Here is a 204,327-nt window from a genome sequence, read left to right as displayed (position 1 = left end):
AGGAATGGGGTGAGAACATGACCCAAATCATACTCAAACTCGACTCCCTGTAAACCATAAGCTCTTTTACAGTATGTTCAGAACATATAGCCATATATAGAGTTCTGATAGCTCATTTCATTTTAGTTTTGCAGGCTGTCATGACCAGTCAAAGGGTCCTGACAGTCTGGACTTGAAAATCTGTCTAGAGCAGCACATTTTAAGGACAGGCCATCATGATTTAGTTGCTGAATATTTATTGAATATCTGATTAAAGTGCTGTTGATGACTGTTGCACTTTAATGGAGAAGTTTGGGGCATTTTAAAAAGCATAAAAAAAATCTTATGTAGTTTTCCTGGACAAAAATGACCTGTCTTTTAAAAATGTATATTAATATAATAATATGCTATATTTTGATCATATCTTAGATTCGATCTTTTTGCCAACTTGTTTTCTTTCAGTTAGCGGGTTTTGTGTTTCTTTTAGGAGCTTATTGATTGAAGACCAATTCATCAGAACTTGTCCGCTTTAGTTTTTGAGTGGGAAAAAACAACAACATTATTTGTGAGTAATTTTGCCAAAATGTGTGGATCATTTTGGCGATGTTTACTTAACTGAGGCTCAGATGAGACCCATGATCAGTCATGTCCAAAAACAAATGTGGCAAACGGGTTTAGAGCAAAATAATAATATATTCTAAACATATTTGATTGTATATGTATATGTGTGTGTGTGTGTATATATGTATATATATATAATGTGTGTGTGTTTCATACCTTGATACACCACAGTCAAACATTCTGAATTTCAAACAGGCTTTTAATATGTCTTGGCATGTCTTTGGAAATGGCACTGATAGTTGAGCATGTCATGGGATGATGCCTAATGAGCAACATCTTAAAAGACTTTCAGGCTTTCCTCATGCTTTTTAGCAGCCACAGAAATATGACCCGCATTTATTCGAAACTGCTTGCCCATTGTTGCATGTTCGGAGCAAAATAATGGCTGCATGATTGCATATACAGGAGAAACCACTGAAAGGCATTGACAGGTTGGAAATGATGCAGTTTTGAAATTGACATGTTTGAGGAAGATTACAGGCGTTTATGCTGCCACACTTCAGACTCAATACACACCCTGTTATCAAGGTGAGTGTGTGAAAGAAGGACAGCTTGATATTGATGTGATATGTGAAGATTTGCTCCAATCTCTGCGTTCAGCCAATCACTGTCCTGTCCTTCTCCCGGTTCAAAGCAGAGGGTGGTCTGTCGTCTTCTGGATTTTTTTTATGAAGTTTTTCATTTGGAGAGGTTTATTTTATAATGACAGTGTATGCTCTGTGTGTTTACAGAACGCCTCTAGGTGTTGACGTGTGAGCGAATAGATGTATACCTGCAGTCCGTATGGCTGCGATTTAACCTCTGTGGATGAACGAAAAAACAAATTACGTCTCTCGAGAGATCTTCGTACTCTTGAGACTGCGCGTGGTGCATTAGGGTAAGCAGCTGCGCTGGATCCTTGAATAATTAGACACCAAGATACATATATTCAGACACTCTAATGCACACATGCATATTGTAAGAGACTCAAGTAGAAGCACTCGTTTTCTTTTTCCGGTCTCGGAGAACTATTGATCTCCAGAGGCATATTGTTTCTTTTTTGTGAGCTGCTGGAGATAAATTATTTCTATTTCCTGAGTCCCAGATTCTGTTGAGATTTTATTTGAGCCAGCGGATGCTCCCAGCAGCCAACGCTCGCTTCGGTTCAAATGAAAGCATGTCACTGAACGTAGATGATAATGATGATGCATTGCTATTTACATTTCATTTAACGTGTAGAAAGTTAAGTTATTGGCAGCAGAAGGTTAGATTTGTATATACGTATTTTACCTGGAAAGTGTAAAGGTCTGAAAGAATGCATCGCCAATTTGGAAATTCTTTTAATTGGTGTTCTTACTTTGCTAAATATTTAAATCATTCAATTAAATCTTTTAAGTAAAAATAAATATCCAGTTGGCCTTCCATCTTTTTCAAAATGTATTTTTCTATCAAGGCTCAGGCTGTTACTGTGGTTTTCGTAGTCAGAGTAGCAAACTGTTTGCTATATTTAACAAATAATCTCTAATGCCCCTTTATCCAACCAAGGGGCTAAAAAAATCGCAACTATGGGTCTCATCTCCAAAAGCCAGAACAGGCCTCCGGTTCTCCTGGCAACCAACTGATGACACTCGTTTATGGCCTAAAGGAATGCATCCCCCTTTTGGAAAGACACATAATGTCCTCAACAATGGATTTTTTGTCTAATTACTTCAGAGGAACATCTTTATTTGAATGAACACTCATACCCCTCAGGTCATTGGGCTTATTGTTCTTTGTATATTGTTTTTTTGTATTGTGCACTGTTTTATGCATGTTGATGACTGCTCACTAGTTAATATCACCTCGTAATATCAAAACATTTAGTGTTACATTATTACATATATTACATTTTAAATTGAAATAATATTTAATGACGATATTGTTATTGTTTAATCAATTAAATGTGGCCTGGATGAATATAAGAGACTCATAAACAAAGCAAAATTCAATCTTATATCCATTAAATTGTGCATACATATGTACGCATATTTTGTCTAAAATATTTAAAAAATATTGGATATTAAATTTATTTTGTCATCATTTACTGGTACATCATTAGTGTATGTAATAAATTGTGTTGATTCAAACAAGCTTATCCTTTGGGAGTAATTTCTCAGCCAAATTTGATGTGAGATTAATTTGAAATTAATTATTGCCACATAATGTAGTAATTAGATGCAAATTAGGATTTTTTTCTAGTGTGATTTATTTCAGTGTATGAGAAACGCTATGTATATTCATATTTATATTATATGTAATATATGACGCATGTTTATGCGTGTCAGGCAATGGCTACAAGAAAATAGCCACTCTCCTTAACTTGCCCGTATCTACAGTCAGAGGAATCATTAAGAAGTTTAATACAACTGGAACAGTGACAAACAAGGCTGGAAGAGGTCCCAAGTTTATCTTGCCACATCGCATAGTGAGGAGGATGGTAAGAGAAGTAAAAAAAATAAATAAAGCTCACTGTCACAGAATTGCATCAAAGAGTGGTATCTTGGGGTCACAAAGTTTCCATAACAACCATCAGACGCTCTCTACATGCCAACAAGCTGTTTGGGAGGCATGCAAGGAAAAAGTCTGGAGTTTACTAAACGGTACTGGGACTTCAACTGGGAGTGTGTGCTTTGGTCAGATGAGACTAAGATAGAGCTTTTTGGCAACAAACACTCTAAATGAGTCTGGACTAAAACAAAAGACAAGTATGCCGAAAAGCACTTCATGCCCACCCTGAAGTATGGAAGATCTGTGATGCTGTGGGCCTGTTTCTCTTCCAAAGGCCCTGGGAACCTTGTTAGGGTGCATGGCAACGCTTTGCACTACAAGGACATTTTAAATAAAAACCTGATGGCCTCTGCCAGAAAGCTGAAGATGGGTCATCATTTGGTGTTTCAGCAGGATAATGATCCAAAACACGTAGCAAAATCTGCACACAAAAAAAGTCCACGACCACATCTTATGCAGGGGTGCCAATAATTGTGGAGGGCGCTGTATGTGTATACATGTATATTGGGCTTAAGAGTAAACTTTATTTTTCATTCAGTTTAACTGTATAGGTTTTTTTTCCTAGTGTGATTTATTTCAGTGTATGTATCTAATTTGCATTAGTCAACTGAAGGAATCACTGTGCAGAGTTGAGTAAGGAACAGAGCAGCGTATCACTTGGGCAAAGATGTGAAGGGTAGATCCTAGGTGGCTGTCAGCAGCACGCCGCCCGCCTCTTCCCCTGATGACTAAATAACCAATTTATCTGAGTGCAGCAGCCCAATTATACTTGTCCTGAAAACTTCTGTGAATGTTAGTGCGCGTGTGTTTGTGTGGGTATACGTTCCAAGCGTGCTGTGTTTGATAACGCTGACCCCTAGTAGTGTGTGTGTTGTTGTTCAACTGCTCCTCTGTGCTTGTATACACATATATTTTCCAGAGATGTTAATATTATATTATATGTTAATATAATATTATATATATACAGTATATATATATATATATATATATAGTGTGTGTGTGTGTGTATGTGTACAAAAAAAAAAAAAAAAAAAAAAAAAAAAAAAAAAAAAAAATATATATATATATATATATATATATATCAGGCACCAAATAAAAGATCTGTTAAACAGAATTACTTTCTTCCAAGAAAGCTTGCTTTTTCTTTCAGTGCCAAGAAAAATGCTCTTTGATATGTGAAGCTGACGTGCGCAAGTAAAATCAATTTTGAGCCTGGTCAGTTATTATTAGGGCTAAATTTAGAGCAATAAACTGTGGTGAGTTTGACTTGCCATTGTGTTTCACACTTCCTCTAAACTCCCCTTCACATGACGTTGTCTGAGCATCTATACACCTCTCAAGTCAAGCTGCGTGCACCGTTTTAACCTCCACATGCACAGCATAATTCACAGCTTTGACCTCCACAGGAAAAGCATTACTGATGGTGATATGGAAAAGTAGTGGATCGAAAATAGTTAAAGCAAATGAAAAAGGTAACATGTATTTGATCTTAGAACGAACACAAAAGTCCTGGATTTTGCTTTGTGATGTGGCAGGAAGAAAACAAGAACTTGTTAAATGATTTTTCCCTCCACAAATGTCACAATATGCTTTTGACCTTGACATACAACCTGAGGTATCTGGTATCTAACGCCTCTCTAACATACTGATGAGATTTTGTCGTGTGGGCTGGGTTATATGGATACAAAAAGTTTGGAATTTTGCTTCATTTGCACTTTATGGAGAAATGGATTTGGTAATGTATAAACCTTTCTAGACAGTTATACCCTGAACTCTGAACTCTGGAGAGTAAGTGATGATATGCACTTCTTTAAGAGATTTCAGCTTTATTTCTAATTTAATTTAATTGCCTTATTCCAGGAGTAGAATTAAGCTCAGTAACATTGAAAATGATGGAATTCATCCAGTCTATGGACACTCTCAAACAACTTGTATAATCAGTGTTATTTAACTATTATTTATATTGTTTATTACTGTAGTAGTAGTATATACATACTGTAACAGTAATTATAGTATATATTTTTTTTATTTGTGAAGTTTCCAGTGATGTAATTTCATATAATATATATATATATATATATATATATATATATATATATATATATATATATACACTAAGAACTATATGACACTGCGTGTGTGTGTGTATATATATATAATTTAATTTAATTTTTTTAAATGACTCATAAAATAGGTACACAGTTTTGCACCTTTTTCAAATTTTCTGATTGATCCTAGAGCTGGCTGCTTTGGTTCACGTTTGGTTCAAGAACTCTTCATTAAGCACTGCTTCTTAATTCCCTATGGAGCAAATGAATAAGAGAAATATTTTGGGAAGCGAGCCGCTGAGAGAATGTGCGGGGGGCGCCACCGGTTGCACGAGACACAGTCCGTGTGTCGTGTGCATAGACGTCTGTGGTTTTAGAGCGTGTGGTACAAACTGCTCCTCGCAGTCACAGGCACTTTGAAGTTAATGTCTCAGGCACAATTAAAGTGCTTGCCACAAGAATAGAGCGACTCAAGCCAAACAGTGCCGCGTCTCAGGAACCCACGGGGAGCCGCGCGATCCTGTGAACTCCACGGTTTTACCTCCCTCAGCACTCAACGTCATTTTTTTTGATGTTGACAGCTGTGATTAAATGAACTTGCTGAGGGTCCATTAGCGTAGTGCGGGAATTCAGCACATTTTCTGTGACAATGAAGATGAGGTTCAGGTTCTGCGCGTGGGTCGTGCTGTTTCCTTAATAAAGCAAAGATAAATGCTCTTGTTTAGTATGCCAAAAACGATTTTCACACCTCGGGAAGCTGACCTCTTCACGGATCTACAGACAGTGAGCCTCACGGAGAACTTTAGGAGCCCGGAACGCAGGATGCGTTCTAGTAGATGCAGTTTTAAGGGGCAGAGATGTTTTGAAGTTTGATTAACTTTAACTTAATCTGCATGAATTCAATAATAATAACCATAATAATCATTTACAGACACACAGAGTTAATGAATATAATAAAAATAATGACATTATTCAGGTTTACGAATTTGTATAATCTAAAATGTTATGTGGTGAATAGTAGTTATTGTATAATGTTTAAAGTTAATACACAAACAATTAGGGGGAAATGCATATCAATTAGGGATAGTAATATAATTAAGGATATTAATAATAAAAACTACTACTACTACTAACTATTATTAGAGTAGTAGTATTTTAATAAGCATGTATAATGAAATTATAAATAAAAACAATAATGCTAGAATATTAAAATGTTAAACAAATACAGAAATAAATTGTAATAAGTATATTAAATCAGAATATAATAATAATGGTATGCAATTGTAATTATTATAATATACAATACACAAAATAAATGTAAACAAAGGTAAAACACTAAATATCAGTTATTAATAATATTAATTCTTCATATCAAACTATTAATAGTAATATAAAATTACAAAAAATAAATATTAAAGGTAAATACATTTTTAGTTTATGAATTTGAGTCTATTCACTTTATAGTTTCATGCTATTACTGCTAATTATTATTAGTAGTAAATAAATAAATATATGTTAAGGCAGAACTTTAAAAGTTTGTAAATTCAATCCTTTTTTAGAAAAGAGCTCTTGCTGTGTGTGAGTGTGTGTTTAATGTTCCCTGATGAGAAAAGCTTGTTTGGGCTTCTTAGCTGTACTACACCAACAACAAAAAGAGTGTCTCAGATCAGAGAGGAACATAGACCCAGTGCTGCGGCTGCACTGCATGATGGGATACGGGTTAGAAAGAGCTCACTGAAAAAAAAAAACATTTGAAAAGAGGCGTCAAGTGGAAACATAGTCAGCAGGAAGCATAAAGCGGTAAAAATCTTCTACTGAGAGAAATTTAAATAACTAAGATTAATATATAATAAAAACACAAATTGCTTGTCACTATGTTGCAAATCACCTATCTCACAACAGCCTAATAAAATATAGTCCAAAAAGAGTTTTTATGTAATATAATCTGCATTAAAGGGCCCCTTTTGTGCTCATGTTTTTACATGAAGTTTGCATGTTCTTAGGGTTTTCATTGTTGCACTTTATTAACTTTATTAAGTTCGGTTCCAAATGTAGTACCTACTTGTGATGTTTGATACGTCTTGTGTTTTCAGTTTGGCTTCTTTAAATAAACTTAAATAAACTTTTATTTTCTTTTAATATGCATGCATTTGCCCAACAGTTCAAACCATTTATTTAACGCTTCATTTTTCCAAACCCCTCCTTTGTGTGACGCTGATTCTACAGCGATTGGAATAATTTTATTATTCTTTTAACGCGCCGAAAGCAGCACCCGGTGACAAGAACAAATTAGCATTTTCATTCAGACCAATGCTTTCCCAGGTCCGCGTGCAACAATTTTCAAAGGCAATGCGCTAATGTTTCGTGTCGAAGTCAACATGAAACGTTTGGGATTTGTTTGCAAAATTAGTCGTCTTGATCTTTGAGAAACAATAACTTTATGCGCGTTGCGCTTTCAGATTCAAATCTTTGCAGTATGAAAAATTTCCAAAGCATCGTGGGTCCTTTAACAAAACCGCTACGACTTTATCTGAAACAGTTACTGCACAAAGTCAACTTCAGAGTGAAATCTGCATTAGTGTGCAAAGAATCATCTCTCCCTTGACCGTTTGCTGTTTTTGCAACTCAGCTTGTCCAAAAATGCAGTTTGCTGGCTGTACTATACAAAAGAAAGGTCTTTTGTGCTGGTCTCGAACCTCATCAGAGTATTACTATTATTTCAGTCGATGATATTTTTAGTTTGATGGTGTTTTGTGGTCCTTTCTGGAGCTCGACAGCCGCTGCCACCGTGAGTGATCATGCTGATATGTTTGAGGTTGTGCTTACGGTGTAATTGATTTATTTGTGGCTAATCTCCTGATTCTGCTGTCCATGTGAAGTTAATCCTGTTGTTATCCCTTGCTGTCACGATATTTACATTTCTTTGTTTAGCAGATGCTTTTATCCAAATTGACTTGCGGATGACAAATACAACAAACAAAGGTGATTCATCCTAGAAAGACTAACATTAGCAAGTGCCGTAAAAAGTCGCAGGACTGCTCAGAAACGTGAAAAATGGGTATAAAGAGCTGTATTTTTTTTTTTATTCCTGCTGAATTTTCAGTCTTCGGTGTCACAAATTATTTGAATAGGCTGATTGCTTCCCAAGAAGACTTTCTTCCATAGTTTAGATATTCTACTAACAGTAACTTTGTGTATTATATGGTTAATATCTTATAACGCTCTATTTTAGTGAGTCCACAACATATTATCAGAAACTAGGTATATGTAAATGTCAACTTATTATACTAACCATAAACCTACCAAATATACCAGCATATTAGTATTGTTTTGAAGTTGCAACATTTTATTCTTCAAGTAATTGTGTGAAAATGATACTTTATTAATCGAAAGTCTGCCTCTAGTGTTCATTTCTTTTGGAAACTGCAGTGATATGTTTATATTGGTACGTATTTCGTGTCTCGTCAAAAAAGTGCACTCAGGAACATTTATGTCATGACACCAGGTAGGTGTAACACTTCAAGCAGTAGTTTAAATAGTATTATAGAGCATGAAAAAGCTGCACTGTCCGTGTTGGTTATATATTGTGGGTTGTTTTGTGCATCTGTTTTTTTAAGTAACTGCTCAGAGAAGTGAGAGAACGGAGAATAAGGTGCTTTTTGTTAAAAGAGTAAATGCATTAACTGTTCAAGTCAAGTGCTCTGATGGAGTTGTTCCAGGCTCTTCAGATGGAGATGGAAAGATCCTGAAAGCAAAGAAAGTGGTTTTGTGACTTTTGTGTAGACGCCATAGGCATAGTGACTTCTGCAGTGAATGCACATTGATAAAAGCGTACTGAACTTGATGCACGCCAGTGGAGTGAGAACAACAGAAGTGTGACACGGGTTCTCTTGTGCTTGTTGAAGGACTATCACACCACCTTGTTCTGGATAATGCACATGCATGAAGACTAGCAAAATGAACTTTAAAGTGTAGCCTAACTTAAAGATGACCACAGCCCTGAACACGTATTGTGCATGGTTGTCTAATAAAGTATTATATCCCCCTAAGCTTCCTTCATAAAAGAAAAATCATATCATATTAAATAAATATTCATAAGCACACAGACACCTCTGCAACTTTGATACGCTCAAGTGCAATAAGTGCTCACATGTCACCGAATCACTGTCATTCGGCATTTGCATTCACATTTTTCATTCCGCAACACTGTTGTTTTTTTTTTTTCTCATATTTGTCTGTCTCTAAATATAAGTCTAAGTGTTTTGGGAATTCAGCTTCAAAGTTCTGTGTTTATCCAGGGAGAGCGATTCACATGAGATATCTGGATTCGAGACGTTAGTGAATAAAACAAACTAATTTACTGGGAATGTTATGACTGTGTTGCTAGGGAGAAAAGAATTACTTCAAAAGTTTACAATGTTACGGTATTGTGGAGTTTAGTAATCTTTAAAATAATCGTATAATGTATACCTACTCGCTCTCAGGCCATCCAAGATGTACAGCAGAAATTCAAACAGCTGAAGTCCAAACAGTTACGAAAACAAGGACTCCAGTTCATCAATTAACATCTTGTCAAGTGAAAACTGTTCGTTTATAATGCATTTTTAACCACAAATGTATTGCTTCTAACTGAAATACGATCCTCTATCCATTAAAAAGATTTTCTCCAAAGAAGAAATAATATATTCTATATATAAATATATTCTAAACAAATATGCGATGATGTTAAATATTGTGACCACAGATGAAGGACTTTTTAAAGGAGGAAGTGTTGTTATGTATTACAGATTTTTTGTTTAAAGTTAAAAATGACGTCTTAATGCTTGGATGTTCATTTTTGAGTGAACTGCTTCTTTAAAGGGCTTTGCATTCTTCAAGCAAAAAAGCTCCAGTATAACACAGTTATATGTGGTAGATAGGCTCCTAATGACAATTTTTAAATATTAATAAAATTATGCATGTGAAATTGAAACAATCCCGAATTAGACAGAAATGACTGATAAGAGCTAATATGGTTCATAATATGTTATGTGTGATTGTAAATGTTCTTTAATAATTTCTCCTCTGAAACACGTTTCAGAGGTATTAACCTCAAACAAACGGATTTTTAATGGCTCATTAATGTGAATGTGTAGCGGCACTAATCTCTGCATTCAAATTCAAGCCTTGAGCTTCTTGTTCTGTCTCAGAAAGAGTCAGTAGATTTCTGGGCATTATATGGGACCTCTGTGTGTCACCATCCATCCTGCGAGCGGGTATTTCTATTGTTAAATGAAAAATTGAAAGCTTCATTTGACTGATTCATTCAATAACCTTTACACACAATTATTCAAGGCACAATGGCCCACTTATTAAAAAAAAGAGTAATTAAATAATATTTCATTTAAATAAATATGTACATATTTAATAAATGAATATATGAATATATTGTCCTTAAGATTAATAAAAAGAATCTAAAGACTTGGGTAATGGTGCTAAAAAAGTTATTTTAAAATGTAATAATATTACACAATATTACTCTTAATACTAATATAATATGAACAATTCACTCTATCTTTGATCAAATAAATGCAGCCTTGGTGAGCAAGCTCACAGATATCTTTCAAAAACATAAAAAAAAAATGACAAACACCAAACTTGTGAATTTATATTGTGTTTATGTGAAGAGTTAATTTGCAAAAACAGATTTATAACTATTTTTATTGTGCATTGTAATTAATCTCTATTCAACTGCAATAAAATCACAATAAAAACATGATAGCCTAATAAAAAAGAAATAGTTGTCTGTTTTTGCAAATAAACTCTTCATATTTACATGCTAAATATTAATAATTGATAGTGAGCATTAGTATCAAGCGCATATTTTCTCTTTTTTCTAATGCTTAAGTAAGATAGATGTCATCAGACACATAAGAAAATAAAGCTCATTCTCCCACAGACTCTCTGCATGGATGCTGCAATCAGTCAAACACAACAGGCTGTTTTCTTCAGTTTGACACTGCGCGCTTGTTCACCAGTGAGTCTGTGTGGAGTGGTAATCCTGAAACAGCCTCATTAGCCTCTGTGGGTTTGAACAAAAGGACAGGCGCTTAAGAATCTCAGCGGTGCTGTGGAACCAACACGCCGGTGTCCAATCAGCCTGAAGCGGAGGCCCAAAAGCACACTCTCGCTGCCGGGTTCAAAGTGCTCTCCAGATGAAGGGAGAACCAGATATTAAAAATCTTACGTTTTATTTGCATGTCAGAGATGACATTTAATGATAGAAAAAAAGGCAAGTGCGTGAAAAAACAGGATGTGGCGTAGACTTTATCAAAGCCACATATAACACGCTGACATTTCAGGCGAGCGCAGCGGCAGGAGAGTGAATGCGGTGTTCTTCTGCGGTCCTCAATCATTAACGTGCTCCTCCTGTAAAGGTAACAGCTCAGCAGTTGCTGCATTGGCCTTATTACAGCAAAGAAGCAGACTTGGACATGTAGGTTAAGACCTTCATTAATGATGCTGTATATCTTTGGACGTTTTTGAGAGCGGTTGGGAGTTTGTGCATGAAAGAATAATTATGAAAAGAGTTTGATTCCACAGATGTAGCAAGAACAGCCAAGGCCTTGTGATAATGAGGAAGGTTAGATCAGATACAGAACTGTGTGTTAATGAATCTGAGATGAGGAACATCTCCTGTATGAAAAAAAGCATAAATGTACACTTTTGAAAATGATAGTTTGAAAAGGGGTTTTCCATGGATTTTTAATTGCCCCTATTATGGATTTTTGGAAATTATCTTTCATGCAGTGTGTAACAGTAAATAAAAAAACATCCTGCAAACTTTTAAATCTGAAAGTATATATATATAAAAGTATTTCAATATAAAGAGTCTACTCTGAAAGGAGTAAAGTTTTTAAAATAAATCCCAAGGCATTGTTGATGGTAAAATGAAATATTAGCATACTGCCCACCCAAAACATGGATTTTCGTATTGGTCTAAATGAAAATGCTAATTCATTCTATGCCATTGACCAATCACTACAGATTAGTGTCTTGCAAAGGAGGGAGTTGAGCAAATAAGGGAAAAATTAATGCATGTGATAACGAAATAAAAGAGTTTTTTGAACTTGCATGGATGTCAACCTGCGGTTGGGGATCCCAAAACCAAAATATGAATCTTTCTTAATCCATAATACTTTTATCTGAACAGAATCTTTTGTGCAATGGAATTTTTCACAGCTTAGTTTTTAGCTAGTTAAAGAGTTTTAAAAATAGTTTAAAGTTTAAAAGTGTTGCAGAGTCTATACCACAACTACATTATTAGCAAGCAGAAGCATATGGCATCTCTTTCAGAGCAATATTTTTTTTTCCAGCTGTTGAACGATTAGAACAGTGACAGTCAGAATACAATCCTGCATTAAAGAGACTGGGCAGTGGACAGCATATGTACAGTGTGCACATTGAATAATGACAACATTACAGTGCATGCATGTGAATGCTAATATAATCACTGATATAGTAATAATTCTTGCTGTGAATGGGCCTTAATGTGGTTAGCTGGTCTCCCAGTGTGGCCAAGCTGTGATGTATTTTCAAAGGAAAGTTGAAAAAAAATTAAATTTCGTTGTGCACCCATTGTTTGAAACTCTTTGGTTAGAACTGTCATTAATGGCCTCAAGCCAGTGTTGGAGTAATAATCACCAAATTGTTTAACTATGTCAAGCCTGATTGGTTCTAGATAGATTTCGAACATTTGTCAACCAACTGAACATCACGCTGGGAAACCTGCTCGACCAGTTTAAACTAGCTAAGACAGCAAACCATGTTAGGCAGGGTGAAACGAGGAAGTGCTCGTCTGAAGAGTTTCCCCAAAACTCCATTTGGGTACTAAAGCTTCTCTGATGACAGCATTAGTGTGTGTGTGTGTGTGTATGTGCATTTAAAGCTGCTTTAGCTGTTTAATAACACAGCACACAAACCGCATGTGTTGATGAAAGCGGGCTCAGTGTCCATCAGCAGCGGTCAGCACTTCTGTTGCAGGAAAATCTGCTTTAGTCTGTTAATGTGGAGAGGCAGCAGAAATGAAGGGAAGCAATTCCTTTAATTCTGTTCAAGGACAAATTCCCTGTTTACAAACTCTGATCATATGTAGGCCTGCATGGAATCTGGCTACTTATGTCTGTCTTGTGTGTGTGTGTGTGTGTGTGTGTGTCTATGTATGAATGTATGTATCTCCCTACAGTGAATACGAACATAAAAAATAAAATCGCAAAAACTAATTTCACCTCACAATGCCTGCTTAATAGTGCACCAGCTTATAAAACAAGTACTTTATGAAGATGTTGATGTTGATTATGAATTATTTATTTATTACCTTCACCTTTGCATTATTATACCCGATAGCTGTACCGCCTTAATCCTTTAAGAGTAGCATTTAGGATAAAGTGCAAAGTTCCAGTGCAAATTAGAGGCATTTGGTGGCCAAATATAACCTATATAATAGCAGTCATAATAGCTTATTTATTTATTTATGTTTTGCTTTAAGACATTATCAAATGCTCAATGTTTATAAGTTCTGCTTTTCTGAAATGTTGAATTTAAAAAGTGTAATTATACTCACATCCCTGTAGCTATTATTAATGACATTCATGTATAAGTGAATGTTAAAAAAAAGGTCAAATATGGAATTTAAAAACCATTTAAAAAGCACAAGCGTCAACTGCATTCAGGAAAACTCCTTCCTGTATTCCTTTAATGGGCAGTCTTCACTAAACAAAAGACTGCACAAGACTGAAAACGTAAAAATACGATAACTGTCATCTGGTTATGATTGCTATCGAAGCGTTTTTCACACTAACTCCAAATATATAACAACTGGCTTTTTTCTAAAAATAAAAATGAACTATAACGCATTTCATAAAATACAACTAATAGCCAGATTTCCGAGAGGTAAACTAATGTGTTAAAATGCCAAAAACTGCTGTAGCTTCCTCAACTTTCTGGCCAAGTGTGTTTGAGAGGCACTGAAATGAATGGACTTCAATCCTGGACAATGTTGTTTGTTTGGAACTATTGTAGGCCCCATGACACGCTTTACTTCCACATTCCTTAGTTCCTATAGAAGCCTATGGGAGTGTCGTCTCTGGTCACGTCATCAACTGCTAAATTCAAGTTTGTAAAATACACGCATGTCTGTGGAATCAACAATAATTATCCTTACAAATAGAGAATGTAAAGCTGACGTCATGGCACATAGAGTTCTGGGAAACTGCTTTGTTTATCCGCCATTTTTTTATCGTTTAGATTACTTTTTTTTTTTTTTTTTTTAGAACTACAAAGAACAAAGTCATTGCGAAAGGGTCGCGCCCCAACTTGCAACTGCGTGACGTTGATTCACATCCTCTGTACATGCACCCGATACAGAGCAAATAAAACATCATCATAAAAGTGTTTAGACCACCAAATACATTTGCTTGAACATATTTCAGAATTCCAATATATAATATTTCATAATACAGCGAGCATGCTTGTGAATATTAATAATGAAAAAGGAAAAACTAAATAAAAACGATACATCATGATGCGTCGCCATGGAAACAGTAGGGCTAAACATTCTAAAATAAAGGTTGCCTAAAAAACTCATACTGGGGACTCAGCTAGAATAATTTAAGCTCTAGTGTGAAAAGGTTAATGATTTTATATCTTTTTACTTTTTAATAAAGGAAAAGGAAAAAAAATCTGATTTCCAGAATTTTGCGATATGCACATTGATGGGTTAAGGCTAGAAGGGATGCAGCTGCAGCTGCTGGGCATGCACACATCAATATAGTGTAATGTTTGTCAGCTGAATAACAAATTGCTGTATTTGCATTATTGTAAGGGGTGGGTTTAGGGTTGAGGTAGGCGTATATATTAACAAAACACAAGCTAAAGCCCAAGTTATAAAATTGTACTTGATTTTTGTATGCTAAGTATACACGGCCGCATGGTCGCAACCTCACATGTACATTATTTCTCCAATTATTCAACGGCCCATTGTCAATTATTTCATGTAAAAAGAGCAAATGGAAGAAGCAGATAAAAACAAAACATCATATCAATATAAAGTAAAAGAGGGTAAACTTGATCATTTTGTACCAGAGGCACTGTTCGTTAGAAACCCGGTTAAGTAGCCACTGGATATTGGTAGGGACATGGCCCTATTGTTTGACACAATCCAAACAGCAAGAAAAGCATTCAACGAGGACACATTTTTGCTGTGAGACTACTGCGTTTTAATTTTAAAATAGAATGAAAACAGTTCGCATTTACACTAAACAACATAAAACGCGTCTCTCGTGACCGTTCATGCACGTCCAACCAAAGCTATGTATGCTGTATGCAGATTCCCTATTATTTAAATTGCGGACGCGTCTGCATGCTTGGCACATAGAGCGACTACCAATGCATATCTATGGGTACAACAATGAGCACGATGGTACTGTTTACACGGTCGTCAAGATTACGCAGAGAGAACGTGTGCAGCCATGCCATCGTTTTCCAAATTCTCAGTTTTGCTCCGTTTACATTGAAGCGCAACCCGGCGTTTTAAAACTAAAAAAGTGTCTGCAAGAGTAGTGTAAACGATAGGCGCAACCGTAGCAAAACATATGCGTTTTGACATAAAGGCACTAGTGTAAACTGGGCCTTAATTGGCTGGTTTTATGCAGCAAACCTTCGGCCGACATCTTTGGCCGGTAAGACTAATTAAATGACTAAGTTAATAGCTATGTTTCTGCGGCCGTCCCCCAGGGTTCAGTCTTTTTCGGGGTGAGCTGGTTTTTTTAAAGGTTATGATGAATGGCGGTGGACTTAAGCGACTTGAAGCATACAGTAGTCATTTGCAGAAATGCTGATTCTGATCTGCAGTGTTTGTGGATGCACTAATGGAAAGCGTTATTTGTGCAGTGTCATGCATCACCCTTCAGAAAACACATTTCTCTCACTTTGTGTGTGTTTGTCCTTAAAACACATCCACCATTTCAGAAGCATTAAAAACCCATCCGACGCTCTGCTTTTCACATATATGTTTTTGTGTGCTTGTTTTGCTCTCATCTATGCGCCGCTGTGTCCATCGCCGTTATTGAATATCTGAAGTGTCTCTAATAGAGCGCATCTCAGTCGTCCGTCTGCGGTTGAAGTGTCATTGCAGTGGCCTGTTTTCCTCACATGGAGAGAGACTCAATGGCTTTAACTCTCCATTAGAATATATCAACTCTGACGCGCATTATTAGCAGAGCACACCGTCTCTAATGGATGCCGTGCACATTAGAGGAGCTGCTGATGACTGGCTGGGACTCACGGCCAGTGAAACAGGGTTGGAGGCAAAAGCTGTCTAGTCCTGTCTCGATATGATGAATAGCAGGTTTTTGTAAAGATTTCAAAACTGTCCTTGGCTGGATTGTGACCCGAGGCGAAATCTGTTCTGCCGCTCCAAACCCAACAGTTGCAAAAGATTGCTGAGGATGAGGAGGTCAATGTGGACTCGAGCTGATGGTGAATGTACTTTATGTGTATGGTAAATAATTCATTTATATGTATGGCTGCAGCTTTAGCTTAGTCTGTGTAGCTCGGGTTGGCTTCTTAACAATATATCTACAACCGCAGAGCTGATGTTTCTATTTTTAGACATTTTCCTCCTATATGATTTGTACGGTATTGGGGAGACCAGTACTAGTTGTCACAGTTCAGTGAATATTTCTCAGGGTGTCTTTAAGTTTTTTGGCAAGTCAATTTCTGTGCAGACACAAACCTGGAACAATATAAAATATTTTCATTTAAATATTTATTGTTCATAAAAAAATATACCTATTGCAGTATGCAGCACCGGTGTAATTTTAGTATTGAGATTCTTTTAAACTGTTATATTAATAGTTTAAATTACTTTAATTTTAAAGTTTAAATATAATATTTTTAGTAGTTTTAGTTTTTTAAATGTCTATATTGTTTTTATTATTTTTGTTTGATTTATTATTTTTAATTGCAATTTTTCAAACTAATAGTTTTTTACATTTTTGTTTTACTTGTTTAGTCGTTTTAAGTTGTTCTTTTTTATTAATAAATAAAATAACAAAAAATGTTTTAGCTGTAAATAATATACCATAGAAAGCATGATAAATGATAATATATAATAATATAAAATAGAAATTATATAAATGCTGCATTTTAATATCTATGATAATTTAAATTAAATAATAATACTTCATAAATGCTTAATTAAATGTGATTTATTTAAATAAATACATTTGTATTGTATTGATCAACTGGATACAAAATAAAAAATATTTGTGTGTAATGTGTATATTTATTATATATTAATACATACCATGCATGTATATATTTAAGAAAATATGTTTATATATTATATAAATTATATATTAAATATAAATATATACGTCAATATTTTCAAAATATATGCTGCATGTTTATTGTTTTAATTATATTTGTTATGTTTATATTTATTATATACTATGTATAATATGTATACATACTATATACATATTACACACACCTATATTATATTAAAAATGTTAATTTATTTTAATCTTTGCCCAGCACTAAAATAAAGATTTTTTTAAGAAAGTATTCCACTGCATTGTCAATTATTGTCAATTATGTCAATTATGAAACTTATATACTTACACAGTACTTGAGATATAAGCATATGCACATGAAATATTGATTTGAGTTTGTTTTATTATTGCACAAAATATTTCATCATGGCATTTTATCAGATTTGTAATCCAGCATGTGGTTTACTGTGACTGTGAGACACGGACCTCCAATATTAGCATAAATTGCATAACAGATGTTTGAGATTCAGTCCCAGCATGCCATGTGTGTCTGATCGTGGTTGAGCTGGTTTGTGTGGCCGAATTCTTCCCACATTCACCCCCGTCACAGCTACAGACACGGGGAGTCTTTTAATGAAGAGTAAATACAGCCCAGTTAATGCTCTATTTGATATGCGCTTTTCGAACGAGCATCTAAACCAGAGGAAGATAAAAGTATACAAAACCTTACGTTGTTTCGAAACCCTTCAAGCCCCGGGATGCTGGAAGATGAGGATGGAGAAGATAAATGTAATTATCCTGTCACGGTGCGGCCCTTTTGAAATATTTTTATAAAGATTAGAGGGCTATAATCTACAGATGTCTGATAGTGCTGGCCGGATGGATGTGTTTGATAATCGCTTATTCTGGGCAGCTCAGAGGTGTTCTCATTAGCACAATAATAGCAAATGTGCTGGACATACAGAGAGTGGATTTGGGATTTATAAATGTAGCCATTATGCTGATTATTTCTTAATAGACGGCTTAATAGACATGTACGGTCAGGTATGCGTGTGTGTTTTGAGCCGGTCGACCCACGTGTGTTGACCTTTGCCCTCAGCTCATCAATGCCGACCTTACGCATGACATTTCACCCCCTTCGTCGGGGCTTGGACAAAATTCGGAATCGGCCTGCGTTCGGTTCATGATTTGGAGCTTGAAATGAATTGGCACAGGATGTTGAATTGGAACGACAGGAAAAGAAATTCACTGATTAATTGCTGATCGGAGAAAGGTGACAGACTGTTGCTACAAATTTCATTTTTGCAAATATAAAGAATTGAAATACTATTTTGGGGTATATCTATTTTTCACAGATATGGGGATTGCTTTTAAATATGTATCGCAAGTGAATCTTCTGCTGTGCAGTAATGATTGGAACAATTCATAATTCTTTATGTAGTAGTATATAGTAATAATAATAATAATAATAATAATAATAATAATTTTTTATGCACTGAAAAATATTCAACAAAATAATAATAGTAGTTATTATTATTATTATTATTATTATTTACTACTGTCAAATGATGAATTACAAATAAATCACATCCAAAATAAAAGTTTTTATTTGATACACATTTCTGTGTATATGTAATATGTATATATAAATACCCACACAAAATATATTTTTAAAGGATTAGCATATATTTACAAATATGTATTATATTTGTATAATTTATATTATATATTAATATATGCATTATATAAACATAAAATTGTTCTTAAATATATATTTACATGCATGGGTTTGTATTATATATATACATGATAAATATACACAGCACACACATATATGTTATGTAACGTGATTAAACTGCACTATTATTATTATTATTATTGCAATTGTATAGAAAGAAAAAATATAAACACAGATGTCTCAGCTATATATTTTTCAAACCACATTATTAAATTAATATCCATTTCTATAAACATTTATTTTATAAATAGTATAAATATATTTAAACAAGCTATAATAATAATAATAATAATAATAATACTTTTAATAATATAAATTTTTCTGCTTATTAACTGGAGTGTGACCACTAGTGTATGCATTTAATATTTATACTCTTGACAGATATTTTAACTGAAATTCCCTTTATTTTGCATTTAAGGTGTTCTTCATATTTAATCAGTTTTTGCATTCCCTGCCGTCCAAGACCTTGGTGTTGTTTACCACGCTCATGAGATACTACAACAAAGTAACAATAGTGTGAATTGGTTTGATGGTTTCCAAACTTGGTTAGGCTCTGCATCACAATATTGCTGAGAGATAAATCATGCTCAATGAGTCACTATCAGAAAAGAGAGTTCACACTACCATCCTCCCCCCCGCTGGGGTATGACCCCATTACATTGGACTGCGCAGCTGGCAGAGAAGTCAGAGATGCCTTAATAATACCATATTTGTGTCAAAATAAAAGCACATTTAAATACCTGTTTGGAATACCAGTACATTTTTATAGATTTTTTTATGCTGATGAAAGAAAAAAGGCCTTAAGCGTTACCCTTCAAACTAAAAACACTGCTTGATTTAATAAGCATATGACCTCTTATGTTCCATCTTCTCAGTTTCTAATTTCAGTTTTTTAATTTGAAGCTCCTTAATCTCACAGTCCAGCTCCAGGGTCCTTTTACACAGAGTCCCCCTGACAGAGTCTGTTTCCACCTGAATAAATAACAGACTGGTTAAAGTACATTGCAGGCTGGGGAATCACACAGACTGACGCCGGATTGTACAAAGACTGAACTGAACTGTAAGTTCTGTGCAGGGATTCACGCACTACCGATTTTCCTTTTCTTGGGCACCTTCAGGAGGAAGAAACTTCAGGTTGAGGGTGTAATCACATAATACAGAGGTTGTCAACCTTATCCAACCCAGAGACCATCTACTTACCTCAACCAACAGGGACCTTACTACGCGTGACTAACAGGGCACATTCATACACCTTACGCTGAAGTTATGTAAATGTTAAGAGAAGACTTTTTTTAAATACTTTTTGCGAAACATTCTTATGATGAACGTTCTCATACATGCCACCGTAAAACATTCATGGAATGTCCTTTTGATGTTATTTGTATTGAACTAATGTTGAGAGCAGATACTTCTTTATGAATATTTAATGAACATTCTTAGAACAATGTCTTTTGATGATATTTCGTCTTCAAGAACATTCTTAGAACAAATTAGAGCAACGTTATGTAATCAGATTGCTTTTTGTAATGTAACTCGTAACTTACTTTTTTTCTGTGTTCAATATAAACTGATTAAACACCTTAGTTCTGGACTATGGTAAGCATCTATATACTCATCTCAGGTGCCCTAAACAGATTCAGTGTTTAAAAAAGCCTGTAATAATTAGGTGTCCTTTATGTATTTAATCCCATTTTATTAACCGTTGTCTTTACTGCTTGCTTTTAACTTTCCAATTCAGCCATAACCAAAGACTTTATATAAACATACCATTTGTGTTCCTTTTTGTTTTATAATAGCTGGAGATTGTTGAACTTTCTTCTCTTGTATCTTGTTCTTCATGCAATCCAAAATGGGAGCGCAGTTTAAAGGTTTGTTTGAGTTGCAACTTCTACTGTACAGACATGAATTTACATTTCCGTTAGCCTGAGGCTTATACATTTCACTTGGTGTAAAAGGGCTTTTACATTTGCCAAAGTAGAACCTTTTATTACAAAAACAAACAAGTAAGCTTAAAAAGATAAAAAAAAAAACAAGCAATGCAAAAGTTAGGTAACACATTATTTTCAATAGAAAATTAACTTAGTAATGTAATTAGTTTTGGTTTTTTTTAAATACTAATGCAAGTAACTTGACCAACACTGCTTAAAAATACAGTTTTGGAACATCCTTATTGAATGTTTTTGTAATGTTATCATAAAACTTTGCGAGAACAATGTTCATTGAACACTCTTCTTATATTAATGTTTGCTAATTGTTTCTAATAAAACGTTGTCCGAAGAAAACGTTAATTGTCACGATGATATTAATATTGCATTTTTTTTATCTCAAAATGAGATTGAAAGATTTTTTTTATGACTCTTTTTACATTTGTTACTTATTAAATTAAGGTTTTAATCTTACTACTGCGTGATAATTCATTTATTTATTTATTTATATACCTATTTCGCTGTGGCCTAGATTCATTGCGCCTACTGAATTTCCCTCAACTGTTCATGACACATACACTCAAGCCATATGGGCTTGCATCACAGTTAATAAATATGAACTCACGTACACATAACCTAAATCAAAGCTGTGTTTGGAGGAGGCAGCGCCCTGGATGCCATCCATTATGACTCGGCCCTGATTCCTGGCAAGTGCCAGCTCCTCTGCCAGGGTGTACTCCCTCCCTCTGTTTTCCTCATTTCACATTTTTTCTTTCACGGTCTCTTTGCTGCAGATGATACATGTTTGTGAGAATGTACATGCAAAAAGAATAAAGAGGTCACGGTAAACATTCGCCGCTTTCAGTTGCTTTTGTACTTTTTCACTATTTGCTGCCAAGATCTTGTGGAACCGAAGTTTCATCTAATTAGTTTACATCGCTAACCTTTTTATACGGCCAATGCATTATGCGTGCGAAACTTTGAAAGATATCCTCAGTGTTGCTGTAGATGCACTCAGATACTCATTTTCTTCTTGTTCTTCTATCTGCCTTAACTTTTTGATTCAAAACAAAGAACATCATAACAAGAAAGAAAACCTCCCAAAGCTCTGGAGTACATCTATATATACAGTATATTATCTTGTGCCCAGGTGCAAGACTCTTCTCTGGGATGCTGGTAGATGCTTAAGGCTTCAGTTCGTCTTCATAGTGATTCTGAATCCTGACAGGTAATTAAAAGAGGATGGGTATGAGTATTGGGATCAAGCGCCTCATAATTCCTCATTATCTTCTCAAAGCAGATATTTACCCTCTGGAAACATCTCTCTGTACAAACAGCACTCGTCCCTTACTGGCCCTAGAGCTGGAAGACACTTCACTGGCTGAATACTGACTGACATTAATAAGAAATTACATTTTGTGCATGAAAATGCATTTTTGCTAACAGAAAAAAACCAAAAAACGCTTAAGTAATGGAATTCACAGGCGTTAGTTGGATGTTGGAGGGTGAAATGTAAATGATTCCACAAAACATTGTGTCACTTAAGGTCAGCACTGAGAGTTTTAATAGTAGAAATAAAGCATGTTGCGAGGGTAAGAATGACTTTATATGATGAATGGTTTAATATCTTGCAAACTAATTCCTAATCATTTTCTGAGCCATTTTTGCATTTTTAAAACCAAACTTATGGTAAAATGATTTTTTTATTCACACAGGATGAAAATGTGCTCACCTTCAGGCCCTCCAAAATGTAGACGAGTTTGTTTCTCCATTGAAACGTACTTGAAGAAATGTAGCATTACATCACTTGCTTACAATAGAGTGAATGGGTGCCGTCAGAATGAGAGTCCAAACAGCTGATAAAAACATCACAATAATCCACAAGTAATTCATGTCATCTTGTGTTTTCAGCACTTAATCTGTCCTTATTTCTCTTTTGTGATTCAGACTTCTTTATTGGAGAAAGCAATGGATTGAGAACTCACATTTTAGTGCAACAATTTCACATTGAAAATATTTAAAACATTTTAAACTTGCAGATTTTCACTACACAAGATGTTAATTGATGTTGTGGCTTACCGTGACGTTGTTATCAACTGTTTGGACTCTCATTCTGACGGCACCCATTCACTTCAAAGAATCCACTTCAGAGCAAGCAATACAAAATTTCTTCAAATCCGTTCTGATAAAGAAACAAATCCATTTACATGTTAAATGGCCTAAAGGGTGAGTATTTTTTTCAGCAAATGCTTATTTTTGATTGAACTCTTCCTTTCTGCCTGAAATTTTCAAATACGTTTCGGTGGCGATGCGTTTTGTGTGATTTAGTGGACTCAAAATTGCCAGCGATACAATTCTGCTGTGGGTGCACTGATCAATTTGTGGCTCCTCGGTGTACTGGAGTGGAGAACAACAAACAGTGCATGTGTTTCTTTCAGTCTGTGTCATGTTTCATTTTGATAATGGCCATTGTTTGCGGGCGGATGCAGTGAGCAGGAGATGTGTAGTGTCAGTACAGCGGGTTGATTCGCTCTAGCCCCGTGTACGCTGTGATGCAGTGCTCATCTGTTTGCGTTAGCCTCCTCTAGAGAGTCCATGTTTCTGAGTTTGATGTCAGTCTCTAAGGTAGATCCCACAATACCTAAATGGGTTACGAGCCTGAAAACCTTGTTTCTTATACGTGGGGAAGAAAGAGAGAACGCAGAATGAAAGTAGTGCACCATATGGTCTCATAATCCAACCAAACATGCGCAGTCATCACTCTGGTTTTGAACGTGTTTGAATTTGATTATAGTACGACAGAAATATCCCATTGAGTGTTTAGTAGCCTGAAATCTCTATAGTATAAACGAGAATGTTTGCAAATTAATTATTGTGTTTACATGCACAATCTTAGACTGATTATGCATTATAATCAATAAATATGTAAAGTCATGTAAATGCTATTCCGGTGTCATTTTATTGGGTAGTAAAACCCATGAGTCGGTTTGAGCAGGTTTATGATGGTTACCAATGTCTTTTGGCAAATAATGATGTTAAATTGGTAAAATATAATATATTCTAAACATATTTGATTGCATATGTGTGTGCGTGTATGCATATATATATATATATATATATATATATATATATATATATATATATATATATATATATATATATATATATATGTGTGTGTGTGTGTGTGTGTACATATGCTATATATATTATATATATAACTAAAATAATAATAAATGATTTGTTTTGATGTTTATTATTAATTAATAGTTATATAAAAGTTGGTGGGGTATTTTTCCTCTTTTTTTTTTTTTTTTTTTTTTTTTTTTACAGCCTTTACGTTTTGCTAAAAAAAACATTGTAAATGTTTGTATATATGAATTTCAAAAAAACATTTTTATATACTACATATCATTTTTATGCACGCATAATACGATGTCTCACTTTGTTCACCATCTTGCATGTTTGGAGATGCACAATGTTTGATTTACGTGTTGGTTTTTAATACATTCTTATCTCATTAGAATGCACAGAAACTTTGAACGGCTTTCAAAGCGGATGAAAATTTGGATTTTAGAAATTGTAGTCATGAACATTGTCTGATCGTTGATCTTAGAAGCTACTTAATACATCTTGGAACAGAGTCACTCACTGCGTGATTAAAATGCAGCACACATAAAAAAAAAGTTTGTACTCGGTCATGCGGAAAATCTCTTATTTGCGGAGAACTTCAAGCAATGATAGCCAAGTCTCATGGTCTTAACTGGAGGTTTAAATCGGGCGAGTGCATGGGAGACATTATTGTTTCTCAGTGCACCATAAATAACTAGGACTTTGGCGCAGATCTCTGAAGGGCTGTGCGGATGGGGACGTACTCGAGTCACTGCTGCACTTTACATGCTGCATAAGCAGAAACATGTGCATTCAAAGCATGTCTCCTTTCTTCTCACCTCTCCTTTTACTCTTTTTCTCTCCTCCCTCTTTCAGTTCCCTTCCTCTTTGCCTTTGATGTGCTAAACAATAAATGATTTTATTCCCTGCTCGCTTGTGCAGCTTATTCCTGAGACTCTGGAGGGACAGACGTTTGCCAGATCTGTGGCCGTAAGCAAACTTGGAGGGACTTGGGTGAAACTTCTGGGTGCAAAGTTTGGAAGGTTATTTGAGATGAGGTTTTTTTTTTTTTGATCAAAAGCGGATGTCCACAGACTTTTGTTCTTGCTTCAAAGCATCGTGAAACCTCATGGACGGACCAGACATGACTTTTCATGACACACATATTTCCAGTCACACCTGCTCTGATTCTCTGCTTTAGCTCTCTTTTGAAATAAATTGGGTCTCCGAAATGGAAAAATCTGTCTAAATAATGAACAATATTCTATCCAAACAGCGAGTGTGAGTGGGTGCAGCTAAACTAATAATCATGATAAATGCATATAATTCTGTGACAAGGTGTGTGATGCATTCTATTGGATGGGCTGAAAGAGAAGTGTGTTTTGGATTGATTATCTCCAATATATCATATGCTTAAAGCAATCATGCAGAAAAAGAAAGAATGCTTTTGATTAATTAGGCATAATTACTATTGTGTAATGAATTGCTGTAAAACGTCTGAATAAAACCCACATACACACTGCTAAAATGAATATATATATCAATCAAAGGTCCAATTATACAAATGCAATAGATTTTGTAGATCTGTTTTGAATATATATAAACATTCATTCATTCATCACATTTTTTTTTTATAGAAATCCAATCTTAAATGGGAACTTCATGTTTCCATTCTGACAGCTTTTTGGAGCTGCTACTGCTGTCTTGATTACAAAAAGAAAATAAATAAATGAATACACTTGCATATAAAGAAATAGGCTTTCAAAAACAAACCTACCCTGGGAAATGTTCTCTGGAGTAAAAAGTTTGGTTATTAGTTTAGTGTTTCTCTTTTGTTAAAACGATCCAAGACTCATTGAGTGCTATTTATTGTGGAGCATAATCATATATACAATTATATTGGACTTCAGTTCTTCATAATATTGTCTATAATAGACGCTTGTCTTTATTCAAGCTCAAGGAGGACATCTGTAATACCCCCTTAGTGGTTTCACAAGCCATTTCTCTCTTGGAATGTGGAATTATCGACACATTAATTCTTCTGGACAGATTAGCACAGGCCCATAGTTCTAAGTCCAATTGCATTGCTAATAGAAGAGGATAATGTGCATTTTCTCTAAAGAGACATGTCTGCCTAATGGTTGTATAATTTGCCTGATATCGAGACATATTAGTTATTAGTCTGGTTTCCCGTTGTGCTTGCTGTGACTTGCCTCATTGCACTGTATTAGATGGTAGATTGCTAATAGTTGAGAAGAGTCCTGAGAGAGGAGACGGCAATGCTACCTACAAACTAGGGTCGATAATCAGCCTCTTTGTCTACTGACTGGTTAAATTGATTTTCTGAGCGAAAACAGCTTGTGCGTGAAATACTCTTGCGCGTGCATACACACACACACACACAGCTCCAGGATGCGTCTAGCAGAGCTACATGGGGCTAAAACTGTTACAAAATGCTTTTGACTTCCTTGTTAAACTTTCTTCAGACTTAATGACCGAAGCTATGCTTGTTTTATGTTTTAGACAGTTTATTTTCACAAAGTTTCAAGTGATCATCAGCAAGGGATGATTTTCAATCAGAGCAAGTACTATCCTGTTTTAAAAACTCTGATGCAATGCATTATCTGATTGACTTTGGGTGTACTTACACTGCATTCCAGTTAATGTCAATCAAACCGTTGTCGGGTTATTCTGAGTTACCTGTTTTTGCAAATAAGCTCTTGATATATATGTGGATATTGACAGATAGGCAAACAGATATTACATCATAGCAGAAAAAAAAAAAAAACATCTGAAAGTTTATGTAAAACAGGCCATTATTGCAAATTAGTTTCATTACGTACAGCGTGTAAAATATGTTTTCCTAGTATAACGAATGCCTTTATCTCTAAAGATAATTTGATTGCTCATAACATGACCCCTTAAATGTCATTGAAATGAAATTGTACCATGCATGTGTGACACAGAAAGAGAAGTGTAAAGACGGCTGTCTCTCTGTGGATCATGCTGTGGTCACATCTGTCCATGCAGTGGAGCAGCAGACGGTCAGAACCCTGCAGAGAAGCCTAAACCTCAAACAGCTGGGTCGGATTGAACTCTCCACTCATCAAATTAACATAGATTTGATGGACTGTGCATCTAATACGTTTTTTGCAGATGTCAGTTTTCTGAGTATATTAATATTCAGGTGTTTACTGGTGTGGGATCCTGTGTGTTTTTACTATTAGTCACTGCTGATGTGTTTATGTGTGCATACATTCAATGTTATGCGGCGGAATTATATAAAACAATCATAGCTTTGGCAATAGGATAATGCTCTTAATAGCTCGCTGACCTAGGATCAGTTTCTACAACCCAAACTAAATCTTAACTATCAATGCGATGAGAAAAGAATGCTTTAGAGGCGGCATGTCATTTTACATTGTCTGGTGTATGTGCAAAGAAAGAAAATCGCTTCATTTCTGAAATGTTTAAAAAAAATTATGAAAGAACTAAATCCAAAAATTTTCATCTAATGAATTGCAATAAAAGCTAATCAGAAAAGCAGGTCCCAAAGCAAAAGTTTAAAAGATGGATGGATGGATGGATGGATGGATGGATGGAACAATGGGACAAAGAAAATAATGAAACATAAAAAAAAGTTTAAAACATCTTGTAGATGGATAGAAGGAAAATTGTCAAAAGCTTTCAGGATGGACAGATAAAAAGCCTTATAGGTGGATAGATAAATTAATGAATGAAATGGAAAAGGCCTGAGGAAGGATGGATGGATGGAAGATAGAAAAAGGTTTGAAAAACAGATGGATGGATTGAAGCCTTGAAAATAGATAGATAGATAGATAGATAGATAGATAGATAGATAGATAGATAGATAGATAGATAGATGCATGAAAGATAAAAAAATAGATAAAATCTCAACCAATTATCCAAAACAAAACAGCTCTGGCTCTGCACAAATGATTTTATTGAATACTGCCTGTTTAGTTCATTCAAACTCAGTGGAAGTCAAATTGCTTTAATGAACTAAATCCGAAACAGAGAAAGAAAAACAATCTCTATCTGAAAAGGCAGGAAAAAACTCTTTGAAGCGCTGGAAGAAAAAAAACGAATAAACTTAAGCAATTGCATTTTATGTTGTGTTCAAATATGAGCTTATGTAATGACTGTGAGTACTAAAGGTGTCCCCTTCAGCCCATCCAGCCAAAGTGTGTTCTGGACAAATGAATATATACATGGATATCAATATGAAAAATGACATTGTAGCAGTTGTCATCTTTGCATATCTACCAATAAAACAAATGATACATCACTGGCTGCCTTGTACAAACTAAATTTATGTGCCATCTTGAAACTAATACACATCTGTAAATCATTTACGGAGAGTGATTTGTTTGATGAATCTGCCAGACTAGAAAGTAATGAATCAATAATGCTTTATTAAGACAGCATAATGACTAAAATCAATCAAGTATTTGAAATAACCTAAAATAATAATACAAGAACAGTCATTCGATAAATTCTTCAAAGCTAAGCTGAAAAGGCACTTGAGTGAAGAGGAAGCTACTGTTTTGTTACATTCAGAGTGAGCAGACATGCTGAAAATCACCTATCAAGCAGTCAAATGATCTCAACACATGATTACACACAAACATATATGTTCTCAGCATCTGAGAGCCTCTTTTCTACTCCGATCTCTCTGCGTCTGTCATTTCTTCAAGTAATCTTTTCACTCCAATAGTTTTCTGTTATCAGCTTTGCCCTCAATTTAAACTCACCCCCTGTAGGAGTCTCTCATCATTTCAAAGTCAAACTCATTCGTCATTACATTGATCTTGATGTGCGTGTGTGCACGCTTGTGTATCTCTCAATGCCAGCATTTTTGGTGGTCACCACCATCAGAAATCATCTCAATCATAATTATTAATTTTATAATTTTTTAATTAATTAGATATCTTTTTTTTATTTTCACATGAACTTCTGTTATTCAAAAAAAGGAAGAAAAGAAACTTGACTGCCATTGACTGCATCTATCTATCTATCTATCTATCTATCTATCTATCATTGTATTGATCATTTGATTGTTCTATGTTTTCTCTAGTTAGCAGTAAACCAGTTTCCTGACATTAATATGTTTGTAGATTGGATGTCATCTTTGGAATGAGAATATGGATATTTTATTTGTAATATTCCTATTAAGGCTAAAACTAGTGAGGTAAGACAATAGTAGTGCTGACAATATGGCTGATGCGAAAAGAAGAGGAACAGACAAGCCAAATCACTTGAGTGAGGGATGGATGGATGGATGGAAGAGTGAAAGAAGGCATTGTAGGTGGATGGATAAATTAATGAATGAAATGGAAAAGCCCTGAGGAAGGATGGATGGATGGATGGATGGATGGAAGGAATATAGAAAAAGGTTTAAAAGCCTTGAAGATAGATAGATAGATAGATAGATAGATAGATAGATAGATCGAAACTGCTCCAATTAGACTACATATTGTGAATCATTTGATTCAGCTCAGGACTACAAATCATGTATCGCAATTCATTTTATTTTTGGAGCAGGTTTCGAAATTCTAAACTGGAGCTTGAGAACGGGTTTGTGAATCATTTCATGTGGGGACTTGAGGACATATTGCAACTCATTTGATTTAGATTGGATCTTTGAAGTGTGTTTGCAAATCATTTGCAAATTGAAAGATTCATGGTCTGTGCTCCAAAGTGCTTTGATCTTATGCTGATTCGAATCATTATCCTGATCTGGACTACAGAGTTTGGATCGCAAATTATATGATTTAGATTGGAACTTCAGAGCAGGTCTTTTGATTCAGATCAGGACTTCAGAGTTTGTTCATGAATCATTTGATCGAAAAAGAATCTTTGGAGCATGAATTTTTTTCTCTGAATTATATTTTTAGTTGAAAAAGTACAGAATATAAAAACATTATGGCATCATTTGCTCTGTTCTTCATTCCATTTATATCAGTAATTCATATTGTTCTGTACATCTACCATTCCGTCTATCGTTCTATTTATTGTATATTCTATTGTTCTTTCCATCCATCCATGTGTCATTCTATCGTTCTACCTCTCCATATATCTTTCTGTCATACTGATCTATTTATCTGTCCTTCTCTGTTCTTTATCTGTCCTTCAGTCGTTCTATATTTTGTTTGCTGTTCATTCCATACTTCCATCCTTCTATCATTCTAGATCTAGATCCCTCTGTCCCTCCATGCATCCATCTATCTGTTATTCTATTATTCTATCATTCTATCTATTGTTACAATGTTAGATATCGGCACAGTCAAAGGAACTGTAAATGCGAGAAGTGGCACATATGATTAGAAACGATCAGTCAAGCTCAGATTGAGTTTCAGATGTCTGGCTGGCTGTGGTGGACAGCACTGTGTGTTGGCAGACACTCACTCTACACACACACACACACACACACACACACACACACACACACACACACACACACTCATGTTGGCATTTGTGGTTTATGAGGACTCTCCATAGGCATAATGTCTTTTATATTGTATGTGCTATTGTCCTACACCTAAACCTATGCAGAACCTGATGTTGCTGAATGTGACGTGTTCCTGGATCAACATCTTTTTTGACCCTGGAACAACATTGTAATTAACCAATCAGATTTGAAGAAGCACGTTATAGTTTTTGTGAAGTTTAAGCTTGCAATCAGTGTTCGGTGCTTGTACATCAGTGTCATTTATCTATCATTTCCTGTTTTAGGCATCACTGCATGGGTAAGGTTAGGGTTAGGTGTAGAGATTTGGTCAAAATTACATTTTTGGATTAAAAGGTTGTTCCAGGAACACTTACAGGAAAATGTATGCATCTTTAGATTCTCAAAACAACAAAAAACACCATTTAGTATGTTTTAAGCCTTTTGAATTACGGGGACATCGGCAGTGTCTTCATAAACCACCTTCAAATTGTAATACCTCTGTCATACCCATGTCATTAAACAAATTTGTTTCCCCTTAAACCACAATTGCCAACCCCCACACGCACACAGCTGGTTTAACCTGAACAACCGGTCAAACGGAGGATAAAATCTAGTGAGAGAACAGCGGAACAGATTCAGATAGTGAACTTCCCAGGTCATCAATCACCCTTAAGTGACCTGTGGGTTAACAGACCGGAGCTGCCTCTACCTCCCAACACGTTCTTCACTACTGTATAAGCTCATTTAAATACCGCACAACTGATTTAAATACAGTACTAGGTCAGTATTACTTGTCTTATATACTGGCAATCATATTGCCTCTCTTTTCCTTTGCTGCATCTTCTTGGCTTATTGCTTTGCTCTTATCTGCCTGTATCTCATGGATTTTAGCTTGCAGTCTTAGATAAGAACAGAGAAGCGTTAATCCACAGAAAGATAGCAGAGTGAGCGGGTGGAGAGGAAGATAACCTCAGGCCTTGAGCTCTAATTCTTCAGTAATTGGAGGACTACTGTGCTCTTAGCTGTTCTAATGCTAGGCCAAGCAAAGCCCGTCTATGATCTCCACATGCACCTCTAAGAACTAAGAACTGGATTTTTCACATCATAGATGCTGCAATAGAATGATGAAAAGATGCAATGATCCATGGACTAATAAAATGTGCGCTTACATTTTTTAATACATTTTATTTAAATTACACATTATACTGAATATAATACTACTTAAGTTAAACAAAAGAAGTGAAATTTCTTAATGTTTAATGTTCACCTTTAGCTTTTATGACATCCAGGTTGTGCAAAATTAACATTAGAATTTTGCCATTAAAGTTCCAATTCAGTTTCAGAAAACTAAATTGCAGTTCAAATTTAAATCTAAGGAAGTAAAATAAAAACCAACTATAGAAGCAAGAAAGTCTCGTTTGAGTTCATTTTAATAGCTTTTGCAGTTTGATTATACACAGACAGATAAATAGATTGTTTCTCCGTCTTAAATATTTATTTAATATAATTTCAATTAGGTGTTGTTTAAATTGTTCCTAAGTTTAAATGGTGTCAGTCAGACCCTGCTTTCTTGGATAAAATCATTTTATTTTTAGACAAATTGTGCTGAATTAACTGTTCTGTGCATCGAAAATAGAAACAAAGGGTCCTTCAAATGAACGCCCGTAGCAGAGTGACGTGATTGGGAGCTTACAGCGCACTGTTTTAGTTTGGATGTGTGTCAAAGGAAGGTCCCAGTTACCTCCATTTCTGTCAGCTTCACCGTGAGGGTCCTAATGGAGTCTCAGGAGCTTTTGTGCCACTGGTAGGAATAGTAATCATCTACAGCAGGCTGCGGACAGCCGCTTGTGTGAAGTGCTGAATATATATGTGAGGTTAGGCCCATTTGTTTGTATAAAGAAGAGTCTAATTCTAGATCTAATAGTCATTGGAAGACAGTGTTATCAGATAGCTTTATATAAGAAGTTTTTTCGGGACAGAGGAACTTTGTTCTATCTGTGCTCCAATCATCACAGAAAGAGCCAAACTCCAGTCTTGAGGTCCATGTCCTAAGTGATCATATAGTAAGTCCTTATATTTCAATATATTCATATTTCATCTAGAAATAATTCTCAATCTTAAAAGGTATTTTTATATCTTAATGTATTCTGGTCATTCTCGTGTTTATATGAGATTTCAGCATGGTCTCATTTAATCCTCATGTTCAGATAAGAATAGAAATAGAGAGATCTGATCTAAACAAACTATATTTATGGTAGCCTATACAATATTGACAGGCAATTTTTTTTAACCAGTTGCAATTGTTTATAGTCAAAAGTCATCAAGCAGGACTAACCCATGCTCGGCAAAACCAGTGACTTTAACAACAGATATATTGTTCTGTTACAAATATCTATTTATATTTGTTTCTGTCATTGCGTTACAACTCCAATAAGTAAAAATTTCCAGTTTTTGATACTTTGACAAGTGTGATACAAAACCACTAAAAGTCAGGTATTCATAAGCAGTTTAATCTGGCCACAAAAGATGATTGAAGAAAATTGGCAATTTGAAATGCTTCAGTAACTCGCTATACTGACAGCTGACATCTACCAGCAGAATTTAATAAGGCTGTTGAGAACAACTTGCCAGTTAACACATGAAAGAGGTCAAAGCTGTTGAATATCAAAATGAATAATCATTTCATCATGTTCAATCCAAATACAGACATTTCTGTTGTTAAGATTGTTAGCAACGGCAGACTCTTACTCCCAAGCCTTTATTAGAATTGATTTAAATATTTAGAAGAGCGCATATTCTTATTATATTCAGCAAGAAACTCATTACTTACCAAAGCCTAAAGCCCTGATGTACCTTGCTGTCCACCACCAACGTAAAGCAGCTACTTTTTAAGATTTATACTGCTACTCAACAATTACTGCAAATTTATATAGAGTTTCATCTTAACATGTTGCTAAGTCTAAGCTATGTATTTCGCAGACTTATGTATTGTCATTTCATGTATATTTTACATTTATTAGGGATATAATGGAACACAAACATGATTGTTTGATACATACCTCCTTTTTGATGTCACACTTTTTTAGTGTTTTACCTTTTACATTATAAGAGTCTAAATTTAAATATTATATATAGCAAAATGCCCTTTTCTAGACATTTCTTTAGCAATCTAACAAGCGATGGACATTGATGACTTGCCTGAGGAAAATGTAATTCTTAATTACATTTTGTTTACAAGCTGTTTTATTGATATCTGTCCACATTTGAAACACTGATTGAGTCACAAGATATATACATGTGTACCGAACCAAACTGAAAGACTATCAATAACATACAACTGAGCAAACGAGCAGCAGAAGTTGTAAAGTAGTAAAGCAAGCAAAGTTCTGTCATAAAATTCTAAATGCACAGTCTGATATATTCATATCATTAATTCCTTTCACATTAGCAGCCAATGAGTTTGCTGCTCAACCTTTAAATACTTGACTAGTGCTTGCTATACTTCAGAAACCCTCCTCCTTCCCCAGCTCCACCTGTATAGATCTGCTATGTGGCTATTTCATGCATATGAGTTCATGTAGGTTATATGTGCAGCGGCAGTTTATTGTATATGCCCACAGCAAAATAGATTAAACACATTAACATCGTATAACCATTACAGTGTTAAAATTCTAAGAGTTGTCATGACAGTACAACAATTAGTGACCAGCTGATTCCAGTAGTTAGTATTATCATACATCGCATTGCTAATAGCATTTAGTGCTCAGGAATTTCTCTTGACCAAGTTTTCTCTCTTCACATTTCTCTTTGGCCAGAATTTGGCCAAAATCTTATACAGTAAAGTTGTGCATATTTTTTGCCTTCTAAGTATTAGGAATAGCCTTTGCACTGAAAGCAGCGCTGCCATAAAATGCTGTCTACGTTCACTGGATGTCAGAACAGAGCTAGAGAGTATAAAGGCACACAGATTTTGTGCAATTTTAATAAACAGGCAGCCATCCAGTTTGAAAAGACCACGTAAATACTCTCCGAGATCTTCTGCATTTGAGACAAATAGCAAACTTTACTCCCGCGGCCTCTACAATCATTGTGGAAATGAAATCTGTTGTGTTTGCATATAGTGCGACAATAGAATTTAAATCCATTTTACGAGAAACATTTATGCAGCCATTGATTGATTAAGACGCATGAAGTGACTGAGTCTAAATACCCACATAAGAGCAGATATAAACAGGGATAGAACAGAGATTGTTGCTTTATTCTTTGGCTCTCTGCAGTGCAGTGGGTTTGTGATGAAGAGCTGTGATCAGTGGAAGCTGATTGAGCTGTGCTGGGTGTCTGAAATTGTTTTCCCCTCACAGATCTACTTTTACCCGTATCCTTTCAGCACGTCCCCCTTGTAATAAAATGCCTTGGGTCCATTTTGAACCGCTTTATCTTGTTTCTTCTATAAACGTGTCAAATGTTTGCCGGTTGTATTCCGTATAGCTGCAACGTATGCGTTGTAATATTTGGATATGTAGGTATGTGCCGAATCGGTGATTCAGATCTCAGTGCTTCGACTGATGGTTTTTATACAGTCTGAATTTATCCTGCCCTCTAAGACAATCTGCTTGAGAGAATATAGACAAAGGATGCGAAGACACCTGTATAGTTTTTACAGTAGCACTCAATAATGAGAAAAAAACAAAAACATGTCTGGTTTCATTTTAGAAACCCGCTTATCAACATTCATCAAAAGAGTTTTACTTTTTAATATTCTGTGTTGTCGTTTTCAACCTTTCCTATTCCCGTCAACATGAGTCACTCTCACAGACATGCTGTTTTCCTGAACCTCAGTATATTGTGCTCTTACACAAGCGAGCTCCTGCTCGTACACATAAATCGAGGTGCATTTTGGGTTATTTTTCTCCATTTAGGATGTTAAACCATACATCTTCTCAGTGGTGGCTGCACCGTTTGAACTCCACGCAAAATCTGAGCTTTGCAGTCGTATTTGGGATCTCCTCTGTGTGTAATGGCTTAACGTGACAGCTTGACTTCACTGAGGCTCAGAAAAACCACAGCATGCCTCCAGTATCTCAAGCATTAAAAATGCATTACGTCCTGCGATTTCACGTTTCGCTCGTAACAAAAGTATGGCCGTTTTTACTGCTAAATAAAAGCTGCAGACTAATGCATTGTTTCTTAGCTGTTCCAAAGGGTAGGCTATATGAATTTTGCAAAAGATTCTGTCAGTGCCGTTTCTCGGTCTACAGAAGGAAAAAAAGACGGATGTATTGGTTGTGTATGTGAGTACATACATACACACACACACACACACACACACACACACACATATATATGAAGAGTTAATTTACAAAAACAGATAACTCCATTTTTAACCATTCTCAAAAATCATGTTTTTATCATGTTTTTACGTGACTTCCAATTGATTTCAGTTAAACTTCAGTTGGGTTAGTTGCTTTTTTAACTTTAAAAATAGCTAACACAATAAAAACAGTTATCTGTTTTTTGCAAATACACTCTTGGTCTCATATATTTACATGATCTCATGGCATAAATGTAGCTTGGTGCACTTTTTAGCAGAACACAAATAGCAATAAGCAATAAACAATAGCAATAAGTACATAACACTGCAGTTTACAAAAGAAATTAACACTAGAGCCAGTAAAACTCTTTCCTTTTCTGATGCTTTCCAAAAAAAATCTTTTGAACATTAGCATCACACATGTCCAGCTTCATATCTGGGTTTTTATAGACGGACGGGTTTGTTCTGTAGCTCACGGACTACAGAGATGTACTCCAGAGGCGAGGCGCTCTGGTTCAAATCCTCTGTAACTACGGTCAACAAAACACTTAAAATCTGTGTAAAAGGAAGTTGAAATGGTATGGTTACATTAACAAATGCATTTTTATATCGGTTTTGCATCTGTTAACACTATCGGGTAGATTTAGAGTTGGATTTGGTGTAGGGCATGTTTTCAGCATGATAGAGGATAACTTTTAGCCACAGATATTTCAATTCTGAACTGCCACAATATTTACCTGTATTAGTGTAATAAAAATTTGCCAGGGTTCACGTACTGAACCTGTGCTTTAGCTCCACTCAGTGAACATTTATTTTCAAAACTGTGGCAAAACATGAAGTAAGGTATGTAAAAACGGTGTTGAACAAAAAGTGCACAGAGGTACATATTTTTGTGATTCCAGGCTGATCAATAGAATTAGGACTGCCAGTGGAATTAAATAGTCATTAGTTAGTTTTTAGAAATCAAAATGAAACTACAAATCCCAAAACAGCATGATATTATATGCAAGTTGTTTCCAAAACATCACAGAATATTTAATTTTTATGTCAAGAGTATTATGTGCCAAGAGTGTTTTGTCCTGTTCTATTAAAGCCAGATCCATATGCCTTCAAAATAAACAAATAAATGAATGTGCGTATTTGTGTACGAGTTAGCTGTATTTTTATTTCACTTGCTGCAGTTCTTTTTGATGTCTAATTAATTTTGAGGCTCATTTGACCTGAGAATGTGCACATGCATCAGAAACACTTGGGCTTGAGCGATAAAGGCTAAATTGTTTTCAGCGGGACAAGACCACATGTTTTATGTTTGGACCTCCTCTCCCCCCTGGCCCAATGAATAGGTTACACCTTATCAGGCCTCTTCATTACCCCATTTGTCCCTAAAGATAACATTTCTTGGCTTCAACGTGCAGCATTTGTTTTGGAGATGCTGCTTCCTTGGCTGTTTGTGGAAGCTAAACCTGAGAACATAATTCTTTTGTTTTAAGCAGCTGAATCCCTCATGCAAATGATTGTGTATTTCAGCACTTTGGAAATCCATGATGGGTCGACAGCGTGTGAAATTAGCATTTCACGGAACATGGATGGCTCCCGTGTGCTTACGGGTACACAACGGCACCGTATTCACTTTAATTGTGATATTACATGCAGCTCTATTCTCCGTCGGGTTTATGCACTCTCTTTAGTCATCCGTGACGTCTCGAAGAGCATATTCCTGGCTGGTGTATCTGGAACAGGAGTGTGGTCCTCTCTCAGAGTTGATTAAAATGGCAGAATGGTTCTCTTGAGGGAAGCTGAGACAGGTGCCTTTATTCTGCACCATCCTGACCCCTCCTCTTAGCTCTGCTCCTGCATATGTGCATATTCACGCTCTTTTATTACTTCATTCGGAGAGCTGTAAAGTTCCAGTGCTGTGGGATTCCCATACAGCTGTGCACTAAATGACCCGCAAGGCTTTGCTCTTGTTACTCTCTGAAATATCCAATTCATTACAACTGACACAACACTTTACCCAGCGCCTGGGAAGAAGAAACGGCTCATGAGAAACACTGAAATTCACATGCAATTTCTTTTCCAAATCCTAGTGTGTTACTTATCTAGACAAGGGGTTTTAAAAAAGGGGTTTTATTTAGCAAAAATAAATAAAATAAGCAACATATTTTTATATGTTAGAACTGAATTGTGTAATACGATGTTTTACACTTGTATTTCTGTCCTTCTGCATAAAGAAATCATGTTTAATTTAATGTGTTACTGATTCCTTTTAATATTTTGTGATATTTACTAGCAATTGTTTCTACATTTTTAAGTGTACAATTATTAGTACTAATATATATATATATATATATATATGAATATATATTATGAATAATTGTATATATATATATATATATATATATATATTATTGTATATATATTATATATAATATATATTAGCTTATCTACCAAACTAATTGGGAAAAAACCATAAATAATATTCTCCATATTTGAATCAGAACTGTGTGGGATATTTTGAAACAAACATCTCTACAATATTCCATTTATTCGTATATTAGGAAACAGTAGGTGCACTTCTGAGCCATCATTATTATACCCCTTTTTTGGACAAAATATATGTCTGCATCTTACGTTGCTCTCAAGCTGATATCAATCCTGGTATATGCACTGCTGTAAGAAAAACATACTGCTTTGTATTTTTATACTTAGATTATTGCATCATTGACTCAGCAATATGCTGTCATCAAACTGCTTTGAAGATCTCCTTGTTCCACTGTTAAAAATACAGGCGCTTCACGAAGCCATAGAACCTTTTTCATCTAAATGGTTCCATAAAGATCCTTTAAAAGGTAAGAAAGAGATGGTTCGTTAAAGAATCTTTGACTGAATTGATCGAGGAACCAAAAATGATTCTTTAATGGTATCACTGTGAAAAACCTTTTAAGCAATTTATTTTCAAGAGTGTAGGTGCTAGATGTGTTGCTAACTATGTAGAACATTTCCGATCACTCAATATCAGGTTCTATTTTGGTAGATGCAGCGTATGTAGGCAGTATATGGCAAGGCAAGTTAGTAGGTGTAGAAACAGCTGTAATTTCTGTTACCTGTTAGACGTTGGGTTCCTTGCAAGTGATGATATTCCAAAATATATAGTGTTACTAATTAAGCTTTTACTAATTAAGAAGTTTGGATTTCTTGCTACTGATACCTTTGGCTTCATTCATCTGAGTTTAAAAGAAATTTAGGTAACACTTTACTTAAAGCCTTCATGTATAATGAATAATAAAGGGCTATTAAAGGCTATAATGCATTATAATTATTAACAATGTGCATTATATCTGATGAATTGATAATTGTTATAGTGTATTATCAATTGTAATTATCAAAAGTAATTAATGCATTAAAACTACTTTTATAATACATTATGCATAAAGGCTTTAAGGAAAGTGTTACCGAAAATGTATATGCAGTAATACTATATGTATTTGGCTGCAGTAATGTTATCAGATGAGAAAAAAGCTGAACTCATCTGAACTAGATAATGACACTATTATTTTCTTTAAAGCTGCTTAACACCTGAATCAAATTTGCTTCATAATTGATAAATTTTTCAACTTTTATTGAACTAAATTAAATCAAAATGTAACTGACTTGAGCTAAATAACCAAACCAATCTCACAGCAATTTGTACATATTTTATGAGGTGGCTAATTCGTACGACCTCACTCGACATACAATTTTTGCTAAATTGTGCGTAAGTTGCCAATTCGTATTGCCTTTGGTTGAGCTGCTTATAGTTAAATTGAACTTGTTTCATAATTTATGAACTCTACACAGATTAGAGTTGCATTACAGCAGAATTCTGTTACAACTTTATCTCATATTTGAAGAAGTTTCAATCATTGATTCTGTTACTTTCCTGTTTATAGTTGCTTTGAAACTCTATAAATAAAGGTGATGATACTTGATAAAATCACTCTATCGTGTTCTTTTTGGATTCAGTTCAACGAAGAATTCATCAAACCACCTAATGCACATCTACTAAAGAACATCTCTCTTTCATGTTGGAGACATGAGCGTTTCGGATCATTTTAGATACACGCCTTTGTGCCTCAACTAGTCTTTGCTGCATCTAGTCTCATTGAATATATTGAATGCCTTTTCTCCTCTGCAAGCACACCCTTCCATCTTATCTGAAAGTGATCAATCAAAGCTCTAAACCGACTAGGAGTTTCACTTGTGTCTTCACCCATCCCTAAGACAGTTTCTTTTCATTTCAGAAAGAAACACCTTGCTGAGTGGCTGAGACGTGCACACTTCCCCTGATGACCCCGGGCTAATTTCACAGGCTGGTAAGTCGCGACAAAACACGTGTGCTCGTTTCCGCGCCTCCACAGATGTGTCGTTTACGAACAGTAATGTGATGCTCAATGACAGCCATGGCGGGACGGAGCATCTGCGCTGCTCACGAGCTCCACGGGGCTTGAAGGAGATGTCTGTCACACTCGCTATTAATGAGACTTTGTTTGTAAATGCTTCGTTCCTGCTAATTATTAGTACACACTCAGTTCTGCTTCTCTCTGGAGCGCTACTGAACTAGATAATGACTCTGTTTTGCTTTATGGCTTCCCAAAGCTACTTGTTGGATTAATAAGAATTCCAATTCCGCAGCAAGCTCTGAGAGATCTAGCAGAGGTCATAGGCAACGCGAGGAAGACTCTAAAAATGAAAACCATATTCCACAGCTGATTGCGGAATTTGAATTAGCTTGTTTAACAAATAGCATCTGAATGCGCTCATTAGAGAATTCGTACAGTGAGCGCGAGGTCTGCAGTGGAGCTGTGCTGATACAACAGTTCCAAGCGGAGCACAGATTTTTTTTTTTTTTTTTCACAATGATTAATTTATACTCTGTGAATTGCTATGCACATGACAGAAGAGCTAGTTTATTGATGACAGTAAGAAATGCCCGCTGTCATGTTTATCGTTGTACTTTTCCAGCCGAGCTCTGTCAGTAAAAACTTCCAAAACTTAGTGAGCTGCCGCTCTTGCCTGCTGTCTGCATAGGCAGCTTCATTCACTAACAGTGATTTAGAGTAACAGAACAACAAGAAGTCATTTATTTTCTATTATTGCTGACGATTTGAAATAACATGAACAGCAGAGACCGTTGGCAGAGTTTAACTTTATGCTAATGTGCAGTATGTGGCGACTAGTAAGAGGAATGCAGTAACGATTACGTGATTTATATTATGTGGGTGAAATGGTCTTTCCGTTTATAGCAAATGGAAATAATTCTGTTTGTGCTTTTGTTGAATAAATGTAAAATATATTTCTGCATTCACCATTTTTTAATGCTATCTGGTCCAAGCAGGCAAAAAGCATCGCTCTCCATTCATTTTGGCTTAATTGTATAAAAGCAAGCACCATATATGTGACCCTAGAGCATAAATGTTCATAAATAGCACGGGTATATTTGTAGCAATAGCCAACAATACAGTGTATGGGTCGGAATTATCGATTTTTCTTTTTTTTTTGTCAAAAATCATTAGGATATTAAGTAAAGGTCGTGTTCTGTAAGGATATTTTGTAAATTTCCTACCATAAACATATGAAAACTTTATATTTCACTAGTAATATGCGTTGCTAAGAACTTTATTTGGGCAATTTTAAAGGCAATTTTCTCAATATTCAGATTTCATATTATATTATACATCAATCACTTTAGTTAAAATTTACCCTTATGACTGGTTTTGTGGTCCAGGGTCACATATATACTATTTTATTACCATTGTAAGCTTTGGGGAAGTAAAAAAAAATATCTATATATATTTGATATGTAATATATATTTAAAGATCGAGAGGACCAGGAAGGAGAAAGGTCCCGGCCGCAACACAGATACATGTCAGCTCGCTGCCACGAGGCTATCGCCGCAGACCAAAATATTAATTTTTAAATATTAAAAAGATCTAACAATCCCTAAACTTTGGCTAGAACAGTCCAGTAGACCATATGATTGATTTCGAATCGCATACATCCAAAGTGTCCTGTTGATAGCCTGCCATTGAGATGAATGGGAGCTCTAAGGGGCCGTTCACGTAGAAAACATTTTTCTATTCCACTGTGCTACTTTTCAATTGTTTTCAACATAAACAAATGCTAGACAGACATATTTGACCATTGTGCTCACATCTGCAGCATCTTACATCTGACATGGCATTCTAAAAAAAAAAAGTTAAAGACGTTTTTGAAAGAATGCATCTTGAGGCCACTGCTTGTGTTTCACATTTTTAAAAGCAAAAATGTGTTCTTTGTGAATGGTCCCGAACTGATTCTGTAGCATTCTTCAAGAGTTATAGACAGCTTTGAAGAAGGCAGGCACCTCGCTAGGTTTTTGGATCAATGCTAGCGTGTTTATGACTGAATCATATTGCACAATTTTGACTGACCATGATGAACTGCTAGGTCTGATACCTGACTTTTATTCGCACTATAACACGCAGAATATGATTCTATTGAGTTACTCATTCATGCCCAGAAGACTTCTGCGCTCTGTTCTGACCTCTTACGTGATGCCTTACGGCTTAAGAAAGAAGAATTATGCAGCTTTCTCTCTCTATTCTAACCCAGTTGTATATCTAAATTTGCCCCCTAGGGGGATGTAGCAGCGTGATTAAACTTGGCTCAGCCAAAGCAAAGCACAGAGCAAGAACTCTCGCTAACACTATCATTAGTAATGTTGATGCGTGTTAACAGGAGACAGAGAAGAAAAATACTAGAGCTTATAATGATAATCTCTTATGGCTCGCATGATGTAAAAATACCAGTCACATGAGATAAAGTGTGTATTTATGATTTAAAATTTAATCTAGACTCAAAAAAATCTTAATTATTTATGACCTAAGGGGAAAAAGGAAAATTTTTATTAGTTGATTTAAGCCTTCGGAGTGGTATCCATATGTTGCAAAGCAATGTTGCTGCAGGAGATTTGAGTAATATATAAAGAGGATATATAAATGAGAATCTGCTTTAAATACATAAATACAGTTTATTTTTTATCAAAAATACAGTAAAAACAGTATTATTGCTAAATATTATTAATTATAAATTTTAAATAACTTTTTCTATTTAAATATATTTTGAATAATAATGTAATTTATTCATTTGATGGCAACGCTGATTTTTTCAGCATCATTACTCCGATTTTCTGTCACATTGATCCTTCAGAAATCACTCTAATAAAACACGTCTTCTTATTAATCTCATTATAAATATTTTTGTCAAAATATTAATTTGAAACATTTTGTAATGTTCTTACTGCCATTAATAAATTTATAACATCATTACAGAATAAAATTGTACACGTATGTATATATATTTAATAAAATATATTTAATTTTGAGTAATAATGCGTAACCTGCCATTTTTGTCTTTGCGGTTATTGCAGTCATTTCTTAGTGCAAGCAGTTTCTAAACCATTTTTAAGTATATTCATATATACAAACTTATGTGAGTATTATGACATATATATGAATGTTAATTTTTCAGCGGTTTGTAATGATTCCAACCTTTTTTTTTTTACATCCACCGCTGTGAAACCGTGTTATGCTCTCGCGAATGCCATAAATATCAGATGATCTTCATGTGACTGTACCAGCAAATATGAAGTTTGGATTCGGATTGATACGAAGTGTCCTGGATGTCTCTGCTGTTAGCATCAGGGTTTTAAAAATGTGTAGATGTACCGCATGCTAGCACAGATTTTGTTCTGCTTCTATATTGAGAACATTAGATCCTGAGCTTGCTGAGGCATGAGTGAGCAGCTGCAGTGTGTTTCCAGCGTGTGCGGGGGGTTTATTTTTGAGAGCAGGGCATCACTTTGCTTCAGCTTACATTTCCCAAATAATTTGATTGAGGGAGGTGCGACGTTGAAGCCGAACGGCTCTTTTACTCAGAACAAGATTTTTATTTTTACGTTGTCTGGGCTGACTTCAAGACATATGTAGTTTAGAGCCGCTTGTTTTGATCTATTTCCAGGCTACCTGCTTATTTAGAAGGGGGTCTGACTGTGTAGGTGCCGACGTGGGGTTTCATTAAATCTGCGGCGCAGAGCCCGCTTGCAGGCTGATAGCGTGGACTGCATTAGTTTGGTTACAGTGAGTATACAAAGACACTTTATTTGCGAGTGAGCCTCTGTCTCAGACCCGAGACCCGCTCCAACATCCACATCTAACTCATCTAATTGGTCTGCCGTGACTACAAATGACTACGTTGACCTTGAAGTGGTTTCTATCTCAAACACACGCACACACTGCTATCGCTTCCCTCTCTCACACACACGTACTTTCTATTTTCAGGCCTCTGCTCAGTTCATTTTGTGATTGCCACATGGATCTCCTGGGGCTGCCGGCTGATCTACTGTGCACAAGGTGTGGATGTGCACCGCGAATCGTAGATGGTGGTGGAGAGCCTCGTGGTAGCAGTAAGCATCAAACAGTTACAGTATGGTAGATATATGGTTTAAAATAGATCAAAATCATCTCCATCTGACCCAGAGTAATGCTCACGGAAAAACTGCTTTCTGATTCTAAAGGAATATTCTTAGTTCATTTGTGTTGATTATCACAAAACCAATATATATATATATATATATATATATATATATATATATATATATATATATATATATATATATATATATATATATATATATATATTTTTTTTTTTTTTTCATTATCTTAAATAACAATGATCATTTTAAAAGCACGACAGCTGCTATTAGGTTACAGCGAAAATTAGGTATTTAAAAGCTGAAATTTAAAGCTTAACATGTTATATACATGTGTAAGATATACACATGCATATAACATTTATAAATGTATGTATTTGCATTCAAGTGTACCAAATTTTGACTCAAAAACCTGACTACATGTAGCTTACAATGGAGATATATAGGTCACATTTTTTGAGTTATTTAAAAGCAGAAATGTAAAGTTCAAAAATCTTAAGATTTATATTTTTGGAAGTTTCAGTTCATTTTCATTCCGGTTTCAATTTGATCCATATTTGTATGTCTACACCGGGTTAGTTTAGGAACCGCACGTATACATAGACAAGACCAGAAACAATGAACAGAATCAAACTTATAAGGGTAACTAATGAGGCTAATTAATGACACATACCTCAACAGAATGACACCATTAACAGAAGATAGAAACTGGGTCACACACAGCATATGGTAAATGAAAACAAACACGAAACAGTCCAGGGTTGTGACGGTATATAATCATCAATCACTCGTTAGTCTAAACGCATTTTAAAAATCTTTATTTAAATAAAATTGGATAAAAATAGTATGCTATGTTTTTTTCAGTGCAAAATTGTTTCTTACTGGTTTCATTTACAGTAAATACTGACAATATGTGCATCTCATTGTTTTTTTTTGTTACAGCTGTGTTATCTGAATGTATTCATATTAATATGCAATTCATTTGCATAAATATTGATTGCATTGTTTAAGCTATTATATAGATCACCGTTTTAAAGTTGTTTAAGGGTTGCATTGTCTTGATGAAGTCGAAAAATTGTATGTGACACTATATACAAAGCATTTTATTTTCGCCTTAAATGTATAGCATTGTTCATATTGGACCACTGAGCATTTTAACGTTTATAGACCGTTCCCATTCACTTTCATTATGCTGTTAGTGCTTATCTGTTTTGTGGGTTATTAATATTATGCCACAAATGCTGTCCTTGTGGCATGCAGATCCTCTGTGTAAGTACATTTCTGCAGTGGTGGGCTACATTCAGGTGGTGTGTTGTTACAGGGGTTTTGTACAGGAGCACTGGACTGCAGACTCTCAGGTTACAGTGAGCTGCGTTTAAGATGTTAACTGGTTACGTTACTAGAGAAGAGCACAGCCAGCCAGTGTTTGCACGTCTCTCTGTCTCTTTCTGTCAACACCCACATTAATTTATAAAGAGGTGAAATAAAAGACTCTTTCAGTATGTTCAGTTTCAGTGTCACAACCTGAGGCTGCGTCATGTTTATGAGAAACATTTAATTTACAACTCAGGGCATTCACACAGCATGCACTGTGTCCTTATTTTGCCCGTGTGAAACCGCCTATATTTGTACTTTTTATTCGGCTCAATGGGTCTGAATCCAGACTTTATTCATTTATTAGTTTGCATGATAAATGAGGCTCATCTCTCTCCAAATTTAAAATGCATTATTTCTAAATGCTCCTTATTGTGAATGATTGTTACTTTTTAGAAGCATGTATGATTATTTATTTCTTTATTTATTTAATATACATATCTGCTTTCTCGATTTAAAAAAATAAACAAAAAAAACCCACTTGAATAAATTTGAATAAATTCAATTACAACAAGTACTAAAATGGTAGGTCTATATAATCATGAAAATGCATTTATTTTATTTATTTATTCATGTGTTTATAAACAAAGGTCGCCACTAAACTACGAAAATAAATAAATAAATAAAATAAAATAAATAATAATAACAATTTCACTTGAACGTTAATATCGTTCACCATTATATGAACCTGCTGGACACACATTAAGAGTTACCTGCCCTCACCTTTACTGACCAGGCAAATGAGATTATTGCCTCATGAGCGAGAGAGGAGAGAGAGAAGGAGTGAGGGAGAGAGAGAGAGAGAGAGAGAGAGAGAGAGAGAGAGAGAGAGAGAGAGGAGGCAGAAGGAAGGAGGCAGAGAAGGTTGAATGAGGTTTGTATGAGGTGGGCTGCACTTTCATTGGAGCTGTCATGGTACTTTTTACCGTTACTTGAGGACTAACGAACACCGTCCTGCATCAGACCTGCTCGTGGACTTCACGCGCTGAAGGAGAATCAGAAAGAAGTAAAGCCACCGGGGCTCTTGCGGTCCGTCCTCGTCAGAGAAAAACACACATACAGAGACTGATGCGGGGTTCGCTGCGCGGGTCTGTCCGGTGAGACTGCTTGGATTTTAAACCGACATGGTGGGTTGACGTTTGAGCGATACGGAGACCGTCCGGTAAATTCCTGACAGGAGCAATGAATGATTTTTACGCGCGGTGCGCGTGAGTGAAAACGCTCGCGTAACTGTTGCTGAGAACGGCCGTCTGCAGGAACATGAGGAGAGGAAATAACTGAAACAAACTGCGTGAGTAAGCAATGCTGTGTTGATTTGAACAATTAATAATATGCTATTGTGGTCTAAGAACATATCTGAGTGTCGTTAGTTGATCTTTGTTTCTCTTGAGTCCGTTTGAAACGGAGTAGATGAGAGATCTTTCTCTGTTACGTTAAGCAATAAAAGCACGAAAAAGATCCAACTGTTTTCTTCATTTATCACGAGATCCGCATCTGTAGCCCCTCAAATCCACCTGAAAGGTGGGAAACGTGATCGATTAATTTCTCTGTGAAGTTTTTTATTCATTCAAGTCATGTCTGGTAAAATGAAGTCAAATGCGTCTCGACGTGATATTAATTTTAAGCATATTTGAGAGGTGTACTAGGCTATCTGATGGGTTAAACTTTCCCCGTTTCATTCAGTCAGTCCCATTTGTTTCCATTTTCTCATTGTAAAGACAGCACAGAATTCATCTATGCCAGTGGCGTGTGGAAGTGTTTTAAGATGTAAGGATACTATAGTGTATTTGTTAGTGTAGTATTATAGTAGGCTATATTTATTAGTATAACATTAGTTTGCAAATATGCCCCCTGTATATATCCTCTGTCACCATTGCACCTCCTGCTACCCAAAAAAGCCTGCTTAAACTGTCTGTTTTCATTTTTATGCATTTAGGTTCATTTTTGGACCAGTTATAGACAGGCAATTTCCTGTTAACTGCATGAGCAGCCAATCACAGTGATATAAGACATTGCCTCCTCTCACGTCATTCTTCACTTGCAATTCACTATTAACACCTTACAGTCATTCGCGTTTTTAGTTGCTACTGGGTTTTTCCGATTTATTGACTTTATTATTACATTCATGTTTTCCTGAATTTTTCTGCTAAAAGGCTTGAATAATGAGTCAGTGATGTGCTGTTGGTGTAATGAATAGATCAGTGAGACAGGCGCTCAGTTGGCATCTGTGTTCAGCTGACACCATTGATATGGAGAGAAAGAGTGTATGTCTCTCTCTCTCTCTCTCTCTCTCTGTGTGTGTGTGTGTGCGGCTGTGTGTGTGTGTGTGTGTGTGTGTGTGTTAGGAGGAGGACTAGGGTATGAGCTACTGTGCATGTTTCAGTGTAAAGTTTCAGTTTACAGAAGCTTCATTAGTTGATATCGTACGGTCACCTTGTGTTTTATTAAGGAGATCAAGATAATTAACAAGCTTAGAGATCTGTCAAAACTTTAACACACTGTGGTTATGTTTGCATCTTGTAATGACAAAATGCTGTGACATTGTGATTCCTTTTAGCCTTATTACAGGAAATGTATCTCTCATTCACATCTGCATTTCTTGCTGGGTGAGACAATTAATGCAGGATTTAACTTCTTTAACAGTAATTTAGTGTAATGTTGTGTTGATTGTATTTAAATGTCATCCAAATAGATAAGTCTTAATATATATTAAAAAAAAAAAAAAAAAAAAAAAAATATATATATATATATATATATATATATATATATATATATTTTTTTTTTTTTTTTTAATTATCATATGCTCATCAAACCTGCATTTATTTGATAATAAAGTTCAATAGTAATATTTTCACAATAATAATTTATATTTAATTTATAACTATATATTGTAATAGATGTAAAAGTTTTATTTTGGTAATTTATTCTTGCAATGAATATTAAATAGAATTTTCAGCAGACATTCTCCAGTCTACAGTGTCACACAATCCTTCAGAAATCATTTAAATATGCCAATTATTATCTATTATCTAATTATTATCAATGCTTAAAACGGTAAAATATTTTTGTGTAAAAAAATTTTGAGTAAAAATTTAATTATATAAAATAAATAATATAAAAGATTTTATATATGTTTTTAGAATGCCATATACCATGTACATATATTTTTAAATATGTGTCTTTATTTTCTCATTATCATATGATATCATTTAGTAAAAAGACACAGTAAGTCACACAAGCAAATGTATATGGTCCCGGTTCATTTAGAATCTGACCCAAAACTGACTTTATGAATTAGTTCACTTACTTTAATAACAATAAATTCTTTTTGCAGACTCTTTAAAAATCAATTACAAATTATATTTGGATACTTCAGCGGTTATTCACTAATTACGCAATGCTTTTTTCTCAAGGTGTTGCTTTAACTCAGTTATTCATTGCTGGGATTAGAAACCAATGACGTTATTCTTCTCAGTGTGATGCTTTGCCCAGCATGACGTACAAGACTGTGTTAAAATTTGAAGGAATCTCTGTTTATCTTTTAACCAGTTTTCTGAAAGTTTTCTGAAAGTCTGTGGTTTGTCAAACTGTCTCAATAGGTGATCTGTTGCTCAGCGCACTGGAAGTATTATGAGCATCAAACCGCAGTAGGCACTTCTGACCAGTGAAGCGCAGCAAATGGGAGCCGTACTGTGACATGGTTTAAAGGGCCCTAAGGCAATTACACGGAGGTCAAAGTCTTAGACATGCACCTGACCTCTGTTCGGCTTGTGTCTGACTTGACCTTTGAACTTTTAATGCCTATAATACCGCTTCTGGCATCTTAGAACTGACCAGAGGTCTTATGACTTACTAAGTGGGGAGTAGAGGATGATGAAGGTTGTGTTGTGTGTGAAATAGCAAGGACTTCATTTGTGCCTCGAGGTTGTTTGAACGTTTGGAGTATCAGCCTGTGTGGTATCTGGGTTTAGGCATGACTGTATTCATATGCACTGTGGACACCTTAGAGAACACATTTCGGCATTAGCTGTGGGTAGTGATGCCTGAAATGATTTCCATTCACACAGCCACGCAGACGGAGATGGAAGGAGAGAAAAGCTGTGAGGCAGAGAGAAGCAGAGACAGACAGAGAGAGAGAGAGAGAGAACAGCTGGATAGAGACCAAGATGGACAGACGCACTGGAAGTAAGGTAGCATCTTGGGACAGAGGGAAAGATTTTAAGGAATACTTGAGCCAAAAATGAAACTTCTGTCTTCATTTACTCAAGCTTATGTTGTTACAGACCCTTATGACTTTATTTCTTCCTGGGAACACAAAGGAGGATTGTACTGGTTGCTCTTTTCCATTCCATTAGTGCCCGTGGGGACTGAAGCTTTCAAGCTTCAAAAAGGATGAAAATGCACCATAGGAGTATCATAAAAGTGGTCCATAATAAGCAAATTTGTGGTATAATGAATGCATGCAACTTTTATTTTTAACCATTTTTCCATGAAACAGCATTGCGATTCTACAGAGCCCAGAACATATGGACATATGGAAGAACAAATAGATTGTGGCCATTAATTAATTAAAAGAGTCTCTTTTATATATCAGAATGTTCGCTGTTTCTGTAGGTTAGCTTTTTTTCTAGAGGTAATTGTTTTGCATCAAAAAATTCAAACATACAATGAAACATTTTAATAAAACATAAAAAAAATCTCATTTTCAGCTTCTTTTTAGTGTCTGTAATAAACAGGTAATTTCAAGGAACATTACATCTTTCAGAAACTCAAGAGAGGTAAAAGCAGAAGTCTTCTGGAGACATGACAGCTTTAGGTAATCTATAGAGGTGTTAAACTTGAGAATTAGAGTCTGATTTGTGACTGAATCAGACTATTTTTGATTTTGTTAAAAGATCTTTCTCAAAAGGATGATTCATCTGTTCATGATTCATCATAAAGTACATCTATTTGAGTATTAAACTGGTGCTCAAGAAATCTTTCTCTCAGAATTAGCTCTCTCTTTTCTCCCATGTGCCATGGAGAGCTAACATATTCAAATAAATATTCACTTAAGGTTTGTTTTGTTTCATATAAAAATCTATAGTTTTAAATTTTGTATTTACATTCAAGCATTTAGAGATAATTTTATTCAAAGCAACTTATTGTAAATTCCATTATTGATTTGCTGGGAACTGAACCAACAACCTCAACGTAGATACACAAAAATTATATATATATATATATATATATATATATATATATATATATATATATATATATATATATATAATATAATTTTTTTTCTAAACAAAATTCAATAACCTTAACATATATATATATATATATATATATATATATATATATATATATATTAAGGTTATTGAATTTTGTTTAAAATTATTATTAAGAAAAAACTACAACGATTTTCTCTTCAGTATAGTGCCATGCTCTACCATCTGAGCTACGAGAAGGCAGAAGGCAGCTGTGGTTTCAGTCTTGGAATGTAGCACAAGTCATATGGACCACTATCATGGTGCTTTTATGATGCTTTTATAGCCTTTCTGAAGCTTGAAAGCCTTTGTGTTTCTCTGAAGACAAGACTGTCCTATGGGTTTGTAACAGCATGAGGGTGATTAAACACTGTCAGAATTTTTTGGGTGAGCTATTCCATTAAAAGAAGCTGATCAGGACTGTGGAGGGTACTGCAGGTATTGTACAGTGAGTTGGCTGCAGTGCCAACTGTATGACTATAACTCCAATGATATTCTCCTCTCTTCCGTGTACATGGTCTCTGATGTGTGAAGGCCAGGCTGGATTTGTCTTGCATGCATCTTTACCTCAGTCAGCCTCTCTCAGCTGTCTGATTCATCTCTAATCAGCTTCTGCCCACTGGGAGTCCCCCTGGGATGACAGCAGCAGGGGAGACCGCGAAAGCCAGAGGTTTAGAACTCAGACAGAAAGGGAGCAGTCGAAGAGGTCGTGAATCCAGGCTTTGGGGCATAAAAGAGTGCTAATGTGTCTGGTTGAGTTGCTATAGTTTGCAGAGGCAGACAGGGGTTCAAAGAGCTATTTAGACGAGAGCCGAAGAGTTTGGAGGAAGAAGATGAGTGTATAATGAAGTAGACACTAGTGCTACTGCAGAGAATGGTTTAGAGCAGACGTGAGGTCTGAGGAGGTGAAGGCACGATTCAGACCGCTGATGTTTGGGCAGATGGGATCATCTCAGGTACAGATGCTGTTTGGAGAGCTTCAGTAGAGCAGTATGCAAAATATCAGATGGCCCGTGAATGCCTCTTTATACACGCAACATATTAAACTGCAGAAATTAGCTCAGATATTGTTTCCGAATGGTAATTAATAACAAAAGGAGAGAGTGTGTCACTCTTTTCATTATAAATTATATTCGCTGCATTGAAAGTTGCATTGAACAATTTGTGACCCTCTTTGTGAAATCCAGGCTAAAGTCTCGGGCTAAAATCTAATTATGAGATAACAAGCATCAAAACTTCAACATTAATTTCAATATGATTTTAATCTTTGACCTGGTCTTACTTAATCAATATTAAATATATGAATGTTACATTTTCACAGAATGTCCTTTAGCTTATGAAAAATGAAAATAGTAAGTCACAAAAAAAAGACTTTAGCTGGGTTTTCACAGCCAGGGTCACATTTATATGAATTTATATGATTAAATCTCTTTTTTTTATTTAATGATAGCAAATAATTGGTGTGTCTTATCGTGTTATTTTAACATATTTGTATTTTTGAATTGAAAACACATGCATTAGGACTTATATATGAAACATGAGCAGAAAGAAAAACTTAAATTGTATGTAAAACAGCTGAGAATAGAATAGAATATGAATTTACATACATATTTGCAAGTCCATTTTTTAAATGTTTAGGAATCACGGAATATGAAAAATATGTTAATGCATAATGCACGTTATGTATGAATATCTAGGAGAATAATGAGATCCGCATTTAGTACAGATCTAGTTTACTAATAAACCTATTTTCAGCATTCAGTGGACAGTCATGCCTTGTGGAAGAGATCATCCATTTAGTTTGAATGCTGGTGTGCTGGTTCCTCTATAAGAAGAAAAATTTATAAAGTCAATGTTTTCTCACCCTCATGTCATTCCTATATGAATTTTCCTTCTTTTTGAAAAATGTCTCTTTTTTTCCAGCGTAGTTTGTACAGTACACATTTGAAATGACATAAGGGTGAGTAAATGATGATAGAATTTTTTACTTTGTGGCTGATTTATCTCTTTAAGTATAGCCTTACCAACAAGACAGAACCTTATATAGATTCACTATAGCACTCACCAACATAACCAGGTAAAAAATACAAGCTGCGCTTTTTTTGCAGGGTGCACATTTAGCTACTTCTGTGCATATATTTCCCCCTTTTATATGGCAAACTGAATGATTTATAGAGTTTTCGCCAAAGCCAAATGCACTGGGCAAAGGTGCATTTTCATGTCTGACTAAGTGAAGCCTTACGACCGAACTTTCCCCTCAAATGTACAGCAGGTAGCCTTGTGTGAAGTGAAAAGCATCAAATGACGTCCTCGGAAATAATGGCTTCAATATATTCATTCTCAGGTTCTTGGAAAGACTTGACATTGCTGCCACAATGGTGAGTGCTCGGTTTAAAAAAAAAGTGTTTTGTGTGTGAGTGAGAGGGCGAATGCCTCATCTTTTCACTCTAGGGATGATGTTTTTAGAAGCCTTTCAGAAGAGATGTTCTTGCACAAGCCATTAGTCCATCTAAAGGGTCAAACATTCAAACTCTCTCCGATGTGCCAGTTGCAATCACTGTTTTTCTAATGAGACAAGATGCACCACGGTGACTTTTTTTCACCATGGCAGCTCATGCATTTGAGAGGTTTTCTCTACAGTGCCAGATATTCTTACTCTAGTAGAGCATCAGTTCAGTTCTGTGGCGAAACGCCATGGTTGTAGATAAGCAAATTTCAAGCTTTCTGTCAGCTGTCTCCATACTGCCAGCTTTCTGCTTCTTGTAGTAGAAGAAAGTTGCTTGGTGACGCCTACATCAATACTATAGCAACCAATATATCTGATTTGATCACTTTCAAATAATGACAGTCAGTGCAGATAAAAGTCTGTCAGTCAGGATTGAAGCAGCCTGAACAGAAAAGAACATTCTTTATTTGTTGAAAGGATAGTTCAAATCAAATATGAATAATCTGTCATTATTTACTCACCCTCATGTCATTCCCAACCTGTATGATGTTATTTTTTTTTTCCTTTGGAACAAACAAAATAAATTTTTAAAGAATCTTCACATATTCCACCACTCTAAAAGTATCATAACACGTATACAGTATATATGACTTGTGCACTGTATCTGCTGAAGCTTTGTGATGAATAGACTTGCATAATCTCCACGACAGCTCTTTGTCATATACGGTGCACGTTTGATGTCATAGCGTTTGATTATAAGACCCCGAGTACCAATGTTGTCAACAATTTGTTCATTTGAGTGTAGTTTTAAGTGTTTATTGAGTTTGCTGTGGTGTTTTTCAGTTCAGTTGACACCTAGGTCATATCAGCTTAAACTGGTTTCTAAAATATGGTACCTGAATGTGTGAACAATTATTGGCTGCTTGATTAAAAAAAAAAAAGATGTTGTATAATCAATGAATATTCACAGTGTATTATTTTTTTTACGCTTACTGTATGAACTTTTTTATATATATACATAAACTGCACACATGGCCAAACTTTGCAGAAAGCTCCAATTTTGCAACCAATGCCTGACTTGCTTTAGTAAATCGGAGCTAAATGTTTTTATCTTCTTAATTATTTGTATAGTTCAGTTTATAACGCTAGCAGTGTACTGCATTATTCCATTGTTGTGCAATATCATTCATGTGTTGAAGAGTAGAAAAAAAATTAATTGCTATTTTAACATTAAAGTAAAAACTCCACTACATAGAAATGTCATACAACCCTTAAAATGCATCCATTGCATCTTTCATTGATCCCCAGCTTGATTGTTGTCCATCTTTTTAGAGTCTGAATGAGGTTCTGCTCTGGTTTGACCTCGGCTTTGTTCATACTTGCTTTGAATGTGTTTTTAAACTACTATGTTATCCCCAGTTCACAAACCACAGCCACTCTGTCAGTTACTTTAATATGGTTTCATCTGCTATGACCTTGACTCATATTGCAGCTATACTGTATGTATATATATATATATATATATATATATATATATATATATATATATATATATATATATTTTTTTTTTTTTTCCTGGTTTGTTTGATGTTGTGGCCTGGAGTGCAGATTGTTGGAAGGAGTTTTCTCATGTCAATTTTGATAGATCCCCCACTGCATGTAGACCACACAGAACATTTATTTTGCTCTCAGTGTGTTTAGGCAGTAGTGTAGATTTCGTAATAAATCATGGCAATGTTGTTGGCATAAAACCAGAATGTTACAATACCACCTTTCTTTGGCAGATCATAAAAGAAGATATTTTGAAAAATATTGGTAACCAAACAGTTTCGTGACCACTGACTTTTTACACACTCATCTCCATAAATAGGTCTGATTAATATTGCTACATCTGCAATCTCTTTGTGTTCTGCCTTGTTTGTGTGACACACACTTGTACGCAGTAGAAAATTCCAACGTACAGTAACACATCTATGTGCTTGATTGCCATCACAGGTGCTTTGGAACTTGTCTGGGTCACTGACATGGGTTAATCACTGGAGTCATTTGTGTTTGGACCCCTGACGTCCTCTGATTACATCTCATGCTGGGTAATGAATTGCACTGCTGTCTTTGGCAGCGTTTACTCATTTTGGTTCACTTCAGCACTCTAGCCAAATAAAAATTAAATAGAAGATGAGCGAGAGGGTTAAAGGAATAGTTCACCCAAAAATGAAAATTAGCCGAAAAGATAATCCTCAGGCCATCCGACATGTAGATGTTTCTTCGATTTGGAAAAACTGTGCATTACATCATTTGCTCACCAATGGATTCTCTGTAGTGAATGGGCGAATAGGAACAGCTGCTAAAAGTAATCCACAATTAACCCACAGTGACTCCAATCCAGCAGTTAAAATCTTGTGAAGCAAAAAGCTGTGTGTTTATAAGAAACATGTTCATAATTTAGATGTTTTGGATGCCAATCCATTGTTTTCAGCCAAAATACAAATCCGTAATCAATAATAACGTATCCTCCAGTGAAAAAGTCCATCTCTTGTTATGTTCTTGCATCAAAATCCACCCACATATTTGTTTAGAACCATTTTGACTGTATTTGCTTGTAAACAGTGCTCGATTTGTGTTTACCTTTTCAACAGAGAAAACAATATTATGGATAGAGGACTAGAAGCAACAGTTTCTAAGAAGTTAAAAACACATGATGGATTTATTACAAACACCCAATTTTTGGATTTACTGTAGTTGTGTAGATGACTTGTTGATTATTGTGATGTTTTTATCAGCTGTTTGAACTGACTCTGACGGCACCCATTCACTGCAAAAGATCCACTGGTGAGCAAGTGATGTAATTTCTCAAAATCTGTTCTGATGGAGAAGCAAACTCATCTGTAGGTGATTACATTTTCAGATCATTTAAATTTTTTTACTCTCATTCTGACGGCACCTGGTTACTACATAGGGTCCATCGATGAGCGAGTGATGTAAGTCAAAATCTCTTCCGCAAATTTTCATTTTTGATTGAACTATTCCTTTACAAGTATAAAAACAACAACAACAACAAAACAAATTATTTATTAATGCTTATGTTGTTTCAAACCTGTATGCTACTATCTTTGTACTGTAAAACTGTCAAATTGTTATTTGGAACATGAGGGTGAGTAAATAATTGCATCACTGAGATTTTATTAGCCAAATTACTGCGTTAAGACATGAGGCAAAAGCGCAGCATTATATTTTACCTTTACTGGGAGGGTTCGGTAACGTCTTATCTGTGTTTGGTGTCTATGACAAGTGATTCACTGGAAAGGCGGCCTGTCAGCGATCAGTAATCCATCATGTGATCATCCTTCGGGTGGCTTCTAAAAGCATGCTGGGCGAACGAGTGGCTTGTCAGTGAAGTTTAGTCTTTTTAAATTATTTAGAAATGCAAAACAGTGTCCTAGTATGACATAGCATCAAAGTGTCTTTGATGAGGGGTTTAGCTTGACAGAGCATTTTATGAATAAAAGACTGTCGGACATTGACTGTAATAGGTTTTAGCACGAGATGTCAGCAATTTCCATTGATTTCTTATTTGCCTGTGACAGTGGAAAAAGCAGGCTGCTATTAGGCAGGTGTGCTTTGCTGATATTATAGTCCACAGTAATGGCAATGGCCTTCTTACCCCTGATTGCTTTGCTGAAACGTAGTGATGCCAATCACTTTGATCCATTACCCTTCACCACACGCAAAAAGGGTGAGGCAGCCCTTGAGTAAAGAAAGAAACACTCTCATACTTCAAACACAATTCATTAGATTAATAGCCAGCAATGGAAAAAACTCTTTTTCTTAAAATTCCTAAACATTACCGCCCATAAGAAAGAAAAATCACAAATAAGATATTTTTAACACTTCAGATCTTGTTTTTTTTCCAGAGATTATTGGACGGCAATTTCTGCTCAAAAATCATGAGACCTCCATATTTCCTTAGTTTATTGTTTCGTATTCTTAATGTATGCCAGTTTAATTTAATTTAATTTAATTTAATTTATTTTTTAATTTTAAATTTTAAATTATTTTTATTTAATTTTTAATTTTAATTTTTTTTTTTATTTGAGAGAGAACTCTACTGAACATTAGGCAGTGTCATCACTCTAGCTTATTTGTAATTGAAGAAATTCTTTGCCCTCATCTGCCCTGCTGAGAATTTCACAGACATAACTCATGAGTATAAGCATATGTTCAAATTATGCAAATGCCTTAAATCCCAATAGAAAATTTGCTCTTTCTGTTTGGGGTCAACGAATGCTAATTAATTCACCACGATGTCATTCTGACATCAGTTGTGTGTTTTGATAGCAATACAGATCAGAGGAAAATCCAGATCTACGAGAGCGGGTGTTTGAGGGATAACAGTCTGGATGTAAAACGTTTGCTGTCGGGTTGGTGTTTAGGAACTTCATGTCTGCTGGGTAATTTTGACAGCAGGAGGCAGCTTGTTCAGAGGTCTTTGGATCCTTCCGGAAATCCAGCAGCTTTGTACTTTGATATCAAATGTTACTGTGAAAGATGCATAGACCCTTGATAATAAAACCCTGCCCAGCCATCTGTGCTCTTCTTAAGAAACACTGGCTGAGAATTTGAAGTGTTGTAGGAATAATAGAACATTACAGGCGGCACAATAATGATGCATTTAAGCGCTGATCAAACTTGCGCTGCTCGCTGTTACTCCAGCAGCAGGAAGGGCTGCAGGTTTCAATCTGCTCTCAAGATGACATGAGATTATTCAGTCCCTGTGTTGTTTTAAATATGCAGCTAAACAGAACAAATGCAGGCATGAGGGCTGAGTGTAGTGTAGACCAGCTGGTTAATAGAAAACACACCCACTTCATGAATGAAATGTGAACGATCCCCGTCTGCTAAAGAGTGCTTCACTGGCTTTGTTCAGAATGGAATACTGGAGTACTGCTTGCTGCATACCTCACTGTATACACTGAATTTGAACTACTATTGACTATTCTTTCAAATAGTATGCAAATCACTGCATGCTGCTTATGAAATCTATCTATCTATCAAGAATAGGTTTATATATGCACATACACACTCTATCTCTATTTTATAGTGTAGCAGAGAACAGCATTTTCTCTTATAGCAGTGATCCTTGTTTGATTTATTGAGCACCTTCAGCCTTGAAAACTGAAGTGTTGTCGATCTAATTCGGCATTTATGCTGTCATCTCCTTCATCTTTTTTTCCTTTTTTTTGCCTACAGATTTCTGGCACAGATTGGATAATTTTGGCATGCAAGTAAGCAAAAACACTTATGAGATCCAATTTTTTGGCATCCAATTTGGATTACTTTCAAATGTGGTTCTAAATCTGATATGCATTTCATATCTTATCATCTGATGTTCATTTAAACAGTCATCCGTCTGTCCACTTAATTTGGGGTTTCTAGCATGAAGTGATTATTAATAAATGTATTTATTTCAATGTTTATTTGAAAAATAGCAATTACCATCATTTAATTAATCCAGAAGTGTTAAAATGTTGTCCAAAAAATGAAATTGTATTATTTTTTATGTCAAACATACTGAAATTGAGGGTCAGAATATACATTAAATGTATGTGTATGTGTGTTTCTCAGTTGGTTTCTTTGGGTTGTAGTGCATGTCATGCAATAACAGTTCTGTAATGAAACAGTTTCACACTGAAGCTGTCCATAATTCTCACAGATGAAGGGAATACATATAGAGGAAAGTTTGTGATATATAGACAGATTCCAGCATGTCTTAAGGATCCTGATAGCAGCCAGGGAAAGTGGCGTCTGTTGCCATGACTGTTAATGAGGCTTAGAAAGGACTCTGAGCTTCAGACTGTGTGTATTACACTTTGATTAAAGGACAGAGGTAGTGGAGGAAAAATGCATGTTGAGAGCAAATAATGAATAATTTTTCATAGAAGAGAAAGGCTAGAGATGTCCTCCCTGACTGAACTACCTACATCTGAGAGTGTGCTTTCATATTTGCAAAAGCTGTGTATCTAGATAGTTGTATGTAGTTTATTCTTAAAATTGTATGTACTGTTTCATCTTGTATCTGCAATGCTATGAGCAATGCATATTCATTTTAATGGCCATATAAAGTTGCAGTATTCACAATAGATGTGCAAGCAGCACTGCATTGTTCAGCATAGCAGAAGCTACATTTGCAAGTTGGGTTTTGGCAGCGAGTCTGTTTTTTTGCTTGATCTCAAATACTCAAAGAGCACTAAGACCAATTTGTCAACACAACCTTTTGCAATATTGGCTTTTTTAAAGCAACATAAGATAAAGGATTGACCTACTCATCTATTGTTTGAAAAATACATCTTTCAGACTTCATGTAGTTCCACTCTCAGTTGACAAAAACACGTTTGATTAAGTAACAATGACTGATTTAAATCAGTCAGTGTAAAGCCTGGCATTTGAAAGAATATAGTATATACTGTATATGTGTGTGTGTGTGTGTGCGTGCATTTTTTTGTGGGGGAAGAACATACAGTATAATGCACATTAATAATAAAGCACAATGCAATAATGATTAAAGTATGGACAAATACATGTTCTTCATCTTTTCTGATGCATATTGCAATATGATTTTTCTTAAAAAAAAACAAAAAAAACAACAACAAACAGACAAAAAATACATAACCAAGTAAATATAAGATGGTTTTATCTAAGTAAAATATTATACTATAATAACTATGAACTATATATAAACTGTAATAACAAGCTATGTTCACATTAAATAGACTTCATATTATGTAGTCTTAAGTTAGACTTCATGACCAGATATTGTTCGCAATTATTTATATAAATAACATTTTTTACTAAAAAGAATGAAAGAAAGAAAGAAAGAAAGAAAAAGAAAGATTAAACACAGAAAGTTGTTTATGCTTTCTGGCTTGGAAAAAAAAAAAAGACAACATTTTTGAGAGTTGTAACTGCTGTGCAACCAACCAGAATGCCCTAGCAACCATATACATACATAAACCATGGAAGCTGGCCCTATGTGAGGTCCCCCGGGAAAGCAGCTGTTTCACTGGCACTGGCCAGCACCACTTAAGTTTTGCTCAGAAACCTCCTATATACTGTATGCAGTCTTTTTTAGAACCGCAATGCAAAACTATAGTGTCATGGTCAGTAAGCAACATTCGTAGCTGTAAAATTCTCTCAGTCCTCATCACTGGCAGAAAGTAAATTTTGGACCTTGCTTACGCTCCTCAAACCTCCATATCAAAGCAGAGAACCGTAAAAGACAGCGTTAGCAAGTTCCTATGTTTCTCTAGCCCTCCTTGTTGTGTATCACAATTGTTGAGCGCTCTGCGGAAATGTTAAAGTGGGAACTATCATTTTCACCCATCAGGCTCCAGAGACTTGCATGCGCTCTTTTGGGAATAGAGAATCTGACAGTGGCGGTGACGTGGTCTGATGTTGTATTTAGATGACTGTGTTGACGCATATCAGCGTATGGTTTTAAAGGCATTTCAGTGGCTCATACGGCTGCCGCAGGCACATCGTAGAGATTGTGAGTATGAATACAGGTGACAGATCAAATGGAGACACTTGTTTTTAAGTTTATCTCTACATCAACCTCTGCATGTAGGCAGCAACCGTCGAGACAGCCAGCCTTACGATGGGACACAAACACACATACGCATAAATGAATGCTGTAATCCCTTGTGTATATTTGTACAAAGTCAAGTAATATCTGTCCTTGCGCATCAAAAACCTACAAAGCAAAGTAGATTAAATCCGTATTTCTGAGAATGGCTTTATAATGACAATTGTTTTGCGGTACACACACCAACTGAGAAAATATCAGCTAGATAGTTTTTGTCAGAATGCCTATTAATTATTTTTTTTGTTTTGTTTAGTTTTTTTTATTTTTATAAAACTTTTTGACCTGTGAAATAATAAAACATATAAAGTCTTCTGAAAATCAGCAAAAAATAAATGTGGATAGTTCAGCTTATTTTGGCTGATACCTTTGTATCCGTTTTTTATTGAATAATTTATATTTATGAAATTACATTTTTATAGTTAATTTTTTCATTTAAAAATGTGTAATGTGAAAAAAAAATTAAGAATTAAATTTGTAAGCAATGTAAACAAGGGTTAAATAATCCTAAAATTTCATAATTAATGTGTGAAAATGTTTTTACACAAATGATGATAGTCCCTTAATTCTGACATATATATATATATATATATATATATATATATATATATATATATATATATATATATATATATATATATTTCATTTATTTATTTTTGATACATTCATAAAATGCTGGTTGTACTTGAAAGTATTATCCAAGTTGTAAGTACACAAATTAAGTGCAAAGTGTTTTAAATATTTTTTATTTAATTAAAGCCAAACTGTCCTAAAACTTTGTTTAAACATGCATTCCTTAGTGGATTTCCTGATTTCTATCTTTTTATATGATCTTTTTTTGTTGTTATATAACTTTAGCAATTGTTAATTCAGTGTGCGCTCATCGGTTACTGTGCCTGAAACTTTGACCCAATATCCACATGCCTGCTTCACTGACAGACTTGTCTGGTTTTGACTGTATCTGTACTGAAGTTTGAGCTTCCATGAGAAATTTATTGACTGTGCAGAAGAATGTCTGTTTGTTAGGCATGGAACATCCACTTGTGTCAAGGATGAAGTCTTAGATGAAGTGTTTGACCAATATGCCTGATCTTATTATGCAGAAAGCAAGAGGGATGTTATTATGGTATATCGTTATATAAATATGATACAGTTGTTCTGTAAAAATCCCATTAGTATGGATGCAGCATTACACACAGTTTTGTGTTGATTTTTAAATTAAATATTTTTTTTATTCTGCAAAATTAACAGTGATATATAGTTTTTTTTTAACTATAATATAGCTTATGAAAGGTTATTCATATTTTGGTTTTGGGAGTTTCCAACAAAGATTGACATCAGGTCAAAATGCACTTTAATTTTCTTATAATATGCATTTAGGTTTACCTTATTGGCTCAACAACTACCAAACAATTTGTTTAACGAATTATTCCAAATTATTCAATTTCATTTAAATCAGTGTCTGTGAGCTTTTAAAGTTTTTACATTTTTAAAGCGGCACCTAGTGGCAAGTAATGCGTTTGCATTTTCTTTCAGACCAATGCAAAAATCAAGTTTTCCCAGGTCTCTGCGGGCCTGTTTTTTTTTTTTTAGATTTAAAACTTTGCAGAATGTTTTTATTCACTTAGAGCCGTGTTACACGCTGCATGAAACAGCATTTTGAAAAATCAATTTAAAATAACACAGTTTCTCTGTTTTATTTTCCACAGGTGGGTTGGCAGTAGGCAGTAACTGAAGATGAGGAGGCGCTGGTGGCGATCGGGCTGTCTGGGCTTGGCGATTGGCCTGTTTGTTATCATCACCCAAATCTCGGCTCAAAACACTGAGGGTGAGACTCAAAGTTCTGCCCATCATTCTTTCCCTGTCACTGACATGAGAGATTTTATTTCCCACTTTTGCAAAATAAACCTTGCGCCTTTTCTCCACAACCATAACTTTCGATTTCATTCCTGGAGTTGGTGAAATGGGATGTTACAGCCCGACGTTTACGCTCTGAGCGAAGTTAGAGAGAGATAATTGTATCTCTATCTCTGTGTGGCAGCGTCCCGCAAATCGGTCTCTGCGTCTTCTCTGCACACCTTCATTACCGAAGCAGCCAGATACAGCTCTCCAAACTGAGCGTCTGATGATGTATGAATTATACCGTCACGTCTGCCAAAGACAAACTGACAAGCGTAATAAAAATCTCAAAACGTTGCTGGAAATGCCGCGAGGCTGAGTGGAAATAGAGGCAAATAAATTGTGGCTATTGTCAGACTGTTCAGATTAGCGGTTGAGGATAAAAGATCGGTGGGCGTCTTTAGTTGACATTTTCAGATATCCTTGTCTGTTCATGCAGCGTTTATTGTTATGGATTTTTGTATGTGATTCGAAGGGAGCAGTGAGGATGTTATGTGCAGGGCTGGGTGGTAAAATTTTGTATAATGTGCGGCGGTTGAAATTCTGCCATACTCTTTATGCCGCAGAATATCCATGATGCAATTTCTTACAACAGTCTCAAAACGGTTGCTTCCAGTGTAGACAGCTTCATTAAATATAATGTGAGTTGTATTGAATTGGTGTATCTAGTGTGTTTGGAGTAGACATAATACAACTGAGTGGTCTTGTGTGGTGGTCAAGCAATGTTTCGCCTTTTTTATATTTTTTTATATTTAATATTTTTTTGTGATTCATCCTGTTTAAAAGAAGTTATCCAAACCTAACAAGCCAAGAATGCTCTGTGATGAACTTGAATAAAAGGTCTAAGATGTCAAAAACGAACAAACTGGAGCGAATTCATTTTGATGAAAAATATTTACTCTATTCATGTGAGCTGTGTATGTGGCCATCCAAGATATAGATGAGTTAGCTTCTTCATCAAAACAGATCACTTGCTCACCAATGGATCTTCTTCTCTGAATGGGTGCCGTCAGAATGATAGCTGATAAAAAGGTCGCAATAATCCACGTGACTCCAGTCTTGTGAAGTGAAACGTTGCATGTATGTAAGAAACAAAACATTATTGATATGTTTTGAACTTCAAACCATTGTTTCCAAGTAATAATATTGCTTTTTCCAGTGAAAAAAAAATCCCTCACCTAAACCAGGAGAGAAAGATGCACAGATCAAGAGCTGTTTACAAGTCAAAACAGTTCTAAACTAATATGTGGGTGGATTTTGTTTTTTAAAAGAACAACAGAGGATGGACTTTTTCACTGGAGGAAGTGACAGTTATGCACTATAGACTCAGTAAGTGAGAAATAAAGTGGAAAATGGAAACAAATCATTTAGTTAAGGTTGGGGGAAGAGACCCGAGAATGGCAGAAAGACTGTTGAAAGAGAGATTGTTGAAATATTACCAATAAGGAAACCTAGAGAACATGTAAATAGATATTTGTTTCTGCTCAATACATGAATAACATTGGTTTTGCTGGGTTTAACAGAACCAGGATATGCTATTGTTCTAATAGTGTAACATTTAGTTTCCATAATATCTTTTTGTCAATCTCTTACTGCAGCTTTAAGTAGTTTCTTACAAACACATAGCTTTTTACTTCATAAGATGAAAATTAATGGACTGGAGTCGGGTTGTGAGTTATTGTGATGTTTTTATCAGCTGTTAGGACTTATTCTGACTGCAGAGGATATATTGCTGAGCAGGTACTGTAATGCTAAATCATCTCCCATGAAGAAACAAACTCATCTACATCTTGGATCGCTCGAGGCTAATTGAATTTTAAGCTAATTTTCTTTTTTGGGTTCTTTAAGGCCCCTTACACATGATTTGGGACTGAACTTTGCCGTAAGCATCACGCTCCATTTTCACCTCCTCCAAAATGCTGGAGTTCCACAGAAGGGCAGTTTTTCTGGAACTCAAAAAAAAGTGTGCGCAAAAAGGACCTGCCAATGGCTTTGATGCATCAAAGAAAGAAAAAAGGGAGCTGTCATCTTTTTACTTACTCGTTTATTACTACTATTATATTGTTTATTAAAGCTAAGCGACGTACTTTTGTTGAAAAAAACATGTTACAGACGAGGCGAGCCTAACAAAGGACAAAAGATGTGAAAGTATTAAAATAAAACAAATAAGATAAATATAGATGAATAAAAGTAAACTATGAGGCATTCATGATCTCTTCATGAAGTTTGACAGCTTTTAAACTTTCTTTTGCCCCCTTGAGCTCTAAAAACAGCATTAGTGAGTCAAAATCATGTGTGACAGCCACATACTTATGGCCAGTTTTGGAATAGCCATTGTAAAGAGTGACAGGTCAGTAGCAAACAGGGTCAAAGCTAAAATACTTTCAAAATAGCTTGACCGGCAGACAGCCAATATTGAAGGTAAATCTGCAGATGACTTAAATTCATACAATAAGAATAACTTGATGCGAGTTATGTGGAAAGGCCTTTATAGTGTCAGTTAATTAAGTTAGCATCGTGCTAACGACTGACTATTGCAACTGTGAGTGTTAGAGCTTGTATTTGTGCGGTGCGCTTTAAAAGAGTTCTTGACTGTTCGCAATGTTTCAAGTCAGTCAGTGAGGTGCCATTTTGTTTAGTATGCTGCCTTAGAAGAAATGTTGGGTTTTAACTGCACTTGGGGATGCTACTGACGTAAATGCATCTTTCGGCAGTGTGTCAATAACTGTCAAAGCAGTCAAGCTGTACCAGTACCAATATGTTTTTTTAGCAATGTTTTTGCAGTGTTGCACAACACATTACGCAACTGTTTTACACACAAAGCCTTTAACGAAATGAGCCGAGGCAATAATTAGATATATTTTACAATGTTGAAAATGTATCTGACATTTTTTGGAGATATGATTCATTTTAGGGCGTTTCATTATTTAAATGATTCATTTAATGAACTGGTTCAAATAAATGATTCACCAATTCTATTAAAGGTTCAAACCCCAATTTATATCTATTTATTAAATTGTTGTTATCACAATATTTTACATTATTAAACTTTATTTAGTTACAGAGGACGGTAAACATCTTTATTTCTTTACTTTAACTACATTCATAAGTATACAATGTACTTTATTTTACTTCAACTTCACTCCGTTTTCAAGCGCATTATTGCACTTTTTATTCTACTACATTTTATTAGAACATGTTATTCCTTGTTACTTTTTATTCAAAATCAATTACTTTTGTATGGTTTTCAAGCTAAATTGAAAATGAGTATCCGTCCATATATCCATCCATCCATTCATCCATTTATCCATCCATCCTTCCATCCATCACTGTAGTTTATAGTGTAGCTAGATCATTTTTCACAAGGTAGCTTTGACTTGTTAAACTACTTCATATAATGAGTAACTTTAGTTTTTTTTTTCAAAGTAGACATTTCTTAAAAGGTAGGTGACTTCATAGTGATTGATAGTGCACTAGAGATTGGAACAGTTCCACTTTCTTTGGCTCCTGTCCATGTCGGCTGCCTTTCTGCGTCCCTATATTTCTTTTTTGCTGTTTGCCTGTACTTCGAACATGTCTCAGAGTATGTACGTGCCATTTAAAAGTGGATAAAGAAATCTGGGACTCCATCTCAAAAGATGAGCTGCATATCAACTCCACCTATTTCATCTTGTCACTGTAATTAAACTCCGCTGGATATCTGCTGCTAGGTGAGCCATTAAAGTCAGCCTGCAGGTGCACTTTGAGAGTGGAGTCAGTCTTCTCTGTCTAATTGAGAGGGAGGAGGAAACGCTTCTCAAGTCTCATGCCATCAGAATGAAATGCCGGGCTGTTATTTATTAAAAATACACGAACGTAATTATACTGAACTGCTCCTGGAACGCATCTGTTCAATGCTAGTGAGCTGCCCGCTGTATATGGCCTGCTAACACTACATCTACACATGATGTGTGTGTTGCAGTGCGACTACAGATATGTGTAATATTTTAGCGCTGCATGGCTACTCCACTTAGATTACTTTTCCCAGTCATCAAAAAAATTGTACAAATTTTATTATCTATTTTTTACATTTATTTTTTACATGTAGTTTGAGAATTGAGGGTTTTTTAAAAGAAGTGTATATGTCAAGTAAGCTATCTTGTGCATTTATTTGAGTAAAAAATACTAAAATTGTGAAATAAAAAAATATTCAGCATCATTATTTCAGTTTTCAGTGTCACATGATCTTTCAGAAATTAATTTTAATATGCTTATTTGCTGCTCAAGAAACATTTCTTATTATTCCAATTATAATTGATTGCGCTGCTTAGTATTTTAGCAAAACCAGGATAATTGTTTTGATCAGGATTCTTTCATTAATAAAAAGACAATAGTAACATTTATTTGAATATACACACACAAGTACATATAATTTCATTGCTCCAAAACTTTTGAATGATTGAAATTCGCAATGCTTTCTTTGAATTTGGCCAACATGAGTTTTCTTAGAAGACAGTATGATGGAGGCGGTTTTGAAAAAAAAAAAAAAAAATCAAGTCTCAGTTTATATGACAGATTTATATTCATTCAAGTTCAACAGAAAGAAATTTGTGGATTCTTGGTCTGTTTGAAATCTTCAGCGGCTAGAGCTTTCTAATGTTGTGTGTCAATGCAAAACTCTTGCAAACTAAATTTAGGCAAGTCAGTCCTTTGTAAATGTAACTTTTTTCTATAGTGCCAAAATACACAGTATAATGCAACAGAAACATGTGTAGCAGACGAATGAAAGTCGATCGTAATTCAAACACCCTTGAGCTGTAAAATAAGCAGAGTAATTGTTGGTGCTGTTGGAGGTAAAATTAGTTTGGTCACGTTCAGTCGCTCACTAACAAAACCCTTCTTGTCCTCTCATCACCGCAGTGACCAGAGAGCACTTTCCAGGCCCAGTCTTCCATCATCTGTTCAGAGAGTGTATCAACTCAGTGTTTCCCTTTTCTCTTGTTCTGCCCATCTCTTCCTCTCTTTTATACTTGGTGTTATATTGGTGTGGTTTTATTAGTCGCTCTCTTATCTGTTTATCACCTACGTCTCCACTTTTGTCATTCTGTTGTACCTGTCTGTCTTTGATGCTGTGTCTCGATGCACGCTGGGAGCTGGTGTGGCGTCAAGCTTTGTGATCTCCGGCTCTCTTCATTTTTACTTTGTCTGTTGATGTATTTATTTTTATTTCTCTGTAACATCCTCTCTGTACCTTCAGAAATGTTGTCGGAGTTTGATTTTGTTTCCTTGCTGGAGAGTGTGGATAGTGTTATGACCAAAATTGTATATATATATATATATATATATATATATATATATATATATATATATATATAGTGTGAGTAGTTTTCTGTCACAATATGTTCATTTTTACTAGAAATTCAACAAACCAGTGATATTTCATAAAGTATCATTGATACTTTTATAGTTATTCATTATATTAATATTTTATGTCTTTATTGTAACATTTTCCAGTTTCTTTTTAAATGTAAAGTTTCTGTGTTTTTGTCTGTTTTATATTTGTATAGTTTAGTTATAGTGATTTTAGATGAAATTATGCCATGCTAAACAATAGCTGAAATAAAACAAGATTAAGATTTTGTATGTTTTATTTAATGTCAGTTAACATTGTAACACTGTAAAGTAATGGCTTTACAATGACGATTGGATCGTCCAGTGAATGAAATAATTAGCAAATTAATTGATCTATTTATTTTCAAAATTTTAAGGATGCAAAAAAATATATTGTTTCCATTGAAAATACCATCAGTTTAATTTTATATAGATAGTTCATCATTTACTCATCCTCAAGTTGTTCCAAACCTTTTCTATCTTATGTTGAGAATGTTGGTAGGCAAAAAGTTGACAGTAACCATCGACTTCCATAGTAAGGAGCAAAAATGCTATGAAAGTCAATGGCTGTGGTCAGTCGTTTGGTTAGCAATATTTTTCAAAACATTTTCAGTGTTCACTAGAAGAAAGACACTTGAAGCGAAGTAAGTGATGACCAAATGTTGCGCTGACGCTATACAGGTTATCTGTGTTTCAGTCAAATTATTTAAGAAACATTTGAAGCAGGAATTTTAAGGAATACTTTTGGGAAGGAATCATGACATTGCATGACATTTATTTTCCCCCCAGCTCAGGGCTGGCCTTTTCATCTTCTAAGTCACCGAAAAGCACTGATCTGTTAGATGTATACCAACAGCGGCAGGAATATCCTCTTGATCTGATTATGGAAAGTGTTGGCTGACTGTAGAAGAGTTTGCAGTCTGTGCACATCTCAGGTGATGTTTCGCTCAACGGGTGTTAGAGGAGCTGCAGGTCGTGCCGCCTCTTATGCCAATGGATGTTCTGAAAGCAAAAGCGCTTGATAACTGTTTCAGTGAAATGTTCCAATTTCCTGAGTCGGTGATAAAAGGCTTCAGCTATAAAGATTTCAGAGATGGGCTCTCAGCAGATTAGGTAGAAAGGCGTATTGGGACACTGGGATTCCCTGGAAAAATGACCCAAGGAAAAGGCAGTTGGATTCTTTCCATGGTATATCTTCTGACTATTGGACTATGGGTGCCTTTGACCATTTAGGAAAATAAACATCTGTAAAACATGCAGCAAAAACATAAAAAGCAGAGTTTTTTTTTATTAAAATCAATAGCTGAGACATAAAATAGCGTTATGTACAGAAACCCCAATATTTGCTACAGACAGAGACAAGCTTATTTAGTTTTGCTGTTACTTGTTTGAGCAAAATGTGCTTTGTGTTTTTGTCGAGAGATCTTACTTAAACATATGTCGGTTTGGTTTGCTGTACATTTCTTCTGTAGAGCAGCCAAATTGGATATTTAGTGCACAAGAGAAAAAGAGTGAAAGAGGACAGAGGCTTTTAAGAATCAATATGTCTCACTTTTTTTTTTCTCTCTCTCTCTCTCTCTCTCTCTCTCTCTCTCTCTCTGTCCTATTGTCCTATTGGATAGTTTGTCTTTGTGGACTGACTTTAGAGAGCATGTTCTTCAGTAAATGGTTGTCAGTCTACTAAACTGTTTTTTTTGTCTACAGAATGTCCATGAAATGTCACAAATGTATTGCGAGCATGAGGTCATTACTCATCACGATGGCTCACCCTGAAGTCCGATCTGGGTTTTGTTTGTTTATCGGGTCGTTGTGTTGGAAACATGTTGATCCTCTTTCTCTGTAGCCTGAGCTGACATATCAGAATTACAGAGAGTGCAGATTTGGGTTCGTTTTTGCTGAAAGTGCTTTTTGATAAATCATTTTAAAAATGAGGTAACATTAAAAGATAAAACATTTACTTCAGTTTTATTGAAACAAGCAATCAGTTTGCCTGAACAATTAGAAATAAAAGAAAATAAAGGTAATACCAGAAGATAAAACTTGTTTCATTATGTTGTGATTTTGGTACCTTAATATACCTCGGTTGCTTCAGAATTTTTTTTTTTCGTTTCGTTTTGTTTGCAGATATAAGGGTGGTTTGCAAATTTCCAAAGTTTGTCAAGTTGACTGATCAACTGAAGACGGAGAAACCATTAAATTATACCATGTAAACGTTTTTGCTAAGAGTCCTTTTTGTAGTAATCAGTTTTTTTTATCAGTATGTTGGGCTGGACAGCTGAAGATCAAGCGACTTTGACCACTTTTTTTTTTTGGAAAGAGTGCGTGTGGTGCCGCCAGTTTCAAGTGTCACCTGTACTCTATAAAACAATACAAATATAAAAACAATGAAGGGCATTGGAAATAAAGCTTAGGCAATCAGTGGCAGCAAAAATCTTTTATTTTTTTACTCATTGTTTACAGTTGTTGTAATGAAATTATTAGTCATCTCTCCGTGATTTTGAAAGAGTCCAATCAAGGCTTCACGTCGTCTGTATAAAATGTTCATTGTGTTCAAAGCACAGTTAATTAGTTAGTCTTTGTGAAAAGTGCAGACAGATACAGAAAATTCAGTTTCTCCTTCCGCAGTGGATCCTGATGTCTGTCGACTCAAGACGTTTGTGATTTTGGTAGTTTAATGAATGTTAGGTTGCTTCAGGACAGACACGCTTTGATTAGAGTGCTGGATTTTCTGCTCAAAGGATGCTCACAGAAATATTCAAATCAGCATTTGAATGAAACTTTTATTAGACATCACCTTTAAATCATTTCTGAGCCTCAATCAACCTTTAAATCCACATGACTTTGACATATTTTGTGACTTGGTTTTTCTCTGAGGTGATTTTTTTCTTTAAAGGAGTAAAATACGTATGACTTGGTTACTTATATTTTTAAAAACTGTTGGTAACCAAATAGTTGACGGTAGCCATTGACTTCTATAGGATTTTTTTACTATTTAAGATAATGGCTACCGTCAACTTGGTTACCAACATTCTTCCAAATATCTTCTTTTGTGTTCAACAGCTGAAAAAACTTTTGGGACTACATGAGGGTGAGCAAATAAAGACATAATTTTCATTTTTGGGTAAACTAGCCTATTCCTGTAAAACTATGGCATAAACATTCAGTCCTTTTGCCAAACATACTGTGTAAGTTAAAGGCAGTATTGCAAGGCCAACTGCCACAAGTACTACCTTATTTCTCACACATGCTAGTGGTGTTCTGTAAACATAAAGTGAACTGTTTGTATTTTTGTCAGCTGATCTGATAACGCTGCACATGCTGCTCAGACTCTGCACTGGATTGGCCTTGTCCAAATGTCTCCTTCATCTGCAGAAGAGCTGCTGGCAGAGTATTTAAGCACCACATGAGGGCTCTAGATATTGACACAAAGCATCAGAAAGATGCCACAGATGACCGAACCAAATGGAAATGTTTTCTGAGACAACAGGGGAGGAAAAATCATCAGCCACCAAAAAAAAAAAAACCTACAACAACAACACATAGAAATCATTGCTTTTGGACAGTACAGGAGTTTGACTGATGAGTATATGTGGCGGTGGACAGAATTATGTTTCATTTAAGTATCAAACTCGCATTTACCTTTACAATTCTCCTAAAATTCCTTGTAGAGAAATTTTAAGTGTTTAAATATATGAGCGTTTTTTTTTTTTAAGTTTGCGGTCAATAAGAGATTAACATTAAGGATGCATTAAACTGATTTTAAGTGACAGTTATTACTTTTAAATTATGTTTAATTTTTTTTTTTATTTAATGCTGTTCATTCTTGACTGTGATAAATTAGTAAATGTTACTTAATTACCAAATCATCTTATAAGAATAATTCCTGAAAATAGCATGTGTCACTGAAGGCTAGAGTAATGATTCTGAAATTAAATTACAATTTAAAATATATTTAAATACAACATTTTATTTTTTAATTGCAGTAATATTTAACAATATCAATAAATGTTTTTTAACCGTTTACTGTTTTTGATCAAATAAATTTTGCCTTGGTAAGCATAAGAGACTTTTATCAAAACCATTTAAAAACCTCACTACATCCAAATTTCGAATACTGTACACTGACATGATTACAAAAATTATAGACATGGACTTAAAGCCAACAAATTTAGATTTCCTCTTATGTGACATTTTATTTTCTTATAGGAAGCCTGTAAGATGTCTCCTCGCAAGCCTGCTAGAAAAAGAGTTCCCAAAAAACAGAAAGACCAAAAGACTGGCAGCAAAAAGGCACTGTCGCTCTCAAACACAAGACAGAAGAGGCTAGATAGACAACAAAAAGGAAAAAGCATTCAAAAGCACTTCAACAGCAATACTATTTTTGCTGTTTTTGCACAGGAAACACTATAGTCAAGAAATGTCACGCTGACTCTGTGGTGGTTTAAATACAGCCAGTGAGTTTTATTAGTGTCTGTGCTTTCTAAAGCTGTTTATTATTAGGCAGGAAAGCTGAAATTTGCCTTTCTTGTAGCCACTTGTTTTATTCGTAGGAAATATTTTGCCCACTCAGACACAACCAGGCAACAGAAATCCCAGACCCTCTGTGTTAAGCAGCCAAGAGTTTATCGGGATCAAAGTGAGAGTTCTTGACTGGTTAAGACAGTCACACAATCTAAATCCAACTGAGCTGCTTTTCACATTCAAGAAGTACTAAAGCTTCTGTGAAACAGCAGGACTGTGGTAGAAAAATAGCCAGTATGTACTTAATTTCTTGATCTGAGTCGCATACTTCAGGGGAAAATGGACATTAGGCAAAACGTGCTAAAACCATCTCAGTCTAGAAACACTTTCAACCTGAGTTGAATAATGCTTCTTATATTGCTATGCTGTTTTGCCTATTTATAATAGTAATTAATAATTATATGTATGTATATATATATATATATATATATATATATATATATATATATATATATATATATATATATATATATGTCTGTGTGTGTGTAGATTTACAGAAAACATATTTACATATATACACTATTTACAATATAAATCTATGTATTAATTTTCTCTTCATTTTAACTGAAAATTTGTAGTACACTACATTGTTTATATTGCTGTTTTATTTTGTCATCTCAGTCAGATGTGTGTTGTTTTGCTCTTTAGAAGTGTCTGCTTACTGTTATTATGGCCACAGGGCTAAGCTCTCGGCTGTAGATTTCTCTTTCTTTATTGTGGCAGTTTTCTATTCGCCTAGAGAAATGTTTGAGGGCATGCTGGGAATCAGCACGATTGTCTGGTCAGTGAAGGAATGGGAGGGTTGAAATCTTCTGCTCTGCTGTTTTGAAGCCCCGCTCTTTGTGTGTAAATGAAGATTGAGAGATAAATCCGCTCTCTGACTCCCTCGCTCTCTACAGTGGTTATCAGGTGAGGAATAGTGTTGTCTCTAACCATCTCATGTGCCAACAGGTTTGCCAGTGGCAGTCAGTACCGAGAAAAGTGCTCAAACCTTAGAATAATAATGTGAACTCAAAGTGGTAATGCCACTATTGCCTGGAGTCAATTATTGTGCTTATACTACTGTAACATTTCCGCACCTCAAGACGTTGTTCAAATTATGTACTTCAAGACGGCAGGATTTTGTGCCTAGCTTTTGTGTGTAAGACCAATTTTTTACACATCATATCTCAACCCTTGATTGCTAATTCCAAAATATTAAAGCTGTATGGTTTGACATTGATAATGCAGTTATTATAGAGATTAAATGTAGCCGTGCTCGAATTATTTGCACGTCTATGAACAGTGTTCGGCAGCAGGGTTTCTACTAAACTGTAAGTTTAGCTGCTTCAAGAACAGCGTCATTACCGCCTTTATTCTGGTAAATGTCACGTTGCTTGTTAGCTGCAAAATTAGGGATAAAGTCACAAAGCAGCACCTACAAGTTTCTGCGCGCATGTATGTTTCTGTGTGTATGTAACGTTTGCATGGGAGAGAGAAAGTGCATTTCCGCGAATAATAAAACACAGCTTTTTTCTCCTTAAGTTTATTACGTGTATTGGCTCAGTCGGTGTCTTTGTGGATTTTGGTTCTTTTGCTGTCGTGAACTGTAAGGACCTTTTAAATAGTGGTATGGACATATAATGCGATCAAGACCGAAGCCACTTTAGCCATGCGTTTACCAGAAAATAACTACACACCTTAGAATGTTCTTCAGCCAATCAGTGACAGTCTATTTTTACACATACAAAAATCTGTTATTTCTAATATCTTCATAACGTTTCTTTTAACTTGTTAAGTGCGTATACCATGAAAACTGTTTTTAAACATTCTTTTGCATTGCACACTAAACAGTTATTAAAGCTGTGAAATCATGTGGGTCTCTGTTGGTGTTAAGTAGTAAGTCATGGTTACACAAATGGGACACAAATTACACTGTGTCCTGAGAATGACCCACCTTTGCCTCTCTCACGCGCTGTTCATCCCACTGTCCCATATTTTAATAGACTTTCATTTCATTGCCGTGGATGAGTTTGAATCATCTGACTGTGATCCAGAGCAGTAAGTGCGTTCTGTTGTTTCAGGCTTCACGATTGATCATGCTCTTTCTAGCCATGTTAACTCCAGACCTCAACCTATAGCTTTTGCTTTTAGCTTTTCAGGATTTGCTCTGGCCTCTTAGATAAGTGGATCAAGCCGTAAGCTGCTTTGCTGTGTGTGTGTGTGTGTGTGTGTGTGTGTGTGTGTGTGTGTGTGTGTATGTGTTGTTTAGACACTCAGCAGTTTGTTCAAATTTTGCAACCAAAATCATGTGACATCAGTTAATAGAATGAAATGTGCACATAGCGGAAATTGAACGCTGCAAGGTGGGCTTCGTGTGCATGTAGAGGTAAAATGTTCTGTGAGTTTGTTGCGAATCATCGTTTAGCACATAATAGCATAGTTTGCTTTAATTGTCCTTTTCTGTTTATGTTTCATTTTGTTTCACACAGCAAACGGGGCTCAGCACACACAGGGAACGTTACAGTGAGTGTATGTGTTGCAAATGAGCCGTTCTCGGCTGGTTTTGCTTCAGGACCCAGATGTTAAATTGGATTACACACTAGAGTTACATTGAAATTTAAACATAAAAAGCTGACATATGACATATGAAATAATATGTTCTTTAATGGATCAGTTCATTGAACTTGAATCATTGAATGGATCAGATCAGTGAAGACAAATTAAAAGAAAAAAGTTTTTGTTGCACATTGTATTTAATACGTCATGCTTCTATGGTGCGTATGTGATATAGTGAGAATATGGAGCTCATATCTGAGAAGGAAAATTGATTTTATGCTGTAGCCCAAACTTTGTAAAAAGATATGCAATTCGGTGCTGTTGCTGAAATCTGTGTAAGAAAAGTAAGATTCTGTAATGTAAATCAATGAGATTTTTAAATGCTTGCATATACATGTTATTTATTACTGTAAATATCGCCAATAAGATGTATTTGGAAAATGATATTCAAATGCTTAGTTTAATTATCAAATATCTGTAGGTTGTTTATTGCAGAGGACAAATATATAATGCAATTTAATGATGATGATAATAATAATGATAATGAGAGATCATCGCCTGACGTGTCATATTTGATATTCATCTTATGATTTTTCTAATAAAACAAAAAATCAAGTAAACCTAAGTTGTTCATCTTGAAATATTAGTTATAATTAAAAAGTTATGTTTAATTTTACTTTATAAAAATTACATAGTAAACACTGTTAACTTTTTTTTACATTTTATTTATTTGTTTATTTTTTAATTATACTAAAAAGATTTTTGCCTGCTAAAAAAATAGAAAATATCAAACAAAAAAGTGTCTGTCTACAACAGGTTTTTCATCAAAGTTTTTATCACGTTGGTTATATAAATGCCTTATAAATTTGTGTATGAAATATCGCACTGTAGGCTTTTTAGTTAACCTCTTAACATGCACAGATTGCCGGCAGCCTAAGATTATTATTGTTTTACTTCAAAACATCACTCTCTAACTTGAAATGGACAAACTGTGCATCATTAGAAAGATTAAAGGCTCTAGCTTCGATATTTGACCACTGTTTTGATAAAACTGTTGCAGTGACAGTAATTTATTCATTTATGTCAAAGAGTGCAAAATAATAAATCTGCATGTCTGATATTTCAAATAGAAAATCACCACACATTCATATTCAGTATCGTCAGCAGTTGTAGTAAAAGTTGCGGTATAAAAACTGGTTATGCATACAGATTTCAATGCTGATTAATTTATGTGTAGTTCTGTTACAATGTCTTTTTTTATGACATTAAAGAAATAATTATTAGACGTTATACAGTGCAGTGTTTAGGAATTATTTATTAACAAAAGTATTTCTTATTTCTGAACTATTCTTAAAAAAACACATACATTTTCTCAAGCCATTAATAAACCATGTCAAACTTTAATATAATCTGGGTCATATTTACTTTGACCTATGCTTTGGTCATGTCCATGCAAGCTGCATTTTATTATTTGAATTTGACATTGGGTTTTTTTTTCGCCTCAATCCTTTTGGAATAGGCCTGTGACCCCTTTTTAGGGCATGATCGACCCCTGAATCCTGCAGTCTAAGCTGTCATCATTGCTTGTTTGTGCATATGGAAGCAAGACAGATCAAGTCTTTCTCACTTTCTGTCTCTCGGCTGCACATAAACAGAGCCCCGATGCGACGTTTCCTGTCCTCTCCTTTAATTAAAAGCCTCTCCTCGCTTTTGACATCACAAAAATCATCTTTAATAAACCTCTGCTCTGTCCTGAGACTCCAAAAGGAGTTACTGCAGAGAATATTCTTCTTTAAGAGAGTAACTAAAAGGGCGTAGAAAGCTACTAGAGTAAACAGAGCTTACAGAAGATTAGCTACTGTTTGATGCTGGTGGAAGTGCGTCTGTGCCCTAGTTGCTCTGTTGAGTTCGTGTCTATCAAAGGAGCCACGGAGCCTCTTTTCTCCTCAGCAGATGGAGACACGTGCTCTAATTGCAGCAGAAGTGGGCTAGATCTTTCAGAGTGAACTCCGAAAGGAAAAAGAGCGAATAGGTCCTGCAGAGAACTTCTATGTGATCTTTTTAAACAAAAGAGCAAAATGAGCGTTCTAGTGGGATGAAGTTACATTAAAGTTATTTAACGTGATATGTAGATATTTTATGTGTTTATTCTGTAACCCACAGGCATTTGGAGTAAAAATAAAGGTTCTTGATCTGGTTTTGTGAAAAGCCATTAGGTTCCATGGAACCTTCCATTACATAAAAGGTTGTTTACGGTTAAAGAACTTTTTTAGATTTTTTCAAAAAAAAAAAAAAAGGTTCATTCATAGGTTCTTCACAGAACTGAAAATGGTTCTTCTACAGCACCACTGTGAAACCCCATTTTGGAAATTTTTTGGAAATGTTTAAGTTGGCAACCTGATGGATTGCTTTAATGGTTTTATATTAACACAGTCATATTTATTATTACACATATTTTTTTATTACTTTAGGACCATTTTTCAGCCTTTCTGTGACCTTTAGAATTAACAGACGCTTTTTTTTTCATTTGTGCCTTTAAGACTCATGTGTAAATGCCTTATTTGCATGTGAAATGAGTTACAGAGCTTACAGCTTACCCAGCTATTCTTCTACTTTTTGACCATCTTGTTCAAAAGTGGATGACTTTTTGACTAATTTAAATGCTTTGTTTTGTTTTGTTTTGTTTTGTTTTTATAAGGGGGCCACGAACAGTCAAGATTTTTACATTGATTACAATTTAGAAATAATAAGCTATTTTTGTCTAGCTTTGACCCCTCATTGGAATGCTCTATTTGAACAGGTAAACTCGTCTTAATTAATATTTTGATTTCTGCCTAGACCTGCATTATTTACATACTACTTGTGGGTGGGCGTGGCTAACCAGTCAGAGATGTAGAAGCAGATGTTGATCTTCTGCAGGATGTTCAATGTACAAGGGCAGTTTTTCTTTGTGTGATAAGATCACTTTAATGTTGCGTGCATTGCTGTAACTAATCCTATAACTCCACATGAGTGTGTATATTTACATATTTTTATTTCCTTGAAGCTATTTTCCAAAGCAACTCACAGTGCATTCAAGGTATATATTTTGTCAGTATGTGTGCTTCCCCCGAGCAGGCAGTGCAGTGAAGCTTCATGAACCGTGCGTTTTACTGAAATAGACTAGCAGGATACAGAATTTCACTGTGTTGGCCCAAACGGCTGTAATAGATTCTGCATCTGCAACTTTTCTGCTTTTTCATTAATGTTGATGACATTTGCCTTTACTCGGGAAATAGATAGCAAGGTTGTAACCTGTTGGTTTTTATCGTGATAGATTGCCATGCGCAGTTCCATTCAGAGCTCAAAATTCTTTACTGACCCTTACTATAAATTTGGGCTGGCGTATTGGTGAGTTGAAATCAAAGTCATTCTGACTGACTTCACAAAAATTGCTTTTGTATCGAATTGAAAGCCAGTGAATTGAATCGATTGACTGTTGTCTCAAATATTCACACCCCTAGTTGATCAGGATAAAAGCCTGAGGGAATCAATATTTAATGGGAAAAAAATCTCCTGCTTCTCACCTGCCAACTGGTGCTAGTTGCGAAAGAGGAGTAAGAGGAGCAACATACGGTAAAGGGGGAACCTTATCTGCTGTATGTGTATCCTCTGGCATCTCTTGCCCTCATGACTCAGTGTGTAAGGTGATTCGCTTCAGACACTTACAGCTAATTGATGTGTGTGCGTGTGTGTGAGGCTGCTGTGTCATGGTCTCACTGAAAGATGGCTGCTACTGTACCAAGGTTAGGTAACATTCAGAATTGCTCTCTTTCAGTTCCTGAGTCTGAATGTGAATTTAGCTGACACCCACACATGATGTTGAACCAGAATGACGAGAAGAGGAATTTAATGAATTGCAGTTAATAGAAATTGAATGCAGTCACAAAGCTTTCTTTAGTTCAACAGTTCTCTGCAAGTTATCCATAATTTTGACCATTTATTCATATTGATTTCATGATATTTAGAATGAGGTGTAATTCCGTACTGTACTTTAAGGATGGTGAAAAATTTACATTACAATTGCAGTACAATGTGTGTGTTTACAGTATGTATATATTTACTTATTCATTACTACAAATATATATTAATATTAATTTCTAATTTACTTGCAGTAAATAGACTTACTATTTTTGTATTTATTTGTTTATTTATTAGTGCCAAGAATTCTGTATATAATTATATACAAATATGGATGTACTATAGAATTTTTTATTTACAACGATTTATTTTTAACCATGTAGCAGAGGTTTTTATCCAAAGTTACCCAAACATGAGAAAATGCATTATTAGATATCTCTAAATTTCATTTCATTTTAATTCTGCGTCCTTATTTCTGCATTCTTTTTGCTCAAATTCAGCAATTGGATTGGAATTCAAAAAATTTTTCAGTTCAGTTCTGAATGGCACACAACCCTGTACTATGTCCTTCTTTCTGACTGTCTTTCTTTCTTATATGTGTCTTTCCTTTTCTTCTTTTCCTTTTTCTCTGCTGCTGACACTAACGTCCCTCAGACTGGCACTATGAGGGTAAGACTGCTTTCTTTCCTCTAGCACATCATGAGAGGCTTCTCACTTCTCTTTCTATGACTCCACTTATTCACCCAGTAAAATCATTTAACACTGCTGTATTCATCACGTAGATGTAATCTGACGTGAATAAGATACTGTTTGAATGATGTGTTGTGATGAAGGGGACGGCAGATCTGAGTCTGACTGTGTTTCTCTCTTTCTGTTTCTGACACAGAATGTAAGTTGTCACGGTCGGGTCCACCTGCCACAATCGTCACCATTGATGAGGAAAGTCCAAATGGTAAGTATCCCTGGCCTTCTCTACTCGTGATGAATCTGAAACATTCTTTCTGTGAGCAGTCTGCTCTGCTATTGTTTGAAGTTCTGCAGGTGGCTTGTTAAAACGTTTCATTTTCCATGGTATAATTCAGGATTTCTCAGATGTGTTCGCAAAGCGTCACGGAGATTGAGATAGAAATGTCAACGTCATATGGAATTAATTTAAAATGTACACTACCGTTCAAATGTTTGGGATTGGTACGATTTAATTTTTTTAAATTTAGATTGGTCTCTTGCTTACCAAGGCTGAATTTATTTGAGCAAAAATATATTTATCAGATATTAAATATTTATCAGAATTATATTTGCATACACACACACACACACACACACATATATATATATATATATATATATATATATATATATATATATATATATATATATATATATATATATAGTATTTTACAGTATATACAGTATTTTACTTTTTGCATCCTTGTTAACAAAAACATTACTTAAAAAAAAAAAAAAAAAAATCTCTCTCTCTCTCTCTATATATATATATATATATATATATATATATATATATATATATATATATATATATATATATATATATTAAACATTTTTGCATCCTTGTTAACAAAAAAACAAACATTACTTAAAAAAATAAAATAAATTAAGCCATTTAAGTCCATGTTACTTTAAATGGTAATGAGAAATCTGCCGACCCTGCCCCTTTCTTCCGTGGAGTGACAAGCAGACTGTAAACTTAATTGTTTAACTAACAGGTTAACTAGCATGTTACTAGGAAAGGTGATTTGTAAAGATTCCTAAAAACATTTTCACTTCTTTATTTTCACTTCACGAATGATTCACGCGGACATGGGTGATTTATGCAGATTGGCATTGACACATTCCCTTCAAAAATCATCATATGATGGATGTCTACACACATTTATACTTGTTAACTGAATTTTGCATCCGATGACCCTGATAATAAATATTTAGTCTGTAATATCATGTTACATACAAAAATGAGTAGTAATGGTGCTTGCTATCATTCCAGATGTGAATGATATCCCAAATCCTAGTAGAGGAGAGATGTGATTGTGCTATTACTTTTCAAATGGATTTTCGCATGAGAAATCATAAATCGTAAGAAAAAAAAAAGAAAATCTGCTTCTCAAACCCTTCGCTAGCGATTATCCTGAGCTGTGACGTCAAACGAGGCAGACAGGTAACATTATAAGTCCATTTCACGCTTTTAAGAGCTTTCCAAAAAAGAAATGGGTACAGGCTAAACATCTGCTATGAATTATTTGCAATTTAAATGTGGCTTGCTAAAATAGTATTTTGTCAGAATACAGCTACTTTTGAATGGCCCTCAATAGAGAAAGATGCCTTTGAACGGTGAAGTTACAACACCTACCAGCAATGACTACCAACTTGCTCGAATGATTAAAGGTTAGCATAATTGCTCTCGTATGAGAATTTTTTAGATTTCAATTCAGGCTCCAACTACCCTGAAGCTCGACAGACAGTTACCTGTTGCTTTCTTAACTGAAACTGCGCGTGTATGCTCTCTCCGGAGCCACAGATGGTGTTTTTGTGTCGGAGGCACGCTGGGGCCGTTTATCACATACAGTATCTGCGTGCAGGCGATGCTACACCACGCCATGCGTTTATAAAGGAGCCACTCTCCGCTGTAGTGCTCAGCCGAGCGTTTGACAACACTGTCTGTTTGTTGATGTGACAGGTGTTGGCTACTCCATTCGAGTTTACTCTCTGTTTCCTCCTTCCGTTCTTTTTTTTTTTTCTCTTCATTTCCCTTCTCTTTCTGTCCCTCCCTTCCCTCTGCCCGTTCTGTGGGTCACAGAGTTTGTTCGGCATCCGTGTGTTGACTCAGGAAAGTGCATCGAGGCAGGGGCCTGCTGGGAAATGTAGTTGAAGTAACAGGGAGCAGTTAAATGGATATTTTGCTCAGCCTGTTTATGTGTTTAAATAATTAGTTTGTTTTTAGTTTCTCGCTCTAGCAGACTGTGATGAGGCAAAACAGCCAAAGGGACCCTCCGGGCCGCTTAAGCAAAACAGGAACAAGTGTATCACTGTGTTGAGGCAGTGATTCAAAAAGCAAAAGAGACAGACACGTTTACCTGCATTTTATTCAGGTGATGGTAATTCTGTTTCTGTGAATATTTTATTGCAGTCCTCCTCCGGTTTGACTAAAAAAAGATGTTTGCATCAGCTCAGATGTCTGGCAGTATTTCTTCATGCACAAAAACTCAGCAGTCAGCATTCAGAGCAGATTTCTGCTTGTTTTCGCTGGTTCCAACATATTATTAAATGCGATTTACGTTTTGTGTTGTATGTTTTATTGTTTTACTTTAAAATCGCTTTTGTGTTTATTTTGTTATTGTCGTATGTCTTATTTATTATTATTTGTTTAAACCAAAAGTCTGGGATCAGGTTGTTTTTTTGTATGCATGTACTTTTAATCAGGAAATTTGATCTAAAGTGGCATTTACATCATAAAAACCATTCATTCTAAAAAAACAAAAAATGTATAATAGAATAAGCACAACAAATATTTTCGGCATAATTAGAATTAAATTTTGACGACCAACATTCCAATAAAGGAATAAAATACATTTAAAATATATTAAAATAGGAAACACACACACACACACACACACACACATATATATATATATATATATATATATATATATATATATATATATATATATATATATATATATATATTTAATCATCATTGTTAATCCTGTACATTTATTTTTAAACTAGAATTACATCCAGTAAATGTTGTACATGGCATAAAAGGTTTGAAGCACTTTTTTGATAAATGTTAAATTTATTCTGCATATTTATAAAGATTTGATTAGGTGTGGGAGAAGAGAAGAAGCCATTGAGTTTATGCTTAGACTGCTGCTTAAAGGCCCTGATATACTCAAAACAAAGATCTTTCTTGGTCTTCTTTTATAGATTTTTTAACCTTAGCAGCCGAATGACTTATGTGACACCAGTACATAGCGCCATTTAGTTGAATATGGAAATATGTACTGCATGCTTTTCTTAAAGTAATACACAATATAAACACACAACAGAAATGACAGCAGAGAGAAAACAGCAGTCAAATGTACCCCCCATTTAGTAAGGCAGGGTTCATTTCAAACCTGTATGACTTTCTTTCTTATGTTGAATTTCTTTCTCTGTAGTATGGAAGAATAAACACCTGTCTCGAATATTTTGATTTTAGACTGCTTATGAATTTTGCATTTAAAGCAGGAACATGAAAACATCGGCAACAAACAGGCCTGTTGCATTGTGTCGTGGCTTAAGTGAATGTTGGTAAAAAATGAAGCTGTATTGTTGATTTCTCGCTTTGGTTGTTTTGGCTTGTTTCGGAAAGAACATGGAGCTTCTAGTAAAGCACTGACTACATGGGCGAGGGAGACAGAGAGAAATTGCTTGTGGGAGGAAAAAGGAAAAGAGTCAGTATGAGATTATATAAACACTTGACATTTTGGATCAATTCGAACGCACTGAGATCTCCGCAGTCTGTGTTCTTCTTTATATGAGAAATACTTAAATAGATCCCGTATCACAGACGATCCTCTTCATTAAAGGTCTCTGAATGTTTGGACTGATATCAGAGCACAATTGCTGTGGTAATACATTTGGCCTGAGCTTCTGGGTGTACTTTGATCCCAGCATCATAGACGTTATATCTGGTCATCAAAAGTGACCTATTTTAAATATATCTCAAGGCATCTGAAATATTAGAGCCCATGTGACCCCAGGGTCCTTTAGCTCTGTGTGGCAAGGATTTGAGTTCGGGCTCAGCTCAGAAGTGCTTTGCTGGTAGATTTAAGTTTAGATTAGGGTTTGACTATTATCAGCGCAAAAGCATAAATAATTTCTCTTTTGCTGTGAAAACACTTTGGAAATGCAGTAACAGTTGACTTCAGATAAACAGCAACCTCACAGCAACACAATAAAAACATTTTAGAAACTCTATAACATTCTCTACTTCATTCTTTGCAGTCATGTACAGGTCATGTGCAGGTCTCAATAATTAGAAAAAATATATTTTTTTAGGTAAAACCACAATCGGTTGAATCTTGAAAGGGGATTTATGATTTGTTTCATGTCCTTGGATGCTTTTTTCTGTAATAGCTAGATGTTTTTGAAAACACGTTTTCTTTCAGTATTGTTTTAGATTATAGTGATATTTTAGGTTTGTCATGTGTACTAAATATATTCCCTTCCCATCGTATAATGCATATAATCAACAGTAAGGCAAATGTTATAATTTGGAAAGGAAACCAGCAGTGCAAACACTAGAGAGAATTAGCAGAGGATTTGATCAATTCTCTTGTGAGATTCGTTGGTTTTACTATTCTAAAATGTTTTATTCTGTTTAAATGACTAAAATCAGTATGGTATATCTAAATAAAAATTAAACTGAGTGGAGTTTAATAAAGAGATTATGTTCATGTTGTGTTTAGTTTACCAGCTTTTGAGTTTGTAAGGCTCCAAGATATATGTATGTGCTCTTTTTTTTGAGTTCTCAACAAGAACATTTTCTGTTGGACATTTCAGTGCTTTGAAATTAATGGTTCTTGTGAGTTAGCCGTTTATCCATAGACTCATTTTTTTATTTCGTTTTTTTTTACAGTGTAGTCTATGCCATTAATTACTACTCTAGCTGGGACTACTTTTTGATTTGTTCATTTTTTTTGTATTTAATTAGTATTTTACATATTTTGTTTATAATAAATAATGTAATAAACATATCATTATGTAATAAAATGTAATATATATATATATATATATATATATATATATATATATATATATATATATATATATATACACAATTGATGTCATCTTTCAAAAGATTGCTATACCCCCAAATGAGAATTCAGCAGGCAGTGATGGGTTGGTATTGTTTGTAGGAATATTGCGAAATAGCGAAGGCACATCGTCCTAGGAGGCACTAGTGTTTAGTATCAGGGTTTTGAGTACTATGGGACTACATCAAAGCTGCATTCACATATGAAACCTGTTACAGTGACATACAATCAGCTTTTTCGAGTAAAGACACGTCTGCTGCATGAGCTTTTATCAGCCACGCCACAATTGTTATTTTGAAAGTATACTGAGACACAGTTTAGTAGGAGGGGGAAATAATTTTGTCCACATGTGCACAATAACGCATCTCCTTAATTACAACTACGTTCTCTCATAACACTAATATGTAATTTTTATGGCAAGCAGTATTTTGTGAGATATCAGATATGTCACTCTGACAGCCTCGGTTTCTGCAGACAACAACAGAAAAAGACTTCAAGGCAGTATTGTCTAGTGGATCAGAAAACTCTGCCTGTCGGGCTTAGTGGACGGGATTTTGAAGACGTGGCAGTCAAATTCAGTTGCACGTGTTAGTCATAACATCACTAACAGCTCAAAAATTGCAATTGGAAAATTGGTACTGTTTATACATTACCTTTAAAAAATGTGCACCGAAGTTTGTGAAAACACTTCTCATTGGAACGGAGGAACAGGTGTGTAGTGATCTCGTTGAGATCTGCCATCTTGATCTCTAGTGAACTCTATTTGGATGGTTATTTCAATGTGTGGGAGTGGGATTTGGGCAGCAGGGTCAGTGTGTTTAAGCTTAGTATTTTAAAACATGCTCTATTTGAGGAATCTGTTTGTTCTGGAGCTCAGAGTAAGCTCTGTCTATATATAGTGGTGAGATGATACTCTTAGTAAGTCTTGCTCATCCTCATTATTTGTTTGCATTGCATCAGCAGTGTTTAGTGTTCTAGCCTTTTTTTTGCATGTGTATGTCATCATTAATACTATGAAAAAAAAACATATGGATGAAAATTAAGTGTTTGGGGTGCTGGAGAATGTATGATTAATTTGAAATCCAGCATCTTCGAGATTATTTTGACTGCTCTTCTGCTGTTGTTTTTTAATTCCTTCTTACTTTGAACAGCTATCGCTTTTGATGCCTGCGATGAACGCTCACCAAACTTTGCATTCATGAAGAGTCTGTGGCTAATTGCATTTTGTGTAATTTTGGGATGGACGGGATGTATGGTTGCCTAGCAACTAGTGGTTAAATTAGCAATATTGAAAACATCAGCCTCGTCACCCCGTTTGAGCTAGAGATTTGAAATCTCACATGAGAGTGAGCAAACAAGTTTTACCAGGGTAAATGCTGTTTTATAGAAGTTTTGACACAAGTCAAGACACAATTTTTAAGTAGTCGATTTTTAGTGTAGCTGCGAGTTTTATTAATAATTGCATTACATTTTTTATATATTTTTACGTTTTTTTTTATTTTAGGACGTTAAATGTGATGCGGTCGTGTGCCAGACATGCAATTTACTCTTTGAATCATTTATTGTCGCATATTATCTTATTTTGCATGCCAAGGTAATATTATTGTGTTCCATCTCAAACACAGCCTTAATCTGTCCCTGGCTTTATGTCTGTCTCTCTGTCAGCACTGCTAATGTGGATTGATGGTGAATATTCTGTCTGCTTCGTCTCTGTGAACTGCAGACCTGCATTAGTATCCAAATTGTGTTTCTGGTCATTGGGACGCTGTGTGTGTGTCAGCTGTGCTGCCTACACACCCATTAGGGGATATTTGTAGTTGTACATCACTTGGTAAAATTTGTTTGTTTGGAAGGCCCTGCAAAACGCAGTTGTAACACGTTCAAGTGTTTTTATATCAAAATATATGTAAATTAATATAGAAATTATAGAATCGGTACCGGAAACCCTTTAATGTGAAAGTAAATGTATTATTTCAGAGTTTTACTGCCTCTAGTGTTCATTTCTTTTGGAAAAAGCAGTGATGTGTACTTGTTTTGTGTCTCGCTAAAAGGTACGTTTATGCTATGAGACCAGGCAGTACAAATCAGTTCCAGATTCACATGTATGTATTTGCATCATTTAAGGTGCATATCAGCTTTTTTTCCCCTCTGGGAATCAAACCCATGATTTTGGTGCTGCTAGTGCTGTGCTGAAATGTTCGAGGAAACCAGCATATTTCTAATCACGATCGGCTTATGTAGTCTGTTATTAATGTTATTAATGCTAATGTCTTGCGTATTCAGTGGGATTTTATGATCAAAGTGAAGTTTTAAAGCACAACACTTTTGCAGCCACTTTTTGTAAGAGACAGTCTACATTTCTCCTCTGTGTGTGTGTGTGTGTGTGTGTATATGTCTTCAGTGGCTCCTGCCAGGTCCTGGATGAAGGCCTGATTGATATCTCTCTGCTGGCAGGACAACATCTCTCTCCTCCTGCTCTGTTGTTATTTCCGTTCCTCTTTATTCTCACAAGTTTATTTCAGGAGTTCTGGTTTCTTGAATCTCTCTTTATGTTACAAAGGAAACCCAATCTCACTTCTGAACAAATCACATCTAAATATATAAGCGACACTGTATTTGCATCTGTATCTGTGTATTTTTTATTAGGTGTGAACAGATTTAGAAATTTTGCCTGATGCGGTTATTATACATCTATTAATAGCTGTTTTCTTGCATGTTGTTTGTTGTTGGGTTTTTTTTTTTTTAAATGTCCAAGATGTAATGCAATGCAAGGGAATTTTAAACTAAAATCAAGCAATGAACAGTTTAATTCAATCTAAAGTTGAATGTTGATATAATGTAAAATTGAAGACAAATTGTTTTTATAACTTGTTTTAAACACTTGAATATGTTTAAAAATCCTGTGATGACAAATCATTCAATTTAGCTAAATAATAAGCCTTTAATATGATTTATGATAATATGTGAATGAAAAATGGGTCTTATCACACAAATGATAATATAAATAATTCTGATACTGGCCGATAGCAATTTAGCCACTGATATGTAATGCATTCCTCGTTGTTGAAGACAGCAATTGTTTTTCCCAGGTCTACTCCTCAGTGAGCGGTAGATATTGGCTTGTGCTGTAGATCTTTACTTTCATTAAAGTGTCTCGGGTCTGACTGATTCGTCCCGTCCTCTCTAATCATCCTCTTATTAGACCTGCACAACCTCCCAAAATTAAAAACGTCTCCCGAAAACAAATGAAAAACAAGCTCCACTCAATCACGCTGCGATAACTCCATCCATCTGCTGATTGAGTAGCTACTTATTGGGCTTGTAAAAATCATTCATGTTTATGGCTGCTTTCCAGAATCTAGTGAGCTGCCTATGTAGATGTCATGGCTTCCTCAACGCCAGTGCTGTTCCTGAATGTAGGCAACCTAATTATGAAGATACATTACATGTGCGTTACAGCATTAAAGCATTACAGAATTTCATGTGTCCTTCATGAAGAAGGAAATCCCATAAGGCATGGAAAATATAAATAAATAATATAATTAATTAAATATGCATTATTTTTATAATATTGTCTATATACCCTACATTTTTTGAACATTCTCGTATGCTAACAAAGACCAGATTTATTTGAAACAGTAATGATATTGGCAAACAGTATTACAATCTGGTAGAACAGATTTATATGTATATATATATATATATATATATATATGTGTGTGTGTGTGTGTGTGTGTGTGTGTAGATATACACACACATTTATTACCCTCAATAAATTCTTAATTTGCTGTTATTAATAGCTATTACGTAAGCTGTTAATTTTAGGTATTGGGTAGGATTAGGTATGTAGAAATACTGATAAACTAATATATAACCGTAAAATAAATGGTTACCATATATATATATATATATATATATATATATATATATATATATAAATAATCAATTGTAAAAATATTGCAGAATATTACTGTTTTATCTGTATAGAAATCATTTTGAGTCAGGTCATAGTTGCTGCTAATAAACTTTTCCAAATCAGTTACTTATCTTCATTAGCTGCATACAGTATATAGGTATAAGAGAGCAAACCTACCCTTTTCCCTTGTCCCTTGAAACAGAGTGTCAAGAGATAGAGGTGAAAAATTACACACAACATCAGACGTCAACTAGCTCTTACAAAACACATACCTGCCGGTGTACATTACCGTTCAATGTTAATGTCGCTTTTTTATTAATGTTCTGACACACAAACACACACACCTCAGAGACTGCAGGTACACAGAAACTTCCCAATGCTGCCCCACCACTTTTACTTGAGTACAGAAATGAACTACTCTCTCTCTCTCTCTCTCACTCTTGAATTGGCAATATTTGAGAAAAGGGTTCAGCGAATATCTGTGGTAGTAACTGGCCTGATCAGACATGAAACATTAGTGATTTTTTTGCAAATCTTTATTGATGTCAATAATGCTTACATTTGTGTGCCTTTTATTTCGCTTGGGTTATACAGGGCTATCTGGCCCTCTCCCTTACCCGTACCCCTCCAACTAAAAGAGAATTGAAAGGGGAAGGCCTAAAGGGTAGAAATGGAATCGGTCCGTAATATTCCTAAACAAACCACAGTGCATCAATCTATATGGGCTTCAGAAGGCGTCACTTTCAGTGCTTTTCTTGCACTTGTTGATCATGGCTTTCCTCACAGATGCTCACCTAAATCCATCACACTCAGTCTCTTTCACAATTTTGCCTTCTTCTCCGTGGATGGATGGTGTGACTCTGACATTTAGTTGATAATTGGAAGCAGGATGACTTTAACCAAATCATGATGTGAAAGCCACACGGAGGCTGGCACATGAGTCCACACAGCTGTTCACGGCAGCTTGGCAGCGCTTTACACTCGTGAAAACAGCCATTAACATCTTATCCACAAATCGCTCTTTTGTGTCATTCCAAAGGTGAAATCTCATCATGTTGCGTTCAAGATGTTGATGCTCGTAGTTCTGAGAAGGAAACTTCCAGGATCGAGCTTCAAGGGAAAAATCTGTTCCTGCAGTCCGATTATTCACATGCACACCGTGTTATGGTAATGACAGTAATCAGTCTCTCTCATTAATAGGTCAGTGTGACAGCGGGGGTCAGGTTTTCTAATGTCACATGACAGAGGATACACAACAAAGCGACCAAGACCTTTCACAAAATAATCTCTCTCTAACTGTTTCCCTCCTCAGGTGACTCTATTTCATTACAAAATAGGTTTCATCCATCTTAAAGGTTGAATACTAATTGAAAAAGGCATAAAAATATATTAGGTTATAGTTTATTATTTATCCCAAAATAAAAATTCAACTATTTTGACATTTAATTGATTTTAATGATAATTATATTCATTTTCCCTAAACTCCCTAACCATCATCATCATTATGTGTTAGTAAATTACTTTTTATTTATTTACATTATACTAAATTACTTTTTTAATTAATTTATTTTTTTTTCCCAATATTCCCTGTGGTTCATTCTCATTTTCATTCTCATAATATTATATATTATAAAATCGTACAATTCAGTAAACTATAAAAAATATATTTTACAGTGTTTTTTCAGTAAACTGAAATAATTTAATAATAAATATGTGCTATTTAAATACATATTACATATCCATCACCCTGAGATTTGAAACTGTACACTGTTTATGTATACTGTACACATATATATTATGGAAACACAAACTTTTTTTATTAATTATATGTGTTGGCAAAAATGTTGAATCTGTTGTACAGAACCTCAGTAATACGTTTTCACTAGTCTTCTGCACACAGGCGGTAAAGGACCATCACTCTTGAATGAGCCCGAGGTCTTCTAGAGGTCTGAGGAGACGCCATACAACTCCCAAAAGAGCTTTACACTTCAAAATAAGATTACCTTCTCCTGATGTATTTAACTCAGGGACTGTCACACATCATTGTGTGTGTAAGAGAGGAGGAGACTTCTTAAAACCTAAAGTCTGAAGCCGTGTAATGACTTGCAGAAGATCTCAGAGGTCTTATGGAATGGTGGATTTACGGGTTAGAGGTTAGACTGCCTACCGCAGACCGTGTGTGAGTTTAGATAGAAAGTCACTCTGACCACTCATCATGGTCCGAAGGAACCGTTTGTTGTCCTCTTTTTGGGCTCAGGAGACTTATTAAGGCTCTTGTTTATGTTGTATTGAATTGCCAACTTTGTCTGAGGCTGTCTGTTTGTTTTAATATTTCTTCTTCTAAGATTCATTGTCAAATTTCTCTTATAAGCATTTAATCATACTCACAAGAGTCACAGAAGACTTCTCCGTGGTCGGTTCTGCGCAGGTCTAGAAATCTTTTGGCCGGCGAGCGTATTGGTTATAATAGGATAAAGTTTTATTATATATAGGTTAAATACATTACAAATAAAACACTAATAAAAACAAAGTCGTATAATCTGCGAGCTCAGTCGTTCGAGGGCACCGTGGCGAGGCTGTTTGGCATCGGAGAAGGGTGACCCGAGAGGCAACTCCGTCCTCTGCTCATCTCTGCGCTGCCACAAATCTACTTCAGGTACATTCCTGAGTGTTGGCATCATACAGTTGGAGAAAGTACCTAGAACTACAAGCCTCCCTCTCAAGTAGCTCACTATAAAAAGACAGCCATCTTATCATTCTGCACTTCTGCAAAGATCTTTCGAAGATGTCTTTTTCTCTGCGTCTGGAACTCAGCACTCAACGGTAACATTCCTATTCTTCAAATTTCTTACTAATACATATTTATTTCATCTCTGGCTAAATGCTACATACGCCATGCTTAATATCTTTTCTTAAACTACTTTTAAATATAATGCTTTGTGCGGTCCTTTTTCTGCTATTCAATAAAGTGAACTATGCATGCTGTATTTCTTATAAATAATAAAAGAATACAATATTCCGTGTGGTCTCTTCTTCTTGATAAACCAGAATGAAACACAACACTATGTGTTCACAATACAAAGGTACTACTCAAATAAACAAGGCAAACTTACAAAATTGGGAAAACATTTTGTTTCCCTCAACAATACGCACACACACACACACACATATACACATTATAGGTGCATATACATGTATGTAGTGACAGTATGATTACTGTTGTTTTATAATAATAATAATAATAATAATAATAATAATTTAAATATGTCTTTTATGTTTATAAACTAACATGATATACATTACAGTAAAAAAACTCATAGCAAAAATGTCATAAAAGTGCTTAAATGTCATAAATGCTGTCACAAGACTATTTTCTTGACTTTGCTTTATGTTTTACTGAAGTATCAAATAGAAATATTAATCATTTTGAGATGCTGAGCTGAGTTTATGACAGACTGCCGCTTTAACTATTTAAAATGCCTATTTCTTTTTAAGTTTTTCCGATTTTTAGGTTTGACCAAAAAAAAGAAAGTAATTTAAGTTTGTAACGACAAGAGAATAAATAAATGAAGACTAAGTCTGAGAATGAGGAACTGTCCCCTTAAACGAAAGTCTTTTTGAAGTCTCAATTTAAGCTCGTCGGTGTCTAAAGAAACAACAAGAAAACCAATTGATCTTTTCATTCCTTTGGGGAGTCTTACAGTGATTCTTGAATATAATCAAATTTATATGCTTTATGATGGAGAGTTATCTGATTGCTTGCAGTTGTCCTGAATGATTGAAAGCTAAAGCCAGTTACACAACCCTGTGCTGTAATGATTTTGTGACAGTAGGACTCTTCTGCAGAGGCAGATGACGAACAAAGATTTCCATCAATGGCGTAACGTGATGTTCTAGGATTTTCACATCAAATTCGATTTCTCTCCCAATCGATTCTGCTGGATTTCATATCCTTCCTGCAGTTCACACACACAGGCTTCAGGTCTCCTTTAATAGAGCTCTGCCTCATGAGGCGTCTGAACACAATACAATCACACACACACACACACAACAGGAGGATGACAGCTCATTTATGCATTCAAATAAGCATGCACTTCCTTCAGTTTAAATTGGACCTGCTTTCCCTGTCAAACAACAACTGTGTCCCGTCTCGTGTTTTCCATTTTAAAACTGATTGGCACTAACTTCTTAGGCTGGCAGAAGGCACGTCAAATGAGTTGGCAGAGAATAATCATTTCTGAAAAAAGCATAAGTGGTTCTTGTCCCTACAAACTTTTTGCTGGGGTCTCAGTCATGCTTAACCCAGCCTTAAATAGTTCTGAGACTTAGCAGGTAGTGTTAGGCCTGACGCAATAATCAATATATCAACTTATCTCACAATATGTGGACATGACCTCAATTATTTTTGGTCACGTAATATACTGTCCGTTTTATTTACATACAAAAACATGATAAAACAAACAATAACATTAAAAAAATGCAATTCACTTGTGCCTACGTCTTTTGCAGCTTCTCATACATAACATGGTGTACTTCATTTTTTTTTTTAATCCTTCTACAAAAACGTTTAATCTGCAGATATGGCCTTGTTTAGGGATCTGTGCCTTTGTGCAATACAGAGATCTGACTGCTAAATAGGGATTGTGTTTTCCAGCAATAGACAAAATCTGCATCTACAAAATCTGTAGATGGAAAAAAACTAAAAGTTGTTATCGTGATAGGCCTAGGTAGTGTTGCATGTTTAATCAAATTAAAGGCAAAGTCACAGTATGGATAGTATGAATGATCAAATCACAAAAGCTGTGGTTTAATTAAAAAAGAATAAGGTTTGAGGTAAATGCTGCTTTACACAAACTGATGTGCTTCCGCTCTGGAGTTTGGGTTGGTTGTAACATGAATTTGGGAATGCAACATATGCTGATTGTTTTCCTGTACTTGTAATGAGAAGCGTTTATAAACCGACTGTTTTCAACAAAAGTGAGCCTAGAATATTTAACCTAGGTCAAAAAGGTCAAATATTAGCTATACAAATTAAAATTTAAATATTATTATTATTTCTAAATTCTTATTGCATTTGAAAAAAGCATTTATTTTATTATTACCTTATAATTATATTGATATTTAGTGAAAAAAATAAATAAATAAAATGGTTATAAACCATTATAAACTGGTTATGAACTGTTGTCATCAAAGGAGAACCTGGAGAAGAAATGTTATTACGTATTATTATTATTATTAAATACTTTTTTTTGCTTTATGGTGTAAAAATGTTTGTTATTTTATTATTAACTACTAATTATATTGATGTATAATCAAAAAATTTTGGCCAACTGTCAGCTGGTCAGGTTGGGAGACCAGGTGGCCAACCAGTCTCTCAAATAAACTGTGCAGTATGTGTGTATGTGCTTTCACCTGTTCTGTTATCCAAAATTGTAAGTCCAGTCACTTATAAAGGAACAGCACACCTCTCTCACCAGACTTCAGGACTGGAGGTATTATTCACGTCTGTAGGATAAATGGTTATGCACTAAAGTTTGGGTAATAGTCATTTTGCCTCAGCAAACACTGCTAATGATGCCGTTTACTGGGTTCTGGAATAAGTGCGGAAAATCTGCACGTGTGCGACAGAGCACAAGCTCACACCTGGTTATGGGTGTGAAAAGGTTTCTGAGAAGCTGTCTTGGATTTAGTGTGTGTGTGTGTGTGTTTGTACGCCGTTCCCTCGAGTCACCGCCGTGCCTGGTGTGAGATCCCTCTTAATAGCATTTGATTTTCTCCAGTGTGCAGACGTGAATCAAAAAAGCCATTTTCCTCCCAATTTCCGTACAGTTTCATCCATGTGTTTTTCTCCATGACAAATCCAGCGGTATTAAACATGATCCAACAGGAGCAATATATATACGCCATTCTATATTCCTAAACACTCTAATAGCTGATATTAGCTTGTGCAGGCATGGGTTTCCTGTTGTTTTGACGGACAGCAGGTGTGTTGTGACCCCTCGCTCGAGGTACTGAGATGCTGTTTACTCAGGCATCCTCGCATCTGCCCTCACTCGCGGCTGATGTGTTTTTTTGCTGGGCTCACATGCTAAGGGGGCGCTTTGGCTCAGGTCATGGATTTCCTTTCAGGTAATATTGGAGGCAAACATCAGGGCCTCTGAGTCTGTCTTTGCCTGACGGCGGCGGATGTCTGTTAGGCCTGAGTTTCTCAGAGATTTGGGCTGTAAGCTAACTCTCTGAGAGCTGAAGTGTATAGTTTCTGTTCCACTAAATAAAACTGCAAAAAGAATGATTGTTTATCAGAATGAAAATCCAATGGTATTGGAATTGACTGCTAAAATGTTGTTAATTTAAATATGCAAAAACACTATTATGCAATATTATGGGCAGTTGATTGATGATGGGTGACAGTTTGATCAACCAAAAATGACAAATGGCTTAAAATTAAGGCTACTTACCCTTAGGCCATCCCAGATGTGGAAAAACCTGGGTCCTCTGCAGTGAATCTCTCAGAATGGGGATTACTATGTGGATTACTTGTGGGCTATTGCAATGTATTATCAGCTGTTCGGATCCCATTCTGATGGCACCCATTTATTGCAAGTGATGTAATGCTAATTTTCTCCGTATCTGTAGTGATCATCATTTAAGAACATAATTTAAATTTTCCTTTATGAAACATAACGTCTAAAAAGCACATTATGTTCATAACGTTGCTTCATTTTGTTATAGAATTGCATGTTTCTTGAACCGTTAATATAGTTAAAAGCAAATAAACAAATACTTGATGCAATTAAGGCGAAAGCTATACAAGCTGGATCACTAAGTGGACAAAAGCTTCAAGAGTTTAATGGGATGCAAAAAAAAACCTTCTGTGTTCTTGTGAATGCACAGAGGAGCTCTGAGAAAAGAATCTGACCAGCATTCTGAACTCTAGTTCTGGATGAATACTGTTGTTTGTGCCAGGGGCGGTTCTTGGATCTCAGTCTTTGGGGGACTCAAGTGCCCTACATGAATGTGAGATTTTGTGACTCTAAGGAATAGTTTTCTCTTCAGCACCAGAGGTCACGAGGTCAAATCTTACTTGATGGAAAATTGTTTTAATAAAAACTGCCAAACAATGTTTTGGTTGCACTAACTGTGATTTAATAAGAGTACTGGATTAATGGGCAGTTTATTAATGTTTTTGGTGCCTTGATATCTTTTGATTTGAAAAAGTTCACCCCAAAATGAAATCTCTCATCATTTACTCACATTCAAGCTGTTACGAACATATACAAGTTAATTACCTCTATTAAACATAAGAAGATATCGGTAACCAAACAATTGCCAGTAGCCATTAAATTCTATTTTTACTATTTTTATTTTTTACTTTTTAATAGTTACCAACATTCTTTAACTTATCTTCTTTTTGACTCAACATAACAAAGAAACTCATACATGTTTGGGACACCTTGAGGATGAGCAAATGATGACAGAAATTTGTGGGGAGAAAAAATGTCCTTGTTTTTAGGTGTGCATTGTCATAAAACACAATAATTAATTCTATTTTTAATTCAAATGTATTTAGTTATAAATACATTTAACTTATTTAGAAATTATTTGAGTCACGTTCATTGAATCAGAGTCATTTTTACTACTTTTTTAGGTTTGATTCAGTATTTCATATGCATGTTTCTAATGAAATGCAGCAGAGATAAGTTCAGTATTTTTATTCTGTATATGCTCAGAGAGTTCGATTATTTTTAGGATTTCTTATTTCTTTTTTTAGCAAGGTCATGCAGTTGCAATCCTGAACATTTATAATGAATCACAGGCAATTCCTGGCTTCATTTAAGGGTGCTTAAGCCCCGGTCTTTCCCATTAGTCCCCTTAAAAATTTTATCTTAAGCTAGATCTCAGGTGAATGTTTTCTCGAATAATGGCTCTTAAATAATGTAATCCATTTAAGTGAAAATGCGTATTTTAGGTGTATTCATTTTATTCAGAAACATGGTTGTTATGATTGTCGGGACCTTTGTTTGGAGGGAAATGCAGAGCCCGGGCCTCATGGAACGCTAATTGAATAGCGCCCGGATGGGGGTTCGTGCTCTGTGAGGACTTATTATTTTGTGTTTTTCTGCAGGGATTCAAAAGGAGTTGAAATAATTTGTAACACATTGAAGCATAAAATGAAGTGTAATTATCTTGGAGGAGAGGCGAGAACTCAGCCAACCATACATTAACACATGCTGAAATTATGACCTTCACATTCTTACATAATCAGCTTCTCATACACAGATATTTATGAGCCAAGAGAGGACTCTAATGAATCTGTACGAAGTGAAAATTTACAGCTATTATTTATTCATGGCAAAAAAATCATCATTATTATTATTATGCATATTTATTACTTGAACTTTTATGCGAGTTGGTCAGTTTCCCATCATGCACCTTGAAACCAAAGCTTTGGCGATCTCTTTGTGTCAGGTACCGTTCTGGTAGAAAACATGCAGATCAACGGCCGGGCTCAGGATCCAGATAGAACCATCTCCTTGACTCTGCTGGACAACTACGATTACTGGGTTATCCTTGACCCTGCGCTGCAGAGACTGTTTCTCAACAGCACCGGACGAGTGCTGGACCGAGACGTGAGTAAACAAACACGCACATTCTGTCAGAAATAACATATTGCTGCTGTTGTCCTTTGGCTGGCACAAACGGAGATATATATATATATATATATATATATATATATATATATATATATATATATATATATATATATATATATATATTTAGATGGCAGTCTGTCTGAAGGCTCTAAGACAAACTAAAGCGCTACAATAAATTCTGTCCCAGTTGGCAGCAAACCAGCACGCATCACTGTAATGAGATCATGACAGCCACGCAGAACTGCAACATTTTCTCAATCGGTGTTTTACTCTTTCCAGTAAAATATTCTAACGTCATTAAATCAAGATAAATACACTTATGCAAAATTGCATGAGATAATGAAGTCACTATGACATCAAAATGGACTATTCTGGTTTTTAATGTAATATAATTGAATATTTATATGTGCACATCATTCATTTTTGAAATGTCACCCGTCCTAGCGATCTTTAAGCACATCTACAAGTGTGATATTGCTTTTATACAACAGTTTAACAACAAAGTGTCTCTAAAAACTAAGTTTGAAAATGCCACTTTATAATTTTAGATATATATATATATATATATATATGATGAATGTTTATATATGTAGTTTAATTATATATACTGAATACAACAAAAAAATCTAAATAATGTCATCTGTGCAAGAAAATCTCTTCTTGCTTCTTGCTTTCTTGGATAATAATTATCATCTCTATTATTATTATTATTTTGTTGTTGGAATTGTTTTAACCAGAAACCAAGACCATAGCGTTTTTTAATCTAAATTTTTCGACTGCATTTTGTGTCTTTACAGTCACTTCAGATTCATACAATGTGAGCAGATAGGATTGTCTGAGACTTTATCTCTATATTTTTTTAAAAGTTTTTTTGCTTTATTCCACTGTGCTTGAAGTGCAATGTACTGTTCTAGAGTACAAGAACAGCCAAGTCCTCCATCAAAAGGCAGGAGATTTTACTCCTACAGTCGCAATATGAGCGTTCCGATTTCTCCTATTCCCTTTTTCCACAAGTGCTTCATCTTCTCCCTCTTATACTGTGTGTCTGTACATTACACCAATCTTCTATAAAGAGGCTTGCTAGCCCCACACATGTGTGCTCGTCTGAGAAGCATTGTGTTAGCGACAGGCCTTTTATGAAACTATTGGATTGTGATTACAGGACATACCATCCTCTTCCTCCTCCTCGTCCTCTTCACGAGGCTTTGTGGGATTCAGGCACTTCACTCAACAGCTCCACTGTTTGTTTTATTCAGAGTACTTGAAGCCAAACACCTTATTTATCCAAAAGAGAATGAGCAGACTTGACATTAATCCTGTTTGCATTGTTACGTTATGTAATCTTGTGCATTCACACATCCAGGTTGATTGGCTGCATTGTTAATGCACTTTATACTGCTGGATACCCTGGATGTTATTGATCAGTGGATCTAGCTTTTGAAAATACCACAAATAGAAATAGGTATTACCATATATTGTCTTCAACAAATGTATGTTTACTTCATGTTCTATAAACCCCTTTAATGTGCTTTCTTCCAGCCACCAAGTTACATCACCACCATCGTGGTTCAGGTTCAGTGCACCAATGAGCTGGTGGGAACAGTTATTCTGCACGAAGTACGGATAGTGGTGAGGGACAAAAATGACAACACGCCTCGTTTCCAGCAGCCTCGTTACTATGTATCAGTTAATGAGGTGAGACCTGATCACTTATTCACTGCCTCATTTACTTTGTGTCTCTGTCAATTCAGTGATTCAGTGCATGGTATGAAATTTTGCGCGGTGCATACTCGTACGTCTCATCGTGGTTTGGGTCATCGTACCACATTTGGGTACCGGGGTTTGTTGTTGGGCGTGTTTATGAGGGAAGGGGGTGGAGTCTTTGTTTTGGCAGGAGTACAGTTTCCCCCGGTAAGCGCCGTGAACAAAGCAGCGCAGCACCACCATAGACTTTAAACCATCGATTTTTAAAGTGTAAGCTTTAAAAATGGGTTGTGTTTTGCATGTGTCGATTGTGTGAGAAGGATGCATTTCATACAAGATCTTGCAAACGGACAAACCATAGAATATATTGACGTGGTTATTCATATAATGAGGTTAGGACCATACAATTTAAGGGAGTTGTACCGGAGGTGAATGTAGCAAATATATAAAATATGCCCAGTGAGATTTTTTTATAGCATGATTAAAAACACAGAAAAATATTTCAAAGGGATGATAGCAGGATAGAATGGTAAAATACGGTAGAATACCGGGGAAAAAAACAGGAGGGTTGACAGGTATGTGGATACTGTATCTGACAATGTGGTGTGACTCATGGATTAGTAAGAAATTTTATTTCAATTTAATTTTATTTTATTTAATTAATGCTTTTATTCAGCAGTGATACATTATTATGTTTAAGTTATTTTATTTGTTTAAATGTATGCATTATTATTATTATTATTAAGGTTTGGGTTCAGTAACTTTCTTTCTTTCTTTCTTTATTAAGACATAAAAACACTAAATAACTAACACTTTTACTTAGCAAGGAAACATCAAAATTGCTATAAAAGTGACAGTAGACACTTGAAATTCTGCAAAAAAGTCACCTTCCACAAAAACATTATGCAGCACCGTTGTTTTCAACAATACATAAGGTAATAAGGATGTGTTATTAAGCACCAAATCACCATATTAAAATAATTTCTGTAAACTACATTTTTCTGGTTATTAGAAACGAACACAAAACCCTTCAATATGTTCAATAAGAAATCCATGAAGAAAACCGCTCGTGAATGAGAGTGAAGCAGAGAGTGAAGCCGACACATATGAAGTCATTGTATAGTCTGTTGGCGTGCTGCATCAGTTATTTAGATCTACAACCATCCCCTTTTGGCATCGGCTCAAAATTATTCTCAAATTTATGCACGCACACACACTCTTGACCCTCTTCCCCACAAGTGCAGATATGTGGACTATTTTTAAACTTAATGGCTTTCATTTATTTGGAATATGTTTGAATATCTTGTGTGAGCGAGTACGTGTTGGGCGTGTAAAAGCTTGGCTTCTTTATGCTTGTCAATCTCTTTCCTCTCCTTGAAGTCAAATATGCTGTCATCCTTTTCTTCCTGCCTTTTTCCTCCTGTAAGTGTAAAAAGAGAAAGAGATAGAAATACAGTGAAGTGTTAAAGTCGAGGGAGTGTGGGGCAGGCAGAGAAAGTATCAGGTGATATTTGCATTTGGGGGCGGTTGTGATCACGTGAGTCGCTTTTGATCCAAAAGGCTGTGACTTGGTTCATGGGATTTCTGGGTGATTCGGAGCCCCAGAGGCAGATTGGTCTTGTATGTGTGGGAGAGAGAGGTTTCACGTGTGAATTTTAGTTTCTAAGAGATGCTGACATCGACCTCAGAATTCCAAGCAAAATGAGATTAGCACTAGATTGTCAGGTTGTTTTCCAAAAATCCATTTGACTTCATGCCTGACGCGGGAAAGAGTCGGAAACGGTGTTTTCAATTATTCGATCTAACATGCTTTAACATTGGCTCGTTGTGTTTTTGATGTTCTTGTTTTTTGTGTTCTCGTTGTGTTTTTGAAAAAAAGAAAGGGACTTTGTACAATTGTTGTCACAAGAAAAAGACTTTAAACGGTTGAATACGTTTTTGTGTTGTTTTTTTTTGGAAAAAAATACTTGGTTTAAAACGGTTTTTGTATAAAATGTTTTATCTGTATTTACCCTTATAATTTAGAATTCTCTTTATATGCATTTAAAAAATGTAATTGCTAATTAAAAAAATGCTAAAAATAGTTAAATATAATAAATGTGTAATAATACTACAGTCAAATTATGATTATGATCATGATTAATTACACTAAAAAAGTGTTTACATAATATATGTGTGTACTGTATTATGTTATATAAATAAATAAATGTATGTTTATATATTTATAAATAATATAAATTCTGTTCACTATATATATATGTGTGTAAATACATGTAAATATTTTCTAAATATATAATGATATATAATATAATATATAATTAATTAGTTAATTAACATTATGCCATTTTCATTTATTTGTTTGGCAAATGACAATAATATAAGTGATTATTCCAGCATTGGTGATCATGAAAAAAAAAAAATACAACCACTAATCAAATTTAACATTATTTCTTCTTTATAATGTCTTCTACCACAGTGGATTTATTTATAAATGTACTTTCTCTGATGTTATTGGTTTTTATTATCATTAATTATATTAAATCTGAAATACCACTTCATTGAGCATGCCAGCCATTATTAATACAGCCCAGTTTGTTAAAATATTATTAGTGAGTTTACTTTTCTGAAAAAAAAATAGCAGATGGAAATGCCACCGCAGTTGTAGAATGACCCTAACCTGTTATTTTAATATCAGTAGTGTGTTTATTTTTGTGCAGGCATACGTGCAGGTTTTGCTTTCCCTCTCCTTCCATTTTGACTTTGGCTTTTTATTGTCTTCTCTTTGTTTTTTCTCTGTCCTTTTCTTTGTGTTTTCTTTCTTCTGTCTAGTCTGTTTTCTAAGGAGATTCAGAAGGAACACACACACATACACGCTATCTGGGTCAGACGGGTCACATCTGAGGCCTGTCAGAGTTGCTGTGTTGTTACACAAGCATATAGCCAGTGTCTGATGTTTGTTTCATGTGTTTTTTAATGATATCTCCCCAGCTCACTCCTGTCGGTACCACCATCTTCACCGGCTTCTCAGGAAGCAATGGAGCCACGGACATCGATGACGGACCAAACGGACAGATCGAATACGCCATTCAGTACAACCCAAATGACCCGGTACTTCATCAGATCAAACAGACCTTCTGCAGTTACACTCAAGTTCTTCATTGTAATTAATGATTAATTTAAAGCTGCGACTTTATGAGTGAACTTTCAAACTGCAATGTTTTATTTAAAATAGTTCTATCTTTCTCTGTCTCTCTTTCGCAGATGTCAAACAGGACTGTGCGGGTTTCTGGGACGCTGTCTGGTAATATTGTTTTGGCAGAGCGGCTGAACTATGAGGAGAGAACTCGCTATCTAATTATAGTCCAGGCCAATGTAAGATTATTAACACATAAAACATCCTTCACTATTATACCCTGTCGTTCCTTTGCGCCTAATTCAGTTGAGATGAGTGTTTCAGGGTAAATACAACAACAGTTGTAGTGACTTGTTGTTGATTGCCATGGAAAATAACTTTAAAATTGTGATGGCAACAAGGCACGTACAGTACAAAAGATTGTTGATGTCTTTTGGGAAGCCCTGAAGCTGTGATAAAAGTTAAGGTTTTGAAAGTGCAGCCACAAAGCTTAAACATTATGACTGGTTTCAAAGACAGGGCTTAGCCTAAGCCAGGATTATGCCACAGTTCAATTAGGACATTTAAGTCATTTTTATACACATGCCTTAGAAAAAGACATTACTGGTGTGCATCTTAAGACAAAACAAAGACACTGACATGTTTTAAGATCAGTCAGTGCAAGCTTTTCTTCAGCTGAAACAGCTCAGATTTACATTTTGTGAATGTATGTGTGCCTATATATATATATATATATATATATATATATATATATATATATATATATATATATACATATATATACGTATATGCTCATAAAGGAACAGTTAAATGAAAATTCATTTATTCACCCGCAAGTAGTTCCAAACCTGTAAGAATTTCTTTGTTCTGCTGAACACAAAGGAGTATATTTTGAAGAAACCATTGACTTCCATAGTAGGAAAAAAATACTATGGGAGTCAATAGTGACCCAAAACAGCCTGGTTACAAACTTTTTTCAAAATATCTTCCTTTGTCTTCGGCAGAACAAAGAAATTCATACGGGTATGGAGCTACTTGAGGGTGATAACAGAATATAAAAATTTTAAGAGCACTGGTGACTTTAATGTGAGTGTGGATTTGAGAGTTTAGACTTGTTTGCGAGTTTGTATTTGAGAGGGCTTGAGCTTGCATTGGAGTGTTTTTAAAGTTTGCGTTTGTGGGGTTACCAGTTTGAATTTATACCTGGGAGTTTTGGAGTGGTCATGTGAGTTTGATTTTGAGAGTTTTTGAGTTTGCATTTGAGAGATTATGAGTACTTCTAAGGTTACGTTTGAACGTTTTTGACTTTGTGTATGTATGATTACTGGTTTGAATTTCTTGTTGGAAGTTTGAGTTGGAGAGTTTTTTAAATATGCAAATGTGAGTTTATGGTTTTGAGTTTGAACTTTTCATTCCGAGATTTTAAATGTGTTTGTATTTGTGATTTTCCTTGCCAAATTTGTTCAGTTTAAGTTTGTGAGTTTGCATTTGATTGCATTTGAGTTTTAAGGAATGTGAGTTTGTATTTGTTCTTGCAAGTTTAGGTTTTATAGTTTTTGAATTTGCATTGGTGAGTTTATTGATTTGAATATGTGAGATTATGTTCTTGAATTTGCAGTTGTGAATTTAGTTTCAGAGATTTTGAGTTCACATTTGTTAGTTCATATTTGTGGTTTAGCATTTGTACATTTTTGAGTTTATGAGTTTGAATATGTCCTTAATATGTTCTATATACATATACTTAAATAGTTTTTTTTAATAAAGTGAGATTATTGTTTTGGAAGATTACATTTATGTTTTTGTGGTTTTGTGTTTATGTTTAAAAGCGTATGAGTTACTGTTTGTAAGCTTGCATTTGTATGTTTTTCATTTTTCATTTGATGGTTTATGTTTTATGTTCTGTTTATGTTTCTGCTTGCAAGTATACATTTGAGTAAAATGGGGTTTGCAAGTTGAAAAAATTGTGCTTGTGAGATTGTCTGCCCGAAGTTTTGCATTTGAGAGTTTTTGACTGTGATTTTGAGGGTGAATGAGTTCAGTGTATGATCACTTTGCACAAGTTTACACAAGTTTAGCAAGTTCACCAGCCTTGAAACGACAACTAGAGCCATTGTTATAAATGCTGCTTTAAAGCTATAGCTTACAACTTACATTGTTTTACTGTAAGCACTGTTTTTGATGTTGTTCATATGTTGTTTATCAACCTTAACATCTTTATAGTTGAAATTGCTATAAGTTCAAACCAACTCTAACAAATGGCATTTACTTGTGTTAGTAATTCAAGGCTCACTTTTCCCATCCAAAGAGTGCTATGAGCTGTAAGTCACTTTGGATAAAGATGTCTGCTAAATGACTGTTTACTCTGTAACCTTTCATGTAGATCACAAGAAATAACCTTGACGTTTTGGTCAAGCGGTCTGGGCCTGTTAGCTTGCCAGTTTGCACAATGCACTTTTTAAAATTCCAGGCACCTCCCTATTTCTGTCACTGAATAACCGGCATCCTGATTCACTTCCAAATGCATCCCTCCACCCTCACATGAGCTGCATACACAACTAGCTTCAAACCTGTCTAGAACAGCATCCCTATGAGGGTGTCCAGACCCTGGAGGCCGTGAGCATGTTTTCATAAAGCCAAATGGCTCAAATAAATGCTTTACATCAAGGCTGCAACAGCTCTCCTTGAAGAAAATGGAATCATTTCAGGATGTGGAAAATGAGGGGATGGATTTGTTACTGTCTTTTTTTTTTAAAGGAAGAATACAGAACATCTTGAGTTGGCTTTGATATGAATAATGCACATTTAATTTAGATCCTGGTTGTTGGAATTCAAATGAGTAATTCAAGTTTGTTGAATAACATTTAACTGCGCAAAATTGTTCTCTTTACCTATTGGTCAGGATTCAGTGCAATTAAATTTTAAATGAAACATCTGACAGTATTTAAGATTTATAAAAGTTCTCAAGTTCACAGTATGATATGGAACTATGTATTTATGCATGTTAAATTAACCATTTATTTGAAAAAAAAGAAAGAAAAACCTTTTGCTTGTTCTAGCAAAATTTCAATAAAAATAAGACTTCAGTTGATTAAGTTTAAATATTTAAAAATAAATAAAACATTTTTCTTATTGTTGTCTCTCTATATGCAGATATGTGAATGTTTTATCTAAAGGTCTGTATCTATGGTAACATGCCAGTTTGTTTTTCCAGGACCGGGCTCCGTATCCAGGAACTCGTCGCACAGCAACCACTACTTTAACTCTGGATGTATCGGATGGGGATGATCTGGGTCCCATGTTCCTCCCATGTGTTCTGGTCAACAACACACAGGACTGTAATCCTATCTCATACCGTGTGGCTATACCTGAGCTCACTGATCCGGTAAGAGCTAGCAAAAAGGCCTTTAAATGTTGAATATTTCCTTTGTGCATTCTTTTTCCAACTGTATCTCCTGGAAAAACATGTCCTAACCAGGTGACTTTAAACTGATCTGGGAACATCATGATCATGGTTTCTCGCTGGTCCAAGTTCAATATTTAGACACTAAACCAAAGCCACTAGAAGGCAAGCCTGCAACTGTTAGCCTGGCAGTACGTGGGCCATTTTTTATGATTTTCAATAGAGCTCTCCTCCATTGAAATCCTTACAAAAAACTGGCTTCACCACACTGCAAAAAACAGCTTTTTAGAGGAGACGGCTTATCATTTAATGAATCGACAGCCTATCTGCTAATCTCTATTTTTTAAACAAAACAATACACTCGGATTTGCCTATTTTTATAGTTTACCATGAAAAAAATGCTATTTTATCAGAACAGTTTCTGTGACAGCTTACAATACTTCTCATTCATTTCTATTGTATTTGTAAACTGTGTTTAAATGTGGCACAACTCTAATTGAAATTCAGTGATGTCAAAGCTGTAATGTGATTATGTGTTATTAAGTGACACATGATCCAAGTTAGTCATTTTCTCCAAAAGTAAGTAATACTGCCCTTCTCCCTGCAGTAAGATAAACTCTGCTAGAAAATGTTCCTCGATTTTCAAGAAAAGATATTGTCAGCCTGTTACTTGCCATAAGCTACAGTGTCTGGCATAGATAGGTACAAAGGCAGGAAGATGTCTTAACTTGACTGAAACACTTCACCTATGACCCAATGAGCAGGACGGGGTGACCCGAGGCTATACAGTGGGTAGCCCTGGATAGATGATTTCTTAGAGAAATGCTTGAAAGTGCTTGAGAACAAGGTTTGCATGAGATTGTGCCTTGAACTATGAAGAAAGAAAAAAAACTATGCACTGTATGTGCATTAATAATTCAGCCTCACACAGCAAGGACAGCTCACAAACTGTTTGCTGTCATTCAAAAGTTTGGGGCTATTTCAAAATTGTGAAATAGTATTACAAAATGCATTTATTTATGTTGAAATCCGCTGTGTTGCTTTGTTGAAACTAATTTACTTGAATATATGAATAGCAAGTTCATAAAAACAACATTTATTTTAATATTTTTAACTTTACTGTCACATTTAATGCATCCTTCTTGAGTAAAATTATGCTAACCTCAAACTTGTTAATGGTATACAATCTATTTATAAATGGTATATTAATGGCAATTAAAAGTAGTTCAGCAGTTACATGAACATGGTTATCTTGTAATCTTGTATGTTTGTAACTATCACATCTTGTTCATGGACACTTGCAGGAAATTTGGTGTCTTCCCTGGATGTTGTATGACATTCTCAAAAAGAGTGTAAAGTTCAGTATTTGTGTCATTGTGTTGTTGGTGTTTTGTTGATCCTTCACCGGTTAAATGTCAGTCCTTTCATATTTCCCATCACATACGTTGCTCTACTGACCTGAGCTTGGCTAAAGATGAGACTCATACAGCAGGGGCAGCAAAGGTGAGAAACGAGGGATTTAGATGAGAAAAAGATCTGACTGATGAAAGTTAGCTGATACAGATTGAATGAGATCAGGGACAGAGAGTAGAGACAAAGCCGAATGAGACCCTCAGTAAAACCACAGGGTTCATCACCCATCAAAGCCAAGACGTGAAGCTTTGATGAAATCAGACCCCAGCTGAGGTGAGCTGCGGTGAGCAGACCTCTGAGGAGATTGATCTTTATGGACCCAAACCACATGGAGAACAAAATAGAGAGTCCAGCACATGCATCCGCTGCTGATCTTTGCTCAGGGGGGACTGCCATAATTTATGCTAAAAATGTTTTCCACTGCAAACGCTGCACTCCCAACGGCTGCCAATTTCTGCACTGAAAAAATGTGCTGCAGATTTGCTTCATTCCAAGCTGTTTTACTTTTTCTTTTTGCATTCTGCTTGCTGCAATCCATGCGTTTTCACAGAGACAATGTGCTTTTGCTTTTCTTGCTGTTTTCAGATTTTTTTTCACAAATTTGACAGTTTCTATTATAAAGGATTAGTGTATGAGGACATTTCTGAAATTTTATTTAGATTTGGTGATCCTCCCACAAACGCACAGACATTTTACTTTCATTCTGTTGATCTGCTCTGACAGTGGCTGCAGCATACTACTCTCTCTGCAATAGAACTGTATTATAACAAATTCTATACTTTATGCTGCATATTCTGTGTAAAAATTATTATTATTATTATTATTGGTTTGTCAAAAGTATAGTTAAATTCGATTTTTGAAAAGCAATTTAAAAAGTCTTTAAATTCTCATCAAGGCTACATTTATTTTATAAAAAATAACTGTAAAAAGAAAAATATTGTGAAATATTATTACAATTTAAAACAACTTTTTGGTTTTTTAATATATATATTAAAACATTATTTATTCCTGTGATGCAAAGCTAGATTTTCTTACAGGAAAATATTTTAATATACTGTAATAATGATTTTCATTGAATTCAAAGTTTTACATATCAGCATTTATTTAAAATATAAATATTGGTCACTTCTGACCAATTTAGTATGCCCATACTGACTGAAGTTTTACCTATTATTAGTATTATTAGTAATAATAAATTGTAGCTGTGGTGTATCTTTATTTGCTCGTTTGTTTGTTTGAGATGATAAGGCATGAAATGAACTAAATTAAACATAATGATAATGGTGTCATGTGACAGCAAGCGTGCTACTATTTGAAATAACCGACTAAGTTCAGAGTGGATGCTACATTGTAGTCACATTACCTTGCATGTTAAATTGAATTGTGGCTTTCAGCTAACGTCTTTTACAGTACATTCTGAACATTCACATGGTACACGCTACTACAGGGATTTTAAGAGTAGTGTTTTAATAAATTATTGTAAACAATGCATAATGTGTTCTGTTACACATACTATTTTTAAAAAAGTACTGGCCAGTAGTCAGTGCGTACTGCGAAGCATGCACTCTAGTGTTCCATTCCCAACATAGATTCTCACTCATTTCCTTTAGCAGAAATAGTGGTAATTAATGAGGTCACATATTTCACAATTAGAGCTGGGATATGGTTCGAGAGTCTTTTTCCTGTCTCTAGGCACAGATTAATCGGCCTAATGCCTGCTGGAGGGGGGATTATGGGTAGTTTTAAACGTCTCAGGTGGGCAAGAATTCTGATTTACTGCGCTCACATATTTAACATGGAGCGTCTGTATTTATGCTGCCATTTTAATGAAGCACCCATCCCGAAGGAGATGCTTCTTATTATCATATCTGTTAGAGGCCATATTTGTCTGCGCGAAATGCACACTCATCTGTAGAGCACAGATTAATACAATCGAGTGTCCCAAGAGCTTTGTGTTTAGCCCAAAGGAAAACGTCCCTCTGTGGATGCTCTTTCATAGCTTCAAACTTTATGGAGATGTCAAAGGCTGCATTTACACTGCAGGTCTTTATGACCAATTTCAATTTCGTGACTGTATCCGATTTTTTTGGACAGCATGCTTACATTTCTCTTAAAAGTTATCTGTATCCGACGTGTGCATTTTAGTAAAACAAGCCAAAAATAGCATATATGACATCACAAATCAATTTAAATAATACTTTGATTTATTATCCGATTTATTTCCACATATGAGGCCTGAAACCGATCGGAGAATATTGGAATCCGTGTAATTTTTTTCCGCTCGGAATTGAGCCACTTGAACTATGCAGTGTAAATGCGGCCAGAGTTTTCTGTTTACGTATTAGTTTTGTTTCGGAAGTTTTGCCGGAAATTCGGAAAAGTAAAAGTAGATACAAAGTTGTATCTATAATTGAATCACCCTCAGGCCATCAAAGTTTGTTTCTTCATCACAACAGATTTTGTTCACTAATGGATTCTCTGCAGTGAATGGGTGGCGTCAAAATGAGAATCCAAACAGATGATAAAAACATCACAATAACTAACATGACTCCAGTCCATCGATTCATTTTTTAAAGTTCATTAAAAATCAGAAATGTTCATCTGCTGCAAAACAGATTTTCAAAAATCCAAAAGTTTGTTTTATTGTGCAGTCCTAATAATCTCAACTGCTGTCGGATTATTTTGATTAAGTTAAAAATAACTAAAAATACAGCTAACTATCACAGTAGCTCGCAATAAAACACGATAACATGATAAGTTATCTGTTTTTGCTAATAAACTCATTTGTTTCATACTTCGGTTAAAAAGAATTAGGAGAGAAATGCACACAGATCAGTCCTGTACACGAGAAAGCAGTGCAAAACAGTACTAAATAGGTTTGTTTAGATGTAGGAGGACATCATGGGATGGCCTTTTTCCACTGGAGGGATCTGTATTATGAACTAGTGACTTATTAGTGAAGTAATGATGTGAAGTTAAAAACCCCTTAACTAATGGACTGGATTCCAGTTCAAATTTATGTGGAAGAATCGGATGAGAAACATTTCAGTCCAGACTAGGTTGAAAGAAAAGATATAAAAAGTAATCTGGTCTCTTTTTTCAGAGCAAACTGAACCCTCTGAACGTGACACCTCCCATTCGAGCCATCGACCAGGACAGAAACATCCAGCCACCCTCAGACAGACCGGGAATCCTGTACTTCATCCTGGTCGGTAGGTACTTCAGTTCTCATATTTTGCGGCTGATGAATAATAGACACATAAATACACAACTGCACTCTTATCCAACGCTTCCATGCATTTAAAAGAGAAAATGGGTTTACAGCAGACTATATAAGTTCAGGTGGGGCATATAATTCCCTTTTTTGTATGATAATAGCATGAAAGTAAGGTTTATGTCTATTTTTGTGCTGCGTTTCAGGTCAACCTGCTACGTACCCAGAGTTCTTTTCACTCAACAGGAGCACGGCTGAGCTGAGGCTGTTGAAGCCTGTGGACAGAGAGCTATACCAGCGCTTCAGTCTTGTTATTAAGGTCATTATATCACCATCAGATTATTTTCTACAGATGGCTGTGAAGATAAGAGATTTTCATCTAACACCCTGCTCACCGTTTCTAGAGGCTCTTACATTTAAGCATCAATAAGAGTGTTATCATTTTTACAACAGTACTGATTCGGTGCTTTATGACCAAAATAACACCCGGTATTAACTGCAGTATATTTCTGGAAATATTGTCTTCGTATTAAAGCAGTAGGATACGAAATTGAAGACACTGTATGTGTATGTACACACTTTCACTCGTGAGCTGTCTATTTAGGAAGCTTTTTAGAGCGTTATAGTTGCTGTCTTGAATCAAAGGATAATATGAAAAGCATGTAGCATAATTATTGCAAGACAGCATTGTTCTACAGTGCATTAGTGACAAACTCACAAGAATGAAAAGTGACAGAACATGCACTACTGTTCAAAAATCAGTTTTTATTTTCAGAAAGAATGCATTCATTTGATCAAAAGTCTCGATCAAAAGTTTTTAGCATGAATATTACTAAAATATTAGCCATTTATTAGTACTAATTAAGCACATATTAATGCCTTACTGTACATCCCTAGTCCTACGCAGTACCTAAACTAAACCTTAATAACTTTTAATGAGACGCAAATTTGGAATTTATTAGGAATTTATTAAGGGAAAATCATAATTAATAGTGAATAAGTTCCCTATTCTAAAGTGTTACCAAAACAATATTTTAATATTAATATTTCAAATAATGCTGTTCTTTTAAAATGTTTAAATTGTCCTCAACAATATTAAGCAGCACAAGACTAGGAATAAAGGAATAAAATACATTTTAAAATATATTACAATAGTTGTTTTATATTGTAAAAATATTTTGAAGTTACTGTATTTTTTTATTAAATAAATAGATGATGAATGTAAGACTTTTGAACATCAGTGTAGCTCTGTCTAATTAACAATGTACTATTTTACCCAGTTTTTTGTATGTGATACATTTATATATGCTTCTTTTCACATCATTAGTTTAGCACTGTAATCAATCAATCATTCCGGTTTCCCATGAGCTTTGTGCAAAGACCGCTATTTGTACTCCACACGGTTTCTGCAAAACGTTCCATACTTGAGATCCCATTTTAGTTAGGATGCTGCCTTTTTAGGTGGTAGACAGCAAGGCAGCGCACTAGCTTTTGGAATAGAGCTTTGTACATTTAATTACATTAAACATGCTGTATCTTCTAATTGAATTGAGCTGGAAGAGAAGTAGCAAAAGAGAGAAATTGCAAAAAGGAAGCAAGCACTGGTGTGAAATTATTCTGTTCTGTCATAGATTTGGGTTGAACAACACTGTAACAGCAGGGGTAATTTAAATGTTTCCTCTGTGAAACGATGCATGACTGTGTTTGCTGTTATGATTTCGCCGTTTCATAATAACAAAGAACGATATGCTATTCTCAGTTCGCTTCAAGCTTGCTGAAATTCCAGACCAAATAACAAACAAAACATTGCAGCTGTCAACATTGTCAGATGTGCATACGCGTGTTTGAAATGTGTGAAGTGGCCATTGAGTTATTGAGCTGAAGTCTTTTATAGCTTCTTCATGAAATCAGTGATAGATGGGGCTCATAATTCAAATGAAAATATTCAGGGAGATGTATCCACATACTCCTCTTTCATAAACTAAGGCGAATTTGAGCCGTTTTGGGTCCATTTTAAATGCTGGACTTTTATTAGAAATGAGTGAAAATGAATTAAAATCCTTTGAATTTTAATTTAATGATTTTTTTTTGATTGGCTGGAGATATTACTTCAATTTCTTGACATCAGTTTAACTACACTGAAAAGAAAGTTTTAAAACATATATAAAAAACGTTTTATATAAAATTTGCTAATTAATATTTTATATACATTCACGTTACATATTAAACCAAAACCAAAAACATGTTAGTTAAAATAAAATTTTCCTATAATTTTCCAATAAAATTAAATATATGAACCCTTAAAATATATTCAATCATTATTATTATTTTTCTTTGGACATTTATCATCATTTTCTTATGTACTATGTTGTAGCATGGTAATGTCATTTTGACATAATTTTACTTAAAGAAACGGCATGTGAGTACAGTGTTTGATTTATGGTAATCATTTATTACCGCTGTACTGTCATCGTGATGTTTTAACAGCAGATTAAGGGAATTGTTCACCAAAAAAAAAAATCTTTTGGGTCACCATTATCGATATGGAAGTCAAAGACTACCCAAAACAGCCTGATTACAAACTTCCTTTAAAATATCTTTTCATACAGATTTAGAACTACTCGAGGGTGAGTGAATGATGACAGAATTTTCATTTTTGGGTGAACTGTTCCTTTAAAGAGTGTCAAGCAACCATAGGACAATATTAAGCTTTTCTTTTTAGAGAATTGTAACAGTTTGTTTGTCCGTGAACAGGCCGAGCAGGATAACGGTCACCCTCTTCCTGCATACGCTGACCTGCAGATTGAAATACTGGATGAGAACAATCAGGCGCCGTATTTCCAGAGGTCCTCGTACCAGGGCTTCGTGAGTGAGTCTGCCTCGGTTGGCACCACCATCTCAGGGAGCGCCAACCTCACAGCCCCGCTGGGCATCATCGCACTGGACAACGACATCGAAGAGGTGAGATGTTCTCATGAAAAGTGCCAGGACATTTTCACAATATTGCTTCACTCCTGTCTTGGGAATGCAAAGATGCATAAAATCACAGATGGTTTCAGCCTCTCCATATGTTTTATTTTGTAGCTGCTGCCAGGGGCCACACCAGTAGGTACCAGAGTGATGTGATGGGTGCCCTCTTTCTTTTCTTTTCTTTTCTTTTCTTTTCTTTTCTTTTCTTTTCTTTTCTTTTCTTTATAGCATAATGATTAAAAAAATGCAGTCGTCTTTCCTTCTTTGCTTTGTTTCCTAGTAGGGAATATATTGATATATTGAATATGTTGTCTTTTTTTAGCCAGTAGGCTTTAATTTGTCACAGTTGTGAGCCACTGTTTGTGAGGCAGACACTCTTGTTCTAAACAGCAATTGATTGCACAAAAATCTGCTTGCAAAAAGAGTTAACATTGTATTTTGCAGTTTTATATACATATTTAAACATGCAAACCATGAATTATTATGATTCTAGAACTAGAATTATAGTATTTTTTACATATTTTACTTGAATTATATATTTAATGAAATTAAAATCATTTATACCGTATGTATATATATATGACTATGAATATGAATTCATCAAATCATTCCGAATACATGAGATAAATCAATACACAAATAAATGCAGGTGGTTTGCAAAGAAACAGCTTGTACTGCCATATAATCCTTTTTTTAATGACACAGCACTTCTGTTTAAAAGGTGCATGCTCTCTGGATTTATACATTAGATTTCGACTTGCATTCTCTGGACTTTCAACCAAGCTGTTGTGTTTCTGTAGAGGCTCTTGAGTGTTAGTGAGTGAGGCGGTCGGGTGACTCTCTCTTTTTTATTATGCAACATGAGGATTGCGTGATTGCATGAGGTTTGTTTGGACAGTGTGTGTCATGCTCATATGAAAGTGTAGTAATGCTGCATTTGACCTCTCTACTTTCTTTGTGCTGTGAAGACAAAAGATCCTCAGTTGAAGATCACTCTGAATGGCTACACCTCCATTTTCTCCATCACATCAACTGGCATCACACGCTACCTTACTCTACTGAAACCAGTGGACAGAGAGATACAAACTAACTACACCTTAACGGTACGTGGCACACAAACATGCTGTGCACACACATTTATCTGTTTAAAAACCTTCTATTGACTCTCATTTAGAAATGTTGCCAAAATTAAAAATATCAATAATAATAATAATAAAAAGTTTAGAATTTAGAATTAAATTTAGAGTTAAAGTTTAGAATTAAAGCATAAACCCAATTGTAGGACCATTTTAGGACCAAATTATTAAAGGTCATTTTATGTATTAAAATCATGATTAATAGCATCTAAAATGTATATATTGTCTGTATTTCCATAATATATGTGTATGTACTGTATATATTTGTAATGGATAAATAAATACACACACATTCAATATATATTTTTTAAAATATAAAAATGTTTAAACATTATATATATATGCTTAAGATCAAGGCATTTATAAAAGCACTTGTAAACTGTTTACTACTGCTTATGGTTTATAAAGGATTAATTGAGTATTTACTAATGCTTAACTAATGATTCATAGTGTGTAGTTATTATAAAGTGTTACCAATTATTCTCATCATTAAAAATTGTTCATATGATAAATACATTAGTTCATATGATAAATGCATTAGTATTTATTGTTAGGAGTTATTGTTGTAACTATTAAATTAAGACACTATTTCAACTGTCTGGAACATATTCTGTGTTTATCTGGAGTCCCTGTCACTCATGTCTTTTCTCTTATTGAAAATGAATGACTGGTCGCTTCAGTGTCTTCAGTCTTCTGTCCTCTTGAGATTATTTACTGCTCTTCTGAGACCCTGTGTGAGTCACGATCTGCCCTGTGGGACTCCTCCGGCATGAGGAGCATCTAATTTATTAACAACGGGGAATGTTCTTACTTTAAGATTAATATTTCTGTCTTGAACATCAAGTCTCAGCATGACAACGGTTCGCTGTGATGAACAAAACAAAGCGATTGAAACGATGCTGTTTGTTCAGTATGTGAAGTGTCTCTTCAGGACTCTGTCCATCGATCGGCTCTATTGATCTGAGATTTGGGCTCAAGTGTCTCTGATCTTTCCAGAATCCCTCATCTCCAAGGAGCAGTTAAAAAGACAGCTGGATCACAGGAGAAACATTTGAGCTCAGTGTTTTGATCATTGTTTAATCTGAGAGGTGGTGTTTGCTTCGTGGACTTTCAGTTGGGGATGAAGTAGGCAGGATGGAGTGAATAATTGAATCATTTTATGTCAGGGTAATAGTCTGAGTATATACAGTGCCTTATGTTAAACTTGTGTTAAAACCATCGGGTTTTAACATCTTTGCAAATGTACTAAAAATGAAAAACTAAAATGATTAAATTGCATAAGTATTCATACCCTTATCATCTGAAATGTAGCTCAGGAGCATTCATATTGTTTGTAGATGTTACTACACTTAGGCTGAAGTGAACCTGTGGCAAATTCAATTGAAAATTCAATGCATAATGCACATCAGAGCAAACTGAAAACTGAGAAACAGGTTTGCCACACATGAAGGGTCACAGAATCATGTAGTCTAACCTTAATGGAAGAAGTTTGAAACAACCAGGACTCTTCCTGGATCTAGCCTCCTTGTCAAACCGAGCAACTGATGGAGAAGGACTTTGGTTAGAGTGGTGACCGGCTGGTCACTCAAGTAGAACTTCATGATTATATGTGTATATATCACTGCAAAACATTATCAATTTGTGCTTTATGGCAGTGTGGCAGGACTTGATCCTCTCCTCAGTTCCTCAGTTACATTTGGAATTTGCAAAAAAGCACCTAAAGGACCTCTTTAGTCTCTGAGACACAAGATTCTCTGTTCTGATTAACCCTGATTCTAAGCATCATGTTTGAAGGAAACATGATGCTTTGCTCATGACCTGCAGAGTACCATACCAAAAGTAAAGCGTGCTGGTGATGCTGTTTTTCAGTGACAGGGACTGAGGGACCCATCAGAGTAGAAGGAATGCTCAGTGCAGCAAAATATAGAGATAGCTGTAAATGAAACCCAGTACAGAGAATTCAGAAACTCAGACCAGGCAGAAGGTTCTGTGTATTTTACTCCCGGAACTCTCCTTAAAAAGACTTTAATAAGCAAATCGGCGGGTTTTGTTTTGAAAACCTGGCAACCCTGATATATCTTAAACCTGACAAAAACAGAGTTTGCTTAGACTAAACTCAAAACTTATATGTGTAACAATTAAAAGCAGTTTGTGACATAGGCCACCAGCTTGGGCCAATTATGCTTTAGAATTTGAGGAGGGCCAATCAAATTGTGCTTGCTTGGACACGCCCCTGCTTACTATGAGATTGCAGTGATTTAGGTTCTGATAATCAGTGTTAATCCATTTGAAAGGCTTAACAATAGTCTGCTTATCAGCACAAAACAGAGGCCCAATCACATTCAATATGTTTTCTTTTATAAAGAACAAACAGACTGTAACAGGAACATGAAAGGAAATTAGCTGTAGAGTTATTAGGCCTGGAGAGAGACCAACATAATGAAAGTCCACGTCCCCGCAGTATGCTTTTAATGCTAAAGTTCACCCACATGTGAAATTCTGTTATCATTTACTCATCTCATCTTGTTACAAACCTGTATGATTTTCTTTACTCTGTGCATTTATAAAAGAGGCTTTTTTAACCGTCCCCAAAAGAACCTTTCAGTGAACGGATCTTATAACATTTTATAATGTATTAAAGTGTCCCTATTATGGGTGATAAAATTATTTTGGTTTTGGGAGTCAAGAATTTAATTGTCTTATAATGTTCATTTATTGTTACCTTACTTGCTTAACAACTCCTAAATGCCTCGCTGTTTTCATGTTGATGTCAACATGAAACGGCTCGAAAATTGTTTGAAAAATAACTTAATTTCATTGATTCAGAATCATCCCTTTTTATGACAGACTTAACACAAGGGAGCACTTTCAGATTTAGAACTTGGCAGGATGTTTTAATTTACTTAGAGCTGTCTTACACACTGCATGAAAGGGCATTTACAAAAACCCATTATAAGGGCACATTAAAGAACAAGGTTCTTCATGGAACTTTAGATGCCACTGAAGAAGAGTATGGAATGCAAACGTTGTTCAGCAGAATGAGTGAGCAGCTGTCTTCCAAAACCTGAAAGCAAATGATTGCCAGGGACTCTCAAGCTCCAAAAAAAGTAAAAGATGACAAAATTGTCCTTTCGGCTGAAGTGAGTCTGGTTTTGGAGTGAGGGTGAGTTGTTCATGCAGTGTGTCCTTTTTGGCTGTGAGCGGTCACATCATTCACACGCGGCCTGTCTCGGGGGTTCAGCCGGACAGTTGATCCTCTGACAGGCCAAAGTTTGAATTCCCATCACGACTCTCCTGCCTCCCTTTATCTGACAAACACCTTTTCCCCTTCCCCTCATCCTCTGATCCTCCCTCTCTCATTCAGCACAACCGGCTGGAAAGAAAAATCGAAACTTAGATCTCTTTAATGTCTCACTTGTTTCTTCTCGACAGCAAAGACATTAAATGGAGAGCAAATGGACACTGACGCTTGTCAGTAATCTCCCATGTTTCTCCTCTTGAATTTCAGAAGGGATCTCAAATGAAACACAAGTGAGACTTTCTTGAATTCTCTTGTGCTGCTTTCTCTGAGAGTTTCTAATGTGTGGATTTTTCTTCAGCGTGTTTTTTAGCCTTGTTTTTTGTTTATTCAATTTGGTACTTTCATTGCCTATTCAAAATCCATTAGGGCCAGACGTACAGAGGGGAAACTGGGTAAAAATGCTCTTTAAATGACAGAAACAGGGCTGCAATTTTCCGAGGCAGATGCTGAAATGTGTTTTGTAGTGGGGGTTATTGTAAGGAAAAAGTAAAGTTTTTGATCACAGAGAGATCCGATGACACTGTCTTTCATGTTGTCTTGGACATGCACTTTATTCTGTCTCTTCAATTCCTCTTTTTATTGCTGCACCGTAATATGTCTTTTGATTGTGTTTGATTGAATATGTGCAGCTTTGAGACTACTAATCTGAAGTACTCTCATCGTTTTCAAAGGCACTGACAGCTGAAGAGCTTACGGTAGAGATGAACTTACCAGGGTTACAACAGTTACCTAAAACTAAAATCATAAAAAGACATTTAATTAAATATTCAAATAACTGAAATAAAAAAGAGTAATAACTATATAGTCTATAAACTATATATAAAATAAAAAGGATAAAATTACCAAAATTAAAATCACAATCTATTTTATGTTATAATATATTTTTAATTATAATAACAATAATAATATTATTATTATTGTTGTTGATGATGTTTTTGTTATCATTACTATTAACAGCATTGTCATAATTTTTTTTTGTCCCTATTATTTGCACCTTGTGTGCATAAATTCTGTCATAATTTAATAATTACATTATGGGATGTTTGTTGGGACATAGAAGTGGAAACAGATAATATAAGCAATATTTTTCTAATTCGTATTCAGTAAATGAATAAAGTCCTCCATTCCCACTGCCTGAAGTGAAAAAGCATATCTCAGCTATAAGAGCAGACGCCAAGCAGCTGAAAGATCTCCAAGAATCAGCAGCCATACACTGTTTAAGGTCAAACCCAGCGAGTGGTCAGTAACAGCGAGTGTCTAATAACAGCACACTCGATCGGTCAGCCTGCCTTGGGCTTATGAAACTCCACCTGGATATAGACCAAACCACTCCGGAGATACCGCTGGCCTGAAGCTGTTCTCCAACGCTATGTTTACGTATGCAAAGCTCTCCTCTCCTGCTCAAACTGAGGAACCGCTGGGCTTTGATCCACATTTACTGCCACAATTCTCTGGGGGAAAAGCTCATGGAAATGCAAGCAGAGGAACAACGGAGTAACCTACAGCTGCTAGTTCAGCACTTTGAGTGCCTTTGAAAGGAGCGCAGTGGGAGACTCTGGACAAATGTTTGCTGTGGCAGTTTTAGCCGATAACATTTGTAAGCTGTCCTATAATACTGAGAATTTGTTGTATGAAATGCCCACATGCTGTGCTATACGTCAGATGCAGATTAAATCAACTCAGCAGGTTTATTCTAAAGCAATTCGTAAAAAAAAAAATAATAATAAAAATAGATTTCCAGTAAAGCTGCAAAAGGTTATTATGTTTTTATTTTAAGCATAAACTGCATAGAAGATTATGCTTAAAATGTATAGCTTAATAAATACAACAGTTTTATGATTTCATAAGACAAAATAATATATATTTAAAAATATATTTAGAAGTTATGTAAAATTGTATCTTTTTATTTGTTACTTAATATTTCAACTTTACACTCAAGTTTAGTTTTTTTGGTAATTGATAAAAATGATCAGTATTTAAAGATTCTAGGCTATATTGTATTAAAAACATAAACCTGAAAATTTGTACGCCATTAATAATGAGTATTTACACAACATATGTGTGGATATTCTCTATGTTTACATATTTACATGTGATTTAATCTATTTGACAGCACTAACGATAGATGATGCCAATGATGAACTGACATGTTCAAAAATAACCAAAATGAGTTGTTTTGTATAATTATTAATTTATTCATTTCCCTCCCAAAGCTGGTGGCATCTGATGGTGTTCAACAGAGCAGACCCGTTACGGTGGACATCCTGGTCATCGATGCCAATGACAACACACCCGCTTTCAGCCAGGTGTCCTACAGTGTGGAGATCTTCACTAACATGCTGCCCGGAGAGACCGTCCTGCAGGTCAGGACACAGCACTACAGCTCAAAAACACTCACTCTACTCACAAAGAGCCATTTATGAATCATTTATTAATAGCTGAGTATTTGTTGAGAACTCTAAATGTGATTTGAAGTGTGAAATTAAGTCGCCACTATGTTTGTTTCATTAATAACCGAAGATTCTAGTCAAATTATTGAATGTGACTCAACAGCATCTGGGGTTTTTTTCTGACGAAATATATGGAAAATGCATTGAAAAATGAAGCAAACAGTCATTCAGCTAAATGAACACAAAGGAGAGCAGGCAATAAAGAAACTTTTAAAGAGGAACCAGATGAACCGCAGCTAATGAACTGCAGTGAGTCATACTGCGATCTGTTTACATCTTTAGCCAGACTTACTGAACCCCATTCAAGTGCCTAAATATCATTTTTCTCCCCGGGGTGTCTTCTGAATAATTTGTATGTATTTTTATGTTTACTTTCAGTTGTTTTGTTCCGGTGTTGAGAAATAGCTCGCTTCTAAAAATTGCGAAGTTTCGGATTTAACTGCGTGTTTTAGTTGCGCTTTCAACAATGCAGCCTTTCCAGTAACAAATTACTTTTTCCAAAAAAAAAAGAAAAAGTAGCATATAAAAATGATTGTTTGCTGCTCTCCATCAATATCTTTCTTTTTTTAGTTTTAGTTTCAATGGTTCTATATTAAATTAACATACATTATATATTCCTGCAGTGATTGCTTCCCTATATTTAGCTTTTCATCTTAGTAACTTGTTATGTAGCTAATTACTTTTTTTTTTAAACTTTAGCCAAGCTTTTTCAAGTAAGTGGCTTTTCTATAATTAAATTGCTTTCAATTATTCAGTTTCAAAGTCGCTTTCCCAACACTGATTTGTTCAGATGACCTGTCCATCTGTCGCTCTCATTCTGTCTCTTCAATTCGTAACATTTTGTGAGTGAGCTACATCGAAGTTCAGTTCAACAGCTTGTTTGGTTTGATCTATAAAGGCAATGCAGCTTATCCTGCAATTTTTAGGTTGTGTATTTGGTTGTAAAACGCATTTGACACTCTTGCAAATAACCAGACTCTGTTTGTAAAGACCAGCATTAAGCTCTCAGGAGTCAAATGACAACGATTTTCATCTGCATAGACATGGTGGGCTGACAAAAAGTGGGGCAAAATGATATAAAGTGAACATAATGTGTGCTTTTCTGTCCCTCAGGCTATGGCATATTCACTCTCTCTCAGTAACGATTCTCTGAGCTTTATTTTGGCACTCTGCTCATGTTCTGCTCCGCCTGTGTTTGTCTCATTCCGTCACGGCTAGGTCACGATTCGAAGGAAAATCAGTCACATAAAGGCCTGTAGTTTCTCTTGAAATAACAAGCCGCTCAGATCCCGCTGAAATGAGGTCATAGGTCACAGCTAGGTCATGTGGGCCACTTGGATGTGTTTTATAAGCCATATTTGCTGCCCTCGAGTGAGTGAGAGTGTGTGTGTGTGTGTGTGTGTGTGTGAGAGAGATTTTTTTCCTTACCTCAGCACTCCAAGCAGCTAAAGGCACGGCGGTACGGATCAGTGCTTCTGGAGAGTTTTCTCAATAATGAGAGCCGTGGATGGAGGTGGCGCTTTCTTATTAGCAGGACTTTGAATTAATTACCCTTAGGGTGTATTTATTGCCCCGGTGCTTTTAAAGACGATAACGTTCGGAGTTAAGTGTTTACATCTAAATGCGCTTCTTTGAACCTAATCAAAAGTGTTTAGTCTTTGATCTGTACCTTTGTGTTCGAGAATTTATCCTGAATAATCATATTATGCTGCTTTTAAACCTCATTAATACGGAGAGCCTAATCTGCATTTTAATAAGGATGGATGGATGGATTTTCTGTTATGGTTGATTTAAAGTAATGAGTGTTGAGTGCAGGGGAAAAAAGTTCAGCAAGAAGAACTAAGACCTCATCTGTAAATATTATGAGAAAACATAATTGAAATAATATGAAAACGTACTAGGTTTTTGAGCATGGAACCGTGGTACCACCATGGTTTTTAAGCCATGCATTATAGGATGGTATTAAATGAGAACTACTATCACTTAGATATGTTTAAACATCTGAAAAAATTGAAAAACTCAATGAATGAGTGAGTGAGTGAATGAATGAAAGAAAGGACATACATTTTCCCTGAAAAAGCCACTGAAAATACACAAAACTGTTATGAAAAATTATATTCATTGTAGGGTTTTTTGTAGTTGTTCTTTTATTATCTCTTTAAATTGATTTTTAATTAAATGTTTTGAAAGAGATCCCTGATATTAACTCTTGGTATTCTGATTGAATGATGAGTCAACACAGATTAATACAATTCCATAAATATATATGCACACATATATAATGTTGATATTTTAATATATTTAATTGCATAATGTATACTGTATTTAATATATTGTTTTATATAATATAATTATTATTGTTTTTCTAAACAATTTAATTGATTTGAAATTGCTGTTTGTGTGTGCAATGCATTCTCTTTTAAAATTAGGTAACACAAACATCTTAAAAAGTAATCATATTACCATAGCGCTTTTTGGAAATTGAATGAACATCAGAGTGAAACAAACGAATGTTGCTTAAAAATAATACTGTCTTTGTTTGTTCTGTCAGTTGACGGCCCAGGACGCTGACTCTGATTTAAACGGTCTCATCACGTATGCCATCCTGGCTGGAGATCAAGGTGATTTCATCATCAACAACCGCACAGGACGGATCACGTTAGCACCAAGGGTCACGCTGACCGTCGGCCGTTCCTACGCGCTGACCGTCAGAGCATCAGACAATGCTCCTGACACAGAGAGGAGGTCAGATGTGACTTTATTACATCAGTTACATCTCTAAATGTCTGCTTGTGTGTTTGGTCTTTCATTTTCTTTGTCCCTCTGCAAATAGGAGCTCCATAACTACAGTCTACATAGAGGTCCTGCCACCCAACAATCAGAGTCCACCACGATTCCCCCTACAGACCTACAACCTGGAGATCAGCGAGGCCATGAGGATAGGAGCCATACTGCTGAATCTGCAGGTACACGCACAGATTTGACTTGAAATGGAATATTAACCTACCGTTTACTGCATACTGTACAGTATACGCTAAAAACGGCCAACTTTTTAAACAGTGTGTAGACGTGATTATGCAAAACATGTTCATTCTGAACCTGGAAATGTATTATTACATGCATTTTAATGATGCATGTAATAATACATTTTTAATATATGAATTATTTGAATTAATAATTAATTATTAATAATAAATGTATGTATATATATATATATATATATATATATATATATATATATATATATATATATATATATATAATAATTAATCATATTTTTATAGGTTTATTTTTCATTATTTCATTTAGGTTATTTATTTATTTAAGATTTATTTACGATAATAATAATATATCATTATTAATGATATAAACTGACTTTTAGTTTATTTGTGTGTTCAATCAATATAAAATGATTTGCAGAAAATATTATGCAGTAATCACAACTGCTTGAAAAAGTCTTGAAAATTCATGGGTCAATAGGTGTCGGAAGCCTGGTCTTAAGCTTTTGAAGTCTGATCAAATTATGAGGCAAAAAAAAAGAAGATGTTGGCAGATACACTGGAAATAGAAGGTCAAGTTGAATGCATTGCATTGTGGGATGCAGTATCCCACGCAGCATGGCCTTTTGTATACTGCACATTTTGATAAATGTAGTAGGTCATCTGGGTATTCTGTGCATGCAAAAAATTTGCATACTACTGAATGCACAGATACTGCTACTGATACTGTAAGTAGAGTGTGTTGTTAGCCATCCTGAATATAGCCACATATGTATGGTAATTTCTTATTCATATGTCTTTTTTGCATTTTTGCAATTATTATACGTTTATTATAAAATGTTTGTAAGGTTTTACCATTCAAGTGCACAGAAAAATTGAGCTGTTATACTCAGAAAACAGGATAATCAATATCAGCAAGTATCCAGGAAAAAGTGGGGTTATAAATTTATATGTGTTGTAAAATGTCACCGATTCTACATTTTGTTCATCATGTCCTTCAAACAGACATGGCCTTTTCATTTAAGTGTATTGTTATCCTGCAATTGATTTTATGTTACATTGATTTTGTTTCACCAGCCAGTACTTGACTGAACTACTAGTGTAAAGTGAGTGTGAACTGATGTATTTTCAGGCTACAGACCGTGAACTGGATCCCATCACCTACCAGATACAAAGCGGTGACCCGCAGCAGGTCTTCAATCTTTCACGAACGTAAGTTTTCATTAATAAATAAAACTCATCAATTAAAAATGTACAGGTCTTGTATTACAGTTGAAATTCTATTATATTCTATTTGTTTGCACGCCTTGAACAGCTGCATTGACTCAGCCAATGGTGTGCGTTTAGGGACAAAAATAGCTAGTGCATATATGGCATATGGTCTATACAGTACGTACATCTGCGCCTCCCTCTGCATGATAATTCCTCATTGGAATGAAGACAAGACAAAAGCACAAACAAGCTTAACGTTTCTGGGAAAGAATGTGTGAGAAACTGAAAGGCTTTGTTTAACAGTAACATGTAGTTGGTTTATTCATGACACTTATGACTGTTGTTAGTAGTAACAAAAGAGAGTTATCAGAGCAGATAGGCTGCACTAGTGTTATATACATCTATTGTCTCAATTTTCTTGTTTCGCTTCATCTGCTCTTTGTTTTCTGCATTCTCTTTTTTTCACCTTTTGTCTTCTCATCATGCTTCACCTCACTGCACCTTGCTGTGCCTTGCCTCTTCTAATTTAACCGGGTCTGGTCTTATCTCTTTTTATCATATCTTTTGTTATCATTTATCTTCTCATCAGGCGCTTCACATCTCATATCACTTGTTTTTTCCTTTTTTATAATTCACTGCATCGTCATCCCCTCTTCTCTTCTCTTCTCTTCTCTTCTCTTCTCTTCTCTTCTCTTCTCTTCTCTTCTCTTCTCTTCTCTTCTCTTCTCCTCTCTTCTCTTCTCTTCTCTTTTCGTTTCAGTTGGTTTCCACTTCTATCTTTTTAAACTGTGCTGTCATCTTGCCTCTTTTCATCTTTGTATCTTCTCTCATCTTCGTACTGCATCTCATCTCATCTTATCTCATCTTGTCTGATCTGATCTCAAATCATCTTGCTTTCACTCTCGTCTCATCCCGTCTTATCTTCATATCTTGTCTCATCTCCATATCTTGCCTCGCCTCATCTCATCTCATCCTGTCTCATTATGTTTCATCTCATCTTCATACCTTGTCTTATCTTGTCTCATCTTGTCTCATCTTCACATCTCGTCTCATCTCACCTTGCCTCATCACTTATCTTGTCACATCTCATTTTGTCTCATCTTCATATCTAACCTCATCTCATCTTGCCTCAACCCAACTCATCTTATCTTGTCTCAACTCATCTCTTTCATCTTGTCTCATCTTTGGTCTCTTCCCTTTTCACCTTATCTCCTCTCTTATCTCCTGCCATTTTACCTTGCCTCATCTTGTTTCATTTCATCTAAACTCATCATATCTCATCACAGCTTGTCTCTTCTAATTTTGTCTGATCTCTTCTAATCGTGTGTGATCTGTTTTTCTTACTCTCTACATCTTGTTCTTCTCTTCTCGTCTCTTCTCTTCTCGTCTCTGTTAAAGTCAGTAAAAGAGACAGACGATTAATTTTATCAGTAATGTCACTGGTAAAAATGTGGAAAGGTTTTGTGAGGTGAATGCTGAAATAAAACCCTCCTTTATTGATTTGTCTTACAAAGGATTTTTTTTTTCTGTTGAAGAAACAGCAAAGACAGTTGAAGAGTCATTAAAAAGGGATGTTAAAATTTAAAGACTTTGCCTTGAATGCTATGTGGCCAGCAGAAGGTTTGTGAGGCCGAAAGAAAAGAGAATCCCAGTCACTGAAGTGTTTTATACGGCTGTTTCACAGGCTTCAGAGTACACGTTCAATATCGCTTTCGTAGAGGTCAACTGAGGAGGAATATAATTCTACACACACACACAAACATGAGCCTGCTTCTTCTGCTGTGTGTGACTGCAATGTTAACAGGATCTTGTCTGTCCATCCTCATCCACCGCTTCCCCACACACACATGTGAGCTCACTGTAGGATGAGCCTGGTGATTTGCAGAAATCCTATTGGTCTACAAATGATAATGGCGTCCCTGTGGCCAGCGGTTCAGCGTGGATGATCACAGATATTGCTTGTTGAATTGCACATGTAAAAAACGAGGTTTATTTACTATCTGCGTTTTTTTAGCAACTGATTCAACAAAGGAATTATGTAAATTATGGCAGTGACACACACACACACACACACACACACACACACACACACAAAATGTAATCCTGAATACAATTTCCAAGGCACAGTTTCTGATCTTACAGGTCATTCTGGGTTCTGAGTTTGTGTTCTACCTCATCATTATGAAAATAATAGTATTAAACAGATGGTTCAGTTGAAAATTCTGTCTGCATTTACTCACCCTATTGATATTATAAAAAGTGTTATGCTGATTTTATTTCCTTTATAATGAAAGTGGAGGAGCTTTAAAAAATAAATAAATAAATAAAAGCATGTTAAAGTTTCATTAAAATAGCCTGTGTGATTCAAAACTCCTCAGAGCTCTAATATATTTGTATGTGGAACAGATGTTGTGCATTGACAGTTTTCCTCTCGAATCTCATTTGTGATATTTGAATATTAGCATATTCAAATGTGGTGCATCATGATTGGGTTATGAGGCCCAGTGTTGTTTGCTTTCATTGATGTGACACATGTTGATGCACCATAATACACACACACACACACATACATACACATGCACATTTTTTGTTTTTTTTTGTTTCGGTTAATTAAGACTTTGTCAGTGTCTAATTCAGTTCAATTTAAAGTAATTTATTGACATGATTGTGTTTACATGCAGCATTGCCAAAGAATTATACAGAATAATGACAATAACAACAATAACAATAAAAAATTATTAAGGTGCTAGAAATTAATGAAAAACATTTTTTAAAAAGCAAGGAATGAATACAATCAAGATTAAAAAAATTATATATCATCAAAACAGACATTTATCAATGCATAATGAAAAAATAACACAGTAATATTATTTGCAATTATGTTATTTGCTTATATTGATCAGGGCAGTAGTTAGTTTCTGAGGGTGTGCAGCTGAAGAAAATTTTTTTAAATGAATAAATAAATAAATAAATAAATAAAGACGATTATGAGAAAATATTTAAATAAATAGAAAAATAAAATAGAAAATTTAAAGAAATTGTTTTGTGTCTGTTCAGTATAGGTCTTCTGCTGCTGGCGAAACCTCTGGACAGAGAGACCATTGACCAGTATCGTCTCATCGTCACAGCATCTGACGGCCACCCAGGAGGGGTTAGTCTGCACTCGTCCCACAAAAACATCACCATAATACTGAACGACAGCTGCTCTGATTCAAACATCCGATCTCTCCACAAGCTCCTTTCTTATCTTTCTTATGTTATGTCACATGCCGCGTTCCCGTGTTGCTTGAAATGCATATCTTTCAGAAAAGCAACCACAAGCTAAGCTGGCAAAAACCCTTTCTATATTTTTTTTACTATTTATCAGTTTATTCCTATTGCGTAGTCATTACTGTCAAAAACTCCTCAAGGATGTTCTGTAATGAGACTCCTGTTTAAACACATTCACCTTTTTAAAAGAACATTTACTTGTATTATCAGCTTAGCTTCTCTAATGACAGAAGTTCAGCAAACAGAGAAATGCTGGAGAGGTAAATGACTTCTTGAAGCTCATTTATCAAACACAGGCTGATATCTGTAGACCCGACGAAGAGGGGCTTTTCAAGGAAGACAGCCACGTTAAACGCTGAGCAAAATGACTGAGCAAAATGACTTTCATCTGGTCAAGCGAGTCCATTAAATAATTTACATTTCAGATCATGGTCATAGAAAGAGCAAATCGGTTAATTAATCAATGTAATTTACCTGACCTCCACCTCTTAAAGCATGATAATGATATCTGATGAAATATTCAGTGCAGCTCACGTTCTTGAGATCAAACAGGTTTCAGCACATTTGTATTGCACTTGTCCTTCAGTCTGCGTTTTGTGTGTGTGTGTGTGTGTGTGTGTGTGTGTGTGTGTGTGTGTGTGTGCGCTCGTGTGTGTGTGTGTGTTTGATGGTGTTGATAGCTCTTGACAGAATTGTACAAAAAAGTGTAGTGCACCTGAACATGTTTTTGCCAAACAACAACTCCATCTATGACTACATAATTCTCTTTCCAGAAGATTTTTTTTTCCCTTTTTTTTTTTTTTGGTGAATTAAATTTTCATGCACATCCCACTGGGATTTAAACTCTACATGCTGATCTTGACTGATCGGTTGAATTTATATTCATCACTGTGTGCTATTAAACTTTTAAGCCCCAGGAACTCAATTGCTTATGATTTAATTACATCTCTGCAAATGTGTTTCTGGAATAAAGTCAGAAACTAAATGGTGGCAATGTTTTTTTTTATTTTTTTTCAGGGAAGTCATTTTCAATATTTAAAAACGGCAACAAGAAAGAGTGACAGACAGCAGCAGGGTGAATGTCAGAGTGAATGCTTGTGAAAGATTCAGGGTTTGACAGCAAGTGCACACTGAACTCCAGGGTTCAGTAGAACTGTCAGGACTGTGCTTTTTGTAGGTTTATAGGCACAAACAAACAAGTCCTTTAAAAATATTTTTGCACATAATATTATATTATGTTGTATTTAAATGTATTGTGTATTAAATGTATTTAAAGTTATATTTATAGAATTTATGTTATGTACAGTATAAATATAAAATACAAACAACATATTTTCTTTAATATACATGCATGTGTGCGTATTTATATATTGATAATAAATATACACAGCACACACACAAATATTTATTTATTTATAGAAAAATGGTTTAAGTTTTAGGGCAGCAGAAGTGAATTCTGAAACTAAAATTATTTAATGGAATTTTATTTTATTTCATTTTATTTTATTTCTTTTTTTAGTGCCTTAAACATTATACTAAACATTACAACATAACATTTTTTTTATTAGCTAAAATTAATTAGCTCTTTTTATTTGTTTTATTTCTATTTTATTACCATTTTGTCTTTCTAATTTAGATACAGTTTTCCAATTGCCAAAGAAAAATAAATAAATAAACACGTTATTATTATTATTAATAATAATAATAATAAAAACTAAAAGTGAATTTGAAACATTTTATTTTAGTCATTAAATAGTCATTAAATAGTTTAGATTCAGTTCTTCCTGTTCATTTTTTGGGGGGTATGTTTTCATTTAATTTTTGTTTACACTGCTAAAATCATAATCATTTTTTGTTGCCATTCAACAATATTCTTAGCAAAGATTCATTCCTCTTTCCAAACTCTAAAAATCATTTCCGAGATAGTAAAATCATTTTATTTCAGGACCAACAAGAACGTCGATCTGGTAACTTGCCGTTCTTAAGTAATTGAATTTATTCCTGCGGATATTTAATTAGCCTGTCCTTATTTATAGATTTCCACGGCCACTGTCAGCATCGTCATCACAGACGTTAATGACAACGACCCCAGCTTCGACCTCACTCTACCCAGAAACCTGACGGTGAGGGAGGAAGAGGCCAATGTGTTCGTGGGTCAAGTCCGGGTAAGCTCCATGACATATGAAGTATCTTTGTTGTGGCGAGTTCTGAGGGTCCCGTGAGGTTCCCACCTGCCGCCCCTTCAACTGTCATACCCCACAGATCTTCAGACATCACTTTGTATTGTTCTCTAATTAAGTCATGGTAAATTAGAGTCATTAGTCACCTTACAGTCTGTCCCTGATGACTGCTTCTGTTCCGCCCTGCCAAGCGGTTGGATTTTTAATTAGCGTGTTTGATTAATCATGCTTTGGTTGGTTAGAAAGATAATCAATGAAAGATGCGTCAGGCTTTCATTCACAATGCCGTGTTGTCATCATGCGTCTCTTTACCGCTCATTTGTTTCTCTGTGATGTCTTGATCACTGAGTTCAGTGCCGATGTGATTGACAGGCATAAGATGATGTGACAGTGCCTTTGTGCATCAATAAAATTGCGACTGAAATTATTTAGTGCGTGTTGACACTATCCACTGATTTTTACCGTCATTTTGTATGGTGTACCAAATATTGAGGTCTCTGTGTACAATTAGATAATAATTGAGTGGACATGTTATCTTAAAAGCCATCTGCTTCCCTACTTACATGTTAGCAAGTGAACCACATGCTTTTTCCCAGAGCTACATTTCTAAACTGAGTCAAAAGGTACATAAGTATAATTATTGTTTTTTTTTTTTTAATTTTGGTGATTCAAAAGAGTCAATAACAAACAAAGAGTCAATTCCCAAACAGACTTAACTGACAGGTTTTTACTTGGCATTTGTGAACTGGATAGCCTTTTCTGTGTGAAAAATGATTCTAAAATGTAGTCTTTTGGGAACTTTATCTAAACACAATTAATAGTTGCTTAAAAGCTTTTAATTATATTAAAATGCAATTAATTTGTATTACTTTTATTGCTTTTAGATTTCATTTTATTGTCAATCTCTCTTTCTGGTTTAGTTTTTGTTGTCACTTGATATCATTAATTCGTTCATTTATTAATCTATTAATTAATTTTATTAGTATGTTTAGCTGCTTTTTGTGTCTTAAACCTAAACATTAAAAATATATATATATTTTTAAAATAAACTAAAATATGTTGTGATTTTATTTCTATTTTATTATGATTACTTTATCTTTGCAATTTTGTTTCATTTTTTTTTAGTTAGGCTGGTTATAAAGCTGTCTATATATATATATATATATATATATATATATATATATATATATATGTATATATGTATATGTATATATATATATATATATATATATATATATATATATATATATATATATATATATATATATTTTTTTACTAAGATTAGACAGATTTATTCTTGAGTGAATAAAACTGATTTAGTGTGTGCTGTCCTCATATGACATCATATTGTTTTTGTGAAGTTACTACTAAACAGCTGAAAATTAGTTTTTTGGATGTTGCTCAAGTCAGATCCCTCCTCTAAGCTGTTCTCTCACTTTCCATCATCTTTCTTTTCATTTCATCATCCTCTCATGTTCTGTGTAGTCTGCCATGTTCACAACAAGCAGGTGCTCACCAAACTTTGAGGCCCCGCTCTCAAATTCACACACAGATCCCCGTGGAGATCAAAAACACCTGGATTCTTATTGTGCTGTGACAACAAACAAGCGTACGCATACGGACACTTACTTCACACATCACAAATGCGCATCAGCGTGTTCCCGCTCTACAGACACTTACAGCCATGTTGTTTGCCACAGGCTAACATGTCCAAAAGCCTTGAGATATTATTCACACTGAGAGCTTCAAGCGTTCTACATTTTAATAGACCTTTTCACCTTGGGGACAAAAACTGTCTGCCATCAAATCAAGGGTTTTGTTATATATTATATTTTATTACATTGCATTACAACACAGCACATTACATTATATCTAAGTTATGCATTACAGTTCAAATTGATATTTTATTTAGCAAGGATATATTAAATTGATTAGAAGGGACATTAAAGACATTGAGAAGAATTAAATTAAATAAAAATTTAATGAAACATATTTCAAAGAAATGCTGTTCTTTGGACTTCCTGTTGATCAACGAATATGATGGTTTCAACAAAAATAATAATAAGCAGCAAAATCATGTTTTGGTTTGCAGTCTATGAAGGTTGCAACTTAATCATTCACATTGGATCAACTTCTTTTTAATATATAATGTTATTTAATAAATGAATTTATATATATATATATATATATATATATATATATATATATATATATAAGAATAAATAAATAAATGTTACAATTGATAAAACTGAGCTCAGTACATTTTTTAATAAAATTAATACTTTTATTCAGTAAATTAAGTGACAGTAAACACATTTTATATGTTTCAAATTATTTATGTTTTAAATAAATGCTGTTCTTTGAACCTAATGTTTTTTCAACATTGGTAATAAAAAAGAACAATTCCATGGGCAACAAATCCGTTTATTAGAATGATTTCTGAAGGATCATGTGGCAAATGATGCAAAAAATTCAGCTTCACAGGAATAAATTACATAATTTTTTTTTAAAATTCAATAAATACAGCCTTGCTGAACATAAGACACTTGTTCCAGAATAGAACTGAACTTTATATGTATTGATTAGTCCAGTTTATTTCTATATTCTACCTAAAAAAATTTAAACAGCATTTTTCCAATCGTTATCATATTTATTATACATGCATGTGTTATTAGCAGTAGTGTATGACTATAAATGAACTAAATATACTTTTGAAGATTCATTTGCCATTTTAAAACAAACTAGCGAAGGCAAAAAAGGCGAATCAAAAGTTTTAACAAATGGTGAGACGTACGACGGAATAGAAGTCACCAGTGATGCTAGGAAACAGGTTTTTATTAATGTATTGTGTAGTGTCGTTTGTTTATTTATCGCTCTGTTTACATATTCATTCCATTAGTTAATTATTGAGGCGAGCAGATGCCATGTAAGTGTGCTGTCAGGACGTTTGATGAGTGCTGCTGGTGAGAGGGCCACGGGCAGCACTTTCATTCCTCAGTGCTCAGATGTGGCTGTAATTTCTCAAGGCTCAGACATGCTCTTTTCATTTCGCTTATTTCCATTCGCTCACATTTGGATTTTGGCCCTTCATCCCCGTCATCTTCCTGTCCTCTCTCTCTCTCTCTCCCAAAGTCTGTATCGTTCATGTCGCTAACCCGGCATGCTTCTCTAATAACCCCCCCAGTTATTCTTCCCATCTGCATCTGTAATTACTACAGGAAGGAATTATAGCAGGCACCTCTGAAGCCATTACAGCCGAGCGCTGCTCCCCTGCTCACATACAAATGAGCTGTTGTAACCACGCAGGAATTAAGATTAGTTCAGCAAGTCTTTATTTCTTTGCTCTAAAGAATCGGCTGTGATGAATTTTATTTTATTTTATTTTTTTATGTATTATCGTTATTAGTAGTATTACTACTACTAGTATTATTTTTGTTTTATTTTATTTATATATATATATATATATATATATATATATATATATATATATATATATATATATATATATATATATATATATATATATATTTTTATTTATTTTTTTCTATTTTAAATGTGAAACCAAAATTTAAGTAATATATACAGAGTGCAATTTGTAAAAAAAAAAAAAAAAAAAAAAAAAAAATAAAAAGAGGGGGATACTTTTGAAAACTTTTTTATCTTTAGGGTTTAAGTATCAAGTTATATAGCCTTATAGCCTAACCTAATGTTAGTGTGAGCTATTAACAACGCACATGATAAATATTTCTTTTTAAGGTTTTAGATCATTAGACTGTTCGCAATCAAGGAATCAATTAAATAGGACCTGCCTGACAAGGTGAAGTAAACCTAACAATTCTCAAAAGCTACACATCATGTTGAGATCCAAAGAAATTCAGGAACAAATGAGAAAGAAATTGAGATCTATCAGTCTGGAAAAGGTTATAAAGCTTTGGGACTCCAGAGAACCACAGTGACAGCCATTATCCACAAAAGGCAAATACATGGAACAATGGTGAACCTTCCCAAGAGTGGCTAGCTGACCAAAATTATGCCAAGAGCACAACGACGACTCATCCAAGAGGTCACAAAAGACCCCAAAACAACATCCAGAGAACTTCAGGCTTCACTTGCCTCAGTTAAGGTCAGTGTTCATGAATCCACCATAAGAAAGAGAAATGGCCTGCATGGCAGAGTTCTAAGAAGAAAAATGCTACTGAGCAAAAAGAACATAAAGGCTTGTCTCAGTTTTGCCAGAAAAAAACATCTTGATGATCTTCAGGACTTATCCTAAAATACTCTGTGGACTGATGAGAACTTGAACTTTTTGGAAGGTGTGTGTCCCATTACATCTGTTGTAAAAGTAACACAGCATTTCAGAAAAACAACATCATATCAACAGTAAAATATGGCTACCAATATGTGGTAGTGTGATGGTCTGTGGCTGTTTTGCTGCTTCAGGACCTGGAAAACTTGTTGTAATAAATGGAACCATGAATTCTGCTGTCTACCAAAAAATCCTAAAGGGGCAATGTCCGGCCATCTGTTCGTGACCTCGAGCTGAAGTGAACTTGAGTTCTGCAGCAGGACAATGATCCAAAACCCACCAGCAAGTCCACCTATGAGTGGCCAAAATAAAGACTTTGGAGTAGCCTAGTCAAAGTCCTGACCTGAATCTTATTGAGATGCTGTGACATGACCTTAAAAAGGCGGTTCATGCTAGAAAACTCAACAATTCTGTAAAGATGAGTGGGCCAAAAATCCTCCAAAGCACTCATTGCAAGTATTTGAGTTTTTTGATTAGTTTTCCCTTCATAATAAAAAAACCTTCATATTTAAAAGCTGCATGTTGTGTTTACTTGTGTTATCTTTATGTCATTAAAGATAATAATCATTATGTCTTTATTATCGCTTCGGAAATTATATGCACTTTTAATGATTAAAAAGTAATCAAAATAAGATAAAAACATACTGATTCGAAACTGTATTTATTCATTTATTTTACATTTTACAGAGAAGGCTATGCAGTGGCAAACTTACTTGATGCATGCAAGCTAAAACATGATTTAAATCAAGCTGATTCAAATACAGTAAAATTCATGAGTGCACGTTTCTGTTTTCAGGCCACTGATCCTGACGGCGGGCTCAACGGTCAGGTCCGGTATCGTTTGCTCTCCTTTGCGTCTCTATTCACCATAAACGGCACGGGCAGCATCTTCACTGCGGTGCCGCTGGACCGAGAGACTCGGAGCTGGTACGATCTGATCGTGGAGGCGTCAGATGGAGCGGTGGACCCTCGCAGGAGCACCATCACACTGCTGGTGGAGGTGACAGACATCAACGACAACAGCCCTGTGTTTTCCCAGCCCATCTACAACGTCAACGTCCAAGAAAACACCCCGGCTGGAACCATCATCCTGAGACTCAGTGTAAGTGCTTGGTTCTCTCATATCTCATATCTTCACAGTTTGACGCTGCTGAGTGGCGTAAGATGTTGAGAAAGTTAAAGGTGAGCTGCAAAATTTCTGCCTCCGTTTGACCCGGGCATCTAACCTGACTTTTAGAAAGGAAGGAAAAGCAGATTGTTGGTGGGTGTGCGTTTATTTATGTGTCTGTCTATCTGTGTTGTGTCTGCTGGCCTGACAGTAACTGGCTGATTATGTGTGTTTAGTTTCCCTTGAGAGTGTGGGGGGAAAACGTCTCTGCATTTCCCTGTTTATTCCTGACGGGTTGCATATTTAACTAGATAAATATTGACAAGCTTGACAGACCCAGTGTGAAAAGCAGGAGATGCTGTCTTGTGGTAAATGTGCCTCTAAACGATCACGCTCTTGGGAGTTTTAGCAGAACGCCAACGTAACAACACAATCACCAATGAATTTTACATAAACTAGAGACAAATATGAGCAAAAAGTCTGAAAGACGAACTCAATATGCCACTTTCTTTTTTGCAAAACTTATTGTCTTATTTGGATATCATTTTGCAGTTCACAACTGTCATAATATCATCATATCTATAACTTTCTTGTAATAAGTATCAATGGTCCAATGTTGCCTAGATATCAATGTTTTAGTTGATGGAAATGATTTGGTTAAAAGAAAAGTTATATATCAAAATGTATCAAACTCAAATATTTGTGTTGGCATTTAAATATCCTGCATGATATGGTCAACTGTTTTTTTTTTTTTTAATATATAAAAACAGGTGGTCATATGATGGCAATTTATATTTTTATTATCTTATTTATTAGATTTTGTTTATCAGCGATGCATTTATTTGATTAAAAAATACAGGGTAAAAAACAGTAAAAAATTTAAATAGATGTTTACAAATTTAAATAGATGATAACAATTTTTTTTTCAGTTACTCTAATCTTCACGGTGACACAATCCTTCAGAAATCACTAAGATTTTTGTCTGGTTTTGTTGCTTAATATTTTATGGAAATCTTTTTATTTGTTGCTTAATATTTTTATGGAAATCTTATCTTACTTAATATAAATGTTGCCATTCAAAAGTCTGAGGTAATTAAAATGTAAGTAAAAAATAAATAAAAGTCACAACGATGTTTATAACGTTATGTTAGTCGAAAATCAATCAGTAAGTCAAATACTAGTTTCCACAATAATATAAAGTGGCCAATTTTTTTTTTATTAATATTAATAATTAATTAATATTAATAATAGTATCATTAGTAATGAGTGCCAAATCAACTTTCGATTGCTATGGTATATATATATATATATATTGAAAACACATTGTTTTAATGCTATATATGTGTAGTTGCGTCCAGATATATGTGTGTAATTTTGCCTAAAACAATACGTATTCAGATACACAACACTATCAGCAGGCACAACTGAAAAAAGTGAATTCCCCTTTTAGATTCATACTGAAGGAAAAATAAGGTTGTTTGTGTGTGTGTGTGCGGTCGGTGGATGAGGGGCAAATGAGTGACACTGTTTGAAGACAGTGATCTTGCCGCTTTATTTTTATCTCCGTGTGTCTGACACCTTCGGGTCCCCGCAGCACTGGCTGGTGTCAGAGCGCTGTGGGTCCTGATGACAGAATCTGGTCCGGGGCTGATCAACTAATCAGATTCCCTACACTGCCTCTCTCTGGGGGTCCTGAGCTTTATTTATATACATCTGAAACCTTTGAGATCAGTGTAGAATTTAATTCCTTGTGCTTCCCACATCAAAGAAAGACACCTGAAAGGTTCCCACACCCTCAGAGAGACAGAGCTGCTCAGAGCGCCTCTCCTCTGCTGTCTGTTAGCTTTCGCTCCTAATCAGCTTCAGATGCGCACGCACGTGGAACGCAACTATGACTATGTGCGCTTAACATGTGCAGTGGCCCCAAAATATATCTGGACACCTGAGGCGCACATAGAAATGTAGAAATGTCAGTGCGCTATACTATATAACAAAGTATCAAACCAAGTGGCACTTATTAAAAATTATCAAGCACACTTTTCAAATACATTTTGCACTCAATGATGCTGAAAAGTCATGAAAAATGCCCAGTATAGTTTGGATATCTAGTTATGTGATGCAGTGGAATCAAATTTAATGGAAATTAAATGAGATCAATGAAGTCACGATTGTGCCATTTTTACATTTTTCATGGTCTAATTGTGCATAATTCATCAGTGCACATTATTGCAAATAGTTTATTTGCTTATTTTATGATGCTAGATAGATACACTGAAATTACAGCTTTGGGTTTTGGATGTGCATTTTTTTACTTAACAGTTTAACAATTACACAATATTACAGTGGAGCTGATTCAGAGCTTATTGTTGGAATTAAAGTCTTAAAAAATAATGCTGAATAGGTATGAACATCCCAAAGCCACAGCTGTAATTAACTTTTTTTCATCTACTGTTTTGCAGATAAAAAATTTATTAGAACATAACAGTTACTTGTATTACTGGTTTGTAACAGCAACATTCAACAATCCAGACAATTCCCAAGTCTAAAATTTTATTTCAATTTTCATTTTTACTCAAGATGCAGATGGATAAAATGTAAGTCTTGGCCAACTTTATTTACCTTCATGTCATGCGTAACATGTATGGAACACAAAAGAAGATATTTTAAACACAATTTTGAATTTTAAACATAAAAACTGGCCAACAAAAAAAACATTGGACTTTTATTACACGGATATAAAATACTACCTTTTAAATTTCCACAAAAGAAGAAACAACATAAAGATTCGGAGAAACACAAGGGCTGAGTATATAATGGCAGAATAAACATTTTCAGGTTTACCATCCCTTTAAGAAACTTTTTAGTCTCCTTTATTCTTGCGGTACCTGGATCATTAGTTCTCTCTTTTTTAAACTTTATTCTCTCTGTTCTCTTTCCTCTGTGTTTCTCAGGCGGTGGATGCCGATCTCGTCTCTAACGTGACCTACAGAATAAAAACAGAAGCGGCTCGGCAGCTCTTCGCCGTGAACCGTCTGACCGGCGCTGTATCGGTCCTGCAGGCGCTAGACTTTGAGGAGTTGGCAGCCGGCAACAGCACCTACACGTTTGAAGTGGAGGCGTTAGATCACGGAGGTGTCCTTCCTCCTGGAACGGCCACAGTCATCGTTAGAATCACGGTAAGGCCCCTAAGAGCGCTCATCAGCTTTAAAAAACTCTGTTTTATCACTCCAGTCTCGGTGGCAGCACAAGAAGCTCTCTTCGTGAGAGTTCTGCAGGTTCCAGTTGAAGACGGTTTGAACTTGGGGGAAGGAGGCCAGTTTTCATCAGGTCTAGTGCCGGTGATTGGATTAGATCTTTCAAAGCTCGTCCACAGTGTCTACATCCTAACTCTTCACGCAGAAGCTCCGCTGACTCCGTTCCAGTAATGCCTACAAAAGATTTGATCTCTGAATTCAATTAGTCTTGAAAGAGAAACCTCTGTGTTGGCAGGATTGTGGGCGTTGTTTACTGGATCCTCGCCTGCGTTCGCATGCTTTCCCGTTGTGATATTTCTGGTTGACGGTGACAGGAGTGACAGACAAAGCTAGGTTCTGATGCTAGCCTGGCACAGCTATTCCAGGCCTGAATGACTCATTAGCTTTGTGAGTGCAATTATGTGAGGATTTTAACGCGAGCGCTCTCCATCGCCTCCGAAGATTAGCTGGGGGATCAGAACAGAAGGATTAGCCTCCTCCAGTTTACAGCAGCTGGAGCGAGTGCGAGCGTGTGATGAAAAATGAACTTGAACTTCGTGTAAAAAGTTCCATTTTTAATTATGTAAATCTGATAGAAATGTTGTGGTTTTCAGCGAGGGTGAATGCATTAGCATTAGTGAATGCAATAGCTAACACGGACGGAAAATGAACACGCTCAGGAAACGCTCTCAGAAGAAAAGGTACGAAAGCTGTTACTGGGGCAGAACCTTTTTAAAGGTACGTCTTATTTACCTCTAAAGAGTGCATGTTAAGGTGCATATTAGCTTCAGTGACAACTTTTGTACTACTTTTTTTTGTGAGAGCATACAGAATGTAATCATTTTGGAGGTAAACATCATTAGTTAGCACTGTTAGCAACCAGTGTTCAAATTATTAAACTTAAACTAATATATTAAACTATAATTAAACTAATGCAGGGAATATTAACTTTTGTAAGTAACATCAGTAAATGCCTGAAAAAAACTTGAAATCGCAGACTTGAATCGCACCTTTTCTTGTTTTGGCCAGAGAGAGAGAGAGCGACCCAAACAAGGTCGTTCCACACAAGTTCTACGAGCAACCGCCAATGGCTCATTAAATCAGTTTTGCTTCCTTTGATCACTCCAGTCCGTACTTGCCAAACTGTGGGAAGTCCAGAGCAAATACATGCAAATTAGCGTTGACCCACCTCGCTGCAGGGTCACTTGCATTTATCAGAAAAATCTGTGCTTCTGAAGTTTCTTAAGTTCAAAAGATGCCATTTAACACATTTCAGGCGTGCTTCTTTTGTGTTTTTGGACTTTAGGGATTTAGTGGATAAATGATTTCAATTATTTCAATATAAAATTAAATTTAGCTAATTATTTACATTTTATATTTCATAACAAATGTTATTTTAGTATTATTTAGTTAGTATTATAATTTTATATTTTGAATATACTTTTATTTTTATATTTTTATTTCATTCAAGTTTAATTTTACTCATTTTGTGTTGTAATTTTTTATTAGTAGTATTTGGATTGCATTTATACATATTATTTTTTTATTTACAGTTATACATTTTAGTGCTTAGATTTTTTTAATCTAGTATTTATAGAAAAACATTTTTTGAAGTGCAGCATTTAAATAATCAATAACAAGATATTTAAAAAAAACAGTAATGATAACAGATTAAATGAAATGCAGTTGTTATTACTCATTGACAGCTTTTTGCTGTTCTTAATAATTTTATATATAATTAATTTTGTTCAAACTGACTGATCTGTATGGCTTTTTTGGATTATTTCAATTTTATTTTCTATTATTAGACAGTTTTAGAGATCAAATCATATGTTTTTTTGACCTACTAATCCATGGATGTTATGAGCTGTATGTGGCACGTAGATTTTAGGTTCAAAGATTGTTTCTCTTATTAAAGTGTGTGTTTATAGATCACGGTGACTTATTTCTTATGAGACTAAATTAAACCCCCAGAGATTGTCGTGATCTTTGCAGCAAGTGTTTTGTTGTGATGTGAAAAACAAAGCGGTGAATTGCGGTTTTGCTTCTGCTCTCTTCAGATGTGCCTTGAATCTAGAGTTTCTTGCATTTCGCAGTGATCTTTACCTTCATCTTAGCAAAGTTTGCACACTGTTAGTTTTGCTGCAATGAAGATGGTGTAACAAATTGTAATGATGCTTGAGCTGAGGTGAAGGCAATATTATTAATGTCAGGGTAGAGTCATCATAGCTGGGCTTATGGGAAATTTCGAAGGTCTTGCAGGGAAAGATGCTTTTCTCCTGACTATCAGGCAAAGTGTGGCTGTGTGTGTGTGTGTGGGCATATCCATCTGTGGCCAAAGACCCCTGAGAAGGGGTCACTTGACCCCTTTAAATAGTTGCAGGGTTGTTTCGATCTTGTGTGTGTCTGTGGCCCTCTTCCCCTTGACTCAGAGAAGAGCAGCTCGCAGCATATAGATCCATACATCCTCTGCTGTAGTTTCAGCCACTTGAGCTCATGCTGAGGTGAAAGGTTAGGGTGTATCGATGTGTATTTCAGGTGAGTAACTCCCAATGAGGAGAATATCACTGAACTGAATATAACAGCAGCTTCCCTCTGCAGCAAACTACTGAAACTTCATGTCTCTCAGAGGTTCGGTTCCAAAACCTAGCTTGTTTAACAGCAAAGAAACCTCATAAATTGCAATGTTAATATATATATATATATATATATATATATATATATATATATATATATATATATATATATATATTTTTTGTTTACATAATATATATTTGTGTATATTGTGTATATTTATTAGGTGTATTTATTAGGTACATGCATGTGTATGTGACCCTGGACCACAATACCATACTTAAGTGGCTGGGGTATATTTATAGCAATAACCAAAAATACATTGTATGCTCAGAATTATTCAAAAATCATTAGGATATTAAGTAAAGATCATGTTCCATGAAGATATTTTGTAAATTTCCCACTGTAAATATATTAAAACCTAATTTTTCGTAAGTAATATACATTGCTAAGAACTTCATATCCTAACAAACCAAAAACTTTTAGATGCTATATAAATTAGAATTTCTAAAAAATTAACTCTTATGACTGGTTTGTGGTCCAAGATCACATATATTTAAGAAAAATGTGCTATGTTAACATGTTAAGTATATTTTTATATAATATAACATAAGAATATGAATATATAAAGGTATAAAAAAGGCATTTTCAAAATATATACTGCATGTGTGTGTGTTTATAATAAATGTAGACAGTGCATATGCATATATAATGTAAACGTAAATGTAAATGTAATTTTTTTGGATGCAATTAATAGTTTAAAAGCACTAATACACACACACACACACACACTAATATATGGAATAATTTCGAATTTATTTTTTACGCTGCATTTATTTGATGTAAAATGCAGTAGAAGTGAATTACATACAATAAATTCATAATAATCTATTTATCTATCTATTTATCAATACACACACACACACACACACACACACACATGCACTATGTCTGTGTATACATAACAGTGTATATATTTAAAAACCTAAAAAAGTAAGCTCAGTGAGCATCATTTGAACACACAGATGTCAATAGTACTACTTATTTGTTTATATGTAAAAAATGTGAATATTACATGGACAAACAAAGCCATTGTACTGTTTTGCTCCCTATTTTACATTATGTGCACAGTAAGACGTAGTGTATAATACAGTAATATTTTGATATCACGTTGTTTTTAATACACTTTGAAAGTACATGTAAAGTGCTCTTTGATAGTGGTAGTGGTCGGTGTTGAAAGACAGATGCGTCCATGAGCTGATTAATACTCTATTTATCATTATGTCACTCCTTACTGAAGTGGCGACAGCAGGCAGAACAGAATCACTTTGCTAGCGGGCCTTGCTCACCTCAGTCCTGCTTTAATGAGTGTTATTAATACTTCTTTCATCCATGTTTCTGTCTCTGTGTTCCTTTCAGGATATGAATGACTTCTCCCCGGTCTTCAGACAGCCACTTTATAAAGGGCTGGTGGCTCCAAATGCAGAGAAAGGGACAGTCATCACGACTGTTTTTGCAGATGATCAGGACCCTCCAGTAAGTACACAAAGCCCAAATGAAACACACTTATTCGATCTCTGACTCATTCTTAAATTATATTTAGTACTTCAGTTTTATATGAACCACAGAATAATGCAGGGTTTGAGTGAGGAGTTGTTATGGTTAGGTATCAAGAATAGTCATGGATTATTTCAAGTTAATAACATGTGGGGCAAGTACTGTACATTCAAGGTAAAGTCAGGGCTCTGCAGCTTCGAGATGAATAACCTAATGCAATATTGTATTGGCTCAGAATGTTTTTTTTTTTATAGTTTTATCTGGTAAGGATGCGTTGAATTGATCAAAAAGACAGTAAACACATTTCTAAAAGATTTCATGAATGCTGTTTGTTTTTGTTTTTGTTTTTTTTTACTTTCAATCCATCAAAGAATCCTATTTAAGAAAAGTAACATTTATTATTATAATAATGCTTAATTCTTGAGCAGGAATATTATAAAAAAATATATATATATATATATATATATATATATATATATATATATATATATATATATATATATATATATATATATATAATATTTTATTTTTAATAAATTCTAATAAATTGTTTTATCTAAAAAGCTGTATTATAAATGTGTATTATATAGAATCATTTTAATTTATTATAGTTATGTTAAAAATACTAATAAAAAAATAAAATAAAATAAAATAAACTGAAAATATTTAAATAAAGTACATTCAAAATAAAAAGTGATTTGAATGCATGCCTGTTATCTTTTGAATTTCTTAATCTGAAGACTTTATAAGCTGAAAACCTTTTTTGCAGGAGAGTTTAGTCTCCTGCAAGCTCACCTGTTTATGTGCGCCTCCATTAACATGTTAGTCTGCTGTTGTGGATAATCAGTTTGTTCTGTGCTGTCACTCTCTCTCTCTCTGGATCTTTATTTGATTGATCTGACAGAGCCGTTTTACGTTTACCATCTGGAGACCGGCCTCTCTATCTCTCACGCTCTCTTTCTCTCTCTAGCTAGATGACTCCGAAATGAAATTACACACAACGACACAGAAATTTTGACACCGCGGTGAATCTGGAAATGATTTTTTGTGCTTTCATCAGAGAGAGGAAATATTTATTGGGCTTTAGAATGCAACCCAGCACGCTTCTGCAACTTTTACAGCTGGAGGGAAACGCAAGGCCATTACAGTATAGCAAAGACACACATCTCTTATTACCTTATAAATTACATAAACAAGGTTATTCGCTGCCTGAGGTTTGGTTTATTCAGAGTGGCAGCACGCGCCAGGGGCTGGATACGCACTGAATGCCTGTAAATGTTTATCATCCACAGACTGTAAAACAGAAAGATGTTTTGTGGGTTTCTGAGTCTCTATATGCAGTGTGGATGTGTTGTTAACAGACTTTATTGGTTGTCAGTAGCTCTGGAACACAGTGGCAAAAGTTTCAAAGACGTCTGAATGTAGTTACTAGTTTGTAAAAGTAGTTTTAATTTGTCTGTTACGACTGCCCAACTTCGCAAACAGCTTTACAGCCTCGCTTTTTTTGTTGTGGTCAATTTCGCTTCCGTCGCTTTCCTCTAAAGGAAGACAAAGCTCGCAGCAGGGGTGTCAGTTATACAGAGGAAGCGTTTTCAATTGGCGTTCAGCAATGGCCTTTTCATTAGTGGGTGTTAAAATGAACAGCGATGTTGCTGTTGAAATTTGCAGCTTTTAATGTTTCGCTGCGTGGTTGGTGCACTTGTCACAGATTTATGAGCTCCAGCCGGAGCCGGTGACGGTACATTCAAGAGAACAGCAGGGGAGCTGGAACCACTTTTTAGCCCATGTCTTAGTCAAACTATGAGTGATACAGTATTTCCTTCAATACGCTCTTAAAATTGCATACATTGTACTTAGAAATGGACTATATACATAATAATGGGTCCCACTTTATATTAAATGGCCCTAATAAATGTGTACTTACATAGTAACTAGATGTGTATGTAGTATGTAAGTACACATTGGTACATAGTATCTACAGCTGTAATGTTTGTGTAAATAAACATTTGTAACAACCTACTGAATGGTATGTGTACATAAAATGTGTATCAGGACTAACAGCATTTTGTTAATCGTTGGTTGCACCCCTAATATAAAGTGTAACATTAGAAACAATTAGGTATCTGGGGAAAAAAAAAACACTTTAAATGTTTGACTGCTTTTTTCGGCCTTTTATTATAGATAACAGCAATAATTATATTATAGCTTTAGAAATAACCAACTGTTACTAAAGAACAATAAAAGCATATTGGAGGACTAACCAATATGCTAAGTTAAAAAATGATCACCGATACTGTTAGTTTAGCCATTTAGCAGTGGCAAAAACCTTGCATAATTTGTTACAACTCTTACATAAATTTGTTGTAACTGGATATAGTGAGAGTTTAAATCTATACATTAAAAATGTAAATAATAATAAATGTAATTAAGACACATAAAAACAAACTCAGTGTTAACCAATAGGTAAAAGTAACGTTCTGCAGGAAGCGTCTAATGTTTATATTCAGAATTACACGCTGTTTACAGTTACTCTCATAAAATATATACTATTTGTTAACTTAATTTAACATTTAACAACATATATTTCTTCACAATAAATGGTTTTGAAGTATTAATTGTCTCCTCTCCACTGTGTTGTTCCATCTGTCTGACGCCAATGCTGGCGCTCATTCAGTAAAGACTTACTAAACAGGGATGCGTTTCCCAAAAGCATTGTAACAGTGAACAAAAAAAGTACATAAGTCAATAGGTGCCATGTTCAATACAGCAACATCTTAGAGATCTCTAATCATTTAAAGAGCACAAGTTAGGACTGACCTTTATGCAAAAATGGAAATGCTTGCACAAATGTGTGACATTTATAGATAAGGATATGACTGTAAAGCTGAAGACAAACATGCATCTGTTAAAACGTCTGACAGGGCGAGCCATTACGTTAATACATAAATGTAGTTACAGCTAACTCCTCCCACTTTATATATGCCTAAACCTGCCCGTTTCCACCCCCTGCATCCCATTTTGACCCCTAAATTTACTCATCTCCTCCTCCTGGATTAATTTGTTCGATTACTCTTATACATATTGGTGTTACAAAATGTAATTATATAAAAACTGAAAAAGTGAAAAAAAACTGTTGTCACCAATGTTGTACCCTGTTGCACTTTGTACTGACACATACCATTCTGAGAGTTATTACAGAAATATTACAACTGTAGATACTATATACCAATGTGTACTTACACTGAGGTTACATGATATCTACACATCTAGTTGCTATGTAAGCATACAGCTATTATGACTATGTATTTAAAGAGCTGCGAGTATTTGATGAATATCAATAATCATTTTCTTTACTTTTTAGAATTTTAAATATTGTATATATATATATATATATATATATATATATATATATATATATATATATATATATATATATATATGTATATGTATTTAGTTTTAAACAACGGAATTTATTTAATGCAGAACTTTTAATATTATTATTGCTGCAGTGGTGACTCTGAACACGTCTGTTTTGTTGCCAAATTGCATATTGAGTAGTTTTCTTTATTCCCTGAAAGTCTTCCTTTTAAATCATTCACATCACTATCAGTCCAGACACAAAAGAACCAACAACAATGGCATCACTGACGTCAAGCCTCATGCCATGGCGTATCTGAATAAATGTGGATACGAATCAGCTTTGAGACATGAGGCGGAGGGCAAGATTTTCAGAGAATAACGATGACACAATGAGTCCTGACAGCAGGTGAGAGAGGAAACTGAGGGGTGTTTGAGGTGACTCTGAATCGGGACCCTATGTGCTTACATCACCGTAGGGGACAGAAGTGTGGCAGAGAGAGGTGTGTGTTGCCAGGAGTCTCTGACACACAGCTTAACCTGAAGGACAGAGACTCTGAAGGGCTTTCAGTTGAGGTTTTATTTTATTTTTTTTATTTTGAGAATGATGACAATACCAAAGAGACAAAACAGTCTGTGTCATAATACTAGTTCATACTAATAGTTACAAAATATTCATATGTACGCATGTGTGTGTGTATAAAATTTATGAGATGCCAGACTAAAGCAATAGATAGACAAAAAGTTCTATAAACTTCAATAAAATGTTTGAAGTAACAAACATGTTTGTTGTGTTAGCAGATAAAGGAAGAGATAAAGGAGGTAAACCCGACTTTTTGTTCTGTGGATTGCAAAAGGAAACATTCTTTAATAATGTATGGGTGATTTCCTATTCTGTCCTCTTCAAATCAATGAGCACTAAAGTTTTCAAACCTCAAAATCAACACAAAAACACAGAATGTAACAGAAAGCAGCCATTGTTGTAAAACTAAAACACTGACTATATCTTATAACACAACTTTGGTCTTCTTTATACTTCAGAAGCTTCTTTGAATGTCATGAAGACATGGGTTTTTATGTTTTAGAAAATTATATGCCAAATGTCCTGTATACACTGAAAATTTACTAAATGAAATTATACTAAATGTTCTTACTAAAATAAATATTATTAAAATATAAAAAATATTAAAATAATATTTATTAAACAATCCAAATTAAACAATTTATTAAACAATACATTTTTGTTTAGTTTACTACACTGGAAAAAATGCATTTTTCTTTAATGTGAGCAGTTACAAACAATGTATTTAACTACATTTAAATCAGATTTAGTTGAAAGTTAATCAACTTAATTTGTTAAATGTAGCTAAAATAAATTAATTGCAACAACTTAGTAATCATAGTAATCTTAGTAATCATTTTGGCAATGTTTTTTTTTTTTGTATAAATGTATTAGTAATGTATTTTTCAGTTCTGTTGACCGTGTCAAGCATAAAATGGGGTTTTGAAACTGTTCATTATGTTGTTTTCTTTCTCCAGGATTTGAATTCATTTCAAGTTTGAATTTGAGTTAGATTTGAAAGTATTGCAAAAAAATAGACACATTTTTCATGTTTGCCTCCACTGGCCTTGGCCCATCTGATCCGCTGATGGACCGAAGTCTTTATTGTTGAGCCCGGAGCGTGCTCATATTTCATTCTCGCAAGGTTACACATTGTCTCGGTTATTTGTGTAACCCTCATTGCCTGAAGGAGGAAACAGAGATGTTACGTCATTGACTTACATCATGGTGTCCCACCTGGAAACCCAATCACCTCTGAGCCAACGAGAACTGGCAAGTGGAATTTGCATGCCAAGCCATTTCCCCATACATAGGGCATACAACCACTCATTCAGCTTTCTGCTGAGGAGCCGAGTCGCAACCCGACAATTCAGTGGAGTTGTAGTAAGAGGGATGTAACATCTCTGTTCCCTACTTCAGAGAACAAGGGTTACACGAGTAACCAACATGTTCCTTTTCAGTCAGTCACTATGACGTTACATAATTGACTGACATCATGGGGTTTCTATGGAAAACTCCAGAATCTGAACTATGTTATGTGATTGAGGTGCAAATGGCACTGTGTCCGGACAAATGAAAGTTCAATACGTAACTTTCCAGACGCCCTGCAGGCCAGAAAGCGGGCACACTAGAGGTGCCAAAGCAACTGCTGGAGCTCAAACTACTTCAGCTAGTCTGAACTGCGAGGCAAAGGAGTACCCAAAGTTCACAAAGAGAACAACTGGGAAAAAGGCACATGGATCCCTAAGAACTGGTGCAGCAAGCTTACACCCACTGCTTTTCCGCAATTATCTGATGTTACCCAATACACGGGAGGACATGATTCTGTGAAGATTGCAAAATCTCTCGAAGGTCACCCAGTCCACAGCCCTACATACTGTATGTTTGCTAGAGCTGGATCATCCCGGAGTGGAGTCTCCATTCTCTTAGCACCTGGTGCTTTGGTATTATAACAGGGCAAGATGAGTTTGATGGCCTTGATGTCTGTTTCTGTTTTGCCAAGAACTACTAGGCAAAGTCTTTTCACAGCGTCACCAAAAGGGACAGCCTGGGAGGTGCGTTGAGAAAGTGTATTTTGTCGTTGTCACTTATCTGCGCTAGGATCAGTAGATATCACCTGACTGAAAAACCACGCTGTGACCTTTCTCACTCGTAGAGCAAAGTCAGTCACCATGCACAGTTCATGCATCAATCTCGGGTCAGAATTATCCCTATGCATTTTTTTGAGCATCTTGGCATGGTGAACCTGCAGGATAGCCTTGCAGGGTGCAGGCGGCCTACCCTGAAACACCATAAGGTGGTTGTGTTTTGCTGGCATAAATGCACTGCAGCAGCACCCTCCACCTGTGGAACATCCACGTACCCCCTGGTCACCCCACCATCGAGGGTACTGAAGAGTGAAGAGCTCAGTCGTTAACGGAGCTAAGATACCAGTCATCCAGCTTTAAGTTCTTAGGAAAAGGTGGGGAGTTCACCTCCAGCCCGATGCTCTTGGTGGCCCGAAGGAGCATGGCTGTCAACTTAGCCTCTGACTCCGACTGAGTGTCCTCAATGATAGCCCCTCCTCTGATACAGCGATTGACATCTTATCCTCTTCTGGAGCCCCGAAAGACACTGGCCCAGGCCCAGGCCAATCTTTTCACTGAGTTGCAAAGGATCGTAGTTGAAAACCTCCTGAAGCTCGTTGTTTCTTCTTCCTTTTTCTCCAGTCGCTGCTAGAAGTGATCAACTCTGAAGCAGAAATCTGTATGAGTGGTTTTTTCAGCTCAGAGGTGATTTGGTTCCCAGACGGGAGCCAATGATGTCTGTCAATGACATAACGTCATAGCAACTGACTGAAAGGGAACTACATATCTTACAGATCGTAGCCTTGCAAAAGGTTTGCGAAAAAAATTATAAGAAGGCATCCTCATTATTATGAGTGGCATGCGTTTGTGAATTTCTTGCGGCTGTGTTTTGTGCATGTGTGTGTTTGTATGGCAAGTTCGTTTTTGTTTTGATGTCTGGGAAGAAAGTTTTTTAGTTTTTTTTTTGATGACCCTGGAAACCCCACTGAAATGCCAGATTCATCATTCCGGTTGTGTTTTGAATCACCATGGAGACGTGAGAGCGGCTCAATCTCTGTCTCTCTCAGACATGACTGGAATTAAAGTCGGATAATTCTCACTTTTAAAATCCACTTCTTGGAAGCGGCCTTGAAAGGGAAAGTGTGCTGCAGAACAAGGACAGGAAGTGACCGTCCTCATTAGGGCCCCGCTCAAACACTGATGATTACAGTATGAGCGGTGCTGCGTTTCCAGCCCACGCTGGCGAATGAAATAATGACACTGTATTTATATGCATGGCTGCAAAGGTCACTGGGTAATGAAAGCTCCTCCTTTGCCTTTCTGCTGGTTGAACCTCATGTCCTGAGCGTTGACTTCCTTTTATTTGAAAAGATTTAAAGGGATGAGTAATGGACTTCCATCCTTGAAGTGTCACTACAGAGCAGAAGAACCAGCGGCCATTAATCATACCGGCAGAGCATGAATACAATCACCAGACAGAAACTTAATGTGTCCTGCTAATGTGACTGACTCGCATTTGAGTGTTGACAGTGACACTCGTTGAAAATGACTCGTGAATGTCAGACACTGAGCAGTTAACTGATTTTATTGCGTATTAGCAGGAGCAAGGCCTGTCTAATTTGATGGCTTAACCCAGAAGGAATGCTTCCATTTCATTTTTTTAAATTAACTTTACTATCTTAGGCTTAGTTTCTACAATATTGTCATCAATATTATGGATATCATTACTTTATTTATTTATTTATTATTTTTAATGCGTACATGTACTGAACTGAAAAGTTTAAAACAATTAAGCAAAATGTTTAGTTTTTTTTTTGTAATATATTCTAAAATGATTTATATATAATCATTTTAACACAAATATTAATGCCATTTGCACAAAAAATTGTTTTCAACATTAATTAATTGGAAATGTTTCTTAAATTAATATTATAATTGAAAAAATTTGATTATGTGGTTAATGTTTTATCAGAGCAACAAATCCCTAAGAGTCGTGCACTATGAATATTGACATTGCAATGGTCTTTAGCAAGATTATTTTCATAATAAAGCATACGTTAATAGTGCATTTAATTATTCTTTTTATCATAACACTGCATCAAGACTACTGTATCTTCTGATATCAAGATATTATTATGACTGTTACCATAAAGTCAGGTTATCAGCCATTCTAAAGCTTGTGTGGTGTTGTGCTTTAATGACTAAGAATAAGATGTATTCTCTGCTGCATTCATTATAATAGATTTTGCCTGCATTTGATGTTCTCATTTGAATCATGACTGGATTTTACAAATGAGAACCAGGACAGCAGCGAGTGATACAGTAATGTCAGGTCATCGGATTTAACTTTACTTTCCCTAAACGTAGTGGTGTGATCGTCTTAGCAGAGATTAAGGTGGTCGGGTGAGGTAAATCTGTCTGTTTTACTCTTCCTGTTCATGCCGTCTGCCGTCAAACAGACTACAGTGCTGTTTATTTTCATGGCCTGCCACAGAAGTTGTTAAATTATGCATTTCTTCTTTAAATGATGCTTTGAAAACATGGGGGGGGGGAGTGCCAAAGAAATATGACACAAATAATAAGCCATAGAAGAATTTTGACATGGACTTAAAAAAAAAAAACTAAAAACTAATTTCTTGGCTGTCAGAGATGTAAATGTGATGTTGCTTCTGTCTCTTTCTACTGCAGTATAAATGACTTTGTATGTTTACCACAGCACGAAGCATCAAACATTTATGACGCAGCCAGACGGAAGAGCTGTAAAGTATCAGTAGAATGAGGTGCAGCAGACGGGTGCTCTCTGTAGCTCTACAAAACACGATGCCCGAGAGACCTTTGAGGAAGTTCAAACCAGCTATTCAAAGAAAAGTCAATCCTTTAAAAGAATAGTTCACTCAAAAAAAAAAAAAAATTCTGTCGTCGTTGATTCACCCTCTTATTATTCTAAACCTATAAAGGAGATGTTTTGCAGAATGTCCAAGCTGTGCGTTTCAACCGTTTTCAACCATAGGCCGTTAAGCTCCAAAGAAGACACACCACGTTTTGAGCAACACTGTTGAAGTTATTAAGCTGTTAAGCCGTTTTGCTCACCAAGGCTGCATTTGTTGAATCAAAAGTATAGTATAAACAGTAATATTGTTAACTCTTTTAACAATTTAAAATTAAGTTTAAATGTAATTATTCCTGTAATGCAAAGCCAAATTTTTAGCATGTGCTGATTTGGAGTAGAAAAAAAATCATTACAGTGTGTTAACAGCTGTTTGTTGTTACATTTTTAAGGATTATTTCATGAATATAAATTTTACTGTCATTTTCGATTAATTCAATGTGTCCTTGCTAAATGAAAATATTATATTCCTCCAAAAAAAAAAGAAATTTTAATGATTGCAAATTATTGTAGTGATGAAAAATGAATGATGACTCCTTTCAGTGTCTTCCTCACAAAAGACATTGAAAAACCTAAATGCTTAAAAAAAGGCAAATAAGGGCCTTTATTTGCCATTTTTGGAGCTTGAGAGCGACTGATTTCTGTCTTTTGTTGTGTGGAAAATAGCAGCTTGATTGTGGCAAATTATTATGATTTGATGGCATGGAAAGAATATATAATGAAACCTCTTTTGAAGCAGTGATAACAATAGAAGTCTGTAATCATCTAATAATGTGATGCATAAAATTAAATATAATAATACACCAACTTTGGTCCTTTAAACAAAGTAGATGTTCTCTAGGGATGTGTTGATACTAACTGTGTTCCTCCCTCAGGGTACGCCTGCCAGTAAAGTGCGCTACAGAGTGGATCAGGATCTGTCTCCGTACAGCGGAAGTATCTTTGATGTGCAGATGGACACAGGACGAGTTGTCACTAAAGTCAACCTGAACGAGCAGCCCAACACTGTCTTTAGGGTGAGTCTGAGTCGACTGTATACTTCACTTCAAATTAATGTTTGTTTTAATTCACAACTGTTCGTGAATAAATAAAAAGGTTTCTTGAATGTAGAGACTTCATACATCTGATATTTGGACGTGCATAACTGACTAATGATCAAACCTGTAGACTTCTACCCTAATAATTTAATTAGGCTTTAATTTAATATCAAGAACTAAAAATGACCGGTAGTCTACTTTTACAACATGTCTACATTTTTAACATTTTAACAATATACTATTGTTCATTGTTAATTCATGTACATTCATAATACATTATAGATTTGAAGTATAAATTAACATTATTTAATGCATTATGAATGACCTCAAGTTAGGATATTTTTAAACTTACGTTAACCTAAACTGATAAATCTTGTGAAAGTTCATTAATTTACAAAAAGGTTAGCATTAGCTGTAGTCAGGTTAAGATTTCTCCTAATGTTGTAAAGGCCGATTGACACTGCTCCGACAGACGCAGGCTAACAGCAACAGACAGGTTTGTTGGGTTTTGTCGGATCAGTGTGTTAACCCTGTCTGCATCTGTTCCTGTTGTGCACTTGTTTTCACTGACTGAGCATGTTGAGTTGCCTTTTGTCACGTCTTGGAATGTCTGGGAAGTGAACAGACTATAATCGGTTGGCAACTGGCATTGGTCTGTGACTGTCGGTGCAGTGTAATTCGGCTTCAACAGAGATCATCAGAAATGGAAATGGCTTTTCAGATGGCCAACAATAAATAACCAGCATGCATCTCATGCAATGTGCCCAGTTATGCATATGCATGCCTGGTAAGCAACAGATGTAGCTGTTTATGTCATAAACCTCCATTAATAGGTCTATTCATAAGGGAAAGAACTGCTGTTAACCAAAACTACTTGATAGAGAGAAAAAAAATAAAACTAATCTGAGTCTGTAACGTATTAAAAAGAGGCTTCTTTGTTATGACCTACTGTATATCCTGGTTAAATTAATTATCCAATTTACCTTTAAGCAAGTTTTTTCTGTGCTAGAAGACTGTGTTTTATAATAATGGTTGTCCTGTCATTTAAATTATTCAATAACATTCACTTCTTAGGATTTAATAAGGGACATTAAGAAAGGGACAAATGCTGGATTTGTCCTTTACATATACTTTGTGCTGCTAACAAGTAACAAAAAAGCAAATGTGTTTGTCTCTCTGTAAAATAGTATTTTTATATTTACAACAAAAACCAGTTCAATGACAAATAAAGATGTTCGGGATTGTGTGCATTTGTAAATAATTAATTTGAATTCCTTTTGGTTTGAAACTTTTTTGCTGGTTATAGCTTTGCTTTGGTACATAAAATGGATTATGTGTATTTTAGAAATGTCTAGCGGAAAGTAACATGACATATTTTCCTTTTACCTTGAATACAAATCAGTGTATCAGTGTCTAACTTTTTCAAACAAGTTTTCAAAGAAAAAGGTGTTTCGCAAATACCATAGAATTTGAGTTATCAGTAAGATTTTCTTTCATTTACGTAAACAAAAAAAAAAACTGAACTAACCATGTAAAGGAAAAGACAAAATATGTGATTTAAAAAGAAAATCTTGGCTGTACAACTTTAAAAATGACGTGACGGACAAATGTCTTTGAAATTAATATATCTATGCTCCACTACATCTTATTCCTAGCCATTTTACTGTTTTTTGCCCCACAAATACAGACATTCAAATTCAGACACAAGTCATTGCCTGGATGAACTGCATTTTAATGTATTTTTTATTATCTCTTCTCGTAGCTGGTGGTCATTGCCTATGACGATGGAGACCCAGTGAAGACAAACAGAACTACAGTGGAAATCACTGTGCTGCAGCCCTCCAGGATTCCCATCTTCACCGAAGAAGAGTACAGGTGGGTCCCGCTGTCTGTAGAGAGCGAGAGAACAGACATTTACTTATTTATGACATGTTCTCTTTGAGCTTTGTGAGTCAGAATTAGTTTAGCACATATTCCCCGCAGGCTGATTCAGAATCTCTGCATGAGTAATGAGTGTTATCTGTGAATATGTGACTAGAAGCGCTGGGAGGTTGACTCGAGCTGTTCTACAGCGCTCAAACGCTGTTGTTTCCAAAAGGGCATGTCTTCAGCTCGTCATTGTGTATCAGTGCGGACACTGAAGCTTATAGCGTGTTAGGGGGTTTAAAGTTTAATGTTAGAGAAGTGCTTTGTATGCAATTTTGATTAATGAAGACACAAAGATTTATGAGGAAATTATAAGGAACACAATGAATTTATAATATTTTGAATTGCTTTGTAGGGTAAAGCTTATAGGTTTTTTGTCATTTGATACCTTGGGTCATGTTCAACTCACCAGATGTTCAACCATTTTGTTGTTATTGTTATTTTTTGCATATATACATATACATATATATATATATATATATATATATATATATAGTTTAAAAAAGCTGCTTTGAATCAGTGTGTGTATTTTGAAAAGTGATATGCAAATAAAATTTTCTATTGACTTGACAATTAACTGCTTAGAACAAATTGTGTTTGGTGTACTGTATCTGGAACAGACAGATCTTTTCTTTTGTCTGCATATTTTCACTATAAGCTAAAACAGCATATGCAGAAGCTAGTCTTGCTCTTTCCCTGCTGCTCCCTTACTATACCTTCCATTCTTTTATTCCATTTCTCTCACTGTCATTGGTTTTTCTCCTTTTATTCTTTCAGTAAAGGCATCCAGGAGAAAGAGTTTTGTTCTTTTGGTCAGAGAGAATATATGATTTTATTTTGTACTCTCTCTCCTTCATGAAGAAAAAAAAAAACTTTTAAAATATAATGGAAAATAGGCAAAATAGAACGTCAGCCAGAAAAACAACACTTCTGCTAGAATATATATCGAAGAAGCTGTAAATTATTTCCTTACAGCAAGCAGATGTGTGTCATTTTCAAGATGGTGTAAAACATAAAGTGTCTTCAGAAAGTATTTAAACCCATAGAAATGGGCCTTTTATATGTATTCAGGCTTTTCATGCAGCACTTTGTCAGCGATTGCAGTATTGAGCTGTCTTGTTTCTTCTAGCAGACAGCCCTTCTGGGATTTAGGCTGTTTCTCAGTCTGATTGAATGTGCACTGTCTGTCATTATTGATGGTGTCCAGCTTAAAGCTGTGGCAGGACCATTCAAGTACAGTCAGGAGTCTGTCCTGAAGCACTGAGGTGGCTGTTTGCTCCTGTACATCAGCGATTCTTCAACATGGTTTGGGGGATTTCTTGTAAATATAGTGGCATTGACAACAATAGAGGGTAGCTGTGCTTCTGCAGCCACACAATGATTTATCTATTTAGTCGTATATGACAGCATAAATTGGCAGTCCACTGACCTTTAGAAATTTATAAAGGGATAGTTCACCCAAAAATGAAAATTCCATAATTTTCAATAACTGAAAAATCTGAATTCAGTCATAAAATCGTAGTTTTGTTCATCATGTTTTTTTATATATATATACAGTCAAATTAAAACAGTTATATTTTCCATATTTTACAATATTGCTGTAATTTATTCAAATTAGTGTAAAAAAACAAAAAATGCCTTGGTGTAAATGAATAAATAAACAAATGGGGACCTTAATGATGCAGCATACTTTTTAATTAGATTTGAAGTAAAAAATTTCATAAACACATCTATTATTTCGTTCCATGCTACTTAAACATACTAGAGGTTATATTCCTTTATTAATCTTAAAATTGCTTGAAATTGAGCCATTGAGCCGTTAATAATCTCTACAGAAGTTCCTCAGCTCCGTGTCTTCTTGTATATCCGTCATTCACTGTGAATTGTGGGATTTCTATCAGTGTGTGTGCTAAAGCATGTCCAGTCAAGTGAATTTGTAGTGAATGTTTAGAGCTGATCAGATGTAGCAGGAAGCAACTGAACTCAATCTGTGTCATAGTCAGGGGTCCTCACGCTTCATTTAAAGAGCAAGTGATTGAGAGTTTAATTCATTATTTAAAAGTCTATTTACATTTAACCAATTTGTCACCAGCCCTTTTGGTGAATGATGTTGTTGTGGAAGTGACATATTCTGTTACAGCATGTCACCGTTTACATTGTTTTCTGTTTCGCTAACTTACCTCCATGTTGTGTATGTTTGTTTCTAAGGACATAATCTCTCTGAAGCATTGCCGTAATTTAGCAGTGCTACTGATGTACCTCACAGCAGCAGTTTCCATAGCGATTATAGATAAAAAGTCGGTCTATTTTAGGCTTGAGCGATTGGCCATTCATCGGTAAGATTGATATATCACAGCTGGCTCCTGAAATGAGCTAAACTCCTGCGCTCAATTGGACCAGTGAGCTAGTCTCATTAGCATAGCTGCATATACAGCCAAATGATTCTCAACCGTTCATTTGTCTGTTTAAATGAATAATAAATGAACTAACATGTGTATGCATTTATTGCAGCATTTGATGTGTAAAATAAGCATATTTTAGCTGAATAAGAGCACAGGATGGTGCATGTACTGCAGGTCAACAAAGAAACTAATATTTCAACAGTAATGTCTTTCACAGTGGAATTGTTGTTTTTTAATTTCCTTATTTGAGCTGTTTTGTTGAACCATAGTTTTACGGGGTAACGCCATATCACGTGAGCCATCGAGCAAACGTGCTGAATTAGAAAACTCATACATATGAAGCTGTACATGTGACAGCAATGTTCGAAAATATCAGTTTTCGAATCTTGCAGGATGTTTATAGTCGTAACATAACATTTTGCAAGTGGCTGTGTGATAATGAACATTTATTAATCCAAAATGTACCTGTAAACCATACTTTTGTGTGAACGGAATAAAAAAAAAAGTTTGGCAAAAATGTATGTAGAGGCATATAAGGATGATGGCATTTTAAATATTATATTGAACGTTATTATACAAAGTAATATTATTTTTACTGTATATTTTGATCAAATAATTGTGATAAATCAATAAATAATTAAATTATGTTTACCATTGTTTCCTGCACCATAGTTTTTTTTTGTTTATTAAATACATAATAAAATATTATTATTATTATTATTATTATAGTTATTATTACTACTACTACTACTACTAATACTATTGCTGCTGTTGCTTAAATAAATAAAAGCAATACAAGTCTGGGGGCTTTCTTTGTTTTTTTTTTTGCTTCTGCATTTAATATATTTAAAAATATCTATCCTATCACAAAATAAATGTGTTTCCATGGCAGTGATTTCATAACAAGCCGTTTTTAAAGCTTCATAAGAGTTTAAAGCTTTAGATGTTTTTGAACATGAAACTTTTCTTATTTTCTAATTAACTTTTTTTTTTTTCTTCATTTTTTTCCTAGCATTCTCCAAAATAAAGGTTTTGTAAGAAATGAAGATAATGAAGTTGTATTCTGTCTCTTTCCAGCGGTGGGATTTGAGTTTTTCAGCCCATTCAACTGTAATGTTATGCAGTCTGAAGTCCATTCTGAGATGGCTCGGTGTTTAAAGCTGGCTGTGTGTTGACTGAAGCAGTGGGCCAGAGAGAACACTTCATAGGAAGCTCTAATGGCGTGAGCTATAGACAGCATGCAGCGTTTCTCTGTAGACCTCATTAGGCTGTGGACTGCAGTTGGAACACTCTGGAGATCTGATTAAAGCTCACCGGATTAAAACGGGTTAAATGAAGACTTATGAAGCTCTCACACGCACATTCAGTGCTTCAACAATGAGCGAAAAGTCCTATTTTTGGATGGCTGTAGATCTGTCATGTATTGTTTGTCAAATGTAGTATTTCGGCTGCTTGATGTTTATAACTGGAGACAGATTTGATCATTACTCTGGAAATATTCGCACTAAATTTTTCATCACGGTCGGCTCAGATCTTTCGGGAATATTATAGGGATTGCAATACAAGGTGTTTTTGCGGTATGAATATTTAGACACGTAAACCTCTACATGTTTTAAAGATTTATGTCCTTAGTATGTTGTTGTACTTCCTGAATAACATCTCTTAGGACGAGTTCATACATTTTCAAGGTCTTGTTTACTAACAAGTGATACGCACACACAAGTGCACACTGCAGGGAAGTTGTCTTCTGTTGTCACGTCTTGTCATCATCATTGTGTGCCTTGCCCAGGGCCTCTGTCGCATTGACACCTCTACACTTTCAAACACAATAGATGAGTCTCGCAAAACCTGTCAAGAACATGTCTGGGTCATATTCCACCCCAAAACAAATTATGTTTTGCATAATGAAAAAAAAAAATCCGTACCGTGGCATTTGCTTGAAAATTAAACGCATGCCTCCCATTTCTCATCATGGGGATGCAAAAGATTTCATCGCTTAAAAAACTCAATTGAATGAATAAATACATTTATACATAATGGCTGTAAAATTTGTGAGACTTTTAATATATGCAGATAGTTTTTACGCTGTCAAGAGAATGTTATGAGAATCATGGAGGATAATGAGAAATGCAAAAAACTGTAAACTGCATTTAATTGTCATGATGTCAAAATGCAACAAACAAAAAGTTTTTCTTCATGCAAACTGTATATTGTTGTGCGTATTATTCTTATTTTCTCTTGATTTGGGGGTGAAATGTGACCTGGACATGTTTTTGTGAGATTCACCAAACTGAATTATTCATGCGAGAGTTTGTGTATTTGCATGTCTGTGGGTGTGCGAGAGGAAGGGAACGAGAACAAAGAATATCTAAACTCTTTACCCAGCCAAAAGAAACAAACACAAAGAAAGAAAAAGTCTGCGTGTGTTTCTTACTCTCGCTTTAACTACAAATTAACCAACTTAACATTTACTCAAATCAGTTTAATTAGTGTAACATTTTCACGTTGGGTCAAAAAAAAGGTTTAACAATAAAAACAATAAGTGTTTTAAACAGTTTCCTGATTTACTAAATTCACCCACTACGATTTAATTCAGTGTAACCATCTTCTCAGGCATATTTACAGAAAAAATCAATTTATGACACAATAAAAGACAAATTACTTTCACCACAAACACTAATTAGTTGTAATTTTACATTTTTTGCCCATTTGTCAGTAAGATTTTTTTTTACTCATTTATAAACATTTTATATGCTTCCTTATTTTTATATATATTGTAATTATGTATTGTAAGTATGTATTGTAATATGTAAGAGTCACAATAAGAATGTTGTTTGACTTTTTACATAAATACACTGATTGCTCTAACATTATTTCAACCATTTTGTTCTCCAAAAACTTATTTGAAACCTTAAAAGTAGACTTACTTACATTTAATGGGTGTTCTATGGACATAAAAATCTTTTTTTTTTTTTTTATGTGGACCTCTTTGACCCATGTAAGTTCAAATTGCCAGTTATTAAACTTACATTTTGATTATTTTTTTTATTGCTTTATTTTTTTTTGAGATACTTCTATTTTCATTTTATAGCAAACAGCATCATGGGATATAAGAAATTGTATTAGTTTTACCCCATTTCTTACTACAAAGTAATAATGTAAGCAGTACTGCTTATCCCTATTGCAGTGTGTTTTCCAGGTTTGATGGCCAATTGTACAGACTCATTTTCATTTCATATCACCTGGTCTGGTGTTTTTGAATGTCCATTATGAGCCTCTTGCAGATTAGAACTGTTATGTCTTTTCTGATTAGACAACCTCCCCGTCCTTCTTCGCTCCGCACTGGGCTCTGATCTCCCCGTCGGGTTTATTTTGCAGTAATGACTGTCTGATTGTACGTTATCCTTTACATAATTAACACAGTTCATGAGATGAACTGCTTATGATACTGGACATAAAACAGCACCGAGTGTCTAAAGTCTAAATTAGCATTCCTTAGGGCAGATGAAAGTACACTGTAAACTCATTTTAATCCAGTCATTAAAATGCTGGTATGTTGTGTAAGTATTTCCTGAAAAAAAAACGAATTCGTGGAGAGGTTTCTATGTAACAAGTTCACAGAAGACACTTTTAGAGAGATCCCGGCAGACCTTGAGTTTGAATCGCCGAAGACTGTAATAGATGTACTTTCGGTGTCAAATTGAATAATGTAGAAATTACTGGAGCTGGATCTTCATCTGTAAGTGTGTCATTGATTACTGATGCAGAGTTAATGCTGCTTTAATTCACTGTTAATGAGCTCTGATGAACTGTTCATACACACATTGATTTTATCACTAGAGGTCGAAAAGTGGTTGTATTCTGGGTGTTACTTTCTACTGCTGGCTGCCTTAGTGATATTAGTGGGTTAATCTGTTCCCATTTGTGTTGTGATCCGATCTAAAGCAATGAGCAGTCGTGCAATCCATCAGTAACCCACTGCTTTTGATTTGATCACAACCCAAATGGTTTGTATTGCTGATACCAATAGCGTGCCGTTCTTATTTGACACAGAATCTATTTTCTCGCTGCTAAAAATTAATATTTGGGAGGCAAAATTGTTTGTTTATAAATTGCAGTCGAGCGTGATGCATCATATCATGAACAAGATGAACAATTATCCATGCATGAATCAAACTCACTCAGAATGTGACAGTTCCATCACAGTTTTTCACACATAATTTTTCATGATACCACTTCATGGCGTTGCCGCTCGTTTGCATAAAGTTAAAACGACCAAATGCAAAACTGTCTAACATCTAAAGTGCAGTATGTCTGCATATAGGATATATAAAAAATATGCATATATTGTGTATACATGTTATGAATATGTATTAAATAATACATTTAATACATATTTACTGATTAACGCATTCGTTTCAAATTAAATGTAAGTATTTTTAGTTTGCCAAGAAATGCCAAGAAAATCGTATATATAATATCACTTTTATTTATTATATGATTTAAAAATTTGATTTATTTCAAAATGAATGCATTTATCAGAACACCAATAATAATTTAGAAGCAGTTTATTTGAAGGATTTATGAAGAGTCATGTCATATTGAAGACTTGGGAAACGATGCTCAGATTTAATTTTGCATTACAGAAATAAATTACATTTTAAAATATATTCTAGAAGAAAATAGTATTATAATTAACACTTTAAACTGTTTTACTGTATTTTGATCAAATAAATGCAGCATTGGATAGTTCTTCAGAAACCATAATGTTGTCAAAAAAATTCACAGGTATATGCAAATAGTAAAATGCTTAAATCTACCACACAGTTTGGTTAGAAAGTAAAAAACAACAAAAAAAAAAACTTGTATATATAAGTTCTGACTTGTCTCTTTCACTGTTAACATTCTAGTTAATGCACTGGCATAAAATGTCACTCCACACTATAGGAGAGCGAAATAGACTGTGATTGCACGGCTGTGTAAATGCAGTGAGAGGATGACAATGAGAAGATTACAGATGTGCTGATGAAGATAGTCATGAGTTATTGTGTGGGAGTGTGCAGCAACTCATTTCCATTAAAAAGATTCTCCTCTTTTTTGTGTTTCCTCACTCCTGCACTGAGGTTCTGGCTATTTCTGTCCTCTGTGATTCCCATGGTAACCAGCGTGAAGCTGAGCATCTCTGAGATTTCAGCGTGACCTCGGCTCCTCGCTGTCAGTGTAGCGGTTGACTGCGGCAGCGCCCTATTGTCTTAGAGACAGAGCAAAGCGCTTCACCCCGTTTATGGCACAGAGAAACCCAGGCCGTCAGCATCTCTTTGTCGAGATCTCACGATGATGGCTGTATTTTGACTGTTGGACAATAGAGACAAGAGTTTCATGCCCACCCACTTCTGACAGCTGGCTTGTGGTCGTCTCCTGTTCGAGAAAAAGCACAGAGGCTTTCACAACATCTGTGAGAGGAGAACAAGAACTCTCATTCAGATAGACCTTGTGCTTTTTGTCCTTCCCTCTTTGCAGGTGCTTGGTCTCACTGTAAAACCACGCAATAGTCGTAATAGAGGTTGATATTGCTAATGTAAGTGATGGGTAAAGATAATCGGTGTCATACATATATGCACAATATTGTTCAAAAGATCAGGGGTGAAAAGATTTTAAATGTTTTCTTGAATTTCTGTTTCTCTATTGTTTCTATTTAAAATAACACACACACACGTAGATACGGTATAATATATAATATATATATATATATATGTATATATATATACACACACACACACACATACTTCAGTGTCACATGATCCTTCAGAAATCATTCTAATATTATGATTTATATATAATATGCTAAAAATCAGTTGTGCTACTCAATTTTTTTTTGGATAATGTTTTTTTAGGATCCTCTGATGAATAAAAAGTCAATAATAGCAGCATTCATTTGAAATATATATTTTGCAGCAATGAAAATGTTTACTGCCACCTTTGAATAATTAACAAATCATTGTTGAATTAAAGCAATAATTTCTCTCTCAAAAATAAATAAATAAAACCATACGGACCCCCAACTTCTGAACAGTAATGTGTATGTTTGAGTGTTTGTATGGAAAATGTCTCTTGAATTTTGCTCTCAATTCTCAACTCTCAAATAAAAAAAAATTCCCAATGTTGCATAGAAACCCATACTCTGAATCATATTTTCCTTTAAATTGTGCAGTTTGGTTCACTCTTTTTAAGGATGTCATGTATGATGTCCATGTCAGCATTTTATTATTTGCATTAAACATTATTTTCATTAATACAGACCCCTGACCCTTCAGTTGAGGATCGCTGGCCTCAGAGGTTAGCTCGTGTTTTAGACAAAAGCTTTAGAAATAGATTTGTTTTAAACCCATGATTCATGTGTGCCACTTTTAAATACAGTAATTAAACTCTTTCACCTCTTAAAGCAAAGTCCTTCTGTTCTTTCTGCACTGTCTGTAGGCTTTTTGTTTAGATGGAGGGCCTGTTGAACTGCTCAGATGTTTATACAATATTCAGCTGGAAACTGACATTTATGTCACAGGATCTGCGCTGTGTTGTTCTTAAATGCTGAAAGTTTGTCATTTTGTGCTTTATTTCTTCAGGTTTAGTCCAGTGAGTGAGAATGCTCCTGTCAGGACACCTGTGGGAATGATTCTGGCCATGGCCGTCAACACCACTGTCTTTTACTCAATAGTGAGCGGAAATGAAGGAGGTGAGTTTTCACTCTGTGGGGAATTCACTAAACCTGTGTCCAAATGTGATTATATGAGTATAAAATATAGTGTTTTTCTGGTTGAGTTAGACTGCAGATGACTAGTGATTAAGATGTAGCCCTGATTTACCAATCATCATTGGTGCTGAAGGCGTTCTCTGATTATTTAATTCTGTGTTTGCAGGTGAGTTCATGGTCAATAACCGCACTGGGATCATCTACACAAATAAACTTCTGGACTACGAGAGAGTGACGAGTTATGTGCTCCGTGTGCAGGCCGACTCTCTTGATGTCATCCTCGCCAGTCTACGTGTCCCCTCCAAAAGTAAGATCAACAGCAGAGCACACTTCATCTTTTTTAAAGATTTATTTGAGGCTTTTTCAAGCTATAGAGTGAAATAAATGCCAAATACAAAACATTTATTCTGAGATTTTTATATATATATATATATATATATATATATATATATATATATATATATATATATATATATATATATATTGCAATGGAATAATTAAATTAAAATCGTAATTTGGCAAAACGTGCGTTCATTATTGTAACTAGTAATTGTTATACATTGTTTCAAATAACAGCAATAGGATAAACCATACCCTTTAAATATGGAAATATCATATCAGCAGCTCTCTGGTCTTTAATGCATGTGCTAAATCTCAGTTAGAGTAGAGTTATTGGAAAGGTCATAAGTGTAGAGCTCATGCAGTTTATTGAGGTTGAAAGATAGACAGCACAGGTAGAGCACAGCACATCTCCCTCTTCCTGTGAGAGGTCTGATCTTCCTCCAGCGCTGTACATTAAAACTGCATGGACGTGTGCCGAAAGCGGAGCGCAGAATACAGCTCAGATTGCTTTAAGATGGACGCGGAAACACACTCGCATACATTGAATTACAAATCAGTGTTAATCAAAGTGGCTTTTTGTGCTTATTTTAAACCCTTTTGTGGTCTTACTATGAACGATAATTATGATATGATTTTTCACAGCATGCTCAAAAAAAGTTCCATCAAAATCAAATAACGCCTCTGAAACTACTTTTTTATTAATGACAATGTCAACTTTTCATTTAAAACCCTGATTTGATCATTCTTTCAGTTGTCGGTGAAAGTGTAGTCTTCTCTGTCCTGTTTGAAGGGGTGATTTGGATTTTAAGTTTTAGTAAAAAAATTTTTTTGTTTTTTTGTGTATGACTAGAGAAAACAGAGAAAGGGGCATACATGAAAAATTACACATTGTGAAAAATATTTTCTGGTCATGAAAATGTCATAGTATAGAGTAATGTCCACTGGGATGTGTTGAGTCAATAAAGAGGCCTCTTCAGAGGACTGATATGAGTTTTCCAAAAACCAATTGCCAACTCACAATCAGGCCCATATTTTACGATTTCAATCAAATCCCAATAGATGCAAAAATCCCGTCCTACATTTTGTGTTATTGTTGTTCAATGTTTTTCTCACTGAATATTTACTCAGAAATAATCCACATTACAGGTTGCAAACTCCATTTGATGTTAAATTTAAAGTTCATTGAGCATATCACAAGCCTTTGATATTAAAACTGTACAAATCACAGACATAAGAGAGAGTGAGAGAGATAAGGTGTGTGTGTGTGTGTGTGTGTGTTTGTTTGTCCTGCAATGCATCTTGTTTTAACTTTGATGTAAATTTTGTTGTACATAACAGGACTGGCACACCTTCTCTCGTGCGCTTCCCCACCTGTTTTTCTTTTCTTCGTTTCTTTCTTTTCTCACTTATTGAGCTATGATATACAGCTCTTCATCTACGCTCTCCCCTGTGTGTGCTTAGATCTACACCAGATGACTTTATATATTGTCGTTTAGTGCAGCAGAAGACAAATGCTTTCTGACAGAGTATATTTCTCACGTCTGCCACAGCGTGGAGAGGGTTGCAGCGGCTGTGTGTGTTTACATTAACACCGGCTTTTTTATTCAAACTGTGACAAATAGGGCTTATAGTTTCATAAACTAAGGTCTGTTTCTTCTGTGTGTGTGTTTAAATAAAACTAGCGAACACGGCGAAGGTATATATCGAAGTGCAGGATGAGAACGATCATCCTCCGGTCTTCACAAGGTCTCTTTACATCGGAGGAGTGACTGAAGACACTAAGACCTTTACCACAGTACTGAAAGTTGTGGTGAGTATATGTGCTATTTATTCTTAGGCAGCAGCGTAGGAATGAACTGAAATGTCATGAGGGTACATTATAAACCTTAGGCTGGATTCATGAATATTAATAAGGTGACATAACGCACACCCTGTAGTCCTAACTGATTTGTTGAAGGGAGGCAAGTGGCCACTTGCCATTGACAAAACAAACATTTGGTCTGTTTTTTACTTATGCTAAGCCTTTGTGCATAACACAAAAAGAGACATTTTTAAGGCTACTCACATGTTTTAGATTATAGGGACCAAAAGAGGACAGAAAATTGTTGATATATATATAATATATAATAAAAAAATATATATATGTATCTATAAGCATTATATATATATATATATATATATATATATATATATATATATATATATATATATATATATATATATATACAATCGCAGAAAATTCCGTGATGGGCTCATATAAATGATACAGTGACATGCATGGATAACCGAATTCAAATATTGGGTAATGATATTGCCATTATCGCATAGGTGTTGGAGTGTGATTTTTTTTTTTTACCCCTGCCTCTCGTGACCGATTGCATCATATGTTATCAAATGCTATTGGCTCTTGAATGTCTGGTGACCGATTGCGCCACTCTACGGGACAGGAGTATCTTTTTGAATGAGATATATAAGCGCGTTAAGGGAGCATTTTCAGCAATTAAAACCTTGTGTTTTACTCTCTTCTACACATAAAGACATCGTATGGTTTCAGAAGGATTTGGAATACAACACAACTTGTGCACAACACTTATGTTATATTGTGTGTGTTTTATATTGTTAAGAAGTGGGTAGGTTTAGGGTAGTGGTGGGGTTAGGGTCTACAAATAAAGTATAAATTTATATAAAATTTACTCCAATGTAACTCTGATGCAGTTATATTTGAATCGGTTAGCTGTATGTGGACCACGGTTGATGTCTGTCACTGACTTACTTACACTGGTATCGCTTTTGTCAGAATTTTCTGTGATTCCGTAACGCCACCACAGAAAGTTAAGGGTCCGTGGTTGTTACACATAAAAAATGACTATTATAAAATATAAAAATATTAAAATGTAGCTATGTTTTTTCAGAAGCCATTTAAATTATTTTAAGCCATTTCTTTAAACTTGCCTCTGAATACGGCATTGCATTAACAGTAGGATCATAATATTAAATATAATTTGTTGTGTTTTCGCATTTAGAGTGGTAGTGCTGTTAAGCATAATACCAGCAGGATACACTGGAACAGTGGTGATTAATTCATGGGGTTTGAAATGTTCTGCCGGTGTTGGTGTCTGCAGTACATTATATTTCATTTTTACAGCGAAGAACCTGCTGTTCACATCCTGACACACCTGTCAACACTAGAGTACAATCTCTCCTTCGCTGTTCAAATCTGCTCACCTCCCCCCACATCTTTGTAACTGTGCTTAGACAACTTCTCTCTCCATTCTGACGATGTGGAAGACAAGTGACGGACACCTGTAAAATACCCACTGGGATCTGTGTGTTAGGCTACCGCAAGGTGACCGTTATCTAATAAATTGAGTCTTTTAACATCTATAAAAAGCATTAAGGCATTCAATCTGATGATATATGGGGATTATTACATTTCTAGGTCATCACTGAAGTGGAAGCTGTGGAGCTTTTGTATTTAATTCTCTATTTCAATGCTTGTGAAGGGGTAGTTCAGCAAAAATAGTATTTTTTAAAAACATTTAAGTGTTCTAGTTTTTAGGTTTTTTTATATAACCAGTAATTCTGATGATTCCATGCATTAGTTTAGAGCGATAAGGAAAATGAATCAGTTTAAGTTATTATTAGTACAATCATTGGCGTATATTGATTTTAAGCAATAGTTCAATAAGCAAGTTAATATTGTTACATTTTAGAAACAATATTGTCAAAACTCTTTTTCGTTCAATATCACAAGTCCAAATATTTCCACACAAAGCAACTTTCTTGAAATCAGCTGTTTGAACAAATCAATTAAATTAATTACTGAACTTACCTAACGGTGGTTTTAGTTTCATAATATCATATATCATGTCATAATTTCATATTAAAATGAAAAATAGTACCCTTAATTATTTTTTTTGTAAGTTTAAATCATAATATTTCTTTCTATTCATCATCCTTTACTATGAAAATGCATTGCGAAATGCAAAAATGCATAAAAGCGAACCAGATATGACTTTTTTTATGATGAATGAAAGTTTTAAAGGCAGTGTGTAAACACGATTGACACAATGTGAGGTATTTATTTTTTAATGTACAGACATTTCAGACTAGTGTGCAATGACCTTAAAGGTGACAGAATCTGACTTTTCCAGGTTTTAAATGCTTTATATAGGTCCCCAGTGCATCTACCAACCAAACAAACATGAAAAAAGTTTAAGCAAATTGATTTTAATAAGCCTTTTTCTGAAAGCCTCTTAACAAACGAGTGCATCTGATTTTGCTCCCTTATTGACATTGCAAAAGGGATCTCATTATAATATTATCGCCTCTTAATCTGTACATTTCCACCTGGTATGCCGTCATTTTGATTTTGCAGGCGACAACGGTGTACCAGTTAAATGCCAATGCCGAAAGTTTGAGAAAAACATGCTAACATGGAAACGAGAGCGCATTAGATTTAGAGATTTATTTACTGTATTTTGCCGCTGCCGCGCAGATCTAAAATAAGCATGTGATTTCCTTCTTAGCTTTTTAAATACACAGACATAACCGACTAACATAACAAATTTAGTTTAGTACTCATATGCTGTGATACCTGCTTTCTGTCCGTGTCCTTCAGATGTATCCACATATATCAGAAGTTTAAACTAACATGGTTTAAAATGCACGATTTCGTCTTGATTTAATCAGAAACAAAACAGATTTTTACAGTTTGTAGCAGGTACGAGCTGCACTGTCGCAGCTCTATTCTGAAAAGTGGGCGTGGAGCAGCAGCTCATTTGCATTTAAAGAAACAGACACCAAGTATTTTTGCTTTCAGTTAAAATGATGTAATAAATGATCTGTAGGGTATTTTGTTTTAACACTTCACAGACACATTCTGGGGACACCAGCGACTTTGCAAAAAGAGCCATAATATGTCACCTACTTATGAGATAATGTTAATTTCTCAAAATCCTATTCTTTTTCATATATGCTTCTGCGTGTAACTTGTATAACTTGTATATCAGGCTACAGATATCGACACTGGAAACTACAGTAAGATGGCCTACAGGCTGATCATCCCCCCTACAGCCGAGGGGCAAGACAGTTTCGTCATTGAGCCGTACACTGGCGTCATCAAAAGCGCCATCATGTTCAGAAACATGCGGCGATCCTACTTCAAGTTTGAGGTCATCGCCACAGACAACTACGGGCAGGGATTGAGCGGCAGGGCTGATGTGGTGGTGAGTGCATGTGACCTTTGACCTGTATCTTTGTTCATGCACCTCATGCAAAACAATGATTCAAACACAAGTTCCCCCTCAAAACACGTCACTTTGAGAATTGATATTTTCTTTTATTCCTCCGGTTATGCAAAATTAATGTTTGGGGTTCAAATCGAATCACTGACTGAATAATTTAAAAAGAGTCTAAATTGCGTAACAACAATCAGCACTGTTATTAAGGGAAAATATCTCTACAGAGTGTTGATTTGGTTTGGTAAATACATTATGTTTGAATAAATGTTTGCATGCGGGAGTGCATATGGTGTTTGTGCACTACTTAGTGCAGTAATGAATATATAAATAAACTGTTTTTGTGTCAGCTGAATTATTTATGCTGCTGTATTTCCTGAAGTGTTGCAGCCAGTGACTTGTGCAATTCCCGGAAATCTCTTGGCTAATCAACGCCAAATAAAATAAGTGGGATTTTGGAACTGATGTATGCATCAAGGTTTTAAACATCATGTCAATAATGTTCGTGTCATTTTCAATTTCCGCTAGCAGTATAATTTTCTGCTGGTGTAGAAAGTGATTCTAAAAAGCATTCATGCAGATGCTACACCCTTATTGACCAACTGAATTACAGTAAAGACCATTACAGCCGCAAAAAGCACTTTAAAGCTGGATGGTATACAGTGGGGTCTAACAAAATATGAAAATTTAATACATTTTTCATTGCAAACAACACCACCATAAAAGTCAGTGGTCAGTAAGATTTTTTAATGTTTCAGAAAATAGTCTCTTATGCTCACTGTGGATGCATGTATGTGATCAAAAATACAGTAAAAACAGCAATATTGTGCAATATTATGAAATAATTTTAAATAATCGTTTCCTATTACAAGCTTTTTTAAATAGTAATGTATTATAAGCTAAATTTTTAACATAATTTATTAGACTTATCATTTCAGTCTTTGGTGTCAATGGTCCAATGGCGCTCTAGAAAAAAAATCGTATTATTATCATTGCTGAAAACGCTTCAGGATCCTTTGAGTGGAAAGTTCAAAAGAGGGGCATTTATTTGAAATGGAAATTGTACCATTATATATATATACTGTAGCAGTCTTTACTGTCCTTAATGCATTCTTGCTGAATTGAAGGAATAATTTATTTTAGAAAACATTTTAGAAAACAACTTGTGAATAGTAGTGTATATTATGAGTATAATAATACTATGGGAAATTACTATGAATGTTATGTATAAATGTTGAAAAAATTAAAAATTTGGTAATGTCTCAATGTTTGAGTTGAGCCAGATGGTCATCCTGTGCAAGAATACCTGACCGTTTATGGCATAGCATTTCCCAAAATATTAAAACTTTTGATTCAATTCCAGGTTTAAGTGGGATTTTTTCATTGTGTTTAGTAGTGATGTTTTAAACAGCAAAAAGAGTATCAAAACTCTTTATGAATCTACCTGGCAACAGTAAATGTTTAAAATATATATATATATATATATATATATATATATATATATATATATATATATATATATATATATATATATTTAAACAATCGGTCTTAAGCCATTTTGGAGAAAATATATGATCATCATGCTGACACATATCAAGATCTGATTATTTTAGCTCTGTCAGCTTGCCCTGTATCAGCTGTGCATATAAACTACAATACATGAATCAAATCCCCTGTCTCTTTCGTATTCTGTGTGGGTTGTAGGTATCCGTTGTCAATGCCTTGGACATGCAAGTTGTGGTCTCTAATGTGCCGCCCACTGTGGTGGAGGAGAATAAAGAGCAGCTGATTAGGTGAGAATTCCTCCCTCGGTGTGTTTCTCTGCACTGCTGCTTTCCTTGAGTGGCATTTAAGTGTTTCCTGCACTGTCAGCAGCCTTTGTTTTCCCACTTGCTTTGATTTAAAAGGCCATCTCAATTGTTAAAACACAGAATTGAGCTCAAATGGCAAATTCCAATAAGCAAAATAGAACCACTTTGCTCAGTTGAATGCAGAATAATCATAATAAAAGACTAAATTATTGCTTTTGTAATACTAGTCAGGTGTATATATTGCTAGCTGAATATTTTTAAGATAATTTATTCCATGTTGCTTTAAACATGAGTTATAGGAAGAATTCAGAAACTCTTACATCTTATATTTTGAAATCAAAAGAAAAAAGCTATTATATTTATATCTTTATCAACTTAATGTGAAAGGTCATCTTATTTAAATATTTAAGCATTTATTCTAACTTTTTAACTCACTGATGTTGATTTTTATTCCAGATGATTGTCATGAATGAACTTGCGTGTAAAAATATGTAGTTTTACTTTTATTTTTGGAATGCTTTTTGAGATTCACCCCTTAGGTTTAGCAAAAAATATATTATTTTCAGTACTTTTTTATTAGATTGTAAAATAGAAGTATCAAGAATTAAGTGGGTTTTTCATTGTAATGTTTTATTTCTCATTTCATCTCTCATGTTTTTCCCCAGTATTTTGGAGCGCTACGTGCAAGATCAGATCCCTGGTGCTAAAGTGATAGTGGAATCGATTGGCCCTCGGAGGCACGGAGAAGGTTATGAACTTGAGGACTATACCAAATCAGACCTGCAGGTGTACGCCATCGACCCTCTCACCAACAGAGCCATCTCCAGACAAGAGCTCTTCAAGTAAGCCAAACACACAGCCTTTAACCACTGGTCTCAAACTTACAGGCTTAGCTCCAACCCTAATCAAATCAGTGTGTCCAGGATTAAGATCATACATTAAAATAACATAATAGAACACACCAATTTTTTAATGTCAAGCAGCAAAATAAACTTTTGTACAGCTAAAAATATCTGGATATGCGGATGAGGCCAGAAGCTAGACCCATAGAATTTACAAATGGCAGCGCCCATTTTAAGTCAAGAAAAAGGTGGATAGTCTGCTTGTTTTGTTGCCAACATTTGGGAAAAAGGGAGCCAGATCCTTGTTCTCTGTGCTACAGTATATGGTGCTGACGTGACATTTCGAAATGAAATCTGGCTTGCAACATTTCGAGATCCTTTTCTATTACCATCACTGCTTGTTCTTGGTCTTCTTGGTGCAAAGCAACTTGTTTTCAAAATCATCCTGAAAATCTAGTTGACAATTAGGAAGTTTTACCGAATTGGAAATATTTTTGGTTACTTTTTTAAACCGCTAAACGTAGCCTAACCGGGTGTGTCTCACACGTCCTGGAAAGTGAAGTGAAGCTACTGGCTAATGGCTGGCTGGTTCAATCATTAATGGTAGTTGTTTTCGCACTGATATGTTTAATTGTTCGTTTTTGTGATACGTTTTTTTTGTGATAAGTGATTTTAGCTAGTATGCTATTAAAACGAGCGTGTCATCGTGGCGTCAATACTGCGCAGACTCAGGCTCTAAACTAATCTCTACTGCACAGACTCTGGCTCCAAATGACGTCATTTACTAAAGGTGGCAGCAGCCATAATGAGATGATTTGGCTTTAATTTCCTATAGTGGAAGGAAGCGGAGACATGTCATCCACTAACATACACCCTCACAGCTAAAAATATTGAAAATAATATTAACATTAATTTTACACTACAAATTATAAAGCTTAAGAGTCTCGTAAGCGCACCAAGGCTGCATTTATTTGAATAAAAAACTGCAAAAACAGCAGCATTGTCTGATTTATCTTAAAATTAAATTTATTTCTGTAAAGCCTTTGTGTCACATGATGCTTAAGAAATTATTGTAAAATACTAATTTGGTGCTGAACAAACATTTCTGATTATCAGTGTTCAAAACAGTTTATTTATTTATTATTCTTTTAAAGATTTGACACATTTTTGCAGGATTCTTTGAATGTAAGCTTTCAAAGAAAACCATTTTTTATACATTATAAATGTCACCTTTGATCAGTTTAATGCATCCTTGCTGATTAAAAGTATTGATTTCATTAAAGCATTTTCATGAAATTTTATAAACTCTTGCCATCATGACATATTTGTAGTCAACAGCTGCAAAACTGAAAGAAAAAAGTAAAGGAGAAAAAGGAAATGAACTGGCTTTGTGAACAGCTGTTCTGCAGGAAGCACCTGTCCTCTTCGGTCGAGAGGAGAAAAGCCCCCTGAAGTCCAGACACACAGCAATATGCTCATTTAAACTCTGCTGTGCCCCGTGACTCAGCGGGGAGACGCGTCTGTCACTGGGATCCAACACAAGTCATCAGGATTCTGTTCAAATATGTGTTTACTGAGCCAACACACACATATTCTCATTCATATTCACAAACACAGGAGATCACAGACCACCTGCCTTATTCTGCCTTTCTAGACACACTTCTTACTCTTATACATGTTTTATTTTGTTCACTGTTAGATGTGTTCTGCTCCTGTTTGTATCTCTACCAAAGCAGAACAGCTGCCCAGATGAAAATTGTATGCCTTAGAGGTTACTGGTAACATTTCTTTAGAGAAATATAGACATAAATGAAACAGTTGTTGACATACTGCGCAGTGAGAGATATTTTGCAAGCAAAATACTTGAGCTTGTATTAAAGTCTATGACTATTTAATTGTATTTAATTTGTTGAGATACCGATAGATGTAAGATTGCCTATAAGTGTGTGTGTGTGTGTGTGTGTGACAAAGCCACGTTTTTGACTGTTTGTAGATGTTTAGGAAACATGTTATGTTTACATAGCTGTTTCACTGAAAAATAATGCTATAGCCATTCATTTTGAAATGGTTGCAATTGCAGTACCTATTTAAACTGCTAGCTAGCAATATTAAACACTTCACTTTTAATCTGTATTATTCTGCCCACTTCCAGTCATCCAGAAACACAGTTTATTGTTGTCAAGGAATCCTGTTATGTTTACATAGCTGTTTCTCTGAAAAATAATGCTATAGCCAGTAATTTTACTCTGAAATGTGCGTTCCCGGGGTGGAATGCCTTTGTTTTTGCCGTACGCATTTGATCCATTGTAGCTGGTGAATACTACACCTCTAATTAATGCATGTGCATACACGCAAACACACACATAGAGACATCATTTTACCTAAACTCGGCTTCATTATTTGTAGAGAGAGACACAGACAATTCACACATCACTCTTTCAAAATGGCAATATTTGTGAGAAAAAAAATCTAGTGATTTGCATCATTTAACATTTCCATAGTAAAACTGTGAACATTAAACCCCGCCTATTTGGATATGATTGTCCATCTCAGTCATTTTGACATTGACATGCTTTGATCTAAAGTGCCTAGAATGTGAAGGGTAATAGTTTTGTTATGCGATTTCTTTATTATTATTATATAGCTTGCATTTATATGAAAAAAATACTCATTATTTCTGTTTCTTTTATGTATTTATATATTTTATACATTTTTTATTTTATATATAAAAAAATAGTTGAAATCATTTCAGTCAACTATTTAACTTTTTTTATTTGCACTAACCAGTTATCTTAAAAAGACCACTTTTATGGTTCTCTTGGAATTTTATGAGAAAAAAGGAGAATCCTCTTCATTGAAGAAAAAACATAATTTTACAAGAATATGATTTTTGACTAAACTTTGAAGAAATCTCATTTGCAATTTTTTCTTTGTTACAGATGAGGACATATTATTTCGCGTGGGCATTATCATTACGTTTCCATTTGACACAGTTACACGGGGACGTGCTGTTCCTCAGCCTGTGTGTTTGTTTGTGTGTACGTACCTTCCTCCCTTAGAACAGCAGACTGCTGAGGTTTTCTTTTATATGTTCTGCTGGAGACAAGGCTGTTTTCCGGTGTCTCAGGTCATAAAACTCAAAATCTGCTTCTCAAAGCTTTACAGTCTGAGCTGTACCTCAGCATTTGCAAAAGTTCCCCCTCGAAAAACTAGTTTCTGTCTTCTGAATCCATCTGGTCACTCTCAGTGGTGTTTTGTATGGATGAATCCAGTCATCCTGCTGGTTCGAAGCCCATTGACTCTGAAATGCGATAAAAACAGGCAGCCATTGTTGAGCACGTTCACGCTCTGTTTCTGTAACAGTGTGAGTTAACCCATGCTGTTTCTCTTCCTCCACAACGGGGACATGATTTAAAGAGATGAAGGGCTTGTGGGCAAAACCAGGGGTTAAACCGGATCTAACAATCTGAAATGATGTTCCAGCATCTTTGATTTAGAAAGGAAACAAAATATTGTCAGTTTGCTCATCACTCCTTTCCTGTGTGCTTCAGTCCAGCTTAAGTCTGTTCCATTCCTATTCCATTTAGTGAACCAACACATACCATACTGATACATAAATCTATACACACATGCTATTTCAGCTTTACTTCAAATACTGGAAACTATTTTCCAAATCATTGTATGTCTTACGAAGACTATAGAGTGCACACGGAACATTTTGTGGTTCTTTTTGGAACTCTTGAAATTGTATGGAGAAAAGAAAGGCATTCTTCTTTTGTGTTTTATGAAAGGAAAAAGATATAGAAAACCTTGAAGGAGACTGAATGATCATTTTTGATTTAATTGTGCATTTAGAAGATCTCATGTTACGGATAAGGACAGATAAGTGATTTATGTGTGTGTGTTTATGTGGACATTACGTTCGATTTCCAACACACCATGCTGATTTATTATATTACTTTTTTTTTTCCTTTTGAATGCGAGTCCGGTAATCAACTTCTATACTTGTGTGGACATCGCATTCTTTTAATTTAATTATTTATTTTTTTATTCTACATAATAGAAGGTGAATCAGCTTTTCAATTAAAACCTGTCCTTTTGATTTTGTTATTCAGTAAAAACTTGTTGAATTATGTCAGTCTGTGTGAAAAATTAAAACCGTCGCCATTTATTCACCTACTTCATTTCTTCTGCAACACACCAAAGGAGAATTTTATTTCAGCTATGGAGTATAAAACAACAATGTAGGGACAAAAGCATTAAGGCATTTTCCAATACCGTCTTTTGTGTTCCACAGAAGAAAGAAAGCACAGTCAACTGGATCGAGCCGATGGAATGAGCAAAATTTGCAGATGTAAATTCAGAATAGCAGCAAAGTTACTCAGTTCACCTTGAAAAACAAAATCTATTCATCCTCATTTCTTTAAAGCTGAAAGGGAAGCTCATATACACGTGGTTTAGTCTGTTTGTCCAAATAGATCAAAAACACAAAGTCTTTCATCAGTCTTTAAACCTGGATAATCAATTGTGTTTGAACAGTCCTGTTTACTGGGTGCTTCTGTTGAAGTGTTCTGCTGCAGCAGGGCTAATTGGTCTGCTGTGGATACTTATGAAGTACTTAACATGCAGGTCTATTTAAACATTATTGATCAACAAAGTGTCAACAAAGCCCCGTCTCTTTTTACATTTCATGTCGACTGGGGAGAAAAGTACTTTTGCTCTGCATTGGAGTGGCACTGGTAATCAGCTCTATATCGAGGTATTAAATAATGATAACTCCGGTTGATATTAGCACAGTCAAGCCATTTACACATGCAGGGACGAATGAGGATTTCCATATCATGTTGCCTAGTAACTCATATGACGGACTGGAAAAGGCTAAATGCAGCTGAACGGATGCTGCCCTCATTAGCAGGATTCTTGGCTCCCGCTTCTCTGCTGAAGATGCTTTGGATTGACACTGAATGTTATCAACATCTAGCTGTCAATCATCAGGCTGTCATAGTTACTACACTATAAACATGCTGTGTACTTGAGCAAAAATGTACAGTTTTGTGATTATGATGTGCTCACTGTGCAAGTGCGGAACAGATTGACATTTTAATTGCACTATTTCATTTTTTTAGCGTTTTGTTTTATTTGGTTTGGTTTGTAATGTTGGTAATAATGTGTTTTTGAGTATAGTTCAGTTTCAATCCTTCAACGGATTTGAATAATAGAAGGGTATTAGTGTAAGCCAGGTAAAGAGATGGGTCTTTAATCTAGATTTAAACTGACAGTGTGTCTGCTTCCTGAACAGAGTTAGGTAGATTGTTGCAGAGTTTTATGCACTGCCTTTCCCATTATTACTGTGTAGCCTGAAAGTGTATTTATTGTTTTATATACTTTTATTTTATTATATATATATGTGTGTGTGTGTGTGTGTGTTTTATGATAGTGATAGTGGTATTAATAGTGAATAATGGACATTGTATACACACACACAATTTTTTTTGGGTCATTTTATTTCATTGTTCGTTTTTTTACTATTACAAAACCAGTATATTTTCAGTATATTTCATCACATCACATTATATATTTCAGCACTATCACATTATTAGTACATACTTTATGGTGGTTTTTATGGAAGCTTTTTTGGGGCATTATGTAGTTCCATATTTGTTCGAAGAAAATTGAAATTATTTTCAAAAATTTCTGCTCAACGTGTGTCTGACAGGTTTCTGGACGGCAAGATTCTGGACATCAATAAAGAGTTCCAGCCGTACCTGGGCGAGGGCGGGCGGATTCTGGAAATCCGTTCTCCTGATATTGTGGCGAGTGTGAAGAAGGCTGCGCAGGCGGTGGGCTACACAGAAGGGGCTCTACTGGCGCTGGCCATCATCATCATTCTGTGCTGCATCCCTGCTATTCTCATCGTCATGGTGACATACAAACAGTGAGTAGAATATTCTCACAGCTGTGTGTGACACTGTCTGTCCAGTTGTCTAATGTCAGCTCCCGACAATAATCAGCCTCATAAATTGCATGTTTCTGCACTTTTGAACAGTTTATAAATTTAGCAAAACCCTATATTCTAGCACCGCAGAAAATAATCACATCAAAATTTGTTTACTTACTACTAAATTTACTCATTATAAAATATGCAAAGCAAAGTCTGCTACAGACACATTTGCATGTTATTTAGCTTATTTTATTAAACTGGCTGCCTACTACAGCTATTATAAAATTGTTATTCCCTGCTTTAAAAAAAACCCTGCTAAAACCAGCCTATGCTAGTTGGCTGGGCTGTTTAAGCTGGTCTCCCAGCCTGTCCAAGCTGGTTATCTGCTGGTTTCAGTTGATTGGTCAGCTAGTCACCCAACCTGACCAGCTAAAGTGGTCATTTTCAGTTTCATTTATTTAATTATTTGTAATACAATCACAAATTAGTTTTTCATTGCAGTTTTTTCCTTCATACTGTTGCATTATTTTTTCTTTTTCTTTTTCTTTTTAAATTGCTCACAATTATTTGTTTATGTATTTCATTCATACGGTTGCATTATTACTGTGTAGTCTGAAAGTGTACAGATTTTAGTGGTGTTTTTATATATGGTCAAAGTGGTCAAAACACTTCTAAGAACCAGCCTGCAAACCAGCTATAAAACCATCAAAACATTTTAGACTAGTTTTAGGGTTTTTTGATTTTTGTTTTTTTTTTCAGTCGGGTATTATTAGTTAATTGTTGACATAATTATTTGTTGGAAAAAGTAATATTTTAGTATTAAACAGCCAGTTATAATAATTGTATTATTATTATTATTATTATTATTATTATTATTATTATTATTATTATTATTATTGTTGTTGTTATTATTATTATTATTATTATTATTATTATTATTATTATTATTATTATTATATAAAAGAACAAAATAATAATAAATTGTAATGCAATATTTAATATATTATTATAAGTAGTATGTATTTATTTATTTATTTATTATAGTCAGCCAATGAATAAAAACCATAATAATACTAGCAATCCTTTGTATTTTTAGTATTAGGCAGCCACTAATACTAAAAATATACAATGATAATAATAATAACAATAGTAATAATAATAATTAGCGCTCCTATTGAACTAAGCGCAAAGTCTAAAACGCACAGCACAGATGCACTTACTTTTGCTATTTTAATGACAGGATGGGTCTGAATGGGTTGTCCATTAATAAATGGGTGTTTTTTGGACGTAACATGCAATAAACCAATTAGAATCTCATCTCCCATTCCTTTTAAGAGCAAGTCGCGCTCTTGCCATGGCAGACTGCTATTTACATGTCTGAACGCGTCTCCAGAGAGGATCTGCTTGTATGCTAATTCTGAAACACGAAATGACTGTCCACCGTTACATTATTGTATGTATGTGACCCATACAATAATGTTATTTTACACTGTAATCCTTTAGTTAAGCAAAGTCAATGCATGTTGTGCAACCACCCAGGGCACATTTTCTACTCTGCGCTCTTTAAATAACAAAAAATACTGCACCAATGACTTTAGGCCAAACTTTAGGCCAGGTTTTAGCTGGTCTATGGTGCAGTCTATTTTCAGTTCCTCAAAATAGCAATGCACAGACAATGAACACACCTCTTTTTTTGACCAGCACGCCCATAGGCACGCAAAGTGGCGCAAATGCATTTGAAGACGATGTACTCTACGGTTGCGCATCTTTATGTGTAACCTCTACAGTTCTGAGAGCCTTGAGCACAGGCTGAAAAAACACACACAGTAGGTGAGGGAGATGAGTATTGGATGCCAGGTATTAAAATGGCTTTTTTTCAGTAATTAGCCATGCTAACAGGCTAATCTCCCAGCCAGCTCTGTGTGAAAGCAGATTAATTATAAGCATTTGTGACATATCCCAGGCATTCGATCCATCCGTCACATCTACTCATGAAAGCCCAGCATATGGGCCTGCTCTCCACACACAGCAGCTCCTCTGAGACGTGAGTGTGGTCCTGACCTTTTGCACACACCAATGAGTCCGTCATCAGCTATTGTGTAAATACATAGCAGATGGGTAATCATAGAGCGAACACAAACATCTAAACACACACACACACACCTACAGTACGTGTGCGAAGCTCGCTCTCGCACACATGCATGCATGACTGCATTCAGATGTTTTGACACATATTAAAGAGTTCGGTTTGTGATTAGACTCTTGTGACATTTTCACTTCATTTTGTTGGGTTGTTTTCTAAAGATGCATAATAGGAGACACTAGTGTTAGCTTATCACAACACGAGGTCTCACACTGTCTTTTGAGTAATTGCATTCTTGTTAAATAAATAATATTGAGTGGAGCGTGTCTTTGATAGCCTCCAGGAAGCTCAGGGTCAGGACGAGAGTGTGTGTGGATGAAATACAAAGATGGCAAGGAGAATGCAGAGCTGGAGAGGCTGCCGAGAGCTGCATTGTTTTCCAGCTGTGGAGATATGGGATAAAGCAGGGTTATCCTGTGCTCTTATCGCGTTTTACAGCATGAATTATACACTCACACCTGCAGCATTCCAAAATAGGCTGCATGGTTTAACACTATGAGCATTTTCTGACCTGTAAAATTAGAGTTTGGACTTCCAGTCGATTGAAAATATGAATTATGGTCATGATCTATTACGCAATGAGCTAAACTTAATGACAAATATAGTCGTGTATGGCAATTAATGTATGTGCAATAGAAATATTTTCTTTAAAAAGAGTGGTTTCAAAATGGCATTTAAAGGCACTTAATGCTTTTAAAAAGACATACAGTAGGATAATTAATTTAAAATGTTATATTATGTTACTTACAATTTCCACCATTATTTTCCATTCATTTTCTAAACCATTTGTCCTCTGGTATTTTGTGGTATAATATAATATAATATAATATAATATAATATAATATAATATAATATAATATAATATAATAATATATCCATTTTTTCTTATATTTTCATATTTAACAGGGTATATTATCCATCCATCTTTAAAAACCACCTGGCCTCTGTAGGGTTGTGTATCCATATTATATTATATTATATTATATTATATTATATTTAGTGGTGTCAAATAATTAATCATGATTTATCACAACCAAAACGTTTTTGTCTACGTAATATATGTGTATACTGTTTACATTTTGAAAATATATAGTGTATTTGGATGCGTGTGTAATATCCACTTTCTAAACATTTGTCCTCTTGTTTGCAGGTATATTGTATTACACTGTTTGTGTTTTGTTATTTCTGTGCCTAATTATCTTATATATTTCCTTTCTTCTCCCTTTTCCCCTGCACTTCCTGTCACTGCATGTGGACCCTGCGCTCAGATTCAAAGAGTAAGTTCAGATTCTTGTTTTTGATGAATTATTTGCCCTCATTATTCGGTTCAGTTCTTTAAAACAGAAACATACGAGTGGAATGCATGAATTGAGATGAGACGCGGAGAACATACTCACTCCAGCCCTCTCTGATTCCAGCACAATAGCTATGTCTTCGAAAATGAACAGAAATGACTGGTTTCATGACCTCATAGAGTACAAAGTGAGCCGGGTTCAGCTCCCTCCTAATAAAACACCTCATCTCAGTGTGAAAGGAGCTGAATAACCCATGATATTTTGCATTGCATGAATAAAAAGTGCTGGAACAGATCAAATGAGAGATGCCGGAGCTCCAGACCTCATATCCTTCTATAATAGAGCTGAAATGAGCCTTTTGAAAAGAAGGAAACTCACTCTTTGGTGGTGCTTTACAGGAGGCAGACCGAGTGTGCCAAAACAGCCCGTATCCAGATGGCTCTTCCTGCCGGAAAATCAACAGGAGGTGGCGCTCAGACCAATCTCTACGAGGAGCTGGGAGACGGCGGCATGTAAGTTACCTGCCCTTAAACTTCAGCACAGACAGCAGAGAGATGATTAACAACATTTGGGTGTGTATTTGTTGGAAAATCAAGAATAGTTAGCCCCAATTTTGCCCTAAATTTCTTTCTGAAATTGTTCAAAAACTATATGACACTACAAAAATATTACAGACCAAATCAGCACCATAAAAGTAGTCCATAAGTACATTATAAAATGTATAACTTGGTAAAATATGGACAACAAAATGAATGAATTGTCAATTTTTCAAAATTAGGATTTATGCATCATCTGAAAGCTGAGTAATTAATTTTCCATTTTCCATTTTAACAATACGTATGGATTTGAAAATCTGTAATCTGTAAATGTTGAGAAAGTCATCTTTAAAGTTGTTCAAATGAAGTTCTTAGCAAGGCATATTACTAATTTTTACTAAAAGGCATATTACTAAAGGTTTTGATATATCTACGGTAGAAAATTGACAAAATATCTTCATGGAACATGATCTACACTTAATATGCATTCTTAATATGTATTTTGCCATAAAAGAAAAATCAATCAATTTGATCTATACAATTAATTTTATCTTTTTAAGAAAAGTCTGTTTCGGTCTCTCTACTTTAAAAATTCACTTTCAATTTAATGTGCATTTCTTTGTAATTATTGTTGAAATGTATAACAATCATTGAGTGGAAATGGGTTTTACACCCAAATGTTTTAGTATAGTAAAAGTAGTCCAATTTTAATCATTACATAGTCAAGTTGCATTACACTAAGTCATAAACATACTGTACCACGCATAAAAGAGCCAACAACATTAAAGGTCATAGACATTAAACTCATTCTAAATATGTGAATAAGAAACAACAAAGCCACCCGTTATCATTTGTATGGACAAAAGACAGCATGATCATTCTGCTAAATATCTCATTTCATGCTACATGGAGGTAAAAGAAAGTCTTTTATGAAGAACCCTTTTAATTTCCTGACCCGGTTCTTTGTTTGAAAAAGAAATGAGTTTTTCCTTGACATTCTCCAAAGGGAGAAACTGTTCCTTTTTTATTTGTTTCTTTGATAAATTAGCTGTGTTTTTGGCTTTAATACTGAGTCCATCCATAGAGATGTATTCACCGGACGCGTGGGTTTGGTGCAGCAGGAGTCCATTGCCAAGCGAAAGGCTGTTGTGAGTGGAGTGAAATGTTAATAGATTAAAAGATTATAGCCGCAGCACAGCATCTGCGTCCCTCAGGTAAAGCCTTTTAAAGTGCTTTTGATTTAATGCAATCAAAACAAATGCAGCTGCTAACACAAATAGACAGAGAAAAAGACGCGGTTTTGAATTGAATCCATTAGAATAGATGCTGAGATTGTTGGACCGTGTTTCTGAACAGCAGTCTAATACCATCAACAGAAAAGAACATTAAGGTAGAATTTGTTTACTCGTTTGCTCGTTTGCTCATGTATTTGTATATATATATATATATATATATATATATATATATATATATATATATATATATATATATATATATATATATATATATCAAACCTGTATGAATTTCTTTGTTCTGCTGAACACAGAGGAAGGAATGGTTTTTAATGCAGGTGCTGTATTGGACCACAAAACCATAACCATATGGATATATTTGTAGCAATTTTAAAATAGTTTTATCTCCAAATATCCTAACAAAGCATACATCAATGTAAACGTATTTATTCAGCAAGACAGTTGACCCATACGAATGGTTTTGTGGTCCAGGGTCAAGTTTAATTCTATTTCAAATAATTTAAATTTCATTAAAAACATATATTGTTTTAATACTGTATTTTAAATGTAACATTTTGGGTAATTTTGTAGTTTTTTGTCGAAATAGTATGTATAACTTTATTTCTTTTTTATAGATTTATTTATTTTTGGAACAATTAAACTAAATGAAAATGCTAACTGTTGCTTTGGCAACAATTTTTTTAATTTTACATAGATATATATATTTTTTCATTTCAAGTAATAAAAATGCGTGGAATTTTTTTATGGTTTTATTTTTTAGCTTAGTTTTTAGGTTTTAGACACATAATTTTAGTGGAAATTATGTCAGTGCCTAAACAATTCTAATGTATATTTTCTTCACATTCCCGTCCCACTGAAATTCTACTATATTTTATACGTGTTCTGCATATCATATTGCACATTTCGTTCACATGTGCAATGAATGATTAAAAAGATGAGTGGTTACATTTCTTCTCTATTTACCTTTTATATGTGTCTCATAGACCTCTTTACATCGGATATTAACATGCATTTCATATCCCGACAGTATCCGGATATTATTTAGCAGGATTCAATTATTTCCTTGCTCTCCCGTGCTTGTCTCTTGCGATTTGAATAGAGATATGATTTCACTTATTTACAGAAAACACCACTTACAGTATATATATTACTTAGTACTGTAGTACAGTTAGTACTGTATGCGATTGATAAAAGCACATTTGCATTTACACCTTTGTGGAACATGGTTTTGTGTGCACTTCCATTTGCTGTTTTTTGTGGTCAATTTTCCGCTTTGGATTCAGTCACTGGAAACGCATGCTAATGCCAAATGTGAACAAGGCCTGCCTGTGTTAAATTGTCATCATATCCCTCTGTCTGCATGCATTTTTCCTCTCATGTTTCATTCATTTTCATCTTCTCTCTGCATTTTCCAGGCTTGGACTACAGTGAGTAACATAAAATATGCTGCATTTCCCTGCAGTGATCTTTCTTACACGCTTGCTATCAATATATTTTAAAATCCCTCTTGACTTACGTTTGTGGTTTGTAGTTTCTAGTCGCTGTATAACTGCTCCGCTAGTTTTCTTTACCATTTCATCTGTTTTTACCCTTGGTTCATGTCGAATTGCATATTGAAAGGAACATTTTGATACTATTTACTGTTTAAAAAGAAAAAATGCACAGATACATGTGTGTAGCTCTGTAGAGGATTAAAGCTTTAGTAGTTTGGCTAGATAAAGCCCCTCGCCTCCCGGCTCTAGTGGTTCCTCGCAGTTCTCTCCTCAAAGCAAACAAACACGCTTCGCACGTCCTTCACTTTTAGACTCGCCATTGTCACAGCTCATCTTGATTGATGTTTGAATATAGATTATCTCAACAGATAGGGATTTCGGACTGGTTTATGAGTGCTAGTGTATGAGCTTTGTACTTCGTAGCTGGAAATACAAAATTCTGATGCCTGCTTGCATTCAATGTATTATTGCTGCGTTCCTTACAAAGTCAGATGTAGGGTGTTCCTACTTAATTTCTCAGACTATATCACATTGCTCAAGGACTAGATGATGGTGTATAAAGAAACGTGGCAGTGCTATCCTTTGTTTTGCAGGTATATCAGGGGTTAAAGGCGCATCTGTTTCATTTGCGGTTTTCAGTACTCTCATGAGTGAGTGCAGAAAAGAAAAATTATATTTTTTTATTGATCATAGGTGGAGCACCATTTTGTGGGAAAAGAATCATAAAAGTAATTTGTTTTGTTTTCATATACCAAAGACTACCAGAATTGTATTTCAAAAAAATAGCAATTGTAAAAACCTAATAATTTATTTTTGAATCTCATGCCAGCTAATGAAAGATACTGTATCAATATTTTACATATTCTTTAGTTAAACAGAAAATCTTTTTTGACACAAATGTATTTGATAGTTTTAACTGTTCTTATTTGCTACGTAAATCTGTAGCATTAAAATAGAAAAAGACATTAAATATGAGATCAACATAGCGTAGAATCTTCTCGCGCCATGCATCTGCCAGATTTTCAGATGCCACAGTAAACTGCAGATGTTGTTTAGAAGAAAGTATGTCTTTACACTGGCTCATTGGTTATGCCCTAGGATTATCTACAAAAAAAGCTCATTATCTGTGTTTAGGCATCTTTTTCTTTAAAAGTTTGCATTTTATTGGTTCTCTAGTGAATCTCTATCATTAACACATCATAATTCCTGTATTGAACTTTTCCAAATAGAATCTTGCACATTCTGCTTTCTGACTCAAACGCAGCATAAAGACTATTTGTCTCAGAAGTCCTGACTAAGAGTATTTGCTTTAGCCCTTTTTAAAGCTAAATGTAAAATCTTGAGCAAATTTGGTTGGCCAAGCTCTTTTCAAAGTCCATTAAAGTGAAGGATTTTTGTGTAGTGGGTCATTAGCGCTCTGTCCTCCAATGGCTGTTCTCTTCCCTCAATTCCTTCCTGTCTCTTTCCACACAAGCTTCAACCTTCTCTCCTTTCATTTTCTCTCGTGGGCTGCAGAAGGCGCCGAAAGTCTGTAATCGAGGAGGCAGATCGACAGAATCTCATAAGAGCCTTCGCCTCTCGTGCTATCGCCGCTCACAAACTGTGTTCCGGAAACGGAAAGTTGCATGACAAGTTGCCCAAGTCGGAAAGCAACATCACGTTCCTCTCAGATCAACGGCCGCTCACCACGCAAAATCCTCTTTACCAGGATGGAGCGTCAAGTAGTCCCGAGCCTATCACTGAGGTGCAAAGGGTGAGTGGGTTTTTGGACAGTGACGTCCCAACTCCAACAAGCCCCATCAGCCAGATGACTTCTTGGTCCTTGCCGTCCCGTTTCGAGGACGAGGGCTTTACGATGCTCTGCGCCGACAGGCTCTTTGGGACCCTGCTGAATGGGAGGAGCAAGAGCTGAAGGCGGGGCTTAAGGACAGCAGGGAAGAACTAGATGCTGATGTTGATCAAAGTGGTCGAAGCACAGAAACGAAGCTGTCGGTCCGAGAACAAGCGAGACAGTTTGAGCAACAAGCTTTAGCCGAACGGACGCCGAGGCAGAGCCGGGACTCTTACGCGTCTCTAGATCCGGACGACCCGCTGCTTACTGCTTTCATGTTCTCCTCCAGTCCAATATCTGTTGGCAAGGACATCCCACCATGCATTATCATCACAGTGGGTGACGGCGAGACCCCTCCCCCACCCATGGCTCAGCGTCCCACTCCACCTGTCCTGAGAAAGTTCAGTTCTAGTATATCCAATTACATGACGGTGGAGCCTTGTGAGATCACGCTGGAATTCATTTCAGACTCTCCAGAAAGTCCACCAACCCCTATTCCTGTCCCTTCTTGTTCTTTACTTTCTCCTCCACCTGTGCAACAGGACTCCACCCCACCACCCACCCCAACTCCTGTTCAGTCTCCTGAATCCCCTGCTCAGTCTCCGACTCCTACACCTAAGCTGAAAGGGATCCTCAAGAACACAAGCAGATCTGCCAACAGCCTTGATGTGAAAGGTGACAGCATTTGCGAAGGAGGACTTAATGACTTCACGACTGTTCTTAAAGAGCCAGAATCTAAACCAGGTGAAACATATAGCATCCAATCAGATTCAGACTCCTCTGCTCAGCTCCTAAACTACCCAATCACAGCAGAATAAGAAACTCCGCCCACTCTGGAACTCTTGAACTCTTTTGCTATCATTTTTACTACACCTCTGTCTATTTCATTACTTACTTGTATGAGTATAATTTTCAGGGCACTTTGAGAGCACTTGATTTCACTATGATTTCATTTTATTTTGTTGGTCCCTTATGAACATTCTAATGAAAGTTAGTGGACATGTAGGTCATAAGGGACCATCAAAATAAAGTGTTACCCACTTTATAATATATTGCAAAGAAGGTCAAAAGGTTATAGTTTTGTGTGTTTTTATGTTATAAGTGATTTGTCTTTAAACTTGATAAAGTGGTCTCTTGTGCATTTGTAAATCAAATAGAATATAGAGAAAGGGAGTGAAGAATTACATTTTTACATTTAAACAAATAATATTTTTATAAGAACAGATCTAGTGGATTATAATAAAGAGGCTTTTAAAAGTATGTTTTATTTTAACAGTAATTTGCATACTGATCAGAGAAGTGAATATGTATGTTTATGTAGAACATGCTACCTCTAAACAATTTTCTTTATTATTATTTTTAATTTAATCATGTTATTGTGTTTTCAAATTGTAGAATGTTCTTCGTTTGCTTGTTTGTTTTAGTAATGCTGGTAATATGATAAGCTCTCTGAAATTTAACACTACTCTTCAAACATTTGGTCAGTTTTTAAAAGAAATTAATGCTTTCATTCAGCAAAAAGTTACAGTATTTGTTATTACAAAAACATTCTATTTTAAATAAATGCTGCACCCTAACTTTTTATTCATCAAAGGATCCTGAAAAAACAGCATCCTGGTTTCCAGTAAAATATTATTTGATATTTTCATGCTTCAAAATAACAAATGTGTTTCTTGAGCAGCAAATCAGAATATTAAAATCATTTCTGAAACACTGGAATAATATCAAAGGCATCAAATGAATAAATTGCATTTTAGAATATCTAAAAATAGAAACAGTTATTTTAATATTTTACAATATTATTGTTTTTGCTCTATTTTTGATCAAATAAATGATGGTGAGAAATGGGACATTTTACAGACCCTTAACTTTTGAACAGTAGTGCATATTTTTTTAAGAATATTTATATTGCATATTTATATTTTAACATTTATATCGTTTTTTTCACAATATGCATAGCATATAATAATTTGCATGCCATCAGTTTTCACATTTCTAAGAAAATTTAAGCAAGTGGAATAATGTTTTACCAATATATGACACTTATGTGAAATAAAAAAAACAACAACTTTTTATCAGTTTAATCAAGCTAATATTTGAACTGATTGTCACTCTTTGTGAATATTTGAATGTTTAAATAGTGCTTCCTAGCAGACAGATGTAGGTGTGAGGAGCTGTTATCATGGCAGGAGTGTTCGTTCATGATAAAGTTGGTGACAGAGATTATTATCAAGTCTGATTGGGATGAGTTTTATAATTAAAGATCAGATTTTGTTTAATCAGTTTAGTACAATCTGAAAAAAGGAAAAAAGTTGAATTGAATCAAATAATCCAATAGCCTGCACAGCCTGAGTAATGTCAATGTAAAAGGAAGGTCATTTCAAAGGAAGAGCAGATTATTGCATTTTTATTATAGATTCGAAAGAGACATTTTTATTTAGAATAACGAGCACTGGTGAATCATTCAAAAATAAGACTAGGAACATGCATTAAGAAAGTAAATAGGCTTGGTTTTGAAGGTTAAAAACAGGTCATTCTTTATACTTCTTTCTGATTTATTCTGTATCTCTCTCTCTATCTCTTTCCCCTGTTCTTTCACTCTCACTAACCCTTTTTAAATGCTGTCTAGAGTGCCAGACCTCCTGAAGCTTTCCTGTCTCTGTTCGGTCCTGCTGATGTTTGTGCCCTTTCAGAAACGCAAGCAGACAAGAATCACGTAGGGATTAAACAATGCCGCTAATCGTTTATGTGGCACATGGCAGTGGGACATTCGCTCCGCTAAATTCACCCCATCAGGCGCTCAGTCAATGTCTCTCCATTCACACAAACCTCTCCTACAATATCTCAGCTAGGGTCTGCAAACGGCGTCGTCCTCATCCATATCGAAAAATCTGTTTAAAACCTGTCATCATCCCTTAAGCAAATGCTCACCGATCCGCTAATGTCTCATCTTCGGTTCCAATGTGTGAGGTTATTTTATTACATAGAAATGAGGTGAAATTACACTGAGGCTATTAATGGAAGCCTGCTTCTGCCAGGGAGTAAAAAATAGCATTATTTCACAATTGTCACTTCGTTGCTTGCAAAGAAGTCAAAACTGTGAAATGCAAACACAAGTATATGGTCAGACTAAATGAACAATCTCTGAAAGATATGAGGACATATAAATCTATATGAAAACAGATGTGCTGTGATCTGTGACACACGCATACACAATCAAAATAATTGATATAATATCACATTAACTATTGATTTTGCTGTTATAAACGTCAAAAAAACTCCATAAGAACTATTTTTAAGAGAATAAATGCTGAGATGAGAAAAAAAAGAGAATTAGGGTTAGTGATGTCAAAGGCAGACTCATTGTTTGATTAATAAAATTTCCTCAGACCTCGCCGTCTGTGCTTTCATCCTGCTGAGCGGGTTATAACCTACAAATAAGACCTGACACACACACAACATCCACTCAGTTTGCACATAAATCACTGGTCTTAGAACACATAAATAACACGCTGTCTATTGTATTGTTGTAGGTAGAATAAATGCGAAAGTCTGTTTCCTCCACAAAATCAAAAAAAGGCAATTATGACTTTTAATCTTACAATTATGAAATTTTTCTCCCGATTGTGGATGTTGTGTATGTGTCAGGGCTTTTTTTGTAGGTTCAGAGGAATGGCTCAGCAGGATGAAAACACAGACAGCGAGGTCTGGAGAAATTTAATTAATCAATCGATGAGTCTGCGGTTGACATTACTAACCCTAATTCTCTTTTTTCTCTCCTGTGTTCATGTCCTCCTCGCTTCCTGCCTCCTTTCATGTTCCCTGGTTCACCACACTCTAAATAAAACCACTCTCTCCTGCTCTTTTAGAAAATGAGAGTACTTTATCTCAAAAATTTGTCTGTTAAAAGGGTATCTTACTATAATGTTTTTTTTTTGTTTTGATGTGTTGTGTGTCCTCCTATCTTTAAAGGATTGTTCAAGGAAGTCTGACCTAACAGTCTCCATGAGATTGTTAATTTAATTTTATTTTATTTTTGATCCTATGAATAGTTTTGAGGACATTTCTTCTTGTTATTGTTATGCAAGTACACACACACTCAGAACAACATGCTGCTCGTTTTTCATAGTGTTTCAATCACTTAAAAGTAACTAAATGTAACCTTCCTGGAAATGTGTGTATTTGTATTTGATAGGACAGTTTATGGATACATATATAGTGTGTTTTAATGTGTGTCCAATGTCCAGTGTCTAGTATTTATTTTATTTTATTTTCGCCTCATGAATAGTTTTGAGGGCCCAGATGTAATTAATTAATTAATTAATTTTGTTCCAAAATAGCCAGTTAAAACACACACACTCTGGTTTATGGGGACTTTCCATATGCTTAATGGTATTTACACTCAACAAACTGTATTTTCTATTTCCTTACCCTAGAGCCACCCCTTTCTGCACTATTAGATTTTCAAAAAATAATAATAATTCTGTATTTATTCTGATTTATATGCTTGTTGCCTCTTGGTGGCCCCAAAAAATGTTCCCACAAGGTCAAAATTTAGGTTGGGAATAGCAGGTACACACACACAGACACTGAACAACATGCGGCTCATTTGTCACAGTGTTTTAATCACTTAGTGAGTTTCGTTCTCGGCCCATGAGAAAACCCTTCAAATGAAACTTTCTTGCAGAATTTGCTAGTGTATGATAGGACAATTTATAGCCACTGCATTAAATACAGGTGAGTATGAGTGCATATGGTGGTTTACCATTCATCAGAAAATGACTTGTTTGGGAAAAGCAGATTAACGTGCATGTGAAGTCTTCGTTGTAGGTAAAACTGCTTGTGTCAGGACTATCTGCCCCATTTCCCTGAGTGCGTTTTTATCTTTCAAGTGCTTTTCCATTTAAATATGGTGTTTTCATTCTGGTCCAGTGATAAGAGAGGACAGGAAGTGTTGAAATGCATAAAAGTGAGTCATACTTTACAACAACAAGTCTAAAATCACTTAGCTAGTCAACAAATGTCACATTTTCAGCTATGTCATTCTTTATAATAATTTTCTCTCTCTCTCTCTCTCTCTCTCTCTCTCTCTCTCTCTCTCTCTCTCTCTCTCTTTCTCTCTTCCAGCAGGCGTGGCTTTGGCAGAGAGGTGAGTTGTTTTTTTCTTACATTTCCTTTGATCTGATCACTATTTCTATCATTTATACTTTAAGTCAAGATTTTGAAGAAACTCCTAATTCTAACTATGAAATTTATGAAACCTCATCACGGCATCATGATAGTAACTTTTGCATTGGCAGGCACCTCTTAGATTTTCATTAAACGTTAAAATCCAGTTCTATGTAGTTGATTAAATATATAGCCCTTTTCTTTAATAAGTCGAAGGTAAGAGTGCTCTGTTCCCTTGTCACTTCAGGCTGCCAATAGTGCCTTGTAAGAGGCTTACACTGGAATCTCAATGAGATGAAGGGAGCAATTGAAACTTTGCCATTAAACTTACATTTACACCCCACTAAGGAGTGTAAATTGAAGTCTTGTCTTTTCTTAGTTCTGCCTGCACACATAATTTTGCAGCGAGAACATGTCACATCAATGTCTAAGTTGGGAAGTTAATGCATATAGGTTGCATATGCATGCTGTCAAACACAACCTTTTCTGACCTTTCAAGCACTTTAGCTTTTAAAGTTGAGTCTACTTCTTAACATGGAACATTTTCCCCTCATCTGCATCTCCGCCATTATCTTTCTCACCAGGAGCTTGTTTTTTCTCCCCCACTTTCCTGTTTTTAATGCATATCTTTTTTTTCTGTCATGTTCTCTATCTGATCATTCATTTTAAATGTATGCAGCAACATCTTTTCTTGCTATTCTCTTTGTCTTTGCCTTTTATTCGGTGCTGCCTCTCATGTATTCTCTCTTAGTGTCAAATCTTTTTTCTCCTCTCCCTCTCTTCTCTTTGTGACTGTGCCAGCAGCAGCAGCTATTGAGACCCTCTCTGCTCCGGCCTGAGGTAGCATCTCTGTTTTTCTGCATGCCTTTCCTTCGTTTTCCAAATCTTCCTATTGTTACTAAAGATGTTATTATATATATATATATATATATATATATATATATATATATATATATATATTCAGCAAGGATCCATTCAGTTCATAATTCTACTTTAAATAAACGCTATTCTTTTGAACTCTCTATTATTTAAAGAATCCACAAAAAACGAGCTGTTTTTGACATTGATAATAAAAATTAATGTTTCTTTAACACCAAATCATCATAGTGTGATTTCTGAAGAATCATGTGACACTGAAGACTAAAGTAATGAAGCTTAATCACTACATTTTTAAATATATAAAAATAGAAAACTGTCATTATGAAATTGCATCTATATTTTTCAGTATATGTTTTTATTGTCATTTTCAATAAAATAAATGATAAACCACGGTGAGAATAAAGGATTCTTTAAAAAAAACATTGAAAATCAGACCCCAAACTTTTGAATGGCAGTGTAGATGTTCATTTGCATTTCCAGTTCAAGTTACAGTGATGGTGAACAAGCACACAGTGTGCCAGAAAAGGTATTGACTGTATCAATTGTGCACCAAACCCTGACTAATTTTAGGAGCCTGTTTGAAGATGAAGTCTGACATCTGTCTTTATGTTTGTATTTTAGGCTCTCTCCATGGAATCTGGTATCGACCCTGGGCAGGATTACTATACCCAAGACTACTATAGCTACGATCAAGGGTGAGTTTAGAGTATACACAAGGCTAATGTGTCTTTGTTCCAGACTGAGTTTGTGTATTTCAGATATATTTACATCCTCTCTTAAAGGTGAAGTATGTAATTCTTGCCCCTCTTTTTTGCCTGTATCCCACGTCCTTTGGATTTCAGTCACTTCTTCAGTAATTCTCTACTTTCACAAATCCAACTTTTGTAATTGTTTTGATGATGCCAAGACACCTGAGTCCTCCGTTTAAAAAAACTGCAACCAGACAAACAGAGGCTCTGTAGTTAAAGACTTGTGCAGGCCTGTAGTGAATACAATACACTAATTGAGCATCTTGTGTATGCAAGCAGAAGGTGACAGCAGAAGTGAGAGAAAGTGGTGTAAACACTCTCAAATTGAAACATAATGTACCATCGGAACAGCTTTACAATTTTAACAGATGCTCTTGCAAATGTTGCAAATGCTGAACTGCATGGTTTAACGTCAGCCCATCTGAGGAGATGCTGGAAGCTTTGATGAGATTAATGTGCCCTCACCTCCACACAGCCATCTTTAGCTAAGCTCAGTGGATTCATTAAGACGTGAGCCGCATGTTTGCTAGTAGGACTTTCAAAGATCAGACTCAAGTGTAATGGCACCCTCTATTACATTTGGTAGAGTCATTCGATTTGTGTTGCAGCAGATGGTCTTAAAGGCCTCTGTAGTGTTCTGAGTGTTAGCTGTGAGCACCACAGAACAGATGATGTGCTTTAACATCAAGATCAAGACATCAAAACCGCTGATGATAGACTTCTTAAGGTCTTATTTAACATTTTAAAATGGATAGTTCCAGACCTTGATGCAGATCAGTCAATCCAGATTCCAGTCATGCTAAAGTACACAATATAAAAAAGATATGATGCAAAACACTTGTTCATCTAGCTATTTATCTTAGCACTAGGTAAGTTTACATCTCAGGGAATGTATCTTCTAGAAGGATGACATTTAAAGGATTTGCTCCAAAAATTGATTATCAATTTTATGCAGAAAAGAGAATTGTTTTTTTGAGAATTCCCTCAAACTTTCATCCAAATCCTTTGAATGTCAAGGTTTTTTTGTCCATAGTCAAGGCCTTTGAGAAAGAAGGATGGCTTTGATTTCGCAGACATCAAGGAAGAGAGTAGGGAAGATAAATGTTGCACTTCTGTCAGGCTGAACTGCACCTGCTATCAGAGAGACCCGGCCTGCTGAAGATCCAGGGCTATTTAGAGAGCTTAGGAATCTTTAATGGGGGTTTAGACTTTAATCCCTGGATCACAGGGGCTGTTTGTCCTGCGTGGGTGGAGCTACACATGGGCTGATGTTGATTGTGAGTGTAATGAGGCATCTGTTTTGCCTATCCCACCTTCAATAAGTGTACCTATTTTCAAATCTGTTTAAATTCACAATACTCACAATTGAGGTAGAACAAAGAATGGGAAGCAGAATAAAAAATATATTAATTCAAGTACACTTATTTGATTTAAAATAAAATAGAAAAGCAACATGTGTCAAGACAAACTTTTAATTGTTGAAAAAGACCTTGTGATTGAAAAGATGGGCTAAATCCAAAAATTGTAAATTATTTATAATATTTGTGCACACAATAACTTTGATGTACGTTCATATATATTTTTTCCATTGTTTTATCTAGGTATGATCCCTATCCACCCTACGGCAGTCGCAGAAGGCTGATTACACCCATGTATGATGAGTATGGAGAGGCCATAATGGAAGATGAAGGATATTACCATGGTGGACCAGAGGTAATCTTACACAATCATTCATAGAAAACTTGAAGAAAATGTTACAGAAAGAATGGTTTCTTTTTTCATTGCCAAAAGGATACCACTTTAATTTCAAGAATCATTTATTGTAGAGTTTGGCCATTTAATATTAGTAACCTTTATTGATAAGATTGTTTTGAAAGAAATGATGTCACAACAGGGTCGGGCTAGAGGGCGAGGTGGGCGAGGGAGAGGTCGTGGGCGTGGAAAGAGAGTCGGATTCCAGGATTTCCCTCCAGAGGATGAGATTGAACAGGTAGAGCCAGAGGTTTCTGCTGAGGAGCCAGTAGAGGCTGAAGGTGAAGAATCCAAGGCTGCAAAGAAGCTGAAGTCTGTCATGAAGCTCAGCAAGTTGCTCGCTGCTGGGAAGAAAACTGAACCTACCTCCCCATGGAAGAAGGCCAAGATCTTCCCAATGATGTTTGGAAAAGGAAAGAAAGACAAAGATTATGCCAAGCTGACATCTGCACGGCGTATCGATAGTCAAGAGAGCTTGACGGGTGGGACGGGCCCAGTCTCTGATGGAATGTCCTCTGCCAGGAGTCGACTTGGGAAAGTCCTGAAACGCATTAATCTAGCAAACAAACTGCAAATTAGAAGAAAATCTCAAAGCAGCATCAGTCGTAGTTCTGCAAGTGAGAAGGATGAGTCTGCAGAATCCGAGAGAGAAGAGAAGAAATCTAAAGTCTCCATCAGTGTCAGCGAGCCAGAAGCCAGCGGGAGTGGATCAGAGGCTGAGAGCCGAAAGAAAGGCTCGGATGAGGAAGAATCATCTGAGAGGAGCAGCGTAGCAGGCTCTGCTGATGATAAAGATTATTTGAAAGTGGATCTGGACAGAGATGATGCCAATGAGAGTACAGTTGATTCTGAATCAGAGCCGGAAGAGCCAGATGAATCTGATGCAGAGAGTAAATCCAAATCTGGCACTGAGAAGTCAGGAACCGAAAAGGATTCCGAGGCAGACTCAGCCTCCGGTTCAGAAGAGGAATCTGGCTCTGCAGAAGAATCAGGGTCAGGAAAGACCTCAGGAACAGAAAAAGAGTCTGGATCTGGGACCGAAAAATCAGGAACCGAGGAAGAGTCCAGTGCTGAGAAGAGCTCTGCCACAGAGGAAGAGTCTGAAGAAGATGAGTCTAAAGGAACTGAAGAGTCAGGATCAGGATCAGAGCCGCCTTCTGCTCGCTCTTCAATGAAATCATCCCGTACTGAGGGTTCCTCTGAGGGTTCGAGCGCAGGAACACGGAGCAGCAGAAGTGGGAGTGTTTCTGGAAGTGCAAGTGGTACTCCGAGTGGTAGCGGTTCAGGTGGCAGCTCTAAGGGGTCTTCAGCCCGGTCTTCAATGAGGTCATCACAAGCTTCAGTGTCCGGTGAGGAGAGCAGTGGTGAGGTAGGATCTGAAGAGGCATCTGGAACAGAAATGAGCGGATCTGCTGAATCGGATGATGCTGGATCAGATGCCGTTTCCATGTCTGGCAGTGAGAGAAGCTCCACAAGCTCCAGATCAGCAGGAGGAAGCCGTCGCTCTCGCAAGAGCATCATTACTCGATCCTCCCAGGACACCATTGATGAGGAAAGTGAGGAGGACGACGAGGCTTCTGAAGAAAAAGAAGAAGAGGACGAGGATGAAACAGCAGAGAGCAGAGAGTCGGCAAGTGAGATGAGTGATGGTTCAATGTCACGGAGGTCAAGTGTGATCTCAGGAGAAGAAACTGCGGGAACACCATACGCCACTGAGAGCAGTGTTCAGAGTTCAGATGAGACGTTTGGAGGCCTCTCACCAATCACAGAGGTGGATGAGGATGCCATAACCTCCGGCAGTGGCTCAGGATCTGAGCAGCAGTCAGGAATCGGAGGTACCACAGAAGCAGATTCAGACTCTGGAGATTCTACAGCTTTCTAAACAGAGACCAAGTAAGACCTAACTAAAGACTGCCATGGAGTGAAGTGATCCTACTTGATTCCCATCTGTTCTCTTATACCGGTGTGCTTCTGAATAATTCCAACTGCTGAAAATAGCATGCTATAAACTTTTTTTCACTTCTGGTGTGCTCCTCAAATTCCTTTTCTTGAGTGAACCTACGTTACCAACTTTAAACTGTGTCTTCAAATTGCTTATTTGTGCTTATAATCTTCTCATGCATCCGTTTCCAAAAACAGTATCCCTATGAGTGCTTTAATATGATATAGAAACTGCATCTTCTTTACAAGAGGTGTGCACAATATTCAGTTTATGATTGCTGTTTTACACAGCTGGGGCCATATTTGACCAAAAAACTCATAGCTAAGAACCCTTAGCAGGACTCCTAGTGATAAGATAAAATAGTTTGTGAATATAGCCCCCGGTCTCTACCTTTCCCAATTAGTGGAGAGCATTTCTTTGATAGATGATTTATGTTAATAATTCTTCTTTCTGATCTCCAGGCTGGCAAAAAGAAGCGAATCAAACTGGTGTCGGACCGAGAGCATGACACGAATTCAACAGGAGAAGACAGTGGACCGGACGTCCAGCGCAATCGCATACCCAACATCAGCAGCCACAGTAACATCAACGGATCTGTATATCTTGCCCAAAATGGTACCATCATCCGAACACGAAGGCCCTCTTACTCCAACAACTTAAAACTGGGCTCACCAACACGATTAGGTAAACAGTTTAAAAAACTAGACAAGCTAGGTGTCACACATGAAGAGCATTTACCTTTAAATGGAACAGAAGACAATGGGCCTACCATAAGCACCACCACTGCCCATTCCTATGTTACTGATCATAATCTTAACTCCAAAGAGTGCAGTGTAATGGGCCCTAACAGCATAGGGCCCAAATCCAACATCGATAAAGCCCGTTTGGAGCAGGATAAGGGGTGCTGTGAGCAGGAGTCCTCAGTGGACAATGGGGAGATGAAAGAGTCGGTAGAGTCTCCATGTGAGCAAACGCTGTCCGATGAAGAGGAGCTCTGGATGGGGCCCTGGAACAACTTACACATACCAATGACAAAACTCTGATTTCTAGTTTTGCTAATGCTGTTTCTATTTAGTTTGCTTTCTAGACTTTTCTATGTTTTATTTGGGTCCTATAAAGAGTTTATTTCAATTCCGTTGTACACACTCCAGACACCGACTAAGAAATGTGATTCTCTTATAAAGAATTCATGCAGATGACTATATTTCACTTCTTATTGTAGTGTCAGATAAAATTGTTGTGGAAGACAGGGCTATTCTGTACGGATTTCTTTGCGTCAAGTCTCAACCGTTTCCAGGCTGTATAAACTGTGTAATTAAAAATATTAGTTGTTATCAGATAAGATTTTACAAACAGACAATATAAAAAATGTAGCCGAATCAAACCTTTTAGAAGGTGTGTCCATTACAGCTTTGACTGAAAAGTATTTTTTAGTAAACGAGTCAACCAATGGTTGTGCGAAAACTCCCTAAAAATCAGTATAACCAGTGATGGCTGCTACACTCGTTTTTTAATGGATGTATTTTTTACATTGAGAATATATATGGTTGTAATGGCCCTAATATTTTGAAAAGATTATTTACATAGATCTATTAATGTATACATACGTATAATATATACAGTCTATGTATTTTGATAACTTTAATGATTATTTTCATCAAAAATGGAATTTATCTTGGTTTTCCTTCATTTTTGAGTTTAGTTTTGTTTTTTTACACTGGTAAGATAGTTTGAAGCTTTGAATTATTATTATTATCATGATGAATAAAAAATGTGAACGTAATCCACACATGTTTGTCAATAAATTGACATCTAGCACACATTTTTTATGTTTATACATACTCTATGCATTCAATGTTCATACGCTAGTAGATGTCTCCATAAAATGTGTTTAATGTTTGTATTTACTCAAATGCTGTATGTTTCAGGTCAGATATGGAAGGTATAACAGAGGCTTTCTCAGATGATAAATAAGTACACAGAGGCTTTCTCAGATGAATCACTGAGCACAAGCTGAATATGAGCATTTTTCTCAACAATCTTTCATCTGCCCATCAAAGGCTGACCGCTCTGTCAGATATGAATAATTGTCCATCCAGATTATTACATCTGCCTGGGGAAAAAGAGGAAACTGTCTTTGAAGATTGAGAGTTTTAAAAATGTTTATTGATGCCCATGACAGGATGACATCTTTACAACAGAAATAATACCGGTTGACTATATTCACAGCTGTACAGCGGTCACTTCAGGTCTTCTAATTTGCCTGGACAACTAGTGTTCCGGTATTCTTTTCCTTTTTAAACGCTGTTAGTATCGGAAACATCTGTTTGTGATTACCAAGGTTAAACCGTTACGTTCAACTTCTTGTTTACCTGCAATCAAGTAAAGATAACATCCATTTTAAGTGATTACAGTCTGCTTGTTTGGATAAAGCTATCCTAATTTACCTGCCCATTGATTTGATTATTTGAATCATGTTTTTGTAACCTTGTTGTGCGTGCATACAGACAGCTGTGAAGTGCTTGTTAACTGTTAACTGCACAGTTGTACGTTCACCAGCAGAGGGAGACACACTATTTACCCATGAGAGCTCTGATGGTCATGACTTACTAGTCTTACCAGTGCAAATCACAAAAAAGACCTTGTTTCTGACGTACAAAATAGATATTTTAAACTGAAAAAAAGAAGCTTGAAGTTTGATTTGCTGAAATCATGCTTAGAATACCTTAAGAGTAGCTTGTTTCTCAATTATGAGGTTCTTAGGGGTGAACTGAGATTTTTAAAATTATTTATAATGTTAAAATTCTTTATTCTTATTGCACTTTATTGTACAGAGACAATCTTATATGTCAATATCCTGAAGTATTTATATATATATATATATATATATATATATATATATATATATATATATATATATATATATATATATATATATATATAAATTAGGACTTTTATTGAATAAAGTGCACTATACACTTTTATTAATAATAATAATAAGTGTCTTTTTACAAACAATTTACTAAAGATCTATTCTCTTCATCACACTGCAAATATGGTATTTGTTGAGATATGTCACTATTAATTTATGCATCCTGTTCACCTTTAAACCGGTATTTTAAACTTGTCTTGAATATTTTAATCATGCAATATCTGTCATCTGGTTGTAGTCAGGTATTGCTGAATATGTCGGCCCACCTGTCCTCTTAATTCCCTCCTGCACATGTGCTGCAGTGAGCTGTGTTTGAGTCAAATGGGCTCTGACTGTGAGCTGCCTCCTTTCTTCTCCTCTCCTCTGGCTCCGGTTCAGCTGTGGATGCTTTAGCGTGTGTGTGTGTGTGTGTGTGTGCGTGTGTGGGCAGATGCAGGTTGTAAGCATGCATGAGGAGTGAGAGTGTGTACACATGCATGACTGGATTGTGTTTGTCACACAGGAAAGCTCAACATCACATCGCACAGGGGGCTGAAGATCACCGCCTGGTGTTGGCTTAGATTGATATGTTCAGAAGTGCATACTAACATACTGCTCCTGCTATCTCTGTAGAATGCAGTATGTGCAATATTTGTACTTGACAAAATGTGCAACATACTGCTTTTTACTTTATGCGGTATGTAATTGGTATGCTGTGAAATTTTCTGTGATTTTCTGTGTATGGGATTTCTGGATGATTTAGACTACTACATTGCATTGAACACTGGTATCTTATAATCAAGTGCACTCAACTTGCCCTTTCATTTCTAGTGAAATGAATTAACTGTAAGTAATTTTTATCTAGGTGCATGTTTTTGATGTGATTCATAATGCTTCACACAACGCAATATGCCTTTCTGTATCATTTTTCATTTCATTTTATCCAGCTTGCAGGTAGTCCATGTGACTTAATTATCATTATCAGCACAAACCACTCAAGTTGCAGTCAGAAGTGCATATGTGAGTGATTTGTCCACTAGGTAGTGTGCGTGCACTGAATGGATCCATCCACACTCACAATCAATAGAGTATACTTTGGCCTTGCCCCAAATGGAACACTAAAAGCCCTTCCGGTCTTTCCTCCATTCATCCTCCACATTTTTGTGGCACGATGCCTTTTTGACTATAAGAAGTCTGCAGACTAGGACGAAGCGTGTTTTGAGGGCACAACCTTGTCATTTGTAGCACAAGAAAAAAACAAACAGGATACCCTACATTTTGTGGACTTAATGGACAAGTGCACATGGCAGCCACTGGAAGACCACAAGCGCACATGAAGTGTGCCATTTGGGACAAGGCCTTTGAAGAATCTGCATGCTCAATTGTGCGCTAGATGGTGCAGAACATGGAAAACGAAGTATACTCGTGCCTTAAACGAGCAGGCACTTCAAAGTATACTCTACTGACAATGACCGCAGTTGGACGTGTTGAGTGCATGCGCACTACCTAGTGATCTTCCTGTTCATTTCAGTCACTGATAACAGGAATGATGTTACGCAGACTGAGAGTGAAAAAAGTGAACAAGGGTAGCTTCATAACTTCATCTTAAATATGCATAGTTTCATACAGACAGACCTTCAGACCGATGAAAGGTCTGGATTCCATCCCAGTTTTTATTGACATGTATAACGACCAATCGCAACGCGTTTTGTGTAACATTACGCATGCAACCGATAAATAATTCATTTATGAACACTGTGCATGTTTACTGCCCATGCCGTGTATATAAATCCAAACTGAAGTGTGTTTCATGATATATAGTTTGGTCCCTTACACCTTCATCCTTTCGAAGCTCTCATAGGGATGAGGCCTTTCTCAAAAAATATTAAGTGAGTGTATGCCATACAAAGTAGCAAGCTTTTATTCTAAGAAAGGTTTTTCAATTAAGATTTTAACAGATAAACAGTAGGCCCCGTAGTAAGCTATACATAAAATATGAGACGTACAGTGTCCTTAGTGCTGCAGCGCGCACACACATACTGTGATCTCTAGATCAAAACATTCCAATAAAACATATTTTCTGTGTGACTAACACACACCGAGCCGCGCTGCAGAGCTCACAGGCACATGTGATAATAGGGCTTCCAGGAAGCGCGTGCGTTCGCAGCCAGCGCTATGTGTGAGGTTTGCGCTCAGGTGCTGTAGTACAAGGCTGAGGCTGTTATCTCTCTCCTCTCAGATGAGCCTCTATTGAATGTTTCAGAGCTGCTATTACAGCTCTGACTTATGATTCTAATTACCCAGATTATATAATTAGCTAGTCAATGTCTGCATCCTGCAGGGGTGAAGTGCGCACGCAGGTGTTTATGAAAGAGCGCGGGATTGCGTGTGCTTCAGGAGAAATGATCGTCTTTTGGTAAAGGCCCGTGACAGACGGGCTGAACTGCTGCTTGTGAGGTGGTTGAGGGGTAATTGTGTGGTCTCGATGCAGCAAACTAATTTTCATAAGAGAAAAACCACACTGCTGAAAAGAAGCGACTGTTTGAGCGTCAGACAGAAACCCTGTAGCCCCGGGACAGACGGGAGCTGTCAGCATGATTCTCCTGTGTCTTGTTTTGTTCATCTGTCAAGCCGTTTTTCTCTACGGTGAGGTTACAGGCTCTCGCACTGTAAATATGCAGTAGATGTAGGCATATTTGTACATTTAGTATTTTCATTTATGAAGAGGTAATGTGATCTAGAGATCTCTACAGTGTTCCCTCACGAAAATATTAATGCATTAGGCCTACGTGGTAGACCCTAATAACGCATGGCGACATTAATTTACCAAATTTTTCAAATAATCTTTCCGTAAATGTATCAAAAGCTAATTTTTGAATAAGTAATTCATTTCAACAATTTTTTGATTTTTTTGGCACAGTCAGGTTTCCGTTATCCAAATAGTTGTATCTTATTCTAACATGTAATGTTGATTTATTCATGTTTATTAATGTTTATTAATGTTTACTTATTACTGGTTTTGTGGTTTAGTGTCACATTTAACCGTAAGAAAACATTTTAACCGATAGCATTCTGAATACGATTCAGTAAATGATTATTTTCAAACAGGTTTATTTTCCGAACACTGTCCCTGTCCCTCATTGGTCGCTCAAACAGGTAATCCCGCCCCCAAGCTCTCGCCATTAGTTGCGACAGCTGTTCGCAGTCCATTATTTTGATTGGCCAAAGAAGCTGTTACGTTGTATATTAGTATACACCGGTTACAGTCGCTTCACGTTCTGTCGTAAAAGCTGCTGTTTGGAAAGTGGCAGAGCGAATAACTACATATTTCGAACGTAAGTGAGATTTTGCTTACACACGTCGTAATATTACCATTAGGGTGGCCACTCTTGTCGTATTTTTCCCGGAAGCGTCCTCGCCAGGATTTCCGTATAGCTTCGATTCAAAGTAAGTTACCGCGAGAGCGTTTTAAAAAAACGTAAGGAGTCGACGTCATACACCGAACGGTCTGCGCGAAAAACAAAGCCAAAACCTAGTTGTTTTAAACAATGTAGAAATCCTGGCCAGGACGCGTCAGGGGAAACCCTAATTACCGTGGTATTCCAACAAACACAGTATTAGCACAGAAGATGTCTTGCTTGCATAATACCTTAACAGTACAAAAGTATTTTAAAAGCGTTTTAAAATACTATGATACTAGCATTGCGCATGTCCAGTCATGCCAGCGTCGTTATCTATTGTCAACATTGTTTGGTGTATTTTTGTGTTGGTGTTGCTAATCATTAATCGTTTATTTGCCGTGTAATTACTTAATTGGATAAAATGGATACTTGTAAACATGTAGCAATAGGTTCAGTTTACTTACAAATGTTCATAAAGGCTTGTCCCATGCCGCTGAAATGTTTAATCGGTTCTAAATGAGTATTTAAAGCAGTTCTGTTTGAAGTGTATGCTGTGGGACAGTTTTACGTTGCATTACTGTTTTGCATTACCGCTGTACACGCAATGTAAAATACCAGACCATTTGTATTTTCCATTAATTCTAATTCGCTGTATTGACTATTTTAATGCGGCATGCAGTTTTTTTTTCTCTCGCCTGGTGTCATTTGCAGAACGAGATTGCGCCGTCAAACATGTGGCCGGTCTGTTTGTGTAGGAAGGGCATTATCCGAAAGTGAGTTT

The 204,327-nt window shown here is 35.5% G+C and overlaps 1 protein-coding gene across 14 annotated transcripts; it reads left to right on the top strand.

Moving 5' to 3' along the window:
- The first annotated feature begins 40,321 nt into the window (after positions 1 to 40,321).
- pcdh15a (protocadherin-related 15a) lies at positions 40,322 to 199,839 on the top strand. 14 transcript variants are annotated; one of them, XM_043254587.1, is made up of 39 exons: positions 40,322 to 40,394; positions 44,401 to 44,525; positions 62,970 to 63,088; positions 80,143 to 80,157; positions 80,375 to 80,440; positions 97,687 to 97,847; positions 99,411 to 99,566; positions 102,564 to 102,683; positions 102,837 to 102,947; positions 105,920 to 106,090; positions 110,625 to 110,733; positions 110,942 to 111,054; positions 113,490 to 113,696; positions 114,674 to 114,808; positions 120,356 to 120,505; positions 123,144 to 123,337; positions 123,426 to 123,558; positions 124,724 to 124,803; positions 127,861 to 127,954; positions 130,110 to 130,238; positions 135,356 to 135,661; positions 138,619 to 138,843; positions 142,894 to 143,010; positions 152,779 to 152,919; positions 154,703 to 154,815; positions 163,889 to 163,998; positions 164,183 to 164,323; positions 166,041 to 166,168; positions 169,371 to 169,586; positions 171,303 to 171,391; positions 172,075 to 172,251; positions 177,968 to 178,186; positions 181,604 to 181,612; positions 182,029 to 182,142; positions 191,871 to 191,892; positions 192,714 to 192,752; positions 193,413 to 193,486; positions 195,142 to 195,253; positions 197,696 to 199,839. In XM_043254587.1, the coding sequence occupies exons 3-39, from the start codon at positions 62,998 to 63,000 to the stop codon at positions 198,275 to 198,277; spliced, it is 5,169 nt and encodes a 1,722-aa protein (XP_043110522.1). In that variant the 5' UTR covers positions 40,322 to 40,394; positions 44,401 to 44,525; positions 62,970 to 62,997; the 3' UTR covers positions 198,278 to 199,839. The 14 variants fall into 14 exon arrangements, 10 of the variants coding, with proteins under 10 accessions (XP_043110522.1, XP_043110527.1, XP_043110525.1 ...); XM_043254592.1 differs by lacking the exon at positions 80,143 to 80,157; XR_006252284.1 differs by lacking the exons at positions 40,322 to 40,394; positions 44,401 to 44,525; positions 192,714 to 192,752 and adding exons at positions 46,773 to 47,217; positions 191,676 to 191,712 and having other exon boundaries at positions 197,696 to 197,724.
- Positions 199,840 to 204,327: the final 4,488 nt, after the last annotated feature.

This window comes from Puntigrus tetrazona, chromosome 13, assembly GCF_018831695.1.
Source record: "Puntigrus tetrazona isolate hp1 chromosome 13, ASM1883169v1, whole genome shotgun sequence".
Taxonomy (NCBI): domain Eukaryota; kingdom Metazoa; phylum Chordata; class Actinopteri; order Cypriniformes; family Cyprinidae; genus Puntigrus; species Puntigrus tetrazona.
The sequence above is the reverse complement of the archived record's forward strand: the minus strand, read 5'-3'. Positions and strand labels throughout refer to the sequence as shown.

What these genes read in the sequence shown, in the direction of transcription:
- pcdh15a (XM_043254587.1), top strand. Translation starts at nt 62,998, where the DNA reads ATGAGGAGGCGCTGGTGGCGATCGGGCTGTCTGGGCTTGGCGATTGGC. An exon ending in TAATTATAGTCCAGGCCAAT is followed by an intron (nt 102,948 to 105,919) that starts GTAAGATTATTA and finishes TTGTTTTTCCAG; the next exon opens with GACCGGGCTCCGTATCCAGG. An exon ending in TCCAGACAAGAGCTCTTCAA is followed by an intron (nt 172,252 to 177,967) that starts GTAAGCCAAACA and finishes TGTGTCTGACAG; the next exon opens with GTTTCTGGACGGCAAGATTC.